The 288,358-nt window shown below is 39.9% G+C and overlaps 4 protein-coding genes and 1 pseudogene across 14 annotated transcripts; 2 read left to right on the plus strand and 3 right to left on the minus strand.

Moving 5' to 3' along the window:
- The first annotated feature begins 10,186 nt into the window (after positions 1-10,186).
- Positions 10,187-51,705, plus strand: Rcbtb2 (RCC1 and BTB domain containing protein 2). 11 transcript variants are annotated; one of them, XM_027390154.2, is made up of 16 exons: positions 10,187-10,337; positions 19,094-19,176; positions 21,923-22,016; positions 22,412-22,476; positions 25,659-25,713; positions 29,376-29,531; positions 29,963-30,113; positions 32,382-32,548; positions 34,354-34,512; positions 34,627-34,734; positions 36,299-36,441; positions 42,076-42,266; positions 42,728-42,854; positions 45,182-45,321; positions 47,459-47,589; positions 51,488-51,705. In XM_027390154.2, the coding sequence occupies exons 4-16, from the start codon at positions 22,460-22,462 to the stop codon at positions 51,626-51,628; spliced, it is 1,686 nt and encodes a 561-aa protein (XP_027245955.1). In that variant the 5' UTR covers positions 10,187-10,337; positions 19,094-19,176; positions 21,923-22,016; positions 22,412-22,459; the 3' UTR covers positions 51,629-51,705. The 11 variants fall into 11 exon arrangements, with proteins under 11 accessions (XP_027245955.1, XP_035308867.1, XP_027245951.1 ...); XM_027390150.2 differs by having other exon boundaries at positions 10,252-10,557; XM_027390152.2 differs by having other exon boundaries at positions 10,252-10,557; positions 19,114-19,176.
- Positions 51,706-56,184: 4,479 nt separating this feature from the next.
- Rb1 (RB transcriptional corepressor 1) lies at positions 56,185-188,979 on the minus strand. The gene is given in 28 exon segments (XM_027390147.1): positions 56,185-58,093; positions 61,117-61,166; positions 61,956-62,098; positions 65,457-65,487; positions 68,461-68,624; positions 68,731-68,844; positions 69,931-70,035; positions 72,621-72,766; positions 74,360-74,505; positions 76,568-76,683; positions 119,580-119,776; positions 121,147-121,223; positions 121,306-121,337; positions 121,422-121,478; positions 123,169-123,285; positions 125,549-125,636; positions 130,553-130,630; positions 131,762-131,871; positions 137,296-137,373; positions 139,512-139,654; positions 143,703-143,813; positions 148,864-148,931; positions 150,275-150,313; positions 158,859-158,978; positions 161,851-161,966; positions 185,091-185,217; positions 188,850-188,916; positions 188,919-188,979. Coding segments are annotated over 28 exon segments (2,760 nt in total). The 5' UTR covers positions 188,965-188,979; the 3' UTR covers positions 56,185-58,019.
- On the minus strand, positions 87,559-88,686 carry LOC100751167 (annotated as a pseudogene).
- Positions 95,688-97,575, plus strand: Lpar6 (lysophosphatidic acid receptor 6). Its single transcript, XM_027390161.2, has one exon. It carries the CDS (start codon positions 96,368-96,370, stop codon positions 97,400-97,402), a length of 1,035 nt encoding a protein of 344 aa, XP_027245962.1. The 5' UTR covers positions 95,688-96,367; the 3' UTR covers positions 97,403-97,575.
- Positions 188,980-227,236: 38,257 nt separating the features above from the next.
- Positions 227,237-251,431, minus strand: Itm2b (integral membrane protein 2B). Its single transcript, XM_027390146.2, has 6 exons — positions 251,137-251,431; positions 232,762-232,890; positions 230,911-231,117; positions 230,369-230,479; positions 228,960-229,110; positions 227,237-227,953 (listed from the first exon to the last, which is right to left on the minus strand). Exons 1-6 carry the CDS (start codon positions 251,251-251,253, stop codon positions 227,868-227,870), a joined length of 801 nt encoding a protein of 266 aa, XP_027245947.1. The 5' UTR covers positions 251,254-251,431; the 3' UTR covers positions 227,237-227,867.
- Positions 251,432-288,358: the final 36,927 nt, after the last annotated feature.

Below are 288,358 nucleotides of genomic sequence, written 5' to 3' on the forward strand. Positions count from 1 at the left end.
TACAGACACTAAGAGACCATGGATGCCAACCCAGACTTCTATACCTAGCAAAACTTCCAGTCACCATAGATGGAGAAAAATAAGATATTCCATGATGAAGCCAAATTTAAACAATATCTTTCTACAAATCCAGTACTACAGAAGGTGCTAGAAGGAAAACTCCAAACTAAGGAGGTTAACTACACTCATGAAAACAAAGGAAATAAACTCACTGCAGCAAAACCAAAAGAAGGGAAACACATACACACACACTACTATCACCACTACTACAACCACCACCACCACCACCAAAATAACAGGAATCAACAATGATTGGTCAGTGATATTTGTCAATATCAAAGGTCTCACCCTACCTCTCCCCAAAAAAAGACATAGACTAACAGAATGGATTTGAAAAAGGATCCATCTTTCTGTTGCATCCAAGTAACACACGTCAACATCAAGGAGAAATATTACCTCAAGGTAAAAGGTTGGAAAAAGATATCCAAGCAAATGAACCTAAGAAGCAAACTCGTGGAGACATTTTAACTTCTAACAAAATAGATTTCAAATCAAAATTAATCAAAAGAGATGGGGAAGAAAGGATGCTTCTTACTCACCAAAGGAAAAATCCACAAAATGACATTTTAATTCTTAAAATCTATTCCCCAAACACAAGGGAACCCACTTTTGTTTAAAAAAAAATTACTACTACAGTTTAAAATCCCTTATTTATCATCACACACTGACAGTGAGAAGCTTCACACTTTACTCTCACCAAAGAGCAGGTCATCCAGACAAAGTAAACAAAGAAAGACTGGACCTAACAGATATTTACAGAACATATCAAGCAAACACACACACACACGCACGCACGCACGCACGCACGCACGCACGCACGCACGCACACATACACGCACACACACACACACAAATACCTTCTTCTCAGCACCTCATGGAACTTCTCAAAAACTGGCCACATACTCAGACACAAAGCAAGTTTCAACAGATCCAAGAAAATTGAAATAACTCCCTGAATCCTTTCAGACCACCATGGATTTAAGCTGGGTAGCGACCACAACTGAAACAACAGAAAGCCTGCAAACTTGTGGAACTGAACAAATCTATACTGAATGAAAAATGGATCAAGACAGAAATAAGAAGGAAGTAAATATATAATTCAATAAAAATAAATACACAGCATACTCAAACTTATAGGACACAATGAAAGTGGTGTTAAGAGGAAAGTTCATTTCATTAAGTGCCTACATCGGGCCCCTTTCCTCATAGCTTGGGGAATCCTGAAGAAGAGTAGGAAGGAAGATTGTAGGAGCCAGAGGAAATGGAGGACACCAGGAGAACACAGCCTAGTGAATCAACATAGCAGGGTTCACATGGGCTCACAGAGGTGGAAGCAGCAAGCCCTGGGGCTGCAGGGGTCTCCTTTAGGGACTCTTCTTCCAGCCTCAGTGTGGGAGCTTTTGTCTTGTATTGTTCTATTTTGTTTTGTTGTGTTTGGGTGCTGTCTCTTGGAGGCCTGCTTTTTTCTGAAGGGGTAGTGAGTGGATCCAGGCAAAGGGGATTTGGTGGGAGAGAAGATTGGGAGGAGTGGAAGGAGGGAAAACTGTGGTCAGGATGTATTGTTTGAGAGAAGAATCTACTCTCAATAAAAAGACTCAGCACACACACACAAAAATTAACTCATCCATTCAGCAATTTTTACAATGTATCTTGACCATATACATCCCATAATTTCTTCCACTGAACCCCCTTCCTCCTAAATAGTCCCCTCCTACTTTCATGTCTTTGGGTGTTGACCCAAAATGTTACTGTGTCGCCTCCGCTTGATTAAGAGAAGCCAAATGTAAATGCATGGGGCCAGAACACTGAAACACAAGTCAGCATCAAAATCTCACAATTCATCTAGAGATTGTCACTCTCAAAATATACTTTACTTACTTGACAGATAAAATTTGCCATCATAAACAACATTTGCTCCTATAATACATATATCTGATTAAAAGGGCTGGGGGCATTCTTGAGCTGGGGAATTCCTCTGACCTTTTAGTCAGATGCCTAAAAGGAAGATTTATCTGAACCATGAACTAGTTCAAAGCATCTCATAGGAGGAGGAAGACAAAGAATCATGTGAGGTAATGAGAACCAGGAAGACTGGTTAAGCTGGGTCCTGGAACTTCTGGTTACTAGGTGGCAGATGCTGGGTCTTAGGAAAAAGTATGACATGGAAGAACTTTAGTCATAAATGCCGAGGAAAGGGAAAGAATTCCAGGACATTGACCACAGGATGACACTGCCAAACCCTAACAGTTCAAAAGAAACCCTGTCAGATCCATACAGATGGCAGGAATTATAAGTAGGTTGACATGAGAGAGAGCAGAGAGTGATAGTGGCCAAGGTCATGGGGTCTAGTGGCATCTTGTCACATATTCTTGGTTTCTAGTTGCTGTTGTTATTTTTAAATATGGGTATTATTATAAAGTCCCGGATGACCTGAAGCTCACTTTCTTCCTCAGTCTGGCTGTGAACTTAGAGTGATCTTCCTGCCTCTGCACCAACTCTCTCAGCTTTTTGGTTTCTTAACAATAAAAGTCCTGGCTAGCTGTCAGCCCCCACTGTGAACTGTTGACTTGATACTAATTTCTATGTTTCCTACATAATCTTACTCATTTCTTCTCTATATTGCTCCATTTCATTGATGATGCCAGCACAGAAATCAGTCCACATACTAGCTAGGCCACTCCAGAAGACAGGGCTAGGAATTTTCTATAGCCTTTCTTCCAATTTTAATTTTGGAACTCAAACCTACTATATGGAAATTTATCTTATTATTTATTTATTTACTTACTTACTTACTTTTTGAGACAGAGTCTCTCTATGTACTCCTGGCCATCCTAGAACTTCACCAGGAACTCACCATGTAGATCAGGTTGGCCCAGAACTCACACAGATTTACTTGCCTTAGCTTTCAAAGTGCTAGGATTAAAGATGTACAGCAATATGCCTGGATATTTGTTTATTTATTTCGTTTCATTTAGTTCAGGCTTTCCTCAAACTTGTTTTTGTTTTTTATGTTTTTTTTTATTTTTTTAAATGTGCATTGGGGTTTAGCCTGCATGTATGTCTGTATGAGGGTGTTGAGTCCCCTGGAACTGGAGTTACAGACAGTTGTGAGCTGTCATGTAGGTGCTGGGAATTGAACCAGGCTCCTCTGGAAGAGCAGCCAGTGCTCTTAACCACTGAGCCATCTCTCCAGCCCCCTCAAATTTGTTTACGGAGCCTAGGATAACTCTGAATTCCTGATCCTTCTACATCTACTTCCTGAATACTGGGATATAGTTATGCACGATCATAGCCAATGTATGCAGTGCTTGAGATAAAACCCACGGCTTTGTGTATGCGAGGCAAGAAATTCACAGATATGAGTTGCTTCCCCAGCCTCCACATACATAAATATTTCAAAGTATAAAAAGAATTAAAATCTCCCTCTGTTTCTTGTTTCACTGAGATATGCCTTAGATCATCAATTCAGAGTGTACTAGGAGCTTTAGAAACATGATACTCAGCCCTGCAAATGTGATGAGGCATTAGTGCCATGGTTTTAGTGACTTGGGGCTGAAGCATCAATTTCTCACTTGGAGGTAGCACAGCTGATAGGAATCTCAGGAGAGGGGATTGAATCAATGCTGTGACTAAGTAATGGCATTTGAACCAAGTTTCTTCTCTGGGGCTCTTCACCTTTCATGCTGACCTATCCTTTGCAAATCTACCACTTGGGGTGGCATTTTTGAGCCAAAGCAGTCTTGTGAGCCTCTCCCATGCCAGGCTTAGAGGGGAGACAGTTTCAACCTTCTCCTCAGGTTGCAGGCATGAGTGGCTCAGGCTGGAGGGTTTTGGTCATGTTCATTTTGTTTGTTTGTTTTGTTTTTGTTTGTTTGTTTTTCTGAGAGAAGCTCCTGTGAGGCCTCTTTTACCTAATAAAACTTCAAGGGCAATCTGTTCCAATTTGGGCACCCAGCCAGTTTTATGGGAAGGCTCTTTCTAGCAGTCTCAAAAGAATGCTCTAGCCTAAATCTGTGAGGATCACTTCACTAGAGAACCTGAAGGTAGGACAAGAAACAAATGTCAAGACCACCATATAGACCAGGAATCCATGACCTCCTGTTTTTCTACTGAGGTAGAGGCCACATCTCTGTTTGTAAGTCAGGAGGTAATTCCTACTGTCATTCATCAGGTGAATGGGTGGACTTACCTAACTAAAGCACAAACCAGCAGCTGACCTGGCTGGGAGTTTTGTCACATCCATACTGAATGCCATATGAGTGTGAACTGTTGCTTCCTAGAGCTCTGACCTGGCAGTGGACCGAGAAAAGCTTGTTCTCAGGTTTCCTGCCCTTGCTGCCATATCACAGCTATGTGAAGATTCTAGTCAGGCTCTGAGAGAACAAGAGGCAAGGGCTATAGACTATGTAAGTATCTGATTATTTAATCAGTATTTTCTCTTTTCTGTTTCAAAGCCATTACCTGGGTTTGCCTGGACCCTACACCCACTCATTCTCCTCTATGCCATCCTCCAGATCTTTACCCATTTCATGTCTTTCTGTCATTTTCCAACTTCAGCGCCAAATCCAGGAGAGCAATGTAAGCTGCTGCATTAAATTTGCTGTAGCAGTTGTCTTGATGCTATTAGAATGTGGGGCATGCAATGTTGACTCAGTGTCCCTTGTCGCTATGTGATGGACTGGCAGGATCTATCATGCAGAGTCATGACTATAGAAAGAAAATTTTTATTCTGGAAACCTTGCATCTCTATGTGGGAACAGTGTGTGTGTGTGTGTGTGTGTGTGTGTGTGTGTGTGTGTGTGTGTGTGAGTGTGTGTGTGTGTTCAGGTGTGCCCACTTATATATGTGAGGAAGCCAGAGGTAAACACTGGGAATCTTCCTCTATAACTCTCTACTTACTATTATTTGAGATGAGTCTCTCACATTTGAGATGGGTTTTTCACTGAACCTGAAGCTGGCTATTTGGCTGGACTCTAGATGTAAAAAAAATTCCTGCCTGATGATCATGCCATGAGAAAAGTCATTTATGCCAGAAAGAAGGACTTATTTAAAAAGTCTTTTATTTATTTTTGATAAAGGATTATACTATGTAGAACAAACTGACCTTGAACTTATAGAGGTCCATTTGCTTCTGCTCCCTGAGCGCTGGCATAAGGGCATATATCACCATGCTTGGCCAAAAGGGACTTTTTAATGAGATTATGTATTTGGGAAAATATTGTAAGTAACATAAAATAAGAATTACTTGGAACCATACTTTAAAAATGTTATCATGCCATGAAAATTTAAACTTTATAGAACAATGCTGGAAAGTAGAAATTAACCATCATGTCACCAGTGAGACAGAATTGCTCTTAACTTTTAAGTGACTGCATTTCCAAGGAAGTTTTGGTATAAACATACTCATTCATGTCTGACTGTATGTGTGTGGTTCTAATGGTCTGCATCATACCAGAAAGGTATCTCTGTCAACATATCTAGGTCTCAGAACTAGAGATCATGACTGCACATAAGTATCTCATGTGTCACTGGACTATTCCATCCTTCCATGGTAGCTCCTCACACGGTGGGTGGTAGGTGTCTCTTCAGAAGCCTCCTGTGGACTTCCTGGTACTATGGGTCTATGGCCTGCACTCGTCACATGCCTGCCTCAGACACTGCCGAGTAAGAATGGGGCTATCAACTCAGAAGCTATGGATTCTTCTCTGTGATCAGCTGAATCTAAGCAAAAACCAGGGATCTCTGAAGGAGACCCAGGGATGAAGTCTATGAATTTGCAGTAATACCAAACACCTACAAGCCTGGCTGGTGATGCTTGGAGAATGTTAGTGATTGATTCATTATTTTTAAAACTGGTAAATTATTTTTAAAACTGGTAAAAAGCTTCTTCTGCTTTTCCTGTGTTGATTGGGAGTCACCAGGGAAAAACATCTCTATGAAAGTGTTCCAGCTTGTAAGTCAGCAAAAAACAATACAACACCACCATTTCCAACATCTACTGCTTGCATGGACAATGACCAATGTCAGAGAAAAAAGCAATCCTATTTACACGCACTGATGGAAGGGGTCACTCTGCCTCAGAAATCAGCTTGCCAAGAAAAGAAAAGAAGGAAGGAAGGAAAAAAGGAAGGAAGGAAAGAAAGAAGAAAGAAAGAAAGAAAGAAAGAGAAAGAAAGAAAGCCAAGCAAAACTAGATACAATCAAGACTCTACATCTACTTAGGGCAAGTAACTTGACTTTTCCAATTAATAAGTTGCATGAAACCGAAGAGTCAGGGGAGGGAATTAATTTATGGATTAAAAGGAAGAGGTAAGGATTATAACCCAGTCTCTGTGCCTGACCTCATTCCAATCCCAAGTCAAACTGCCAGGGAATTGTGGCACCCTTTAAGTACTTGAGAACTTAGACTCTGAAAAAAGTGTTGCATGGCTATGAAACTAGTGGTGGTTTTTGTGGGTGTGATAATATTTGGTTGCAATTTTAAAGATTCTTTATCTTTTAGAGACATTCTCTGAAATATCAGTAGATAAATAAGATGCTTCCTATAAGCATGGCGGTAGTGAGAAGAAAGTACTAATAAAACAAGGTGGGTCACAAAGTACCGCCTGCTGAATGAATCCCAATTTTATTTTTATTTTAATTATTCTGTGTTAATATATTTTTGTTTTTTTCCTTAATTTTAAAAAGTGCAGCTTTTTACTCTGCCATGCTTTAATTTCCCCAAACAGTGGGTTATAAAATATACAGGTCATTCATTTCCTGAGTGCTGTTATGTGAATGGTAATGTTCTTTCCTGTTCATATGTTAGAGTCTGGTATCCAATGTGGTAAAATTACAGAGTGGGCCTTTAAGAAGTACTTACTGTCATAGGGGAAGGGATTAGACTCCAGGGACCTCCCTCACCCATTTAGCTACTTCAGGGTAGTGTTAGCCTTTCCACAATGAGGAGACAAACAACAAGGTGTTGTCTCCCAAGCAGAAAGCAAACCTTTAGCAGACACCAGGTCTTCCCATGGCTTTACTTTAGGCTTCCTGGCTCCCCGAAATGTAACCAATACATTTCTGTTTATAAATTATGCACACTAAGGTATTTGGTGATGGCAGCCTGAATGGACAGACAACATGTTCTCCAATTATAAACGCTGCTGCTGTGACCAGCCTTCTACATGTTTTCATACTAAATTTCTAACGGTGAGATTGTTAAGTCGGAGAGCAGACTGTCTTCCAGAAATGTCTTCCTCTAGCATGCTGGGCTTTCGGTTACATTTTTAAAATATTCAAGCAATCCTAGGCTTTTTGCTAGTAGTCCATTAGGGTTGTGGGTTAATTTTAGAATAGACTACTTCCTAAGAATGAGGGCCTGCCTCTTCACTTTGCCTTGCCCCTGGGTAGTTTTGGTTGTCCTCACTGACTATTGCCTTTGTAACTGGACATCACTTTATCAATATTTCTGAAAGCTTTTCAGTTCATTTCCTTAAGGTTTCAAAGTACAGATAGGTCAGCCACAAAGTGGGAATGATTCAGGTAGTGTTTGCCTAGGGGATCCAGGAAAGCCCAGCTTTTCTGGTCTGCTTTTGTCCGAAGTCTCCAAAAGTACATACAAAGCAAAGCATGCAGATGATCGATCATTGTTTCAGTGGAGGGCTTGTCCTAGGCTATGATGTTAAGCTGGTGTAAATCAGGCTACAATACTGTACTATAAACATCTATAATACTCATAACCAAGACCTGCCTGCCTTGAACCCTGCTCTGCTCATGCCTATCCTAGCACCCTGTCTTCAATCTTGGTCCCTGCTTTTACAACACTTGGAAAGGACACTTTAGAGCACACCACTGACCACAAGTTTGTGCAAAATCCAAACAGCATTTGCTCCAGGAACTGAGGCTCCTGAACTGTCTCCTAGGCATCTTGCTGTTTGAGGCACAAGAAAAGATGAAGAAGAAATTAAATGTCACCTGACTTTCTGGGAGGGGTATGGGTGTTTTCTTTTCCCCCAAGTGTAGTCAGAGTTTCTGTGTGTCCCAGCAGCTGCTCCCAAATAACCAGACTAAGACTTATCATTAATTATAAAAGCTCGACTGATAGTTCAGGTTTGTTACTAGCTAATGCTTACATTTTAAATTAACCCTATTTCTTATCTACACTCTAACACATGGTAGTACCTTCTTCAACATGGCATGGGTCATCTTGTTTTTCTCTGCATCTCCTGTGACTCCTGAGTCTTTGCCCTCCTTCCTCCCAGCATCCTCTCTGCCCTGAAAATCCTGCCTAGCCTAGGCCACTCAGCTTTTTATTAACAATGAGAGCAACCCAGTGTACTCAAGCCTTACATAGAACAGTCAAAAAGGTAACTTCCAGAGGCTACCACTAGACAGCTGCTATCCTGTGAATGGATAGTAAGCTACTCCAGCTCCATGACAACTCCACCTTCTAGGACAGACATCCACAAATACCTTTGAATTTCACTCATCAAAAACTGGGAAGGAAGCTGGGCAGTGATGGCACAAACTTTAATCCTAGCACTTGGGAGGTAGAGGCAGGTTGATCTCTGAGTTTGAGGTCAGCCTGATCTACAGAGTGACTACCAGGACAGCCAGGACTATACTATGCTCAAAAAGAAAAAAAAAAAAAAAAAAAAAAAAAAAAAAAAAAAGGAACCACTTGTGGCTCGCATCTGCAATCCCAGTGCTTGGGGGGGGGGGTTGAAGTATTAATCTCAAAAGTTCAAGGTTAGTTTTAACTACTTTGTCTCAAAAAACTTTTTGAAAAGAGCCATGTATATCATATGACCTAAAACATCTGCACTAATTTCAGTTCTCATAACCATCACTATCATACTATATTACAGTATTAATTATGCATAAGCATCAACTTTATCCCTATATTTATTAGATAAACTCTTAAGCTGTTTATTATTGACTGCATGTAGCCATTTACTAAAGGTTTCTTTGATCAAAAATGACTATTGAGCTGGGCATGGTGGCACATGCCTTTATTCCCAGCACTAGGAAGGCAGAGGCATGTAGATCTCTGTGAGTTCAAGGACAGCCAGGGCTATTACACAGAGAAACCCTAACTCAAAAAAACAAAAACAAAAAAACAAAACAAAAACAAAAGACTATTGAACATTGCCACTTTAAATAACCAATCAAAACTTTCCTATCTCTTTGACCTATTTCTGTAGAATAACTCTCTTACCATTGTATATTTATATCACTAAAATAATCCCTGTATTCATCATGGTTTTTATTGTTGGATACTACTTGTTGATATTTTATTTAGGATTTAAAAAATATGTCATTTTTGTTAGGCTTTGTTATATGAAATATTAAACAGACCAATGCTCCATTTTAAACGCAAAGATTTGGAGCCCATAAAAAAAATCTATGACACGAATTTCGAATTTTTTCTGACCTTCCACATCTAGTCTGGATTTCATTTTCTAAAATTATCTTGAATCCATTTTCTGTTCTCTTTAAGCCCAACCCACTGTTGTACTATATTCATGGGCTGTTGGTGTTCTGCCTAAACTGGGCTTGTAGCCTCCAGGCAGTGAACTTGCTCAAGACTAAGAATCATGCGGACCTCTTCCAAAAGCCCTTTGTGGATCCTGTGACCCAGGCTGCAGCTACACTGCTAAGGCCTTTATCATTTGACCCACTTTTCCAAGTCATTTGGAAAGAAACCACATGGTCAACCGTAAAAGAGGACGTGCTGGAATGAAGAGATGATGGCCCTGATTCCGGGCCTCATCTGTAATTGTATGGCTGGAGGCAAGTTACCCAAATCTCCCATGGCCCTGATTCCGGGCCTCACCTGTAATGTATGGCTGGAGGCAAGTTACCCAAATCTCCAGTCTCCCCTGTAAGTGGGCGATCATGTACTACGAAAAGCTGAAGCCAAGAAGAAAGTAGATTCTTTTAAAATTTCAACTGAAAATCAAACATATATACTTATAGTGCACCGTTTTTTGATATATGTATACACTGTGTGATGGCAAAATCAAGCAGGGGGAGGAGGGAGATTATGGAGTTTGAGCCTAACTTGCGCTATTAGGGAGAACCTGTTCCAAAATTATCTATTCTCTTAGCAGCTTTTGGTGTGCACTCTTAATAACAGTAGCCACCACACAGTCCACAGTAGCTTTCTTGAGCTTGCTTGCTCCTCCTAACTGAAATTTGATCACTAGCTTCCCCAGTGTCCCTTTTCCCTAGTCCCAGTAACCACCGCTCTACTCTTTTGGTGTGACTTTTTAAATGCTCCTTAAATGACATCCGTAAGTATTTGTCTGGTGCCTACTTTGCTTAACATCCTCCAGGTTCATTCCACATCGTCCCAAGTGACAGAATTTCCTTCATCTTAAAACCGGACTGATCTCTGAGCCCTCGAACACCACACAATGAGATCGGCCTCCTGGATGGAGTTGGTAAGCCCGGACTAGCACACGTAGGTGCTCGCTTTGCTGCAAGCCGAAAAAAAACTCAACGTCTTTAAATGTAAGACCTAGGACTGGAGAGGCATGGGTTCCCCGAACTCCGGGAAATGGGGGTCCGGCCCAGGATCCCCACAGAGGCCAGGCTGCCGGCAGGGTCGCGGGTCCCCGGGCGGCGGAGGGAGGAGGGGCGCAGCGCGCAGCCCCCTCCCTTCTCTTTGTACCCCCTCCCCTCCCTCCCCTCCCCTCGTTTCTCTTCCCACTCCGCGGCCCCCTCCTCCCTGCACGGCTGAACTCCAGCGCAGCCCGCCGAGCCGGGCCGCTTCAGGGGGAGGCGCCAAGTCTCGGCTGTTCCCGGCCCCGGCCGAGCAGTCCCCGCGGCCCGTAGCCGAGCGGACGCGGCGCGGAGGTAAGCGTGCGTGTGGGCGGCGGGCTCGGGTGGGCCCCGGGGGCGAAGAGCGGGCGGAGGCCTCCCCCTGCGCCGTCCGGTACGCAGCCGCTGCGGGGGCTGGGCGAGCCTCCATCCCAACCAGGCCGCTGGCCCGGGCCCTGGCGCGCACGCGCGAGCCCGTGGGCGAGGTCGATGGCGCGGTTCTGGGTTCACGTTCCTTCCTGGGCCCAGGGACCACGCAGCATTGCGCATGCGCGCAGCCCTGGCCTAGGGTCCATTTTGGCGTCGACCCCAAACCGCGACTCTAGGATTCCCGCTTCCAGCTTGCGGGGAGGGCGGAGGGTGGGGGTTGATGCTGGTCCCCTGGTCTCCATCCCTTCCCTGCACACGGCGCGGACCAGCGGTGCTGTTTCCAAATCGTTCCGCCCGGAACCGCCTCGCTGACTCAGTGGCGCCTCACGCGTTAGGCCTTCGGTGGCTAAGTGCAGGGGGTGGCGGGAAGGCCTGCCTGGCTCTGCACCCAGGGCCGCCCTGAGATTTTCAGCTTGCCTGTTGTGCATTACTTAGGCCGCAAGTGGAGGGGTTTAAAAGGCTGAAAACTTTCCCAGTGCCCCTCCTTGGCGTAGATGGAACTTCGGCCTGAGTTGAAGACAGGTTTAGAGCAGAGCTTTTGCCTTTGTTCTTTACAAGGTAAAGATTTAACCCGGATTGTAACAAAAGACACAAAGGAAAGACGCTTTTTCTAGCACACCCGGCCGTTGCCCTGGCTGCCCCAACTGCGCTCGGTCTCATCGGACCACTAGACGAGACAGTAGTGAAAAACAGATTTACTCAATGTGGCCGCGTTGGGAATTTCCTGACTTGAAGTTTAGGTTGAAATAGTGGCCAAGAGATAAGCATAAGAGGGCCTGGTCCAGGTGTGGTCCGGCCGGTCGTTGACTCATCCTGTCTTGGCTCCAGTCACAGTTCCTTGGAATCCAAAGCCTGATAGCTGAAGGAAACGACACAAGTGGCTCTCTTTAGAATTTCTTCCATCCTGCCTAAACCGCTACTTGGTGACTTAATCCCTGTCGGAGCCGAATAAAAGTGATCGAGTTCACAAACAGTCCTGTGGAACTTGCTTTTTTGTGTATGTCCTGTGATAGTCGACTGTTTAACGGATATTGGGTTTCTCTGTGTTTGCGCCTTCTCAGTAAAGTCTGTCAAATTACTGGCAATGGCATGTGGGTAAGTCAGTTTCAAGAGGTCAGGAACTACGATGGAGACAGTCTAACAATGCCATTACTTCTGTGCTTTGTAGTAACTGTTTGGAGATTCAGAATGCTTTGGATGAAATGTGACATCCTTGTTTCCCATTGATAGCTGCTCCATACATTTTACCAAGTAGCAGGGCCACCAGAATGACACTTATCTTAAATACAACACTCCCACCCTGCAGGCCTTGTTGCTGTTTGGGGGCTTCCTGAGTGGACCACCATTCCAGAGCCTGTGCATTTGTCCCATGGTCACATGGAAGTGGACTTTACATCTTGAAACAATGGCATCACTTCAAAGGGAGAACTTACCCATCCAAAATAGCCCCAGCTCTGATTCTCCAGCCTCTTGTCCAATCCTTGGCTTGGTAGCACTTGATGGCTATCTGATATTATACAAATCTATGGTTCTCTTGTGTCTGCCCCACAATTATTACCTATAAGGTATTAACTATGTAAGTGAAAGCTAGATTGAATTTAACTTTCTCTAGGGATACTTAGACTCCTCCTGTGCCATTTATTTTATAGATGTTATCCTAGGTGTTTGGGATTTAGCAATGAATCAAAAGATCACTCTTGGTGCCTGCATTCTTGTGAAAGATGATGAACAACCCACATTTAACAATTTTGCCAGAAATTGTTAAATGCTCTATAAATGAAATGGGGGTTGAGAGTGCAGAGGTGGCTTGTGATTTTTAAACACAGGTGAGCTGGGAAAGTAATATGTATGGTGGAATGAAAAGTCCTTTTAGAAGGAAATTACTTTCATGCTCTGTCCTGAGGCCTGCAGCAGGGCCACTATGACAAATGTCACTGTCCTTTATAGTGTATAGGTGAGAGTTGAAAGTATCCAGATTTTTCAACTTAACTCACCACAGCCATTGAAGAGACCTGAATCCTTCCCATAGGAGAGACTAACCAGAGAACCACTGTGGATGTGCCCAGAACAACTATATAGCCAACCCCCCATATCCTTAATTCTGTAAGCACAGATTTAACAAACCTTAAATTGGAAATATTAAGAAAGCACCTTTTGAACATATATATTTTTTTGGGGGTGGGGGGTCATTATTAACTAAGCAAGAAAAGATATCAAATTTCTGAATTTTTTTTCTCTTGCATGACTTCACTCTGTACTTCCCTAGTTCAAACGGTCCTGAAAGGACTTCTTAGCATCCTCCTCCAGCTGTCTAGTTCTAAGGTGACAGGTATCAAGCTTGGAGGGATAGCAACCATCTGCAAAGTACTTACATTGGGTATTACTTCTATGTCTGATTGAAAATACACAGGAGGGCTGAAGAGATGGCTCAGTGGTAAAGAACACTGGCTGCTCTTCCAAAGGTCCTAAGTTCAGTTCCCAGGAACTACATGGTGGCTCACAACCATCTATAATGAGATCTGGTGCCCTCTCCTATTTGCAGGTAAAACACTGTATACATAGTGAATAAATAAAGCTTCAAAAAAGAAAGAAAAGAAAAGAAAACACAGGAAGGAGGATGTGCCCTGGCTGTATGCACGTTACAGTTTCTGTAAGTGACTTGAATAGTCACAGAGTATGTATTGATGTAGTTTGGGTCCTGCAACAGCCCCACTGTACTCTGGTTTATTGTATCTTGCAATTGTTTCTTAAGGTCCCTGACATTAAGTCATGGAGATAGCCAGTGTGATGTTGTGTCATGGTATTCAGTGGTCTCTATTAGAGCTTTTGTACAAGCCAGACAGATCTAAGCAACCACTGGCTCTTGACTGTAGAGGACCTAGAGAAAGACATTGATAGAGAGGAATTGCTTCAGCAAAGTGTGGTTCCTCTGAGGTCTTTTATTTAAGTAAAGTAGGTCACATACACTCCATGTTCAAGCATTAAGAAACTATTACTTTATAGGTATAGTTGTAGGGAACTCTATTAATAATTTGCTTTTGTCCACAGGAGATTGTCATATTTAATTTCAGTTTTTACAGATCTGAAATGAAGATACTGCAATTTTCAAAGTTTACTTGGCATTATTACAAACTAAAATTGTCCAGGAAAAGGAGATGGTGTCAGAATTATCAAGGTGGCAGAGAGGTATTAAATCCTTCTGTTCAGGCTGAAAACAAGGAGGTCCATATGGAAATGCCCCCTTAAGCAGATCAATTGCCCCTCTTGGTCCTTGTAGCTTTTCTTATCCGGAAGGAACACGTGTCTCTTTCACATGGTTGCCTCATTCTAACAATATGATGATCTCTAGGAAATTCACATCATAATAGATTATTAAACATCAATCTGACACCAAAATGTGTGCTTTTAATATCATCAGCTTTGCTAATCTAACCTGAGTTAATATGCAGTGTGTGACCCTCCCCACCAATACATTCTTGAGCTACCAAGTGCTAGTGAATGAGAGCTAAACTGCAGTGTTTTCTATATCATGCCAAATGTAAACAAAAGGATTCTCAAGAGGAAACAAGTGGAGGCAAGTAATTAATGTTGTGGAGCCAACATTATAGTTACCACACCTGTTAATATCTACTTAAGTATTGGATGTATAAGAAATTCAATCCTAAATAGACTTATAAGTGGCTCTCTGTGTCTGCTCATGTCCTACATGTAGCAGGGTAAAATGTTATTTGTAGTTTATTTGACTGTTTTCCACTTGGTGATGACATTTTGTTATCAGTATCATCAGTGTTGTCAGTCTCAGTAATCTGAAGAACACTGTCAGCATTACTGTGGGCTCATTTACCCCAAACCTCACCGTCAAATTTGGAAACCTTTTTTGAAAACAATTGCAGCAACAACTCACCTATGCACCACGCAGTCAGTGTTTGCCTTCCAGAAGCATCAGGCAGCACTATTTCTTTTGTGAGCTTGCTGGCTTTCTCACTGCTCATGGTATAGTTCTGTCCACCTGCTTATAAGCACCCTGAGTGCAACTAGCAGCTGGTTAGGTGTCCTACTGTTATTATTGTTTGTGACTACCAGCATCTCATTCAAGAGGAGCTGAACTGCAACCAATGCGAGTGACAACTGAGTCCGCATTTTATTACTTTATATACTTATATTACCAATAACTCAAAGATGACACTAATGAAAGACATGAATGATACTTTTTAATTACTCAGCAAACATACTTGGGGACCCCCATTGGCATTTTCTTTGTCTGCAGCTCCCTTATGTTCTGATACCTTCCTACCACTTTGCTTAACCCTTTCTTTGCCTCCCTAATGAGTTCCTCAGATAGGAGAACTTGCCAGTAGCAACTTCTTATATATTATGTTGCTCAAGTGTGGCTTTAGAGATCATGGAATTGAATTTAAAAACAACTCTTAGACTTCTCTGAAGAAACCCCCCCCCCTTATTTATTTTCTTCTGGGACCACTTCTAATAGATAACTACCAGCATTTAGAAGCCTCTGGTAAACTAGCCTGTTTGCTGTCCACAGTACTTGAGAGTTGGATCTTCTGACTTCATAGTACTGTGTTTTGTTCTTTTACATATTTATTTTCTACTCACTGAAAATAACAAGCAGTAATTAGGCAAATGAACATGTGTTCTATATTCATCTTAACTCCTTTATATGTCACTTTCAAGTAATGTGCCACGTGTAGTTGTGGGCTTACTCATTAATGCTGATTAGTTCATCAACAGCCTGTATATACAGTGTATTCTTTGCTTTGTACAGGGACATGAATGACCCTGTTCTCTGCCAGGGTTAGGAAGGGATGTTTGTCATGTTATAAAGACTATCTTTTTATCTGCCAGTCTTCGACTACATCATTACTAATAGTGTAGAGAAAACCCTCAAAATACAATATATTAAATGAGGAGTTGTCTGTCTCAATCAAGGAGAATTTAGAAATAAATTATTAAATCATACAAGTTTAAGAAAACAGCTGGAATTAAAAAAAATACCATACAACTTATGATCCTACTTGATACTTATTTGGCTTTGAATTATTAGTCAAACATTGAAAGGCTGGCTCCTGGGTGTCCAGCTGTTGACTCCTGAGTGTCCAGCTGTGAGCCTTGGGCAGTAGAGATAGGGATGGAGCTTCCACTGAGAGAAGGCCTTCCTTTCTCGTTTTGGTTTGTTTATCAAACCATGATATCCCAGAATGTTATTTTTGTTACTTTAAACTAAATGAGGAAATGTAGAGGAAACTATTTTGCAGAGCTTACTATGATACATATATATATATATATATATATATATATATGTATCATATGTATATGTATATGTATATATGTGTGTGTGCCAAGTCATATAGCCTACAGCAGATGGGAGAGGCAGTGAAGTGACATTCAGTAGGACAGTAGGGCACCCCACTATCACCTCCTAGCAAGGGGCCAATTTATGCTATACCAGTCACTGAAGAATTGTCCTGATACAGATACCAGTCTCTATTCCGCCCTCCAGAAACACCGCCTTCCTGTGCAGAAAATGGGGGCACCTGGAAGCCAATTTAGAGCAGATGTAGCAAACACTTGTACTATCCTAGCATAGCTGATATTAAACATTTTTTTTTGTCCTAGTTCAGACTCTCCTTGCCAGGCAAGTATCATTCTATAGTATAATTTATTTTTAAAATGGCAGAAGAAATCTTGGCGTATCAGTCATCATTATCAATATTTTATGATATTCTCTTCTCTAGTAAAAGCAAAGTCAAAATGATAGTACTCCAATTTTAATATTGGTTAACCTTATCCTCCTTACAGGCTGGCTTTGAACCCCAGATCTTCCTAAGGACGGGGATTCTATGTGTGTGCTAGCACTGTGACTCGAAGTGAACTGTCTTGTGATTGGAAAATTCATTGTTATAGTTACGTGGAGTCCTTTATCTTTGGCATTACCTTCATCAAAACTTTTCTATGGGAGTCCTTCCTCATCAAAGCCCAGCCATGTATTCTTTTGTCATTGGCAACACAAAGAAGGAGGGCTGTTTTCTCTGTGCTCTTAAGCCTTATCAAATGGTCTGTTTTATCATTTTTGTTATATTGTGGTGTGGCAATTTGTTTAACATTGATAAATCTAGAAAATTATTTTTAGAGATTTATTTTTTAAGTGTGTGTGTGTGTGTGTGTGTGTGTGTGTGTGTGTGTGTGTCATTTTAACAACTTTTTTTTTTACATTGAAATATGATGGAAAATGACATAGGATGGTGAAGGGCAGAATAGCAGAGCCGTAAAGATTCACTATCTCATGTAGGAGGGTAAGAATTTTTTTATGAAATTTTGTTCCAGTGGTATATCAGTCAGTTTTGTGTTGCTATGACAAATGCCTTCGTAAAACCTTCACATGGAGGAAGATTTACTTTAGCTCATGGTTTCAGGCCTGTTGCTTTTGGCCTGTGGCCAAGAAGCACACCATAGTGGGAGTACATGGTGGCACTGAACTGCTTTCTTTGTGGCAGCCTGGAAATGGAGAGAGAAAAGGGCCAAGGATAAGATATACTCATAGGGCTGGAGAGGTGGTCCAGTGGTTAAGAGCACTGGCTGCTCTTTCAAGGGACCTGGATTCACTTCCCAGCATCCACATGGCTGCTCACAACTGTCTCTTAACTCAGTCTCTAGGATCCAGCACTCTCTTCCGGCCTCTGTGGATACCAGGCACACATGTGATTCACAGACAAACATGCACATATAGAAACCCATACACAAAGTTAAATACACACATATGCACATCCTTTCAGGGCATGCCCTCCGTAGGCCGTTTTTCCGAGATAGAGTTTCTTTATCTCGAAAAACCTGTCCTAGAACTTGCTCTGTAGAACAAGCTGGCCTCAAACTCACAGAGATCTGTCTACCTCTTCCTCCAGAGCTCTGAGATTAAAGGTGTGTGCCAACACTGCTCTTAGGCTCTACCTCTTAAAGGTTTTCATTGTCTTCCCGTAGCTCCTGAAGCTAAGAGTGCAGCAATTAATCTCTTGATAAGGTTAGAGTCTTCACAATCCAGTCACCTCCCAAAGTCCACCCCCAAACACTACTGCACTAGGGACCAAACCTTGAGCACGTAAGTTTTGGGGGAAATGTTTGAAATCCATACCATAACAGACTCCATATATTTATCAAAAAAAAAAAAAAAAACAACAAAAGTCAAAAAACCCCAAAGATGTTGTGGTGATCCAAATACTGGAATTGTTCTTCAGAGTGACTGAATTAATTTGTGGCCCTTTTAGCCTTATACAAGTATGCCTTTGTCTACACTATCACTCGGCACTGTTCCTGGTTGATATTTGCGCGTCTGGAGGATAGGGCTGGACTCACTGTGTTTATGATGAACTTGAGCAGCTTTTAGTGTAATGGCTGACTGCTATGAGTAGTAGCCTGTACCCTTGACCCTTTAGTCCCTTGGCATTGGTCAGTTCTGTATGCCACAACCATCTTCTCTCATGCATACGCCTATAAACATAGTGTGGGGGAGGTTGGTTCAGGATTCCGAATTTGAGGCCAGCCTGAGCTATACAGAAAAGCCCTGTCTCAATAACAAATGAAGAAGCCAAGGAAATCTTCCTGTACTTAGAGAAGTGTGAAGTTTGCCTTTTTTATATTTCATGTGACGTCTCTTTTGTTGAAGAGCACAATCAGACTTTATTTGGTGCTCGGGCATGATGACATGTACACAGGAGGCAGAGGTAGGTGGATCTAGAGTTCCATCTACATAGTGAATTCCAGGTCAGTCAGGGCTACATTGAAGACCCAGTCTCAAACCAAAGCCAAGTTTCTCTAATACATTCTTTTGCATCTGTTTCACACTGTTAAAATCCTGTCTTGAAACTTATAAAAAGTATCCAAAAGTTGCACCTTCATTTTTTAATATTTTATATTTGAGTACCTCTACTGCTAATTTTTTAATAAGAGAACTGATACAATTTAAGAAACAGTTTCCTTTAATAAATAATGGGTTGTTAACTTTGGAAAACAGCATAATCTCTTTTTCAATTTCTTTAATAGAATTTATTTGTGTTTATATTTTTAGTCACGTTAACTCTTTTCTAGAAGACAGCTTTACAAGGATCTAGAAGGACCAAATTCGGGGCTCCAGAACTCTCCAGCGACCAGGTACAGATGTTTGTGGAGGAAGGGCTCCTAGCCATTGTGTATAGAGTAAAAGTATTTGAAATGGGCACAAGAAAACTTAATAGTCACTGCAATAGGATCAGGCAAATCAACTGTGGACTTGTGAAATGATGTCATCATTTACAAGGTTCACACTTGAGAATCACTAAAATTTCCAAGAAATTGCAAAACAAATCTCAGAATGTTTTTGGTAATTTTGAATTTGGTTTAGGCCACGTTCGTGGTGGGTTAGACATTCCTGCTGAGGGGGTCCAAGAGCAGCAGCTTTGGAAGCACCCCTGGATTTCCGTCTAAGATCTTCTCTGATTGGCAGTTCCTATGGGTCAGGTTACTGAGGCATCCCAAAATAAGGCATAGTGGCTGTGCCTTATTTCTGTGATTACTGTCTTGATACTGCAAAGATTAAATGAGGTGTCAACCTGCGCTCTAAACACCAGTGTTTTTCACACCTTTCGTGTGGTTTACAGTGCTGATGAAAATAGTACAAGAATCTTGCAGGTAACAGGATGAGGTAGCTATAACCTCCACACACTTTACCCCAAGTTGTAGAAAGTAGAGAAATTGATTTTCTCTGTCTTATGTGTCACTGACATGGTGGAAAACAAGTTTACCATTTTTTAAAAACAAAACTAGGGGATGTGTTTTCATAATTTCATGTTAGTAGTTAGTCTCTAAGTTCTTTTGAATTTTGATTAACACTGAATAGTATAAAGTTAGTATTATAGTTAATCCTAATTGGCTCCAATGAATACTTCCTCTTTGAATATGTAATTTCCATATGCCATGCAAATAGTTACGTTTTAACCTGACCAATTCAATAAACAGAATGAACTATATTTACCATTTTTAAGGAGTTTGTTATACTTACAGTGATCAAAGAAAGATACTGAAAGGAATCATTTTTTTTTCCTACTTAAAAATAGTCAGGATTCCCAATCGCTGACCTTAGCACATATGAATGTTCTCCTTTCTTTTAGCAACGGGAGACCTAATGGGTGGTGAGGGCAGTTATCTCTGTTTGTTCCTTTTTCTTCTCTCCGTTACCGTCCTCCCCACCTTTGAATTCTTTTCCTCTTTTCTTCTCTTGTCTCATCATTGTCTTGGCTTGTTTCTTCTTCCTTTCTATTTCTGTGTTGCTGGCGTTGAACCTGGAACCTCATACATGCTAAGCCAGTGAGCTCTCATTGAGCTATGCCCCTAAGCCCAAATGTCTCTTATTAGTGTTAAATAAGCAAACAGTGTTAACAGTGAGGATGATGCTGAAAGAGGGCAGGGGCACCCCTAAATCCTTAGGGTAGGGATTGTAGCTCAGTGTAGGATGCTTGCTCTGCATGGGCAAGATCTGAGATTTGATCCCCAGAAATGGAGTGTGGGAGAGTGTCTCAAATGGGCATGCCAGCCCCTGATGTCTGGCCCCATTTTCCAGTACTTGGAACATCATATACATTCTGTTCTACTCTGAGCAATATGTGGTTCTAGTAGCAAAAGGACTGTCGTGTCCTCCCTGAAAGAGCTTGCCAATTAGCAGAGACAAGGAGTCACACAAGAAAAATGGACAAGGCAGCAAATGTGCGTGCTCCAGGTTGCAAAGAGAAGCGTTGTGGAACACAAAGGGCTAGCCCATGTGGCCGGTCAGGGGCCACAGCAGTAGCAGTCATGCGGCCTGTAAAGATGCTGGGATTTCAGTAGCTATGCTGAAGGGCTGTGATGGGTGATGCTGAGTAAATATGGCAAAAATATTCTTCTGGATCAAATCATAGAAATTTACAAGAGAAAAACTTGAAGTAATCACTTTTAGTTTTGGTTTTGGGTAGGCAAAAGTCTAGCCCTGTATTTCATCTCCCGTCCCTAAGTGAACTTTTAAATATAAGGATGCCTTTTAAAACTGACTTTCTAAAAATTGTTCTCATTTTAAATTCAGATTTTTCTAAATGTCTTACTGTTTATGAGACCTACTTACAATTGAAAAATTGAGGAAGATTTCATCAATGCTATATAAAACATTAATAAACGTCATGGGTGACATTTGACCTGTTTGATTTCTTTTCTTTTCCTTTCTTCCTTTCTTTCTTTCTTTCTTTCTTTCTTTCTTTCTTTCTTTCTTTCTTTCTTTTGGTTTTTCGACACAGACTTTCACTGTGTAACAGCCTTAGCTGTCCTGGAACTGGCTTTGTAGACCAGGCTGGCCTCGAACTCACAGAGGTCCTCTGGCCTCGGCCTCCTAAGTGCTGGGATTAAAGGCATGCATCTTTTTTAATCTAGCTTTTTCTAGTTCTATTGCAGCAAATACCAAATAAAACGCTGTGATAAAAAGCTTGCAACATACATTGCATTTAAGTAGACAGAGCAAACCTAGTAAATTAGACAACATTAAATGTTATTAAATGTAGTTTTATTAAATTGGCTTTTGTAGGTAAACACTGCTTTAGTTTGGGATAGCTAGTGTATGTGTGTGTGATGGTTGAACCGTAGTGAAGATTCTTCATGTCTTCAGCAGGGAGGGCTGTCCCTGCTGTCACCTCAACTCTTGCTTTCACTTTGATGTGATAGCAGTCAATTACTAAGGAAAGAATATTCAGTGATCTTGATACATACTTGGTGGCTTTTGTTTCAGACTTTTTGTTGTTGTTGTTAAAGTCCAGGGCAACAAGCTGCATTCATTAATTCATCTGTTCATTCATTCATTTTATTCATCCTTTTAATTTATTTCTCCTTTGTTTTTTTCCAGCTTAGCAGATCATACAGTCTTCAGGAGCTGAAAATTCCTAAGTCTGGTCTTCACCGTGATTTGGAACTTTCCAGTCTCAGAAAAGTTGACCAAGGTCTAGAATTTGTTTTTCCCCATCAATAGAAAAGTCATCTATGAGATGGAAGTTTTGCTAATTTCTTTGTAGATAGAAAGACCTCTGTTTCTTCAGGATGACCTTCCCAGATTTCAGGAAGATAATTCCCTTAAGAGTTCCTGAGTACTTGTAGGACTTATAGCTGTTGACTCCCGTGCTAAAGGCTTAATCCCTCTATCATCCAATTCACCATTTTGGGACTTATGTTCCCTATTAATTAGAAGTAAAGTTATTTTGTTTGTTTGGTACAAGGTCTTGCTTTGTTGCCTAGGCGTCTTAGCCTCCCAAATGCTGGGAATACAGGCACCTGCTTACTAAAGCAATTTTCTCCTTCTGGCATGGGCTCCTGATTTGACCACATCCTTTTTCCTCAGGGACTGCACAGGACTGAGTCCATATGGAAGAAGAACTACCTGGTTTCTATGGAGAAAGTGGCAAGGTTAGAAAAAAGCATGCCTTGTAGCATGCATACTTTGTTGCATGAACCATATTTATTGTTCACCTGGTGAGAGAAGCAGTGAGATCATACAAGTCTTCCTTGAAGAAGATGCAGTGTGGGGCCTGACAGACGAATAAATAATTGTTTGGGGGATAGAGTATGTTCACAGGGCCAGCAAGGAACAGATGTCACCTGGGGTTTGGAAAAGGGCTCCCAGGGATGGTGGTATTTGAACTTGATAAGGAACAAAGGCTTCTGCTCACAGATGGTGACCTGTAAAAGGTTTTGTTTAAATAATGTTTATTCTTTTCCCAAATATTGAAAAACATTAAAAAAATAGTCATAAGAAGATGTGCTTCCAATTCATCATGCTTTTATTCTTTTCCATCACATCTGAACATTACAGTCAATCAGCTTAAGTCCATGCAGTATCCAGTGAATACTGTCTCCCATGCAGTATCCAGTGAGTACTGTTTTCCATGCAGTATCCAGTGAGTACTGTTCCCATGCAGTATCCAGTGAATACTGTCTCCCATGCAGTATCCAGTGAATACTGTTTCCCATGCAGTATCCAGGGGATATTATTCCCCATCTAGTATCCAGGGGATATTGTTTCGCATTCTGTATTTAGTGGATATTGTTCCCCATCCTATATCCAGTGGCTATGGCTTCATATCTTTCAGCCTGTCTGTTGGTTGTTGTATCATTATGTTAAATTTACAAAGTATCTGCTCACCTCCATGAAACAGTTTAATATTAACTATTACTTTCTTTTGTCTTTTTTCTACTCTAGGAAATAAAAAAGGTAAAATTTAATAAATTATAATAATTTCATAAGTATATAAAGCCAGCATAGTGGACAGAATAACCTAAGTTTTGAAATTCTACCACATGCTGATATGAACGCTTGTGAACCCTTGTAGGAATTTGTAAAAGTAGCTTAAAAACTAATAATAGAACTGAGAGACTTAGAAAGCAGTAGTAGAGGACTAACTGGAAAAAGGACTCAACAATCAAGAGTGCTTGCTGGTCTTGCTGAGGACCAGAGCTTGGTTCCAAAATCCTTGTTATGTGACTCACAATCACCTGCAAATCCAGCTTTAGGGAACCTGAGGCCCTCTTCTAGTCTCCATGGCCTTATTGCTTTCTCTCTCTCTCTCTCTCTCTCTCTCTCTCTCTCTCTCTCTCTCTCTCTTTCTCTCTCTCTCCCTCTTCCTTTCTCTCTCTCTGTCTCTCTCTCTCTGTCTCTCTCTCTCTCTCTCTCTCTGTCTCTCCTCTCTCTCTCTCTCTCTCTCTCTCTCTTCTCTCTCTCTCTCCATCTCTCTTCTCTCACACACACACACACACACACACACACACTTAAAAGGTGTTAATAGAAAAATTCCTAATTCCTCCTGGGAACAGATTTCATAAATTAAACAAATGAGTTCACAGAGTCAGTAGTGAAATTACCTAATTTACATATAAAATGTTACAGCTAGGAAACCTCAAAAGGTGCATTTTTTTTTTAGACATTGTTTTACTAGGCATGCCCAATATGTCGTTTTGATTTTCCTATATACGCTGTATTTTCACTGAATTGTAACAGCTTGCCAGTTTGCTGTGGTCATGTGCAGTGTGGTCACCCAGAGGATTTCTCAGTGGCTACAAAGTCTGTTCCAGACCACACACTCAGACTATCAGGGTGTATCTTCGTCTCTAATTCATTGCAGGTGTATTTCTTGTGTTAGGTTTTCCCTGATAGAGTATTAGCATCTCATTACTTGCATTTTGCAAAGAGATGCCAGCTACAGGTAGGGTTTTGAGGCAGGGTTTCTCTGTGGCTTTGGAGGCTGTCCTGGAACTAGCTAGCTCTTGTAGATCCACCTGCCTCTGCCTCCCGAGTGCTGGGACTAAAGGCATTCACCGTGCACCACCACCGCCCGGCAACCCAGTTTGTTTTCTTATATGCCCCAGGACCATGTCCCTAGCAGTGGGACCACCTATAATCGGCTGGGCCCTCCTACATCAATCATAAGACTTGCTCACAGGCCAGTCCTATGGAGACATTTTCTTGATTAAGATTCCCTCTTCACAGATGACCCTACCTATTGTGTCAAGTTGATATAAAAACTAGCCAGCACACCAGCTCGTCAGCTAATCCCTCACCTGACAGTGGGCATAGAGCAGTTAGAGACTCTAGCGAAGACATTCCTGGCACACAAAATGGTTGGCAGATGATCAAGGCTCCGACATGTACTTTGCAGCAAATCTTTGTGCAACTCTTGAATGTCCTAGTACAAAGTGCTATAATTCCATGAAGCTACTACTAAACATTTTTCCAAAAAGTATATGCATTTATGAAGTATGCTATCAGTTCCCTATGTAATAGTTCCCTCACAGACATGAAAAATGGCCTTGTGATGATTGTTGCCAAGCCAAGCATCTAGCTATCTGACAGACTTTAAAAGCAATACAGCAATACATTCATATGTGTGGTGTACACAGGCTATTTGTGGCTACTTTCCATTAGATTGTGACCTCCTAGGAGGGTATGGGGATGTCTTATCTGTGTCTTGAATTCAGTCATTCTACCATACCTGATATTGTCCTGCTCAGCAGCACTGACAAATGTAGGACAGCTGATCGCATCAATCTCATTGGAATCCTAGTGGTCAGGAAATCACAGGCTGGGTACTATACACATCTGTACAAGCTAACCAAGGAGAAAGCACAAACTTATGACTTGTAGACAGGTGTTTAGGAACTGGTTGGAATTTACCACTCGATTCTCAGTATTCAGGAAGCCACTTGACTTTGTAGCAAAGGGCAGGATAAAACCCGTAAACATGCTGAGAAACAGCTGAGGTAGTATGTAACCAGTCATTGATTCTTGGCAGTGCTTGCCGAGCTAACAGCCATTAAGGACTGTGGGTTTGCTGCACAGACGAGACCTCCCGCACTGTGCCTTCTTAAGGGAACTTCTTACTCAGCAATCAGGTGACGTGTAGACTCATGGGCCTCTCTATCTGTTCCCACCCACCTTGAAGGCGCTTATCTTGTGCGATTATGTAGTAAAATCTATGGTCTGATTATTGTGAAGACTAGAGATAATATATAAAAACTATAGAAGACCACTAATAACATCTCCTTTAGATTCTTTATGCTGCTGTTTCAAACTTTATTCTTCTTAAAATTTACAGAAGGAAAAAAAATAAAGCAGACCTCTTAGAAAATAAGATTCCTTCATATGAGGAGGTAGGTAATTTGCAATAGATGCTTAGACTAAAATCTCATATCACACTTCTGTTATCTGTGTCCTGCTTTGACAGTAAACAAAGTAGCTCTAGAAAGAGTTCTTTTTTTTATATGAAAACTCTGATTTCCACTACCATGGACTTAATTACATATAACACTACCATGTAAAGTCTTCAGTTTCCTGAAATACCCACAATAGAAGTAGGGACCTGTTCTATATATCTATACAATTACAGCTTCTTGTGTATATGAGACTTAAAAACTGCCAGATTCCAAATTGAGTTTTTCTTGCATACCACTTGCAAATGCTCTTGTATTGAAAGTAACTGAAGAAATAGTAACTAGTGCATCAAAATCAGTGATAGCCATCACTGCTGTCCCACATATGAAAGTAGGACCTATCTATCATTCTTGCCTGGGGAGGCATGGATAGGAGAGCTGGACAGAGGGACTTGCAGCCAGACATTAGACAGTTTTTTTTTTTTCTTCATTTAATCAGTGCTTACTGTACGCTCACCTTCATTCTCAGCAGCAACGGTGTGGTGGTGAAGGAGGCTGCCTTTGGCTCTTTGCTTGAGAACTGTGCTAGAGCAGTCTGTAAGGGCCCCAGAGTAACACGCTAATGGGGATGGGTGCTTGCAGGGCAATGCAGACATCCTCAGCTGACTTCCAAGCTGAAGAGGATAAATACTTTCTCAGTTCGGAGGCAAGCAAGTGGCTGGCCCTCTCACATCTCCTTAATAAGGTTTGTTTAGCAGCTGGTGAGAAAGAGCCCAGAAAATCTTTGCTTTTTTAAATTAAACATGAGTTTGATGTTATTCTGGAAAATACTTAAAAGTATCATTTGATGGCATATGGGCTGTTATAAACATATTTATAAAATATATGTGTATTTTAAAATTCAAAGGTTAAATGAAGGGACTCTGGCCATCTCAAGTGTGGTGAACATGGCTCTGGCAGGCCTTGCCTTCTCCCCCATTCCCTGCCTTGCTAAAGCTAGACACCAAGGTCTGTTCCCTTATTTGGCCACCTCTACTCCTGAGACTGACTACCAGCTTTCAAAATATTAAAGTCTAGTAATCAGAAGCCCCCTTTGGTTCACCTAATTAACATGCCCAACCAAAACATACCACAGCTCATCCTAACACAGACCTCCTCCTTTTCTCTTCTTAAAAATTACACCTGCAAGGTCATTTGCTGCTGTTTTTCTGCCTGAGTCAGAAAGCAGCCACTTAGCTTTTCTTCCCCACTTAATAAAAGATCTCTGTGAAAATAGATGTTGGGTGTGGTTTGTGCCTAATCCAGGGTCCAGGAAGGAGCCCCCGCTGTTCGGGGCTCCTTCATTAAATATATAAGTGTCTCCAGTGTGCAGATAAATAACAACTGTCTTTGAAGATCACTTTATGACGCATACAAACTTCTAGGAGAGTGCACACGATCATGAAATTATCATGTACTGTTGTGGTTTTCATGACCCTCCAAGATCATGTGCTGAAGTCCAGACCCAAGACCTTAAAGTGCAATCAGTTCATATGGAGATTAGATCATTGAAGAAGTAATTAGCTTAGTTAAGATGAGTCATGAAGGTTGGTCCTAATCCAATCTGACTTGTGCATTTATCAGAAGGGGAATATTGGACACAGAGATCCACATATAAGACAGGCAGTGCAGACAGACAGAGGGAAGAGAGAGCCTACAAGCCAAGAAGTAGAGCCTGGACTAGAACTTTCCCTGACAGCTCTGGAAAGACAAGCTAGCTGAGACCTTAATTTTTGACTTTTGAATCTCCAAAACTGTTAGTACAGTTGACTGTTTCTGCCAGCTAGCCGGTGCCAATGAGCACATGAGCTGCCTGGATGGTTCTTGATGTTATGGTTGGTTTGAATGTCAGCTTGTCACCAGTGAGAATCACTTGAGTAGGGAGTCTCACTAGAAGTATCCTAATGGTAGGATGTGGGAAGGCACCTTCAACTAGCATACCAGATGAAATGCTATTTTGCTTCTTGCTCCTTGGCTTTCCCTCTCCCACCAAGTTGATTTGTCCTGTCGATGCTGTGGATTCCTTCCTTAAGGGTAGAACCAGCCTTTCCAAGCTTTCATCATGAACCAGGGACCACTGGTTCCCCAGGAACTTTTTGTGCTGCCAGGGCCTGATTAGACTACTGAGTCCACACCTTGTTGCCTCCCAGTGAGTGTTTGGGAAGCAGAATGTGTGGTCCATGAGGAGTGCTCTGCACCCCGAGACCCTAATAAGCTTACTAATTCATTCAAGGAGAAGTCTGGAGAGTGTGTGTGTGGCTATGGACTTTAAGGGGGTGGGATAATGGCAGAAGGAACATACAGTTGAATCAATCTGAGTGTCAATATATGAGTTCACTGAACAGAGATTCCAGGTTTAATAGTGAACCTTGCACAGTTAAAAAAATAGTTGAACTATTTGGGAAAAGTCATCTACTGAGAATCAGCCTGATATTCTTTGTTTTGGTGTTGATAAAAGGATTTGAAGGCACAAGGAAACTGGAATGCTGGAGTGGATTCCTTGCTTAAAACCTAATCCTCATGTGCAGGCCCAGAAGACATGGCCTTCACCATTACTATAAGATGCAAAATGGTGGGAGGGGGTGATAGCGCATTTGCAGAGCTTTGTTGTCATCCTTTTCCTTGTGCCAGACCTCAGAGTAGAAGATGCTGCTGCTCAATTGGATGAACTTTAGTTGTGAGCTTAGCTTTTAAAAACTGAGCTCTCTCTCCAGCCCCAGTTGGATGAATTCAATGGGATGGACTTAATTGGGCCCCAGAGCAGCAGGGGCCAGGAGGCAGCATAGAATCGCCAAAGGCAAGATGAACATGCTTACCACCATAATGGGACCATGGGCAAAGTGATGTCCATAATGGCCTGACTCGTGGGCGGCTGAGGGAAAGTGACTTTTATGATGGCATGCCTCACATTGGACCTTTGAGACTGGCGAGTCAATTAGGTGTCTGCTGGGATGAAATAGATACATTTTAGTTTTTGTTAGTCTATACATGCAAAAGAATCTAGAGCAAAGGAAAGAAATGCTACCTTGGATTATAGTGATGGGGATTCGTGGCCCATCTTGGTCAGTTTTCAGACTTGAGCCAGTTTACAGACCCAGAACCCCTTGAGTAAAGGGAAGGCCACAGGGACAATCTTGCTAGAAAACCTAGGAATTATACTGTTAGCCAGAATGTATATGAGTTATACTGTTAGTCCTTCTCCCATCCTCCCCACAGAGGGACCTACATCTGTTTGCTAGAGTAACCGTACATAGGCACAGCAGATGCAGTGACCACCCTCCTTCCTCCAGCCTGGGCTTGCTTAACCCTGCCGTTTCCACAACTACTTTTAAACCATAGCCAATATTTAATGTGTTGCTAACTTTCAGCTGGCCAAGGTCCAGACTTAGATGAGTTGGGTGTCTCTGAGATCTGATTTTGCCCAGGCCCCCGGCACCTGGTCTGGGAGCAGTAATCAAGAATGGGCTATGATCCGTTCTGCATCTGTGAGTGGCTCTCTGCAACAGACAACACCAGATGTGGCTCTTCAAGCCAGTTTCCTCTGCAGAAGCAAGAGTCAAGGAATGCTTTTGTTTGTTTGCTTTAAATTGGTTGTCTCAGTTCAAAAGTCTTGTTTCTTTCAGCCAGTACAGGCTACCCTGTCATCATTGAAAATGCTAGATGTGGGGAAGTGGCCAATCTTTTCCCTTTGTTCTGAGGAAGAACTTCAGTCGATTCGTCAGGCTTGTGTCTTTGGCAGTGCTGGCAATGAAGTTTTATACACCACAGTCGATGATGAGGTAATTTTGAAGAAAACAAACATTCAACCACCTATATTTTTAATAATGGGTTTGTAAATTCAAGACCTTGGGGGGAAGTACAGAATGAAGCCTTTAAACAGAAGTATGGAAAGGCAATTTTTGTTTGTTTTGAGACAGGGTTTCTCTGTGTAGTCCTGGTTGTCCTGGAACTTGCTTTGTAGACCAGGCTGGCCTGAGATCCACCTACCTCTGCCTCCCAAGTGCTTGGATTAAAGGTGTGCACCACCACTACCACTGGGCTGAAAAGGCCTTTTTTATTTATTCTTAAATGAGGCAGTTTGCTTTAGGAAGGTTGTCTGAGGTAACTTACAGACTTTTCAGAAATTTGCTTCCCTGAGTGCTTTTTTTTTTTTTTTTTTTTTTTTTTTTTTTTTTTTTTTTTTTTTTTTTTTTTTTTTTTGTCCCCACAGATTTTTGTACTTGGCACAAACTGCAGTGGCTGTCTGGGGATAGGTGATATTCAGAGCACCATTGAGCCTCGGAGACTGAATTCTTTAACTGGCAAAAAGATAGCCAGCCTCAGCTATGGGAGTGGCCCACACATCGTCCTTGCAACAACAGGTAATAGAAGCTCAATGAACAGGTTTAGGCCATTGCTTATTTGTTAAGAAATAAGATTAGGATGCCCTGAAATTAAGAGCAAACTCTCTGATTGAGCAAGAATTGCTGGCTCTGCCCTGTGCTTGGTCATGCATTGGGCAACATGGAATATGGTGGTACTTGAATAGCAGAGTACAGTAGTTTAACACAGGGATCTAAATGGATGAAAGACAGTGCACCCTGCCCCTTCCATTCCCCATGCACTGAGTGTAATTATTATGTGAGAACTCTGCTTGCTTTGGATCTTAGGAAGCCTACACTTTGACCTTAGGTTCCTGGCCTGTATATTGAGAGATCAAATGTTGATCTCTCCATCCCTATATCATTCTGTAATTCTTCACGTCGAGTAGTGACTGAGAGAAGCTGGCCTTTGTAGTATAGGGAAAGTGTTCTCTTGGTGACATCATGAACTCAGAGTTATACAGCATTAGAATTAAATAATCCTTTGAGGTGCAAGTTCTGGGAATTTGGGTGGGGCTTTCCAGTAATAGGAAAGATTATTTAGAACATTTCTTCATTCAAAAAATAGCTAAAGTCTGGGGCTGGTTGGATGGCTTAGCAGTTAAGAAGAAGCAAAGTCAGATAAGGAGATGAAGTAAGGGTAGACGAGACTGCTAGGCATCCACCTGGCCAGCTGATGCTCAGCTATAGTTGGTACTCTTAAAGTGAAGGGTTACAGGTCAAGAGGTCAAGGTCCTGTGTAACTGAAGTATAATAGAGTTCCCACGGGCTGGGACTGCAAAGCCTACACTCAGCCTGGGATTTACCACTTGCTAAGGATTGAACAGGAGAATGTTTGGCTTGGAGCATACCAGAGAAGGAAAAAGAGAGAATGAAGCAAAGTATCCCCCAGAGTTGGCAGCTATAGGTTGCTGTCACCTTAGACCCAATGGTCTAAGCCACAGGCCTGAATTAGAGGTATGGACTTTAAGTGTATTAAGGGTGGGATAGAAATGAATGCACATCCCTTTTAGAGCAAGTTATCACCATTGGAAGCCTGGGAGGATCACCAGAAACAGCTTTTCAATGTCAGTGAGCAGCACATGGTCTGAGATGGGGGGTGGGGGGTGCTAAGGCACGGTGGATGTGGCAGAAGACAAGCTACAGGTTTAGCTTGCAGGCTGTAGTTAGCCTTTCCTTGCAGTTGTAGGATTGGGCAATGCTTTTCTCCTACAAAGCATCTGTTACCATCAGCTGAGCAGGAGGCTGGTTGTGCTCAGAGAGAAGGAGTGATGTCAGCAGAGGGAACCGGGGGTTTGCAGGCTGAAGCTGTCTTGTTTGGGAACTTGGCTCTTGACACTCTTCCCCTCTTGGATTTTCTGATCAGATAACAATGTAGCCTTGCTTGCTGATGTGGAAAATGAGCACAAGTGAGCACCCACTTGGTTGGGTGTAGCACCAAGAACTCAGTCCAAACCAACCACCTCCTGTAGGGTCTAATGCGTGAGACCCAGGAGAAGTGGCAGACAGGGTGATTATTAAACATGAATTACAGAAAGCAAAATATCTGCAGAAGAAAAAAGATCTACAGACATAATAGAAGGTTTGGAAAAGACCCAGTGAACAATTGAATTAATTATCAAATGAACATTCATTGGGCAGTTCTATAGCAACTTGTATATACCACTAAAGAGAATCAAACCAGACGATCAAATGAAGTCACTCATAATATAACCTAAGTAATGTGGTAGAAAACACAGCTGACAGGGAGCATACATGTGATTCATTTATTCAAAGTGCAGAGTCAGAAAACTAAACTCTTCTATGTAAGGTGCATATATATAGGGCTTTTGGGGAAATGGGCTATGTTTTGTGTGTATGCACTTTGATACCCATGAAATTGCACATATGCTCTATGAATTTTTATAGTTTCACAAGAAAGATAATAAATTTTAAAATTATTAGCCATCTTTTTCTAGAGAAATGAAGATCCAGAAGAGTTAAGTAACACCGTACACTTGACTTTTAATGTCCTCTTCTCTGCTTTATTTTAGTGCTCTATTTTTTCAGAGACCATCCTCTAGCTGTTTTTTAACTTCACAGATTTAAATCCCATCACATTGCTTTGACATGGAAAGCAGTTTGTGTTTCTGAATAGATTCTCTCACAAAGTGAATTTGGAAGGGGGAAGTCGAGTCTCTGTTTCCACCTGGAAGCCGAGGCATGTGCTGTCCTCTCCTACAGAGAAGTATGTGTTGTCAAGGCTGCTCATCTTTCTTTTGTTTTCAGACGGAGAAGTCTTCACCTGGGGTCACAATGCCTATAGCCAGCTGGGCAACGGGACCACAAACCATGGTTTGGTGCCTTGCCACATCTCTACTAACTTGTCAAACAAACAAGTCATTGAGGTTGCCTGTGGCTCTTACCATTCTTTGGTCCTAACGTCTGATGGAGAGGTAGGATAACCAACATAAACTCACTGACCTTTCTCTTCAGTATGTCCTATAGATTCCTTTAACTGCCCCCCAAATATGACTAGGCACTGAAATTTAATTTGCTTTGTATTGCTGTGATAAAACATGATGATCAAAAGAAACTTGGGGAAGAAAGGGTTTGTTTAGTTTACAGGCTACAGTGCCTCATCCAAGCAAGTCAGGTAGGAAGGAACGCAACACAGGAATCTGGAGGCAGAAACTGAGACAGAGGCCATGGAGGATCTCTACTTACTGGCTTGCTCCCCATAGCTTGTTTAGCCTGCTTTCTTATACCTCCCAGGACCACCAGCTTAGAGGTGCCACGTCAATCATTAATCAAGAAAATGCCCTATACACTTGCCTATAGACATCTGATGGAGGCATGTCTCTCTTCCAAGATAACTCTAGTGTATTAGTCAGGGTGCTCTAGAGGAACAGAATTTATTTATTTTTTTTGACCCATATTATTCAACTTTATTCTTTTTTCCCTCAGTGACTTTTTTAAAGATTTATTTATTGATTTTAATAACATTTTTGTCATTTATTTTTACATGCCAACCAGTTTCCCCTCCCTCCTCTCCTCTTATCCTCTCCCCTTTCCCTCTACCCCCCATCCACTCATCCTCCATCTCCATTCAGAAAGGGACAGGCCTCCCATGGGCTTGCACAAAGCATGGTGCATCAAGTTGAGGTAGCACCAAGGGAGGAACAGAATTTTAAAAAACGAATCTATCTGTCTATCTATCTATATCTAATCATTATGTATATATATGTGTATATATATATATATATGCATGAATAAGATAGAGATGGGATTATATAGATATAGATATATAGAGAGATAGATGGGATCTATCAATATAGATACAGACAGAATATATATATATATATATATATGGGATTTATTAGAATGGCTTACAGGTTGTGGTCTAGCTAGTACAACAATGGCATCCTACCAACAGAAGGTTCAAGAATACAGTACTTTTTCAGTCCTCAACTCAAGGCTGGATGTCCCAGATGGTCTTCAGGATACACTGGAATCCTGAAGAAGTAACCTCTAATGCCAGTGAAAGAATAGACTTGCTAGTGAGGTGGGAGCAAGCAGGCAAAGAAAGCAAGCTTCCTTCTATGACCTTTATGTAGGTTTCCAGAAAGAAGGTGTGGCCCAGATTAAGGTAGATCTTCCCACCCCAGAGATTCAGATTAGAAGTTACCCCCACTTGAAATGATTTGATTAAGAAAAAAAAAAAAAACTCACAAATGCCCAACAATTTGGATTTTAATTAATTCCATATGCAGTCAAGTTGACAACCAAGAATAGCAATCACATGTAGCTTGTGCCAGATTTTCAAAAAACTAACCTGAGTACTTATGCTAAGCTAAGCAGAAATGTTTAAAATAACTACCCCTCAAACTCAACCTTAGTCTTGGTAGCAATTTATTATGGTGGTTAATTATGACATTTCCCTGTGTGTAGTAAGGCCTTCAATCACTACAAATCTTTAAAAGACCCATTATTACTTTTATATTACTATAACAAAGGTAATATTTGCAAAACTAGGAAGTCCCAAAATGTTGACAAATATGGCTGAGGTGAAGTAGGTGTTTTGTATTATATGATAACACAAGGTGTTATAAAACAATATGTTCTCTGCCTGTGTTGTGAGACCAGTGGTGAAGCTCTTTGAGAGGGCGGTGAGATGCTCTAAGTACATGTCAGTGTCCAGTTGAGAGACTTTATGAGTCCTGTGTTTTGTTTATCAGTCTTTTTTTTTTTTTCCATGTAGGTATTTGCCTGGGGTTATAATAACTCTGGGCAGGTAGGATCTGGATCAACCGCTAATCAACCCATTCCTCGAAGAGTCACTGGATGTTTGCAGAATAAAGTAGTTATGAACATAGCATGTGGGCAAATGTGTTCCATGGCCGTTGTAGATACAGGAGAGGTAGGAAAAGTTACTTCATATTTGTTTAAAAAGTTTTCTTTGCCTTCTTAGCATGGCATGCTTCCCCAAAACAGAACTGAACTACTGAGTGCTACATTTCTTGTCTTTCCCCAGGTCTATGTCTGGGGTTACAATGGGAATGGACAGCTGGGCCTGGGCAGCAGTGGCAATCAGCCAACCCCCTGTAGAGTGGCGGCCCTGCAAGGCATTCGTGTCCAGCGGGTATGTTTCCTGGTGGTCTGTGTGCAGTGCAGTAGGGCTGGTTTTCTTAGACACAGGAACAGTTCAGCTGGTCTGATGTTTCCATTGAAGTAAAGATTAAAGCACCCTTTGCCCTGAATTAAGGTGTAGCTGTTCATAGAGATGCTGTTTCTATGTTACCTTTGTGAACTGCACTGAGAATGTTAGTTGCACACCCTTTCCTGAAAAAATGTTTGCGAGCATATGTGCCAACAGTTTTAAAATCCTTCATGACTTTTTACCAGTAATTCTACTCTTGGAGAAATCTCCTAAGGAACCAAAGAGAAAGTCTCATATAAAATTAGGAAGTCACAGTGAAATCCATTAATATGTACAATTAATATGCATTACTAGTTATAATTTTAACAAAGGAAGCCTTGGCAAGAAGATAAACAAAAAGTGGTTAAGAAAAATATAAGAAAAAATACACTAAATAAAAATGATAAGCATTGTATGATTTACTAATTTAATGGCAAGTGAACAACTGAAGACTATGCCCATCTCTATGAAAATGACGATGCTGTTCTTCAGACGACAGTCTCACTGTTAGCCCAGGCTATACTTGTCCTCTTGCCACAGCCAGCCTCCTGACCACGGAGATTACATGTATGTGCCACCACACCCAGTTTACACAGGAATTTTTTTCTTTTTTTTTTCTTTTTCTTATTTATTTATTTATTTTTTTTTTTTGAGACAGGGTTTCTCTGTGTAGCAGCATTGGCTGTGCTTGCACTTGCTCTGTAGCTCCATAGACCAGGCTGGCCTTGAACTCACAGAGATCCACTTGCCTCTGCCTCCGGAGTGCTGAGATTAAAGCAGGCACCACTACTGTCCAGCTTTTTTAATAATAGGGAGAAAGTAACATAAAAGTTAACATTAGGTAAAAAAAAGATACATGATAGCTACATATGCTACCATTTAAAAATTTGTTAAGTACATATTTCTTTTTTCTGTTTTTTTAAATTTTTTTAAGTTTTTATTTTATGATCATTGGTGTTTTGCCTGCATGTATGTCTATGTGAGGGTGTCAGAAGCTCTAGAACTGGAGTTATAGACAGGTATGTGGATACTGGGAATTGAACCCAGGTCCTCTGAAGAATAGCCAGTGCTTTTAACCACGGAGCCATCTCTCCAGCCCCATAAGTACATATTTCTATATCTGAATAAGTTGTGGGGGAGAGCCTCTTGAGCCTTGATCTTGAGAGCTTTTCAGGCTGGGTGCTGGTGGTGCACGCCTCTAATCCAAGTACTCAGAAGGTAGAGGCAGGTGGATCTCTGAGTTCCAGGCCAGAGTGAGTGCTGCTGGAGAGCTCCCTCCAGTAGGCTGAGCCAGCTAAAGAAGTGGGGGTGATACATGACACAGGCAGTGTGCCACTCAGCCGGGCCTGTGACAGTACAGAACACTGGTTAACTTTCTGTTTGCCTTTAGGACAGTCTGCCATTCCTTGGTTTTCATTTTAGTTCTAACTTGCCGTGTAAAAGTAAAACATTTCCCTTTATTTACCGATCTGAGAAGTTCGTTTGTTTTGTTTTGTTGTCCTTCTAGGTTGCCTGTGGCTACGCACACACATTGGTATTAACAGATGAAGGTCAAGTGTATGCTTGGGGTGCAAATTCTTATGGCCAGTTGGGCACTGGTAATAAAAGTAACCAGTCCTACCCTACCCCTGTCGTTGTGGAAAAGGACAGGTAATGTGTACATTTCCAAATCACCTCCATGGTCTTTAGTAATTAACCAGCACTTAAAATTCATGGTGTAGAATTGTGGGAAATTATTCCTAGCATTAATTAGACTTAATTTTTAGCCAGATTGTTCATTCCTTTTTAAAAGTTGCCTTGTGAATTACTGGGGGGATGGCATCCTGTTTTCACTTACCTGTTTGTCATTTGTACCTCCAGTGCTGCTCTGTGCAAAGTACGAGACTGAACTGTCAGTAGCATTTCTGCGTGCATCTGTCTTCTAAGTGCTCTCTCCCTTGATTCTTGTTTTTATCCTCAGAGGGAGGTTGGTAATGTTTGAGATCTGTCTTCTTTGGCTTGGGAAAGTTATGGTGCTTGGAGTGGGGCATGAAGCTAGTCTCTTAGCTCCTTATCAATCGGCCAGCTAGAAAGGCAGGGTGATTTCATTGCTGTACCTTCCAAACTTTTGCTATGTAGAGGGGTGAAGTGCTAGGAAATGAGAACTCGGTTTTATGTGTGTAATTTCCAAATGATTTTGAAAGCCTCTGGCTTCCTCAGGCAGTCACGTCCACCTGTCATCTTGACTCAGTGGTGTGGCACATTACAGTACTTCCCCTTTAACCCAGTGGGGCTGTCACTATAGAAATCCATATGCTCTTCCTAGTCTTATTCCACATAGTATTTTTTTTATTTGATTTAAAATGAACCTATGGATAAATAGATTAACTAGCATTTAGGTTCTTTTATATTTTTTTCCCATTGGGATTCTTAATAAATTGTCATTTTATTTACATACTGTAAACATGGTTAATTTTATATAACCTATGTAGATCTTGAAAAAAAAGTTTTTAAGCTAAAAGTTTGAAAAATGGACCTTTGACTCTTTAAATGGGGAACAGGAGAAATAGTGGAGGCAGGAGCAGGCACCTAGATGCCTGTAACTCTGTCACTTGCTGGTCTTGTAAAGTATCCAAAGAAGTCAATGAAAACAGAAGGGATAGTTACTCACAACCGAGTAACTAAAAAAATGCCTCAGCCTGCCCCTTCAGTCAATGGAGACACTCAGCACCCAGGCTGAACACCAGTGCTGAAGGTCAGACAGAGGAGCATGAACAGGAAAGTGACTCACCCATCCTCCCCCTCGGGGTGCTCCCACACTTACCTTAGCATCTCATCAGCGACTGGCTTGGAGTGCCCGCTTTCCCTGATCCAGAATGAGATCACGTCTTCCCACTGGTCCACTCTGGAACACACTGTGGGCCACTAAGTGAGGGAGAGAGCAGGAAGCTGAGAAGCAGCAAGGGAAGTAATGGGAGTGCGTGTTGCTTAGTAGGGCTCTGGGCTGCCCGCCCATTGCTCTACACTGTAAACACTGGTGTTCTCCTGTGCACTTCTGCCCTTGCTGCTGTGCACACAGATCAGGGATAGATATTCTGAAGGATCTTCCTGGTCGCCTCAGTTTCCCAGCCTTGAACTCCAGGTGGCAGTTTCTGAGCTTGCATAGTGTCAGCCAGGCCTCAGTTGCTGGCATGTGGTAAATGTGCTATGACTTCCCAGTGGCTGAGCCTCACATGTCGGTCATGACTTCCTTTTGACTCTACTGGAACACCTTCCAGAAAAGCCTGTTTAGGAATGGACTGAATTTTGGGTGTGGCAGGGCTGAGTCCATGGTTGTTAGGTGCATGCTCATAGTGAAAGAAAAAATAACATCTATCTATATTGGATTCTCTGATCAGACAACCAAAGGGAAAGCTTTTAAAAGGTTTGGCACATGTGTTCTTGTTCTTAAGTTTATTCCATAAAGGGATATTATAACTTGTAATGTAAAATTAGCAATGCCTTGAGTTTTAGATAGTTCCTTGGCCTCTTGAAGTCTTCAGCAGACCACTGGGCTTTTACAGAACCATGACAGGGAATCAGATTCTTAGTTTGTCTTATCTATGGGCTGCTTTTCTCCATTGTCACCAACACAGATTCCCTCTGTCTTTGCTCACTGTAAATTCCTCTGTCTTTGTTCACTGTAAATTCCTCTGTCTTTGTTCACTGTAAATTCCTCTGTCTTTGTTCACTGTAAATTCCTCTGTCTTTGTTCACTGTAAATTCCTCTGTCTTTATTCACTGTAAATTCCTCTGTCTTTGTTCTCTGTAAATCCCTCTGTCTTTGTTCACTATTGCTGATTTTGTTTTATATTCTTCCTCACATTCTGCCTTTTTAAATTTTATTTATTTATTTATTGTTTTTTTTTTTTTTTTTTTTTCGAGACAGGGTTTCTGTGTGGCTTTGGAGGCTGTCCTGGAACTAGCTCTTGTAGACCAGGCTGGTCTTTAACTCACAGAGATCTGCCTGCCTCTGCCTCCCGAGTGCTGGGATTAAAGGTGTGCGCCACTAACGCCTGGCTCACACTCTATCTTTTCATTTCCAAGTATTTCGCAGCCATTAGGCTATGTGGTGGTGTAAGCCATTCCACTGAAATCACAAAAAACACGTATGCTAAGAACTTACAGTAATTTCCCCATTGACTTAGGCTACAAAGTAAGTGTAAAATGTGTCAGGGTCTAGACAATTGAGAATAGCCCAGTTTATCCCTGTTCACTGTTGCTCATTAGCCCAGAAAAGTTGAGGTTCAAAATGTGTTTCTTGGTATCAGGGTTTTTAATATTTATTTTTGTTTATTTTTTGAGGCATCTGTACAACTTGCAGGTGGCTGTAGCACTGAAGTATATTCTATTCCTTCAGGAATTCTTTGTTTTTCATATTTTTTTTAGAATTTGATGTATTTTATTATATTCTTCTCCCTCCCCCAACTCCTCCCAGGGCTTCCTCCTGTACCTCAGATACCTACCTACCTGTCTTAGTTAAGGTTTCTATTGCTGTGAAGAAACACCGTGACCATGGCAACTCTTATAAAGGGAAACATTTAATTGAGACCTTGCTTTTAGTTTCAGAGGTTCAGTCCATTGTCATCACGGTGGGACATGGTGATATGTAGGCAGACATGGTGCTGGAGAAGTAGCCAAGTGTCCCACATCTTATCTCCCAGGCAATAGCAAGTGGTCTGAGACAACGGACATGTCTTGAGCATGTATAAGAACTCAAAGCCCAGCCCCACAGTGTCACACTTCTTCCAACAAGGCCACACCTACTCCAACAAAGCCACACTTCCTAATAGCACCATTCCCTACGAGCTTATGGGGGCTAATTACATTCAAACTGCTCTACTACCCAACCCTTTTTTTTTTTTTTTTTTTTTTTTGGTTTTTTCAGACAGGGTTTCTCTGTATTGTTTTGCAGCCTGTCATGGAACTTGCTCTGTAGACCAGGCTGGCCTCGAACTCACAGAGATCCGCCTGCCTCTGCCTCTGGCTCCCGAGTGCTGGGATTAAAGGTATGCACCACCAATGCCTTTCTCTCCTAAAAAACAACAAACCAAAATCAAACTACATACACACACACACACACACCAACCCAGCCTAGGCCTGCCCTCAAGAGGGAGAGAGTAAGAATAGCTCACTGATGCTCACGGAAAGGAAAGGTGGAATGGATGCTCCTCTAACTCAGAGAACGCCAGTGGCTTCACTACTGATATTTAAGATGCTGGAGTGCTAAAAAACAACAAACAAGCAAAACAACAACAGCAGCAAGAAACTTTTATTAGCTGCTTAGCTGTCTGTGTGTGTAAGCCCACCACAGTGTTGCTTCAGCCCCAGTACCATGGGGTTGGAGTTTTCAGGGCTCACATCCAGGGCCACTTCTGACCCCCCGCCCCCCTCCTGTGTTCATCCAGGCTACCTTGAGACCTTGGTGACGGGGCTTGGCTGTGGTGGTCCCGTGCCATGGGTGTGTTTTCTCCCTTACAGCCTGTCATGTACATTGTCCCTCTTGGAACACTGTCTTATTCCCTCACCTCCCTGTACAGGGCTCTCTCTAACTCGCCTGTCACATTAGATCGTGACGGAGCTCACAGGCCTTTGTTGTAAGAGACACCATAAACTCCATGACTCACTGGTCCCCGACTGCCTTGTCTGTTCCAGTTAGATGCTCCTGTCCATGCCTCCCTCCTGCCTTGCTATGCCTGCCTCTCCCAGTGTTTGGCGTTAGGTTTTTCTCTGCCTTGCAGGCTGTGTCCCTCTGACAAATTTGCAGGTTTGTGCTCAACCAGCAGAACTGATAGGTTGCCTTTCCCTGGTCTGCAGCTTCTCTCCAGGTGGATGGCGAGCTCCCATGGTCAGCCCCTGTAGCTCCCACAGCAGCTGTTAAAATGATCTTAGCCCTGGAGGAAGCTGCTCTTGAGGCCCTGCTCTTTGGGAGGACCTTGTTTCATTTCTTGAGTACCTCAGTGCCTCTAAGACAGAGTGGCTGCTTTGTAGCCTGCACCCTGTCTAAGCTGTGCACTTTGCTCTCCTGCCTTGGTTTGTTTTCTTTCAAAAGATAATAAAAATGATTATGAGACTAAATGATTTGGCTTTATACAAACTACTGCTGGCTCAGTGCTGCTGTTGTACTCAAACCGGGTGCTCTGAATGGCTGCCATGGAGACCCTTGGATCTGTTGTCTGGGGGGGGGGGAACTGCCAATAAATTGATCTTCTATAGAGAAATATCCATTGGCTGACTTCTCCTATTTTACGTTTCTGTTGAACAATGTATGCTTACTAGGAAGTCAGATCATTTGGACCATTTTCCCATTGTGCAAGGCCGTTCTGCAGAACACGAGCTATGGAAATCAGCTGCCTGACACAACCATGCAAATGTTAGAAGAGACTAGGCAAGGTCTCCCAACTCCAGTGTGCCATCTCTACACAAGACCGTTTCATTTAAAGTTGTGTGTGATAGTGTTAATGACCAGAGGCTATGGCTTTGTCCTGCACAAAACCTTGTCCGAGGCTAAAAGTCACAATGGAGTCTCTATGCTAAATTTTCAGGCCTGAACCTAAAAAGAAGCTATTTATCTAACCTAAAGGACCAGAATTAATAACAGCCAAATTTCCCAAACAGGCCCATTGAAATTGCGTGACACTGAAGTTCCCTGTTTTAATCCTTACGCAGAAAGGGTCACTTGATATCACCCAGGCACTCATTTCCCTGTGGTTCTGATGGAGAAAACAGCTGAACTGACCGACTGTCTCTGTTGGTTTCTGCTTATTTCATTCCTTCTGTTTACAGCCTCCTTTGGCTCAGCCCACGGGACACTTTATTTTGTGGAAAGTGATTGCCAAATTACAGAAGTGAAAAAGAGATGTTATTAAGGTTGCTGAAGGAAGTTCTGATTTTGGCCTTTTACGGCAGCAGCAGTAGAGAGGCCTTCTTACTGTACTGATTGCTGCAGTAGACACTGCCCAACATATACCGTTTATCATTGAATTCTCACACTAGATGAAACCAAGACTCTTGGAGCCAGGGGTCATTCAGTATAGGACATCCTGTTAGCATGCTGAAGGCCCAGGGTTCATCTCTGGCATTGAATAAATAAATAAACAAGCTACTGAGTTTATTGTGCAAGTCTTGTTCTCTTTGTCCCTCGGGCCCACCTGCTTCGGTCAGCTAGTTAGTCTGAAAGTCTGAGTCAGGTGCACCCAGGGAAGGAAAGGTGGCTTCCCTCCCTCCTGCTTACTGTATCCCTGTGGTGTTTGCTTGTGAATTTAGGATCATAGAGATTGCGGCCTGTCACTCTGCCCACACATCTGCTGCCAAGACCCAGGGCGGGCATGTGTACATGTGGGGCCAGTGCCGGGGCCAGTCGGTGGTCCTGCCCCACCTCACCCACTTCTGCTGCACCGATGACGTGTTTGCCTGCTTTGCCACCCCTGCTGTCACCTGGCGCCTTCTCTCCGTGGGTAAGCTGATCCTTGTCCATTTGGGGCATGTCCTGAGAACTAGGAGGAGGCCGGGTACACTTGACTGGGTACAGGGTCTATGACTTCTTTTCTGTGGGCCCCTGGGAAGGGAACTAAAACTCCTGGGAACCAACACCAACACTAATTAAGGGTAATTTGGTTTGATTGCTTTTTACTTTAACTGAAGACTGCATCTTTTATTTTTAGCTAGAAACATTCCAAACACTCAGATATTCTAAACTTTTATTCAGTTAGTCAAAGAGTTGGAAACATTTTTAGTTTTTGCCAAATTTACAATGAATGTTCAGAGATGTGAATCTGTGTTCAGAGGTGAAAGCCTTGTGTAGCTGGTCATTTGTTTGGGGAGTCAGCATTTCCTGAGTGCTCGGAGAGCAGGGTCCCCTTGCCTTCATGTCCAACTGTCTGTGGCTGAACCTAGAACTACTGTGTTGTTTTCTTAGAACCTGATGACCACCTCACTGTGGCTGAGTCACTGAAGAGGGAATTTGACAACCCTGACACTGCAGACCTCAAGTTTCTGGTTGATGGAAAGTACATTTATGCTCACAAAGTCCTTCTCAAAATTAGGTAAGAGTGGGTCAGCACATGGCTCTGTGGGTACTGGTGCTGGTCACACATTCAGCCTAATGTCCTAAGTTCCATCTCTGGGTCCTATATGGTGGACAGACAGCTGTCTCCCATTTATGACCTCTACATGCATTCTGTGGCATGCCCATGGAGCGCGACACACACACACACACACACACACACACACACACACACACACACACACACACTGTTTAAAATAATTAGTAAGAGTGTGTCTCTTTTGAGAATTGAAATTAATTTATTTATTGGTTGTTTCATGTGTCCAAGGGACTGTGCCAGGCATCTGAGTAATTTAGAGGCAGTTCTGTTAAGGCTTTTTTGCCCTTAAAACACAGTGTGTTGGGGGGGGGCACAAGATATGGAAAGCAGGGTGGGCCATGAGTACTGAGTCTGTATTCAAGGACAGCCCACATTAGACAACACCGGCTGTGGCTTCTGTCCTTGGCATAAGGCCAAGTGCTCTGATTTTCTTTACTGCCTGGGCTGGAATACATCCCCAAGTGCAGCCATGGTAACCTTTCTTCCTTGGGCTTACCTTTCAGATGCTGTTAAAAAAAAAAAAAAAAAAAAAAAGTGGTGGGGCAAGGCTTTCTCAGACCAGTGATGCCAACATGAAGATGTTTTAGGTCACATTTATTATGTGTAATTTCTGAGCACTGAATGATAACTACTCAGTTTTGAACCATGTATGTAGTCTGGGAAGCTACCATTTTATCTTCAGATACAGAAAAATCCTGTCATACCTCAAAGATCCCACAGACCCATCTTGAGCAGCCACTGATTTTTTTCTGTCATCATAGATACTTAGCATTTTCTAGAAGCGCATATATATGAAATTATATGGCATTTATGCTTTTCTGCCTGGCTTTTCCCTCTTAGTACAATGATTTGGGATTTTGTTGTCACTGTATAAAAGATATTTAAATCCTCTTTCAGTGACTCACAAGCCAATGTGGTGTTTCAGTCTCAGGTCCCCATTTTGTAAGGTAACCATAGTGCCACGTGAGTTCACTGTTACCATGAGCATATACTTTCATAAAGGAAGTGGGGGCTTAGTGTCCCGTGACAGAGCATTTGTACACATGTGGCCTAGACCATAGCAACTTACTTTACCACAGGAGACATGTGTGTTTTTCCTCTGAGGCTAGAACAAGAGCTCAGGCCTCCACTTGAGCTTCTGGTCATGGCAATTTTCTTTTCTTTTCTTTCTTTCTTTCTTTCTTTCTTTCTTTCTTTCTTTCTTTATTTTGGAACAGGGTTTCTCTGTGGCTTTGGAGGCTGTCCTAGAACTAGCTCTTGTAGACTAGGCTGGTCTCTGAACTCACAGAGATCTGCCTGCCTCTGCTTTCCAAGTGCTGGGATTAAAGGTGTGCTCCACCAATGCCCAGCTCAATTTTCGTCTTTTTAAGGCATGCCATGTGGTGTTCTCTGAGTCTGCCTGTGTCTAAGTCTCTCCCTTTGTCTGACTGCATTGAGCCTACCACAGTGACTTGACTTAACTCAATGGCTTCTATAGAAGGCCTGTTTCCAAATAAGGTCACTTTGTAAGTTACCAGGGGTTAGATCATCAACTCAGAGACTTTTAGGTGATTCAATTCAGACTGAATGGCTTAAAGAAAGAACATTATTCAGTTACCAAAGTAATGCTGATCTGTAAAGATGGTCTGAAAGATACCAGAGGTCCCTGCCATGCCTCCCTCAGTTTAGTTGTAGAGACAGTGGCCTGGCTGCATTTGTAGTCTTGCTGATTAAATAATTGAAGACTTCAGGCCAGCAAAGAAAACAAGGAGCCAAGGCAAGGGTGATGTTTTCTGAAGTGTTCTGTCGATATACTAAAATGCCTGAGATGATCAACTGACCAAAGGGTGTTTACTTACTTAGTGCTTGGTACTGCTGAGCTGTAACTTCAGCTTGAAAGCTTGAAGGTTTCAGTCTAGGACTGGTTTGCACCATTGTTTGGGGCCTCTTGAAAGGTATCGTATCATGGTAGGAAGTGCCTGGTGGAACAACATTGCTAATACCACAAGCCAGGGATCCAAAAGGAGCTAGGGTTCCACAAATCCCTTTGGGTGCATTTTCCCCACGATTGAAGACTTCACAGTAGGTGGCCCTACGTAAGTCCCACTTCAAGGTCCTACTGCCTCTCAAGATCACCACCCTAGGGCCAGGTGTGAACAGATGGTCCTCAAGGGACAGCCAGTATCTAACTAGCATATAGGAAGGCATACAACTTCAATAGAAAGTCCTCAAGCAGCCCTTTGACTCCAGCCCAGAAACTGGGATATGATCTTTCTTTCTTCTTTCAGGTGTGAGCATTTTCGTTCTTCATTAGAAGACAGTGACGATGATATTATAGAAATGAGTGAATTTTCATACCCTGTGTTCCGAGCTTTCCTGGAGTACCTATACACGGATAACATCAGCCTATCTCCTGAGGAGGCAGTAGGTAATCACCACAGACTTTACCAAGAATTGGCAAAATGTGAGTAGTTAGGAAGGCAGGCTTCTTTCCAACCCAGAAGAAAGGCACCATGAGCACTTGCAGGAGCTCTTCTGTTGATGTTAAACCCAAGCTTTTCTCTTTGGGGCTCAGATGGAGCACTGGCTTTGCTCACACTCTCAGGCCTGGAATCCAAACTTCCCTTGTTGTTTCTGCACATGAAGGTTTTGTAGGTAGATCCAGTGTCCACTGGAGAATCACAGGCGAGCATGCCAGAGAGGTTGGAGAAATGCCAGTGTCTGTAAAGGCAGAGTCCTAGAAGGTCACTTCATCAGTGCCCAGAGAAGTCAAGGCCAAATGTGCTACACAGCAGTTGTGAAAGTGGGCATTTCTAGATGGCTCAGTTAAACACTCCATGATCTGAAAGAAAGGCAGAATGGGTTTGTGTGTGTGCAGGTGTATGTGTGTGCATGTGGGCACACATGCGAGGACTCGGGAAGAGATGGCCCACCCACACATATTCTCTGCAAAACTCATTTAACACTGGCAAAATCTGACATCTATCTTAATTAGCAAGCCTTAGAAGATTCACTACTATCTAAAAGAAAAAGTATATGACTTAAAAAAAAAAAAGGAGAAAAAGCAGTGACATACCATTGCCCCTCCTATAACAATCCACACAGAACTATCAATTCCCATAGCAGAATGAAGTCCCTCAGAGAAAGCTATTTGTTTTTAAAATGTTAAAAATGGTATAAAGGTGCCAGTAACCCAACGGGTAAAGACATATGCTGCCAGGCCTGACAAACCAGATTTGAACTGATTCCCACAGGTTGTCCTCTGACCTCCACATATGCACCATGGCACATGCTCCAACTAAATATATTTAAAAAGTGAAAGGGTTATATATGGTATGCATTTTAAAAATCAAATTGAAATCACATAAAGCATTTGAAGATCCATACAGTGGCCCTCTGGGCTTTATCCATCCTCACTCCGTGGGTATGCTCTGATCCACTCCACAGTGAATTCTGTCCATCTTCTACATTGCACACTGTATCTTGTCTGAATTCCTTTGGCACAGATCACAAGGATCAGGGAGCTGAGAGGAGACCAGACTGAGGTCCCGATTACAGGTTAACCTTTTGGTCAGGGGACAACCTGGGTCTGACTGTAGACCAGGCATACATACTGCTTCCCAGGGGGGTCAGAATGGTGGCCTCACAGTATTGGAGCCCACAGTTGGTTAGCCCAGCCACACACATTCTTAGTCAAACTCATTTACCAGTGACACTTTTGTATCAGTCTCCATTGACTTATTTAAGGAGATGACAACATCAAAGGAAACAGCATCTATAGGTGATATTTGAAACAAAAGGGCTAAAGCTCACTTGGAGACATAAATGAATAAGTATGGGAAGGTTGAACCCCAGGTCATGCGCAGGGAAATAGCCCAGCTGGGAGAATGCAAGTCACTAATTAAAGAGAAGAAAAACATTAGCAAGTGACAAGGTGTCCAGAGCCAGAGCTTGTCACCCACATAAACTTTGGATGAGTGTTGAGTAAGAAGAAACTAGATCAGCCTTTGAATTTGGCACTGTGAAGCCAGGGTAAGTGTGGGAGGATTCAGCATGGGGTGGTTTCAGAATACAGTGGGAGTTGAGAAATGACAGCAAATATAGACTGCTCTCTAGGAGTTTTGCTAGACCAGCCCACGAAAGGGGATTTCTTTCTATTATTTGATGCAGGAGTTGCAGGTGGGGCTTCAGCCTGCTAAGCATATATACTGCATCACTGACACACCCTCAACCCCAATCCCTCCTGTTTTCTTTTTAATTCTGTGACAGCATGTGTGCTGATGGGGGTGACCCTGGAGAAGATTCTGTGCAGGAGAGGGAAACACAGTCCTGTTGTTTTGTTTCTAGGAAAAACTCATTCAAGCCATTCATATGTGACTACTCCTGTTTTGCAGTAGCTTTTCTCTGTTAGCTCAGCTCAGCTGCCTTCTTAGGAAGCTGCACTGTCAGTGTGACCATAGTCGCATCAGCGCTGCACTGTGCCTGATGGGAGCTGTGGTCACATCCCTTTGAACGCTGGGGTTGAGATCAGGTGCTCACCCACAATAAATTCTTCTTTTCATCAGGATTGCTAGATCTGGCCACATTTTACAGTGAGACTCGGCTGAAGAAGCTCTGTCAGCAAACTATCAAGCAAGGGATCTGTGAGGAGAATGCTATTGCTCTGCTGTCTGCTGCTGTGAAATACGATGCTCAGGTAAGGAGTCCAAAAGACAAGGTTTATGTCATCTCCATACCTTAAGTAAGTTGTAGGTAGATGAAAATGGAACATACCAAAATAAACAAAAGTACTAGAAAAATTATTCAACTCTATATTGGTATAACAATGAGAGTCAGTAATGTCAAAGGAAGACACTATAAGACTGACAGACCTGATTTCCAGTGATTACAGCCAAGTGTGAAATGGCTTGCAGGTAAAGGAGCTTGCTGCCAAGCCTAGCAGTGTGAGTTCAGTCCCCAGGACCCACATGATAGAAACAGAGAACTGATTCCAAGATGTCCTCTGACTTCCATATATGTACTGTGACATGCACCATGTACAAGCACACACGCATAAATAAGTTCACAAGTAAATGACATGTTGGGACAAATGTTTTTACAACATACAATAAAGCAAGCTCTTCATAGTAAAAAAAAAAAAAAAAGAAAGAAAAGAAAAGAAGATATGGGCAATTTGGGAGGAAAATGGACCAAGGAACAAATGAAAAATATAATAAATATACATGGAGGAGATGGGAGATGACCCTGTCGTTACAGTGCATATACTTGCATAGGGAGATTAGACGAAGCTTCTATTTCCTGCTCTTTGCTTTTTCCTGAACTTTCTACAGTGGCTGTGTATTGTTATGATAAAGGAAAGGAAACTTATTTTAGAGCTGAATCTGTAGGAAACAGGCTGTAACTTCTTGGAGTCAGTTTCCTTTTGGTATAAGGATATCCTCTCCATTGATATTTTTTTTTTTAAGTGGCAAAAAGAGACTGCCTTTTTCCTCTTTTGTAAACATGCTTATGTAGGAAATCCTAAGTCTGAGGGAGGAAAAGATGCATAGAGCAGACATCACGACTGTCCTCTGTCACAGGGCATGGCTGCTGCCCCACCCTCCATTCCCCACCCCTGGTCAGAGCTTCATCCTCTTTCCTTTACTCTCTATTAAAAACTTTTTTTCTTGGTGGTTCTAGCCATTGAATCATTGGGCTGTGTACTTGCCAGACAAGAACTGCTCTCGGGGCTGTGTCCCCAGCCCTTCTCTGTTTATTGTGAGGCAGGCTCCCACCAGTCCAGGGTTAACCTTGAGCACTCTGTATCCTAAGCAGGCCTCAAACTTGTCATCTTCTTTCCCTCAGGCTCCTAAGTGTCTTGAAGAATAGGCCTGAGCCACTAGGCCTGACTGTATATATTTCTAAATACTTGATGTTTCATTTTTCATTCAATATTTAAATAAAAAAAAACACTCAACTGTATCCACATGGAATAGGAGTGAGAGGGAGTGTCCAATGAGGAGGCCATGCATGTCCACAAGCAAGTGGTAAGGGTGGACACACCCACCCAAGTCATTGTCTATAGGAATGGTGAAAAGTGGTTGGATTGTAACTCTACTTTAAAAGGTAGAGGCATTTAGATTTGTTGATGTGTGGGGGGAGGATTGGGAAGGACAGTTTAAGGATCATGTTGAGGTTTTTGGCCTGAGTAACTAAAAAGATGTGAGTTGGAGGATGGCAAGAAACACCACGTTGGGTAGGATGGCTAAGAGCAGCATTTTAGGGGAAACACTAGGAATCTGGTCTCAAGAATTCTGAAACATTAAGAAAGACACCGAGCAAGGAGTGAGAAGGGCAGTCTGGAGTTCAGAGAGAGGTGTACTAGGAGCCATAAGCCAGCTGTGACATGACACAGATAGCCTTGGGCAGTCAGTGTCAGAAGTTAAGATTTTGGTAGTTGACACTAGCAAAGGATGCTGCAGGAGAACAAGCCATTCCACATGAGTACTTTTTAAAAAATGTTAATGTCAAGTGAAAAGTGACACTTCACATATTTAAAAATATACAAGTCAGTCCCCATGGTTTAGGAGGTGATGCCCTGAAAGCTGGCAGAGACTTAAGTTTTAGGGAGAAAGCAACCCTTAAATGCATTAAAGCCCTACTGACTGGAGGTACATGATCACATCTGCCAGTGTGAAAATACAGTGTTGTAATACATCCCACAGGAAGGAAGGCCTGACTGACTGGAGAATGGAAGCAGAGGAGCTGGGGGTTGGGGAGGGGACCAGACACAGCTTTTCCTGGAGATTTACTGACAGATTTAATGGGACACTGATTGGAGGGCTGGCTGAGATAAGTCAAAGCATGTTTGTGTAAAAAGGGGAACAATACATTGAAAAACAATCAGTTGCTAGAGCATGTCCTTGACTAGGTAAGGCAGTGTGGCCTAATGAGAGTCAGGAGGCAAGCCCACAGGTTTGTATCAGGAGGCAAGGAGCTAAGAGAGGAAGGGCTTTCTGGAGCCTCTTCTAAGTAAAGCAGGAAGTCACGTTCACTTAGAAGGAATAAGAGGAAGTTCTTAGACAAAGTATGAGTCATGTGTGAGGAGAGTGAACAGGGAATCCTGGCATCTATTTGCCTGACAGACCTAAGAGCCCTTGTTAAAATGAGGTTGTATAAAACAGTAGCATTGAAGTAGAGGAGTATTATTATTGAAAAATAACAAAGCACTTGTCTTAGACAGAGACAGAATTCTCTGATAAGTCAATTTATTGAATATCTTTTCAATCTCAGAATTCTTTCTGAATCCCATGCTTATAACAATTATGGGAAATTCTCAGTCCAAAAAGTAAAGGAAGATGGTCTAAGTGGTAGTTTCTGAGAGTCATTTTGCTTTCCCAGTAATTAGCAACTGTCCTGACACTGAATCTCTAAGACACAAACATGCTCAGCTGCCCACTCCCACAGCATCAGTAATGATGTGGGCAGGCATCCCTCCATTGTTGTGTAGGGTTCAGCCTGAGAGGCACCACTCTGTCTTGTCTGCTTTCCTGTGATGCCTGCTATTGGGTAGCTCTTCATTTGGTATCTATCCATACAGCATATTTTTGTCCTCAAGGGCTGATGTGGGACTCCAGCAGCCTCGCAGTCTGTTGTGGGATAGAGGGATTGCATTTTCCTTGTGTAGCTGGTTTTCTTCTACAAGGAATGTCCTGTAGGTTTCTGTGATTGTTGGCGTGGCTGTCAGTGTTTTCTGTTGCTGATAATCTCAGTCTTCATTCATCTTCAGCATTTGCTAGAGTTTCTATTTATTTAGAGAAAAGACAATAATGGGCAATGTACATATATAATTTCTTGGTAGCTGTTGGGAGCTTTGTATTTTATCAAATAGCTTCAAAAGCACAAAATTAGAACATAAACGGGTCTCCCCTATGCTGGGTGTAGAATACTTCCCTAGTAAGCCTAGTCTACATGAAGCTTTGAGCTCATTCCTCAGATCCAATTTTATATAAATTTAAATACACATTTACATTGAAGTATACGTAAATATATATCTGGAGATTGAACCCAGAGCCTCACATGTGCCAAGCACACACTCTACCATTTAGATTCTTTCCGGTTAATTATTGTAGGTGTAATGTGATAAAGTGCACCCATTGAGCCTGTTGTCATGCAGAGAAAAAATAAGTATGCTAAAGACCTGGGCTTCCTGGCATTGCCAGTTGTCTTGGTGTCTTTGCTTTCTACAAACTCTTCACAGGCAGAAGCCTTTAAAAACACCAGGAGTACATACAGTGCTTTTAATGAGTGCTGAAAGGGGAATGAATGAATGAGTGAGTGATAGACACACACTGTTGCTAGGAAAGGCGCTGAAGGATGCCTGTGCTTACAAACTGCTCTCTGAAGGCTAAATGCTGTGCCCTGGCTGTTGTACTTTTCTGTCACTTACACTTTCAGAAACATGAACTAATTGAGTTAAAAAGTTGCTGTAACTACTGCTCTGCTGTTAATTCCCTCTTATTGGCTATCAAACCCTTTTTCTGAGAGGAATTCTCTCGCCTTGTTGCCTTGTCCTAGGGAATACAAATTCATTAAACTGTTGTTGTTGTTCCTAGGATTTAGAAGAGTTCTGCTTCAGATTTTGCATAAACCATCTGACTGTAGTAACCCAAACTTCAGGGTTTGCAGAAATGGACCACGATCTTCTGAAGAATTTCATCAGCAAAGCCAGCAGAGTTGGAGCCTTTAAGAACTGATCCCTAACATGCAAAGGAGTATCTAAGCCTTTACACTTCACCCCTGCAAAAACAAATAAAGCATTTTTAAAAAGCCATTGACGAACAACTTCTCTGTAATTAGCAGTGTTGATAGAGTTACATCTGGCCAAATTCTTGCTTTTGTTCACAAGGATGGCCATCAGTCTTCTCCATCTACCTAACTCAAAGTTCACAGTAGAAGGCACTAAGTGCTCACCTGGGTATGACACACTTGAAAAATGAAAATGCACCCAGCCTCACTCCAGTGGAGATTCTCTCTCTCCCAGCAGATATTGGTTGTAAACAGCTTCTTGGTTAGCAGTGGTGGGACTCTGTGTCCACTTCCCCTTCTCCAACCAGGAACCGACCGGTCTAGTGTGAGCTTGCACAGATCTTGTTCATGCTGTCAGTCTCTGATTTCATATGTACATTTGCCCTGTTGTATCAGCACAAGCCCCATGCTCAGGAGTAGCTGGCTAACATAAATAGATTCCATGACTCCATGCTTTTCTGTTGTTTAGTTTTCGTATTTTTTGTCATTTTAGTTGGTTGGTTGTCCTTTTTTGTTTGTTTGTTGAGAGAGAGAGAAAGAACACTTAGTTGGGTAGGTAGGAAAGTTGGGATGTTCTGGGAGAAGCTGAAGTAAGGAAAGAGTATAATGAAGACATGAAAAATAAAGTACCACTTAAAAAATGAAAATGTCATTATAGTTAGCATTTCTTCCTTTGAGTCACTTAGGTTATCTTGGAGGCACTGACATTTTCTTCTCTGGAGAAATGTTCCTTTATTCAGCTGGCTAATACATAGTTCCACAAGGAATGTTGTCACTCCCATATTTTAAGCCTCTAACACAGTGCCTTGTATATAAAAGGCTTACTTACTGTCAATGTCAAAAGTATGCTGAGAAGGTTGGGTGAAGGAATAAACAAAATAGAAGTCTATGATTGAGATTCATATTCTTTAGTTCGTAGTTCAGAGAAATGGTAGCTAACTTAGAGCATTATTAGAATTCACAAAGGCCTCCTCGAATTGTCAAAGGCCCAAGGGCTAATTTTAATTTTCTACTTTTCAAGTTATTAACTTCTCATATGGCATTACTGATAAGTATTAATTCTGTTATTTCTGGAATCATCTGTCTTATGTAATTGCATAAATTCATTTACTTTTCTTTATATTAAGGAGGAGGGTCTTCCTCTGTAAGATATTTTTTTTGTAACTAGCTTTTATATCACTATAAAACAGGTCTCTTAACCTGGCACTAGTAAATACTATATGGGAAAGAACTAACATATTTCATGGGTAGCACTAATATGATGGAGAAAGAGTTTTTAGACCATAACAAGCCACCCTGTAGCAAAAAAGAAACTAAATAAGATGTAGTGTTAGATTCTTTTGAGTGTCTCACAATATATTATGTAAAGGAAACCTTTTTGGAAATAGAAATCTTGTTCTCATATATAATTATTTGATAATAAAGTACTTACTTGAAGATAGAACAAATTGTGTTTTTAAACTGTTGAAAAACAAAAAAATAAGGTGTCAACCTTCTGTCTCAAAGGCATATAAAAATCTTTTATGGTCTGTGCTTGTTTTGTTGAAAGCAGATATTCAGATGTCTTATAGCAAAGCTGACACTAAGACATAAATGTTTCTTATTTTTAAAAATCCAGTATTATTCATTTTATTGCCTTTTCTGGCTGTTGGTAAGCTTACTGTATTAGGATTCTCTAGTCACAGAATTTATGGAATGAGATGACTTACAGGCTGCAGTCCAGCTAATCTGTCTGCAGTCCAGCTAATCTAACAGTGGCTAGCTGTGAACAGAAAGTCCAAGAATCTAGTAGTCACTCAGTCTACAGGACTGGATGTCTCAGATGATTTCTGTATCTGCTGGAATCCTGAAGTAGACACCAATGCCCACTGAAGGAATGGATATGCTAGCGAGGCAAGGGCAAGCAGGCAAATACAAAAGCTTCCTTCTTCTATGTCCTTACATAGACTTCCAGCAGAAGGGATGGCCCATATTAAAGTATGTCTTCCCGCCTCAAAATCTGAATTAATGGCCTGTCTTCTGCCTCAAGATGCAGATCAAAGTTGTGCATCTTCCTACTTCAAAGGTCCACACTAGAAGTGGATTCATCCACTACACACTAAGCAGATAATCTCTCACGGGTGTACCCTCCATTTTTCGATTATAGTTCATTCCAGATATAGTGAAGTTGACAACCAAGAATAGCCATACTACTGCTGTGATATCATGACCAAATGACACTTGGAAAGGAAAAGGTTTATTTCAGCTTGCAATTATCAGGACAGGATCTGAAGTAGAGGCTATGGAAGGGGGTGTTGCTTACTAGCTTTCTTTCCATGGCTTGCTCAGCCTGCTTGCTTATATAACCCAAGACCACTTAACCCATGGTGATACCTCACACAATGGCCTGGGCCATCTCAAACCAATCAATAAGAAAATGCCTGACAGACTCACCTACAGACCAGTCTTAGGCATTTTCCCAATTTCAAGTCCATCTTTCCAAGCTTGTGTCAAGTTGATATAAAACCAAACAGGAAAGTCACTTGTTTTGAAGGTATAATTTTGTGTACAGTTTTATAATTTTACATAACAACTAAGAAGATATAGAACTTTCCTTGTCCCCTGCCTTAACGACATGTGTTAATTTGCCACTTTCTGCATCTCCCCCAGAGTGGTAGATTTGTTATAGCTGATGATGAAAACCTCTACATAACCTTATCCATGAAGGCCAGTTTGTAAGTTTCACTCTTGCTGTTGTACATTCTGTGAGTTTGGAAACATCCTAACTCATCTCTGCTGTTACAGTACACATGAAATAGTTGTGATCTACCTATCCATTCTTTTTCTTCCCCCAATCTCTGGCGACCAATGGTCTTTTTAAGATTTTCTTAACATATACAAATGTCTTTCCTGCTTCTATGTAGGTATGTGCACCACATATGTGTCTATTACCTGTCAAGGGCATACGAAAGGGCTAGATTCCCTGGAACTAGAATTCTGGATGATTGTGAACCATGAAGGCACAGGGAACTGAATCCAGGTTCTCTGCAAGAACAAGTGCTCTTAACTGCTGAGCCATCTTCATCCCCACAGTGCTATTTTTCTGTCTTTATGGTATCACCTTTCCCAAGACATCACTGAAATCTGAGCATGCAGTTTTTTCACACTGATTTCTTTTATTTAGTCACAGACACTTCAGATTCCTCCATTGTCTTTCCATGGCTTAACAGATTTTTTTTCTTTTTCTTTCTTTCTTTTTTTTTTTTTTTGCTGGATGTACTAGTTTATCCGTATCACTTACTAAAATATATCTCGATTGTTTTTAAGATTTGGCAATTGTGAATAAGTGATCAAACAACTTTGTGTAGACATGTTCCCAGTTCCTTTTGGTAAATAAATCGCAAGGAGTGTGATTGTGTGATCTTATGGTAAAGTTATGTGTAGTTTTGTAAGACACTGCCAAGCTGTATTCCCACTAGCAGTGAAGGAGTTCTGTTGTCAGCAGCACAGAACTTTGGTAGTGTTGGTGGTTCAAATTCTAACCATTCTAACAGATGTGTAGTGCTGCGCTGTCTTCCTTTGCATCTCCTGGATGGTGTATGATGTGGAGCATCCCTGCATGTGCCTATTTGCCATCTGCTGTTTCTTTGGTTATCTATCTGGACAGGTCTTTACTCATTTTTAAATGAAATAATTTTCTTTTTGTTGAGCTTTAAGAGTTTTTTGTGTATTTCAGGTAACAGTTCTTTATTGGATGTATCTTGTTTGTCTCTACCTCCTCTCTACCTCTTTTTAAAAGTTTTACTTATGCCTTCTATATAAGCCATGCTGGCCTTCCACACATACCTTCCTGACTCAGCTGGTTAGTGCTGTGCTTACAAGCACTCACCTCCACCCCCAGTTTTTTGTTTTCTGTTTTTTGTTTTTTTGGTCCTGTGGTTTTGTTTTTGTTTTTGTACCCCTGTCTAATGGAGGCAGCGCAGTGCAGTTTCAAAAGAGGTGTCTCTTTTGAAACTCAGTCCTACATCTGGAGTCACCGAACTCACTACCTTACTATTAGCCTCCTGTCATGTTTGGATAGATTTACTGTTTATCAACAAAGAAGGGCCTGCAGCAACCAGCTGGCAGTTAAATAGCAACCTACTGTTTCATCTGGCTCTTTCTTTGTGCCCTACTGTACTAGTTGCTTTTAAGGCTTCCCAGGGCCTCCCTTTTTTCCCCACCTGTTTCTGACAGGGTCTCATAAAACACACAACTACTTAAACAAATTCATTTCACAAATTGAGGCAAAAGGAAACAGAATTAATATGTATGTATAAATACACAAATATAATAATGTATAATCTCGTATGTATGTACGTACGTATGTGTGTATGTATGTATGTATGTACGTACATATGTCTGTACATATGTATGTGGACCTAAAAGCACATCTCTATAATTCTGAGGATCATCAGAATGAATGAGATGTTAGGAGAAAGCTCACAGACATAAAACACTTAGCACAGAGACCATATCACACCAGTAAGGCTCTTACCAACTAGTTTATTTTAAAATAGATAAAACTATTATAGAAAATAGGAACATAGCAATTTTGAATGTATAGTTTTAACCAGTACAAAAACAAAACCAATAGTGCAGTGTCTGCAGCCTTAAGAAATGTCAATACAGGATCTTTGAAAATTCCTATAATTCTGTCACTAATTCTAACTTGAACTTACTAGCAAAAGACCTAAAAGTATGGTAAGCCCTTAACCGAAAACCTAACTAATCTGTAGGATGTTCATGCAAAACTTAATGAGAAATGGAGGAAGCTGTCTATTGCTTTTGTTATCGAGATAACTATTAAACTAGTAAAACCGAAACTAAACTGAGGAGAAAATCGAAGTTTGTTTTCTAACAAGACCAGATTTCTTTCCAAAAAGTATGGAGTTTAGAAAAAGTGATTTTCTTAACTGCTAGCTGATGCTACCTTAAATATCACCTATTTTAAATTATACCATCTCTAAATAAGTTAATCCCACAAGATAATTTAAATACACCTTTAGGTGGAGGGGGTGAAGGGAGTGCCTCTTTTCAATGCAGCTATTTTCATTTGAAGCTTTTTCACAGAATCAGAGAGAATGTTAATGCCTAACTTATTTATAAACACCTTTGATTACTCGAAGTAACGTCGGACTAGAAATAGTGTGGCTTTGAACAAGCCAATGTTATTAGACCAGATTGGCTTAAAAACAAAAAAACAAAAAACAAACAAACAAAAAAAAACAGGTAACTGCCAGTTCAAAAGATACCTGGAAGACATGTACCATTCCAGAGAAAACACAAACTTTCCCAAATTTAGGAGAGCAGAATAATTGTTGAGGTGCAATTAGACACTTACTTCTATGAGGGGAAAAAAAAGAAGGCTCCTATAGCTAACAGTCTACTTGTGGAACAAAATTAATTTGTATCTTGATTCTTCAGGACCCAGAAACATTAGAAAGTGCACTTGGGTTGTACTGTACTTGGGTCCTCTGCAGCACAGTTGTGGTCAGACTTGACTTTCAAGTACTACATGGGTACTTAAATTCAGTTATCTGAATGATTAAAAGGAAAAAAATAACCTGGAATATTATCAATAATCTTCAGTTAAAGCATGAGTTGGATGAATAAAAGAATCAATTCTTACAGGTTCTGAGGTATGAAATCGGTGTCAGTAGTAAGACAGTATCATATGTTTATACTTTTTTTTTTTGCTTGTATTTCAAAGGTAAAATATGTAAAACAAACACACAGTACATTAGATTCTAATATCAAAATAAGCCCAATGTGTAGAAATTAGTATTTTTCCGCGGTTTGTAACAATCTGTGTCAGTAGAAGAGCCAAGATAATTTGGTTGATGTGGACAGTCAATCAACTTGCATCTGGAAGACAGGACACACTTTCTAAGGGTATTCACGTTAAATTAAAAAAATACATATAAATTAATAAAACCAAGAGCAAACATCACACATGTGCCATGAGGAAAGGCAAAGTAGTCAGCCAGGCATAAGGGGCTGTAGGACCCCTCTCCAGAGGCAGCCTCACTTCTGAGGGCAGCAGGCTCACGTTGGAAATGCAAACGATCTGCTTTCATGTTTTAAATGGCATGATCTGCACAAGATTCTCAATCCTGTGTATTATCAACTCTATACCATTGATTACAACATTGAAGTGGCTTAGGAAACATCCACACAAATATTCAACTTGTACCTGCACATTTTATATCTATAACATGAGTAAACACGGCCATTAGCAGAACCTGGGAACTACAGTCACATCCATGAGACATGAGTCACATGTCCCCAGGGTCCACAGTGTCCAGAGTCCTGAGATCCTCACTTTTCTTCCTTGTTTGAGATATCCATGATATCATTCATTTTCTGCTTTTGCATTCGTGTTCGAGTAGAAGCTGAAAAAGCAACAGATAATATTGACAGTGCTGAGGATGCTGGGTAAACAGACCAGCAGCTACTATGTCTCCCATGCTCATGTTAAGTAGCTGGAGCTCTGAACCCTGCAGTAGAGTTTTTTGGTTTCCACATGGAGTCTTGCTCTATGGCCCATATTCTACTTGGATTCATGCTCCTCCTGTCTAGGTTACCAAGTGCTGGGATTACTATGTCAACCTAACCTTTTAAAAGCCAGATTCCCCTGTTAATTTTTTTTCAAGCTATAGTACCATAATATGTCTGTCTGTGTGTATGTCTGTATTGCTTGTGTGTATGTATAAATTATAAAATAAATCTGGGAAGAGTTGGAGAAGGATGAATGATCAAAACACACCATATAACATTCTCAGAATGTAATAAATAAAAATATATAATGTATACCTCAAATAAACATTTTTAAAAACATCATTTTCTAAAAAAAAAATATCATTTTCTTTGTGACCCACCCCCAAATACAGCTATGTACATTCCTACATGTCCCTCATTGCAAACCACTAGTCTATAGACACTGAAGTCAAGTTTGGTCACTGAAACAGACTAGAACCACAACTCCTGGCCTGCAGTGTGAATGTTGTATTTTCTATAATGGTAGGCAATCCTCTGGCCCCAAACCTTTTTTTTTTTTTTTTTTTTTTTCTTTTTTCCTTTTTGAGATAGATTAAACTGGGCATGGGCATTTTAAAAATGATTAACTGTTAGTTATAATATGGTCAAAACCAGAACACTTTAAGTTACTAAAAACAAAACAATCTTTTGACTTTACACATAAAAACCATGTTTTTATATACAAAATAAAGTAGAAGTAAGACCTCTGAGGAAACAAATGAGAAGAGGAAGAGCCACAAAAGGGAAGGTAGGAGGATGGGATGCCATGCTCTTAGGACTGGAAAGATGGCTCAGTTTTTAAAAGCAAGATGCTCTTGTATATACCATTCCCAGCACCCATGCCTGGATGCTTACAACTGCATGTAAATTCATGTATGTACATATGCATGTACGTACACACACACACACACACACACACACTTAAATCTAACCAAAAAACAAATTCTTGATTTATAGGCAGACATTCTTAAAAAAAAAAAAAAAAAAAAAAAAAAAAAAAAAAAAAAAAAAAAAAAAAAAAAAAAAAAAAACCAGGATATGGTTCTCTGGGCAAGAATCTGCATTTATTTCCCAGTGCTAAAAACCAATTAATTACAAATATTCACGTCATCCCAGAATGACCTTGAAATTCTGATCCTCCCATCTCACCTCCCAAAGTGCTGGGATGAGTGTACCACACCTGGTTTAGTACAGGGTTAAGGATGAACCCAGCAGAGAGCTAGCCTATCTTGTCCCCAATTTTCCTGTTGCAAAAAAAGCCTAAACTTCAGCCTGCCAGAGGGACTGGAGATCATAGCTCTGTGTGTCACCAGGAAATGACTGAATACAGCTACAGACCAGACTTCTCTATAAAAGACATCATCTTACAGCTTTCTGCCCCTTGTAATGTGGGTTTGTGGGCTCCAAAAATACTTGTAAGCATTCCAAGGTTTGAATTTCTTTACATGTACACTGGCGGGGGGTAGGGGTGGGGAGGAGGAACACGGACAACTATTTAAAAAATAAAATAGAAATGTATTAATTGATATAACTAATATTTTGAATGTTTGGTATATTTGGTATATTGGCTCAAACAGCATATTAAAGAAAAAGGCTTAAAATCAGCCAGAAGCACAGTTCTGCTGTGTGCTTTCTACTGCAGCTGGCATCTCCAAAGCCTGGCTCTACATCCCCATCATACTCACTGACACTACCCACCAGCAGCTATGAAATGTTTTTACTCTTTCCAAGTAAGTCCTTTGTTTTTTGTGTGTTTTTTTTTTTTTTTTTTTTTTTTTTTTGCCTATTACAGTTTCTTGAACCAGCTACACTCTATGTACCTAAGACAACCAGAAATACTAAGCAAATACTGCCTTCTTCCATCTATTTGGTTATTTATAGTGTCACACTAGTTTAGGATGAAATTACATTTGTCTTAATATTCCAAAAATAATTTACTCACTTTATTTATTGTGTATACACATGTGTCTGTCCATTGCAGTGCTGAGGACTTAACTCAAGACCTGTGCACACTAGACAGCAAACACTCTGTCACTCAGTGACAACCCATGACAATACCACTCTAAATTCCTGTCATGCTGACATGTGGAACATGACCTGATCTTAATTTTAAAAATTCTGCTTTCCATTAATGAAAAACTCTGTTTGAAATGGTCTCAATTCTTGCAAGATTAAGGGAGTTCAACAAACCTGTGGTGGTTTGCCCATGCTCCGTGGATGGCTCTAAAGCTGTGTGCATACCACCACCACTAACAGGACTCAGTAGATATTAAAAAGGAAGAAGAGCCAGGCATTGGTGGCACACGCCTTTAATCCCAGCACTCGGAAGGCAGAGGCAGGCAGATCTCTGTGAGTTCGAGGCCAGCCTGGTCTCCAGAGCGAGTGCCAGGATAGGCTCCAAAGCTACACAGAGAAACTCTGTCTCGGAAAAAAAAAAAAAAAAAAAAAGCAAAATAAAACTCATGTAGGAGTGGACGAAAAATAAAAATGCCAAAAATTAAAAAAAAAAAAAGGAAGAAGAGAGACAAAGTTGGGAGTAGAATCTGAGAGGAGTGGTCTGGGAGGGGTGGAAAGATGGGCAGTGAGGATCAGATATGATCAAAATACATTGTAAACATGTATAAAATCTCAAAAAAAAATTTAAAATACAGATTAACATGAGTGTAAGACTACTCAACGGCTCTTGAGAAGCGTGTTGATAACCTTCACTTGGTAGCACGGACTTAGTGTACCAATGTGAGAGCTAAATATATACTCCTGTCTGAACTGTATTTTAAATGCAAAAGTAAGTGTGGATTCCTTCATAGATTGAAAAGGTTTTCTTCAACGAAAGCAGCTACTTCTTCCCTGTATGCACAGTGAGGGAGTAAGTACTTACTCATTTCTGCCAGTTTCTGTTGGAATTTGGACTCTGCTGGGAGATGTTTACTGTAGATGGAAAAAAAAAACCTAAAATATTTCAAAAGCATACATATAGCTTCCTAGTAAATCTACTTTCAAGGACATTTTATGCTATTATTTTGGTTTAATCAAAAGCTTCTCAAGTTATCTAAAATAAAGACGTCTCTAATTCATGATCCTATACATTTGTAGTGGTTCTTATAAAACACAATGTTTAGTATTTTTTTTCAAGAGGAAGAATTTTTAAATATAGTGGCAAAACTAACGAATTTGTAACAATAGCCTTGTAAGACCACATGTATACTTTTACTCTCTCTTTTTTTTTCCTTCTTCTAGACTGGTTTCTTTGTGTAACAGCCCTGGCTGTCCTGGAAATCGCTTTGTAAACCAGGCTAGCCTTGGACTCACAGAGATCTACCTTCCTCTGCTTCCCAAGTGCTGGGATTAAAGGTGTGCGCCACATGTAGACCTCTAACAACTGACTCATCATGAATTTCCACAGATGACGTCGGATTTCCACAGTGGTTCCCACTCTACCGCTTCATACTTGGTATGTTGTTTTGGGCTTATTTTTCAAGACAAGGGCTTACTTCATAGCTCTGGCTGCCCTTGAACTCACAGAGATCTGCCTGTCTCTCTGCCTTCTAAGTGCTGGGATTAAAGGCGTGCATCACCATGAACCACATCTACTCTTTTTTAGCTGTTCTCACAACACAGAAAACTGACAGGACAAGGACTGAGGGGACTCAGGACAGTGCTGAGACTGCCTCTGTTCCCAGCTCAGCTACCTGGAGCAAGCATCTCCATGATTCCTACCTTCCATCTGCTTCATCGGATCCCTCAATGTCAAAGCGCAGCTTTTTCAGTGGCTTGGGAGGGTTGCCACCTTCAGCACTTCTCTTGAGCACTCGGTCACTATTACACACCATCTGGTTTATTTTCTGGAACTTCTCAGATGTCTACAATTTACAGAGTTCTTATTTAAAATCATTAAATAATAGCATTGTGAAGTTAGCAGCTGCAAATTTTGAGGTATGTCAAAACGCAGGCAGAAGTAATGTCTTAATTTTAATTTTCTCTCTTACTGGACTAAATGACAGATTTTAAAAGAATGCCAATTCTGCCTTCATTAAACATCCATGCCTCCTGAGTCCTCCCATCTCTTTCAAGCAGCTCTGATTCTCTCTGTCATCCCTGTGCTGTCAAACTGTGGCTCAGCCTGTGGCCTTGCTGGGACTCACCCACACATGAAACAAGGGCTTTTTCACAGAAGCAGTAGAGCTAAGTTAGATTTAAAGTACTACATAATGAAAAGGAAGGCTGCATGGAACTGTGATTCATTTCATGGGTGGTGTGTTGACCCATCATATGTTAATGTATTACAAATCACCACTGGTTATGGCATTTGTTGAAATGTTGATAAATCATCAAGGTTTTTAACTTGAATAGTCAAAGACTTCACAAATTTAGTTCAGGTAATATCACTGTAGCTGACATGAGTTTGGTAAGACGTGCCAGAACAGGCACACCACCCCATCTCACCCAGCCAATAAGTATGTGGAAACAGTCCATCTCTTAGCTTCCTTTTCAAGACTGTCTCAGACATGCACATTACATGTTATTTGAACCAACAAATGAAACAGAGTTGCATATAGAAGTTAAATGTGATCTGATTGGTGCATTAGACAGGATGGGCTTCATTTAATGAAAATGTATTTAGAGTACATATCAGCATGACAGAAACTTAGTCCCATGGCCCTATTAATATCTGGATGAATAAACATTTTCTCCATTGTTTTACAAGTTGTAGTCAGCAAAAAGTTTGATAGCCTGTTACACATCTGTCTAGCTCCAGTTGTACTTACATTATTCCACAGCTCCTTTGTGAAGCTTGGCAGCTGTAGCCCATCTTGAATTGGATGTCACAGCACTGAGTATTTGTAAAATTGACTTTTACACTTCATTTAGCAAACAAACTCCAACCTACCTCTAGAGCAATGGTTCTCAACCTATGGGTTGCAACCCTTCTGGCAAATTTCTATCTCCAAAAGTATTTATATTATAATTTATAACAGTAGCAAAACTATAGTCACAAAGTAGCAACGAAAGTAAACTTATGGCTGGGGGATCAGCACAACATGTGGAACTGTATTAAAGGGTTGCAGCATCAGGAAGGTTGATAACCACTGACAGAGTATGCTTTCATGTGTGCACACATCTGTTCTCTTTTTCTCTTTCCTCTTTCTGCCTCCCTTTTTCTTTTTCTCCTTTGTTTTCCCCTAAAACAACATTTTTGTGATATAGCCCATGCTGACTTACAAATCACTGTGTAGCCCATGTTAGCCACAAACTCTTTTAAACATTTTTTCCCTTACTGGAAATAGATACTGTTCATAAAATATTTTTTGATCAGTTTCACCTCCCCAACTTCTGTGAGATTTCCCCCATTTTCCTTTCCACTGAAATTCATATTCTTTTTGCTTCTTGTTAGAAAACAAATATGCATCTAAATATAATAAATTAAGATAGAATAAACTAAGATAGGATAAAACAAACAGAACAAAAAGAGCCAAAGAAAAAGCACAAGGTACACATGTAGATGGAGAAACAGTATCGTTAAGAATCCCTTAAAACATAGAACTGAAAACTGTAATATATACACAAAGGACCCGTAACATTAATTAAAAAAAAAAAAAAAAGAAGAAGAAGAAGAAGCCCTATCAAAACCTTATGAGACAAAGAACTTCCATTTGTGTAAAATCTACTGCTGGGCATGGGACCTGCCCTTAAGAGTGGTTTGTATCCCCAGAGAGACTAATTTTTCATTTGTGAGTAGTCACAAATTCTTAATTCTACTGCTTGTCTCCCAAGTGCTGAGATTACAGATATATATCATTGTGCTTGGCTCATCATAAAACCAATTATTTAAAAACAAAATATTATTATTATTATTATTGTTATTAATTATTATGTGTGCATGATATGTATGAACATGAGCATGTGTGCCATGTGCACATGCCAGGTCAGAGAACAAACTTTTGGAGTCAGTTTTCTCCTTCCAGCTTTTATGTGGACTCTAGGATCAAATTCAGGCCACTAGTGTTATGCAGCAAGCGCCTTTACCCTGTGCATCATCGCACTATCTCAGTTTCTTGTTTGTCAGAGAAAGACTAGCACTGAGAGGAAGGAAAGAAATGAGTGTGGCAAAGTGGGGGTGGAGAGAAAAAAATAAATGAATGAGCATTAGAGCACTGTATGTGTAGCTAGACATATGCCACTAATGTGTGCATGTGTTTCCTTTCAGAGTACCTCATTTTAAATCATGAATTACTTATTTTCAAAACTTGTGTAAACATTTATATGAGATTATATACATGTGGTACCATGTGGCTTTTGTCTTCCTGCTCCTAAAACCCTTAGAACTTCCTGAGTGATAAGGAAGATAGGCCATCTTTTGTTCTAGGAGAGACCCCTGATGGGCCCCTAGATAGGATCAGCATGGGGTCAGAGTGTCAGAAAGACAAGCCATGATTAGAAGCTGGGAATTTTCAACCACAGTTCCTAACTTCTAGGGTGGGGAAAGTGGGTAGAGATGTAGTTAATCAACTATTTGTACAGAATAAAATTCTTCAGCATCAGGGTTGGGATAGCTCTTGAGTTACTAACTCCACGGGAACAGGTTAGGGAACCCAGCGGACATCACCCTATGTGTCTCATCATCTGGCACTCATCTGTATCCTTTGTAATAAACTGTTAATAGACAGTAAATTTTATAAATATTCTAGCAAATGGTTAAGCTGGAAAGGAAAGATGTTACAGGGATCCTCTGACTTTTAGCCAGTTTGGATGGAAAACCGGTATAACACTTGTGACTGGCAGCTGGTAGCAGTTAATGATCTTAGCCCTGATCCAAAGACAACTGGGTAATCAAGTCAAACTGAACTGAGCTGGGTGACACCAGCTTTATATAGGGTTGAAGAATACACAATTTACTTTCAGAGCACTATGAACATAAAAATGCTGAATGACTATTTATATGAATATTATCTAATTCCAGGGAAATGTTTATAAATCTCAGATGACTTTCTCAACTTTATATACCATGACTAGAGGACAATTCTAGGCAATTGCACCTATAAGCTCAAATTATGGGAGTCTCCCATTTGTTTTGTAGTTGCAATATAAACCACAGATGTTCATATACAGATGTCCAACAACAAACCAAAAAATAAAGGGAGATGCAGGAGCACATAGCACTTGCATCCTATTGCCCAGTATATTTTATGAAATCATTTTTTCATAGAAAGAAATACTCACCCCAAATGATTCACCAATTGAGACCAAGATTCTGTCAAGTTAAGATAAAATGTGAGTTAATGGTGAAAAATCAGACACAAACTGTGCAGATGTGCAGAGATGAGCACAGACACATCATTCTCAATCACCAGGGATCACAGGTTTTCTGTCCCTGAAATCACTGAGACCTTGTACACATTAAGGATTATTGTACTAGTGCTAGTGCAATTAAAACATAACTAGTCAGGTGTGGTGCTGAGGATCAAACCCAAAGCTTCAAATATGCTAGTCATGCATTCTACCTTTGAGCTAAACCCCCAGACCTCTTAGATTTGCAACAATAACTCAGGGTTTACAGAACACAATTCTGCCATGGCCCACATTTAAAGAGGATTTTTACAAAGCTTTAAGATTATCTTTGCTTAGTTCTTCATAAATCAAAAATTTAAGTTATATTTGATACAAACTTGTAAGTCAATAAATAAAATCTGAAAGACCAGTAAGATGGCTCAGCAGGTAAAAGCACTTGCAGCCAGGCCTGATGACTTGAGTTGGGTCCTGAAACTCATGGCAGGAAAAAATTACTCCAAGGAGTTGTGCTCTGACTCCCACACATGCACAGTAGCATGCCTGGCCCCAAGTAAATGAAATAAATATAAAACAAAACAACAATAATAATAACTTTAAAATTAAGAAGGTCTGGTGAGATGGCTCAGCAGGTATAGGCACTTGCTACACATACATGGCCACCTGAGGTCCTGCACCAAAACCCACAAATAAAGGTGAACAGAGAGAATAGATTCCACAATGGTTTCCTCTGACCATCACATGTGTGCCATAGCATGCAGGCCCCACTCCCCCCAATAAATATTATTTTAAAAATTTATGCTTACAAAGTAATAATCAGCTTTAATTAGGATTTATATTGATATGTAGTAAAAAACTATTTTTATGTATTTTATAATCAGAGATCCTTACTCTATTTCTTGTCATTTTAACCATAACTTTTATGGTTTGGTTTTGTTTCTCAGTACAGGGGGTTGAAACTGGGGTCTTGTATATGTTAGGCTAGTGCTCTGCTAACAAGCTACATTCCAAAGGTTCTTTTGACAGATCTCACTGAGTTGCCCAGCAGGTCCTGAACTTGGGATACTCTGTCTTCAGCCTCCTAAGCAAGTAAGATCACAGGTCTATGTTACCAGACTCAGTTATAAGTTATATTTTTGATAATAAAGTTGAAAAAGTGTTTTTTCATATAGGCCAGTAAGGATACAAAAATATACACATGGAACTAGTAGCTATGTAGATTTTATTATCTTCCATTTCCTTGATAAGTGACATCCTTCCATACATATTTGATCAATCAGAATACCTAAATATGCTGCATGAACAGAATGCTACAATTCCCTAAAGCCTCATCAGTGATTTGCCAATTAGAGTGTTTACAATGTGACTTTTTTTCCTAAAATGAGCACCAAAGAATGCTGGGCATGGTGGTTCACCCCTGTAATCTAAGTACATGGGAGGCTGAAGCAGTAAGACTGCTGTGAATCTGAGGCTATCTTGGGCTACATATCGAAAGATCTAGCTTCAAACAAGAAAAAAGTAAACATGCAAATTAAGATCTAGATATACACAGGAGCCTTCCATCATATATCCACTTATTTTTTTACTTAATATTTTCCCACAGAGTTTGAAATTTTAATCACAAGTATGCTTACTCATGTAATTAAATGTACTACACAGGAATTTCCTAAAAAGCTAATAGAGCTCTTTTCTCCTCACTTGTTTTTCTTGTCCACCAGGTACAAACTACAGGTACTAAGAATTTCTGATGATACTGCATTAATTATACTAGGTAATTGGCCTCCTACTTTATAAACATCAAGCCAATTTCAAATAGCCCATGATAACACATAATTAGTCAAATGAAGGACTTCAAAGCCAGAGATATGATTTGTCATTGTACAAAATCTTTCATCTGAGAATTTTAAATAGCTTCACATTCATTTTGCTGAGCCACAGAGCCCTACTGAAACAGAAATGGCCAATGTAATGTAAGAAATCCACCAACAGAATTAAGAAAGGTGGGTTTTCTTAATTGACTGTAATCTACACTTAATAAGACCTCATTTAAAAAACTTCATTATTATTGTTACTGTGTGTGTATAAAGTCAAGAGAACAATTTTAGGAAGCTGGTTCTTCTCCTTTTATCATGGATCCAGGAACTGAACTTGTCATTAGGTATGTGTGGCAAGTACTTTTGTGGGTGGTCCATGTTGCCAGCCCTTATCACTCCATTTTCATAACAAGCAAAATCCTAAGATCCATAGAGTTTACAGTAAATTTAAAATAAAGAATCTGGGCATGATGACACACGTCTTTAATCCCAGGGCTCAGAAGTAGAGGCAGGTGGATCTCTGAATAGTAGCCTGCCTGGTCTACATAGCAAGTTTCAGACCAGCCAAGGGGGCTATATAGTGGAGACCCTGCTTAAAACAAACAAACAAACAAACAAACAGATAAACGTTGTTAAGCTAAAATGATCTACTTTGATGGATTACAAAACTATTAGTGTTTTAGCTGTGATATGGCGGCACATGCCTTTAATCCCACACATGGGAGGCAGAGGATCTCTGTGAATTTGAGGCTAGCCTGATCTACAGATTGAGTTCCAGCACAGCCAGAGCTGTTACACAAACAAATTATATCTCTACCCCTGCTCTGCAAAACAAGCAAACAAACAAAACCCCAAAAAACTATCAGTGTTTTGAGGCACACATGAATATTGGTTCTTAAGCTATGTACAGATGAGACCTCAGCAGCTTGGCAAGCCTGAAGAGGTAAACACATTTTCTTCCTCCCCAAATTCTTTCCAGGCATTTACTTAATGTACATAAGGAAATTAGATACCCAACAGCCTAGCCCACTTTAAACAAAGATAGCTTTACATTTTTGTGCTTAAATCAAAATTAACAACATAAGTGTTATTTTTTTTCAGCATTCCTTTAAAAAGGAACCAACCTTGATCTTGGAGTCATTTTTGTGGGTGTTGGCAGACCTTCTGAAGTTTTATAAGGACTCTTTAGGGGTGATATATAGATGTTACCTCCAGGAATCCGTAAGGGTGAACTAGAAAACTTGTAAGGGCTTCGAGGAATGTGAGGTATTGGTGACAAGGTAGGAGGCTAGAGACAAAACAAAAGGGAAAAAAAGATAACAGATCTAATGTTTTGGTAGGGAAGCATTACTCTGTTATTAGATTTCTCCAATTAAAGGATATTTTCAACATACCCTGGTGGAGGCATACTGTAAAATATTTGTTTTTAGCCTCTGCATGAAAACGGAGTTATAGAATACTATAATGGAATCAAACTCCTCTTCTCTGATTAAAACACGTTTAAAGGTCTGAGGAAAAAAAAAAAAAACATGTTAAATGAATTTAAGAAATTCTCTCTTTAAATTTGCTTTTAAAATAGTTGTACAACAGTCTTACTAAAATTCCCCACACTTTATAAAGAAAACAATAATCTGAAGAGGCTTCTTTAGATTTAGATTATAGATGCCCTATCCAAAGTGAAAAGTCACAAACGTGACCCAGAGAAAGGGGCTGACAGCCACAGATGGAGAGTTGGCCACCTCACAAGAGTGTAGATAGGCTGGGAGCAAATGCCAGGACTATAACCCCCACTATGCAGACAACATACACTGACCTGTAGCAGCCCTCGGTCTAAAGGGTTTAGGAAGTGTGCACCACTCCCTTACAAGAAGCAGACATTCAATATCAATACTTATTTTGCAACTCATTTTTACTTTATTAATTCTCCCTTTTTATTTTTTATAAGTAGTCTAGCTATGTAACTCCATACTCATGATATCTCTTTCTCTCTTATCATGCCAAGTAGGATTATAGGCCTGGGCCACTATGTCCAACTTATTGTAAATTTAATTAGGTAAAACTACAGAAATTTTATGGAATGCCTGTTATACAACTTATATAATCAGATTTAGAAAACTCCAAATATATAAACAAAAACATCATTTTCCAAAAAATTCAATGACAGACTGAAATAATAACCCATGATTCTCTGCTGCGCTCCAGGATAGTGTGAAATGTGTGTCTGTTTTACCATGATGGCCTCTCTGTGGGAAAGGAAACCAGAGACACAAAATGGGCTTGCAATGGAAGATCTTATCTTGTCTTTATAAGGGTTCACTTATACTGTTCTTTTCCAGTGGAAAATAAAAACCAATATTCTACAAAGTTTATTTCAACTATCCTGGTAATTATTATATACAAATATAATACCATTTATGAACTTCAAGTATGGATTTAGATTTCATAGTTTGTCATAGTATTCTAGTTCCACTTAAGTTGCAAATAATTAACTGGTATTACAAAATTAAATCTGAATATATGATCTCAATTAACAAGCAAAGTCAATTATGAGTGCTGATTTATTCTTGGAAGGCTTACCCTGAGAGATCACCTACCTCCTGGGCTGCGTGGGGAAGATCCTTGTATGCAGTAACGATGATTTTGAATTTAAGGTCAATGTTCTTTACTTTGCAGATGCCGTACATAGAGCACATCATGATCTAGTAAGCAGGACAGAAGCACCCAGAACTTAATCACCTTGCTCTAAAGTATCATTAGCTTTCTTTTGGCCTCAAAAGAAGGAAGTTTAACTTCTTCTAAGTTGTTCCCCCTATTCTGAATTCAGTTTGAAAGTCTGTATAAGGTATTAACAAAAACATCTGTATTTACAAAACAAAATGCAAGCAGCTAACTCAATGACTCAGGACTGGCTATCCAGTTTGTTAAGTCATCCTAACCTCAGCTCCAGTTCACTAATGTTTATCAAAAGTGTTGAAACTAGGGACTGGAGAAGTGGCTCAGAGGTTAAGAGTACTGACTGCTCTTCTAGAGGTCCTGAGTTCAATTCCCAGCAACCACATGGTGGCTCACAACCATCCGTTATGAGACCTGGTGCCCTCTTCTAATGTGCAGGTATACATGGAAGCAGAATGTTGTATACATAATAAATAAATACATAAAATCTTTAAAAAAACTAAAAAACAAAACAAAAATGAGTTTTAAAAAAAGTGTTGAAACTAGAAAAAGCTAATTGTGTGATCCATACTTTTTTTAAAAGGTCACATGAAAAAGTTTCAAGCTATGCAATGAAGTAACATGTAATAATTTGGTGTGCAAGGACATGCTGGTGACAGAGCCCGTATACTGTTAACCGTGTTCTGACTCGATCTGAATGTAGGTTGGCCTAGCTTTGTTGTTGAGCTTTCATTAGGATATATCCTTATGATAAAAGAATTTTCTCTATGGCATCTTTCAATAAAACTATTTGAGCCGGGCGGTGGTGGCACACCACCTTTAATCCCAGCACTCAGGAGGCAGAGGCAGGTGGATCTCTGTGAGTTCGAGACCAGTATAGTTCTAGGACAGCCTCCAAAGCCATAGAGAAACCCTGTCTCGAAAAACAAAACAAAACAAAACAAACAAACAAAAACCGATTTGAAATGCAAAGCTAAGATCTGGAAACGATTTGCCTAATTCAAGTATCCATCATTTCTGTAGTATTTTGCTCGCACCTGCTGTTACCAAGGATTCCTGCTCACCACTTCTTGTCCAGTGTCTGTCGACTGAGCCTCACACTGAGAATGCCATTTACAATGCAGTGTGCCAGTTGATACTTTTCTTCTACTTTAATATTTAAAGTATCACTCATAAAAATCTGAGTTGCCAAAAGCTTATTTTTCTAGGAATCTGATTGTCTAGGTTATAGAAAGTTGTAGGAACATAAAATAATAAATATCTATTTTAAAAGCCCAATGTGCTGCAACTTACACATCCATATATATACAAGTTATCCCTTTTGTAATAACCCATTTTTTTGCTTAAAATATCTTTCTTGTTGGGAACATTATCAATCTTACAAAAACAAGAGGATTATATGAGAATATTATGAAAGATTATGTACCAATAAAATAACTAAGATAAAACAGAAAAGTTTCTCAAACTATGCAAATTGCCAGACTAAAAAAATTAAATAAAACCTAATTCTGAATTATTAAACAATAAGTGTTCACAAACATGGGACTTCAGCTGTGAATTCAGTGAAATTTCCAGAAGAAAAGAATGCCCACTATCAATACCAATTCTTCAAAAACTCTTCTGAAATTAGAAACTCCCAACTAATCGTATGAAGCCAATATTTTACTGATACCAAAACCACACAGATCAATGCACAAAAAGCAAATGAATGACTCAAAATGAAATAAAAAACCATTTCCCTTATTACTTTTTTTTTTTTTTTTTTCCGAGACAGGTTTTCTCTGATTGTTTTGGAGCCTGTCCTGGAACTCACTCTGTAGACCAGGCTGGCCTCAAGCTCACAGAGATCCGTCTGCCTCTGCCTCCCAAGTGTTGTGATTAAAGGTGTGTGCCACCAACCTTATTATTAAAAAAAAACAAAATATTTGGTAATATATTTAATAAAATAAGTGTAAGGCTTGCATTCTGAAAACTATACAACATTATTGAGAGGAATTAAAACCTAAAAGAGTAGAAAAATATCACATATGCAGGGACTGAAGACTTTGTTAACATGGCAATATCCTCTCAAACTGATATATCATTCAATGCAATTTCAAAATCTTCAGAGAAAGTGACAAGTCAGTCCTAAAATTCATATGGAAATTTACATTTCAGGGTAGTTAAGTTGATCTTGTAAAAAGAATGAAGTACAACCATGTCCCTTTATTCCAAAAAGTAGAATGCTATAACAACTAAGATAGTATCTTCTCAGCAGAATAGCTGTGTAGATGAACTGAATTCAATTGAGAGTCTCAGAAATATACATCTAAAAATTAGTAAATTTCAATAGCTGCCAACAGAAAAGGAAGGAAAAAGACACATTTCAAGAAATGGTGCTGGGATGGGGATGGGGAGATCTCAGTGGAGTACTTGCCACTAAGTAAGAGGCTCTAGATAAACTCCTAACACCAGGAAAAAGAAAGAGGGTGAAAAAGAGGGAAAGAGGAGAGGTGATGATACAGATAACAGAAGTAATGTAACTGCTCACTTGAATCTAATCTTTATATGGGAAATCAGCACACAGTAAATAGGAAGAAATAAATGGTGGTGAAGTGACTGACTTTCTTACCTGGTCTAAATGCCGGTCTTTCATGAGCTCATACTCATTTTGCAGTGTATGCTGAAACAGAGTCCAGATAATATGCTCTAGTTCTGGATGGTCAGACAGAAGGCGTGCACATAGTGTATTTAGGCGGAGATATGCTAGACGGTACACTGCAGATATAAGGAAATGAAGCCTGTTTACTGTTCATTTTCAACTTTGAATGGATATTTTAAAACATTAAATTCCTTTACAATATAAGTAGCATTTTAACAATAAACTAGCCTCTAAGACTATTTTCCTTATGAATAATGATCCTTAGTATTAGCAGTGTTACATACACAAGGTTCAATAATACTTGCTGAACTGGCTATTAAATTATGAAACCGAGGCAGAGAGGAAAGGTCATATATTATTGTGAAATTAGGTAAGCCAAATAAGATTTGCTTTGGTTCTGTTGGTAATCACTCAGCACTGATGTTGAAAATTTCTATTAATATTAGAGTGATTATTTTTAAAATATCAAAATTGCAAGTGATTATTCTTTTTCCAATCTTAAGAGAAAAAGAATCATACAATGCAATTTCTCTATAAATACCAATGGAACATACTCTTGAAAAATGTAAACTATATCAATGCAACATGATGGTGATAGGAAGTTTAGTTTAAGAGTACCGCTACAAATATGACTTTGGAGAGAAGGAATTTGTATTTTTATCCATTTATTTTACATGTAAAGACTCATGGTTCAAACAGTTCCTTTAAAGACTTACAGAGGTAAACAGAACTTTTCAAAGCTAACAATTTGTCCCCAAAGTTCTGAAACTACTCTATGTCAGACTTGACAAGGGATTGTTAAAACAAAGCATCTATGGTCATAATGTAGATTTCTGAATGAAGAGATCTAGGTGGTATTCCCAATTTCCTCATTTATACAACTTTCTGGCTGTATCCTATTGGTTAGGAACTGCCTTTTGAGAATTACTATATAACTCAAGGTCAAATCTTTTTTTTTTTTTTTTCCGTTTTTCGAGACAGGGTTTCTCTGTGTAGCTTTGGAGCCTATCCTGGCACTCGCTCTGGAGACCAGGCTGTCCTTGAACTCACAGAGATCCACCTGCCTCTGCCTCCCGAGTGCTGGGATTAAAGGCATGCGCCACCAACGCCCGGCCAAGGTCAAACCTTAAGATGTGCCTATGAAGCTTAGTATATTTGTAACCTGAATAAAATCATACAAAGTCTTATCACAAAGGAATCTGGCCTTTCACTCTGGCAAAGAGCTTCAAGCAGGTGAGGATTTTCTTGTGCATATATACTACATATTTGCAAGGTGGACCTCACTATTCTACTACACCTGCATACAACCACAGAATGCTGTGTAACCTGATTAGTGGACTTCTTAAATAGTCTGAATATCCAAGAAATAGGTCTGTACTGGGCAATACTAAACTATATTATCTCAGCTCTAGACAAACATTTGAAAAGCAAAATAATACTGGTGTATTTCCAAACATAACAACAGAAATAACACTATATGCTAAACCATATGAAAACATTTTATATGTACTAATTATCCCCTAATCCCTATAAAGTAACATTCTTATAGGGCAGATTATTATTTTTTCATTTTTAAAAGCAACGAAACTGAGGCATAGAGAGATATTAGATGATGTGCTCAGGGTCACATATTGTAAGTACTGCAGCCATGATTCAACCAAGTAAGCCTGTTCCAGAGTCTGTGCTCCTGAAAGTAATCTTCTACTGACCTTTTTTGTAAAATAGGGAAAGGGAGGTAGATTTCAATGGCTTCTGAGTGTGTAAGGCTGAGGCTGCTTGTGTCTCTGTATTTGTAGCAGAATTTACACGTGTAGTTGAACTTCTTTTCTTTGGAGATCTTATAGGAGAAAGATACCTAGATATATACAAAGGATAAGTCTTCATTTCACACACACACACACACACACACACAGAGAGGCACAAGTTGTGTTCAATTATACATATACTCAGATACATTTTAAATATTTGATCTAATATTGCATACCAAATTCCATGAGTCAGCTATTTAAATACAAGCTGGGAAAGCTATTTTAATAGGAAAAATGTTCTTTTCCAAACTTCAATATCCCTGACCTTCCTTTAGTTTATATAACTGGCAACTATAAAATTACTTAACTTGTGCAAAAAAACAGGTCTCCCTTGAGTTCTAGATGCAACTATCCAGTTACAAAATGGATAGTACTACTTGAATCTCGAACCTTCAAAGACCAAAGCAGAACTCTGGATTCCTTCACCCAGTTTTTCCCCATCTTAAACACATGTCACTACATAGCATCTAGTGTTTTAAAGTAAAAGCCTAGGAAAGAAATTTAAAAATGTCTCCATCTATCCAGTTCTAAAATATGCTGTAAATCAAATCAATGTAAAACCTGCTACATTTATTGAAAAATACATTCTAGACCGTTCATTTCTATCTTTAATATTTATGACAGACCAAGTCACCCATACTCATTTAAGATGTTCAAAGTATTTGAAAATTTTTGTCCATGTTTTTGTCTTGACATTTTCTAGCCCTTAAGTCCAACTGTATTTCAAATAGCAGCCAGAATAGTCTCTTAATACAAATTATACACAGTTGCATCTGTGTTTGAATGTTTTCCCATTACCTTTATTTTTTTAAAAAACCCTCAACTCCTTATAGCCTATAGGAACTTAGTGAATCTAACCCCAGTGTGCCCCACAACCTTACTTTTACTACACTTCCACCCTGGGTTTCTTTCTAGTCTCCAATTCAGTCAATTTCCCCAAAATTGCCTGGTTGGCATTCAGTTGCCTTTCATGTCTCTAGTCAAAATATCACTTCATCAGAAAAGGGAAGCCTCTCTAAATACTCTACCACCTTCTCTGTCTCACCTTCATGTCATTCCATTTGTTTCACTTACAGCACTAAGGTTTTAAAATCAACTTATGGTAGTTTATTTGTTCACTGCTTCCTTCCTCCAACATACAAAGCCCAGTAAGGGAGAAGAACCAGGCCATCTAATCTTACAACTGAGTGGCACTGTTAACCAAGCACTTAACAGATAACCATTTACTGACTTAAAGGAAAATACAAAGCTAACTTATGTGAAAACATTACCTAGCAAACAAATTTATACATGAATACAGAGTCTCTGTGAGTAGAAATACTTTCGTTAGACACTACTATGGAAATAGTATTTCAGGAAAATGGTCCCTATGCTAATCATGGGATGCTATATCTACAGAAACAGGCAGAAACATTAAGCACATTTTCTATGAAAGGTAGTAGCTAGAGGGATTCAAACACCATGGGTATTGGTAGACTACTTGGATTCATTTCTATTCATCTTAAGTTACCTTACTTCCCTCATTCCCATTTTACAGATAACTGTTGCTGATATAGTATCTTCTACATTATAGGACTGGTATGAAAATTTAATGAAAAATATGAATCTTAAGTAATTATGAAAATGCACAAACTTATAGGCAACTCCCAATAAATGTTAGCTGTTTCTTCTCTCATGATCACCACTACACACTAATGATGTGTAATATTCCACACTACTCCCTATACTTATGCTATAGCTCACTCAAATGGTCTGATATATACTCTCTGAAAAAACGTTTCCTGCTTTCTGGCTGTTATATATACAATCCAATTCTGGGTCACAGAACATTTCCTTTGCTTTTCCAATTTTCATGTTGAAATCCTGTCTGATTATTAAGGCCTGACTAAAATGGTGCCATCTCTATCATGAAAAATTTCCCATGACACCAACTCCATGTGATTGAGCAGCTTTGTAATTCTTTATATGACCTTATTTAAGTCATACATCTTATATTCCTCTTAAAGAAAAAACAATGTCTTATGCAAAATTCCACTCCTACAATTTCTATATAATACTCTGAATTTCCCTTTGCAGTATGAATGGATGAGATGATGCATTTCTACTTACATATCTGCTGCAGTGTGGTTACTCTGGAGAGGAAGGCTGAGAGGACAAGCAGACTCAAGGTGATCGGGTCCTTCTCCATCTTTGGACTGCTTGATGAGATCAAATAAAGGTGAGTCCTGGTTCAAAGAAATGGAATTTTAACAACATCAGCAAGCATGCTTTTTCTGAGTACATATCAAAAGTATGCTATTTGACAAGTTTAAGCACTATTAACTTTAGGCAGAATGAGATCCTTTACTGCATTTTGAAATACTTGCTCAACAATTCTGATTTTGTGAGCACACATGCACACACAAATAGGAAAATGTATGACCTTAAATATTTCTCCAACATTGAAGAGATTGCCTTGGCTTTTGATTTCTGGAATATTCACTTATATATAATGAGATTTTACAGATGAAACTAAAGTTTAAGTACAGGATTCGTTTATGTTTCAAATATACCTTATACACATGGTCTGAAGTAATTTTTACCAACATTTTAGTTGCATTTTTTACTATGATAAAGCACATGAGGTAGTATCATGTTTGGCTGTAACAAGTTTTGGACTTGGGGCTGGAAAGCAGCCCAAAGGTAGAATGACTTCTTAGCCTAATTCTAACCCCAAAACAACAAAAAAGCTTTGGATTTTGAAGTACTTCAAATATCAGAGGTTAGGCTAGTGATATGTAACTTTACTAGGGAAGAAGATAGAATTTAGGCAAAAGACACACAAAATATTCAAAGAATGTAGAGAAGAAAATAATACGTCTTAAGGGGAGAATGTATTGCCTGGTCCTGCCTCAACTTGATGAGCCATGCTTTGTGCTAGCCCACAGGAGGCCTGTCCCTTTCTGAATAGAGATGGAGGAAGGGTGAGTAGGGAGAGGGGCAAATGGGAAAGGGGTAGTTATGGGAAGAGAGAAGGAAGGGGAAACTGGTTGGTATGTAAAATAAGTGAAAAAAGTTAAATAAAATATTAAAAATGAAAATAATAATGTGTCTATGAGCAGAATTTAATAAAACTGAAAACAAAGATAAAATATTGCAAAAATCTCTTATGTTGTTAAGGAGAGAGTTTGAAACTGACAAAAACCCAGAAGCCAGAAGTTGAAGAAAGGGTTCACTGGTTAAAAGTAGGTGCTGCTTTTATAAAGGAACTGAGTCAGTTCCCAGCACCCATATAAGGCAGCTTATAACCACCTGTAACTTCAGCTCCAGGGGACTAACACCCTCATCTTGTCTCTGTGGACATCTGCACATGTACATATATACACACATGACAACATATAGATACACACGCATATGCATAAATAAAAATAAAGTAAGTCTGAAAAACAAACCAACCCAGAAGTCACAATGAAAAAGACAACAAATCCAAACTCATACAAACTGGAAATTTCTGTAAGGCTAAAGCCCCAATTAATTCCATTAAAATAACTCTTAAGAAAATAAACAATGCCAGTGGAAAATGGCAAACAAAAACTATTGAGCAAAGAGAATGGGAGAGGGAATATCAGATACAAAACCGGAGTGTGAAAGACTGAAGTTAAGTGCTGACCTACTCACTATCTGATAAATGGGTAAATGGAAGCCTAACAGTAAGAAAAAGCAATGGACAAACTGAATAAACTTTCTGAAAAATATTTATTTAATGTGTATGAATACTTTGCCTGAATGTATGTCTATGTAGCATGTACATGCAGTGCCTATTGAGGCCAGAAAGGGTATCAGATATCCTGGAACTAGAGTTATAGTTATGTGCCAAGTGAGAGCTGAGAATCATTAGATCTCTGGATGAACAGGGAGTGCACTGAACCACAGAGACATCTTTCCAGTCACCCATAGGAAATCTTTACCTTCCAGAAGGTCTGGAAGCTATGATCCCAGATGCCTTGGACAGTGAGGTAAAAGGGGAATTAGAAACAGGAAGACTGGGTAAACTAAACAAGACACTTGTCTCCTCTTCTGCCTTCAGTGATGAAAAAAAAATGGAGATTTGGTGAGCATAAAACAAAATTGCTTGTACTAAAGTCTCCAGAACAGAATCTAAAAAGGAGCCATCATACTACAGAAGGTAGCATTAATGAGAAGTCTTGATCACAAATGATACATATCCTATACTGCTTCCTGTTTCCACAACCTAGGATGTTTAAAAGTATGATCATATCCTCCAGGCATGAAAACATAAGCATCAAGCTAAGTAAATGTTGACTCCAAGAGAAAAGAGTTACAGATATTAGCAAACCAAAGGCTTTACAAGGGAATTATATCCATGCAAGTCACCACATAGTGAAAATCCCTTCCTGGGTAAACATAGCCTCCAGCTAACTTTTATTGATTTACACTTACACATGAATGCCAATCAAATATTTCAGGCAAGTTTTTACTATGAAAGTACCAAAGCAAACCAAACAAAAAGCACCTTGAAAGAAACATTTCAGGAAAGAAGAAATGTAAAGAGAAAGAAAACCCAGTAAATTAAGTTACTGAATAGTCCTTTTGAAGTTACTCAAGTCTAAGTAATACATTCCCTAACAGTATGTTTTTCTTATCCATATTAATTGCATTCACCTCATCCTAAAAAAATAAAGAACTAGGGTTTTTTGTTTTGTTTAAATAAAAGTTTTATAAAAATATATGTGTATGGGTATTTTTGCCTACATATATACCTATATACCACATGTACATAATTCCTTGTAGAGGCCAGAAGACAATATTGGGTCCCTGGAACTAGAGTTATACACGGTTGTTACCTATAATATGGGTGTTGAAAATAAAACCCAGGTCTTCTGCAAGAGCAAAATACTCTTAATGGTCCAGCCATCTCTCCAGTTCTGGTTTGTTTGCTTTTGAGACACTCACTATGCAGCCTTGCCTGGCCTAGAACTTGTTAGACTAAGTATCCAACAAAATATCTAACTTAGATACCCCATCTCTATGCCTCCTGAGTTCTGGGATTAATGACATGTACCACCACACCCAGCAGGGCTCATTTTTCTTAATTGTAAAGTAGAGATATTTAGGTAAGAGTATCTAAATTACAGTATTATGAATTCAGATGATATAAGAATTTGGACTAGGGTTTAACAAAGTATAAATATAAATATCTGATGACATTAAGGTTATAGTCTTTACTTATAATTATAAATGCTATTTACAAAGGACAGTATTTTTTCAAATGTAAACACCCAGTACATATGTGTATTTTGTCCAAAAGTATTTATCTGTCACTCAGCATCTTCACTTTATGTCTATGTACAGTGTGAACTAATCATTCTCTACCACGAAATAGCAAAATCAAATAACCCCCTTTTCTTGCCTTTCTGTGCTTGCTCCTTCCCTGCCTCAAATATTCTTTAACCAGAGAATTCCAAGACTCAACCCACACTATATCCACATCTCCAAATATGTCAAGAGGGTGGTAACTCCCACTGCTTCTTACCTGTAACTTGTCCTACTTTTACAGCATTGCTCATTGCTTGTTACTATCTTTGTTTACTTGCTATTAATATACTACAATACAAGATTCAGGAAAGAGGGTTTTGTGTGTTGTTCACAACAGTTATTTCTAATGTTTAAAACTGCTTTGCCAACATTAGGAGCTAAATAAGTATTTACTGAATAAATGAATGGAGTGAAAAGATTAAAGTTCTTCAAATTCCTTGAGATTAATTCTACCTTAAAGTAAGGATAAGGTTAAAAACAGAAGTTTCTTAGTTATATACTCTTCTAAATCCCTTAAACATAATAATTTTAAGTCAGGCATGGTGGTGTGCAAAGCACCTTTGATCACAAGGCAGAGTCAGATGGACCTCTGTGTGTTCTAGGCCAGCCTGGACCACTCACCATGAGATCCAGAATAGCCAATCATACACAGTAAAATACTGCATCAAGTAAATAAACAAACAAACAAACAAATCTACTCCTTTTTCTAATTCTCCCCCATACTAGTCAAATAATAGTATGCATCATGTCACAACATATAAGCGTATCGATTGTTTCAGAGTGCCTTTCCAAAAGCTTTCTCTACAGAGTAAAGCACAGAGGGATACTACCTAGAGTGAAAAGAAATTATTTTAAACTGTAAACCATCAGTCTCTGAACAAACAGGAGAGTGGTAAACAGACATGCTTCCTATCCACTTTGCGTGTGTAGTGTCTAATGGAAAGAAACAGACAATAATCAAGTAAGAAGGTAACTTTGTGATTACAAATTCAGAAAGTGCTATATAAAATAACAGAAAGTATCTTCAAAGTAAGTAAAACTTCATAGTGCAGGGGAATAAATACTTTAAGGGGAACTGACACAATGTGAGAAACAGACATTAAAAGGGGAACAAAGCATGAACAGTCTTGAAAGGAAGTTAGAATGTGATGAAAGTGAAGGATACCTTGCCAAAATTTGTAAAAAAGGAAGAGAAAGTTATAAGTGAATGAGGAAGCATAAGAAGGGCAACTCAAAAGTCAGGAGTAAATGTGCTTGCACTGCTGAAATGAGGAGGCGTGAACTGTCTATTAATAATGTTGTGACTATGGTTTACAAGTAGGTTAAAGACAAACATCCTATGATTAAATGACCACAGTTAGGAAATTTCCTCAAATAATCCCTGCCTCTTAACTGCAATCTCCATGCCATAAAATCAAAACCACCAGATTTTGCTTATGGAATCTACTAAGAAACCCACCCATATATATTATCCTACAGTGACAAATGCTACATTAGATTCAACCTACTCTTCTTTCTTTTTCCTCTTTCTTTCTTTCTTTCTTTCTTTCTTTCTTTCTTTCTTTCTTTCTTTCTTTCTTTCTTTTTTCTTTTGAGACATGGTTTCTCTGTGTAGCTTTGGAGCCTATCCTGGCACTCGCTCTGTAGACCAGGCTGGCCTTGAACTCGCTGAGATCTGCCTGCCTCTGCCTCCTGAGTGCTGAGACTAAAGGAGTGCGCCACCAATGCTCGGCTCAACCTACTCTTAGAGGCAAAGTTTTAACAATGTTTACTTCTAGTACAGTAAAACAAACAAACTGGGTATGGTGGCACACATCTGTAATCCAAGCACCCAGGAGGCTGAGGCAGAAGGACAGAACTGGATTAGTAAACAAATGAAACTTAAAACCTGAACTATACACTAGAGTTGTGACTCAATGAAATGCATTAGCATTCGAACCCAAACAAAACCCCATGTTAACACTTGAATCATTTCACTGGCCTTGGTTTCTACTGCTTCACTTTCTAGATAAGTAGGGTTCACAGGAGTTTATAAGCCTAGTAGTTTCTCTGAAACTGAATTCATTTAAGAAAAGCACTTGAACAGCAATAGGATATAGTTCCATTGTAAGCTACTTGCTTTCTATGTGCAAGGCCCTAGGTTCACCCAGATCAACATCACAACACAAAACAAGTGCAACTCTCATCTTCTTCTTTCCTATCTCCATCATATCCCACCTCTGCCACTTGCCATACAAAGAGGAGACATGGACACACAAAGACACAGCACATGTGTGCATACTATATTTTGCAGGAACTACAAACTATATTTTTCTATTCTGATGTAAGTTCCTAAAAAGTAACTATCTTTTCTTAAATAGCAATATTATTGTTAACAGCTCAATATTTCAAAAGAACTTTCAAACTTTCCCTCAATTTTATTTTCTAAAATAATAACTAAGTAACTATAACTGAATTACTAAAATAATAAACTAGTAGCCCAAGCTAGTCTGAGGTGTTTCAGATGCACAGTTTCTGCTGTGACATAAAGTCCCTAAGTCCTAATGGCCAACTGCTAGAAGAAGAATTTGGTTCTCCTTTTTCTAGCACTTTGACTAAAGCAATCAGAGTAAGAAAGCAAAATGTAAAAAAAAAAAAAAAATCACTCACATGAACTTATGAGAATTCATTTTAATCGCATTTTAGACTTTCTAGACAAAAATTTTATGTTGGCCATTGAGAATTCTATGCCATAAGGAAGATGAGCAAGTGGTCTTTCTATCATCCCTAAATTTGATAACTATGACTAGTAACACAAAGATATTACTACATACTTCAGCCTTGTTTCTTTCATAACTAAAAGTCTATCTTCATGATTTTCTCATGTTTAATAAGAATACTAGTTAATGTTTACTGAGCATTTACTATATGTGAGGCTTTATGCGATTTTACATGCATTCCTTCATTTAGTCTTTACGTGTTTACAAAGTAGATAATATTACTCTGTGCATTTTACAGAAGAAGAATCTGAGGCATGAAAGTTAGCATACATGCCCATATGACTGGTGAATTGTACAGCAGTAGCTCAAACCCAGGTCTACTTGCCCCTAGAATTTGTGCTATTTGTGACTATACTAGGATGCAAGCTATGTTCTTTTGCTCATCTTCTCTGTTCTTCTTTTGCCTGTTGTCATGCTTTTTGTTTGTTTCTTCATTTTGCTTTGTTTTGTTTACTGAGACAGGATTTCTCTTTGTATCAACCCCGGCTTTCCTGAAGTTCCCTTTGTAGACCAGGCTGGCTTGAATTCACAGAGATCCATATGCCTCTGTCTCCTGAGTGTTAGGATTAAAGGTATGTGACACCATGCCTGGCTTTTTTGTTTTTTAAGGTTTATTTATTTATTATGTATACAGTCTGCATATATGCCTGCATGCCAGAAAAGGGTACCAAATCTCATTATATATGGTTGTGAGCCACCATGTAGTTTCTAGGAATTGAACTCAAGACCTCTGGAAGAGCAGGTAGTGAGTGCTCTTAACCTTTGAGCCATCTCTCTGGCCCCTTCTGTCATGCTTTTTAAACCATATTTCTACCCTGTTATCTAAGTTCTATCTCTCAAAATCTCATCAATCATTCATCTGAAGATACCAAGACAAACTGCACATTAATGGTAGTCCCTACTACTTAGAGTTATTAATAATCTAAACAAAAGCTTTAGTATTGGATCTGGATATTTGGTACTGGATATTTGGATCTGGATTGTGTCCCAAGTGCTCATGTTCAAAGCTTAGTCTCCAGCCTATGGCACTGTCGGGAGTGGTAAAACTTTTAGAAGGGATACCCTGGTGGGAGGAAGTGAGGTCACTAAAGGTATACTGAAGTGGAAATTGCAATCCCGGCCCCGTCTTCTCTCTTTTTCCTGGTCAACATAACATATGAAACTTCCTGTACTATGCATTCTTGACCTCAATATTCTTTCCAACTATTAAGACTCAAAACAATGGAGATGCAATCTTTGAAACCATGAGCCAAAAATAAGTCTTACTCCTTTTAAGTTGATTTTCTATGTTATTTTGTCAGAGATAGAAAACCAACATAGGTACAGAAGATGGCACATAATAAACCATCAGTAATTCTGTCCTAATGCTATATAGTAAAGCACCAATTAGTTTCCTTACATTGTTTTATTTCCACTCTAAAAGAAGATACTATTTCTTTTACTTCTCTTTTACAAAAGATGAAAAGTAGCCAAGAGTAAACTGCTATGCACAGTAAGTGACAGATACAGAATTTGGTCTAAAGCTATTTGACTCTAGAGTCCCTTGTTTTTTGTTTTGTTTTTAGCTTTAAGTTATAGTTTAAAGTCTAATAAATAAAAAAAGATTAATAAATAAAAATATTCACACAGAGTAGTTAATTCTACAATATTAAAATGTACAGGGTATACCAAAATCAAAGAAGGAACACCTAATTCAAATCAAGTGTGTTAGGGAAAACAATTTACACTTTATTCCTGAGGCAAATCCCAAAGAAAGAGCAAGCTATTTTAAGTAAAAAGTGAGGAATAGGGATCAGAAACAGAAGAGGAATTATAACCGTAAAGAAACTTCATGTAGTTCATTAAGAAAAATAGGTCCATTTTCCATTTTAAAATGAAATCCCTAAGGCTAGGTAATTTACAAAGAGATTTATTTAGTTTGAAGTTCTGGAGCCTGACTCTGTAAACATCATAGTGCATTCTCTGATGAGACCCTCCCTGCCTGTATCACCTTATGGTAGAGAGAACCATATGAAAGAGGGAATAATTAGATGGTAAGACAGGAAGCTAGAGCACTAAGGGGGTCCTGGCTCTCTTGTAAGAAGCTTCTAGATAAAAGGTCTCATGACAGCTACTTCATGGCAACCACATGAACATACTGAGAACCAAGATTCTAATACAGGAAGTAGAGTCAAACCAGAGCAAAGCTATACCAAACAAGACGATACATGAAAAGTGCTTAGTATGGCACCTGGCAATAAGCCCTTAAGAAAGAAATTATTAGTTCCACAAAACTAAAACACAGATTGCATAACAAGGAAACAAGAAATGATAAACTTACTCAAGGACACCTTAGCAGGTGACTAACAAGTTCTACATAAGACTTTGAGAGATTCTTCAAAATAAAATCCCATGATTTAATATATAATGAACATTCAGTAATATTTTTATATTAGTAAAATTTTGTATCAGTAACATTATCAAGTAATATGGCCACATTGTAGAATAAGTTAAATACAGCAAGGCACAAAGAAGAAAGCCAATGACAGAATTTGGTTTCCAGCAGACACAGCATGCAACCTTCAAAGCCAGTGTCCAGGATCATCCAGTAACTTCCAACAGTGATTATCATACATGTTGTGTATGATATAGATCACCTACCCCCTAAACTATGCTAGGATGAGTCTATGTGACCAAGGGATATGTCAAAAGTGACAATATAAGACTTCTGAGGTTAGCTTATTAAAGACTGGCAGTTTCCATCTTAGAATTATCTTACTTCTGGGATGGCGGAACCAGCTGCTACAAGAAGCAACTATGAAGCCCGGTGTTGGTGGCACACACCTTTAATCCCAGCACTCTGGAGGCAGAGGCAGGAGGATCTCTGTGAGTTCGAGGCCAGCCTGGTCTACTGAGTAAGTTCCAGGATAGGCTCCAAAACAATACAGAGAAACCCTGTCTCGGAAAAAAAAAAGAAGCAGCAGCAGCAGCAACTATGGAAAGGTCCATGTGGCAAAGCCTCTGGCCATCAGCCAATGCCAACAGCCATGGAAGTAAATCTTGAAGCCAATCAGTAAAGCTGATTATAAAGCTAGCTGACAACTTTAAGATCTCTCCCGAGAAAATATGAGGCAAAATCACACCACTATGGTGCTTCCTGACTTTCAGAAATTCATATGATAATAAACATTTATTGTTTTAGTTGCCAATAGATGACTAATACCTCAATCAGTAACTAATACAGCTATAATCTGATTTCTAAAAACACTATGGAGAAAAAATGCAATGGCACACTTAACTTCTGAAAGTAAAATACTGGCATTTTCTCTGTAGCACTGCTGCCAACCAGCACTCAGGGAGCAGCTTTCTCTCGACTCAGGCAAGCTGCCTCATGACATTACTTATCTGCTTAAACTGTCAGCGTAATTGTTCTCTACACATTTGCTGCTTTGGTACCTAATCCTGTGAAGGAAACCAGATTCTCGCTGTCAGTAAGATTAGCATGAATCTCATCAAATAAACAATACGGTCAAGAAAGTAGACGCAGTAAGTGTATTCTAAATGACTTTCCATAATTAGCATGTATTTCTAAAGCAAGCACAAACTTCTCCTGAGATTAAAGGGCGTCAAGACTATTCAGACACGGTGCTTCTAAGAGATTCTGATTGTCCAAGTAGAAGTGAACCCTCCAGTGCTAGCAGAAAAACTAACAATGGGGGAAGCAAAGGCAGGAATTGCTATTGTTTGCTAGATATTTTAAGGAATATTATTGGATCTACATTACAGGAAATGTTTTTGTACTATCCTAAGCCACTGTCCTGCCTCACAAAGGGAAACTAGGATAGAATATAGAAAACTTCTGGCCTTGGCCTTTCTGCTAGTTCTTTTCCATTTACTTTTTCAGTCCTTTAATAGTGATAGTCCTCTCAATACTCTACCAATATATATGCTGCTAGAGCCACTATTATAGCTTTACCTACATCTATATATTTCCAAATACACATTTAGGACTAAAGTACTCTTTCATTGCAGGTCCACACTTCTAATTGGATCCTAAAGATTCCCATGTGAACATATCACAAATGTCTCAACTAGAACACATCCAAACATCCAAGGACACACATTTCCTTCACCACTACCCAGCTTTGATCCTCTCAGTACTGTTAGGGTAGCCATCTATCAATCACCTGATCTCTGATCTCTCTACAAATCTGGGGATCATACTTAGTAATCATTAATTTCCTTCAGGCTTCTAAACTCAACTCATTCTTTTAGCATGTTTGTGTCTCTGTATCTAAAATTGCCTTCCTATGGTCTGCATAGAGTAGGCCTTTTTTTTTTTTTAATCTACTATGATAAGATTGTTTTAGATTTATTTTATGTATTTTAGTATTTTACTTACATATATGAATAAACAAAATCTGTGAATAGATAAAAATAACATAAGCAGAAAAAGTATTGTTTGTTATTTTGTGGTGCTGGGGATCAAACCTAGGGGCCTTGGCCGCTGAGCAACACCTGGAGCCCAACAGGAAAGTTTTTTTTAGGTGCATGTCCTGTTTTCCTATGTATGTGATCGGGACAGCAATCCAGCAACCTTTATTGGTCAGGTCAAAAGGGCCCACTTCTGCTTAACTAAAACAACAACAAAAGGCTGGGCTCTGACAGGGGCTCCTATAGAGTCAGACCTTCCGCTCTCCTTCCGCTCTTTTGTTTCAGCCTTTTAGAGGCAGTGCTGGCAACATCTGGTATTGATAGGAACTCCTCACATTTCCCAAGAATTGGAATCTGTTGATTAAAGTAACTGCAGTGGCAAACTAATAGAAGTGATCATGGAACTTTTGCTGTGGGTTGGATGACCAGTGACTTGGAGCCTCACCAACCTTTGAATGCTCCTATCTGTAATGAGCTAGTCCCCTTCCCTGGGTCTAAGTGAATTAAGAGCCCAAATGCCTAAAGTCAAATTATGTTTCTGGTTGTAATTATATCTGAACAGTGTTCACATAATTAGATCTTTAAAACATCTGTTGTCTATTTAAAAATACAATATTCAGTCACTTTCAGTTTTGAAGGTAAATGACTTAAAAGATAGAAATGTTAACATTGGCTACTAAAAACTACTTTTAAGTTAAGGATTAAGTGACATCTTATTCAGACCCTCTCTGTTTTTTGTTGTTCATTTTGAATGGGTTAATTTTGCTAGTTTATTCTAACACATTTCTTTCTGTAAGGAAATGCTCTTGAATGGGAGGTCTTGGAAGGAGGAAAAGGAAAGGGGAAATGACAACTATAATCTTAAAAGATGATTAAAAAGAAAATATTCTATTTAAATATTATATGAGATACAATATGATCACATCACATTATTTCCTTTCTACTGCATGATGAGGTTACAACAAAACTATTTGGTGAAAGCTGTATCTTTTCCTTAAAAACTTTATGTAATATTAAAGCTTTTAGTGCCCTATTTTTCTTTCTTTTCTTTTTTTTTTCCAGGCAGGACTCTGAGTTTTATTCAGTGGGTCTCTGGGTCTAGAAGAAGGTGTTAGGCTTCTTGGTGGTGAAGCTTGGCTGTGCTGGTGCGCAACACACGGTGGGGCAACGGGAACTTGATCTTGGGAGTCATGGAATAGCTTGACAGCCAGCCATCGGCACTCTCCGGTTGCAATCTCTTCCACCTTCGTGATCAGGATGGGGTGTGCATGGCCATGGTGTCGGGCACCATGTCTAGGTAGCATTGTGTGACAGTGCCAGCAGTGGTCAGGTCCCAGAACTCTTGGTACATGTTGTGTGTGCCACTGCAAGTCAGTGAAGCCAGTGGCCAACATTCTTGACATGCAGTGGTGATTTCTCAAACACCTGTCCAAAATACAACTATCTCCCGGATGACTTCTTCATCTTCAAATGCGACACGAAATACCAGAAGCTGGATTGGCCACCACATGGTTGGGCGCAAAGATGCAATTCAGTATAGTGGTGGTGTGTGGCACTTTGGGGTGAGCAAGCAGCACCCCACCACCTTGTACTCCCAAAGCGTGCCTGAGGCCTTCATGGCAGTCAGTCCTCATTTGCTGCCAGCCACAAAAGCTAAATGTGTAGCCCAAGCTGCACTCGAACTCACGATCCTCCTGCCTATGCCTCCTTCAGTATATCCTACCGGCATGTGCCACTACAACCAGCTATTTTCTTTTTTATAAATTTTGTTTTTATTTATATATGAATGTATGTGCCCACAGAGGTCAGAAGAAGGAACCAGAACCCTGGAGCTGGAGTTATAAGCAGTTATGAGCCACCTGATATGTGTGCTAGGAATTGAGCTAGGATCTTTTGGAAGAGCAGCAAGTACTCTTAACTGCTCAGCCATCTCTAGCCTTTTAGTGCAGATCTGATCTAGGCTTCCAAAATTGGCCAGGCAAGAGCTCCACCACTGCCCTACACTGGACCACACTTCTGTTTTTTAAATTGTATACTCCTTTCCCTAAACTTTTGAAAAGTTTCTATTTTAATTTTTTATTATTTTCTGTGTACAGATGTTGTTTTCCTTGCATCTGTGTCTGCACACCACATGCATGCCTGGTGCCCACAGAGGCCAGAAGAGGACACTATACTGGAACTAAGTTACAGATGGTTGCAAACTGCCCTGTGGGTGCTAGGACTCAATCCTGGGTCCTCTGGAAAAGCAGCCAGTGCTCTTATTCAATGAGCCATCTCTCCAGTCCCAGAAGTCTTTCTCTCTTTTTCCTTTTCATTAGATTTATTCACCTTATTTTATGTATGAGAGTTTTGCCTACATGTATGTAGATGTTCCTCATGAATGTTTGGTGCCCTCAGAGGTTGGAAGACAGCATCTGATCCCTGGAATTGGAGTTACAGATGATTGTGAGCTATCATGTATGCTTTATAAATAGAACCCAGGTCCTCTGGAAGAACATGTGCTCTTAAGTCCTGAGCCATCTTTCTAGGCCCTAGAAGTCTTTGTTGTTGTTGTTGTTTTATTTTTTTTTTTTTTTGAAACAGGTTTCTCTGTGTAGCCATGACCATCCTGAAACTCTGTAAACCAGGCAAGCCTCAAATTCAGAAATCCCCCTGCCTCTGTGTCCCAAGTGCTGGGATTAAAGGCTTATGCCACATGCCTAGCAATAGCAGTTATACTTCAGTCATGTTAGTGTTTCAAAAAGTTTATATATAATCAAACAAAAAAACAAAGTTATTTGCTTAATATTTACCTAAGCTTTGATCTAAATTTCCAATATTCTACCAGGAAAAAAAAAAGATTAGAAGTTATATGATACAGTAGGGTGTTATGGATTTCACACCCCACTGGCTGCCTTTGGGCACCTGCATCAGCTTACATCATCATCTCATCATCTGCCCCACCACTTGGTGTGGTGCATTTCCACTGTTGAGATGCTATGAGAAGAGCCCGTAAAGCCAGATGGCTGTCTTGTTCTCTCTCTGTCTCTCCATCTCTGTCTATCTCTTGACACTGCCTTTCTCTCTCTCCCCCTCCTCCAATAAACCTGCATTATTAGACCTGTTGCCATGATGCAATCTCTCAGTAGTTCACCTTGGCCAGATAGCCAAAGGAACCTTTTCTGACACTTATCATTACAAGTGGAATTCACGTTAATACCAAGAAACTAGGATTGCAGTTCCAGGGCTGGCAATAAACAACCATGGCCAAAGAATTTGCTTCTCACACACTTGTGAAGCCACTCTTCTTCAGCTGTGTTTGAGTGACTGAAGCAATTGAAATTACAGGGTTGGGGTGGGGTGGGGTGGGGTGGGGTATGGAATCAGTACTCTGTAATGCGGGCTTGAGCAGACTACTCTTGGGTTTTAGGATGAAGTTCTATTACAATATTAAAGAATTCTAGAATTAATCCAATGTGTTAGGTACTCAATAACTAACTCAAATAAACAAGTCTTTCTCCTAAGGCAAGTTTAAGATTGGCTTTTGTTACCCATGATCAATACTAATGAAGTATATACATGTCATCACTTAGGACCATTTCCTTTTCTGGTATTCATGAATCACAGGAACTCTTATCTGCTCAATAAAATATAACGAAGCAAAGAACTGCCCTATGTCATCTTACAACTTAACCTGGATCTGAAAGGTCAGGATACTGTGGTGGCTTACTGCATCTATCTAGGTTTTTCTGTTTGTTTGCATTTTGCAATCAAAATTTATTTCATTTCATTTTGTTCTGAAAATCATCTATAAAGTCAGAAGGGCATTGTTAGGATAGATTTTTGTCCAACATAAAGTTCAAATTTAGTAACCAAAAATCCTATCTCAAGATTAGAGTTCTTTCCACTATGCACATACAGAGTTGTACTTTTCACTTGACAAGCATGCTTAAGGAACTGGACTGAGTACTTACAGTGAGGGCGGTGTCTTAGCCCCACCTTTGTTATCCTCCACTATCCACCCACTGTGCAATCCTAAGCAAACCATAACTTCAAGTTTCTTCAGTGGTATTTTTTTCTTTTTTTAAATTTTAAAACAAAAAGCTCAGGACTGAAAGTGTCTTTTTACAAATATAACAGAATTTAAATTATTTGTGAAAAAGGTCAGATTTTTAGTGGTAAAAGATTAAAAAAGGTCACTAAGAACCTAGTTTAATTGATCTTTCCGCTACTTCTTACAAAGCAGCGGAAAGATCTTTGAAAACTGCAACCCACTTTGTCAGTGTTATCTAAGATTTCATTATCAAATCAAACCCTTATGTCCCAAGGCATTCCCTGTACTGCTCTTACAGGAATTTAGGGTAGGACTAGATTATCAATTTCTCAAAGAATAAATAAATTTCTGTATGTGAAAGGTAATAGGACTATACTAATGAGATTACACCAAGACTAATTATTGTGAACACTGGCTCTAGCCTTCAAGACCCGCAATTGGAGACGTTCTTTTGTTTTTTGAGTCAAGGTTATGTAGCTACTTGAACTCATTATGTAGCCTCGGTTGGTTTCAAACATTTCATCTTTCTACCTTAGCCTGTGGTGTGCTGGAATTACAAACATGAGCCACCAGAACTGGCTTTTGTCGCCCCTCAGAGACTTCAAGGCTTCAGGGAACCAGTGGTGGGGCCAGCAGGGTCATTCACCTTCTTAAAGGCCTGGGCCTTACTGCTATCTCTGGGCTCAGCCCCTCCCCCCACAACCTCTGGTTCAGACTTCCTATGGTTCCACCAGGGTCTCACTAAATTAGCTGTCTGGGATTAGGAGTACCAGAATGAGAGTGACTTTCTGTGTAAGCAAGTGACTCCTGGTGATTTATTGAGTATAATAAGGAACTTTTACTTGGCCAATTATTCTGCCTCTTACACATACTTCTTAGTCCTGCTCCTGCTCCTCTGTGGTACATATTTCTTGTTCAAACTAGTTTCAAAATTACAAATTCTTAAACATTAAGGATAAAAGTGACTCCTTGATACGGAAGAGTGAAAATGCCCCATGTGACACCTTAAACATTCAAAGAATTCAAAGAATCTGAACCAAATAGGAAGCAGGAAAGGAACTTTGTGCGGCCTAATTCCTTTCTTTTACAGCCAAGGAACCAGATTCCCCACTGGAGTGAAGTGACAGTACAGGAAGTGCCGGCATTCTCCTCTGGCTGCTCTTTGCACAACACTTTCATACTCTCCCACTTAGAAAAAGATTTATGCAGACATTATTTTATATCCTACAGCACACTTTTTTTATTTGTGCATAAAGAATCTACACTCAGAACTGACAGTCTGGATTCCTAAAGATTTTCTATAAAGAAAAATCCTTCAAATGTTTCAGAGATTATTTGCTGATTCCCCTTCCTCAGGTTCCTTATGTTTTCAGTCACAGCGTTTCAGTCTCAGGCTGATGAAACCAGTACCCAAGGAAGAGCACATGAAACGGCCTAGAGAACTCAAGGTCACTGGAGGCATATCCTCTGCACCAAAATGTTAAGTTTAACCCATCACTGAACCGCACGCGCGCGCGCGTGCATGTGTGTGTGTGTGTGTGTGTGTGTGTGTGTGTGTGTGTATGATCTACCAATTGATAATATATATTTAGCCACAATCACCATTTGACATTTGGTGCTTTTCCTAAAATAAAAGTAACAAGAAATGTCCTTTCACAACTAAGTATTTCGGTCAATAGAAAACACACATGCATGGGTACACATGTGATGATTCATAGTACATTTCAGAGACAAAAGGAAGCTTCAATCGAATGACATTCCAATCCTCACATCTTAAAGTATTAACTCTTAGATAAAATTTTTTTCTACCTGCATAGGGGTGTTTTGCCTCCATGTATATCAGTGCACTAAGTGCATGCAATGCTTGCAGAGTCAGAAAAGGGTGTTGGATCTCCTGGGACTGGAGCTACACACAGTAGCAAGCTGCAATGTGGGTGCTGACACTAACACCTGAATCCTCTGGAAGAACAGGAAGTGCTCTTGACTGCTGTGCCATCTCTGCAGCACCTCCACCTCCTTGTTTGAGACAGGATTTCACTGTGGAGCTATGACTAGCATAGAACTTAAGATACCCTAAAACTCCTGGGTACAATTTGCTGGATGTGGTGGTACATGCCTTTAATCCTTGCACTCAGGAGTTTTAGCCACCACATCTAGCAAATTATTAACTACTTTACAACCATTTTTTACTAAGTAATCTACACATCATGACATTCTAAAAATTAGCCTACAGTAAATTTTAAAGATTTATTTATTTACTTTTATGTGTATTTATTTACTTTTATGAGTGCTGGCGTGCATGCGTGTGTGTGTGTGTGTGTGTGTGTGTGTGTGTGTGTGTGTATGTATCACATTTATGCCTGATGTGGCCAGAAGAGGCTGTCAGATGCTTTGAACTGGAGTTATACATAAACCTCCCAAGTGGATGTTGGGCTTCCTGAGTCCACTGCAAGAATAGCACATTCTCTTAACCATTAAGCTCCAGCCCCACTATATTTATTTTAAATATTCTAATTTCCTTTAAATTCTTCTTGGAAACAAGAGAATAAATGAATAATTATACTTGATTTGTTAAGTTGATCTGTGACAGGCTGGTAGGAGGTAAGTGAAAAACAGGAAGACTAGAAATAAGGAGATAAAACATAATATTCATATAGGTAAAAATGCCTGAGTATATTTAAAACTGTGGCAGTGGAATGAAGGGACAATTCAAAATTGATACTACTAGCAAAAGCAGAAAGCATGAAAAAGTACTGAAAAAGAATGGGTTGGCTGGAGAAATGGCTCACATGGTTAGCATGTCAGTCAGGTGTGCAAGAAGGTTGTGGCTGTGCCTATTAACTCCAGAGTTGTGCAGTCCAGAGACAGGAAGAAACGAGGGATGGCTATCTATCTGCAAGGCTAACTCCAGGTTCAGTGAGAGACCTTGTCTCAAAGAGAAAGGAATAGTGAAGTGAGTGACAGGGCAGGGCACCAATATCCTGGTTTCTTGGTAAATTTAGATTCTGAAGATTGATAATCCAGCCATCAGCAAACACTTCAGTTTTTACAAGGGTAAAGATTTATACCAGGATACTGGAATACAAACATATATTATTGATAATAATAAAAAGCCTAATTGACAGTGGATATCCATTTTAAATATCAATTATAAAAAGATGAAAAAACTGTAAGTGAACAGTTAAGTGAATAACAGTCAAGAAACAGGAATAATATGTGGAAGGATGTTCCAGTATAGGACTAACATATTCTCATACTTTAACTGAGAAAGTATCATTTTTCAAAATGAAAGTAAAAGTGGATAGTTCCAGGACATACAGCTGTATATGTTATGTAAAAATGACAATAAGGAAACTTAAAAGTAGATCACTCAGATTTTATATTTTTTCTTAAATAACTATTAACAAAAATTTTTTCCCAGTTGAGAAGAAAATGTTATTAACTGCTCCTTTGTTCATTACTGCACTCAGAGTTCCTTTCTGCCTTCTAATGTGAACATGTATGTATCTGATTTCCACACCAAAAACAAAACAAAAAATTTAGACCCTCAATCTCTACTGGATGTAAGTAATACTCTATTAACCGATCGTAGATGAATTCCTAGTCAAAACAATCAAACAGACTACAATTCACCATCAAAAGCTGTTGAGCATTAGAGTAATCTGAATTAAAAGATACAGAACATGTGACTACACTTTAATATTTAAACTAAGACATGTGTAGAGAAACTTGCTCTTAAATGCCTTAACTGACCACAAATGAAGAGTTTCAGCTTCAACAAAACCAAATTTAGAAATTAAAGTAAGATTTGAAATATTTCCCAACCTGTAGCCAACATGTGTAAGAAGCTAGAGGAGGAGATGGGAGAAAAGAAAAGAAAAATCACGAACCTAAATTTAGGTAAGTAGCAAAACTTTGATTCTCCGTAGATTAATTTAATCAATTTAAGGGGGGGCCCTTTTTAAAAAGTACACTTTCCCATTATGCTTATATTAAGTCATGGGCAAATGAGAGTAATACTGCACCAAACTGTTCTTACCACTGAGCTACAATCCCCCAGGGGTTGGCGCGGGGGGGGGGGGCACGACATTCTTAATGTATCCTTTGGTGTGTTAAAAAATTGAAATAGCTCTAGAATTATTAGTTTCAAAGAAAAATGTTAGAACACTGATTACCAAAAACTAAAGAGAGGCAGGATTAAAGCTACTCACAACCAGGCCAATTAAGTTAAATCTTGACAAGTAATTAAAAAAACAAAACAAAAACCAAAAGCCAAGAGAGCCAGAACTGCCAGTATCTCAGTCAAATCCTTTTTATATATAAACTCGTAAGGTCTTGCCTTCTTTAAAATGTCCACTCATTATCACTAAAGATTTCAAAATATAAATATGCACCATCTACATTTTATTTCTTTAAAGCAGGAAACCTCCCAAATACAAAAGCAGTAAGAGAGAAGCCTCCTTAAGCTGATATATTTTGTTTCTCTTTCTTAGTTATCACTAATTAAAACAAAGGAAACTACTTTGGAGAGGTTGCCAGAATCCCCAGAAGGTATTTCAGCACAAAAAGGGTTAACGCCTAGCTCAGCTGGATAGCCAGTGACCATTTGCAAGCCTCCTAGGTACAGTCCCAGCACAGACGTTATCAGATTAAAGGAATTGCAAACAACTGGTTGAAGCCTTCCTTTGTCCAAACCCAGCCTCTTCTTCCTGTGATGTCATATTACAAATCTAGGAAGCCTTTCTTGCTCACTTCAGAGACAGCCCATCTCACAATACAGCTGGCAACCTCCGAAAGGCCTCCTTCAGCAAGAGCTAACATGCTTAGGAATTTACTTGGGAACCTTTAAAAGACTCTGCCTACCACCACCTGGAATCAATGAAGAACTACCAAAACGGAGAATAAAAAGAAGAAAGAAGTGCCAGAGGACGACGGACTGGGATTATTAAGACTCGGAAGTAAGACTGATAATTTATGACTACCCATTCTGAACATGAGGACATTTTAATTTTGGAATATTCATCTTGACGACTGAAGTACAAGCTAACACGAGGACTGCTGTGTTCAACTTGAAACACAGCTTTTCCTTACGTTTGGGGCTCTATGGGTTGGCTTCCTTGACTGAATTTCTGTCAGTTAACTAAATTCTGGACTCAGTGGATTTTCTGGAGACCAGAAAATGAGACGATTGTCCTGAAGAATCTACTAGAAACTTTTAAGCAACACGTTTCATGCTTCTTTTGAAGATTTCAGAGAAGAAAATATTTGTAAGACCACAAAAAGAAACAAATAATTTTCGAATAAACTGGCTGTTGCTGAGACCACATCTGAATACCAAAGGCGACCGCTGCAGACAAAAGGACTCCCTGTAAGCTGTACAGCCTGACAATGGTAAGCTCCAACGGCTCCCACTGCCCTTACGATGACTCCTTTAAGTACACTTTGTATGGGTGCATGTTCAGCATGGTGTTTGTGCTTGGGCTGATATCCAATTGTGTTGCGATATACATTTTCATCTGTGCCCTCAAAGTGAGAAATGAAACTACAACGTACATGATTAACCTGGCAATGTCAGATTTGCTTTTCGTCTTTACTTTACCATTTCGGATTTTTTACTTTGCAACACGGAATTGGCCATTTGGAGATCTTCTCTGTAAGATTTCAGTAATGCTGTTTTACACCAACATGTATGGAAGCATTCTGTTCTTAACCTGTATCAGTGTAGATCGATTTCTGGCAATCGTCTACCCATTTAAGTCGAAGACTTTAAGAACTAAACGAAATGCAAAGATTGTTTGCATTGCTGTGTGGTTCACAGTGATGGGAGGAAGTGCACCCGCGGTTTTCTTTCAGTCGACCCACTCTCAGGGTAACAATACCTCAGAAGCCTGCTTTGAGAACTTTCCAGCAGCCACATGGAAAACCTATCTCTCCAGGATCGTGATTTTCATAGAAATAGTGGGGTTTTTTATCCCCTTAATTTTGAACGTCACTTGTTCTAGTATGGTGCTAAGAACTTTAAATAAACCTGTTACATTAAGTAGAAGCAAAATGAACAAAACTAAAGTTTTAAAAATGATTTTTGTACACTTGGTCATATTCTGTTTCTGTTTTGTGCCCTATAACATCAATCTTATTTTATACTCTCTCATGAGAACACAGACTTTCGTTAACTGCTCTGTGGTAGCTGCAGTGAGGACAATGTACCCAATCACTCTCTGCATTGCTGTTTCCAACTGTTGCTTTGACCCCATTGTTTACTACTTCACTTCAGACACAATTCAGAACTCAATAAAAATGAAAAATTGGTCTGTTAGAAGAACTGAATCCAGGTTCTCTGAAGTTCAGGGCACCGAGAATTTTATCCAACACAACCTACAAACTTTAAAGAGTAAAATATTTGATAGTGAATCTGCAATATAAGCTGCCTGACTAAACCACTGGGACTGCTCCGTGTTCAACTGTGAAAACTGTGCTCTTGGAAACTGTTTCTCCAGCTCCAAAAGAATTAACATATGGACCGTTACATGTTTTAAAGAAAATCTGTGTCTGATGTGTTACACATTAAAATATATTCTATTCTTGTATGCACTCCATTTTATTTTCTTCAACCAGTTTAATGTGTTCTTTCTTCATTAAAGAACTCTATAAAGTTAGTCTAAAAGCAATTATGATTTAATAATGTGATATCTGCACCTTTAAAATTTTGTATTACACGAAATGATTTAATCAAAAATTTGTTAAATGACTTTAGACTGAACCCAGATGTTGTTTAGGTAATAGTTTGCTAAATATATTTTACTTCTATTTCAATTTAGATTAAAAGTAGTTAATCATGCCTTAAACTGCAAAGAACAAAGAAAACTAATTTGAAATAGCCGAACTTTTTACAGTAGTTTCCCCAAGAGAGCTATTTCAGTCATCTGCATGACATTTTTGTCTTTGTAGGAATTCATAAAAGAGATAGTGTCTAACTATACAGTATATTTTGAAATTACTATTTTGATTTATATTCTGGCTGCAACACCCAATTTCAAGATGATACATACCATAACAATTTAAAGTAAGCAAACCAATAAAATGTGACCTTGCTAGGTAAATTATTTTACAATGTAAAATGTTGCCTGACATTTATTTTGAAAGTACAACAAAAACTTGTACTTTCAGTAATGTTTGTCCAGAAATTACCAGTACAGTACAGTGCAGGACTCTTTAGAAAGTAATATACATCCTCTCTCATTTTAGGTCAAATATTAAGTGACTGAAATGTTATTTCAAGTGAAAGCAATGTTAACCTGAAATGTATTAGTAAGGACACAGTTCCTTACATAGAAAGCCATAAACCTGGAAGACCATATAACTAACTACACACAGCTACATTTGCTTTTACAAACCTAGAAAAAGCATGACCTTCAGCTGGATTCAGAGAAAAGTACCAGCTAATAAAAACTCATTTTTCAACATACCCTCTCAGAATTTCCAAAGTTAACTGAAAAAGAAAGTTTTCATTTTAGAAAAATGATATGTAATTAAATTCTGCAATCAGCCTGCATGGTAAAAAACCACCTTAATCTTTGAAGTTTGACATCTATTTTGTAATGTGTAAATTTACTTTTTTCTGGGTTTAGGCTGCAATGATTTCAGACAAATCATAATCATTTTCTATCTAAAGCAAGTCTTCTTGTAATAAATAACAGTATGAGGAAGTTTTCTTTAGAGACCCAGTGTTTTCTATAGGTAAAACTATGGGAAAATAAACCCTTAACAAGAAACAAAGTGGTGAAGAAGTCAAGCATATCCTAAAAGAAGCATGTGCATGTTACACATGTGCTTGTGCTCATACATGCTGAGCACATGGCTACTTCAGTTGCCCTGTGGTTCCTGTTGCTGGTATCACCCCAAAGGAAAGAAATTCTTTTAGCAGTCTTAAACACACGTTGAGCTGAAAAGCAGCTAGCAGTCTCCTGATCAAGAGGAAAGGATCGTGGAGCTTGGTTTCTCATAACTTTACCCCCTCAGGGAAAATGAGAAAACCCTCAGGGAGATCTCAAAGGATGACTCTTACTTTAAAATACTAGAAAGATGGTCATTAAATAACTGTTAGTAGTAGGCTCAGTGGAGTTTTTATTGTTCTTGTGTAAACAACATACATGAATCAAAAGTTTTCTAAGATTCTTTTATTTATTTATTTATTTATTTATTTATTTATTTATTTATTTATTTTGAGACAGGCTTTCCTGAAACTTGCTCTGTAGACTAGGCTGGCCTTGGACTCTGAGATCCTCCAGCCTCTGCCTCCCAAGTGCTTGATTAAAAGCATTACCACTACCTGGCAAAATTTGTAAGATTTAAAAAAAAAAAAGAATTTAAAATGCTGACTAAACTTACCTACCTGGACAAAGGAGTATTAGAACAAAATTTATTTTTCTTTGAGAGTGATATAATATGAGGTAAATTACTTATTTTAGGGTTTTCTATTTCCTCTTCACTCACAAACATATTAATATTAAATCACTGAGAATTTTACTTTTATTAAAGTAACAGTATCTAGTCCTCCCATCCCTGTCCTCAAATTAGTTTTCAACATCTTCAAAAAGGGGCATATGACAGAAACAATCTTCTCACGTTGCCTTCCTTCAAAAAACAGTAAGGCCAGAATCCTGTCATGGAAGACAGCTTTATGGCACCCTAAAAACTGCCTCCAAACTTGGAATTTAGCTTTTTTGAGAAAACAAACCAAATAAATAAATAGTCCACAATACATATTTATAATATAATATATAATATAATAATATATAATAATATAAATATATATATTATTACACATTGTCTTTCCACAGAAAAATAAAATCAAGATACTATCAAAGTTATCAGCAAGTCTTAATATTTACATTCAAAGTATTAACAATAAATTTGAAGTATAAATCCTAATTATAGTACTGATCATTAAGAAACTGTCCACTCATTTGGGGAATAAAACAGAAAAGAGAGCAAAATTCATGTTTTCAATTCAGAAAGAATGATTTGTGGATAGAATAGCTACAGAAAATGCCTTTTGGTTATGTGTGGTGGAACCCCAGTGAGCTTTATCTTTTGCCATATATTAAATTATTAATGCCTAGAAAAATCCTTGCTACTTTTTCAGCACCTGAACTTTTTTAATGCCTATAGGCCAATATAACTCCACATATACATGAAAGAAGGTAAGACCTGCTATTCTTCATTAAAATGAGATTTTGCATTGAGACCATGTTATAAAAGCCAAGTGATTATGGCACACACCTGTAATCCCAGCACTCAAGAGGTAGAGGCAGAGGCAGAGGCAGAGGCAGGCTGGTTCTCTGTGAGTTTGAGGCCAGCCTGGTCTACAGAGAGATAGTTCCAGGACAGCCACAGCTATTACACAGAGAAACCCTTTCTCAAAAAAACAAAAACAAAGCAACCAAAAAATGTGCTTAGATAGGAACAAAATTTCAAAGCAATACTAAAATAACTAGCTCTTGTAGACTAGGCTGGTCTCGAACTCACAGAGATCCACCTGCCTCTGCTTCCCAAGTGCTGGGATTAAAGGCATGAGCCACCACCGCCCAGAAAAATAACCTGTTTTTAAAAAGCTCTTTTGAGCTAGCCTGAAAACTGAATTACCCATTGGTAACATGACTTCTAAAATGTTCTAAATTCAAAAGGACTAATTAAAAAATTTATGGGCTATAGAACATATTTAAATTGACCAATTACTTGGTGATTAGCAATATGGCTCAATCAGCAATATTTTCCAGAGACAACTTATACATATTCATGTAAGTATGAATTTTCAAGTTCTATTTTATCTTACTATTTTTATTCACTATCTAGTTTTTGTTTTTGTTTTTCTTGGGGGGGGGGTTATGAGACAGGGTTTCTCTGTGTAGCCCTGGCCCTCCTGGAACTCGCATTGTAGACCAGCCTGGCCTGGAACTCTGCCTCCCAAGTGCTGGGATTAAAGGCATGCGCTAACACCGCCTGGCTATCTAGTTATTTTTAAAGATGATTTTTTTGGTATTGTTAACTCTGTGTATGTATGTGTGAGCATGCATATGTGTTAGATCCCCTGAAGCTGCAGTTACAGGTGCTTGTAGGCACCCAATCTGAATACTGGTAACTGGCCCTAGGTTCTCTGCAACAGTAGTGTGTTCTCTTAACCTCCGAGCCATCTTTCCAGCCCCTGTCTATTTTTTATAAAAGAAGAGTGAAGAGTACCACAAGGTTAACAATAGAATAGAAAATTAACTCTAGGCAAACCCTCCTCTTACCTATTTGCTTATGTAGTAACTACACTATTTATGTGTTTCTAATAAATACCATATGTACACACACACACACAGAGAGAGAGAGAGAGAGAGAGAGAGAGAGAGAGAGAGAGAGAGAGGGAGAGAGAGAGTGTCTTTTCCCCTCACAGTGGCAGCACATTTAATTGTCTAAAAGTTCAAAAAACAACAGCAGACTTTCTTTGGTCAATATGATACAAACACAAAAATTCAATTTTGCAGTTACAACCTTAACTCTTACTGTACTTGTTTAATCTTTTAGGTAAGGTCAAACAACTGCTTTAACAAACAAACAAACAAACAAACACTTTAAGGGCTGCATGTTGGATCAGTGGGGTTAAAGAGCTTGCCAGGCAAGCCTGAGGACCTACAATGGGTCATTGAAATCTACCTAAAGGTAGAAAGCAAGACCACTCCTGTGTAATATGTATATCCCTCATCTTTACTGTCTTGTTCTCACCTGGATCATCTATTTCCTAGGCTTGCTACATCCTTCCTTTTTCTTTTTTCCTCTTTTTCCCCCTCAGGGTTTATGATATCCCCTTCTTGTTGTCCCTTTCTAATTTTTCTAAAGTATATTCTCTAGTAATTTCATGTCAAAAAAGATACACAGAAAGTACACCCCCATGTCCTTCTATGTCTGAAAACTCTCCTCCTGTCTGATAAAGAATACCAGGCTGTCAAATATCCAGTACTCTTGATGAAAACTGCACTGATGATCTGCATCTCATTCTCCATAAATAATTAATTTTTAACTTTCTCATTAACTTAACTCTGTTTTTTTTTTTTTTTTTTTTTTTTTTTGCTTTGTTTTTTTGAGATAGGATTTTTGTCTGTATAGCCCTGGTTGTCCTGGAACTCACTTTGTAGACCATGCTGGCCTCGAACTCACAGAGATCTGCCTGCCTCTGCCTCCCAATTGCTGGGATCAAAAGCATATGCCACCACTGCCTGGCTTTAACTCTGATTTTTGATCAAATGTATACTCCTCGTCATGCTTGGCAGACCAAGTGGACCTTTTCTGTCTGAAGCCTCCATGTTCTCATTAGCTTTGGAAATCTTTCTTCCATTATTATTATTGTTATTATATTCTTTCCTTGTTTTTTCCCTAATCTTTACTGGAGCGAATAAAGGAAAAAGAACCAAGTACTCCTTGATATCAAGATAAGAAGCCATGTAACCTAATCCAATAGCACAAATGTTTCTTGTATTTTCTCTCCAGGAAAAATTATCTCTGCACCCCTAGCACACTCAATCTGTTACAGAAGTCTCAACGTTAGTGTTCCTGCTCTGATTATCTCTTTGGCATCATAGGAAACCTCAGGTCTGGCTGTTCACGTGTATACAAAATTTGAGTGTGGGCTGGCTAAGCACATATAGATAGTCCCTGATTTATAATGGTTTGACTTACTTTTTTCTTTGTAATAGCATGAATGCAGTACATGTTATGTAGAAACCACACTTCAATCTGAATTTTTACCTTTTCTCGGGTCAGTAACATGTTCCATGACATCTCTTCAACTAGGCAACAGGGGAGTCACAAGCTCTCCAGCAACCTCTTAATGACAGGTCAAACAAATTACTTTGTAGGTTATAGGCATCAAAGGCATTTTTGACTTATGGTATTCATAACTTGCAATGGGTGTATGAGGACATCCCATGGTTAGATTAGAACTATTTATATCTGTATTATGCACTGCACAATAGTACTAGGCTTCAGCCGAAATTCTGCATACTTATGATTTACCAGCTCAGGGGCAAGTAAGTGCACTTTCAAGCTCCTGACAGACTGGCATGGCCCCCTGGGGTGAGGATCCAAGGGCTTCATGTTCTTAGACCACCAACAGCAACATCTAGAAACATGTTAGAATCACAGATGCTTGAACCCCAACCAGGAAAATTGGGGGCTGTGCCCAACAATCTATATTCTGTGTTTTTACAAGACCCCCCAGATAATTTGATACATGCCAGCTAGTACTCCAGAGAACTCTTCTGGTTGTTGACAACTGTTGTAATTGCTTAGAAGCTAAAGCTCCCAAAGCGCTGAAAGCACTTTCTGTGTGTGTTCTTTGTTACATGGTCTACCCTACTCTGTTACATCCACCAGAACACCCTCATTCAGTTTTTATCCTCAAAAATGAATTACTCTCTCTACTTCCTTTGTTGATAGTCTGAGCTCTGCTGAGTTTGTCCTGTATAAAGTGTGCTTGTATGAGAATTTGTTTCTTTCTGTTGTTCTAGAAGGCCCCGAGGACAGAGGAAGTGAAGGTGGTGGTTAGAAGTCTGTTAGTTTGAACTAGAAAAAAATATTTTAAGAAACAAGTATGGAAAGAAGGTTTGCTGGATAGGAACAAAGAGAAAAAGGTAAGAGAGGGATATTGGAAGGGAGAAGGGAAAGGAAACAATAGCCTAAGTTACACATGGCAAGTCATGTTATTAAAAGCTTTTACTAAGCTAAAACCAACAAAGGACTCTTTCATAAATCCTTTCATTCTAAGCAATATAATCTTCAAAATAATCTTTTCAAGAAAGGATACTCATACAATTAATTTTGACAGTCAGTATTGGCTCATATTTTAGAACATAAAGATCAATGTCTCAGAGTTGTAATATTTGTAGTATTTTAAAATTTACAAACTTTTATGTAATGTGAACATAAAATATTCACTCTGGACAAAATTGTAGGGTGCTCAGGGGAAAGGTATAATACCTGATGAACAGAACAAGGAGTTGATTTAAATAAAAACTGCTGCTTAGCACTTAGCGCTAAAATTATACTACTTGGCTAACGTCACTCATGTAATTTCTGCTGGTGGATAAAATGACTGGTTCCAAAATTGGGCTATATTTTATGTGCTGGTATTCGGGACTTCTTCAGATCAAAAAAGAGCAAAACACATATAATTCAGTAAAGTTTTAGCTACTGAAGAAAGCAAAAACAATAGAAGTTTTTTAAAGGAGAAAAAGACGGTTGCAAAGGCCAGGGAGAGCACATTTGCATGTGGTGTTGACCTTCAGCAGGCTGCACAGCACTGAGCCAATCACTGTTGGTTTGAACTTAACTGTGGAAAAGTTTGCTAAATGTATGAATTCAGATGAACCTGGTAGTGCTCCACAAGCACACAGTACTACAAACGTCCAATCTGGAAAGATAAAGGAAGGCTATTTTCAGGCACAAATGAATCCAGTGATTCCTATCCTTGGTCCCTCCTCTACTACTCTCCTTTCAATGCTTACAAAAAAAAAAAATTAAAATGAAAGCAATGAACCTAAAAACTAGCATTTCTTAATATGAAAAGGAAAAAGTCCAGGTAAACTATATGTTAAAAGCATAATGATAACAGTGACCAAGCATTACAGTTCCAAAATAAGTGACTTAAAAAATCAATAATCTGTTTGATAAAAAAGAAAACATAAAAGAGTATAATAAAAATTTTATAGATAAATTGTTTTATATGATCTTCTTGGTTTTTATTTGTTTGTTTGTTTTTCCAAGCTAAGAAACAAAACTGGGGTCTTGGGCATATAAAGCAAGTTTTCTTCCTATCTTGTGCTCCATGTCCAGCCCTAGAATTCTACATAGTAGTGGCTAGTCTGGAACTCTGTACTCTGCTGCTCCTGCCTTCCAAATGCTTAGGCTATGGATGTACACCACCACGCTTAGCTTCTCTGTTGCATTTTAATGAAAGGTAAAAACCAAAACAAAATCACCTAAAATTTAGCAATAATAATTCCTAAAAATTCAGAAGAGTGAGAAACAAACCTATCTACTTTCTGTTTCACATTTCATTACCACCATTTTTTTTTTAAACTTTTAAATTAGATTTGTTTTATTGTGTTGGGTGCGAGAAGAGCATGTACTCACCAGGGTATACTTAAAGTGGTCAGGAGACAACCTGTGGAAGTTGATATTCCTCTTCCACTATGTGTGTGGGGACTGAACTCAAGCTGTCAGGCTGGGAGGAAAGGGCCTTTACTCATTGAGCTGTGTCTCTGACTCACATGTTTTAAATCTATCACTTCTAGAAATACAGGGAAAGCAAAACAAGTCTGATACTTGTTCATTTTTAACAAAATAAGAAAATATTAAAAACCATTAAGTAAATTTAAAGAACAGATATGCAAGGGCCATAAACACACATGTTGAAGGTAGTGGACAGAGGGAAAACCAGGTCCTAAGTGTTCAGAAAAGAGAAGTGACAAAAGCTTTGCTGTTTTACAAATAGCAATGAGTAGCTGTGGATGAACAACTGCCTCATTTTATTGCCTCTTACAGTTGCCTCTTACTCTGATGGAAAAATCCAGAGACCACCCAGTTAAGACAAAGGCTGCATAAGATAATTCTCTTGTTATTGCACATCCAGAATTCTATCCTCACTATACTAGTCAAGAAATGGCAAGCTGAACCTGCAGATTTCAGGACTGTATGACCCATATTCACCTTCTAAATAATGCTTCTATCCCATAGGTGAAGGACCAGAGATACTTCTTAGCCTTCTACAGTTGCTGCCTCTTGTCCTATTTGTACTTGAACAGTGAACTAGCACTGTCCTGGGTAATTACTGACATGAATCATAAGAAAAGCAATATAATAAATCCAACTGCCATGCAACAGTCAAGAGTGGCCACATGTAACAAAGCTGGGACTAACTGACCTTTCCCCCCTGGATACTTACTGCTTGGAGAAGGCCACAGGGTAGAGGAGGCAAAGAGAGGGGAACAGTTCTCAAAACGGGGAGTAAGCTAGGATAAACAGTCTCAGAATGCTGTGTCCCCAGTTTTCTCTCTTAAGAAATCACTGTGTCAGTGAAGAAAGAGAATAAAGCAAAGGAAATCACAATTAAGTGTGATGTTTCTCAATATCCTTTGCATAAATGCTTATTCATTATCCCTCACAACAGCTCTAGGAGCTTAGTATATCTCCACTTACAGGACAGAAAACCTGATATAGTGAGCCATGATTTGCTTGGACATGTTTAGGTATAAACTAGTAACAGCACAGTTTACTCTTCAAGACTTCCAGGAAGAGTAAATGAGGTCCAGCAATCCAAAGCCAGGTGTCTATTCTGTAAACAGCACGGCAACAGACCAAGAGGCAAACAGAAGCATACAAGGAAAGAAATCTCTATTATCTCACGTCAACCCACATTCTAACCATCATGTGATCAATCACGTGGAAAGGCTGCACAGAGGTTGGGAGGAGACCATAGCCTCAGGTCCTGTTTCCTAATTACTGTGTGCCTTTGGTTTCTTCACCCATGAAAGCAGGAGCTCCTATTTCATAAGCTCTAAAAAGTAAATGATTTTACACACATAAGCACCCTTTTACGTGCCTGTACATATGATCTCTAATTGTTCCTACATCAACTATTTCACACAGAGGGGGCATCATTTTGATGCTGGTCTATATGAGGATCAAGAAAATTCCAAAGGAATGTGACTGATTTTTTTTCCTAAGCACTGCTTCCTAAACCTAATTTCTACATGCATTGTTAAACACTTAGATTGATTGATCAGTTGGCTGAGTTTTATTTTTGAGACACGATTGATACGTATCGCCAGCTGTCTTGAAACTCACTATGGTGACCAGGCTGGCATTGAATTGGACTCTTAAATGTTGCCTGCCCCTGATTCCTGAGTGCTTGGATCAAAGGTGTGCACCACCACAACCTGCCTTGGATTTTTTTTTTAATTTCTTAATTTGTTTAGTACTTTGAGCCAATGCACAAATTAAAAGGATGGGTAACATATATTATTTGGATGGTGTGGTGGAGAAAGGACAAGGTAAATAAACAAATTATAGATATTTCTCCACAGTGAACTCCAGCAATTTCATAGTGCCAGTGTGCAAAAGGAGACTAACACATGAAGAAAGGAATGGACTTAGGGTCAAGTACTGGAAATCACTTGATCAAAAATTTAGAAATAGAAAAGATTTTATGTCCAAAACTATAATCAGAGCTGGGAGGTAATAGTGCATACCTTTAATCCCAGCCTGGTCTACACAGTGAGTTCTAGGACAACCAGGGTTGCAAAGAAACCCTATCTTGGAAAACAAAAACACCATAATCATAATCTCATAATGTAGAGAACCCTATATAAATACCCTTAGTTCTTTATTCACTCTGTATAATTATGAAGATAATTATTAAATTGACCTTTAGTTTTAGCTCTTTTTAAGTGCCCATACATGTACACCTTAAAGGATAATTATTTAAATAAGAAAGTAATTATTCACTATGCTATCCTCAATTTTATTTGTATTTCTACTGAAGATCTACATATTTTAATTCTCTCTAGCATTTTCTTTAGATTTTTAGTAGGTATATTGTTCTTTGTCACACATGTGTCTGAATACACATCCATTGTCATGTAACAAAAAGACTGTGAATGACTTAACAAAAATAATCTAAATAGAGCACTTTACTAGAAATCATCACCAAATATGGAACTAAACCATCTGGTGTCAAATGCCACCTGGGTGACCTGATAGACATTATTTAACCCCCCTGAGCCAGTTCCCACATTTAGAGAATGGTAAAACTACTTCTCATCAACTCATAGGATCATTATGGCAATTACATTAGGCAAACTCTCTTGATATGAACAGAACACTGAAGCTGGTTAATGAATGCCAGATTCCCCTTTCTTTTTCTTTTTTTTTTTTTTTTTGGATATACAAAGTTGTAAGTCTTTATTATATGAAAAAGAGAAATGATATGGAAAAATGGCAGGAATCCACAATGCACATTCCATAATTATTATTTTGTGTTTTGCCACCTGTTATTTTAAATGAAGCTAAGCCATATTCCCCTTTCTATATTCAATGTTTCTTTCCTCATATGCAAATTAAGAATCATGACTACATTTTCTTCTTTGCCTTTAAGGAACCAATAGAAAATTTTACCTGAAAGCCCTTTAAGAATTTAAGTTCGTCTAAAATCAGCCATCAAGTATCCTGCTACTCTATGGAGTGGGCTCATGAGTCTCTAACCCTAACTAAGGAGCTACTGACAGTTGTTGGTTCTGGGGGAGGAATAGTCCATTTTCTTTAGAGATTTGGCCTCTGGTAGGCTGATCATGCTCCAGTGGGTGGCCCCATACCCATGCGTACATAAAATAGACTGGGTGGGTTACTTTAGAGGAGGACAACAACTTGAGAAAGGGTGGGGAGGTAGGAAGTGGATCTGGGAGAAGGTAGAAGGAGGAGTATGGGAGAATATGATAAAAATACACTGTGAAAAAAAAATCTCAAAAAAATTATTTAAGCCAGGCAGTCATAGAACACACCTTTAATCCCAGCACTCGGGACAGAGGCAGGAGGATCTCTGTGAGTTTGGGGGCAGCCTGGTCTACAGAGTAAGTTCCAGGACAAGCAGAATAGTCACAGAGAAACCTTGTCTCAAAACAAAAACAAGCAAACAAACAAACAAAAAAACCAGGAAGGAAGGAAAGAAGGAAGGAAGGAAGGAAGGAAGGAAGGAAGGAAGGAAGGAGGGAGGGAAAGAATCTTGCTACCTCAGAGGGTGACCTAGGGATGAATAGTAGGAGGAACTTGTTGGGAATCCTGAGTCTTGACCCACTCAGACCTCCTTGAGAAGAATCTGTATTTTCAAAGATCTCCAGATGGTTTCTAAGTACATTAAAGTTTGAAATGCATTACCAAGAAAATAGCCCTAAACATGGAAAAATTATGCCACATATCTTAGAGAACAAATGGTATGTATATCAGTACATCAGTAATTTAGCTTAGGATACCAAGTTAAAGGCAACTTCTTTTTTTTTGGGGGGGGTGTTTCAAGACAGGGTTTCTCCAAGTTGTCCTGGCTGTCTTGGAATTCACTCTGTACACCAGGCTGGCCTCAAACTCATAGAGATCCACCTGTCTCTGCCTCTTGAGTGCTGGGATTAAAGGTGTCTGGCATCACTGTCTTGCTTAAAGGCAACTTCTTATAGACTGGTAATATAACTGTCATGGTAAAAAGACAGACACTCATGCCTCTCTCTCTATCAAACTATTGAAAAATGGATCTAACATTAAAATTTTCCTTGGAATCCCAGGCTGAAGGAAGGGAAAGCTTGAATCATTGTGTCAGCAAGAGGAGGAACTTGCCTTCCTGAAGGAAACTACATATTTCTGACAACTTAAGCACAGGCCAAGTTGATGAGCAGGACCACACCTTGAAGAAGACTGTTGAGTTAGGCATGTCTCTTGGACTTAAAGATGGACTTGGCAGTAACTGAATCCCTTTTGTTCCTCTTCCCAAAGTGCCACACAGAACAATTTATCTTTCTCTGTGTTTTACTTATCTCTTATTTGTTTACTGCAAACAAGTGACCAAGTGTAGCTTGTTGGGGCTTCCAGAGCTCAGGTTTTGAGCCCCAGAATTCTAGCAACAGTAAGAGACCAAAACAGTGAGAAATAATAACCCACCTGTGAGAAAAGAGGACAAGTCAGCAAAAGCACTGGGGAAAAAAAGCATAACATCTGGGGCTGGAGAGATGGTTCAATGGTTCAGAGCACTGGACTTTCGTGTAGAAGACCCAAGATCCCAGCACCTACATGGTGGCTTACAACATCCATAATTTTAATTCTAGAGGATATGATGTCCTCTTCTGACCTCCACAAGAACCAGGCACACAAGTGATACACACACACACACACACACACACACACACACACACACACACACACACGCAAACACTCTCAGATACAAATAAAAAAATCTAAAACAAAATTTTAAAGCCATAACATTCTTGAGAAGCAAATGAGTTCTCCAGTGTATTAACATAGTAGTATTTATAATGGTGTCTTTAGCTGGAAAGCAAAAGTACTAAAATATGCTCCAATAAAGAAGCCCCCCACCCCCCACTACGAAAAGCTAGTATATAAAGTTACCTGGTGTATTTTCTTTTATAAAATACCTCCTTTACTAATAGATCTAGTTTTCCATTTTTTTATGAAGAGTAATTTTGGGAAGGGTTTCTTTGTGTATTTTTTGTTTGTTTCTAAGACATGGCCTCCCTCTGTAGCCCAGGCATGCCTGGAACTCGTAAGACAACCTATTGTTGCAGCATTTGAGTGCTGGGTGTAACATAACTTTTAGGACCACTTTCACATTCATCTCTCATTGCACAGTCCCAATCTGTTGCAAGTCTTTTCTTATCCATGTGTGATTACTACTTTGACACTTGGCCATTTTTTTTTATTTTTTTTCTACAGCACAGCACAATAATTGACTTCTCTACTAGATCACAAGCTCCTTGGAGGCTTGGGGCTATTTCTCATGTCGTATTTATTTCACTTAGGCAATTACAGGTCTTTCAAAATAGCTGATGTGGAGAATATCACGTACTGCCCAAAAAGAACTAAGGAGAATGGAACTAAAGAAAAACAGGAAAATGAGACCTCTGTATTATCTTAAAATTTTTTTTCTTTACTCATTTATAAACTATTAGGTAATTCAAAAGAATATGGATTCACATTCAATAGTGACAAATAATTCTGAACCTTTAAATAACTTTCTAAAAACAGAATATTTGTAGTAGAAGGACTTGAATCTCTTGGCCTGTCTGAACTGGTAAAATATGTTCTTAGCTTAAGATTCTAGGTTCCATTCCCAGCACTACCAACCATCAAATAATATGAACAATGAAAAAAAATTAAATGTATGCATCAGTTTACAAAGGAAGAAAAAAAAACATTAGCTTGTACATGGAAGAGCTAGGACTTAAAACTTAAGTCCACTTATCCCATATCTTGCATCAGACATGCCACCTCTGAGTGAAGTAGATCATTTATATGGTCTACTTCAGAGATAAAAGAACTCTGTGGCTATGGTAAGGAAGGCTGAAGAGAGGGCTGTGCCACGATGGCCAAACTGTTATAGCTACTGCAAAAACACTAGGTTTTTCTGTAACGCAATATAAGTTATTGCAGGTTCTTGTACAGGAACAAGGCATGAAAGAACTTAAAAAACTAACTTGTACTAAAGTATAAGGTGGAAGACAGTACAAAAGACACTATAATGTTAAAAAAATCCAGATATTTAAATAATAATTTAAATTTAAAATAATTAAACACATAGTAAAGTGTTTTCTGAGAAATCATATGCTCTACATCATGCTGCAAAGAAGGAAAAAAATGTTTGGGAAAAATTTCAAATGAATGGAAAAGCAGAGATATTAGGAATCAAATGTGACACCAAATAATAGGGCAGAGGGTGAAGTCCCAGAAGGTCTCATATCAAGCATACAGGGGAAAAGGCCAAGATAGCAATGACCCCTCCCCACTCCAGGGCAGCTAAAACTAACCAGTGCCAGTGGTGAAGGCACAGAGCACTCAAGGTGTCTGAGAGTAACCCAGGACTCCTAATAGTAACACTAAACCCACTCCCCTGGGAGTCGATGCTAGATGCTGATCATACCAGCAACATATGACGTTGATTGTAGAATGACATTGTAATAGAGAATGCATGGAAAAGCTCATGTAAGAGCCAAGAGCCCACCCCAAGGTAACATGAAAGCCCCAAACATTTTACACAGTGGGACCAACACCAACTTGTTAAACTTTCTTTGCTCCAGCCTGCTTCCAAGCCCTTGCCTCCAGCCCTTAGACATATACTCTCTTGATCTCTCTTGATAAACTGTTTTCTGCTGTACTTCTGCTCAGTGTCTGTTTTTCAGAGATGCAAGAACTTGAAATACCCCAGAACCCTTATCAGCCAATATCAAAATTGTATTCTGAATAGAATAAAATATTTTCAACTTTGACTGTGAAGCCAAGTCTCCCACATCACCCAGGAATGTAGTTAATTGTGGAAACGAAAGGCATGATGTTAAGGATAAACTGGATCATGGTAAGGAAGGTTAAAGCCTTAGGTATGTTTTCAGAAAGAGCTGGTTTTAAGGATACAAAAAAAATCAAAACAATAGATTTTCATTATAATTGCCTGGTTATTATGTAACTGTATGGCCTACATTGTTTCATTGGCCTACATTGTTTCATTGTCCAAACCCATATTTTTAAAAACTAGTAAATTAAACAATCATTATCTTACAATTCAATTGTCTTCCTATAAGACATAGTTCTTTGTGAACTGTAACTTTAAAAGAAAAAAAGCCAGCCCATTGTCTCAGGGTGAATACTGACACCTTTGTGCAGAGTGCTCTGGAGGTTAATGAGTCACCAGAGGAAGGAACGCCAGCACAGATCCTTCTTGGCTTTTACAGAGCCACAGGCTTTTGTCTCTTTTGTGTGCAGTTCCTGAGAAGTCTGAAGTCTCAAAAGGATACCAAAGCATCTTAAAAATCTGTTTATGAGTTTGCCACCAAATCACGACTCAAAAAGCCTGAGTCACTCAGGCTTGTGTGCAACACTATCCTTCATCTAACATTTGGGAAAACAACTGAAGAGAAAGACTTTAACCTTTTTGTATGTAAGAATATACTGATCAAAATTAGTATAACTACATGAGGAAACTTGCTTGCGTTTGGTGACTGACTGAATCCAAAGTAATGAGTCAGTCATGTTTAACCATATTTACAGGAAACAACTTTCTTGTCATTTGCTAAAATGTCCTAAGAGGAAATAATAAATTACTAGCACTTCAGTGTCCCCACAGAGTAAGCAGTATTCCAGAACAGCAGGAAAACAGGAACAAAGTCCCAAATACTCTTCAAGGATATGGATATATATTATATATATATATATATATATATATATAATTATATATATCATCAATCATGAAACTGTATTTAGAAACTGACAGAGCCCTGATGAAGAAACAAGAACCAGATTTTAACAACTACAAAACTGAACAAAATAAATAAAACAATAGTTTTCAAATGTTAAACAACAGAACAAAGACCCATGACTCAAAGTACATGTTGAGCCATCACCACTGCAGCTTACTGCATGAAAAATGTCCAGGCTACAACACAGAAAAAAAAAAGGGGGGGGGAATGGAACCCACTGGTCCCCAACACACAGAAACCAATAATTCTTGGGTGACATAATTAACAGAACGGAGAGCTCAGGTTGTAAAGACCCACTTCTGCTAGGTCACAAGCAGTACACACCCATGAGGTAACTACCCGGCACTGGAAAGGAATCACTGGAGGGAGCAAAGCCCTCACTGTGAGGGACCATCACAGATTCTGACTTCTACCAGCCACAGTGGACAGAGTTTCGATTCATCTATGAACACTAGGCATAGTACTCAAGAGAACAGCACTTGGATAGTAGAGAAAAAATTAGATATAAAGACTGTTGTTTGAATGAACAAAAAGTTCCTGGAGTCAGAAGGAAAACAAAAAAGAAAAGTAGGGGAGGTAGAGGTTTTTGTTTTGTTTTTTTTTTTAAATCAAACTATTTACAAGCAATTTAAATGTGTGCCAAAGTACAATCAAGAATATTAAAAAGAATATGAAAATAGTCAGAACCCAACAAGGCAAAATTCACAATATTTAACACCTAGTTAAAAAAAAATCAAGAGGCAAAAAAAAAAAAGAAAAAAGTGGTTGCTAGAAAAGAGAGTATCAGGCCAGGCGTTGGTGGCACACGCCTTTAATCCCAGCACTTGGGAGGCAGAGACAGGCGGATCTCTATGAGTTCGAGACCAGCCTGGTCTACAAGAGCTAGTTCCAGGGCAGCCTCCAAAGCCATAGAGAAACCCTGTCTCGAAAAACTAAAAGAAAGAAAAGAAAAGAGAGTATCAGTCAATAGAAACACATCTAAATAGAAGCAGACATTAGAATTAGCAGGAAGATGTTTTAAAAGTTTTAGTAACTATGTTCCATGTGTCCAAGAAGGCAAAAGAGCATAAATCTGTTAAAGAGATATAAAAGGAATCCAAATAAAAATGTCAAGAGTTGAAAAAAAGGTAGTATCTAATATGAATATGGAATTAACAGCAGATCAAACACTTTAGAAGAAAAATTCCAATAAGTTTGCAGGTGCAGATATAGAAACCTCCTAAAATGAATTACACAAAATCCACAAGACAATCATCATTTAAAAGAGGTGGAGGGGGTAGAGTAAGCAGCAGTAAGCTGCAGGATAACCCCAAGAAACTTTATATATATATATATATATATATGAGAGTGGAACCCCAAAAGAATAGGTGGAGAGGCCAATAAAAATATCTTGAAGTATAATGGCCCAATTTTACAAATGTGGCAAAATCTACATGCTCACATATCCAAGCAAAAGAAACTATAACAAGGCACATTATGGGAAAACTGGTTAGAACCAATGATGGGGAGAAAATCTGACAAGTAGCCAGAAAAAAGTTTTCTGCACCAGGAAAAAAAGCACACAGTGACTTCAGGAAGAACAAACCCAAAACAGTGGAGCAGCTTGCTTACACATGAAAAGAAAGCTATAACCTAGATTTCTATGCTTAGCCAAATAACTTCCAAGCATGAAGTGACCTGTTTTTCCAGACATACAAAGGTTGCAACAGTTCTCATAGATAGACCTGTACACAAGAAATTTAAATGATTGAATGAATAAAAAGTTCGTAGAGACAGAAGGAAAATAAATCAGATGAAGATCTGAATCTATATAAAAAAATGAATACCAAACAGAAAAACATGTAAATAAATGAAGATGCATTGTTTATTTTTATCTTATTTTCTCTCTATTTCTCTAAAAGATAACTGATGGGCTTGACATGTGCCACATGCGTTTTTTAAGCCAAGCACTCTGGAGGCAGAAGCAGGTGGATCTGTGTGAGAAGCCTGGTCTATACGAGGTTCTAGGCCATCTGGGGCTATACAGTGAGACTTTGTCACTAAATAAATAAATAGAAAAGAAAGAAGGGAATATATAACAAGTTATACCAATGCATTATTTTTATTACTTCTGTAATACGTATTACAATAATAGCACCAAATTTGGGAGAGACAAACTGTAAGTATACTGTGTTTTTTCTCCTTTCCATTCTTCTCTGCCTCCCTTCCTTTTGTTTATTTATTAGTTTGTTTTTAAGATGAGAGTTCACTCTGCTGCCCAGGCTGGCCTTGAACTCCTAGACAGAACTGTGGTGGAACAACAGATGAATAGTTTCTGCCCTCAAAATTGCCTGGAATTCTGCGGGGCAATTCTTTCATCCTTCACCAGTATACTCTCTCCATCAGGTTCCACAGCAACAGCTGCAAGTCACACCAGTCTCCTCCAACTTTTAAATGAAGCTTTACCTGTTCCACCTCACCCTCAGTAAATCACCTCAGCTCCAGTTTATGAAATAAACAAAAATTTTGAAAAGCTATTAATTGGAGACTTCCTCAATTTCCTGCCCTGGCATACCACAAATGTTAAACAACATTTCATTCTTCCCTTTTGCCAGAGAAGTATTTTGAAACCCACATGCTCTTCTGAAATGTGACCTTATCTCTTCTTAAACAGGAGGTGGCATCTATTTCCCCATCCCCTCAATCTAGCAACCAGTCTGACTGTTTTGCTTTTTTTGTTTTTTGAGACAGGGGTGTTCTATGTAGTCCTGGATGTCCTGGAACTCACTTAGTTGACCAGACTAGCCTCAAACTCAGAGATTTACCTGCTTCTGCCTCCTGACTTGTGATATTAAAGGTGTGTGCCACCACTGCCTGGTAGGTTGTGACTGATGAGACCAGCGGAAGGTAATTTCCAGATAAGGTCCTCTTAGAAGCCTTTTGGATTCCAGCTTCTACGTCAGAAGTGTGCCTACTCTAAAACCAAAATGCTCCAAGGAAGCACAGCTTTCATATTAAACCATAGGGCAAAATGTGGATGTGAAGAGGAGAAAGGAAGAAGCAAGTGAGAGCCAGTAAAGTCTAAACTTAACAGCAAGAATTCTGGAAGCAAATCTACCTGCCCTTGGCTACTGATACCACGGTGTCAGAGAGCAAGTACCTGTAAAGCTATTCTCAAAGCCTGTCTCACAAAAATCATGAGCAAAATAAGATAACCATTTGCACTAAACTGTTTCCTTGCAATAGAAAACACTGGTAGTGACTCTTTTCCACAACATTTCGGTCTCTCTTCTATTTTAAAAGACAGTCTTTCCAGAGTTGTCACTGCCACAGTGATATGTTACTTCTGCTCTTTGTACTCTTAGTCACTGCTACTACTTCTTGATCTCTTATTCATATCTCACCCTTTCCTCACCATTTCATTTTATAGTCCTTGCTACTGTGACTATTGACTTCCTTGTTGCTAGAAGTTTTAGTTTTCTGGCTGCTTCTACCATATCTAAAACAGACAGACTTTGCAACCCCCTGTTCATGCTGTTTGTTCTCCTCTCTCTCCAGCTGCTCTATTTCACTTTCCTTTGATGGCAAACTATTATCTTTGCTGGGCATCCTTTCAAAGTTAGCACTCCTCAGGGTTCTATCTGTAGTCTTGTCTCGCTTGCTTTGCACAAAGCACATCAGGATTCACATGGCAGCTCTGACACTCAGCTTCTATGGTCTGGGGAAACATCCCAAGCTTCTCTAGGGGTTCATTTCCTCATCTCGAATATCACCACTTGATAGACTACCAGAAGAATGCGATGACTAATTTTTTTTTTTTTTCTGAGACAGGGTTTCTCTGTGTAGCTTTGGAGCCTATCCTGGCACTCGCTCTGGAGACCAGGCTGGCCTCAAACTCACAGAGATCCGCCTACCTTTGCCTCCCGAGTGCTGGGATTAAAGGCATGCGCCACCAACGCCCGGCGCGATGACTAATTTTTAAAAATGACATTCTAAGAGGTGCTTACCAAACTGACAAGCAAATATTTAGCCAAAAAAGAATGATGTTTATTATATATGTGTGGCAGCTCTCAAATCCATATTCCTAGCCTAAGATTTTTTCCTAAGCTCAACACATATATCCAACTGACATCTCAATTTGAATGGCCTGTAATTATTTCAAGCTTAATGTAATAAACTGAACTTTTTCCTCAAGAAAATTACATTCAATCCAGGCTATTTTCTTAAAATGATACTACCCTCCACTTGGTTACACAAACCAGAAACCTGAATTTCATTATAAGTTGACCCCCTCTGTCCCTTACTCAGCTATATATAATTAACTGCTACATCTGTTAACACCATGCCACATACTGTTTTTAGTGCTTTTTTTTTTTTTAAAAAAAAAATTAGGTGTCATAGTATGTCACCTAATGAGATATAAAGATATTAAGTGACTGGTAGACATTACAGGTAATAAACACAGTAAGACTGTAAAGGAAGCAGGACTGCAGATACAATGTAACCACAAAAAGCAAAGAGAACATTAAAATATGGTAAATAAATGGCCAGAGAAAACTCTTTCAAATATCATGTACTAAATAAAACAAAAATTTATATGTGACCGTATAAATTAAACAGAAAATTCTTGGGCTCAGCAGTTAAGAGGAAATTTTTGCTTTTGTAGAGGAACTGAGTTTGATTTCTAGCACCCATATGACAGCTCACAACTGTCTGTACCTCCTGTTCCAGGGGATCTGACACCCTCTCACAGACACAGATGAAGGCAAAACACCAATGTACATAAAATAAAAATAAATAATTAAAAAATAAACAGACAATCCCTTAACTGTTTTGGAGTCATTACAGATCTGCTATGATTTAAAATGTCCCCCATATTCTCATGCTTTTGAACACCTGGCAGGACCTGACAGGCTAATGTATGAGGCTGTGAAAATGAAGACCAGAGGATGTTGCAGATGCCTGGACCATAGGACACCAGCTAAGGAGAGCTACAAGTACAGAATGGAGCTGCACCAAAGGAGAGGTTATGTGGTCTGTATTCAATCCCCAGTATATGTACACATGCACACATATTTTAGGGGGGCATGAAAATAATTATTACTTCATTTGGTTTTTTCCCCCCTCAGTCAACAACACAATGTGAATACGATCCCATCAGGTTACAGTGTTAATGAGATAATTTTTTTGGAGATACAGAATCAAAAGTCTATGAAAACTTGCTGAGGGTCTTGACCTTCATTACAAGGATGCACTCAATTTATAAAAAACTCATCCAACTGTCACCTGAAATTTATATTTTCTTGTGTGTGTATGTGTATGCATAATATTTCAGGGTTTTTTTGGGGGGGGGCGGTTCGAGGCAGGATTTCTGTGTGGCTTTGGAGGCTGTCCTGGAACTAGCTCTTGTAGACCAGGCTGGTCTTGACCTCACAGAGATCCGCCTGCCTCTGCCTCCCGAGTGCTGGGATTAAAGGTGTGTGCCACCAACATTCGAACTATTTCAGTTTTTTTAAAGTCTGTAGAAGTTCAAGTATAAGTGATATACTTTCCAACATAATGCATTCTCACAGGAAAAATACACAATATCATATTTGCAAAGTTATCTTCACAGTTATCTACTACCAATCTCATAATTTTATAATTTAAAATGTGATATAAAATTCAGACATTAACAACATATGAAAAATAAAAGCATTTGCATAGATTCTCATGGCCTGAGCATTCCCAATCCAAAAATCCCAAACTGGAGATGCTCCAAAACTTGAAATTCATTTCATATTGAGATTCAAACTAAATATGCTTAGCATGCAACACAGTTTAAATTATTATTTTTAAATCTGCAAATCTGAATTACAAGGTAATAGCCAGTAAAATAGACTTGAAGAATATAACAGTACTTTAGGGGACTATCTTATAATTATTACACAGGAAATGCTCCCTTTATTAAAACAAAAACTTTATTAATTGCTTATATGTTATAACTAAGATGCCTATAGCAATAGTTTCCACTCCTATAATGCTACAAAACAATACCTATGATTAAATAACAATGTGGACTTCGTATTATTATCTTTACAACTAGGACAAAATGATCAGATGAGACCAAAAAATGTATTTAAGTAATCTCAGACTTTTAATTTTGTTGAAAAGTGTAAACATTTATATTATCAATACTAACACTTGGATTTTAAATAAATTACCTCAATACATTTTTTTAAAGAGTTTGACTTTAATTTACCAACTTTGTGAAAACTTGCTCCTAATCAAATGCATTAGATAGTCTAGGAAGCTCAGCAGGCCAATTGGCTTGGTGTTGTTCACAGCAGAAAAATACCTGCATTCATACTTACGAATGTACGCGCGCGCACACACACACACACACACACACACACACACACACACACACACACACACACACACACACAAGATCCACTCTAATATTCCACTTGATTCTTAGGCTGGGCAGGGATCATTCATTAAATAAATAACTTCTCACTAACAGGAAGCTAACCAGGTACATAGAAATAGCTTCAGTTATTTAGCTAGTCACTTACTGAAAGCCATGCAAGGGATTCCATGATTCGATGCTCACATCTTTCTAAATGTTTTATCATTTCTCTTGTCAAGTTGGTTTCCACTTTGATAAAACTTTCAATCACTTTGTAAAAATCAAAGGCTTTTAAATTAAGTACATTCAGAATCCACGGGAAGGACAAATCTGTTCCAGAATCAAGATTCTGTGATGTACTTCCTAAAGTAAGAGGGAAAAAATGTGTCAATATGAAATGTTAAGGACTGAACTGATGAGATTTGGAAGATCTTATCACACAGATTCAAAATGTAGAAAAAGGGGTAAGCAATTCTTACTAAAAGCAGATATTTTTTATTCTGTGGTCTACAGACTCTCAAGAAACATGCTTCCAAATTCAAATATATATGTACACATTTTTCTTAGGGGTAGGAATCATAATTTCTATCGAATTTGCACAGGTGTATGTATATGGCCTTTACTAATGTCCAGGCAGGTATCCATTACCATATCCATTTTAACTACCACAACTGCTGGGTTGGGAAAACCAATGATGCTTTTTAAGATTTTGCTAATTAGCTGGGCCATGGTGGCACATGCCTTTAATCCCAGCACTCTGGAGGCAGAGGCCAGCCTGGTCTGTAGAGCAAGTTCCAGGACAGCCAGCACTACATCGTAAGAACCTGCCTCAAGTCTGGTACTGTAGGCCTAGAATGCCAGATACTCAAGAGGCTGAGTGAGGCAGGGGAATTACAAGTTCAAGACTGGGTCACGCTACAGACTGAGTTCAAGGTCTAGTGAAATCCTGCCTTAAAAAAACAGTGCCTAGTCCCTACCCTGGGTTCAGTTCTCAACACTGCAAAAAGAAATGGGAAAGAGACTTTGCTAATATTGTTGAAAAATGATCTCTCTTAAAAATGTGTCCATTGTGGTTATTTATGAGGGTTCAGTTTCAAGGATTACTAATTTAACTTCTCTTATTGTGACGATGTGTCTTTAGATGACTGCTCCTTTTTTGTTTCTGCAAGTAAAACTTTTTACTATTCATAACATTTGAAAAGTAATGTATTTTTCAAATTGTATTTTAAAACAGTTACTGGCTTTTATTCTGTTATTTTCAACAACCATTAAATTTTCATAGCTGTTATAAAAGCAGCAACCAATTACTAAGCATCCAGTTTCTGGTGAATTCCTGCTTTTGGTCTCCTGAGCACAGAGGCCTAACAGTGCTACATACAAGCACCACCAGCTGCTCTTCAACACTCCTGCAGCACTTTATGCTTTCACAGCCTTTGTAGCTGCAGTTTCAGTAGCTACCTTTCCTGGATTCAATATGCTCAGAGTAGAATCCTCATAGAATTCTACCCTCAGATAACCTGAAATGACTGATGTGTTAAGCCGTTTAAATAGCTGTAACCAACAATGACAGTGTTCAGTATATACTGATCTACAATATAACTTTTTCTTCTCACCACACAGATATACACACAAAAATGAAACAGAAACAAATCAACAAAGAACCCACCACGTATCTTAAGGGTTTGCTTACTTTAAAATAAGTTACAGTGCTTATTTATTAAAACTTAACTTACTGCTATATGTAGCCATTACAACTTCAAGAGCACAGGCCAATAAAGACATATGAAAGATGTTGTCATTTAGGAGTTTGCTAAAAGGGGAAAAAGAATAAATGCTTTTAAATGTGGCTTTTATAAAAAGAAGTTGTTTTATTAAAACTAGAAAATATTTACCTAAAATTCTGAATAGATAAACGTTCTTCTTCCTAAAACAGATAATTTTTTGAAAGTTTAACTGAAACTTTATGACAGCATTGAAATTTTTTTCTAGTTTATTGTCTTTAACTTACCGACTTAAGCATGGATTCCATCACACGATAATATAATCGAACCCCAAGTTTATATCGCTACAAATAAAAGGGAAAAATAACAAGATTTTATTGTTTAGAAAATCAGAAACTTAACTAATTTTTGTTAAAGTCTTTTCTTGAAACACACCGCCCCTTCTAGGAACATGGTTAGCAAGAGATAATAAAGGCTAGTTTGTTTAAAGTCCAAGGCTTAATATAAACTAGTGGTTAGCACTCCCATTCAATCAGCCAGACTAGTATGTCTAGGAGCTGACAATATCCCTCTACTGTTTTAGCCTGTGTCACTTGCTCTACAGAGAAATATGCTGAATACTACTTTAAGCACTATTTTACACATCTAATATAGCCCTTTTGGTGATGCAGGACATTTGTTTTTGAAATGGCTAAGATTCAAACAGTAGCTTCTATCTGTAAAATTCGGTAACACTGGCACAGGCCAAAAATCAAACCAAAACAAAATACAAAGTTGATCTAACTAGTAAAGTTTTTTAAAATAATTTGTTCCCATAAATTAAAAATAGGTGTTTGAATTACAGACACATACACACAAAAACCATACTTCTTTATCCTAAAACAAAAACATAAGTGCTGCATGGACTCAAAGCAATTTTAAGTATAATAGTTAAACCTATGGTTCTCAATCTTCCTAATGCTGCAAACTTTAAATCAGTTCCTCATGCTCTGGTGACCCCAATCATAAATTATTTTCCTTGCTACTTCATAACTGTAATTTTGCTACTGTTATGAAACATAATGTTAATATTTGTGTTTTCTGATCTTAGGTGACCCCCATGAATAGATTGTTGACCCACTCCCATCCCGCAAAGGATCACCACCCAGAGGTTAAAAACTTCTGGTTTAAACTCCAGTGGCATCAAAACATAACCTCACCATACTGGAATAAATATGTACAGCATATGTATTTAGACTTAATTTTACATGTTACCCTAATGTCACTTAACAAAATGAGCCGTATCTGGAAGCAGTCTCAGAGAACTTAAACAACATGCTCAAGTCTGCACAGCTCATAAACAGCAGAGCTATGTACAAACCCAGGCTGTAACTTAGTCCATATAGTCTTACCCAGTATGTTACTTTATTACTGAAATAGTGTTGCTCAATAATAACACTGACGATTGGTAGTATAATGTAATCCCACCCATACATTCATAGATATTAATTTTTTTCTTATTTTAAATTGCTATAATTAGCATATTAGTTTTTGTTTTGTATACTGGGCTGAAGATGGATTTCACTTAGTTTCCCATAAGTATCAGCAAACACAGCAGCTGAGATGTTGCCCTGCCATTACCTTATACTACTACAGATATACTAACACAGCACAGACTGTATAAACAGATGATTTCTCTTTCTCTCTTTCTTTCTTTTATTTATTTTTACATTCTAATCCCAGTTCCCCCTCCCTCCTCTCCTCCCACTCTCCCCACCTTCCCCCATTCCACCTCCCATCCACTCTTCAGCGAGGGTAAAGCCTCCCCTAGGATGTCAACTAAGTCTGTCCCATCACCTTGTTCAGGCAGGACTATGAGCCCCTAGCCCATATCTAGGCTGAGCAAGGTATCTCTCCACAGAGAATGGGCTCCACAAAGTCAGTTTATACATTATATTTAGATCTTGTTCCCACTGCCAGTGGCTTCATATACTGCTCAAGCCATAAACAGATGATTTCTACACTGTGGCATTAACAGATGTGAGCTCAAGTTACCTGTACTCCAATGTCAACACACCCCTGCCCCACAGCATTAGCAAACTTCTCTTTAAAGATGTGTCCAACATCCTTTACTCTTTTCAGGATATTTTCTTTTGGATTCACTGTGCAATTCTTTAAGAAATATAAATAGAAATAAATATTGAGGATACTATTTGACCAGAATTGACATTTTTCTCTTTCACAGTAAATGACTTTGATCTGCTGCTTGTTTGTAAAAACAAGTAAACATTTCCACTATAACAAAATAATTGACAATACAGAATGTAACCAGCCAACACAGAAATCCATTGTATGTTAAAACCAAAATAATTCAATATAATGAAAGTACACTGTTATCTAAAGTTTTAAACCAGTGGTTCTCAACCTTCTTAATGCTGTGACCCTTTAATACAGTTCCTTATGTTGTGCTGACACCCAACCATACAATTATTGCATTGCTACTTCATAACTGTAGTTTTTCTACTGTTATGAATCATGTTTGAGATGCAGGACATCGGATGTGCAACCCCAAAGGGGTCATGACCCACAGGCTGAAAACAGCTGTTTTAAACAAATAAAGGCTACAGACAAAAGAGTTAGCAGCCTTTCCATCTATTATATATTCTCATTAAGTGTCCTCATAGTTAAGAATTGCTTTAGGGGGCTGGAGTGATGCTCAGTGATTAACTGGACTGGCTTCCAGAGGACCTGGATTTGATCCTAGCATTCAATGGAGGCTTACAACTCTCTGTAACACCAGTCCCAGTAGATTCAATGCCCTCTTCTGGCCTTTGCAGGTACTGCATGTATGTGGACCATAAACATACATGCAGGCAAAAAGCCCATAAACAAAAAATAATATTTTTAAAATAAATCTCTGTAAAACAAAGGGGGGTTACTTTACCATGTATGTAACCCAAAAGCAAAAAGTAAATTAAATTGAATTTGGTTTTATTTTCTAATTAAATGTGCTTTAAGAGAATGAAGAATTAGGCAAATCATTATCTGTATTTTCAGGTACACAAGCCAGGAGAATAGTTACAAGCGCAATACAGTATCATGTGGAGTATGAATATGTAAACTTTGGGAATTAAAACACATCAGAATATGATGTCCTTCTCTAAGTAGTGTGATGTATTTTAGTAAGTATAAGTGCTAGGAAATGAACCCAACGTAGATGTCTATCTCAGACACAATGGAATTTTATTCAGCTATAAAAAAATCATATTTGTCAGAAAATGGATGCAACTGGAGATCATTACATCAAGCAAAATAAGATAGACTCAGGAAACTTATTACTGTACTTCTGCTTGCTCTTATGTAGAATCTAGATTTATACTGGGGGTGGGACATGAAAGGAGAAAGGAGACCATGATGGGAAAGGAAGAAACTTTAAGGGAAGGGGAAATGGGGAGAGAGACAACGGAAAGCATACAACATGAAAGCAGAAGCAGAGACTAACGGGAGGTAAATTACAATATAGAGTGAAGCATATGTATGAATTTGATATAACAGAACTAACTTAAAAATTAATAAGAAAAAGCATACATACTGAGCAGTAGTCAAAAAGAGAGAAAGAAAGAAAAGATGGATGGCCGAAATGGCTGAGTAGGTAAAGTGCTTGTTATGCAGACATGAAAACATAAGCTTGGATCCCACACAAAAACAGCCTGAAGTGGCAGAATGCACCTGTTATCTCAGAGTGAGAGGTAGAGACAAGAGGACCCAAACCTGGGACTCACTGAGCGCTCAGCAGAGTAACTGGTAAGCTCCAAGCTCTGTGAGAGATCCTGTCTTTAACAATGAGAGTTATAGAAGAAGATGGTGACCTCTATCTAGCCTTCACAAACACACATACATGCAGATAGATCCATACACCATGTATGAAGGAAGAAAAAGAAATGAGGGGAAAAAGAAAAAGAAGTGGGGTGGCACATGCCTTTGATCTCAACACTGGAGAAGCAGAGGCAGGTTGGTCTCTGCATCCAGTGCTAGGCCAGCCATGGCTACACAGTGAAATTAGAGAGAGGGAAGGAGGGGAGAGAGGAGACAGAAGAGAGAGGGAGGGAGGGAGGGAAGATGGGAGGGACAGAGAGAGAGAGAGAGAGAGAGAGAGAGAGAGAGAGAGAGAGAGAGAGAAAAGAGAAAATGAGAACATAAATGAAAGTGTCTCAGAGGTGAATGTCTATGTTGCAAGGAAAATAATAAACATAAGAAAAACTAAAACTAACAATATTTAAATAAAATAATCTGCGTAAGTTCAAAAAGCAACAAAATACTAAATAATTATATGGTAGATGGAAGATAGGTGTTTTAAAATATACTTAGTACTTTGGTTTCTAATTTCAAATTTCTTTCAAGATATCATAAAAAAGTAATTTTATATATGGCTTACATTGAAATAGGAAATCAGATTTTCTGATGGTTGATCGCTTGCAGAATTTAAAATCACCATTAATTGTTGGATAGTATTCATAACAGTCCTAAAAAACAAAACACAAGGAGAAGCATTAAGCAACAAAGGAAAAAAATTAAAGAAAAAGGAAATACAAATATCACTTAAGCACATCTTTTAACACACCGTTTATCCAATTTATCTTGAAGAAGTTCCCTAAAATAAGACCTTATTTAAATAAAATAAAACCCCTTACCAAATTGCAGCTTAAAAATAATTACATTTTACTTAAATCTTTCAGAAAAGTATTATCAATAAGTATAATTATGGAACTGATGCACTTAATAATAAAACTAAGTATCAAAACTATTGATAGAAATATTTGTCAAGCTAATGAACTTTTCAAGAAAATATGTCTTAAATTTTCATATTATATAAAAAGATATCAAAATGCTATTCTTTCAAGAACCTATTACAATTAAGTGTCAATTCCCCACTCTCCAAGATAGGGAAGGCCTCAGTATACAGTATAGGTGAGCATCCAAAATGCAACAACCCTCTTGACTCAGCCTCTCCCCAAATCTGGAGATTACAATAAAGGACCACTATGCTTGTCTTTAAATATTATACTTTTAAATAGACTGCAAGATATTTAGAAACTTAAGTGAAGAATAGAAAAAGCCTTCTTCACACAGATCTTCAAGGAAGAGGAGTAAAAGTCCTGAGTAATCTTAAAAGTCACTTTTGCTAAAGCATAAAACTTGCTCGGTCTCTCAGGACCTCCATAATTCTATAGTTTTGCATGCACACACACACTTGTGTGTATTATACAATAAAGATAAGTGTTCCTGTTTTGTAGTAGCAGGATGTTTGAGACATCGCATAAAGATGCAAAGAACCACAGATTGTTTAGGACTGGAAGGCTGATTTAAATATAATACAAAACATGTCAGGTTTTCAGCCAGGCTTCTCTATACTTCAACTTTCACAAATTACATTCTCTAGAGCTACTACAGATAAATCCAAGTCATAATGACTAATGACCAAATACTAAAAACAAAAGATTGCAGACTTCCTTGAAGCAATTGACTCAAACACTTATTCTTTCTTAATCATAGCACCATCCCTCAGATTCTTGGCTTTATGTTCTAGCCTCCCAAGCCATATCAGCTCACTGCAGCCTAACTTCACTCCAGTTCACATAACAACATTCCCCAGAGGTCAACCCTTATGATCTAGTTCTCTTTTGGGGCAGATGCATGCACTTTTGTGTTTTTAACTTGCCCTGATAACTCCCTGATCTATGGGTGCTTTACATTTTGCTGCTTCCTAGACATCTACATAAATGCTGTAAGAATGATATACCACAAATGAATCCATCACATTTATCAAACCTGTTCCTGCTTCTTCTTTCCCATCACTATTCATTTGGTTCATCTCTTTGGAATGTCTCAGCTGAACTACTCTAACAGTCAGTCCAGAGACTTTCACTATGAATGAAAGGCACATAGAATGAAAAGAGTTCTTCAGGTTTTTCCTAATTTGCACCCTACTTGAAGTACTAAGATATCCTGACAGCTCTCTTCCTAAGCTGTTCTGTACTCAGTCTTCCCCCATGAACCAATGATATGCAAAGTTATAAAAATAAAGTCTGGGCCAGATTGATGTACCTCAATGGTAGTGTTTAGAGTGCTTGTCTATCATGTATAAAGCCTTGGATATGATCCCCAGGAAAACAAAGGGGAAAAACTTCACATCTTATCTGAGAAATTAGATCTATTTTTATCCTTACTTGTGTTTATCACCCATTTAAACACAGGCCATACCAAGCACCAGGCACAATATGTGAGGATGCACACTAATACCTATGTTCTATTCCTGCTGCTTCATTCCCTCATCTTACAATCATTGTGGAGCTAATGGTTCCCAGACACATTATGCTGTGCCACATTTTAGTGCCTCTTCATACAATATTACCTCTCAGTAAAATTTAGTTGAAATATAACTTCATATAATCTGTGATACTTCATTACCTTGACCATAAGCGTACTGCTATGCTGGTGTAAAAATTCATCTGTTTAGATCATAACAGTCATTTGAAATGTATCACTGCTTGTGTACCAAGCACCACGGTAGGTCTTAATTACTAAAACTGTGATCAGAAAAGCCATGATACATATGGAAAGCAATTTCAAGGCTATTGTTGGCATATGGATTTATAGTTATATTATGAACATAAAGGAAGAGTAGTTAGCAGGAGTTACACAGAGAAAGCCTGTCTCATAAAAGGAAAAAATAAAAGCAAAAGAAATAGTTATTAAGATAAATAAGCCGAGTTCGAGGCCAGCCTGGTCTCCAGATAGGCTGTACCAAGATAGGCTCCCAAAGTTACACAGAGAAACCCTGTCTTGAAAAACCAAATAAATAAATAAATAAATAAATAAATAAATAAATAAATAAATAAGCCATATAAAGATGGAAAATACACAGAGAGTCTGGATACTATATGCTATATTGTTATCTTTAAATTGTTTGATTGCCGAGGAAAGAGCTACAGCTGCTAAAATACATTTGATTATAGGTGCTGCTAAATTAATCCAACTTACATATTTTAAAAATGCTTTGACTTCTAAATTTAAATATAAGGACAGATTACTTGGGAAAAGAATTTTTGCTTGTGTATCCACAGAAAATGGAAAGCTAAGGATTCCTTCTAGACTAATATAGTTTGATGAAGCAAGACCCCTGAAATAGTGTCCCAGGTGATCCAACATCTAAAACAGCTGAGACAATACAGCCTTGCAGACTACAAAAACAAAGACCTGGCTAGGTTTCTGTGTTTCATCATGATCCCCATGGTATGGACATTGCCCCCAACCAGCAGGAAGCAGTTTGGAATGAATGACGCCCAAATTCCCAAATATTGTTTATAAATGTTTGTTTTCATTTAAATGGGGTTGGTTATAAATGGTAATGATCACAGTCAATCTCTTTTTAAAGGAAAAATGGGAATAGGATATAGAAATGAATACTTTACATTGATATGGATTTTCATTTATTGATACAAATTTAAGGTTAATTTTGTTATACGTAAATTTCTCCTCTTGTTTGGTATTGTGTTTATACTGATCTTTTAAAATGTAATGCATAATTAAATACAGATTATATAGTCATGTATAATAGTCAGAACTTATAATTAGGTTAGTTAGGTTTTCTAGATATACAGAGATGTATTTGAGATGGATAGATATTCTTCAAACCTTTCAAAGACCTACAGAATATATAGCATTTAAATGGTTTTGGGTTTTTCATGACAGTGAGACACAACTGCTCCTGGCACACCAATTACATCAAAAAGGAGGATGGGCATCAAAGAAATTCAATATGGAGTTTGCCTTCAACATGGCAAGATTAGCCATTTGGGCAAGAAACTGCTCTTGCTTGGACTGTTTGATAAACTGGACATGCAGGACCCACAGGAAAGTGACTGCTGAATTTGCAAAACAAGACAGTCTTGAAGGGTTCCTGCTTCATGGAGAAGTATGCCAGACACACTGTGGCCTATAGGCTGAAGATAGATGCCCCAACATTACAGAGGAACTTTGGGTGACTGTCCAGGCAGTGAGATGTCTCTGTCAGATCTAGAGTTTATATATTATCCTTCTGTGGTCTTTGATGGAGTTATGGTTATGAAGACAGATAGTTATGGTTATAGTTTTCTTTAGTTATTATAAAACATAACCTACATATAAGACTTTAGACTCACAAAGATAGGATAGACGATAGAATATTTTCTTTAAATCTTGCTAAATGTTAATGAACTAAATATTGTACCTATAGTTCTTACTTGATAACTGCTTTGTTATATGTTTTACTATGTTAACGTTAAAACACTTCTTTTTATTTAGACAGAAAAGAGGAGATGACAGGGTAAGTCCTTCTGTGTATATGTTTGTCTTATTGGTTAATAAAGCACTACTGGCCAATAGGGAAGCAAGACAGGTGGGGCTAAGAGTTGAGGAGGATTTTGGGAAGTGTAGTAGCGAACGCAGTCGCCATGTGATCCCCAGGAAGATAGGACGCATAAGGCCTGCATCCTCAACAAAATAAGTCTTTATAAAATATATAGATTAATGGTTATGGCTGATACTTAAGACAGAGCTGGCAAATGGGAAATCCTAGTCATTGGCCAGCAGCATTGTCATTAAGATAAGACTCTGAGTGTTATTTGGGGGCCCTAATGTGGAGGGTGGAACTCAGGCAGCTGGCGGATAGAGTTATCGTTACAGAGAATGCCAAGTATGAAGGCTTTCAAGTACAAAAGTGCTGATAGTTCAAAAACTGAAAGAAGACCAGTGTGTGTCCAAAACGAAGTAACCAAGAACAAAATGCGGTTGGCCATGCAACAGAAACCTGGTCACGTAAGATCTTGGGGATTGTTAAGAAATTGTCTTGGTATTCCAAATGCAATTAGAAGTAACCAGAGGGTTGGAGCAGTAGTCAACACTCATGATTTGATTTACATTCATAGAATATTATTTGAGGACTCTGTGGAGAAGAGATTTATTGGTAGGAAAGCTACAGTTGTGAGAAATGATAGACAGGATCAGATAGCTACTGTACAAATATAAGAAAAAGAGCACAGTCTTGCATAAAGGTGGTGAGAGTAGACAGAAATAGAGGAAAGCACATGGACTCAAGAAACACTTGGAGCATTCAGCTAGACTGCATAGTAGATTCTTAAGTGGGATAGGAGTGAGGAAGGGACATAAAAATAACTTTATGTTATATGACCTCAAATACTGATGCTTATCTTTCTGAGATGTAACATACATTTTGGGTTATGTTCCTTATGTATATAAATATGACCAAGTAATAGTTGTGACCTAAGAAAGTCATAAAATATTTACATGTTGTACAAATACAAAGTCAAACAAGTCTGAAACACTAATACAGCACTTAATAAACAATTATAATGAAAGCTGGAATGAGGAAAATGCATACCTAACTGGAGTGTGTGGAGTAACCACATTTGCCTCTTCATCAGGGTTGCTTTTTCGCGGTGTCCTCTCTGTTTCAAAACTAAATGGTAAGTAAAATAACTCATACTGAAATTTAGAATTTGTGTTTAGGGGTCAAAAAAGCAGTTATTGATTAGTAATAAATAATAATTGTTAATAATTTCTGTTATTCAGAGCATCATACACATGTTCTCAATAAGATAAGTGCTATGGAATAAAGACCAGATGCTGCTTGAATGATTTTTTTTTCCCACCATCATTCTTAAGCATGGGTCTCCTTCCACAGATTTACAGCAAAGTGGTATACCAAACATTGACTGTAGCACTCTGGAGAGTGGAAGATGTTTTCTGGCTGGTGGTGTTAACAGTCAAGCTGTGTGGGATCTTAAAACACCTCAGCTCACATTTTTCAGTGCACTATGCTGTCCATTTCTACCTAGTTTCATTTCTACTTAGATAAACTAAAAACATTTTGCTATGTTTAATTTCTAAATTAAATATATTATTTTCATTTCATAGTAAAATAATTCTTTACAGAGTCAAATTAACTTTACAGATGAGCAGTCAAAAACTGTAATAATCTCAGCCATTTCCTATCTTAAGAATCTTACTCAGTAAGTCAAGAGAATATTTTTCTTCAAAAAAATTTTTAAGGTCAGGCGATGGTGGCACACGCCTTTAATCCCAGCATTTGGGAGGTAGAGGAAGATGGATCTCTGTGAGTTCAAGGCCAGCCTGGTCTACAGAGCAAGTTCCAGGACAGGCTCCAAAACAATACAGAGAAACTCTGTCTCAAAAAAAGAACAAAAACAAAAACAAAAATTTAATTACAGCAAGGCAACAGTAGATAAAAAGGATGAAATGAAGGAGACACCACTTGAGTTAACTAATTAGCTCAATCATTTTCTTTTGGTACATATTTTAAAAATTATCTAGATAACTAAAAAAGAGGGGGAAAAAAGGAATGAATGAAACACAGAAAATTGATATAGTACATAACTCACACTAAATTTCTATTTGTTACTAAATTATATGCTTTAGAGTACTACTAAGAAGACATTTGAGAATAATCTATTATAGAAGATGTTAAAAAAATCTCTAAGTTAATAAAAATTATATATCTGGGTAATTAATAATATACATACAATCTAGATAAAAAGCATGCCAATATATAAAAATGTCATTGTAATACCTGTCTATAGGATCAGTCTGAAGTGTTTTATCATGATCCAAAAATAGTCTTGCATCTAAATCTTTGTTTTTAAGATAAAGTTCTTCGTAGCGTTTAGAGAGACTTTCAACCTCAAAAGAAAGAAATTGGCAATTATTCTTTTTGTGTTGTATCTCTTAGGATACACAAGTAGATTTCACTAAGGAACATATATACAATGAACATTTAATTTCAAAACACATACTGAATCCACATCCAAAATAAGACCGGTCTAAAGTGAACTACAGACTATATTACACATTAAACTTCATTTTTAAACTGCTTTATAATATATATAATGCAGGTATTAGAATTTAATGTAGCTAGACAAATATCATCAAAAGCTACAAAACAATGCTGACAACACAAATAGTCACAGATCGAAGATTTCCTATCTAACATATTTAAGACCAAAATCATTTAATATTTTAGAGGTTTTTTTAATTTTGGAAACTGACATATAAAAAATGAGTTAACTTAAGGATAGCATCTAAGTACAAAATTCATTTATGTCACAGAGACATATTATTATACAAATAGTATGAGGGTAATTTTACACAACCTTTTAGAATACTTTTGTGTCCTGAGTAGAACTTTCCATATGTGGTCATATTAGTGCTTAAAAAAAACAACTTATTTCAGGGGTTCCAATTTGGAATTCCCTATCTTATCATAACTAGTTAATTACTAAGATTTTCAAGCATGCCATATACCCTTCACTTAATCTTCTACTGTATTCTCAATATGAAATAAAGCATTTCTCCAAGTACAATCAATCCTCTCAACCATCAATGTTAAACAATCTTTTCTAAACCCACTGGTTCACTCCACCTTTATTTTTTCACTCCACCTCTTTTTAAGTTTAGTATCTTTGGCAAAAGAATTAGCCCAAGTTAGTATCCTAAGCCCAAGTAAGTATCCAAATGTCACGGTTTGAACAAGAGGCCTCCATAAAATCATACACTTTAATGCTTGGCTTCCAGTTGGTAAACTGGGAAGGATTAGGAGGTGTGGTCTTGTTGGAGGTGTGTCACTTGGGGTGCACTTTTGAGGTTTTAAAAAGCCACACTATTCCCAGTTAGCTCTCTCTGTTTCCTGGCTTTGGATCCCGATATTTACTTCCAGCTACTGCTTCGGTGCCATGCCTGCCTGCCTGCTGCCATGCCCTCCACCAGGGTGGTCATGGACTCTTAACCCTCTGAAACTGGGAGACCCAAATGAAACATTTTATTTTGTAAATTTCCTTGGTCATGTTTTTGTCATGACAACAGAAAAGTAACCAAAACACCTAATTAACATAATTTTACAATTTAGTTTTGACCATACTTTTTCAATTGCTAAACACTATAAACGATTTATTGTCTCTGATCTCTTATTATAACCATGGTTTTTAAACCAGTGTTCAAGTCTCCTGTGATTTTTTTTTCCTTCTGGTGTTAGGGTAGAACCAAGAGTCTTGCACATATTAAACACACATTCTACCACTAAATCAAGCCCTTAACTCCTGGAGTGCCTTCTCCCTAGTTTGCTTGTTGTTCCAGTGCTATGGGTAGAAGCCAGGACATTTTACATGCTTAGGCAGGCACTATACCATTGAGCCACACTGCCTAGCCCTTTCTGTGGTTTTCAAAGCCAATGTTTAACCATGAAGGAACTAAAACTGTATTATAAAAAGCATGGTACAAGAAACCCAAAAATGCAAATTGTACGTTTCCCTACATAAGCAAACTTGGCAGAACAGTTATTAATGCACAGCTAAGATTAGTCACCACTCCTGCCCTACCTTAGAGAAACACAAATTAGCAACCATCTGACTGGCAATTATATGTGCAATACTGAAAATATAGTCTCTCTTAAGGCATCCATTGAAACTAACCCTTTATAAAGGGGTAGGGGGATTACTCCAAATGTTAACACTCTTCAGAGTTCAGAACAGCATGGTTTCTCATGCCTAAGATAGGAAAAAGACTACTGAAAGACCAGGTCTCAATCGTGTTGAGGAATGTTATTTTAAGATGTGTTATATTTATTTATACTATGGTTTATCTGTCTAATGATGCAAAGATATGTTGCCTTCCTACCTTTCTTTGAGACAGGTTTTCTCTTCGTAACAGCCCTGGCTGGCCTAGAACTCACAAGAGATCCACCTGCCTCTGCCTTCCGAGTGCTGGGATTAACTACATGCACTACCATCACCTGTCCTAATAAGCTGGCTACACATGTTTGTAACAGTAACGAGAAGCTAGCTAACACACTAGCCCATCCTAGAAGAGTTGGGTACCTAGAAAAGCTGGTGGATGTTGGTCAAGTGGGAGAGTGACTAAAATTCTCCAAGAGACTATGAACAAGGGGTTTCCTATGGGCAAACTAATGTTCTGACATGTGTGACAACACAGTTAAATGGTGAAAGCCCAGGCAGCAAGACTGGCTCAGTGGGGAAGCAAGATAATTGCCAAGCCTGACTACCTGCATCCCATCTCCTGGACAGGCCTTTAATCACAGCACTCAGGAGGCAGAGATGGGTGGATCTCTGAGTTTGAGGTCTGCCAGGTCTATGGAGTGATTTCCAGGACATCCAGGGCTACACAGAGAAACCCTGTTTCAAATAAAACAGAAAACCAAAAAGCATCCAATATTTTCCTTCTTTGTCTTTCTGTGTGGTAATGCAATATTCTGAAACTATCACTTTTATTATAAGGGAATGGAACTTTGGCTGGACTTCATAGCCAAAGTTAATAATACATCTTGAGGTCACTTATGAATTAAGACTACTAGCCTACTGTGTACTCAAACTGTTTGCTTAACCTAACTTTAAGAGAAAATGTAACTAATAGCTAATCTTATGTGCCTTAGATTTACAATGTAATCAACTTTTACAACCTAAGCTAATGCATAGCTGTGATTTTAAGTTACATACACTTCCATGCCTATAACCTAGATAATTCTTATGTATCATTTTCTGAAAGCAGCAAATATAGACATTGAAAACAACTTCCTAAAATCTATAACAAAATTTCAAAGCAACGGTTTATGGATATTGGTTGCTAAGCAATGATATTTGTTATCTGGGTCACCTGTGATCAGTTGGAGCCAGTAACTTAATCCCTTGTAAAATTCTGTTAAAGATTTCTGTAAAGTATAGCCGGGCGTTGGTGGCACATGCCTTTAATCCCAGCACTTGGGAGGCAGAGGCAGGCAGATCTCTGTGAGTTCAAGACCAGCCTGGTCTACAAGAGCTAGTTCCAGGACAGCCTCCAAAGCCACAGGGAAACCCTGTCTCGAAAAACAAAACAAAACAAAACAAAAAAAGATTTCTGTAAAGTATCCCATTCTTTCCTCAGGGGATATGTTCGATAAATAGAGTAAAGCTATTTGTTGGGGACAGATACCACTTACACATAGACACACACAGCTCATACAATAGACATAAACAATCACAGACACAGAAACAGACACATAAAGGAACAGATGGATTCACAAGACAGCCTTCAGGCAGACACAATTCAGAAGCCTACAATAGACAAATTATGGAAGACACAGTGAGCATGAAGCAGAAAATTCAAATCAGGACTCAATTAAGTGACTTCAAGGAAAAGTGTTTATTTCTTTCCTTAATAAGACACTGATATATTACTGGCAACTCAGAACTAATCACTAATACATTATAATTACACATTTCTGGGTCTACATTATTTTACTTATTTATGATCTCAAGTTATACTCATTTTCCTACAAACAGCACAAATGCCTTCATTCTCCAAAGGCTTACTAAAAACTCACTATGTATTAGATTATCACGTTTTCTTTATCCATTTACCTGTTGGTAGATACCTAGACTGATTATGTAACTTATTGTGGGTAGAGCAGCAATAAGCATGGATATACTTAGGATTCTTATGGTAAGCTGGCACAGAGTCTTTGGGGTATGCATCCAGAAGGGATACACGTGGGTCATATAGTAGTTCTATTTTTAGTGTTTTTCAAGACTGCCTTCTTGGTTCCATCAAGACTAGACTAGTTACATTCCTACCAGGTTATAGCTTCTGAAGACTTCCTCTCATTCCATAGGCTGTCTCGTCATTCAATAGTTTCATTTGCTATACAGAGCATCTTAGTCTCATTCAATTCCTCAGCTATCAGAGTCTTTCTTTTTTCCCAAAAGAATCATACCTCTACTTTAAAGTATTCTATGTTTTTCTGTAGAAGTTTCAGTTTCTGATCATCTATTACAAAGTTTGATATGGTTTAATTAATTTTTATAGGATGAGAACCAGGAGTCTAACTTCATTCTTCTACATGTAGCTTTCCCAGGATTACTTGTTGAAGAAGCTATATATTCTCATTTTGTTTTGGTATCTTGGTGGCATTCCTTCCTTCCCCAGGTCATGGAATAGTGTGAGGAGCATCGGTAAATTTGGCAGTTAATCCATCCGGACCTGAGCTTTTCTAGTGGAGAGATTTATTACTCTCTCAATATTGTTTGTAATAGATCTGCTTATATACTCTTGGTTTAATTTTCTAAATCATGAATGTCTTAAAATTTATCCATTTCTTCTAGATTTTCCAATTTATTGGAATATTAGTTTTCAAAGGTGCTCTAATGATCCTCTGTTTTTTGTTGGTGTCTGTTGTTTCCTTTTCAGTCTCTAATTTTATTAAGTTGGGTCTTTCTTCTGGTTCATTTGGCTCAAGGTTTGTCGATCTCATTTATCTTTTCAAACAATCAAGTCTTTGATTCACTGATTCCTTGTTTTGTGCTACAGAGAGAGAGAGAGAGAGAGAGAGAGAGAGAGAGAGAGAGAGAGAGAACGAGAGCGCGCGCAAGAGAGAGACAGAATGATAACAGGCTAGCCTTCAAGTTAAACTCAAGACCCTCCTGTGCTGTGGGACTAGACTGCAGGCATGTGCCACCGCACCTGGGTCCTCCTGCAGTGTTCTATTTCCTAGTCTGCCTCTCCCACTAGCACCTTAAGGATAGTGACTGAAAGGCAATCTCTGTACCCACATTATCTAGCACAACACTTGACACATACTGAGCACATAACAAATTCTTAAATTAAGAAGTAGCTCACAATGCAAGTAAAAGAACCAGTAGCCTAGCTTTCTAATTTTATGCCTTCTGATAAATTATGTTTACTTTTACTTTTGAATCTATGCTTTTAAAACCTTGCCAGGTGGTGGTGGCACACACCTTTAATACCAACACTCTGGAGGCAGAGGCAGGCAGATTTCATAAGTTTGAGGCCAGCCTGGTTTACAAAGTGAGTTACAGGACAGCTACACAGAGAAACCCTGCCTCAAAACCCAAACCCAAAACCAAAGAAACCAAAGAAACAACAAAAAACCTTTGTTACTATAGAAAAGTTAACTTTACAATTCTATTCAGCTAAGTTTTCTTGGAGAAATAAACAACTGACATACAATAAATTGATTTTAAGAAATGTAAACAATTATTCCCCTCCCCCAAAGTCTCAAAGAAACCATACTAATTTTAATTGAATTGTATTTCAAATTACCTCTGGAAGCCCATTAGATGATACAATTCCAAGTGAATTGATAAAAGGGATAAAATTTTTGAAATAAACATTTTTCACCTGAAAAACATAACATTAAATTATATACATCTAAGATTACAATAATGAGATACATTAAAATTTAAAACAAAATAAAATCTAGTCTCAATAACTGTTAACTGGCATTTACAGTACATTCAAATTAATAATAATTATTTATAACTGTCTAAATTATTTACTTTTTAATATAGATTTCTGACCATAAAATAGAGTTTAAGTGGAAAATTGTTAATGAAATGGGATTTATGGCATAAGGAGCCACTGAAACCAACATTTTCAAGTGACACTTAGAAAACAGATTACTGGCTGCTCTACAAGAGTAATGATTATAGAATTGTTAACTAATTGCTTTTCTTTTACTAACTTTCCTTTCCAAACTTGTAGTCTACATTTACTGATTTTTCTACCAAATAGTATACTTGTTTCTAATTAGTTCACAGTTACCGGAGATATTTGGTAGTTAACCAATTAGTATAATTAACCAATAGTTATATATTTTGCTATACTTTGCTATATTTTGCCAATTAAAATACTAAAGTTTTTATTAGCTACACTTGAATAACTATATAAACATTCTAAATTTTAAGAATAAGTTCCTTAAGATGAAAAATTTATTTATCCTAATCTTCAAAAGAAAATGTAACTACTTATGTTACAAAAATCCAGGGAATTAAAAATGCATTTACTACTATCTGTTCCCTTATGACTAAACAGCAGAATTCAGAGAGCACTATTTCAGCCACATTTGTCAGCTAATTTGTGTGGGTAACTTGTGCCTCTAGAAAGGTGAAAAGCAAGCATTTAGGCTTATATACAAAGTTACTATATACATATGAATACAGGCATTCATGACATTAGTGAGTACCACAATGGAAAGCCTACACAGCTTGGTAATGGTTTTAACACTTCTTTAATTGGATCTTGGAAACAGGTATCTTCACTCCTCCACAGAGTTGTCAGAATTTCAAAGATGCAACATTTCATACATCTGGTGATATGAATTATAGACAAAGTTTCAAAAAAAAAAAAAGCTGTGAGAGAAAGAATCTGTAAAATGAACAGAGACCCTGTGCCAGATGTCCTGAACTTTAGGTTCACTTCGTGATAAGCAACCAGTCTCTGGAAACATGTCTACTCATAATATAAGGAAGTGGGGTGCATTATTTGTAGGAATCCTTTCCATTCCAAATCTTGAAGAAAATAGGTAATTACTATGTGTTCGTAAGTTATCTCCAACAGTTATTAACATCTGATACAATATTTGAAAAGAGAGCCATAAAAGGCTAAACAGAAACTGAATGTCAGATCACTCACACTAAAGTGAAACTCTAAGGTTTCTTGGCAGGGTGTTTTAAACACTAGGGATATTAGTCAAGTCAATGGAATAGAAGAAGAAATACATTTGAAAACTATTGCCTTCATGATACACATTCAGTAATTCCAGAAGAAAGCTATTCTCTTTAAAAGCTAAGTAAGAATGTATAAAACATAATTTTTCCAAGTATTTTGTTCCTATAAAATAGAAATGGTTTGTCCTAATTTAAAAAAAATAAGAAAGCATGCTCACAACGAAGAGTATGTATTGTCAAGCAGACTTTGCATATATATCTACTTCAACTGTTTTAAAGAAAGTGTAGGACCCACAGCTAAACCTTGAACTGAACTGAAATCCAGATGCAGAGAAGGAGGACTGATGAGCAAAGGGGTCCATACCAGGTTGTTGAAACCCACAGAAACAGCTGACCTGAACAAGGAAAACTCTTGGTCCCCAGACTGATAGCTAGGAAATCAGCAAGTGACTGATCCAGACCCCCTGAATGTGGGTGTCAGTGAGGAGACCTTGGAAATCTATGGGGCCTCTTTGTAGTGGATCAGTACTTATCGCTACCATAGGAATGGAGTTTAGGAGCCCATCCCACATGGAGGGATACTCCCTGAGCCTAGACACAAGGGAGTTGGCCTAGGCCCTATCCCAAAGAATATGACAGATTTTAAAGACCCCCCTCCCCATGGAAGGCCTCACCCTGGGGAGCAGAAAGGGTATGGGATAGGTAGAATGTTAGTTGGAGGGGACAGGGGAGGAGGGGAGGGAGAAGGACCTGGGATTGACATGTAAAATTATTTTCTTTCTAATAAAAAAAAAGAAAAGAAAAAATTACCTCATCTATATTACATTCATGTTCTTTACAGAGAACTTCAATAATTCTTGTATCATTTTCTAGTTGTTTTGCTATCCGGGTACTCCTGTTCTGACCTCTTCTGGGTGTTCGAGGTGAACCATTAATGGGTATTACTGCTGTTTCTGTAAAAATGGTAAATTAGGTAAGAACAACTGTACATTCCATATTGAAAACAATTACTGAAATTGGGGTGGGGATGTAGCTGAACTGGTAGAGTATTTGCCTAGAAAAGCATGAAACCCCGGATTCAATTTCCATCACCACGCACACCAGGAATGCTAGTGCACACCTGCAATCCCAGCTTTTAGGAGGCAGAGGGAGAATCAAAGTTCAATACCATCCTTGTCTACATAGTGAGTTCAAGCCTAGCCTAGGTCACATGAGATCCTATCCCCAAAATAATTACTTAAAATTGAGTGAATTTTAAAGCAAAATAATGATGCATTCTAAGTATAACTAAGACAACATTAGAAATAATCCTTGCAGAATTGTATTCCACTAATTATGGCTCGCTATACAATTAACAATTTTAACTTATTAATTAACACCTGCTGGGTCTCCCCTTGTTTTATAGTGCTGGCAATCAAAACCAGGGTCTCTGTGAATGCTACACAAATGATCTATCACTGGGCCACAGCCTGTTCCTGAACGCTAGTTGTGACGTATATGCTGTTACTAGTTCTTGCAACTCACATTCTTTTCACTCCAAATGCCCCCCCCCCAAAATGCTGTATCTCATAAACCCAGAGAAAGTCCATTAAACAGACAATTTATAAATCACTTGTAAGTGTATTCTACTCAGTATATATGATCAAAAATATTTCCTGGGCTGATGAGATGGTTCAGTGGACAAAGGCGCTTGCTGTCAAGGTTGACAACCTAGTTCAATCCCTGGAATACAGCGGAAGGAAAGAACTGACTCCTCCAAGTTTCCTTTAACTTTCACACACAGGCCTGCACACAATCCTACTACCCTACAAACAAATACTAAATGAGTATAAACATTTTTTCTCTATTTTTGATCCTTAAAATTAATAAGCAAATATTTCTAGGTTATATTTATAAAAACAGTATAAATTTTTTAAGTATTCGCAAATTACAATGTATTTAAAAGTTGTAGCGTATGGGGCTGGAGAGATGACTCAGTGGTTAAGAACAGTATCTGTTTCCAGAGGACTCAGGTTCAATTCCCAATATCCACATGCTGGCTCACAATTATGTGTCCAGGTCCAGGGGACAGGATGCCCTCTTCTGGCCTCCACAGGCACCAGGCACATAAGTGGTGCATAAGCATACATGCCTCAAAACACACATACACATGACAAGCACAAACCCACTACTCTGATTATTTAAAAAATAAAACATGAGAGAGTGAGGAGAGAGAATCAGAATGCTGCTTTGTGCTACAGATTAAAACTAGGACCTTCTGTGCTCTACCACTGAACTACATCCACAACCTAGAGGAGCAAGTTTTATAAGTATAACAAGCCAGGCATAGTGAATGGTGCACACCTTTAATCACAGAGGCAGAAAAAGCTCTGTGAGTTTGAAGCCAGCACAGTCAACATAGTGAGTTCCAGGGCAGCATGGGCTACACAATAAGAGTCTGTCTAAAAAAAATTAATTTATCAACCAATTACAAAGTAGAGATTTCATGTAAATTCTGATTTAGCCAGCTTACAGATAAGAAACTTTTATTGGATATGAACTAACTGAAAATCTGAACATTTACAAAGTATTTGATGGCAATAAACAGTAACTAATAGTTTTTAGATGCCATAATAGTACTTTTTTTTAAAAAAATCATCTTTATTTTTTATAGAAAAATATATCAGGATGAAACCAAATACAAGCTGGGGGAACTTGTGGGATACGAGGCTACAGACAGGTCACAAATTATCTTCTGAAACTAGGCCATAAGTACATAGAGACAAACTACATCTCTTTATTCGAAATCCCTACCACAAAAGCTAATTAAAAATATACTGCACTCAGACAATTCAGTTTCTCATGCTGGTTTCTCTTTAACAATGCACTTAAACAATGAATTATCTAAACAATGAATTATCTAAAGAACAACAAAGACATCTATCTGAATAAAGTAACACAGTACAACAACTTTTTATTGTATTTTGGGAACAGGATCTCACCCTGTAGCTCTGGCTGTCCTGAAACAAGCTATGTAGACTATCTTGTCTAGAACTCACAGAGATTGGCCCACCTCTGCCTTCCCGGTCTGGGATTAAAGGCATGCATTATCATACCCTTCTAAAGTTTCAACATTGATATAAACAAGTGATGAAAAGGGAGGCAAAAGAAACATTGAAAGGATGGGAACTTTTAAAGTATATTTACTATTTAATATATACTTTTAAATTTCTCCAGCTTTGTATGAGGATTATGCTAGTTTAAATTCTATGCCTCTTCCACCAACATATGCTTAATATGTTGTCAAAATTCTCCTCCAGACTTCATTTGCCCACGAAGTCACTGTTCACAAAGATGAATTAGGCTTCACTATTTCAGCCTCTTCAACAGCACGCTTAGACTTGATGTTTTGATCTGTTATCTATTTTAGTACTACTCTTAGCACTTTTATCATTTCAGGAGCTAGCCTGTCCTTAGCGAAGTGTACATTTTCTACTGTACAAAAGTGATTTCAAGGTCCTATTTTTGAGGCAACCAAAAAACAAACAAACAAACAAACCCATTTCTAGTTTAAGGCATAGACTTAATCTACACTTATCTTTGCTTGATGCTATCTATAACAGCAATAGTTATTTTTATTTAAATGCATTTCCCATCCTTCTCATCACCCACTGAAACAGTATCAATTACTGTTCAAATAGAAAAGTAAGTTACAAAGCATACAATATCCATAACTAATCAAAAACTGAAATTGCTACTATAGAATGGTCCCCTTCCCAAGAGGTATGAATCACATCTGTCTCGTCTTCTGCTCTAGTTTACTACAAATCTCCCCGTACTTCTTCAAGGGAAAAGGGAAATCTTTTCCCAACCTTACCTACTCTTCAAACTCATTTCAAAAACCACTTCTTTTCTATGCTATTGATTGGCCCACCACTGCTACCATAAAATCTTTCTTCTTAATTTTATTTTATTTTTAATTATGTGTGTACGTGAGTGTGTTATGTCAGGGGTATATTTAAGTTAGTGTAGTACCCAGAAAGTACAGAAGAGGGCATTGGATCTTCCTGAAGCTGAAGTTAACCTGAAGCTGAGGTTGTGAGCCATTCAACATGGATTCTGGGAACTGAACTCAGGTCCTTTGCAAGAATAGTATGCACTCTTCACCACTAAGTCATCTTTCTAGTCCTTGTTTTAATTTTATTATTATTATTATTATTATTATTATTGTTGTTGTTGTTGTTGTTATTATTATTGTATGTATGTATATGTGTGTGCACATTAATAAACATGTGAGGGTACCAGGGCACACCCGTGGAAGTCAGAGGACAACTTTCAGAAATCAATTCTCTTCTTCCACCATGAATTCTGCACACTGAACTCAAGTTGTTAGGATTGTACATCTCACTGACCCTGTAAAAACTTTCATATCTCTGAACCTCCCAAAACACTTGCTTTGTTTTGATTAACCCAGAGCACTTCTACTAATTCTTAATTATTTGTTCAATGTTTTATCTTTTCTCTATGACTTATACTACTGGAAGGCTGCTGTTGTTTGAATCTAGAAATGTCCAGGCCCACATGTTAGTCTCAGTCCCCAGCTTGAAGCTATTGGCAGAGTCTAACCAGCCCAGGGGTTACTTCAGAGCATCTCTAGTAGGATAATGGGACTCCATCCTCTTCCTACTCTCTTGCACAACTCCAATAGAAGGTGAACAGTTTTACTCCACTATGTGAGTCTACCAAGATGTATTCCCTTACTACGGACTCAAAGCAAAGAGGCCAATTGACTATGGACTGGAAACTCCGAAACTGAGCTAAAAATAAGTTCATCACATCTCAGGTAATTGATCACATCAGGTATTGTCACAGTTAAGCAAAGCTGAGAGCAAAAGGCAGAGTCCATTCCTGATTAATGTTTTATCATCCTCTCAGTTTTAGGATTACACAGACCTATAGGACATTCAGTAAGTAATCAGTGAAGATAAAGGAGAAGAGTATTACATTGTTGACAATACTTACTGTATGGTTCTCGGAGTAGTGCAGGAGGTGAGAACTTAATAAAATAGTCAATTACACACAACATTAACTGAAATGAGATTACCAGATCATCTTCCATTTGTAATACTTCTCCTAAAAATGAAGAAGATCCACATTTAAACATGTTAAAAATTATATTTATCTATTGATTTACTTACCCGTGTGTGTGTGTGTGTGTGTGTGTGTGTGTGTGTGTGTGTGTGTGTATGTTTGTGAGCACAAGTGTATGTGTGTACATGTACCATAATGCACATGTGGCAGCCTGAGGACAACTGCAGGAATTGGTTCTCTTCTTTTACTAGTGGGTCCCAGGACTGGACTCAGGTTGCCAGGTTGGTGGCAACTGCCTTTACATGTAAAGCCATTTCACTGGCCTCAAGATTCCCATTTTTAAGAAAATGTAGAAATTGGTACCTTAAATTCAGAGAAAAATGTGAGTAATGATATATATATAATATATATATATTATATATATATATATATCATTTCATTTGCTAATCACCAAAGTCATAATAAACAGTTACCTTTTTTTTTTGCAAAAAACAAAATTTTAAAAAATGAGATTTAAGACATAAATGAAATTAGAAATCTAGGTAGTATTAACCTACCCTCAGAACTTTAAGATTAGGAGTTATAATAATCAATCCTTATTAAAATCACTTGGCATTACCTTTTATAAAATTTGCTTCCTATTTTGGTCTGACCTACAAAACTCATCACTTCCAGAAATGATGCTGAAGCATGATGCATGCTAATCTTTCACCCTAAATATTTATAAAAAGTATCTCATATACTCATTTAATTCCCTTCAAAATATTACACTAACCAAAACCATCAGGAAATAGCAAACTCAAACCAGGCAGTGATGGCACACACCTTTAATCCCAGCTCTTAGAAGGCAGAAGCAGATGGATCTCTATGAGGGCAGCCTGTCTACAAAGAGAGTTCCAGGACAGCCAGGGCTACATAGAGAAACCCCATGTCAAAAAAAACCAAAAACTAACAAAGAAACAACAATAATAAAAAAAACCAAACCCAAAACCAAAAAACTAAACTCAGAATATAATTAAAGGCCATCTCTAAATAATTGTTTAACATAATATTCTAACAGTTTATGTAACACATAAATATATAGCTACAAGGCTTGTAAATGCATGAGTAGGTATCTATATATAAGATAAATTATGACCAAATCCAGCAACTGCCTATTTGCTTATGGCTCTATTATTTTTAAGAAAGACATGTAGGGGCCAGAGAGACTGCTCATGGTTAATAGTACTTGCTGCTCCTGTAGAGGACCTAGGTTAGGCTCCCAGCACCCTTATGGTAGCTCACAAATGTCTGTAATTCTCAATTCAAGGAAACCAATGCCCTCTCTGGCCTCCACGGGTACCAGGCATACATATGGTACATACACATACATAAAAGCAAAACACTCTTATGTACAAGATAAAAATAAATACATATTTTTAAATTTGATTCACTTTCTACTTTGGGGTATAATATTCTAAGCTTTAGCAATAATAACAGCAATTATTGAAACTCCCAAAATGTGTGAGAAAATGGATAACCCTGTATCAGGTGGGTGTTTTAAGTCCATATGGTATGGTACAAAAGTATGTTTGCAATGAATTCAGTGAAGAAATATCACAGGGGGTGTAAACAACAAAGTAGAAATGTCTGACATGAAAATGTCACCAGGAAACTCATTCATTTGTATGCTAACTTAGTTAACAATGGTGAAGAAACAGGTAAGCTTGCTGTCAGGCATGGCCAGGAAAGTCAGATGAACAGCCTCTCCGCTCTAACAACACTCTAACAGGGACACACACTAGTGAAGTGCTAACAGTGGCGATAACAAATCTGGAACAACTCTCCAGCAGCATGCTCATCTTTGTCATCCTCTGGCTTGGAGGGAGAGGTAACTTTTACAGAAAATAAAAGGAAAGTAAACCATGATGGCTAGCCACCCAGTATACGGTGCTGACTGGGAAAGGAGCAAAGTACAGAATTTGTTTAACAAAGACTCAGAACCTCAAAGGCTCATAGCACCTCAGATGAATTCTCTATTCTCATCCTTATATTCACTAAACATATCAGAATGCCAGTTTACAGCACACTGTCATTCTCTGGGGAATACAAACTAACCGCACACTAAGTGTACAAGGAATGAAGGGAGGGTCTATCAAACTACCTCAAAGAAAACATTAGCCACATCAAGTCCTATAAGATGAAGGAGAAAAGCATATATAAAAGAAAAAGTAAACTCACAAAAGGGGAAAAATCAGAGAATCTAACAGGAAGAAAATACTTCAAAAAGAAACAAGCAAGTCATCCTGTATTATGGTGAACTCCCAGTGCTGGGGATGCCAGGCAGGAAGATCACTGTGTCACAGGTAGTCTGGGCCACATGTCCAAGAACTTGCCTTAAAACAAATGAACAAACAAACAGAAGGACGCACTGATCTTAATTTATATAATAAAAAGGAGTCAGCTGAGCTAACAAAGAACTAGACACAAATAACAACATTACAAAAAGAGTTGAGACCAAAACAAAAGACAAAACAAAAAGAACCTACACATAATGCAAAGTTGGGGATGTAGGTGAGTGGCAGAGCATGAGCCTGGAATTCATGAGCTTTGGGTTCAATTCCTAGCATTGCCAAAAAGACAAAAAGAAAAATGATTAAAATAAGAGAAAACAAATATGGATAACAAAACAACCTGATATAATGTTCAAAGAAAACCTAACTGAATAAAATAACACCTTAAAATATAACATTATTAAGCTGGACGGTGGTGGTACATGCCTTTAATCCCAGCACTAGGGATGCAGAGGCAGGCAGATCTCTGTGAGTTCGAGACCAGCCTGGTCTACAAGAGCTAGTTCCAGAACAGCCTCCAAAGCCACAGAGAAACCCTGTCTCGACCTCCCCGCCCCAAATATATATCATTATTAGGATATCTCAAAAAAGAATAGAATGCCTAGTTAAAAAATAAAAATGTAAAAAAAAAAAGTTGGGCTGTGGTATCACATACCTTTATTCCCAGTACTTAGGAGGCAGAGGCAGGTGGATCTCTGTAAGTTTGAGGCCAGCCTAGTCTGCAAAATGAGTTCCAGGACAACCAAGGCTACACAGAGAAACCCTGTCTCTTAAAAACAAAACAAAACAAAACAAGAAAGTAAATGAATGCAGAATGAAACAAATCAATAGATATCCTAGAAAGGTATTAAACCTGAAATGTAAGTTTCATTTACTATTATTTTCCACATATGAGCATTTGTCTGCCTATATGCCTGGTGGCAGGAAGGCCAGAGGAGAGTAACAAATGCACTGGAACTCGCGTAGCAGATGTGAGCTGCCATGTGGAATGAAACCAGGACTCTACTGCAAGTGATTTAACTACTGAGCCATCTCTTCAGACCTAAACCTCAAGTTTAAAAAAGAACCCATTAAGTAAGTATTCAGCAACTAAATGACAGTACGAAATGAAGCGAGCCTCAGGTTTTGCAAAATCAACATGTGATGCTAAAAAATATTGCCTTAAGGGACATAATGACTCAAGAACAGGATGCACTGTCAAGTTGTCTTTCAAGATAAATACTGTGGACATTCTCCATTAACATGGCAAGCATACAGAATATGACATCAAAGGACCTAGTTTTTTTATTTTATTTTTAATTCCATGGGTTGGAGAGATATCTCAGCAGGCAAAAGCACTTGTCACCAAGCCTGAGACATGCACACACATACACATACAATAAGTAAACCAATGTACAAGACAATTTTAAATACCTAATGACACAATCCAGCTAGCTAAGAAATGGATCAAAATCAACAACTCAGAAACAGAGAAGCTATATATAATAAAGTAGTGATAATGGGCACAGAATGCATTCAAACACAAAACTGAGACTAAAGGCATGTAGTAATATAATTACAGACGAGCAGATGTTATGGTCTGACAATGAAAGAAATAGATTGCATTAATTAGAAAGTGGGGAGAGGGAGGAGGATGTGTCAAGAGAGATTATTATCATGTCTTTTCAAAGTAGATTAATGTACACTGCTGAAGAATTCCCTTTTCCTATCTATGGCCATACCACCCTGATTAGTACTTGGATAGAAGAAATCTTTCTTCACTAATGGTACTTTGATGGTGTGAGTCTGAATGAAAATGGCCTCCATAGATTCATAGAGTGTCATTATTGGAGATGTGGCATTGTTGGAGGAAGTGTGCCACAAGAGTGGGTGGGCTTTGAGGTTTCAGTTGTTCAAGCAAGGCCTAGTGTATCACTTTATCTTCCTGCTGCCTGTGGATCCAGATACAGAACTCTCAGCTCTTCTCCAGCAACATGTCTGCCTGCACGGCACCATGCTTCCTGCCATGATGACAGTGGACTAAACTCTGAACCGTAAACCAGCCCCAGTTAAATGCTCTCCTTTATAAGAGTTGCTGTGGTCACAGTGTCTCTTCACAGCAACCAGAAACACAAAGGAGACAGGATTCAGGCTGTTTTCCATTAGCACAGTATACCGGATTCTCCTATTTGTTGACTACTCATCATGGTTTATTTACATTTTACTTGTCTCCCATCAGTTTCTACTTTCTCCAAGTCAGAAGAAGAAAAATATGAGTATTCACCTGGAATCTGATACAGGTACTAACATTTAACCACTACTTTTTTCCTTTTCATTGTATTAACAATTGTCAAAATAAAAGGCTAAAAAAGAAAAGATTATAAGAGGAAATATTTTAAGAAATACCATATAAAGTGACTAAACACTTGCTATTTCCACTTATTACTTTTCTTGTAGAATTTAAATAAAGTTAATTTTTAAATTTTACAATTCGCTAAGCACTGACTTCCATCCCCAGGACTGCTAAAAGCGAAAATGTACAGAAAATAGAAGAGAAGGGGGGAGTAGGAAGGAAAACAGTAGGAAAAGATAGGAAATGAAGCATTTCTAATGATGTCTCTAATGATTACCATAACTACAAAAATGGTTTACAGTTAATAAGCCATGTGGAGAATACAATGGAAAGATACAGTAATTCAATAAAATTTTCCATACTATTCCAAATGAACAACTTAATCATTATATTTGACACATCAGCATGCAATAACATGTTCATTTACCTTTAGCTAGCAAAAAAGTGATCCAAGAAATTTTTAGCACCAACATAGAATTTATTTCAGTAGATATCCTAGTAAACAAATACAATAAAAAAATTAGACACTGACAAAGTTTTTCAGCTTTACTTTTAGATAGTTTGCTTTGTCTTAAATTGTAGACTTGAGTTAAATAAATACATAATGGAATACAACCCCCTTTAAAAGAACAATTTACACCTAAACTCAATTTATCTCAGTTCATTTGGTGTGTCTACCAAAATACTTATTCTAATCTAAACTTAGAAAAGCCCAAGGTACTTTCATTTGTTTCTAATTACATTTATACTGTTTGCTCTTTGTTTTCTAGTTAAGATGAACAATGTAAGCAAAAAGAAAAAAAAGATTAGTAGTGTTGGTTTATCAACACTTTGCCTTGAGAATTTTCCTCTATAATGGTCATTCATTAGAATTAACAGGTTTATATAAATTGATAAATGTGCAATTTGCATTTCTAACTAGCATTTCAATGCTATTCTTTAAAGGGCCAGAAAATCTCCAGGACTACTTGAGCTGTTTCCAGAGAAGAACAAGGACAAACTGTTCTGGCCTTCGGTAGATGGTTTCAAGATAATTTAGGATTTGAGGGAGGGAGGGAGGGAGGGAGGGAGGGTGTGTGTGTGTGTGTGTGTGTGTGTGTATGTGTGTGTGTGTGTGTGTGTGTGTGTGTGTGTGTGTGTTGTCTACATGTGTGTCCATGCACCACTTGTGTGCTAGGTGCTTTCGAAGGCCAGAAGAGGTCTATAATTTAGGATTTGAGGGAGGGAGGGAGGGAGGGAGGGTGTGTGTGTGTGTGTGTGTGTGTGTGTGTGTGTGTGTGTGTGTGTGTGTGTGTGTGTGTGTGTGTGTTGTCTACATGTGTGTCCATGCACCACTTGTGTGCTAGGTGCTTTCGAAGGCCAGAAGAGGTCTTCAGATGCCATGGAACTGGAGATACAGACAGTTGTGAGTCACTGAGTGGGCGCAGGGAATCAAACCTGGATCCTCTGGAAATAAGGAGTGTTCTTAAGCAGAGTCTTCTCTCCAGTCCCTAATTTAGAATGTATTTGTTCTTATAAAAATGTATGCAGCCTTATTAACACAAGCCCTGTGATAGATCCTCAATAAGTATTTAATGAGTGGACTGCATTTTCCCTAGAACAGTGACAGAGAACACTGAATCAATTTCCAACTAATTAGTTCTCCTTTGCAATGCATTTTTGGAGCAATATGAACAGGATTTTATCACCTCAAGATGTATGTTACCCAAAGTAACCCTAGCGGTATCAGTATGTCTGAGATTAGTCCAGAGGGAAAAAAGGTTTTTTTTTGTTTTTGTTTTTGTTTTTTTTTTTGTTGTTGTTTTTTTGTGAAAAGTAACATGCTTTAAACTACTTACACACTGCTGGGTTGTGTCAAATATATAAGTTCACATGTCCTGAAAGAAATAAATAATTTCATTAACATGATAGATTTTTTAAAAAGTTACTTTTAAAATACTACTGCAGCATGAATCATGAGCACTCTAAAACAAAGTTAAAATACATCTACCTACTACCAAGTGACATTTCATATCACCGTGTCCAATTACAAAAGGACTGGCTTCTATCACTCACTTTTAAGTCAAAACCCATGATAATATCAGAATCTTAGGTTAGTGGTTAACTATGACTATCTAACTAGTAAGTCATATATATTCATATAGTTCATCCTACAATAAACAAGCTTTGGCATCACAATCTTCACGATCCAGAGAATTGTACAAGTAAGATAAGAAAAGAAAACCTTGATTTGATCCAGGGTCAGCAACACTAAAGCTAAATTATTCCATAAAACTAGTCAATAAAAATATAAACTCCATTTACAAAGTCTAGGGTGGCCTTTTAAGGACAAATGAGACTATGTCATTCCCCAGTGTAAAATCATTCAACTTTCCAGTGCCTGCTGTGCACAGTCCCAGCTCACTACCAATCAGAACTCTCCCTACCTTCCAGACATCCAGACATTCAGTTCAAAGCACATCCTGCTACTGTTTTTGATGTTGTGCACACACTGGTCACATGCTTAGTATGCCTGGTTCTAGTCCCCACTCACTTTGCTTCATCCATTTCTATTTCTAATCCCTATTCAGGATTTTCTTCTTCTCTACATTTTTTCCTTAGTCAAAATCACCAGTACTGAGGTTACCCTTCTCATCCAGTTAAGATATACAACGTATCACATCTTTTCTAATTAAATACAATACAACAGAGCAACACAATCATTATTGCAATTATTTTTCTTTTTCATGTGTACATGTTTTTGGTGTATACATGTTTGGTTTGGTGCATATACATATATGTAGAGACCTGAGGTTGATGTCAGGAATCTTCTTCAATTGTTCTTTCATCTTATTCTTTGAGGAGGGATCACTAAATCAAACCCAGAGATCATGGATATAACAGCGTACTAATGGTTAATTTTTTTAATTCTTTTTTTTAAATTATGATGGTTTTTTAAAACATTTTATTTATTTAATTTATTTAGCTATCTATCTATGTATCTATCTATGTATCTATCTATGTATCTATCTATCTATCTATCTTCTGCCTGAATGCCAACAGAGGGCACCAGATCTCATTCATGGTGGTTGTGAGCCACCATGTGGTTGCCAGGAATTGAACTCAGGACCTCTGGAAGAGCAGTCAGTGCTCTTAACCTCTGAGCCATCTCTCCAGTCTAATGGTTAATTCTTGATGGGGTTTAATTTATTTGCAACAAAACATAAAATACTTCTTTATAAGATCTTAACTTAAATATTGTTATGGTTTGAAGGTGAAATATCCCCAACAGGACCACACTTGAGAAAGAGAGTCACTGAGGCGGCCTTGAGGCTTTAATAGCCCAGACTCATTTTCTGTTCATGTACTCTGCTTCCTTTTATGGATGCCCTGCCACCATGCTTGCTGGGGGTACCACATCTTCCTCACTATGAGAAACTGTATCTCTCTGGAACTGTAGATCAGAATGATTCCTTTCTCCATCAAGCTCTTTTTGTGGGAGGTATTTTATCACAGCAACAGAAAGCAACTAACACAAACATATGTATAACCCATTTAGAAAATGCTGAACTCAACCAAACAGATCTATTGGCCCAAACTTCTAAACACCCGTCACCTTAGTACTTTGTGACTAGGGATATAGAATCATACACTATTATACAGTGCCTTCCAAACAGACAATGTCTTCTTTCTTGTTTTAAAAGCTAATATTTGGGCCTGTGAGATAGCTCAGCTGGTAAAGGTGCTTGCTGCTGAGCCTGACAACCTAAATTTGAAACTGGGACCCAAATGGTAAAAGGAAAGAACCAACACCTCCCAGTTGCCCTCTACCTTCCACTCTGTATCATGGCACACATTTTCCTACATAAAAAAACAGTAATATAAAACCTGAAAGTTAATATTCATGAAAAGTTTATTATGTTTATACAAAGCCACTGAAAAAAAGCACTATTTATGTATTACCTCATTTAATATATTAAGCACTTAACAGGTTATTTTTGGTTGTCAACTTGACTACATCTGGAATTAACTAAAACTCAAAAATAGAAGGTACATCTGTGAAGGATTTCTGCCTAATTTGAAATGGGAAGATCTACTTCTAATCTGGATCTCTGAGGTAGGAAAACACTCAAGATTTAATCCAGATCTTGAGATGGAAAACACACCTGCCAATCTTTAATCCAGATCTAATTTGGGCCATGCCTTCTTCTGGAAGCCTATATAAGGACATGGGAGAAGGAAGTTTTTACTCTTTGCCTGCTTGTTCTCACCGTGCTATCAAGTCCATTCCTTCACTGGCATTAGAGGATGGATGGATAGATAGATAGATAGATAGATAGATAGATAGATAGATAGATAGATAGATCCCAGCATATACTGAAGACTAGTGGAGACATCCAGACTTGTGGAGGAGCAACTACTGGATTCTTAGACTTTCCATTCATAGCCAGCCATTGTTGGGTTGGCTGGACTACAATCTGTAAGTCTTTGTAATCAATTCCCTTTCTCTATATAGATTCATTCTATAAGTTCTGTTACTCTCTAGGGCCCTGACTAATAGGCACTCTCATTAACTTGTTTTAGATATTAGAAAATAAAGTACCCAACTTAGGTAACTCATTTATCCAGGATCACACAGTACATGATCAGGTTAGAAGCCAGATCTGTGTCACTACTTCTCCACTAAGCCCTACTATAGCTTTTCCTGTTTTGGTAGATAACTACTGTTTTTGACAGAGGAAAAGAAGGATGGATAGGATCTTTATTCTCTGTTATAAGAGCACATTTGTACTTCATAATGCAGAAAAAAATCTACATATACTTCTGTAAACAGCCCCAGTCTAGGTAATGCCTCAGAGAAATGCAACAAGGCTCAACAACCTTAAGAGTATGTAAACCCAGCTTCATACACAGAGATGATAACGAGGGCAAACTGCAGGATAGAGAAGATGGAGAAGCACCGTCACAAGAATCTCAAGCTGGACCAGAGTGACAGGAACACTGACTGCTACTGTTCCCATCCCCTGTACAGTTTGTTAGTTAGATGGCAGGGAAGACAGTTCTGCAAGTTAATCGGTCTCCAATTGCTGATTCTCTAAATAAAGCACATCTTGAAGACTCCAATCCTTACTGCTCACTGGTGTTTGTGTTAATGGTCATCATGAACTCTCACATTCCAGTTATGTTTCTGTGAAAACTGTTGTAGTGAATCCCACTGACCAACCTGGAAATACTGCTGTTCATACTGGCCATTAGGAAATAGAATACACAAAGATCCTGAACACTTCAAAACTGTCTACATAATATCTAAAGCTTTTCTTTTGCATTTCAACATACAGTAGATGTAATACTCTTTTCTTCCTTCTCCTCTGAATTTTCTGGCATCTAAGAAATACTCTGAAACTTTCTTTTCCCCACCCTTCCAAACTACTTAAAAGTTACTTTTCAAAATACAGACACAAGAAAATTCATGTATAATCTTAAGATTATATGAATATAAGGAAAAATATTGAGTTAATGGTATTTTTATTGACCACTGACTGTTCGTTGTTTCAAGAAAAAGAAGATGGCAAGTTACCTAAACAAAATATTCTGTAAAGTCTAAAAATCACTTATGAGGTTACTCCACTGTCCTTTTCTGTTTTCTATTTTCCCAGGACAGCAACTGCAATTATAAGTGGAAAGAATAATAAATAAACAAACAACAAGCAAATAAATAAACCTGAAAACAGAAACTAGTGTGAAAGCAGAGTACTGATGTCAGACAAGAAAGTAAAACTACCTGGAAGTATCAATTAAAATTACTATAGTAGAAATATGGACAGAGAAATCTTACAGGGCCCCACCCCTAGACAAATAACTACAGGCAATTAAGAAATGCTGAAAGTGGGAAAAGTAGTCTCCCCCAGGGAGGAGCCCATTAACTGCTGGTTACCCAATACCACGTGATCAGCCCTGAAATCATATGCATAGAAGTAACACTAAATAGACTCAGCAGGTTATAATTACACATTTCGTGTACATGCAACAACCACAAAGAAAATGAGGCAAAAAGAATCTTGAAGTCTTCAAAGGTATACAGGGTGGGAGGTCTGGGAAGAGTTGGAGGAAAGAAATGGAATGGGGAGAAAAGATATAATTATATTTTAATAATAAAAATAGAATAAAATTTTATAGCAAAAAGCAATAACTATACTGTACCCCAAATTATCCCTAGCCCTCAAATTCTAGATCTAGAAATAATCTAATGGTCTTATTTCTTGTTTTTGTTTTTTAGTACTGATTTGTGTAGAATTTTCTTTTGCTCTTCAAGATTCATTTCATTCTTATTTATGTTTATGTGGGTGTATCTCTGTTGTTTATACACATGTCCATGCAGGTGTCCTGCACGGGCCAGAAGTTGGAGTTACAGGTAATTGTGAGTCACTGGAAACGGATACTGGGGGCCAAATTCCCATAATCTTCAAGAGCAGCAAGCAACCACCTCTCCAGCCTACTATAATTTCCTTAACAACTAGCTCAGTGAAGTTTTTGCTTACTTTGCTTACTATGGATGGGAAACATACAATTCTGTCAAGCTTCTTTTGAATCATTTTAAGCTATGCACTACTGGCTTGGTTTTTCCCTTGTGCACTGTCACAATCATAGTATGCACTGATAATATTTAACACTACAAGTACTTCCTCACACTGCTATGTCTCATCAAAACTGGCATATAATTATTTGATTATATTTATAATACTCAAAATCTGGTTCGGAAGAACTTGTTTCTAATTTTCAGAGATCTAAATAACATCATGACAGAAATCTCTGAACTTTTTCATACTTGGAGCCATAGTCTTATGAAAACTGCTGAGATGATGAATTAAGGGGTTATGAAAACATTTAGAGAATTAAAAAGATCACTATTAAATTTTAAAGAAACAAAAAGCATATATGTGTATTATATAATACACACATACATATATTAGTATTATGAGGTCCTTAGTGTAAAACAGTAGCCTAAGGAAAGAAACATTCCAAAATGATTGTTTCTGGCACTAAAATATTTTCTTGATGTGCACTTTGTTTAGGACCATCTATACTACACAAGTACTCTATAATCAGTTCACACTTCTTAGACAATTTGTCATTTCTTTTTAGTAATAAAAAGAAAGTCTTTTTCTTGTGCAAAAGATTCTACTCTTAAAAAAAAAAAAACAAAGCGGGGAGGGGGCAATGGCATTACTTTACAATTAATAAACAACAACAAAAAGCAAAGGCCCAGACTGATGACAGATGTCTTTAATAGGCAGAGAGATCTTTGTGCATTCAAGGCCAGCCTAGTCTACATGATGAATTCCTGACTAACTTTAGCTATATAGCTACATAGAGAAACCCTGTTAGAAGAAAGGAAGGGAGGGAGGAAGGAAAGGAAGGAGGGAAGAGAGGGGAGAGAAAGAGGAGAGAGAGAGAGAGAGAGAGAGAGAGAGAGAGAGAGAGAGAGAAGAAAGGAAGAAACAAACAAAAAAGAAAGGAAGGAAGGGGAAAAGGAAGGAATTAGAAAAGAGGGAGGGAGAGAAAGGAGGGAAAAGAAAAGGCAAGGCATTATTTCAAAAGCTCTAGGGCATATCTAGAAATAGTGGGGCATGCCTCTGATCCCAGTATCCAGGAGGCTGAGGTAGGATTATGACTTCAAGACCAGGCTAGGATGACCTGTCTCAAAAAATAAGTAGGATGGGGGTATGCTGGGGATGTAGCCTAGAATCTATGAGTTTAAGGTTAGAATGATATATGTGAGAACCTATGTCCAAAAAAAAAAGAGGAGAAGGAGAATAAGAATAACAACCCCTAGTCCAATCTTTGGTGCCTTTTTTCCTCCTCTTTTTTCACTTCCACCATCACAACTCTCAAGTTTTAATAACCCACCAATTAAAAAGCAAAGGCAAAGAAAATAGTTACATGCCTCTGTGAAGAAATCTCTTTCTAGTGTCCCTATTCTCACTCACCCCAAAACATCTAAGGACCCACACAGCTATATTTTTTTGAGACACGATCTCTTTATGTAACCCTGGCTGTCCTGGAACTTACTATGTAGACAACACCGACCTCAAACTCACACAGAGATGCCTGTCTCTGTTTTCTGAGTATTGAAAACTTAGAACTGACTGGCCTTATAAAAAGCACCTTAGTGCTGAGATTAAAGGTGTGTGCCACCATACCCAGCCTCCACTTTTCTCCTTTCTCTTTATCATCCTATTACAAAGTTGCTTATTTAGCTAAAACATTACTTTTCATATATTCTTGCTCAAATGCAGTGATCTTCAAAACAAATAGTAACAGACATATGCTGTATTAAGGACTATAATACTTGGGTTAGAAGACTATGGTCTGTATGAAAAATACATTTTAAAAAATGCAAGCCAATAAAATAAAAATACTGATGATAGCTTATGTTGGAGAGGGTGTGGAGGAAGGGGAACACTCCTCCACTGCTGGTGGGAGTGTAAACTGGTACAGATACTTTGGAAATCAATATGGCAGCTTCTCAGAAAATTGGGAATCAATCTACTTCAAGACCCGGTTACACCAATCGTAGGCATATACTCAAAGGATGCTCAATCACACCACAAGGACAGTTGTTCAACTATGTTCATAGAAGCATTATTCATAATAGCTAGAACCTGGAAGCCTAGATGCCCTTCAATTGAATAATAGATAAGGAAAATGTGGTACATTTACATAGCGGAGTATAACTCAGCTGTAAAAAACAATGACCTCATGAAATTTGTAGGCAAATGGATGGAAATCATTCTGAGTGAGGTAACCCAGACCCAGAAAGACAAACATGGTATATACTCACTCATAAGTGGACATTAGAAGTAAGTAAAGGATAACTAACCTACAATCCATAGCCCCAGAGAGGCTAAATAACAAGGAGGGTCAAAAGAGGGATGCATGGATTTCCCTGGGAAGGGGAAATAGAAGAGATCTCCTGGGTAAACTGGGGGTGGGGTCGGGGAGAGGGGGGAATGGAAACTTAAGATAGCAGGCTGGGCAGGCTGGGTGCTGGAGGCAGGGTGGGGGCAGGATAGAGGGAGAGACTAACAAAAGAGATGTCATGATGGGGTGGTATTTTGAGGTTAGGGAGAAACCTGGTGTCAGGGAAACCCCCAGGTATTTGCAAAGATGACACCAACTAAGACTCCTAGCAAGAATGGAGAGGGTGCCTGACTGGCCATCTACTGTAATCAGATTGGTGACTATCCTAATTGTCATCAGAGTCTTTATCCAGTAACTCATGGAAGCAGATGCAGAGATCTACAGCCAAGCACTGGGCTGAGCTCAGGGTCCTGCTGAAGAAAGGGAGGAGAAATTATACAAGTCAGGAGGGTTAAGGTCATGATGGGGAACCCACAAAGACAGCTAATCTGAGCTCATTGAAGCTCATGGACTCTGGACCAACAATTAGGGAGCCTGCATGGGATGAACCTAGGACCTCTGCATGTGTGTCACAATTGTGTAGCTTGGTCTGTTTGTAAGGCTCCTAGCAGTGAGATCAGGACCTGTCCCTATCACTTAGCAGGCTTGGGAACTATTCCCCATGCTGGATTACATTGTCCAGCCTTAATACAGTGGGAGGAGCTTGGTCAAGCCTCAACTTGATGTGTGAAGCTTTGTGCTAGCCCATGGGATGTCTGCCCCTTTCTGAAAGGAGATGGAGGAGGAGTAGATGGGGAGGAGGTTGATGGGAGGTGGGGAGGGTGAACGAGAGGAGAGAAGGGAGGGAAACCTGTGGTTGGTATGTAAAATAAATGAAGAAAAAGGTTATTAAGTAAAATAAATAAATGCAAGCCAAGCTTAGTTGTGATTTTCCATTTGAACAGTGCAGGTGGACTCTTCTCGACTACCACTTGGAGCACAGATCACAACTTAATAGCACAGGTCACACACCTTCCATTGACCATATGATGTCTTTCTAAGCAGGAAGAAGTTAAAATTTAGATCACTATTTAGAACTACAAGTTCTATTAGACAAGATGGGAAGCAAGCTCAAAGTCTGAAGAAACAAATGACAGGGAAGTCTAGTAAAAAGTTAATCTGAGGCAAGCATTCAGAATGTTTGAATAAAATACCTAAAAATAATAGCAAAAGGGATTAGGCTACAGGATAATACTTAATACTTTCATTAAATACATAACAATTCCCAGATTAAATCTAACTAAACAGTGATGTGAAAAATGGGAGTATAAAAATAAAAACCAAAGCCGGGCATGGTGGCGCACGCCTTTAATCCCAGCACTCGGGAGGCAGAGACAGGCAGATCTCTGTGAATTCGAGATCAGCCTGGTCTACAAGAGCTAGTTCCAGGACAGCCTCCAAAGCCACAGAGAAATCCTATCTGGAAAAACCAAAACAAAAAACAAAAATGAAGGTGTAAGCCTAATGATGCTTTTATCTTACCGTTCTAATTTGCTGTAGAGTGCACATAACACATTGTACTTCTTCAATAGTCTTGACACAGCATTATCAACTTTGGTACTGGTATCAATTTCTTTTAGTAAGTCAAAGAATTTATAGACACTATAAAGAATAGAAAAAGAGTACATGAGTAGCTATCAAAATTTGTTATTTCATTTTCAAAGCATATATATTTCAATTCAGAAGATGACTAGCTCTACACTAAATTACTGTATGTCCTTGGGAAGGACTGCACTTGTTTTTGCATTTTACTAGAAGCAACCCATACTCCAATATCTACCTACCCCTGACTACATCTACTTAAAGTTGAGAAAACAAGAAAATCAGAGGCATAAAGAGTATGTATATTTATTTCTAGATATACATGCATGGGTTTTTAGATTAAATTTATTTTAACTGATGCACAAAAGTCCAAGAATTGGACATTTTAGGGGAGTAACATGTGATGTTTTCATACATATAAGGGCTGCATAATGATGGTAAACTTTTCTATCCCCTCAAACATGTATTGCTTGCACACGGCAAAACATTTAAAATACATTCTTTCCAATTTCTGAAACACACTATGCCCATTACTAAACAGTCATCTGTATCTGCATGTTTTTTAAAATAAGTTTCCATTAATTCATTCAGTTCCAACACAAAACAAAACTATACAGTTCTCTTTAGTGCTTCCATTTTCATATTCAAAAGCTCTGTTCTCATTTATTTATTCTTTGCACAAATAGACATCTTTCACCCCAAAGCCTTCTACTTCCCAACAAGGACAGACTCAAGTAACAGTGTGTACTGCATCCACGGCTTCCCACATCTCCCTTTTACTATACCTCTCAAACTAGCTGCCGATAACACCCTGCTTGGTCTCTGACACTGCATACCAGACAGCTCATGTCAGGCTGCTCTGCCCATGTAGATGCCCCACCATGTGAATGTCTACCTCACCTTGCTCTGATAATTTTTCTACACCACTTGGCATTTGTCACACACACACTGAAATTCTTTGTCTTACCAAAAGCTTCAGGACTGAGTATTTGGAGAAAGAAAAAAAAAAAGCTAGCTAAAAGCTAGCTTTTAACAATTTCAAATTGTTAAATGACTTCTAGTCATTCATTATTGTTTTCTATGAAAACTAATCTTCAATATACATCCTTTCAATAGGGCAGTGCAGACAAAGTTATCAGATACATCTTATACATAAATTACTATCTCTTCTTTCTACAAGATCTCAACATATATCCCTGACTGACCAACTTGCTATGTAGACCAGTATGTCTTGAACTCACAGAGATCAGCCTGCCATACACAATCACATCTGACTTCATACATCAATTTCTAATTAGTTTTATATATGATACTATATCAGCTAAGTGAACCAAAGAGTATTAGAACTATTATAGGCTGTCCAACAACTAGAAACATCCTCAGCTATGGCAGGTAAGACAGCACATGTCTATAGTCCCAGCACTGCGGAGTCTAAGGTAGATCACTTAGGTCCATGAGTTTGAGACCCACCTGGACAATACAAGGTTACACCTCAATTGAAACAAACAAAAAAGCCTGAGTTAATCAGTATAAGGCAAGGAACATTTGGTAAAGGGTGCTAAAAGTTTTTATGACATAGAAGGTATGAAGCAGTGTTGGTAAACTATGTTTAAAAGCAAATAAGGAAGCAGGAATGGCAAAAGACAATAGAGATCAAGATGCCAACTAGAAAAAACTGCTTTGAAATTTCATCTTAACAAAGTTTAGAAAGCTAGTAAGAAATGCTAAATTTAAAATAAGGGACTAGGGTCAAAGAATGAATTGTCATTCTCTATGGGCTCTTAGTTTACATTTACTTATCCTGCATATGATTAGAAGAAAAGGAAGGGGTGGAAGAAAAGAAAGAAAAAAAGAAATGTATCAAGTAAATGTGTAGAGTTCAGAAAAAAAGAAACCAACCTTAGCGTAGTCCACATGTTTATAGGAGTACATCAATACCTGTCCTGAGAGGGAATGAATACCATGGGAACTTGTTCTAACAAAGCTGTCATTTTCTAAGGGTAATTTAGGAGAAGGGAGGGAGGGGGTTAATGCCTATGCTATTACAGGCATTGACTCTTATGAACTCCTTATGTTATTTGTATGCTTTTTAGATATACATGTATGTATTTTATCTATTTATACCAAGACATTGTTTCCATACTTTTTAAAGTAGTAATAAAAGTATTTTAAAATCTAATAATTTAATCTACTTAATTTAACTAAAAACACCAATTACATTTCATTTTAGATTATCTCGATTAAGAAGAAATATATTTATTTACCAATCTGGCAAAATTATTTACTGCTGTATTTACTACAAATAAAATAACAGACGTCCTTTAAATTCACTTAAAACCTGTTGATTGCTTGAGTACAAATCAATATACTTTTTAAGCTCAAAAAAATGCTAAGAAATTTCTGGGTCAAGTTTTATAATAAATACTGACTATAGAGCAGTTTAAATTTAAATTTAAACATATGTATATACATACACACACACACATATATATATATATATATGTTTCTAGTTGTGTGCGTGTGTGCGTGTGTGCGTGTGTGCGTGTGTGCGTGTGTGCGTGTGTGTGTGTGTGTGTGTGTGTGTGTGTGTGTGTGTGTGTGTGTGTGTGTGTGTCTTTGTACAGGTATGTACAGGTGCCCACGACACCAGAACACCAGGGTTTAGTGACTCACACCACCTATAAAGGAACTGCTGGCCTCTTCAGGCACTGCACATGGTGCACTTACATGCAGACAAAACAAAACAAAAATAAATAAATCCTTTTAAAAACTAAATAAATTTTAACCATTCCTATCAGAGAATGGCAATTCACCATTTGTCCTGGATCTATTATGTTTAACTTAATTTCAGCATTCCCACCAACTTCTTAAAGTGTATTAAAACTTTAAAAGCACTTTTTAAATGTTAGAACTTGTATGTCTGAGTTTTTACCTGGTTTCTATGGTTTTCTGTAGCTCAGTAAAAGTGAATGGCATCTCATCTAGGTCAACTGCTGCAACAAAGATGCAGATGCCCCAGAGTTCCTTCTTCTTTTGAATATATCCTTCCTAGGAATAAAAAGGTTCAAGTATTTTATTAAATCATTCATACACTGGATATCATGTTAAAGCTGAATTACACATGACTTTTCTCATTAAAGATAAAAATGTATTTTTAAATTCTTATAATGATATATAATTGAAAATACTTCATTTTATATTAATATAACAAACACTCAAATTTTAAGCTGTAAGATAAAAAATTATAAGGAGGATAAAAAAAGTTAAATCACTTTTTCCTTGTAAAGTCAGAGTCAGCCAGTTCTTTGAAACAGTTTATTTTCTTAGTAACCCAGTTTCATTAAAACCACATTAAAAGATTCTAGAATTTTTAGCTTTTTTCCAGACAAAAAAAACCTGACTTACTTATCAGAGTATACTTCTTTTTCTCTAATTCATCTATTTTTATTTCCCTTTGCTCATAAATATATTTTCTGGCCTTGTGCAATTTCTTAATTAATCCACTTGCACAATGGATTGGATGCACATTTCACTTAATAAGAATTAAGTGAAGCCTTGAGCATAGTGTCCAACATCCATTTAGCAACTGATGAGAAATGCATAGCATTGTAAGCAGACTCTCTTTTCAGTATCACACTTTCCTCTCAACAGCACATGCCACCTTCTAACTGTATATATCTTGTAGATAAAATCTGGACCGTATTAAGATGAAATGAAGTGTCAGGTTATCTAATGGGCTAATAAGCAGGCAGAATCATTTGCTGAGAGGAGAGATGTAAGACGTTTTACACATTTGGACTCTACTGATAAATGAGAGTATTGGACTATCAAATGATTATGGATAATAGATAATTCACCACACACACACACACACGCGCGCGCGCGCGCGCAACCTGTCTCTGCTGCCGCCCTCACCCCAGCACTGGAGTTACAGCTTCTTGCCCGAGTGCTGGTAATCTAACCCAGGTCTTCATGTTTATACAGCAAGCATTTTGTACATTGACTCATCTCCCCAGCCTTTCATTTTCTTAAAAGATGTCTTTCAAAGACTAGGAGTTTTATAATTGGTTCAACTCAATTTGTTGTTTTTTTCTTTTATGGTTCATGCTTTTAGTGATATCTATGAAACTTTTCTCTAACATATTTACTTTCACAATTATGTTAGACTCTATAGAATTTTAGGTCTAGGACTCATTTGAACTAATTTTTTTTGATTTTTTTGTTTTTGTCTTTGTTTTTCAAGACAGGGTTTCCCTGTGGCTTTGGAGGCTGTCCTGGAACTAGCTCTTGTAGACCAGGCTGGTCTCGAACTCACAGAGATCCACCTGCCTCTGCCTCCCAAGTGCTGGGAATAAAGGCGTGCACCACCACCGCCCGGCTTGAACTAATTTTTATAAATATCATAAGATAGAAAATGAATTCTTTTAATTCATATTTGCTGGCGATCCACATCATGCTTGTAAAGGTTGGAGTACAACTTGGCAGAAACTGGTCCTCTCCTTCCACCATGTGGGTTCCAAGGACCTAACTCCGGTTGTCAATTTGGCAAAAAGCACCTTTACCCACTGAGCCATCTCTCAGATGTAGTTGTAAATAAATTTTTTACAACTAGATATCCAGTTGCTCCAGCTTCATTTGTTAAAGGGATAGCCTCTCTCTATTGAATTACTTTTGCACCTCTCTAGAAAATAAACTGACAATATACATTTGGTCTATTTCCAAGTTCTCTACTACACTGATCTACCTATCACTTCTATTTTCACCAATAATACAATGTCATGACTACTGTAGCTTTAAAGACTCTGGACAATTTCAGTTGAGTTTGACTCAAGATTTTTCTGTCAACTCCCCGAGCACTATACTTTTAACTCATAATCTTAGTTTCTATTTTAATGATATGGCTGAAGAGTCACACTATCTATTATTTTCCCCTTCAACCAACCTCTGTGAACCCTTTTCCTTAGCTTCTGAAGTGCTATACAGAGAAACCCTGTCTTGAAAAAAAAATTAAAACAAAAATGATCATTTCTCAGTCAAAACACCCACACCCAAAAAGGTAAAATCTGTGGAGGAAAATGGATAAACACTTTGCAAAATTAAAAAAAAAAGTACCTTTCAAAAACCAGATTCTGAACATACTAAATCTTAGAATAATGGCAACTAAAGGATATGTTGTTAATATGTGTTAATTCTTAGAAGCCCTCCACTGTACAGCTAAGAATTCACCCAGGAAAAATAACTGTAGAGTTGAGTCAAGATCCTTGTAACAGATATTCTAATAGTTACTTACATACCACAAACAGTGGCAAAAACCTAAATATCTTATAATGAATGGCTAAATAATAGTACAGCTGTATTATGATGTCATATAAAATCCTAAGACATTTTCAAAGAATAGTACAAGCACATGTAAAAATGCCCAAGAAACAATGGTTAAGTGGGAAAATAAACTACAAAGTTATTTGCATTTCTTTATTCCAATTGTGTAAAAACAAACTAACAAAAAGGTAAGAAAAGTAATGCAACATCTTTTAAGTGGGTTCTTATCTCTAGAGCTAATAGGCTCACAAGCAGTTTTCATTTTCTTCATTAATCTAAAATATATATTCTTAATTAACATTTACTGTGAAATAGAAGATGCAGCAGTAAAACCTGCTACATTTATGAAAGCAGTACAGAAAAATTAAAAATATATGACAAAACTGTGAAGATCAAAACTTTAATAATATACCAACAATTTAAATCAAAATATACAACCAACACTTTAAATGGCAATCTAGTACACTATCATTTAGTTGTGTTCATTTGAACCACCCTAATGACAATCCTAAATTAGTGACAATTTATTTGAGCTTGCTTTTTGACAATTTTATTCTAGCTTTTAAAAGGGCTCCACCAAGCGGTGACAATAGGTATCTTGAAAACAAAACTAAAGTGTGAGAAAACGATAGCTTAAGCTCAGAACATAAATCTGTGAAACTGATAGTAATTTCACAAGTTAAAAACAAAACAAAACGTTCTTGGGACTATGGGATTGTAAAGATGCTCATGTCCAAGACTGACCAATTGAGTTTTATCCCTGGAACTCATATGGTAGAAAGAGAAAACTTATGCTTAGAAGTTGTCCTCTGACCTTCACTCATGTCATGGCACATTTGTCCCTTCACACACGCACTAATAAAATTAAATAAAACAGAATAGTACTCTCATTAGCCTATGTTTTTTGAAATATAAAAAAGAAAACTAGCAACTAGAAACACATACTCTATCTCCAGTAAAACAGGAAGGTTGTAAAACTGTTAAATATTAAGTGTGCTGTAAAAAGTCTTGAAAGAGAAAAAAAAAAGTCTTGAAAGGGAAGAGCTACTTTCTTTTGTGCTTGGATTTCCTCTTCACCTAGGTTTTCCATGTGAACAAAAGAAACAAGATACGAATATGGCAGGAAACCTCATCCTACTTGTCCAGGCTGAGCTGGCAGCAGCCAGTATTAAGGACATTCTTCGATGTGCACAGATGATGCAGGAAAGGCAGAGTCACAAAGAAAGGTAAGAGCTGAGCTGCCTGACTTATCACACTTTTGATAAGACATGCTGGGGTAAACACCAGGTGAATCAACCAACTAGTTATACAATATGTTTGAGGGGGCAGAAAAACTCTACTCCCAGAAAAACATGCACCTGCCAAGTTCAGGATTACCTGGCCCTGTGCCCAAAAGATGAAAAACCAAGATTCCTTCCTTAAAGATTGAATACTGAACTCAGTTTACAGCTGATCTAAGCTCCTCCCTGGACTGTGACTGACTTGCTTGATCATTTTTCTCATCTCAAAGAAATTTTTAAGTATCTTATAAGCAGAAAAATTCTAATTTCCTACTGTACCCTCCAGAGTCTAGTACACTATCCATCACTAAAGCACATATTTTTAAAGTTGTAGCCATGTCTATGCCTTAATATAGGATGCAGTAACTTTCAGATTTTTATTATTTTTCTTTAACATGAACAGAGAAGCAAGTAGTAACAGAATCACTCAAGAAGAAGTCTGTTGATTCTACCCTGGTTTCTTCATCCACACACTAACAGCAAATTAGCAGCACCAGCCAAAAAATTCACAGAAAGAAATGACATCACAGGCTTCATTTTCTACATAGGTAACGTAACTGGCCAAGAGTTTTGTTTCTAATATGCATTAGTGATTTTAAAAATACCCAGCAAACTACAAATTAAGAAGCGCTTCCTCAATTTAATAAAGAATACCACATAATGTCAGCTGTTACGTCAATGATAACCAAACTACAATCCATAGAATCACAGAGATTAGGTATAAAATAAGGGACTATAGGGGGCATGGATAGATCTCCCTAAGAAAGGCAACCCGAACAGTTATGGGGTAGGGGGGCTGGAATAGCAAGATCAGGTGTAGAGGGAATGAAAGAAGGAATATGGAGAGCTAAAATTAAAGACCATTTGAGGATCATATGAAAACCTAATATAGCAGAAGCTTCCTAAAAATTATATATATATACATATATATAAAATACATCATTGTGATATATATCTATCAATGTATACATATACAATGATATATAGATATAGATATACAGATATTGATATAGATATCACAATGAAATTGCCAAAAATTGGGGGGGGGGAATAGAACCCCAACTGACATCTTGGTCACCAAATGAAATTTCCAGTATCAAGATTGGGTTACATTTCATTTGGGTTGTTGACCAAAGGGGTCCCATGGGAAACCCCCCACCCCCAACAACCCATACTATTGCCAAAACTATAGGTTGCTCTCCACAAACTGACAGTAAGTCCCCATGGCTGAAAACAACACAACTCATTGAACATGATAAAGTTAAGCTGGTACCTATATAAAACCTTCATCCCTACATTCTAGCATATTTGGTGAAGCAAGGTACTCTGCACACTACCAAAGGAGAAGTATAAACACCAACCCAGCCACAAATTCTTCCATCTACAATGGTGTCCTACATGCAAGATATGCTAGTGCAATGGTAACACAATGTCTGTGAGAGCAAACAACAAATATCTCATTTGACTGAAGGCTAATTCCATGAGATGGAACCTGTATCCAACACTGCTTAGATGACTAAGAACCTGGGATTGGATAGTTCAAGGACCTAGGATAAAACTAAATACTACTGTTCTACTAAATGAGTGTAGCAATAAAATGATTCCTAATGACTTTCTGCTCTACTCATAGACCAGTGCCTTGCTCAGCCATCACCAGAGAGGCTTCCTCCTGTAGTAGATGGGAACAAATACAGAAACCCACAGCCAGACATTATTCAGAGAATGAGAGACCTTGGAATACTCTGCCCTAAATTTGATATCCCCATCAAATCCCTCCCCTCATGTCTCAGGGAACCCCACATAAAAGGAGGCAGAAAGAGTGTAAGAGCCAGATGGGATAGAAGATCCTCTAAATCAACACTGGTAAAGCTCATCTGAACCAAAGAGACTGAGGCAACATACACAGGGCCTGCACAGGTCTGCACCAGATCCTCTGTGTATATATTATGACTCCCAGCTTAGTAGTTTTATGGAATTTCTGAGTGAACAAATGAGTGGATCTCTGATTCTTATGCCTTTCCTTGGGTTATTCCCCCCTAAAAAGGTGGGGCCCTTGAGATGAAAGAAGTGGATATATGCCCCCAATTCTTAACCCAGACACAATCTCTAACTGATAACCACTTGCAAATGAGGAGTCTCACTGGGGAAACAAACTACTGTTAAGGGTAGGCTACAGGCCCAGTAGTAGATGGACAACAGAAAACAAACTCAGTGTCATCATTGAAGGTTCCTTGTCTCATGATGTCATTCAGGGCTTTTCTTTTCTTTCTTTTCTTAGTCTTTATTTATTCATTCATTCATTCATTCATTCATTCATTCATTGGTTTTTCGAGACAGGGTTTCTCTGTGTAGCTTTGGAGCCTATCCTGGCACTCCTTCTGGAGACCAGACTGGCCTCAAACTCACAGAGATCCGCCTGCCTCTGCCTCCTGAGTGCTGGGATTAAAGCCGAGTGCCCGGCTTCATTTTATTTTTTCTATTTACCCTATAGGTCTTTATGTATATATTATGGTTTTGTTTCTTGCACCTTCTCTTGGGCTCTTTTCCTTGTTTGTTTTTTCCAATTCTGATATATTAGTTTTGTGTTATTTTATTATTATCTCTTAGAAGCCTGTTTGCTTTCTAAAGAGAGACAGAAAGGGGTGGGTCTGAATGGGAGGAGAGGTGGAGAGGAACTGGGATATTATGTGAAGACATATTATGTGAGGAAAAAAATCTATTTTCAAAAAATGGACAAAGAATATTCACAGAAAACCATCATATTTATTGATATTTATTGATGAGAGGGTAGAAACATAATACCAATGTTATCTTCACCACCCACAGACATCACTAGGAAGCCCTGAATAATGCAATAAAACAAAAAGAAAAAAGGTTGTTCAGACCAAAAAGAAACAAAAATGCCTTTGTCTAAAATTATTTGCTCATTTATACAGAAATCCCAAAAGAATCAATAGACTATGAGATCTACTAACATTATAATAAGGATACAGGAGACAAGGTTAGGGCACAAAACCTAATTTCTTTGCTATATCTCAACAAGAAGAAACAAATGGACTCCAAAATAATAATAATAATAAATACAATTAAGCATGGTGTGGTGGCACATGCCTTTAATCCTTGATTTCTGTGAGTTCACACCCAGCCTGGTTTACATGAGTTCCACAGTACCCAGGGATACATAGTGGGACTATGTCTCTGCATGTATACACACACACACACACACACACACACACACACACACACACACACTTTAGACATGAACATCCAAAATTTGAAGTCACACATAAAGCACCTAATAAAGTATATATAAAATCAACATAAGGAAAGCAATAAAAATATACGAGAACTAACCAATCAAAAAGGTAACAGAAGTTCAGAGATAGGAAAACTAAATATTGTCAAGATTTTTCAGTATTCTCAGTTTGATCAATATTCAATAAAATAATTCTAAAGTTAATGAGGTATTATATTTTGGGTTGAAATGTCCCCAAAAGGTTCATGTGTTCAAGACTTGGTCCTTAACACTGCAATGTTCAGATTCAGGGCTTTCAGAAAGTCACAGGATCAAGAATGGCAATCCATCAATGGGCTTATAATTGAATGGTCCATCAGGAAGTGGCGGGATCTGTCACAGATGCATCTAGTTGAGGAAGAATGTCACTGGAGGAATGCCACTGAAGGGTATATTTCTTGCCCCTGGCCCTTTCTTTTGACTTTCTCTATTTTATAGCCAGCATAAGAGGTTTAGTGTGCTCTACTAAACACTCTGAACCATGGTTGATTTTGGCTCAGCCAGAAGTGATGGGGTCAAGCTATCACAGACTGAAGCCTCTGAAATCATAAACCAAAATAAACATTTCCACCTTTGAGATGATTTTCTCATACATTTTATCTCAGAGTCAGAAAGCTGACTCTCACATGAGGAAAAGCATAAGATCCAAATTAGCCCATAAAATATTGAAGGACAATAAAATTGAAAGACAGTCAACACCAAAGACGTGTGATAAAGCTCAACAGTAAAGATGTAGTCATTGGAAAAGGAAAAATGGAGTGTGGTGGTTTAAATAAGAATGGCCCCCACAGGCTCCTATATTTGAATACTCATCAGGGAATGGCACTACTATGAAGGATTAGGAGGCCTTGTTAGAGGAAGTGTGTCACTGGTGGTGGGTTTTAAGGTTTCAGAAGCCCAATGTCACTGTCTTTCTCTTTGTATTGCCTGTGAATCCAAACATAGATCTCCCAGATACTTGTCCAACACCATGTCTTCCTGTGTGCTGCCATACTCCCCACCATGATAATAGACTAAACTTCTGAAACTGTAAACAAGCCCCAATTAAATACCTTTTTATAAAGAGTTGCCATGTTCTTTGTGTCTCTTCACAGCAATAGAACACTGACTACAACAGAAAGGGACAGTAGAGAATAGAGGGGCCAGAAAGAGAGACATATAACTGCTGTCTACCATAATAGTCTTTGAAAATGGAGCAAAACACAATACAGAGGAAAAAAGATACCTTCCACACAACCAGTCCTAGCAACTACAATCTACACACAAAAAGAAAAAAAGGTTATAAACCCAGCTTTTCAATACCACACAAAACTGATTTAAAATGGGTCAGAAACTGAGAAGTAAAATGTAAAGCAACTGGGCTGGAGTTGTCGCACAGTGGTAGAGTGTATGCCTACCATGCACAAACCTTGGGTTTGATCTCCAATAACACATGTAAACCCCAACAGCACAGGGGGTCATTTGCCTAACACAGCAGAAAATATAGTTGTCCTTTCATTCAGATTCAGATAAGACATTTTAGATACAAAACTAAAGGCATGCTCCAAGAAAGAAAAAAAATGAATGTGCTCAATTGCACTGAAATTATAAACTTCTGTTCTGCAGAGTCACTGTCAAGAGAATAAGAACATAAGCCACAAGCTGGGGATAAATATTTGTAAAAGACATAGTAATAAAGAGATGTTATCCAAAAATGAAAACAATGGTTAAATTTCAACAATAAGAAAACAAAGAACTATTAAAATAGGGAAAAGATGTGAACAGGTATAAGAAGCTACATAAATGGTAAATAAAACAACACTATATGCTATTAGAATTTTCAAACAAGATATCACTTCACATTATTAGAATGGAAAAACAAAATCAAATCCAAAATACTGACAATACAAAATGCTAACAATGCTGTCTGGTAATTCACTAACTGACTTGGGAATGTAAGATGATTAAGTCATTTGGAAATTAGTTTAGCAGTTTTCTTACAAAGCTAAACATATCCTTACCACATGACCAGCAACTCCACTCCTTGGTTTGTCTTAGTTGGGGATTCTATGGTTGTGATAAAACACCATGACCTTAAACAGCTTGGGGAGAAGGGGTTTATTTCAGCTTACAACACTCAAGTCACAGTCCATTCCATAAGCTTGGGTCACAATGACATAAAAACTAGCCAGTACAACCTTTATTGCAAGGAGCTTATCTACACACACACACACACACACACACACACACACACACACACACACACAAACTTGGTGTGGCAGCACACACTTATAACTCCAGCAGTCAGAAGACTGGGGCAGGAGAATTAGGAGTTAAGGCTAGCTTGGGCAGCACAGTGAGTATGAAACCAGCCTAGGCAATTTACCAAGATCCTGTCTTGAGTCAAAATACCTGGGAGCTAGGTAGATGGCTCAGTGAGTGAAGAAACTTGTCATGCAAGCATGAGAACCTGAGTTTGCTCCCCAGAACCCACATTAAAAAGCCAGACATGATGGTGCATGCTTGAAATCCCAGTTCTGGGAAGGTGTAAACATGGACTCCTGAGCTTACTGGCCAGCCAGTAAGGTGAATTCCAGACCTGTGAGAAACCTGTCTCAATAAAGAAGTTAAACAGAGCCTAAGAAACAATGCCTAAGGTTGACCTTTATTTAGCTTGTATATGAACATATGTGGATACACATATCTATGCACACACATGCATACATAAGCACATACACACAAAAATCTGTACATGTATGTTTACAGCAGCTTTACTCATAATTACTAACATGTGGAAGAAACAAAATACCCTTCAGAAGTAAACAAATTGTGGTACAAACAGATGACAGAATATTATTCAACACTAAAAACAAATGAGCCACCACAGCATGAAAAGACGTGGAAGAAACTTAAATGTGTACTATTATGTGAGACAAGCCTATCTGAAAGGCGGTATACTGTTTAGCTACTATATTGCATTCTAGAAAATGGAAAAAATTAAAAAGGAACAGTGGTTACTTGAGGTTCAAGGGAAAGCAGGATGAATAGGCAAAGAGTATTATACAACAATGACAGTATTCTATACCAACTACATTGGCAGACACCCGCCACTATAATTTGTCAAAATCACTACACCATTTAGCATCAAGAATGAACCCTGATGTAAACCATGGACTTAGAAGTAATAAAGATGGGCTAAGTATCTTTAATAAAGCTGGATATGGTTTGGCTTGAAAATAAAAAAGATGGGCTAATATAAACTCATCAACTAATAAATATACTACTCTGGTGGTAATTTTAACAAAGATAAGGCACAAAAAATAGGGAACAGAACTACTGTTTGGCATGAAACAACTAAAAAGTTGGGAAATAATTAAATAATTCAAGACACTAGAGATTAGGCAAAGACACTGACCCCTAAACGACAGGAATCTTAAAATGTGAGTCACACAAATGTTCAAAATTAAATTGCTAAGGAATGACTGCAAACTGTAAGAAACAAGAAAGCAACAGTCGTCAAGAACTGGTAAAACGGAGCTGAGAGTACAGATGTAGTTTGAATAGTGTTTATCCTGCCTGAAACTCTTCTTGAAATCTGATGGCCATCATGATAGTATTGGGAGGTGGGGATGTTAAGAGGTGGCTAAGGCATTAAAGGGATACATGGCACTATCTTGGGAATCTTCCTACCCCGATGGGTCTGCATGAGTGAGCACAAGAGTGGGTTCTTAGACGGTGAGGGAAACCCTCAGGGTTTCTCTTCCACCTGCTCCTGCTCCTCCTGCTTTTTCATCATTTTAGGCTTCCTCTCTCTAGAACCATGAGCCAAAAACAAATCTCTATAGGCAAACCTGTAGAGGATTTTATAACTGTGGCAATCCTCTATACTGCAAATCTACTGGCACTAGGGTTCCAATAGAATTTGTGTATTATTTTTGTTTGGTTTTCTGTATTTGCCCCGGGGTTTCACTATGCAGTCTGTGATTGACTGAATAAAAATGGGGCCCATGGGGATTCTTCCTTCCCAGTTGGAACTGCTTGGGCAGGATCATGAGGTACAGCCTTATTGGGAAGAAATATGTCACTGGGGGTGGGGTTTGAGGTTTAAAATGACTATAACCACTCCCAATGTGTCTCATGCTTATATCTTTAGATATGACTTCTCAGCCCCCACCTATCCTTCCTGCCTGGCCACTAGCCACGCAGTTTTATTCCTCAACCAATAAGAGAGACATATATACAGTAGGACATCCCCCATCATCAGCTACTTGCTCCAGTGCCATATCTGGCTGCCTGCTGCCATATTTTCTACCATGATGGTCATGTTTAACATTCTGAAACTCTAAGCCCCCAATAAGCTTTCTTCAGTAAGTTGTCTTGGTCATGATGTTCTAACACAACAATAGAAAAGTAACTAAGGAAAAGTCCAAACTGGCCTTAGACTTGTGACTCTTTTGCCTCAGTCTGAGAGCTGGGTACAAGTGTGTGTCTTCATATCCAGCTTCATTGGGGGGGTCAGGTTTTGATAATTTTCATAATATTTGGTACATTTTCACTATTATTACATCCCGTGGTGATCCACAATCTGATCTTTACTATATCATCATAATTGTTGGAGGGAGCCATGAATCATGTCATTATAAAACAATAAACATAATAAATACATGTGTCCTAACTTTTGACAGACTGCTGCCTCATCTTTCTCTTCATCTCCTTCTGAGTCCCTATTCTATGAGACATGAAATTGAAAGTAGGTTAATTAACAATTGTATAGTGACTTCTAAGTATTCAGCTGAAAAAAAGGGATATATATCTCATATTTTAACCCCCATACTAAGACTACTAAGTTTAGTAAGAAGGGTCTGATGGGCAATCTTGGTTGTCAATCTGACTACATGCTGAATCTACTAAAACACAAGCAGGCTGTGTGTGATGGTGCACGCCTTTAATCCCAGCACTCACGAAGCAGAGGCAGGTGGATCTCTGAATTCAAGGCCAGCCTGGGCAACAGAGCATGCTCCAGGACAGCCAAGGCAACACAGAGAAACCCTGTCTTGGAAAAACAAAGTAAAACAAAACAAACAACAACAAAACCACAAACAGCTGGGCACATCTCTGAGGGATTTTCTGGACTGGGTCATTTGTGGTGGGAAGACCCAATCTAAACCTGGGCCATACCTTCTGTGACAACCGACATAAAAAGACATGGAAGAGGAAGCTTTTGCTTTTTGCCCAATTGCCCTCTTTGTCCCTGGCAAACTCATCTATTCTGTTGCTGAGGCATTCCTTTGATGATATTAGAACCTGCTTCTAGATTCCAAATTAAACTGAAGACCAGATGAAACTTCCAGTCCAGCCTAAACAACTACCAGATTCTTAGCCTTTCCTTTGAGAGACAGCCATTGTTGGACTAACCATTCAACAATGGAACAAAGCCTGGATGACAGCACATGTGCTCACAACATGGTTTATTGAACATTTGAAGCCTGCTGTTGAAATTTAAAGACCTACAGCTGAGAACAGAAAATCTTTTAAAAATATTTCTGCTTACTGAAAATGTAGTTGGCCACTTAAGGGTCCTAACAGAGATGTACCAGGTAACACTGTTTTCATGCCCACTGAAATCAAGATCTATCAGCACCAAGAATCAAGGAATAATTTTGGCTTCCAAGTCAAAATGTAAGAAATATATTGTATAAGTCTATAATTGTCATAGATATTGAACTTTTGAATACAATAATCACAATCCCAAACTAAAGAAGCTTTATTTATCTTTCTTTAAAAATCTGTGTGTGGTGTATGCATGAGTGCACCATGTGTGCACAGGTGTGCTCATCCACATATATGTGCGTAAAGGCTAGAGATGGACACCAGATGTCTTCCTCTATCACTCACCACCAAATTTTTTGAAACAGGTTCTCCACTGAGCCTGGAGCTGGCCATTTAGATTAGGCTAGCTGCTATCAAGTCCCTGGGACTACTCACCTGTCTCTGTCTCCCAGCTCTGGGATTACAGACAAGTACCACAGCTGTGCCAGGAGTTTAGGCAAGTGCAAAGGAGACTAACTCAGATTCTCATACTTACATAGCAAATAATTTACCCGCAAAGCCACCAAGATGGTTTATCTTTTAAGTACTAATCAAAAGCAAACTAAAATGAAATGTTTTATTAAATCTGTTGTTGTAACAATTTCATATATACATCCTGACTAGTCTCACCCTCACCTTCTCATTTCCCTCCCACCTCCAGTACATTTCTCTCCTAGCCAGTCCCTTTCTCACACTCATGCCCTTCTGTTTTGTGACCCACTGAGTTTAACAAGGGCTGTCAGTGCAACATGAGTTTGCTACTATTCACTGGAGCATGGTGAGCTCATCAGGGGTACACAACTGAAGACAATGTCTGCCCCTCCCCCAGAATCCATCAGTAGCTCATATTTCAGCAGGGAGGGGTAGGGCCAAATGGGCCTCTCACCCATCTATGACTGACTGTTGACAAGCCCAGTCCTGTGTAGGCCCATTGCTGACAGCTGCTGCCGCCACTGTGAGATCATGATTGCACTGGCTGTGTCAGGGCCACAAAAATTGTGTGTAGAGTTTGACTCAGTAAATTAACTTGTATGTACTTAATATGTGTTAATTGTATTTAATATGTACAGTGATTCCAAGAAGAATTTGATAGCCCATTTTACATATGAGAAAACCAAGGATTGGAGATATTAGGTAATTTATTCAAGAGTGTAAAGTCACTGTATTGTACATTTCAGACTTGAAACAGTTCATTCTGACTAGAAATCTGTATAGTCGGACCCATCCTGTCTCAATGAACACCTTCTACTTTCAAATACCAGAAAGGGTTCCCCCAAGTTACCACATGCCTCTTGTTTCTGAGAACAGACAACTGGGACCACAACAGCTGCTTTGCAAACAGGTTCATTCTGTCTTTGCATTTGCCTCTTAGAACAGATTCCATTATTCTCAGGCCAACCCTCAAACATTAAACACTTAAAATATTGTTTTAAAAAAGGGTCTGTTAAATTACATCAGGACAAAACAACAGTCTTCCACACCCTTCAGAAATGTATCAAGTCCTAAAAGTATCAGAAAGCCCTCTGTGGTCATTACCCCCACACCACCAGAATGAATTCATATGTTCTAGTTCCTATCATGACCCACTAGGAAGTAAGATTTTAAATTATGCTAGTTCTAAGGAAAGGTAGGAATAAAGTCAGGAAGAGGTAAGGGGTAAGGCAAAAAAGCATTTTTTAGTTTTTTTAATTAAAAAATTTGAAGATTATCAGCATGTTGTGTTGGGGGATGTACAAACACCATGTGTGTATGGGGGATTGCAAATATGCTAGTACATCTGGCCAGTACAAAGGCCAGAAGACAACAATGAGAAGTCAGATCTTTCCTTCCATGTTTATATGGGTCCCTGGGAACTAAACTCAGGTCATCAGGCTTGTAGGGCAAACACTTTTACCAGCTGACCCATCTCATTACCCTTTCTTTTTTCACTGATTTTTTTTTCAATGTGTGTGTATGTGTGTGCACATGTGCAAGTAACCACATGAACAGGCCAGAAAAAGAAATCAGGTGTCCTGCTCTCTCCTTTTTCACCTTATTCCCTGGAGACAGGATCTCTCATTAAACCAGGAGCTACACTGGCAGCCAGCAAACTCCAGTGATCCTCCCATGTACACCAACCACTTAGACACACACACACACACACACACACACACACACACACACACACACACACACACACACTCAAAGTTGGGGTTACAGGTGCAAATGGCCACACCTAGATTTCTTTAAGTTGTATGCTGGGAATTCAAACTCAGATCCTCATGTCTGTGAGCAAGCACTCTGACCTACCGAATCATCTCCCTAGCTCCCCAAAGGCATCAAGTTTGTTGACTACTGATTGGTGAATATTAACAAATTATATGGTTGAGGTTCATGTTATTAACACTGAACTTCAAAGTTTCTTCTTAACTCCCTATCAGTTAAGTTCTGTTTTCAGTAGTTTATAGTCAAATTTATAGGAGTGATTTATCCATATTTCTTAAGAAAGGAAGGGTCTTGTCCCTGGATTTATATCAATTTTATTTTCAAAGAATTATTATTATTATCATCATCATCATCATCATCATTATTATGTATATAGATGTTTTGCCTGCATATGCATCTCTGGTATCCAGAGAGGCCAGAGGAGACCAGATCATCATCATCATCATCATTATTATATATATAGATGTTTTGCCTGCATATGCATCTCTGGTATCCAGAGAGGCCAGAGGAGACCAGATCACCTGGAACTAGAGTTACAGAAGGCTGTGAGCCACCATGTGGGTACTGGGAATTGAACCCAGGTTCTCTGGAACAGAAGCCAGTGCTCTTAACTGCTAAGCCATCTCTCCAGGCCCTATTTGATTAATTTTTATTATGTGCATGCATGTATGTCTGTTTAGGGGTATGCACATGAGTACAGGTGCCCATGGACTTTAATTCCTGGGATCTGAAGTTACAGGTATGTGTGAGCCACTCAACATAGGTAGGAATTTTCTATAAGAGCAGTACTCACTCTAACTGCTGAACCAACTCCAGTACACCGACCCACCCCCCACTCCCACCCCACCACCCACACATATATAATTCAAACAGGGTTTTTACTGTGTAAACCTGGCTGGCATGAACTTTGCAATGTAGATCAGGCTGGCATTGAACTTAGAAATCAACCTGCCTCTGCCTCCATAATTCTTTGACTAAAGGAATGTGCCACCATCACTGTCTCTATTTGTTTCAATGCTAAACAAGGATCATTTAAAGAGTAACCTGGAGGTTTTTAATACACTACTTTAAAAAATCTAAACTCCAAACTAAAGACACTTTCTCTTCAATAATAAAATACTGTGGCTGGAGAGATTGTTCAGTGGTTAAGAGCACTGGCTGCTCTTCCAGAGGTCCTAAAGTTCAATTACCAACAACCATACAGTGGCTCACAACCATCCATTATGAGATCTGGTGTTCAATTCTGGCCTGCAGGCAGACATGCAGGAGGGACACTGTATATATAATAAATAAATATACCTTTTTAAAAAATAATCAAATACAAAAAAGGTAATATTGGGTACTCTTGTTTTGTTTTTTGAGGTAGGGTTTCTCTGTATAGCCCTGGCTGTCCTGGAACTCGCTCTGTAGACCAGGCTGGCTTCTGCCTCCCAAGTACTGGGATTAAAGGTATGAGCCACCATCACCCGGCTGTATTGGGTACTTTAAAAAATCTGTAGATTTTGACTCAGTAAATTAAGTTGTGAGAATTTATTCAAAGAAAACTCTCAGAAATCCATTAATTTAATTATTTAGCAATTATCAAGAACTTGCTTTATGCAGAAGCTATTTCTATGATGAAGGTTTTCATATATTTATAGCATGAAAAAATCAGTTAGAAAAAAAACTAAATATCTGACAAGATTTTTAAGACATCCAGTAGTTATTATATTACCATTAGAAACTTTATTATCAAGTAAAGTTTGTATATTTGTATAATTAGTAACCTAAAAATATACTCATAATAAAGCATGCCTGAGGCCCTCAACTGAGCCTGGAACTGGAGAAATTGGACTTGGTGGACACAATTTCACTCAGTAAGACAGTTCAGAAATTCAAGGTCATCCATGGCTACTACATAGTGAGTTCAAAGTCAGCCTGAGCTCTATGAGACCTATCTCAGAAAAAAAAATTAAAAGAAAGGATAAATAAAACTTACAAACTCCCAGACAAACTAAGAAAAAGAAAAGAGAGGAGGCAAATTAAAAGTAAAACTGAAAAGGAGACTACAGACACTAATGAAATCCAGAAATGAGGCAGCTTTGACAACTTAACATTTCTCCCCCAAGCCCCTGGGAAATCTAAAAGACATTATTAAACTCCTAGAGCTATATGAGGCACCAAAATTAAAAAGATATAAGTAAAATAGATCCTAGAAAGCAATGAGATTAAAGCAGTATAAAAGTCTTCTCAGAAGGAGAAGCCATAACCAGATAGAGTCACTGCCAGTCTCCACCAAACTGTTAAGGAAGATCTAACACCAACACTTCTACAAACTGTTCCTCACAACAAAAGGGAACAGATACTACTAAAACTCACTCTACTAAACCAAATTTACTCTAATACCAAGTCCAGATAAGAAGAAGACAACAAAAAGAAGAAAACCATACACCAATTTCCCCGTGAAAATTCTCAATAAAATTCTTGCAAATCAAATCTATATGACACATAGAGAAAATCATTCACCATGACCAAGCTGGTTTCATCCCAAGATACGAAGTTGACTCAACATATGAAAATTGCTATTTAATATAACCCACGCATACAAGTAAAGACAAAAGTCACGATTATCTTAATATAAGCAGAAAAGTTTTTGACAAAGTTCAACATCCCTTCCTGATAAAGTTCTGAAGAGAGCCTAAAGGGATAGTTGGTAAAGTGTCTGTTTTATAAGCATGGGAACCCATATCAGATCCCCAGAATCCAATACAGACACACACACAGAGAGAGAGAGAGAGAGAGAGAGAGAGAGAGAGAGAGAGAGAGAGAGAGAGAATAACACATATATACATAAATGGCAAAGGTACCCACTCTTACTGCTCCTATTCAATATAGTGTTTGAAGTCCTAGCTAGGGCAATAAAACAAGAGAAAGGAATAAAGAAGATACAAGTAAGAAGGGAAAGAAGCCAGAAGTTGGTGACAGACACCTTTAATCCCAGGACTTGGGAGGCAGAGGCAGGCAGATTTCTGTGAGTTCCAGGCCAGCCTGGTCTACAGAACGAGTTCCAGGACAACCTCCAAAGCAATACAGAAAAACCCTGTCTCAAAAAAGCCAGAAGAACAAAGGAGGAGGAGGAGGAGGAGGAGGAGGAGGAAGGAGGGGGGGGGAGAGGAGGAGGAAGAAAGAAGGAAGAGGAAGAAAGAAGAAGAAAAGAAGGAAGAAGGAAGGAGGAGGAGAAGGAGAAGAAGAGAAAAACTCCACTAGAAAACCCTTAGATGTGATAAATATTTAAAACATAGATGCAGAATATAAAGTCAATATGCAAAACTAAGTTCCTTTCTATATACCAATAACTAACGTGCCAAGAAAAAACTCAGTAAGAAAGATCCCATTCACAACAGCTTTGAGAGTATAGTGGTGCACACTTGTAATCCCAGCACTTGGAAGATAGAGGCGATGGATCTCTGCGACTCAAGGCTAGCCTAGTCTATATAGTGAGTTCCAGATCATTTAAAGTTACACGGCAAGACCTTTCTTCAAATAAACAAATAAACAAAATAAAAATAATAGCTTCAAAAGATAAAATTCCTAGGAATCAATCTAATGGAAGTGATAAAATAGCTCTATAATGAAAACTTAAACACTTTAGGAAGATGAAAATGCTAGAAGATTAAAAAATAAACAAACAATAAAACATCTTGTGCTCTTGGATTAGCAGAATAAATACTGTGAAAACAGCTGTATTGCCAAAAATACCTATGGATTCAATACAATGTCAGCCCTATTTCTAATGACATTCTTTACAGAATTAGAATAATGTTAGTTTGAACTGACAACTTGACACAGCATAGCATCACTTGGGAGGGAGTCCCAGGAGTTCTATAAATCAGATTGGACTGTGGACACAGCTGTAGGGAATTGTCTTGGCTGCCTTCATTGCTGGGAGAAGACCCATGCAGTCTCTTAATTGAAATGGGAAGATCCAGCTGGAGAGTAGACAGCACCTTTCTAGGGTTGCAGTCTCTGGACTATATGAGTAGAGAAAGTTACATGAGTCCTGGAATGCAAGCATTTATCCCTCTCTGATCTTTACTGGGATGTGATGTGATAAGCTGTTGTAAGTCTCTGCCTCGACTTCCCTGCTATGATGGATTGTAACCTGGAACTGTGACTTAAACCTTTCTCTCCGAAGGTGTGCTGTGTCAGGGTATTTATTACAGCAATAGAAATGAAACAACATGTGACCCTACTGCAGTCAGAGTCTGTACTGATGTCCGAGGTCCCTGTTGTCATCAAAGGCCATGTGGATACCTGAGATCTGGGGCCATGGCAGTGTCCAAGAGCCATGTTTCTGCTGGGGCTTTGCCAATCTGAGTGGCCTGCACTGCCACCTGGGGCAACAGTGACATTCAGACCCAGCTGTTGCTGAGGACCATATCTGGGTTCATGGTCCTTCTGAAGCCAGGGTCTGTGTTAAAGTCCGAGGCTTGTGTTGCCACCAAAGATTACACAAAAGTCCTGGATCAGGGCCACAACCTGTGGCCTTGTTGGTGTCCGGGAGCCATGCCACCACCAGAGCCATCCTCATCTGAGTGTTCTGTGCTCCCACCCAGAGCCAGGAAGTTGTCTGAGCCAAGCTGCTGAGGGCCATGTCTGGGTTCATGGTCCTGCTGCAGCTGAGGGTCTATGTTGATGTCTGTGACCTATGTCACCTTAGGAGACCATAGGAACCATGAGTTATGAAATCAGAGGGCCATGCTGAGCCAACCCCACCCTTCCTGGCTCTGGGACAGCTGGCCCTGCCCTTTGCTGGAGCAAAAGAACTGGCTGAAACCCTCTTGGGAGAGCTGCCTTGCCCCCAGAGATGGCCCCACCCCTACCACAGGTAAGGGAGGAGGGATCCTGGATGGTGTGGGTGGAGCTGGTTCCACCCATTGTCTGGGAGGAGGGAGCCCCAATGGCCTGGATTGACCAGCTCAATTACCACCCAGGCCCACAGCTGGGCCGGGGTTGGCCCAGCAGGTTGACCCAGCAGGTTGACCCATTTATCCCATCTAGGACCTGCTGGAGCTCATGAAGGGACTGGTCCTGTGGAATGGCACCTACAGTATCTCCATAACTTGGTGGCTTCAAGATATCTGAGAGGAGTTTCGGTGAGGATCCAGTGATATTGGTATACCAGAAACCGGAGGCCTTGAATCAGACCAATGATTCATTGCAATGAACATTTGCAAGTAAAGCTGATTGGACAAAAGGGTATACTGTGTGACCCATGGCTCCCAATTTCACCAGGACAAATGAAGAGGTGTTGGAGAGGTAGGAAAGCTGGAGGAACAAAAAAGGTGGGGTTTTTTGTTGTTGTTTTATGTGGGGTTTTTTTTTGTTGTTTATGTTTTTAGGTTTGGGGGTTTTTTGTTTATTGGTTTGCTTGCTTTATTTTGATTTTTAAAATGTTCTTTTGGAAGGGCACTGCAGGGATGAGGGAAGAATATGGAGAGACTAAAAGGTGATTGGAACTGGAGTGCATGATGGAGGATTCAATAAAGAAATTATGTTAAATTTTAAAAAATGAAACTACAATACGAGCTAACAGAAGATCAAAGTAGCTGATCTGCAGCTATGCTGTAAAGCCACAGTAACAAAAACTGTATGACACTAGCATAAAAATACATAGACCAACAGAACAGAATAGAGAATGTAGAGTTAAATCTACACAGTTACAGCTACCTATTTTTTTATTTTTTATTTTTATTTTTTGGTTTTTTGAGACAGGGTTTCTCTGTGTAGCTTTGGAGCCTATCCTGGCACTCGCTCTGGAGACCAGGCTGGCCTTGAACTCACAGAGATCCGCCTGCCTCTACCTCCCGAGTGCTGGAATTAAAGGGTATACCACCAACGCCCGGCACTACCTAATTTTTTGACATTGGAAAAAATCCTCTTCAAATAATGCTGGGTACTGGGTGGTGGTGACACAAGCCTTTAATCTCAACACTCAGGAAACAGAAGCAGGCAGATCTCAGTGAGTTTGAAACCAGCCTGGTCAACAGAGTGAATTCCAAGACAAAGCTACACAGAAAAAAAACGTGTCTCAGAAAACCAAAATAAATAAATGGATGGATGGGGAGATGACTAGCTAGCTAGCTACATACATACATACATACATATAGATGCTGGAGTAAGAAAGTGTAACTCAGTTCGTATCTTTTGCCCAAAGCTGTGCCAGTGAGATGACTTAATGAGCAAAGGCATTTATTAACCCTGATAACCTGCATTAATGCCAAAACACATAAGGTAGAAGGAAAGAACTGACTCCTGAAAGGTGTTCTCTGACTACCACACATGCACTGTGTCTTGTGCGCACGCATGCGCTTTTTTGCAAGCACAAACACACACACACACACACACACACACACACACACACACACACACACACACACTAAATTGTAATGAAAAACCAATACAGGGCTGGGTGTGGAGGGGCACACCTTTAATTACAGCACTTTGGGAAGCAGAGGCATGGAGATCTGAGTTGGAAGGCAGTCTGGTGTACATAGTGGGTTTCAGGCCAGCCTGAATTACATAGTGAGACCCTGTCTCAAAAAGAAGAAAAAAAATTGATACAGAATGAATCAAGGACTTAATATAGAATCTGAAATCTTGAAACTACTAGAGAAATACATGGTGAACGCTTGAAGACCCAGGCAGAGACAAGTTCATTCTAAGAGAATTCCAATATGGGAAGAGGTGACTTCGGGATTGCATGAAGCTAAAAGGCTTCTGCACAACACAAGAAATAGCAGTGAAGACAAAACATACAGACCAGGGAAAAAAAGGATTTACCAACTACATATTAGATGGGATTAATATACAAAACTGATAACCTCAAAATTAAATATAATTAAAAAAACATTCACTCAATAAGTAGGCCAATGAACTGAGCACACAGTTCTCAGAAGATGTACATATGAGTACTAAAAATACATGTGAGCACTAAATATTTGAAAAACATGTTCAACATCTTCAGCCATCAGAGAAATGAAACTTAAAACTGCTTTGAGATTCCATCTTGCCCAAGACAGTATGACTAACATCAAAACAACAAATGTCAGCAAAGAAGACCTTAGATACCGCCAGTGGTATGCAAGTCACTGTACGAGTCAGTGAGAGGTTCCTTACAGCTACCACTCTAGTACTGTGTATATATCCAAAAGACTAGAAGGCAAAACACAACAGAGACACTTGCACAGCCATGTTTGCTGCCACGCTACTCACAATAGCTAAGAAATAGAACAAATGTAAGATGTCCATCAATCCATGCACAGATAAAGGAAATTCTATCCAGAATTACAATAATTTTATTCAGCTTCAAAGAAAAATGAAATCATGATTGTGTATAGAAAAAATGAATGCAAATGAAGATCATCATATTAATCAAAATAAATGTGTTCTCTCCTATGAAGATCCTAGAGTTAAATCAATCTCTCTCTCTCTCTCTCTCTCTCTCTCTCTCTCTCTTTCTCTGTGTGTGTGTGGGGGGGTGGTCATAAAAACTGGAAGGGGGAGAGGAGAGGAGAGGAAGAGACCATAAAATAAAATGTAGGGGAAAGAGTAATGGCATTTATGCCACATGAAAGCAAGGGAAGTCATCTGGAAGTAGAAGGGGACCAGCAAGAGGAAAACAGAGGGATGGGAAAGAAGACTGAGGGGAGATGGATACAGAAAACAATAATGATGTATAAGTATGAAACTGTCACAATGAAACCCATTACTTTGTATGCCAATCATGAAAATAAAAATAGAACTAGTTAGACAGCTCAATGATTGACAGCACTTGTCTTACAAGCCTGGCAACCTGAGTTCAATACCAAGAACTCGAATAAAACTGGAAGGAGGAACACAAGCATCATCATCATCATCAATTTCTAATTTAAAATAGAAATTTAGAAATGTAGCAATATAATTTCATCAGGATCACCAGCCCACAAATCATGACACAGAGACTTATTAATTATGCCACAGAAGACTTATTATTCATTATGCAAGTTTGGCCTTTAGCTTAGGCTAGTCTAACTAGCTCTTATAATTTATAAATCGACACATTTATATTATCCATGTTCTGCCATGTGGTATTACCTCTTTTTCAACTTGCATCTCCTGTTTTCCTCTCCTTCTTCGATTCAAAAGGGCAAAGTATCTTTCTAACCCCCACTTAGAAAGCCCTACTACTTCCTGTGTCTCTCTATGAGTCCTGGTCTTCCAAAACCCCTATGGTTAATTTTGGTCATCTAGTAGCTAGCTCCGCCTTCTGATTAAGTCAACTTTACTGGCAGTCTCAGGAGTGTCAGAGTGTGATCAAAACATCCCATAACAAAAAATTAAGAAAACATTAAAATAAAAAGCATTTTAGTGCCATCAAAGGCTACTTCTAGGTAGTGGAATTATTTACTAACTTTTACTTTGTATTTTTCTACTTTCTAGATTTTCTAAAATAAATAAATAAATAAACTTTAAAAACATCCTTACCAGGATTCCATCCACAGATGAAACTTTCTCCCAAGTTAACCAAGCTCTTTCTCTGACATGATCCGGTATCTTTAATTTTTGACATAATGCAGTAAATTCAGGTTCTTCAATTTCTTCAAACTCAAGCCTACCAAATGAAAACAATTATAGAATGGATACACTTATAAATCAAGCCAATTAAACAAATACTTGTTTCTAAAGTTTGCACATATCAGCACTGATTTGTAGAGAACATCTTAAGTGTTTTAAGGTCTTATTTTATCTTTGAGTACCTTTACACACCATTTAAACATATGCTTATCTTTTTCATGGTCTTTCCAAAATAAGAATACCACAAAGTGCAAAACAGCTGCTAGCATGGTGAACCAAATATACTCCAGAGCAGTAACACAGCTCTGTAAAGACAGTAAGTGCAATAGCTGAAGCACTCTGGAAGATGGGGCAATTGTCACAGCAAGAAGAAAAAAAGCACACTGCAGTCAATTCAGTTCCAGTGAATGTAGCCTGTACTTATTGTATCATATATTTTCTCTGCCTTCGTTTATTTATTAGATGGTGATTAACTTGATAGAAATTATTGCATCATATATTTCAGCCCTATCTCTTTGACCTTTCTTTTATAATTTTTATTTCTTTCATGTGTTATGAGTGTTTTGCCTGCATGTATGTGTGTGCACCACGTGCATGCCTGGTGCCTTCAGAGGCCAGAGGAAGGTGCTGAATTTACTGGAAGTGGAGTCACAGTTGTGAGACACGGAGTGGGTGCTTGGTATTGAACCCAGGTCCTCTGGAAGAGCAGTCAGTGCTCTCAACCTCTAAGCCATCTCTCTAGCCCCCTCTTTGACCTTTCTTAACCATAAGCTTTTAATAAATGGCTAATTCCTTTTAATACATATTTGATGAATAATAACAATACTAAGAAGAGTAACAACTCTTGAGAATTTACTATGATCCTACAAAAATATCATCTGCATGGTTTTACTCAATTTCCACATCAGCCATATATGAGTGAGGTATTCTTACTCATGTTTTACATGTCTATCACACCAAAGAGATAAAAGCAGTCACTAAAAGTGTAGCAAGTGAGAAGTAACCAGGATATGAAATCTATAGGCTAACTCTATCATCCATGCCCCTAACCACTTTTCTAGCAGGGCAACTCCTTCTTCAAAGCATAATTAACTTCTACATATTTCAGTAATGAAAGCAGCTAACAATCCTCTAGTCTCAGCTTCCATTCCACCTATAGTATTTAGGCCAGAGACAATGTAAAAGATAAAACATCTCAACTGTAAAAGTAGACTATCATTGGAAGTGCAGATGGGCTGGGGCTGAATCCATCCCTAAGTAATTTTTCTAAGCTTCAGACTGAGGCAGTCCTCTTATCCTTCCTTGCTAAGAACAGTCATGTGCTACATGACATTTCAGTCAATAAGGCAGTATACAACAGTAGTCCCGTAAGAGTATAATGGAACACAAACACCACTTAGAAGGCATCCTAACTAGCATAACATTGCAGCACAATGCATTTCTTGCTTGTACATTTAGGGGGATGCTGCTGTAAACAAGCCTACTACAGTGCCACTTATAGGAAATGATAGCATGTACAATGACATACAGGACACAATATCTGAAAATAAATGATTATTGTTACTGGCTTGTATACTTACTATACTATAGCTTTATTTTACAGCATGTTTCTATTATTAAAAAATAAAGTTTACTGCATAACAGTATGTTCTGTTACACTGGTAGCAGCCTCTTACATGCAGTGTTCACCACTTCTATTAATTGCAGCAAGACGGCACAATGACTGATCTATGTACCATCGATATTTGCTTAAGTACATTCGGCAATGATCACACAAAAAACATTTAATGGCATGGCTCAGAGGAGGGAGCCCATCCCTATGGTAAAGCACATGTGACTGTAGGTAATTCAGAGATGAACTGTCAGTGCTTCTAAGAACCTCTGTGGCAATGAGTAACCAAGAAGAGACTGTCTTGTACAGTTTTAACTTACAGGAGAATGTGTGACAGTTCCCCAAAGTTAAAAATATATAAAAGGGAAGAAACTCGGTCCTTCCCCCAACCCCAGGCAATATGTATTTTTACTCTAGAGTAACCAAGAATACTTCCAAAGCTGTGTAGATGGCATGGGATCTTTTAGAATAGATGTTATTGCTCTTTCTAAAGGGAAACTTTGACACACTGGACATCCGAGTTTAATTAGAAACGAAAGCAAAATCTTCCCCGGGAACATTCTCCAAACAGTTTTTATTCTGTATTTATTTTCTAATGAATACGATTTTTATTTGATCCATAAGACAATTCATCTAAATGCGGGTATTTTTAATAGACTTAGTCAAGCCATTTCCAAAATTAGTACAGTCTCTAGTCTGTTAAGAGTATGGGGCACACAAAGAACTGCGATGTTCAGTGAGGATAAAGAAACTTGGTAGCCCGGAAGGGTGCTGTATGTCTACAATCCCAGCACTGGGGAGGCCGAGACAGGAGAACAGAGAGCTCAAGGCAAGCCTGGGCTACATAGCCAGCATACTTTAAAAAAGAAGAAGAAGAAAAGTCGGGGACTTAATGATGGGCTAGAAATGGGAGGATGGTGAGGGACAAAACTGATTCCCATTCTGCAAAGGGCCTCAAAATAAAACTGACAAAAACAACAATCATATTGTTTCAATTTCTGTTACTTAATCACACAGTAGCACAGTCAAGAGAAATCAAATGTTGAAATACAATAAATATCTCTCTGTTGTTCCTATTGGATCCACATGGACTTGCTTAAGTTTAGATTCCATTTAATAAACGGAGAGAAAAGTTCTTTGAGAGAAAATAGTATCAAAAACAAGACCAAAAGAGGGGAGGGGGGGCAACACCACGATCCTTGTAGGCTCAACGGCAAAAGGCAAGAAATAATGAAGCATGCTGCGGCCAATCAGCACGCAAGCAGAGTCTTACCCTGAAAAAAAAAGGGGGGTAAAGTTTAGAAAACTTGCAAGCCCTTGCATTTAAATGTCTCCTGAAACTTTTGCCCATATACTAGTTCTTCTAAGAGTATGCTCCACCAGTCTCCACAGATGGCTTTAAATCCCCGAGGCCTCAAAGCATTGTTCTAAAGAAACCCCCCACAAAGCCCGGGAGCTGAGGACCCAGTGAGCAATTGACACCCACGACCCTGCGCTTCGCCTACAAGGCTTTTCTTGGCCTCTCCCAGGACCGAGCTGCCAATGCAGCGCACGCCGGGAGGAAAAGGCTCCCAACTGTTGCATCTCAGGACTGCAAAAGAGAAAGTCAACCGACCCCGGGGTGCTCCGGATCTCCACGGAAGAAGAAAAAAAGGGGAGGGGGGAGCGGGCAAGCAAGCAAACACCGGTTCTTCCCCCCCCCATTTTTATTTCAATTTTTGCGTCTGACGGGGGCTCTCCCGGACCCGCCGACTCCGCGCCTGGGCGTCGCTGGAGTAGAGCCTGCACCTGTCACTTCGCTCGGGAGCAGGAGCCCCACCCGCCCGACACCTGTCAAGCCGCAGCCCGGACCCCTCCGGGATGCCCTTACAGTCGCCCGCGAGCCCGGGACCCTGTCACGGCGCCGCCGCCCCCCTCCCCGCGGAGATGAGGGGCACCGAGGGCTTCCCGGGGACCCCGGGCGCAGCTCCTAGCGTCAGCCCGGCCCCGCCGAGATGCGCCCCGGCGTCCCCGCGCCCGCGCCCTCCCCTCCCGCCCGCGGCGGTGGCGCTCCTCACCTGGCCAGGGGCAGCTCTTCGGGGCCGCTGTCCTGCCCGGGGTCGTCCTCCCGAGGCGGCGGCGGGCGGCGGCGGGCTCGGCGGCCGCCGCTCTGCGCGGGGCTTTGGGCGGCATGACGCGCTGCGCGGCCGGCGCGAGCGAGCGAGCGAGCGAGGGAGGCAGGGAGGGAGGCGCGCGGGAGGCGGGCGGGAGGGCGGGCGGGGCGCGCGCACGCCGGGCACGCCCCGTCCTCACCGACTCCCGTTACAAAAATAATGGGAACGTCCCCTGAGGAAAACCGGACGCGCCCGGCAACCGAGCGCCCGGGCCAACCGCGGGAAAACGTCACTTCCGCCCGCGGCGTCACGTCCGCGAGGTTCGCGGGCCGCGGGCGTCAGGGGGAACCGGGCGGCGCGGCGCGGCGGCGGCGGTGGCGGCGGTGGCAGGCGAGGGCGCGGGCGGGAAGCCGCGGGGAAGCCGCGCCTGCCGGGGCCTGTCTCCGCCCGCGTCGTCCCCGTGGGCGGCGCCAGCCGAGGCGGGGCGGGCCGTTGAGTGGAGCGGCGGCCTCTGGCGATCGCTGGACAGGGCGCGCCCCTCGACAGGCCCGCGCGGCCGGCAAAACAAAAACAAACGTGCCGCGCCAGTCGGAGGTGGGCTCGGCAGCGGGGTGGGCGGTCCAGGGTGGAGCCATTAGTGGCCTTCTGGAGACGGGGAAGGGAAGATGGGCGATGCGATGAACAGAGTCAGAGTGTGCAGTAAGTGTTTTGGTGTGGAAATAGGAGACCCTGTCCAAAGCGAGCTGGATCTTAGCGGGAAAGTAGCTTTTGAAAACCAGTTTGCCAGGTGGACCCGGCGCTTTGAGGCCACTCTCCTGTGTCCAAGCGCTTGGTCTGGCCTTCCTTTTATAATTGTTTCCCAGACGCAGCCCGTCAAACTGGGGGTGCCAGCATTCCACTTGGCATGTGGGAAAAGGGAGTTCGGGGAGTTCATTTGCCCGTGTCACGTAGTGAATGGGTGGCAGAGCACACCCGAGTAATCTTTGACTCGCCGTGCTGCAAACGCACAGACATCAGAAAAGAGCATACTAGAACTGCCACCACCAAACGCTGGTTCAGCAACTGTAGCCTGGCTATTTACTCTTTCACGTGCCAAAAAAACATAATTTTCTCTCTTTGGCAGTCCTTATTGGTGGTTGTCACACAACTCCCTAACTGAAGTGCTGTGAATAAAATGCAGTTGTTGCTCTGCTGTAAACTATCTTGGAGCAGCTGAGCAAGGGTGTGTGAAGGCTCAACATATGCGGGCCTCCTTCAGCTGTCAGTCCTGCCTTTTATAGGCCAAATGTTTGTCAGGAGGTAGAGCCCAGATGCTGCCGGCCGGGGAGAATGAATGGAATTAAGATAGCAGTTGTGTTCACCTTGCCCCAGATTTAGGCAAGAGCTCAGGCTGCATGCAGTCTAGGTTTTAGGGAGATGAGGGATAGACAGCAGGGAGCCTGACAAGATGAAATGCTGAAGTGACACATTCCTGCCTCCTAATTATCAGGACAATGTGACTCTTGCCAATTGATGCCACCACTGTAGTGACTTGTGGCAAGCTTCTTCTGGGGTAAGGCAGAATGGCAAAAGAACCTGGGTCCTCAGTAACAGAACTGGTGATTGGTCATCTCTGCTGGTACTAATCTCAAATATGCTGATGGTCAGCTAGCTATTCGTGTCAGAAGTCGTTGTGACTAATATTTCTCCCGTAAGCCCCTCTCAACATACAGACCAAATTTGAGCCTGACCTGGTAGTACAGTCCTATAATTCCAGGCTTGTAATGCTCTGAGGCTGAGGCAAGAAAATCACAAATTTAAGACCTGCCTTGGCTATAGAATAAGTTGAATTCCAACCTGGGCAACTTAGTGAGATATTGCCTTATAATAAAAAGTAAAACTTATGTAGAGTGCTTGCCTAGCATGAGGAGCCCTGATTTCAATACCCAGGAACAACACACACACACACACACACACACACACACACACACACACACACACACGAACAAATTTCAGGCATCATTACAGCCTTAGTATCTAGTAGACGGTTGGGCATTGGCCACATGACAGCCAAGGAAAGTTCAGAGAATAACTCTCTTCATGTGTAGTTAAGACTTGTTTTATTTGAACCTAGTTTATCAATACAATTGCAAGCGATATTTTTCAATTTATAAAAAGGTGGGTATCTTCACTGTGAGTGTGAAACCCTGACTCAAAAAAAAAAAAATAGGGCAAGACTGGGAATATAGCTCAGTGGGAGAGGGGAGAGGGGTGAGGGAAGTGAAGGGGTGGAGGAGGGAGAGAGGTGGGGAAGGAACTTAAATTTTTTTCAAGTGTTTGTGGTAGTTTGACATATCAAAACACCCAGGAGTATGATTATTGGATACTTCATTAAACAGAATATAGAGCAATTCTCTCCAACTTGTGTGAGATGTTGTTGGGTGAGATGGCTGTGTTTTTGTCACATCCCAGAATACTATATGACAATGTGTGAAACTGTAAGGTTAGTTTGTCTCTTCCCACTTAGAATAGGTAAAAATCTATAAAAAAGTAAATATTTATTGTTATTTTTAAAGTCCTTTTCATTTTTAATTGAGCGTGGATTTTGAAATTCACAGCTAAGTTAAGGAAGTAAAATTTTTGTCATTCATTTTGGATCTTAGAGTAAAAAAGGAAAAGAAAGTCTGTCCTGCTTTGTCAGTAAAAGACACACATCTGTAATGTATTAGTAACAGTAGTAATAGATTACACAATAGTCATAGAAATTATTCCAAAGAATTAAAACTCTAAGGTGTTCACTGACTTGACTTAGAACTGTAGTCTCTCAATTATTTAGTAGGAGGCTGAGACAGAAGTATTCCAAGTTCAAGGTCTGCCAGGCTCCAGAGTGAGTTTACTTCGCCCAGACAACTTGGTGAGACCCAGTCTCAAACAGTAAAGAAAGGCGGGGCCAGGCTGGGATGTAACTCAGAACACTTGCCTAGTGTATGTGAGGATCAGGCTCAATCCCCAGTACTGCAAAATAAAACCACGTTCTCACTTATTCCTAGCCATAGCTCTTGGCAATGTCAATAAAGCCATCAAATTTGAGTAACAGCTATATGTTTAAAATGTAAAGATGGTGGTAATGAGTTTGAGAGCCATTTTGAATATTTACTTTCTACCAAAATAAGCTTCACACACAAAAATTCATGACTCCAGATTGGCTGGACTTGGAACTCAGAGATCCAACTGCTTTCCAAGTGTTGGGATTTAAGTTGAGTACCATCAGGCCCAGCCAGAATCCATTTCTTTCACTGAAAAAGAATTGAAATGTAGCTTTAATTCTGTAAGCCAGTTTTTGAAACAGGATGCTGATAAAAGATTAAGGACAAATTTTTAAAATGAAGCACTGCTTCCTTCATGGTGGGTGAAAGTTGATTGCCCAGGGGCTGCAGAGAGTATTAATAGCACTATTGCTCTTGCTAAGAACCCAGTTTCAATTCCCAGCACCCATGTGGTGGCTCACAACCATCCATAACTCCAGTTCTAGGGATTCAAGGCCCTTTTGTGGCTGCCCTCTACAGACACCAGGCATACACATGGTACACAAACATACACACAGGCAAAGCACCCATTTACATAAGAAAATAATGAAGTTTATTATCTTTTTTTTTCTTCGAGACAGGGTTTCTCTGTGGCTTTGGAGCCTATCCTGGAACTAGCTCTTGTAGACCAGGCTGGTCTCAAACTCACAGAGATCCACCTGCCTCTGCCTCCCGAGGGCTGGGATTAAAGGTGTGCGCCACCAACACCTAGCTCCAAGTTTATTGTCTGAAATATGCTCTTTGATTCCCTTCATACCTTTGAGAGAAAGGTTTCTGTAGTATTGAAAGTGTTATTAAAATAAAATATAGAAACAGTTTAGCTATGCACTGTCTTTCAAGTAGCATGTCATCAATCCAAGCAACCTAAATGTAGCTAAAGGTTCTCATTTAACAATCAAAGACCACGACTGGCTTCTCTCATTGTCTGTACTTACTATATGGACATATTAAACAATGTTATTTTTGTAATTCTTTTCTTCCCACTTCATGTTGGCCCCAATTATATTTATTGAAATGTAATTTTATTTCTGGTTAATCTGAGAAAAATCTAAGTTTATATTTAGTGTGTCTTTATTATTTGTTTTTATTTTATTTTCCTGGCGATTCTTTGCGGTTTTCTGAGACAAGATCTCATGCCGTAGCCAGAGCTGTCCTGGAATTCACTATGTAGCCCAGTCTGGTCTCAAATTCCTGGCAGTCCTCCTGCCTCAGCCTCCCAAGTGCTGGAATTATGCCCAGCTTAACAATTTGTTTTCATTTCACTTTCTAAAAGTATCAGTTCATAACAATTGGGAGGCTTAAAAGAATGAACAGCTCCTTTGCAGAGTGTGGGAAACAACTGGCCTTTGAGGAACTTAAGTTCTGTGATGGTGGATTCAAGCTCCTTAAATGCATGCTTCTGAGATTCTTTCAGGCTTCAAGAACAGTGACCAGACAGGTTTATCTCAATCACTTAAGGGTTAATGATGAGCTGGGATGGGACAAAGTGATGAAAACAAAGCAGCAACAAGAGCCCTTACTGCACAGTCTGTATTCTGTGATGGCAGAGGATGCTTAGCCAATGGGACCCTTGCTCATCACTATGTCGAAAGTTATTCTTCATCTCTTGATAGTCATGCCCCTACTTTGACTTCCCCTCCATGCCACCAATTCACACATCTCAGCAGAGAGAGAGAGTAAATGACCAATTATTCTTCAAAAATACAATATCCACCAGCAGGACCAATTACATCATTTCCAGGGCTCCAGAGAAAATGAAAAGATAGAACCCCTATTTAAAAATTACTAAGGATTTCAAGGTGTGACATCAGAGAATTAAAATAATTCTATGATCTTTGTAGCACAATGCTACCAATTGATAAGGGTAGGTCTATAGCTATGCTGAACAGACAGTTGTATCCCCATGCCTGGCCTTGCCTTGGCACATGCTGCAGAATTTTAAAGTATGTAAATGAATGACCATAACAACCTTATTTTAACTTCATTAAAGGCCTTATCCCCAAGCACAATCCCACTCAAAGGTAGAAAAGAAGTTGAGATGCCAGCATTATGAATTTGGAGGAAATACAGCTCGGTTCATAACATTTGGGGAATGAATGTTGGCAGGATTCTAAGCTCTGTAATACAGAGAGTAAATATTTCTCACAGCTTATGAGGGAAGAAGTTAAACATCCAAACATATCTAGTTGTCACACAGGCTCTAACTCATATCTCAAGGGCACAGAGGGATAGAGATGACAGGCAGGCTTTTAAAAAAAGAAGAAAGCCTTTATCATAATGTTTGTATTGGCCTCACGCTGTAACACCCTCGTTGTCTGCTCAGCTCTTCCCTGCCAGTGGCAAGGGCCAGGAAGGGTGACCAAAGCAGAAAGCTGCTTGATTACTGCAATTCAAGCCAACAAACTTACTACACTACAGAGAGAAATGGCTCCATAGCCAAGTTAGTGGGTTTTGTCTTATGAAGAAAAACAGTTGCTGCCATTAAATGTAGCCCTGAAAGTTCATATGTTGGAAAGTTTATCCCCCCATGCAATAATGCTGAGGTGACACTTGGATGTTTGTCCTAACATTATGACCAACCAACAGCTGAGTGGGTTGGGTGACGTTTTCTATAACCAAATCATGAGTTACACATATATATAGCCCCTGAGAAATGCAAGAACTGAAGATGAATCCTTTTCCTTACTGAGTTTTAACAGCAAACACCCTTGAGTGCACAAAACCTTCCCTAGTTCTCCCCACACCACCACCTGCCCTGCTATGAAGAATGGGAGACAATTAGTCATCTCATTTACATGTGGTTTTTCTCAGCATTCTCTCTGTGAGGTGGGCCCTAACCCAGATAACTAGAAGTAGGATTTACAGATGGGTCATATTGAGAGCTTTTCTGGCTTAGAAAAACATCACTGTTGTTTTAGATTCATCCTTTTGTGTTATATGAAGAAATATATTCTGTAGTTTCCTTTATTTTATCTTAATAATTTGATAATCTACATTTCTTTTAATTCCATTATTTCAGTTCACAGATTGGTTGCCAGTTAAAACTGGTATATTCCCCTCTTCTAACAAATAAGAGCTGTTAGAATCACATGACCTCCTCAAGATCCCATCGTTCAACATTGTCACATTAAGGATAACATTTCCAACATATGAAATGCTATAGCAGTACTTTTTCCTTTTAAGGAGAAACTCTTGTAATTAGAAATAGAAAGGCTTCTTCTTGTAGTTCAGGGCTTTGTTCATTGCCTTGGGTTGCCATTCAGGAGCTTTCTACTTTGGTCTGTTTCAGAAAAGGTGAGTAGAAAGAAAGAAATAATATACTATTGAGTATGGGAGTTGAACCTAGGTCTTCTGGAAGAGCAACCAGAGCTCATAACTGCCAAGCGTTTCTCCACCTCCTCAAACCCCAGTTTTTAGAGAATGTAAGCTAAGATACTTGGCACAAGAAGAGTCCCACTGACCTTTAGGACACTCAGTGATGCTTGCATGGTGACAAGATTGCCCAAAGATTTGTTTTTAGAATTAGGGTGGGATACTGGACCTGGGCTACTCAGTAATCCTATGACAATAAAGGTCCATGGCACATTGAATAGTTAAGCAGAACTCACAGTGACAGCATAATTACTAAGGCTTCCCCCTGAAGCCAATTGGGAGGCAGTGTAAGTAAAAGGTGGACTAGGTGGTGGCCATGCTGTTGGAATAGTACAGGAACAAGAAGAAAGGTTGTGGAATGGACTTTTCAAGAGAAAGCAGTATCTCAGAGCAACAACTTACCACTGTAAAACACACTGTGAAATTTCCATACTGGCAATTTTTAATCAGTCTTTGATTTCCTGTAGCCCAAAGCCATAAAGCAGGCATGGGATCTGATTGTAACAAACAGAAACTGAAAGGAAACTAAATACACACAGGTTTGCAGGATCTCCTAGGTCCATGTCTGTTCATTAAAAGAGAAAAGAGAACAAACTTTAGTAAGATTAAAAAGACACTTGGATGGAAAAGTCTGAAAATATTGAATCCCCACCATCTCAACTCTATCTTATACAGTGAGTCCTCTGATAATGTGCTATAAACTTTCTAAACACAGAATTTATTAATTTATTATTTAATTTATTAGTTTATCTTGCTTTGGACTAATATCCAAGTCCAACCAACACCTATCTATAAAATTCACTTTGGCATTATGCCAAAGAACACAAGACAAAGTCTGAGATCTTCAAGGGCTCTTCTCATTGATGAAAGTCAGAATCAATGCTCTTTGTGTTCTAGGAACATCATTTTCAGCGTAGAGGACAAGTTGTGCCTCTCACATCCTGACACCAAGAAAGATATGATTACTTAGTAAGCATCTTAGGAGGGTAGCATACGCTGTCTTGGGAATGAAACTCCAACTGACTTATCATGTGACTTAGAAAGCTTCCAGTTGCAAATGGATACCAAAGCCAGAGACTTTTCTTGATCAGAATCAGGCTGCTATGTCAGCTGCCCAGACACTTGATATATAAAACACAGAAGCTCTGATGATGTCAGAGGTATCTGCTGTGGATACATGCTGTGGAGCATCTTGGGTAAATTCTTATAGGAAGAATACCCCGGAGGCTTGGGAACAAAGCTATTACTTTTACAACACTGAATTTCCGTTTTAAATTATTTTTTATTTGTGTGTGTGTTGTGTGTGTGTGTGTGTGTGTGTGTGTGTGTGCCATGGAACATGTGTGGTGGTCAGAGGACAGCTTTCAGAAATTGTTTCTCTCATTCCATGTTGGTTCTGGGGGGTCAAAGTCAAGTTCTCTGGCTTGTGCAGTAGGAGCATTACCTGAAGAGACATCTCACAAGCCCATCACAAATTACTTCTTATTTGAATTGCAAGCAGCTTCTAGGAACAGGGGTCAAACTCTCCTGACAGTCAATGTGAAATCAAAGCCCTGGGTCAAACCTCAGAATAGGAATTCTGCCACCTACCTGAGTTTGAAGGTGAGTCCTTGACCCAGCTGAGCTGCCATGTGAAAACTGAGTCTAAACTATCACCTTGATTGGAGCCTTCAAAGGGATCCAGACCCATAAAAATTCTGAGGTCTAAAAAAAAAGTGGTGTTTACTCTCTTTTGTGTTGTTGATGATGATAGCAGTGGTGGTAAAATTTGTACCTAGTGAAATGGTATAATCGCTCTAGAAAATGGTTTGATTTTTTTTTCCTGAGACAGGGTTTCTCTGTGTAGGCCCAGTGGTCCTGGAACAACTCGCTCTGTAGACCAGGCTTTCCTCAAACTCACAGAGATCCTCCTGCATCTGCCTCCCTAGTGCTTGAAGGCATACACTGCCACCACCCAGCTGATTTTAATAGCATTAAGCGAAATCCAGTAGTATGACCTTACAACCCCAAAGAAAGGAAAACAATCAAAAATACTTCTATGAGTTTATTCAGAACAACTTCATTTATAATAATGAAAGTCCTTTTAAAAATCAAATTTCGACAGGCATTGGTGGCGAACGCCTTTAATCCCAGCACTCAGCAGATGCAGGCAGATCAGTGAGTTCAAGGCCAGCCTGGTCTCCAGAGCAAGTGCCAGGATAGGCTCCAAAGATATAGAGAAACCCTGTCTCCAAAAACAAAACAAAACAAAAAATCAAATTTCAATATAAGAATGGATGAAGCTACTTCCACACCCAGGGTAGAACAGAGGAGCCCTACAAAGTCTAGACACAGAAACACCTCCCTGAGTTGGTACAAGTGGACACAAAATGTTCTCAAAAAATGGAGCTGGTGGTGCTGTAGACCTGGAACTTGGGGTGCAATACATGCATCATCTTCAGGATCCAGGCGATGGATGCCTGTCTTAGATGTCAAGCTGAAAACAAACAGAGGAATTGTGTTGTGGTCTGGGGAGGATACAGTCATTCCTTCCACAGCTGCTACATGTCCTTGTAAGTGAAACAACCATCTCTGCCAGAAGGACTGTGCTCCCAAAGAATTTTCAGATGAGAAGGGGAAGTCAGGTCTTGTAACCTGGTGCAGTGGCCTGCGGCCCTGGTGAGTCTTGAGGTGGAGTACTGGACAGAGGCTAGAAGACCCCAATGGATGGATTCTTCCAATAGAAAGGATGATCTGTGGTTCTTTGGTATTTACCAAAGGCATGGTTTGGCATATTGTCAGTTTACTTTTTAGAAACTCTCTACAATTAAGACACTTTATTAAAGATGCTCTTTCCTACTTTTTCTTAGAAGTGCCATTTAAAAGTAAAAAAGGAGAGAATGCTAACAAATTGCATGACCTTTATAATTTTCCTCCCAGTATAGAGGAACTGTGAGAGCAGTTGTATTCACAGAAGAACATTTGCATATTTGTGTTTGATTGGTTTTAAAAAAGAATGTTACAGTAACAAATAGAACTCACTTTAATACCCCTCAAAAGAGAACGGATAAAGAAATTCTGACATTTAATAAAATACAAAGAATACTTCTTTAAAAAGAATGAACTCTTGAAACTCTCAAAACATGAATAAATCTAAATAACTTGCTAAACCAAGAAAACACCACAAAATGAATATTTATTATCTATGCGAACCCATTTATATGAGGCTTGAAGACAGACCAACACAGCCTATGGTGAAAAAAAAACTGGACCAGTGGGTGATGTGAGCAGTAAGGGCAAGCATTACTTAGGAAAGAGCAATGATGGGCATGCTCCATGCCTGAGGTGTTGGTCATACTGGTCCATGTCTTTGCTCAAACATTTTTAAGATTTTTTATTTTTTAATTTGTGTGTGTACATGCACTGTGTGTGTGTGTGTGTGTGTGTGTGTGTGTGTGTGTGTGTGTGTGTGTGTGTGTGTAGAAACTTTCAAATTTTCCCCTTGAGTTCTTTACTAACCCACTGGTCAATCAAAAGTCTATTGTCTATTGTCTCCAAGAATTTGTACAATTTCTGTAGCTTTGCTTCCTATTGATTTCTAGTTTTATATTATTATTTAAAAAGATAAAACATTATTTTGGTATTGTATTTGGCGAAATTTGATTTGTATAGTATAATTTTTTTATTTTTAAATTACATTTGTGTGGAGGCAGGGATCAGGGGGCAAATTGAAGAAGTTAGTTCTCTCTTTCCACCATGTGTATTCCAGGAATTATATTCAGGCCATATGATAACTTCTAGACCCTAGCTAGAATCTAGGGGTTTTGATCTCATCCATTTTCTCTGCCAGTTAAAGAAGTAAAGGGTCAGGAAATGCCTCCCCCAACAGGTAGTAGAAAAATCTAAGATTCAGCAGTCAGTATCAACTGGTAAAGAAAGACTTTTATTAAATGTAAGGGTGTCAGGTGTGGCAGTATAGGGCTTTAATCCCATCTAGGCAGACCTCTGTGAGCTGCCCATTGCCTGGTCGACATGTTAAGTTCTAGTCCAATCAGGACCACATATGGAGACCCTGTGTTAAAATAAAAATAGGTAAGGAAACACACAGAGCAAGGCACACAAAAAGAAAGACTCCCAGGAAACCAAGGTCTGGTCTCTCCTTGGGGGCTAGGTGTTTAAGGGTCTTTGGTGGGATGGGAAGGGAGTTTTCTTCCCTTTATTTAGGATTGGTCGATTTAAACAAAGACAGGGAAGCTGAAACTTTAGGTAAAAGTGTTCTAGTCTAGCCTTGGACTTGCAAAGTGGTCCATAGACAGGGGGCCCTACTGTCAGAAGAAAAAGCCAAACACCTGACAGGCCTGTGTCTCAATATGCCAGACCGTGCATGGCTCATGTCAGAAAGGTGAGAAAGAAGCCAGAAGACTGCCATCTTTATTATCTATCTGTGGCTTTCTCCCTGCCTGTCTGCCTGTCAGGGGTCTATCTCACTACTCCTTCCTCGGCCTGGCTTAGTGGAACCTTTGGCTGCTAAGTCTTTATTTGAGGTCTAGAACATGTCTGTTTCACACATGGTACCATGGACTACTGAGTGTGTATTTCTATGGATGCAATATTCTGTAGTTGCCCACTAAATCCACTTTCTATGTAGCATCTATGAAAATGCTACAGTGAAAACTATTACTTTGTATATTAAAGAGTATTTTAAAAAGCAAGAGCCTGGTGCAGTGGCCCATGCCTTTAATCCCAACACTTGGAGGCAGAGGCAACTGGATTTCTGTGAGTTCAAGGCCACCCTGATCTACATAGTGAGTTCCAGAACAGCCAGGGTTACACAGTAAATCCCTGTCTCAACAAATAAAAATAAATAAAAACGAAGAAGAAAATGAATTATTTCTCTGATCTCCACAGGAAGACCATGGCACACAAATCAACATAATAAAAATGTTAAGTGTTTGCCATTGAACATTCTAAAAACTAAAGCCATTGGGCAAAACTAAAGTATTAAACATTCAGTTAACTTTTTTCTTGTCCTCTTTTTTAAAAAATTATCTTTTCCTTCTAAGATTAAAAAAAGCATTTCCCCAACCCCCTTTTCTTTTTAGTAAGGCACCCATATTCTCCCACTAGGTCACTAACACCCATGTATATTTACCACTAAGAATTGCTTTTCCAGGACTGGAGTGGTTAGGAGCACTGGCTGCTCTTGTAGAGGACTAGGTTTCATTCCCAGCAGCCACATGGATGCTCACAACTCTATTTCCATGAGATCCAACTTTCTCTTCTGGCTCTGCAGGCACCAGGCACTAGGTACACATATATATGTGCAGACAAGAACTATACACACACACACACACACACACACACACACACACACACACACACACACAAATAAAATCATTAAAAGTGATTTTTAATACTAGTATTACTAGACTAGGGATATGATTGATAAAATGCATACTTTGGGTGTATACTACATGTTAAAAACACATGCTAATGAGGGAAATTAGCATTCTGAAAGAAAGGTTTGTGTAATGGTTTCAAATTTCAGTCCTCAAATCAACCTGTGTAAAAGTAGTAAATATTTTTCCTCTACATTTTCTATTTACAGACTTTATCCTCTAACTAGCAGAAAGTTAAATTTCGTTAATGTATGTTTGATTTGTGTGATATTGGTTGTGGAAGATGGGGCATCTGGTCCCCAAGGATCTGTTGTCACCTCAGCTGTCATTTAGTCACCACCTTCCTATTTTGCACCTGTTTACTGACTTGTCCAAGAATCCATTCCAATGCTCGCCCGAGTCAGGGAAATTGTGGGGTACTAACTTAGCCCCATGTGACCCTGACTGGCCACAGAACCATCTCTGTGACTTCAGACCACACTGTGGCACACAGGACTCTGTAATCTGTCACAGATTCATAGTCACCACATGACTTTTTTTGAGGCCTGTGAAGAGTCTCTGGCTTAGGACTCGATGGGGACACTGAGGCAGACTGTTCTCGGAGATTTAGTAGAGGATTTGTTAACTCCATGGTCATGTAGACAGACAACAAACAGCATGATAGGGACTCTGATGAGAGTTGAAAGCCATGCAGCAGGATGAGGGCCCCTTCTTGTAAGTCTCAGAGCCACGTCTGACTCCTGGGCAGCAGAGACAAGGGAGGGGATTGTGGAGTAGGAAGCTATAACTTTGAGGATGGGTGGACATTTAGTTAAAGTGTGCCTGTTATGTGGGTGGGAGATGAGATGCCACCACTACCCCTCTGATGTGGCAGGAATCTGACAACCTGTTCTCTAACTTCCATGGGGGAAACGAGATTGGCACCTGCCATTCTCCTGGACTCCAGGCACCTGGGGAGTCTACTTTCAGATACCTAGTAGGGTGTCTCCCTGTAGCAGCAAAGATCCCAGAATCAATATGAGGGTGAGGATAGAGAGGACTGCAGCTGGGCTTAACTTAAACAGCATCTGGCAAGACTTGACCTTTCCTTCCAGAAGGCCTGGTGTCCAGGGAGTCTTGTGGATTCACAGACAAGTTCCTGGTGTGATTTGCCAGTATCTGGGAGGCTAGAGAGAAAGAGGGGGTCGGCTTCAGGGAAACGTGGCCTGATTAAACCATATCTATCTCACAACCCCACAATCTGAGACACCTGTGAGTCCAATCGGAGAACACTGTAGAATCTAGATGGCTTCTCCACCCAGTTCCACAAACAGCTGGTATTTCTGTCATGTTCTCTTCCCCATGGGACATACAGAGTGCCCCTCTCAGCAGCTTGTAAGTTTTCTTCTTACTTTTGTTGGCCAGACTTTCTTTTCCTCTCTGCTTCAAGAATCATTAATCCAAAGGCAGGAAGCTCCTCACTGGCTCATATTACAATAAATCCTACATGGTTTGTTGAGTCCTCCTCAAGGTTTAGGAGAAAAAAGAGATGCTTCTCACATGTGAGCTAAAGTTAAACATCACACAAAAGCTTTTAAATACTTAGAAGTAATTTTCCATTCCAAACATTGTTTCTGAGTCATTCCTCTAATATGAAAGGCAGTTTTTCTTTCCTAGTCAAGAAGGCTTTTTCCTCAGGTAGGTAAAATACAGGTTTACCTTCCTGTTTACAGTCATCAAATGATGACTTTATCATGGGATCTGAAATATAATTACAGAATGTACTAGAATGGGGCTGGAGATACAGCTCGGTGATGGCATTTGCCTAACACTGAGAAAGCCCTAGGTTCAATTCACAGGGCTATGAAAAATAAAACGAATGGGAAACCATGTGCAATGTAGAATAACCTATCATAAGAATAAGCTCTTTTCTTTATTTCTTTTCTTAGGCCCACGTATACATATGGGGGCAGGGATAAAAACCAAATCCACAGACTTTCTCCCCAGTCAGCAAAGGATCTTTTTAGAAAACAAATTCTAGGGACTGAGATGACTCAGGGGCTAAGAGCATTCTCCAGAGAGCATGGATTTGATTCCCAGCACCCACAGAGGATCTAATGGCCTCTCTTTGCAGACAATACACATAAATGGTACACAGACATACATACAAGGAATATATCCATACACACATAAATAAACAAATCCTTTAAAAGAAAAAACTCAAGATGTGATCATAGGTTAAATAGTAATATATGGGTGTAGTTGGAGAACTGCCCCAAGGGATGAACAATTTTCATAATTAGTATGTCTCCCTCTTTCATTCTCCCCCACCCAGCCCCTGCAGTCCTGGTGAACAAATCCAGCTCCCTTTCCCAGTCCCCAAAGTCCTGGTGAGCAAACCCAGGTCTTTTTACTTGCTGGGTAAATGCTCCATCACTGAGCTCTACTCCTCTGCCTAATATGGAGTTTTAAGGACTTTTGGGGTCCTAAGCATGGAAGTACTCAGGAGGCAGAAGCAAGAGAATGGTTAGTTGGAGGGCAGCCTGTACTACACAGTGAGACTGTCTCTCAAACAACATTAGCACAATCAAATTGCAAGGAATTTATAAATCTTAAAGAAGGGTTATAGTATTTTCTGATTGTTAATTTCTTTTAAGGCAGAATAAGGCCAATGATCTAACTAAATAAAACCCCAAGATTTGGGGGCAGAGGGTGGAATCCAAGAAGACAGGGTACCAAACCCACTTTTGCCCTTTATATTTTGTTTACCAGTTGTGATGGGGGGGTTGGGCCTCTGTCTTTGTCTCCTCCCTCTCTCCCTCCCTCCCTTCTTCTCTCCTTTCTTTCCTTCCTCCTCTTCTGCTCATGTGTGTGTGTGTTGCCTATGCAGCTATTTTGGGTGGGTTGCAGGGAAGGAGAGACTGAGGTAAGGAACTAAAGAAGCCAGCCACCCACTCCTGCAGCTAATATCTGCATGTCACACAGAAGGGGGAAACTGTCTGTCACAAATGTGATACAGCTATTGAAAGTGCGTGACATAACGTTATAAAACTACATCTGTACTCACCAGCTGGCACAGCCTGTGCTAATAACTCTCCCAGATTTATTCTTGTTGATTTATTCATCTAATAAATATTTATCAAATCCCTATCCTGTGGGTACTCAGGATCCAAAAAGAATATGTGTGTGTGTGTGTGTGTGTGTGAGTGTGTGTGTGTGTGTGTGTGTGTGTGTGTGTGTGTGTGTGTGTGTGTGTGTGTGTGTTGCCAAGAATCAAACCTAGGTATGAGCTGCTAGGCAATGGTTAATCACTTAGCTACATTCCCAGCTCCCAAGGACCTACATCCATGAAATCTATAAGCAAATAGGGCAGGCAGACACTAATAATTATTTAAATTCATCATTATAAACATTGAAGGAATGACTATAGAACCAGGAAACACAGAAGCTGGAAGTGCTCTATTCTGGGAGCTCAGCAGAGAAAATCACTTAGCCACAAGCCTGATGACCTGGATTCAATCCCTGGGGCCCACATAGTGGAAGGAAAGAAACAACTTCCACAAATCGCCCCCAGACCTCCACATGATGCCCTGGAACACATGAGTCTGCAGGTATGTGGACACACAAACACACACACACACACACACACACACACACACACACACACACACACAGAGAGAGAGAGACAGAGAGAGAGAGAGAGAGACAGAGACAGAGAGAGAGACAGAGAGAGAGAGAGAGAGAGAGAGAGAGAGAGAGAGAGAGAGAGAGAGAGAGACACTAAGAGAAAAATTTGAAAATATACAATAAGAGATGGGTTTAGAATCAAGGACGTATAGTAGAGATGAGGACTCTTCAGGACCACAATGCTAGGCTACACTGATTCTAGGATGGGGGAATCTTTGGATTTGAGATGTCAGCCTTGAGTATTGGAGACCTCTGTTTAAAGAGAACTTGATGTCAAATGTCTACTCTGGCAGCTTTTATTGCCTAAGTAGAGAGTCACTGCTGCTGCCAGCAGAAGGTCAGTGAATGACTCTGGAAATCAGTCACACTGCAAAACGGGTGCCAACTTCTAGCTGAAACTAAGAGATGAGGGTTATGGAATTCTGGTGAGTGAAATTATAGACTTCTTAGGATTTCGGCAGATCACCAAACTCCTACAAAAGTCTATGCAAAGGTAGGCAAGGCTCCATTGGGGGAATCCTCCCAGGTTCATTAGAAGATAGTCATCTTCCTCTTGGCCTCTTGGATTGATTGACGGAATGTGTGACTTGGGCCACAGCTAAATGATGGAATCTGGGGATAATAGCAAACAACCCCTGGCTCCATAGAGGACTTGGCTGGAGATAGTCTAAGCAGTAAATAGTTTGCCAGAAGTACAGGACCTATGGATACATCTTTTCTTTGTGCCAACACAGAATTTGTATGTAGTTCAGATGTTCTAGTAGAACCTCCGTGGTTTTACCCAGGTCAGCCTCAGGAGTTGGAAGGCAATATAAGTCATCTCTGACACAAGTGGGAGCTGGCATCACCAAATCAGATGTAAACAGAGGCAAGTGGCAAGGGCAGTGTGCTGTCCAAGATGCAGAGGAAACAGGTCCTCAGAATGTTTCTGCACTAAGAAAGAAATTGGCATAATAAAATTGCAATTCTCATGGGAGACCGGGGCAGAAGGATAACTAGTTTGATACCAGCACAGGCTTCTGAGTGACTTCAAGGCCAGGTTGTGGCTACACAGTGTGACCATTTCCAAAAGAAAAAGATTCTAATTTTCCACAGCCCATTCATTAGGTTCTATTGAATCAAGCTCATTAACACCGGATGTTTCAAAAAGAAATCTGTTTAGTGGTCATATGGATCAAACAAAATGTGGAGAAAAGAGTCGGCTGCCTTTCAAACATTTCATTTCTTCTGGCAGCAGACCTACAACCTGGCCTTCCATCTGCATCTGTTATTAGGCAGGAGTTGCCAGGGATAAGAATGGGTTTCCAAGCATCTTATATTCGGACAAATAGAAACCGCCACAGCCCCATTCCCATGGTGCTCCTGGGTGTAGTCACCATGACAAGACTGCTTCCTTTGATTCTACTACCCTAAGGCCAATTCATTTGATGTGTGTTGGGGGTGTGTTCAATTTAGGGAAGCAAGGTTTGACAACAAGCTATGAGAAGCCAAAACACTTTACTGCTAATACTCAAGGGACCAAGACAAAATTATCTTAATTTTAACTCTGTATCTTTAAACCAAACATTAGTCTTTAAGGTGTTTCTTTTTCAAGGAGGTTAAATAATCTAGTATTCATTTTACTTTTTCAATCTTTATAATTAGGTCACCATAATAAGAAAGTTCATCTATGATGGATAATATTTAATGTTTCTGTTCGTTTTCAATCCTCATGGATTTATTTATTTGGGTTTTTTTTCTGAGCCAGAGTCTCATTGTGTAGTCTAAGATGGTCTTGAGCTCATGATCTTCCTGTTTCAGCCCCCCAACCACTGGAATTGCAAGCATGTCAGAAATTTAAAAGGTAATTACTACCATATAGCCTTTTAATAGATGTGGTATCTGAGATATTTAAGTGGGAAAAGATGGTTGCTTAGGGTCAGATAAACATAATAATGAGGACTGGTTGACAAGAGAAAGTAAACACAGGACATTGGTGGAGAGCTGAATATGATGGTTAGCTTTAATTGCCAACCTAGAATCACTAGGTCTACCTTGGGCTTGCCTGTGGACATGTCTTTGGGAGACTGCCCTAACAAAAGTTAAGAACCAGTCCAGTGTAGGTAACACCATTCCCTAGGATGGGTATCCTGAATTATACAGAACTGGAGAAATTGAGCTGAGTAAGCAAATGAAAATGCACTCATCAATTTCTGTTTGCTCTTGACTGTGGATGCAATGTGGCCAGCTCTCTCCAGCTCACGTTTTCCCTGTGGTAATGAACTATAACCTGGAATTGTGAGTTAAAATTAAACATTCTCCCCTAAATTGTTTTTTGCCAGGGTATTTTATCACAGCAACAGAAATGAAATGAGAATACAGGATGACAGCTTTGAGGTAATTTGCATATATCCCAGAAATTTGCATATATACCATAAAGTCTTAAACAATCCTTAGCTGGCATTCCTCATTTCAGAATCCTTTTATGTTCTTAAACATTATTGAGGGTGCTATATATATTTTTGTAAGTTGTAGCTATTGAAATTTAGTATCTTAGAAATTAAAATATGTATTTATTAATTTTATTTTAAAATATATGCTTTATTACACATTAACAAAATAGTCTAGTTTTAAGATTAATTTCTAAAACAAAATAATTCAGTGAGGAGACTGGTATTATATTTTAGGAAATTTCTGAATAGAATATGGCTGGATTCTCATATCTGCTTCCAAAGTCAATGAGTTGCAATTCTACCAGTCGTGTCTCTGGAAAATTCCACTGTATATTCAAGAGATTTAAAAGGAGGCAGGGAAATAATGAAGAATAGTTTAGGTTGTGTATAATAGTACCTGCCTATGATCAGCACTTGAGGCAGGAGTTTAACATCACTCTCAGCAACATAGCAAGTTTGAAGTCAGCCTGAGCCACATGAGACCTTAAACAAAAAATAAAAAATCCAAAAATGAAGTAGTCTTTACTTCATGGATTTCCTGAAAATCCCAGAAGAGCTCAAGAACCCTCAGAGACCATCAGCTCACACAGTAAGAACCACTGCCCTGGTAGAAAACAATGGTCTTCATTAGATTGTTGAGCATATGGGGACGTGGAGAGTTCGTTAGCACTGAAAATACTGCCTAAACCAGACAATGGAAGATTAGAAAAAGGTTGATTTCTCTCCCCTGCTCTCTTCAGCACAAACTGGAACTCAAGCTACTGGGACTCAAGGGACTAGGACTCAAGGAACTGGACTTAAGCTACTTTTGTGGTTACCATGTCTACTTTGCCACTATGAAATGACAGTGGTGATGAACTTTATAACCAGGACAGGAAGTGCTGTGATTCCTGCCTTCATGTGCTCCCCATCCAATCCAACAGCCCAGGACTGTCAATATACTACATGTCAAAATAAAGGAGGGAACCTAACATTGTTAGGTACATTGGATTTAAACTAAGAAGAGAGGGCAAAGGTAAGACATAGGCCCCTCACAGTCTCCTTGCAGCTCCCCTACAGGGATTTGTGTCTCTTCTTATGTGACCAACCACTGGAATCAACTTTTATATTTATGTATTACTTAAATGGCCCTTAATCCATCTTTCTACCTAGTAAGTCAATCTACTGGTTTTGGTAGGTCAGGGGCAAGTATTTAGTATGCAAAATTTGAATCAGAGGAAAAGAACTTTATTTTTTTCCCTTCCAACAAGATTATAAACTGATTTGCAACAACATACCTTCTTGATTTTAATAGTTGCCTGACAAAGACATCTACAACAGAAAAAAATTATAATTCTGTGCTTGCTTTTTATATTACAGATAAGTTCAATGCATTCAAGGTGGAATGGCTATAGACTGCTTTTGGTATCACAGATCTATTATTTAGAACGAATCTTATTAGAATAGAGATGATATCATATGCTGTATTTGCTTTTAATTTGAAGAAAACTTGCATGTTTTCCTAAATCTTCAAGTCTAAATGATAGTAATAAAAAATGATGTGTATTATAGGTATTTTGTCTGAATGTATGTCTGTGTACCCTGTGAGTGTCAGGTCCCCTGGAACTGGAGTTACAGAGGCTTGTGGGCTGCCATGTAGGAGCTGGGAATCACACCTGAGTCCTCTCAAAGAGTAGCCATTGTTCTTTGTTGGAGATGTGAAAGTTATAGCAAATGGCAACTGGTGTTCACCAGGCTGACCTCCAGGTGAGTGATTCTCTGGTGGGGCGCCCCACTTGGCACAGCCGGGGGTCACTGACTGCGGAATACTGTTGAGTCACTTCATTTTTTTCCCAAGAATAGCTTGTGGGTTTATCTCATGATGATATTCCTTCTACTGGGCCCATATACTTGTGGATGGCCAAGTAGATGACCTCTCTCTACACTATGTCTCCACATTATGGTGAGAAATTTAGAAGCCTGTTCTTTATAATTAACTCCCTGAAAGAAGTCCTTGTGGAGTGATCACAGGAGGAACTTTCACAGAACTGAATTGCAGATGTCTGGCCTTCCAACATCTAAGTCCTCCAAAGATTTATGACAAATTCGGGTGGTATTGCAGGTGTCTGTCCTTGTTATATCATAGTCCTTCAAGAGATCAATAGCTCCTAACTGACTAACCATGTCCAGATATTATTAATCACACTTAATAAATGTAAAGTACCGCACATATTCTTTGCCTTTTCCTTAGATCTCTCAATGGTTTAGTTCTCTCCCCTTGTTACCATTAGCAGCCCCCTTTAAAAGAGGGCAGGAACCTCCCCACAGCTGCAGCTGCCGTTAGCTACAAACTAGCTGATAAGTTTTGCTATGAATCTTCAAAGAATGCCTGTGTCTCAGAATTTTGCTTTCAGTTTTTTTTTTATTACTAACAAGTTGCTAATGAATGGAGGTATATATCCTTGGGGTTTTGTAACAGCAAGTAGAATAAGAATATAGAGAGAAGAAATAATATTGAGAAGAAATAAGATTGAAGAATGTAGAATGCAGAAGAAATAGGAATAACAGAACTAGGACAGAAAATTAGAGCTAAAAATTATAGACAATTAGGACAAGAGAATTTGAACTAAAGAAGAAATTAAGAAAATGACCCTCAGATACTGTGTGAAGCTATAGAAATCTTTTAATCCCCACTCCTGGGAAGCATTTCTCTGAGGAACCCTGGATAGGGGTGAGAGCTGGTCTCTTGGCCCTTGGAGTTCTTAATGGCTGAGGCATCTCATCAGCTCAAATGGAAATCTTCCCCTCAACTCCCTCAAATTCATTCTTAAAATATAGTCTCAGATCAGAAAAGACAGGATACTCTAAGAATTGTTATCAATGCAAATTTCAAGGCCCCACAGAAGATATGTGGTGATGTGCAATCCAGAGGCAGCAGCTGGTGAAAATCTGTGAGTTTGAGGCTAGCCTGGTCTACACAGGGAGTTCCAGGCTTTCCCTGGCTACATAATGAGATACTGCTTCAGAAAAACAAAACAAAAAACATGCCGTGGATCAGTTGACTGGGGAGGGCATCGAATGCCCCACTCCTAGTTGAAGACCTATTAGCAGTGTGCGGCTGCCAGGGAAGAGCCATTTTTCTTCGGGGAAGTAGCCACTGGTAGGTTGCCTATACCCCACTGGATAGCTCTACATCCATGAGCATACACACAGTAGCAATTTGAATCAATGGATTGCAAATTTTTTAAATAATTTAAAAAGAAGAGGATATTAGGTTGGGGAGGGGACATGCTGTGGAGGGGTACATATGGAAAGTTGGGGTAGACATAATAAAAATACATTATATACATGCATGGAATACTCAAAGGGGGCTGGAAAGATTCCCTGGTGGTTAAAAGCCCTGGCTGCTTTTCCAGAGGATCTGGGTTTGACTGTCAGAACACTCGTGGTATCTCACAACAGTCTGTAACTCTAGTTCCAAATAATCAGGTCCACCAATGGTGCATGGGCATACTTGCCTGCAAAATACCCATGTACACGAATGAAAAAATTAAAAAGAAACTCTTGAAGAATACATTTAAAATATTTTATTTTGTGTATCTATGTGTATCTATTATACATATGAACATACAGAGAGAGGGAGGAGGGAGGGAGGGAGGGAAGGAAGGAGGGAGAGGCTGAATCAGAAACTTAAGGAATTTATTTTTTTGTCAACACAGCCAGGGTAATTGAAAAGAGAACTTCAACTGAGAAAATGCCTCCAAGATATTGGTCTGTAGGCAAATCTGTAGGACACTGTCTTGAATAATAATTAATGTGTATGGGAGGGGGGATGGTGCCATCTAGGGCAGGTTATACCAGATGGTATAAGAAAGCAGGCTGAGTAACCCATGGGGAGCAAGGCAATAAGCAGCATCCTTCCATGGCCTCTGTATCAGCTGCTGCCTCCAGGCTCCTGCCTTGAGTTCCTGCCCTGGTTTCCTTCAATAAACTGTGACTTGAGATACATAAGCCAAAATAAGCCCTCTCAGCCCCAAGTTGCTTTTGGTTACCATCTTTCTCATAGCAATAAAATCTAAGACACCAAGATAGTCCGTGGTTTTGCTTTTGTTGTTGTTGTTGTTGTTGTTGTTGTTTTGTTTTGTTTTGTTTTGTTTGCTTGGTGGTTGATTTTTCAAGACAGGGTTTCTCTGTGTAGCTCTGGCTCTGTAGACCAGGCTGGCCTTGAACTCATAGAGATTACCTGTCTCTGCCTACTGAGTGCTGGGATTAAAGGTATGTGTCACCACTGCCAGGCCAATAGTCTGTGTTTTAAACAACCTTCCAGGTAGTTCTGACTAGCTGGTCTAAATAAATCTGAAGTCATACAAGATTCCTGGACTACAAGACTAAATATCATAAAAGACATTCATAACCTCAAATGTCTATTGATAAATGAATAAATAAAATGTGGTATATTCATACAATGGAATATTATTCACATGGATATAGCTTGATATCATTGTTAAGTACAATAAGCCAGGCATAAAAATAAAAATAATGTATGATTGCTCTCATATGAGGAGCTGAGAATGGTCAAATTAATAAAGCTAGAGTGATGGGTGTGGGAAATAGCTTACCAGGTTTAAGACACTTGCTGCCAAGCCTGATGACCTGTGTTCCATCCCTTAGACCTATAGGGTAGAAGGAGAGAACTAAATTCCACAGTGGTCCTCTGACCTCTGTATGCATGCTGCAGCATGTGTACCTACATGCCTACATACAAAACATAAACCCTAATTCCTACAAGTGGTCCTCTGACTACTGGATGTATGTTGTGGCATATGTAACTACATGCCTACACACAAAAATAAATCTAATTTGAAACATAAAGGAAGTGGTTACCAGTGTCTGGGGAAAGCAGAGAATAGAGAGTCATTATTAAATGGAGGCAGGTTTTCAGTTTTGCAAGAGAAAAGGTTTCTAGAGATTGGCCACACAATATGATCGTACCCAATAGCACCAAAATGTACACTTAAATGCTGTAAATGGTCAGTTTTAAGTTTTGTGTATTTTACATTTTTTTTAACTTAAACATTACCAGTAAATTTTAGTGTATGGATCTTACCTGGATACTGTTCCAAATATACAAACTTACAAACTTTAAAAAGGAACCAAAGCCAGTTGTATATTTCAGGAAAAAAATAAGAGTGATTGTATGTTTATCGATATTAAATTATTATTGTCTGATTTTTAGTTTTTAGTTTAAAGATTTGTTTTGATATGTGAGTCTGTGTGTGGTGGGGGTTGTTCACACAGGCTAAATGAAGGTGTTGGATCCTATAGAGTTGGGGTGCTCACATCTGAATTTTGATCCTCTGGAAGAACAGCCAGTGCTCTTAACCACCAAGCCGTCTCTCCAGCTCTTGTCTATGTTTTTGGTGTAATGTAGAGTTGTCTTATTTGAAAGTCTTAGCTTTTATAGATAAACATAAGGATAAAATATCTTAATGAATAGTTTGGTTTAATGTATTCAGTAGATGGGGACATAGATAAAACTGGTTATGAGTTTATAGTAGTTGAAATTCGTTGATGGTTATGTTTGAGTTTCTTTTCTCTCAAACCACCCAAATACATGTATGTATTATATACACATCACAATACAACCCACCCAATACATGTATGTATTATATACACAGTCCACATGAAAAAATGAATAAACAGATAAAACTTGGCATCATTATAAGTGAGATTATAAGCTTATACATTATAAGCTAGGCTTATAAGTGAGAATGATAAGAGAACCGTGTGTGTGTGTGTGTGTGTGTGTGTGTGTGTGTGTGTGTGTGTGTGTGTGTAATTCAGATATATAATGCTATTTTCTATTTTTCAGATGTGGGTGGTATCTGATTTCTAAAAAAAATTATTTTTATGTGTATAGATATTTGACTTGCATGTATGTCTGTGTGTCACATGCATGCTTGATGCCAGCAGGGGTCAGAAGAGGGTGTTGGGCCCCTTGGGATTGGAGTTAAGGGCAGTTGTGAGCTGCCAAATAGGTACTGGGATTCGAACCTAGGTTCTCTGGAAGAGCAGTCAGTACTCTTAACTGCTAAGCCATCTCCAGCGCCTGACCTTTATCTTTACTGTTAGATACATAAATAGCAAAGACACTACTTTGAGGTCTGTTTACTCTCAGCTCACAGTGACATGCTTGCTGGGTGGTAGCTGATATTTATCTTTAATATTAGACATGCAAATAGCAAAGACACTGTATGTATGTCAATTTATTCTCAACTCACAATGGCTGCTTGTTTTCAACTTTGTCTTGTAAATCTGTTTCCTTCTGTCAAACACCATGAAAATAAGTACCTTCTTGCATTTCAATTGCTCAGAAGCCAGAATAAATAGCCATGTACCCCATGGCACCATCAGTTCCTGTACACAGTCCAGAAATAACATTGGGAAATGGGTCACTAATGCACATGTCTGTCTGCCGAAAGATATCCTGTAAGTCTCAAGGTGTCAAAAACCTGTGGTCTGATTATTGCTCTGCAAACAGGACAGCACTGGAGACACGGAGGCTGAGTGTAAGGTTAAATTTATCCATGAAGGAAACAGACAGGCAATGTTTATGAGCTGGTAGGAAGCTAAAGAGTGCGCCCATCATCACACTGCTTCAAACCATTGTCCCAGAGCTGTTGCTGAAGAACAATTAGCTGTTTCCTGCCATTGACCCCTAACCTTCACATGTACAGTTCAAAGTAGAACATGGTGAGGGATTTGACTTGAGGTTTTCCTAAGTATTTTGTATTTGCATTATTTTTTAGATTCAAGTATTTTTATGAAAACAAAAAGAATATACTCAGTATCATTACAAACAAGATTATTTTCATTTGGGAACCAAAAGACTGAATGATTCTTAAAGTGTATATTTGTTTAAACTTATTTGTGTAGATGACCATGTTTAAAAACAACAAAAAAACATGGGCTGGGGATGTAGCTCAGTTAGTTGGTGGAGTGTTTGCCTAACAAACCTGAAGCCCTGGGTTCGATCCCTGAACCACATAGACTTGGTATGGTGTTTCTCACCTGTTACTCCAGTACCAAGGAGGTTTAAGACCATCCTTATATATATGGTGATCTTGGGGGCCAACTGGGTCTAAATGGGATTCTCAAAATAAATAAACTCATGAAAATGCAACCACAGCCCTATTTAATGTTTTCTGCCTGGAAAGATGGCTCCACTAATAGCATGTATGCTCTTGCAGAAGGTCAGAGCTCAGTCCCTGGCATCCTGGCACTCATTTCAAAGCTCACAACCACTTGTGACATGGGCCTCTTACATGCCCCCATACTTGTATTCTCTCTCTCTCTCTCTCTCTCTCTCTCTCTCTCTCTCTCTCTCTCTCTCTCTCTCTCTCTCTCTCTCCACATCCATCTTTGGTCCTGGCCCTTAGCTTCTACTAGGAAGTCATTCCTGGCCTGGGTTTCACACAGATCCTTAGCAGTACAATTGGGTTCTGCCTCCACTAAATTCAGTATTTACCCTAAGAAAAATGAAAAAAATGATGCAAGCATTTCCTTCTGTTTCTTCAGGGAAAATGAAGATGAATTAATACAGATGAAGCCACACAATGGCAGTACATAAATGAAGGACAATGGTGCTGGGTTCAAGTCATGACTTGGAATCAATGATTGTTAGTCGGCTAACAAACATTCAACCCTCTGGGTCTCTTCATTATGGAGACTTTTCCAAAGGTGATCTTTAGGACAGCCTCCAATTCTAGTGCTTTTTAATTAGCTCATGTGTGTAAGCATTGGTATAATTAAGATATACAAATATTCCAGGAGCCAATGCCCTCAGCACAGATTTATTCTGTCCTCTTTTTACTTATTATAAATTAAAAAAAAAAACACTAAGAGGCAGCACAAGACATGATCAAGAGTAAGAAACAGGACAAGGACAGCATGCCAAACTTTTCTTTTTAACCTACAAAAATGGAGAACTTTCTATCATTTCTTTTTACATGCCTAAACAAATTTGCCTGGTTCAATGTCAACCAAAATCTCTCAAGAACTTTGAGCAGCTGAGTTTGTTTATGCCCATCAAGATTTTCTTGACTGAATACAGAGAATGGTCTTATTTGACATTGGCATGTCAACATTAGGGGAATAAGCCAGTCTCTGGACTTTGCACTTGCAGTCAGACACCTCCAACTCCATGTGCCTCTCCAACATGGTTATTGTGAAGACAAACAATGTAAAGAAAACAAAACCGCACACACAAGAAGCTACTACACAGCATGAAAGCAAACTGCTTTCTAAGTGAGGGGTGGTATGTGCTGCTAACAGGGAGCCTGAGGCAAGAGGACTGGGAGTTTCAAGGTCACCCCCAGCTACAGAACCGTTTGAGGGTGTGTAAGACTCTGTCCCATAAATAGATACATAAATGGCTGGGAGGTAGTGAAAAGAACTCAGACTGAAGTATATAGCAGCCAAAGTGGGTAAACGTGAGGACCAGGCTTGAATCCCAGTTAGCACAAACCAACTATGAAAAGTCAATTTTTAAACCAAATGAAGGATATTGAATAAAGATTGAAGTGTGAATTATCTAATTTTTGTTGCTTATGTTTTTGAAGATAGGAATAATTTCATTTGTGATTTTGTTTAAAAAGAAAGTTTATATATGTCAGTATTTATGGGTGAAATGATGTTTTAAAATACTGAAGCAGATACAAATATAAGGAAGTATAGTAAAATGAGAAAGACCAGAATATTAATTCAAAAAGCTAAGTGGTAGGTTTATGAGAATTCTACTATTGTTTCTTCTTTCATGTCTGTGTTTTAAGGTTTTTCCAATAAAAAGAAACAAATATCTTTAACTTTTAAAAATAAAAAAGAAGTGGTTAGAGGTAAAGAGTCTCTTGTTTCTGAGCAGTCCCTATTGTGTCCTCTGCCTTGCCATGAATTCAGATGACAGGACACTGTACAATCAGAACCCTTCACCTGCGTGTCTAGCAATGGCTGAGTGGATCAGATTCAAAATCATTGCCAAGAGATTAGCAACTTGTCACAGTCTTTCCAGGGCCTGAAGACTTCTGTAGAATGGTCCCTGGAGAAATGATGCTGTATTTTTGAATACTGATGCTTTGAGAGATAACAGGCCATCAGGTCTTAACAATTAGAGCTACTGTTTCAAGTGGACTGTGCTGATAAAATCACCAGTGTGGAGCTGGGGAAACTTGTGTTTATTGTTGGGTATCTTTCCGTGAACTTGGTTGCTGTTTTTCATCTGACCTCTATCAGTGATTTTCCATTCTGGTATAAATTCTCCTTGTTTGCAGTGCTTTGCCCGTGAGGCTTTGTGATCAACTAGAGCTGGCACACCCATCCTTGGCCAAACTCCTTGTGTCTAGAGTTGATCTGTACTAGAATTAGCTAAGGTCTTAAAAGTGTGTGTGTGTGTGTGTGTGTGTGTGTGTGTGTGTGTGTGTGTGTGTGTGTGAAGATGGTGTCTCCTGTGTCTAAGGATGTAGTAAAGGATGATCTTGAACTTACGAACCTCCTGCCTGCTGATGGGATTACAGGTGTGCACTACCACACCCAGTTGACGCAAGTTCTCTACCAAAGAAGCTCCATCATCAGCCCTTTCAGGTAAACTTCTGACTTTGTAGATTCAGTTTTGTTTGGGTATATCTTTCACCACCTAAAAAGAACTTAAAAAGACAATTACTCTTTTGCTCTGTTTTGTTACTTTTAACCAGAATTTAGTGGGTGGAACACCCTTGTGCTCACAAGAGCCATCATATCCATTCTTCTATCCAAGTATTGGGGCAGGATGAGCTACATATACAGGACTGACCGCCTTCCCAGCTGTAGGCTGATTCCAAACTGAGTAGACATAGTATCAAATTTGGTAGTATGTCACTTTGCCAACACCAAATATCCCACCAACATGTAACATCATAAATGCTGTTTCCATATTACACAAACAGATGGTCTCTCACGGTCTCAATATTGCTCATCTTTTATTACCCACAAACAGCCAAGCTTATTATTCGTGTTTCAGGACCACGGGAATAGAATTCGTAAACTCCTTCAGGGCAGAGCTTAGTGCGTATGATCTGCACGCATGGGTGCTCTGTAACTGCATGTTACTTATTAACTACCCAAAGCCCGGATTTTCTGGGTCACCTAGTAGAAAATATTTCCCTGCAGTAAGTGTCGGCTTTTAAAAAGTTTGTATCTCGGCTGTAGTGATGCTCAGAGGTTTCCAGCTCTTGCAGAGGATGCAGGTTCCGTTCTCCTATGGGGTAGCTCACAACCAGCAAAAACGCCAGCTTCTGGGGATCCAACCCTTTCTTCTGGATTCCACAGGCACTAAGCATTCTTGTGGTGCATAGATGTACGTGCAGGCAAACACATATACACAAAATAGTATCTGGTACTTTGGCCACAATAAAATTATTTCTTGGGGTGAATAAGTGAGAAAAGGATCTCAATAGCTACATACAGTCTGTACGTCAACACCCATTTAGCCTGCTAAATATGTAGGCTTTCAAGCAAGCATGATGTCTCTCAGAACTCCATCTGTGAGGACTTTTGCTTATGAATCAGCCTGAACATAAATGCATTCTTGGCCATGTTTTCCCCTCCAAGGTGATTCTAACTACCACGTTCAAGAAATCCCACATTAGAAGGAATTTGAGCTTCAAACACTAAAATTAGTAACAGATTTTTTTTCTGTGCCCACTAAAGGCAGAATGTTGGTCTTGCTTGACACAGCAACATAACTAGTGCCAAGTCTGGGGTGTATGTGGCTGCTCCAACCCCTAAGTAAATTCTGAGACTAAAAAGAAAGAAAAAAGGCAAAAAAAAAAAAGGTTTAATTTGCAACAGCCTCTGAAGTCTACACAATGAAGCCAGTCTCCCCACTCTCCCACCCCCAGGGCATGGGTCTCAGTAAGTAGTTTAAGGATGACCTTAAACTCCTGATCCTTCTACCTTCTCCTCCAGAGTGCTGAGATTATGGTGTGACACCATACTCAGTTTATGAGGTGCTAGAGATTGAACCCAGGGCTTCTGGAATGCTAAGCAAGCACTCTACCAATTGAGCTACACTGTCCCCAGCACCCCATGAAGCCAATTTCCTAAAAGGAGACTATATTGAACCATGTTGGGAAATTGAGCAAAACTCACTAGGTAAATATTGCATACTTGCTATGTGCCAGGTGTTATTCTCAGAGATGAGGACAAGAATAAAGTTTTTTTTATTAGAGAAATTTGCATTTTATTCAGACAGGCAATAAGCAAATAACACAATGTGTGTCTAACATTTCAGGTGGTGTCTTGGTTAGGGCTTACTATGGCTGTGAAAAGACACCACGACCTCGGCAACTCATATAAAGAAGACATTTAATTGAGGTGGTGGCCTGCTTAATTTCAGAGGTTCAGTCCATTATCATAATGGGGAGCATGACAGTGTACAGGCAGACGTGGTGCTGGAGCTAAGAGTCCTACATTTTGCAGGCAACAGGAAGTCAACTAACTATCTTAGTGACTGAAGCTTGAAAGGAGATCTCAAAGCCACACTGACAACACTTCCTCCAACAAGGCCACACCTCCTAACAGTGCCTCTCCCTTTGGGGGCCATTTTTCTTTCAAACCACTGATGGTAACGAGTAACCTATATAACAGAGAAAGGAAGCAGCATGGTCATGACTAGGAAGGCCTCAGAGGGGCCAGAGATGAGACTGAGAGAAGACCACCATAGTCACAGACCCAGGAACACTTGGGCATGAGCCTTATCAGGCTCACAGTGCAGCAAGATGGTAAAATACCTTGGTTTGGTGTGGTGATATTTTGTTTATGATCTAACAAATAAAGCTTGCTTGGAGATCAGAGTGCAAAGCTAGCCACACTAGTCAGACATAGAGGCCAGGCAGTGGTAGCACACACCTTTAATCCCAGCACTCAGGAGACAGAGGCCAATCAATCTCTGTTAGTTCAAGGCCACCCTGAGCTACACAAAATTGATCCAGTCTAAAGAGAAACAAAGGTCACACAAGGTGATCTCAGCACTTGGGATCCCATGCCTTTAATCCCAGCACTAGGGAGGAATATAAGGTGGGAGGAGACAGGAACTCAGTGCAGTCTGAGGTTTGGTGGAGACAGATGAGGTCTGTCTGAGATGCAATCTGAGGACAGGATCGCCCCTTTGGTCTGAGCATTGTAGAGGTGAGAACTCTCTAGTGGCTTGGCTGTTTTGTTTCTTTGATCTTCTGCTTTAACCCCAATATCTGTCTCTGGGTTTTTATTATTAAGAACAATTAGAATTCCTTGCTACAAATGGTCTTGGTATGTTCAAGAGAAGTGAGGCAGTCATGTGATGGAAAAAAATGTAGATAGTGCAGGAAAGACTACAAGGGGTGCGAGGTTGAATACTGTCCTATCTCAAACACCATGAGGACTTTGGCCTTTATCACAACAAAAATGTTGGGATTTGGTCAAAGGAGTGACATGACATAGTTTAGAAAGGACCTCTAGTGGAATCCCGCACTAATCTTAGCAAGTGACAATTGGTAGTGGCACTGGCGCTATAGCAGAAAAGCAAGTCTTGACCATCTGTAGTCTGAAGGTAGAGTACACTGGATTTGCTAATGGGGCAGATGCAAGGCCTGTGAAAAACAATCAAGAATAGCCCACAATTTTAGCAAGATCAATGGAAAAAGGAGTCAATATGAGGAAATTCTAGGAAAGCTAGGGGGTGTGGGGAGTGGGATTGGAATAAATATTGGCTCTAAATAATGCTAAGCCTGATCACACAGGCCATACTGTATGACTGCAGACTAACAAACTCAGGAACAGTCTGACACATTCTACAGCACATTCTATAGAAACCACAAAGTAGCTACAGCGGCGGAGGGAGGACTGAGTAGAAATGGGAACAAGGGAATTTTCTGGAATGATGAAAATGTTCTGATAACATGGATGCATGAGATTGTCACAATTTTACTGAATACATATCATGTGCCTTTATTGCACATACATTATATCAAAAACACACAAAATATGTAAAACCTGATGAAAATGGTATATAGTGAAATACTAGACTAAGAAATAACTCATCTAGAGACAAATTCAGTGTTGAGCTTCTCACCAACCGAAGCAAAAGGGAAGGAAATAATCTAGCCACGTAAACTGTAATCTAGCATGGATCAGAGGAGGAACAAACTGTCAGTTCCGTTAAAATTGCAGTTAAGAGTATTAATGAAGAAACACTAAGTACTATATACTAGCACTTTTGTAACCCTTGAAGGAACATCTTTGGCTCGGTGTTGTATCTATCAGGCTTCAACACAACATGAGAAAAATCATGCCATTGTTCAGTGAAGGTCTTCCTTTGAGGAGTAAGGGCAGGGATGTAAGATAGACATTTTCTGGAGTACAGTCAGCTGCAGAGTGCAACTGGACTCATCCCTATGAACTAGGAGGCTCGGATTTCACAGGCTCCCTCTCCTCTCAAACTTTGTGATGGGAGTTGGGGACTTGGTAATTAGGGGTTCAAGTGTACTGTTCTCTGGAGTTGATTAACGCTAGATATCTGAGTTTTAGATACTGGACTTGCACCCTGCTAATTATGGGTGTGTTCTAAAAGCTTGCCATATTTATACCCAAGTGGGAAAACATTCCTCCCTCTGCTTACCAGGCTTAATGGATACCTTTCTCCTCGGCATTCTGCAAGCTCTTCTGGGTCTCTTTGAAGCTCTGGAGCAGACACATACTGCCTAGTAAGGTGTGGCTGACATTGTTACAGAACTCCCCAGTGCCTGAGCTCTGCAAATAACTGGGCTTTGCAATGTCAATATCCTTTTGATTGTAGACGAACATGACTCCAGATGCCACCTTTGTGGAGCATGGAGACATAACTTTGTCTGAAACATCTGCAGTTCACCAGGGCTGCCAAAGGAAAACCCTAACAAGTCACCACAGAACATTTTAGTTAGAACAAGAGTTAAGTCGTTATACCACAGACCTGAAGGATGAACAAGAGAAATCCCTGCCAGCCGAGTTGACCCACAAAATGGAGTTCGCTTGTTTATTCACTTGACAAACACTGAATTGCTTCACAGCAGAATTACAATTGGCACTTTAGGCAAGGCATGAGTCTGCTTTGCCATGACTCCCTCCCTACCTTTAAGATTGCTGTCCTGGGTCAGCAGGAAGGCTCAGTGAGTAAAGGCATATGGTGCCAGGCCTGATGACCTGGGTTTGATTCCCCAGGATCCAGATGGTGGAAGGAGAGAAGTGACTCCTTAAAAAAATTTTAACTGCCTAAAATACTTTAGCTTTAGTGACATCCATGGCATACTTTCCCACTGACCAGAATATTACTTTATATATCTTCATTCAATGTTAAGACCTACTGTGGTAGTTTGAATGCAATTGGCCCCTGTAAGCTCATAGGGAGTGGCACTATTAGGAGATGTGGCCTTGTTGGAGGAAGTGTGTCTCTGTGAGGGTGGGCTCTGAGATCTCCTAAAAGTTATACCCAGTGTGGACACAGGATCCTTCTTTTGCCTGAAGATCAAGACGTAGCCAGCACCATGTCTGCCTGCATGCCACCAAGTTCCACCAGGATCATAACGGACTAAACCTCTGAAACTGTAAGCCACCCCAATTAAATGTTTGCCTTTATGAGTTGCCATGGTCCTCCCCTCCCCACAAGCCAGTTAATCTCTGTACTTAGGCAGAGGCAGAGGCAGGCAGATCTCCGTGAGTTTGAGGCCAGCCTGGTCTACACAGAGAGTTCCAGGACAGCCAGGGCTACACAGAGAAACCTTGTCTTGAAAAACAAAAAATTGCTGTGTTTGTGGCATCTCTTCATAGCAATAGAAACCCTAAGATACCTACTGTGTGCCAAGCATTGGGGCCACTGTGGGCAGAAAGCTTTCTTATGGTCTAATGAACATTGCCTGGGCACAGGACACAGAAGTAGGAAGTTAGAAGAAGCCAGGAAGGCTTCTCTGAAAAATGTATCTGGGTATCTGGAGGATAAGGACTTGCCTATGTGTTGTTTCCACAGTGCAAGGGATAGGGCAGAGAAAGAAGACTGTCTCAGGTTGGGCTAGAGCAGCTCATAGTGGCATCAAGTTATAAAGATTCCAGGGCACAGAAAACAGAAAAATGGTAGAAAACCCTAGTGGGGACAGAATTTCAGGACTCAGGAGAATAGATTTTCCTACATGCAGTAAAACAAACACCAGAACATTATAGAAGACAATAGATTTATATTTTAAGAAAATTCAGACCCAGGGTAAATAGATTTAAGGGGGAAACCTGTAAGAAATAAACTGTGTGTGTGCGCCTGTGCATGCTAAAAGCAAAGACTAGGATAGCTCAAGAAGAAATAATTCAATCAATAAATAAGAATTACGTGTGAGGCATATTACTAAGATACCGGAAGGTAGGGCTGGGAGTGGAGTGCATGTTACAGCACCTGCCTACCATGCATGAGGCCAAGCACCAACAAAACAAGACACGATACTTAGTGTTGGGAATATGTTAAAAACTGTACCATACTAAATGCCACTAAGGAAAAACATGTGATGCTAATGACACTGGGAGACCGGAAAACATTTACTATTGGTCCATTGAGGAAGAAAACACATGAATAAATCTGGAAGGTTGAAGGAGATGCTACCTTAAGAGCACGGTTTTATGTAGCACTTTTCCTCTGAGATAGAACCTTCCCTCTTGGAAGTTCCTTAAGAGGCAGGATGTTAACAGGAAAGTGAAACTAAAGAGAACTGTTCTAAGAGGAGGTTAAGCATCCCATCTGCTCGGGAAGCTCTTTAAACTCAGAAGTAAATAACTAAATAGCTTCAGAGTCCCTGAAATGGATCAGTTTCACTAGGCTCCTCCCTCCCCAGGCATACTAAGCATTGAGGACTACTAAGAGATACTCTCAAACCAGCCACATTATCTTAAAGGGGCAGAGACCAGTTGAATGGCCTGAAGAGGCTCAGACCAACTGAGCCACCTGGAAAGGACACTCTCCAACCTGTAAGGTACCCGAAAGCTATGTAATATGATCCAGGTTCCCAGCATTTGTGCGCTGTCACTCAGGCCAGAATGAACTTTGGTAACACAGATGTCTAAGAGTTATTTCTGCTCCCATAAATAACACCTCACCCATATTCTTGTAAGCAATTCCAATAAAATGTATTGGTTTACCAAGTAAGACTTTGGTGGTAACCTTACATTGGTCTGTTGTCAGTTTCCTATCTGCAGGGAGAAAAGTCTGTTCATATCTCCCCAGGAATAGTGCCACACAACAGGAGGGGAACAGATGGGCAAAGGTTTCAGGGAGAACATTTACCAAGAAACCATAAGGCACTATGTAGCAGATGTTCATGGCAAAGGGGTTTGGGATGCAGCTAGAGTTTGTGAGTGGGGACTAGATTGGATAGCAGTATCTTTTGGTTTTCACTTTAAGAACCAGAGACTGACACAATGTTTTAAACAGGGCAGGTATGATATTAGCAATATTAAGTTTATGCTTTCAGATTGCTTTGCAAAACAAAACAAAACAAAACAAAACAAAACATGGGTAATAATAGCAAATGTGTGGTTAAGTGTGTTGAACCATGGCTGCAGGAGCGTGGGAAATTGTTTGGAGATGGAGGATTTGGTTTCTATGCAAGGATGAAATTTCTGACTTGGTCTTTTTTAAAAATTCATTTTGTGTATATGAGTGTTTTGCCTACATGTGTGCCTCTGTAGCATGTAGAGTCACAGAACATTGTGAACTACTATGTGGGTGCTGGGAACTGACATAGGTCTTCTGCAAGGGCATACTCATTGTTACCTGCTGAGCTGGCCCTCCAGCCCCTGGCTTAACCCTCTTAAACAAACTTCCAGTTTGATGGTAGGAGGACATCACCAAGTCATCTAAAAGTTACATTATACACTAAACTGTTAACAGTCTCCTTTGAGGACTAGGAATGAAGGGAGACTGGAGGTAACACCTGTTAAAAGCAGGGCAGCACTCACCCTTAGTATTTCTGAACTGTTTTTCCCTTAGTGAAACTGTATAATACAAGTAAAAGTTTAAGTAATAAATAAAACCATGAAATTATATATGTAATGTAAGTGGAGGAAGTTAGGGATGACATGTCTAGCTTTGTTCTACAACAGAAAGTCCAAAGAGTGAGAAAGTGGGATCTAATATCCAACAGACACACAAATAGCATCATAAAATGTTTTCATTCATAGCTTTGAAGTTCATTCAGTAAAAGTCTTAAGTTGTCCATACTGGTGTTTTCAACATTACAAAAGCCTAAAAAGACAAATAGGGAGCTGGGATTGAACCATGTCTTACTTAAATAAACATTAACTACAAAGACTAGGAGGGAAAAAAAGATAACAATGACTTTGGATAATACAGGGCAAGGGCCTGTCCATTTTCTAAACAGACAAGCTGAAGTCCTTGTTTAGAATATAAAACCTCAAATATCCAAGAATCAGAGTCCAACTCAGAATAATTTACAGGCACCTGGGCAACAAGCCCTGTTCCGTGAAAGGAGTCTCTAACATACTAAACTATTAAAGGTGCACCCATCAGAACCCTAAATTCAGCCAGCATTAGCTCAAAACCATATTCAAAAGCACAATCTGCACTGTTTCCTTCCAATAATCCATTTGATTTTTGGTTGCATTATTAAACTGTCTTTAGTTTCTTCAAGCTGTATACTCCTACCTCTGGCATTTGAGATAAATAACACTCAGATCACTGTGTGCATTTCTCCCTTCATTCCATTTACTAAGACTTGGTATAAAAAATATTAAAGGAGCCAGGAAATGCAATGAAAAAATTACACATTTAAAAGAAAACTCAGCATTTACTTCACCATAGTGCTGAGGTTCAAAAGCACCGTGAATCACCAACAATTGTATGGAGTTAATACAAAACATTTCAGTCATGGTTCAATCAGTCACCTCTGGAGCCAAAGAGCCTCTCATTCCTCTGCCACAGACGATCAATCAAAGTCCCAACCATTTGTTTTCTGACTTCTGTGCTCTTTGTTACACAGAAGCAAACAGAGTGTGCCACAAAGGGGCAGGACCCATGTTGGGCTTTCACACAGCCATTTAAGGTGCCCTGTGATTGCAATTCTAACATCCTAAACCAGCCATACACAAAATTCATGTTGAAATCCTAACCTCCAAGGTGTCATGGCACTAAGGGATGGAACCTTGGAGTGGTCATATGGGTAGAGCCCACACAAATGGAACCAGTGTCCTTATAGCAGAGGGCCCAGAGAACGCAGGTGCCTTTCGTTGATGACAAACCACACCCTCACCAGAGAAAGGTACCTTGATTTTGGCCTGCCAGCCCACACAGTTGTAAGAATCAAATGCCTATTGATTCTAAGCCACTCACTAGTCTATATTCTCCTGTGGCATCTACCTGCAAAGAAAACTAAAGGTTGAGGAAAGGCAACAGTCCCCTCGGAAGCTATTAACCAGTAGTTCTGTTTGTTCAATTTCCTTTCAGAGCCTTCACTCTCTAGCTTCCCCCAAGGCTCTGCACTGCACTTGAGATCAAATGGCATCCCCTAGACCCTCGGCTAATAATCCTTAGATTCCTGTGGGACAGCTAACCAAGTGTGGAGAGAGCAGCTTTTCTTCTCTTTAAAGATCTTGCCATGTAGTTGAAAGTCACCTGTAACCCTCAGGCTGTTTGCTTTGAACTCACTTGGTTTCCTAAATGCAGGAATTACAGGCACACACTACCACTCCTGACCAGGCAGTCTACTTTACTGATGTATTAGTGATGGAAACAAAGCCACAGACATCCTGCTAGTCCAATCCAGCCGAACCGATGGTTGTAAAGACTATCATGTGTTTTACTAGGGCTAGGTGAAGTTCTTACATTGTTCTAATAAAATGCTGTGCTGGAGCCCACCAGGCTGACTGCTGGCAAACTCATGCTGTGTGAAGTCAGTGAGTGACTGGGTTTGTTGCCACAGCTTGCTACCCTGATACTGCACTTGAACAAATGGAAGAACAAACTAGCACGCTTCTTTCAAGTTATAAACCCTAAATGGGTGCCCATGGATTACCAAATGACAGCTTGAAGACAGTATCGGAGGAGGATGGGGCTATAGTCAGTGATAGAGATTTGTAATAACACCTACAAGGCCCCAGCTTAGATTCACAGGTCATAAAAATATTTAAATGAAGGTCTGTCCAGTAATTACCATAATGAGCTGTAACTGGCTGACCACTCATTAGTCATTCACTGGACTATATAGAGATCCACAGATGTCCAGTATGGGCCCTTGGATGTGCATAGGTCTCAGAAAGCATTTTCATACAATTCCATGACATTTTAAAGCCTGAGAAGTAGGGAAACACAGTTCTCATTTTAGTAAAAGCTCTCTCTCTTCTAAAGTAAATTCTCCATCCCTGAATATCCGCTTGACTGTATCTAAGTCTGATAGTATTATCGAAATGAAACAAAAGGCAAGAGTCACAAAACATTCTTTCAAATTAGGACTAGTTTCCAGACCAAATCCTTTATGAGCTTTTGAAGTTTTAAAAATTCTGACCTAAAGTCAGAATTGAAATGCTTTGTTTCGAGAATTTGTAACAAAACCACTCTTAGGTATTTATTTTTATTCATGTGTATGTTGCATTGTGTCCAGGGGCCAGCGGGAGCTGGAAGAGGGCATCAGATTCCCAGAGCTGCATTTACAGGCAGTTATGAGCCTGCTGGGAACTGAACTTGGGTCCCTCTAGAACAGCAGGAAGAACGCTTAATGTCCGAGCCATCACTCCAGTCCTCCTCTCAGGTGTTTTACAGGAAGTGGACTCTGGATTATTTCAGGTGAGAAGCAACCTCAGAGATAAAAGCCAGAGGTGGTGCCTCATGCCAGTAATCCTAGAATCCTGGAAATGGAGGCAGGAGAATCACCATGATCCAAGACTCCCTGACTAGATACTGAGCTCAGCCTAGTTTCCAGAGTGAGACTGGTTCAAAAACTGAAATCACAACAAATGCCTTCCATTACTTACCAGGTATTATAGTCCCTGTCTATCTTCTTACTCTCAGAGGCAATGCAGGTCACTAGTCCAAAAGGGCCAGGGAGACCTGGTCACAACTAATTCACATCTTGTGCTTCTTGAAAAGGTTAGGCCTCCCTTGATAATAACTTCCCATGCAAAGAAAAGACCTTCTTGCTAACAGGCAGCATCATTCAAGTTTGACCTTCATTGTCATTTTAACAGCATCCACAAAGAATCTGATTTAGTTATTAATGGCTTACTTTATTTTAAAAAACTGATTTTGTAAGTGTATGTAAGGAATTAAGCTTTATAAAATAGTTTTATTCTATGTATGTGGATTACCTTAAAATATGGAGAACCAAATTTCTTCTTTGGTTTTATCTTACGGGAAAAATAACACACAGTCTCATCACATGGCTTTGCGATATTTATATTGCATTGCACAGATGTGGGCTATACAAATCAGTAACACGAGTGGTTGCTTAAGTTCCAAACATTTGTTTAAAATATTCTTACAGCAGAGGCCTAGGATGTTGAGACGTCAAGGTGAAATCATACTCTAAAGTAGTTAAATGCAACACCGAGAGTACTGCAGCTTAGTTAAAGGAATATTAGAGCTGGGCTCAAAGGCTAACAGACAAGGGAGCAGGGCTGGGAGCATCTACAAGTCAGTCACTGTGGTCCTTTTAACACACATAAATGACAATTCCTTAGGTAACCCTTCCTCTCGGAACTGCAGAAATAACACATAAGGTCAGATAAATGAAATTATTCCTAATATGTAAGCTCTATGGAGAACTAGGATGCCACACATTTGCTAAATCAAGTATCAAAGACAACACACTTAGAAAGAAAAAAGGTTGTTTTCTTTTTTTTTAGATAATGGTTTTAATGGAATTAAATGAGATGAAAAGACAGTGAAGCCCTGTTTGCTACTTACATGAAAAGAAGACTTTAAAAAATAATCACTGCACAAAATACAAGGGGAGGGCTATGCTGTGGCTTTAAATTTCTCCCCATGCTTTTCTTGACTGCTCAAGAACAAATTGAAGTTTCCACAACAAAGCTGTTCTCGAAATGCCGAATGGCAAAACAGTTACTGGCTTCACGCTTCTGAATACCTGTTGGGGAAGACAAAGGGTTTGGTTTTTAAAGGTTTTGTTTGGTTCTTCAGTGATAACTACTCACATTAATTCTCAGTTTCTCTTTAAAGAAGTATGCCACGCCACATCCACCCACAATTTCCATTCTTTAAAGCTGTTCTCCACTGCATCTTTTCAGACACCACAGCAACTGGTAACCGTGCTTTACAAACCGCTTGCAGATGTATGAGCGTGAAGGTTTGGGGAATGTCCTAGTTATGTGTGTTGCACACACACACACACTCCCATGTGTGCTTGCAGAATTGCACACCAGGACAGTTGGACATCATTCTAGCAAACTGGTTTTAGAAAATTATGAACCAAGATAGTAACTTATATGTAAGAAACCAAGTGGTGGGTTTCAGATGACTCAGCAGCCTGAGCTGAGAACAATGTCATTACAAGTTATGAGAAGAGGCCAAGAAAGCACTTTTACTGGGTGATGTAATCCCCAAGAAATCAGACTGCAGTGTCGCTGATGGCACTGTGGACTTTGTGTATCATCGCACACACTTTTGTTTTGCATTTGTAATGGGCACATGCTGCTACTCTTACTGTTCAGGGGGAAAAGCAAGGCTACGTGCCTGGCCAAAGCTGCATGGTTATATCAATGCTCTGGATTCGTCACCTACATTTCTTGCTAAGTCACCTGGCTATGGCTTGTCCTCAGTATGATCCAAAAGGTGGATGGCCCCGTGAGAATTCAGATCCCTGAGAATCCAAGTGAAATGCTGAAGAGAGACCTCTGAATAATGAGACCCCCAAACCTGACTTTTCTACATGCAGGTTGATGGGTGGGCATCTCAAGGCAATGGCATTTTGTGCTGACTGACTTTATCTGGGAGAAGTGGCTCTGGGATTAAGATGATTCTAAGTTCTGGAAATATGAGTCAAGTGTGACTCAGTACCCCTTTCATTTCTCATCTGTGGCAGCAACATCAATCACAATACCTAAGTGCCATAGGAACTATGCGATTGTCTTTACCTCTAATACTTTCTCTGCGTTGCAGCTTGTAGGTTTCCTTGTCATGACACAGTCGATAAATGAAGAAGCCCAGGTGGTCCACGTTTTCGATGCGGTCGGTAATCACCATGTGCTCATGAATAAGGTATGACTGGGGCAAGTAGGTTCCAGCCTACAGTGGGAAAATGTGATGCAAAACTTTCAAAACACAAACTGAGCAAACAAGAAAGGCAGACAAAGCCTCGGGTGATAGTTTTAAAATGGGGTTTGCGAATATTTTTCCATTTTATAGATCTAGTTTTGATTTTTGAATTGGGGTCTCACTTTGTTGCCCAAGCCAATCTTCATTCAATTCCCGAACTCAGATCATTGTTCTGCCTCAACCTCCCAAGAAGACAGGGCTGTGTCCAGGCACGTGTCACTGTACCCAGCAATACAGTTTTGTTACAATTCAGCCATGCCCATCACTGAGGCATCAGAATTAAGTAGCTGGTTAATATTTATTTTCTAGTCCTTCAGGAAAATTTAAATGTGATGAAAAAAATTTTTAATTTTTTAAAAATTTCCATTTTATTTATCATTTACTATGTGCATGTGTACAGTGTGTGTGCATGTGTAGTGTCTCTGTGTCAGTGTGTTTGTATTATAGTGTGCATGTGTAGTGTTTGTGTCAGTGTGTTTGTATTATAGTGTGGATGTGTAGTGTCTCTGTGTCAGTGTGTTTGTATTACAGTGTGGATGTATAGTGTCTCTCTGTGTGAATAATATGTGCATGTGTACTGTCTCATGCATGTGTAGTATCTGTAATGCAGTGTGTGTATGTACAGTGTATGCAAGTATACTGTCTCTGTGTGTGTGCATGTGTAGTGTCCGTGTGTGCACTGTTTGTATATGTGTAACGTGCACATGTACACAGTATGTGCTATGTGCAGGTGCATGTGTATAGAATGTGGAGGCCTGAGCATGGATGTTGGGGATCACTTTCTGGAGCTGCTTCTTTCCTCCCACTGTGGGTTTTACGGATTGAGCGCACACTGTCAGGCTTGCATAGCAAACACTCTCACCGGCTGGGCTCTCTCCAGCCCATTTTGAATGCTTTAAATTTTTTTCTTTTTTTCTTCTTCTGGTTTTTTGAGACAGAGTTTCTCTGTGTAGCCCTGGCTATCCTAGAACTAACTCTGTAGACTAGGTTGGCTTCAAACTCACAGAGATCCATCTTCCTCTACCTCCGGAGTGCTGGGATTAAAGTCATACGCCGCCACCACCTGGCTAAAAATGTTTTTAACTTCAAAATTTAAAGCATTAAAAATTAAACATAGCACAAGTGTCAGCACTTTGTTGTAAAACCCTTGGCTACACTCCAGGAGAGTGAGCTCCGAGAAGGCTAACTTTTCAAAGAGGAATTCCATGACACAGTAAACACTTGATACCTTGATGTTAATAAGTAGCTCCAACAGGTTTCTGGGTGGCATAACGATGGACGTGTTCAGAGGAATCACGTAGCACTTGTCCAGGTTAAGGTCCAGATAAGCAGTGAGTTTCTGGAGAAAAGATATATCTCAGTCAGATGAGTGTACTGGAGATACATAGAATGCTACTGGCAAGATGGGCCCACTTTAGAATTTATAAGTCACTTGTATCTCAGTAAGAACTGGGTGCGGTCAGCAGGCAAGCCACAGACAGAGAGGTATGGGAAGGCCAGGCCTCAGAGGGAAAGGAACCTAAATCTATTTTTGTTAACCCCATGAGACAGCACTTCACTGTGTGGACCAGGATGGCCTCAAAGTTTTGGTCCTCCAGTCTCAGCCTCCCCAGTGCTGGCACAAGACACATGCTCTGAGTCACCAACTCTCCCCATCCTCTCTCTTAAGTACCAACTAAACCCTAGATAGAAGAATTTAGCAAATATTAAAACTGCAAATACCCTGGAGAGCCCTATGCTGTCCACAATCCTGGACACAGACAGGCTCACCTTGTTAAAGTCATGCACAATGTTGGCAGGGTCACTGTCTGCAAACTCTGGAACAGGCACACTGATGAATTCAACCTCATCTTCCTCAAAGATCTTAATGTTCTCTTCAATTGTCTGATAGCGAGCAGCTGGAGCATCTGCAGAGGGCTCGTTCAAGATGACATCATCTTTGATATACTTCAGTCCGCAGTAGTACACATCGTCGGGCTGCAGAGTTGAAAACACTGCCTTTCAGCAATCTTGCAGGAGACGGGCATTTAAGTGCAAGCCTCACTTAAGCTGCCACTGCTATCTAAATAGTATTCTGCTTGCAAACTCCTACTTTTCAGACAACAAGTCAGACAGTTTAATTACAGAGCTAACACATTCTTTATCAGATTCTGAAATTGTCTTTTTTTAAGGTCTTTCAGAAGGAGACAAGCAGCTGATTTCCTCTTTACTCTTTGTGGTAGATAAAAACAGTACGAAAACTATCTGGTGTCAAGTGAAGAGACACACAGGCCTGCTCCTACCTGTAGGCATTTTCTCATAGAATACATTCATAAGCAAGTAATGCTTTCCTTTTTTTGGAAATAGACTCTCAGGTTGCCCAGGCTGCCCTGTATCTTGCTATATAGCCAAGGATAACCTTAAACTTTTGATCCTTCAGCTTCTACCAGGCAAGCCCTACCATGCCTAGTTTATGTAGAGCTGGGGGATTATGCCCACTCACACACACAAGTAAGTATATGTATGTAATAAACATATTTTTAAAATATACTTAAAGACAGAGTATGTAACAAAACATTTCAGGACCAATTGTTCTCTCAACAGTGGAATTGCATATTATTTCTTCTGTATCTTATGCTTCTTGTAAAACAAAATACTACATTTAAAAAGATGTAGCCAGGAGTGGTAATAGTGCATGCCTATAATCTCAGCACACAAGGTAAAGGCAGGGCAATCAAAAGTCCAATGCCAGACTTGCCTTCATAAGTCTATTTCAAAATAACCAAAAAATTTGCATTTACCCTATTAGTTCAGTAATGTTTATCAACATGCCATCATCTGGAGATGCAGTTCATATAACCTTTGGAAGAAGACTTCAAAATTAGTGTAAAAACTGTTGAGAAGTGTTTCTCCCTACTTTGAAACATTAAAACGTTTGACGTAGTCACACAAGATTTAAAGTAAATTTCTCCCAAGATTCCTTAAGATGGGGGTTGGGCAGACCATATCATAAACCATAATTAAATGGAATCAATGTCTTGACACAGAGAGTCCTATGAGCATTAAGTTACAGGCAACTTTCCCAAAAGTGACGTCATCATCTCTGCAAGTTACCCACCTCTTAGACAAAGAGCCATCTTGTACTGACCCAAACTGGCTATGCAGTGATGGCTCTGCCAACATTATAGCTTGTATATCCATCCAAGTGGCAATTTATGATATATCTCTTTACTATCAACTATGGTAGGAAAAGTCTATTTTGAACATCCAACAACTTAAACTCATCTGCAGTATCCAAACACCATCATTCTGCTTTCAATGATTATGTGTTTAATTTTCTAGTAACCACACGAGTGATTAAAGGCTCCAGACAGATAGTGCTCTCTTAGGGCAAGGTAGGGATCATGTTCTAATTCACAATGGAAGGGAAAAAAAACCCAGACCAAAAAATATTCTTCTGGAGCTGGGAGACTGCTCACTGGTAAAGAAAGGTACTTACCACTGAGCCTAATGATTTCAGTTCAATCCCTGGGACCCACATGGTAAAAGGAGAGAACTGACTCCATACTGCCTCTGACCATGCCCCTTCCCTATAAATACATAAATGTAGCAAACAAGAGCTTGAATATCTTTTTACGATACCTGAAGTGCAAAATACTTGTAGAGGTATGCGCCTCCGAGGATGACACCAGCGAGCATGAACGCCAGTCCAAAGCACATGCACCAGCACCATGCTCGTCTCTGTCCAACTGGGACCACATCATCCGGGTCCTAGACAGTAAAAAGGACAGCCAGTTAATGCACAGAATCACAGATGACCAGGGATTATTAGTGAAGATAAAGACCAAGGAGTTGAGGCTCTGATCAAAACCAACCATGGAATGAGGAAGAGGGGCACCAAGACCCCTCTGCGTCTTCAGACGGAAAGGACACTGGTCCCCAGGGAGACTTCTAGGCAGAAGTCTTCTAACAATGTCTTGAGCAGTAATACAAACACAATTTTTATTTTTCATACACAACTTTTGGCACTGTCTTCTAACATTTGAAATTCAGGAATCAACAAAACCTTGTCTTAAAGTATTATAAGAGTACATTACACAGGTTAGGTATTTCCTAATTGGATCATTTACAAAACTGTTAGTCTTTACAAGTAGTTTATTGATTGCATTCCAGATATAAAACCATTCCTAGCAATCTACAGGAAAAAGCTAGCAGAACAGTAGCAAAAGAGTGTCAGGACACGGAAATTCCTTGGATAGACAGAATCTAAAAATCAGGACACAGTTACTTATCTAGAATCATCCTACAATTCCACCTTGCCTGAATCATTTTCTTTTTAAGAACTAGCCCTAAAACCCAATATGGACTACCTCATCAGAAAATGGTAGACTTAACCGAGGTCTGTATTACAGCACATAAACAAGTGAGACAGAAAAACTAGTGAATGAACAAAAACACGGTGAGTCAGCCTATGGCCCAAGAGAGCCGATTTGGCTCATGTGACAAGTGACTTAGGAATGAAAACTACAGTCCTATATTTCCTATTGTAAGATAAGAGAGCATATTTGGATTCTATTGGGCAAAGTCCAATTCCAGGTATTGTAGCCACCAGGAACAATGTGGGGCTAGATAGATGCACTCCTTTGTTTTGTTGAGGGAGGTTCTCACCATGTAGCCCAGGCTGACTCAAAGTTGGAGCAATCCTCTTGCCTCTGAGTCCCCACCAAGTGCTATGATTGCCAGCGTGTGCTGTTACATTTACAGGGTAGGAAGCTTTATTTGTAAACACAGACCCTTACAGAATAACAAATAGCACTAAATGTCAGGTTCAGATCAAAAGCTGTGGGTGGAGAGGACTACATTTCAGGTAGTTCTCATTAATGACTGTGTGTGGGTATTTACATCAGCAAGTCTACTAAAGTGTAGCATGGAATGGGAGTGAACCAGGAGATATCTTATTAGTGGAAAGTTCTATGAATTCCACATCTTATGATAAGGTTTTATAGACATGAACAAGAAAGCACACAACATCTGCTTGAGTTTGCTTGACAGCATCGCAGGAGACACACACAATTACTCTCAGGGTGGGGACAAATGTGGGGGTTGGAATGACAGATGGAAACGGTCACTCGTGGCATTTGGTATCAGCTGCTCTGACAGCCAAGTATGCACATACCCAAGCCTATCTGCCAGGCTCCCTCCTACGAGCACATAAATGAATAGCTAAGGAGCACTTGTGGACGGCTGAGAAAGAATACACAGCCTCACTGTTACACAGACAGTTGAGTTCTCCGGCCTTTTATCATTTTAACTATGCAACAAACAGTAATTCTGAAAATAAATTACACATGTCTAATGCATCTAAACAGTTGTATTAGGCAACAGGAATATAGACTTGGCCAAGGAAAAGATGGGTTGGGTCATTCTAGAAAATAAATATACAAAAAGAGCCAGGCAGGCTATGTATACCTACAATCCTAGCACTTGGTGGCTAGGCAGTGACTGCCATGAGTTGAAGATCAGCCTAGACTACACTGTGAAGTCTAGGCCAGCCTGATCTATCATATAAGACCCCATCTCCCGTATAAGAAGACACAAAATACCATAAATATGGGCTCTGGTAGGAAAAATGCATGGAGCATATGAGATAGGATGAGTTAAGGGAGACTTCACAGGCAGAAAACAGGGCATGGAAAGTTACAGGACAAACACACATAGCCAGGCAGAAGACAGTGTTCCAGGAAATGATATAAAAGGTAAAGAATGAATAAAATCATGAAGGCAAGATACAGGGCACTGCCAGGGAGACCTGGTGCAGCTGAGCATTCACTGTGGTGGGAGGGACCCTAGGATGAAGAGAAAGAAGTAACTGGAGCAGGCCACAGAGGGCCTCCGTATGGAGTGAAGTCTTAAGTTATTCTAAAAAATCATTATAGCAGAAGACTAGACTAATTTGTTAAAGAACTTCATTTTAAAACACTTTTTTAAATAGTTACTTAGCACCTGAAACATGGCTTGGGAATAAAAACATCAATAAGCTTCTACCTCAGTAGCTAAATTACAGACCCAAGTCCATATACCGTTGGAACTTCCTAACAGCTCTGATCTGTTTCCTCATATTGCTTAGTCACTTGCTTTCTTGATTAGAAATTCACGTAGAGATCTTATCTCTTGTTACTAGGCTAGACAGTTCCTGTGTTTATTCGTGTTCATTTTGCATTCCTGGAAACTCTAAGCCACACTTGGCACTTAGTTAACATGCAGATAACTGATGATTGAATGAAGAAAGAGCTTGGCTGTTTAACTTTTCATGATTCACAGAAGTTGGATCAGCAGCCAGAAAGATAATGGAGGGGACAACACAATCATCTATGATGTATGACAAACTGGCTATCTGGCAAACGTGGTTAACTGCGCTTAACCTAACATCTGTTAAGGCCAGCTACGTGGAGCACACTGGGCAAGATCAGGAAATTCAAATGTGACTAAACCATGCTTCACACCATCAGCAGTTTATGAATTAAAACAGGTATGGCAGATATGAAGGCCCACACTACAATTTGAGTAACAGACCAAGCATAAAGCACATTCAAGATAAAAGTCATTGAGCTAGGTCTGGTGGCTGAGGCAGGAGAACTGCCACAAACTCAAGGCTAACCTGGGCTACATTGCGTGTTCCAGGTCAGACAGGACTATAGTGTCAAAAAATGAAAATAAAACAAAATAAATATAGATAAAACACAACCACCACCAAACCTCACAGAGCAAAACCTAAACACACCTGTTGGCTTACTAAAACTCACACCATAGCCTTTCTGGTCAGGAGTACAAAGATGCTCATTATTGAAGTTGAGTCTGTTTCTACTCAGTGAAGGACTTACGTCCCAGTCAGGACACAGATGACAATAGGCACAGGGTAGGAATAAAAAAAAAAAAATGTAGAAAATCTAACAAAGTCAAATCATCCTACTAAAGATCAAGTATGAAACATCATCTCTCCTTGGACAGGGTGACATAAGCCTGGGAAGCAAAAGCAAAAGGATCAAGAGTTCAAAGTTGGGCTGGCGACAAGGCTTGGTGCTTAAGATCCTTGTTACTGCTCTTGCCAGGAGTGCAGGCTTAGTTTCCAGCACCCAAATCAGGTGACTCACAACCATCTGTAACTCTAGTTCCCAGGGATCCAACACTTCTTAGGACCTGGGGATCCACACGTGGTACATATGCCTTCTCAAGCACATACACACACACACACACACACACACACACACACACACACACACACACACACACACACACACACACACACACACATTAAAAGTACTATACAAATTCAAGGTAATCCTTCCTACCTAGTTTTAACAATGCTTAGGTTACATGAGAGCCTGCTTCATTCAAAATACCAAAGAAGAAAAAAAATTTGCCTGTTAAGTATTTATAGCATCATTGTTCAAACTTGTCCCAAACTAAAACAAACCCAAATATTCATTAACTGATATGTAGATTTCCATTTATCACACCCACATTATGAAACACAGCAGCAAAGGTCCTACATTTTCTGTGTGCTTCAAACATTTTATAATTTAAAAGAGGAGAAGCCCACCACCATGTTCTTGTGTTTTTTTTTCTTTCTTAACCCTAGTGCTTAAAATCTGCATTAGAAATCTCTTCATAAACTCCAAGTCTGCCTAAAATAAGAAGAAAAAAAAAGAAAGAAAGAAAACTCACAAGCAAGCCGTTCACCAGGGTACGTAACTTTATTTGGCCTGATTTAACTGGAGACACAGATCTCCTCCCTCTACAGCACTGGAACTAGTGCACCTTAACTATGCTGAGAACTCCCGCAGGTCCCACATAATTATCAGCTCGTTAATCCTCCTGAAAGTCAAGGTTTTAACCCAGTTTATTAATGAAGACAGCAAAGCACACCTGGGCCTACTCCCATCCTCTGCAGCAGACGGAAAGAAATGGCTTCCAGAGCCTGGCTTGGGGGTCCAAGGCTTTCATCTCACCTACCCAGGAGGCTGAGGCAGGTGGGCTGCAGTCAGAAGGCAGCCTGAACAACTTAAATTTAAAAAAGAAAAGAAAAAAAGACTGGAATATAATGTGGTGGCAGGTGGCAGGGTGTGTGGCCGACACACGGAGACCAGGTTCAGTCTCTACTGCACAGACATGGTTCAGTATTCTCTCTTGGGCACCACAATATTTTCTGGTTAGAATAAATCTTACCAGACAATAAAGCAAGATCACTTAACTATATCTTAAGCAAAACAAAGGCTAAATTGTGTTTTACTTTCATTAGTTATGAATTAGGTCACCTCAATCAGTTCCCTAAGAGGCTTCAATAAATGGGCTTCCATCATAAACGTAGCGCAAATAAAATGTAGGCTTAGTTGTTTTGTTTTTTTTTTTTAAAAAAAAACTCTGTTTCATTGTAAATACTTCACATCCTTCACCACTTCTATTTGGACCTTATTTACATAATGAATGGAGCTTGGAGCCTTTTAAGAGACATTTTCCATAGCTCTTCAAATGTAACGGCTTGCCTTTCACAGCAAATGCTGTCTCAGTGTCTCAGACATCACAACAGTAAGGAGGAAAATATCTCAAGTATTAAAAAGTACAGGGCCAGGCTACGATGTAGGTAAGTGAGGGGAATGCTTGTCTAGCATACTGAAGCCCTTGGGTTTGCTCTTCAGTGCCACCTGCTTGAAACCAGGTGCGGTGGGTACACCAGTAACCTGCCCACTGAGATGTAGAGGCAGGAGGAACAGAAGTTCAAGGTTACCCTCAGCTACAAAATGAGGTAATGCAGTAGACCCTGTCTAAATATAAATAAATAAATGTTATGTTCTAAACAGAGGCAGCCTGGATTGGGGAGACCTTGGCATAAAAATACTAGAATAGAGGAAAGAAAAACAAAGAATTTATATACTTAGTTCAAAATAGCATGAGCTACTTACTGAGCCATCAGAAATAGATTGTGACATTTTTAAATATTTTGGGCTAATAGAAGTGGCATGGACTCAACCCTCGACACTTCACTAATTCCAAGCTGCACTGATGGGCTTGGTCTTTGCACCGTAAGTTTCTACAGCATTAAGGATTTTTTCCCTTTACAGGTGTCATCACCAGACTTATTGTCAGCCCCCTGCAAACTGTTAAGCAAGTGTTTCATAGTAAGATATTTACCATACACATTTTAACTTAGTTCCTTTGTTCACAAACATTTTACAGAAACATGATTTTTGTGCCATAACTATGTCTTTCCCAGATTAATTGTAATGGAAAATATTTTCTAAAATAAATAATAAAAGTAGCCTTGCTAAACATGGGCAAAAAAAGGATTTTGAGCTCTTTTTTTTTTTTTTTTCTCTTGGTATTAGGGACTGAATCTGTAGTCTACATAGGCAAGCACTCTGTATCTCTAGCCCATTTTTCTTTTAAAACTTTTAATTCTGAGGAAGGATATCACCGAGTTGTCCAGGCAACCCTTGCCTCTGTGGCAGTCCTGCCTCAAGCTTCCTAGTACTCAGGGTTGCCAGCATGTGCCACCAGGCCTGCAGAGCACTGGGTTTTGCCAGCTTTCCTGTCAGTAGAGAATCGTCAAAAGCATCACTAGCAAAACCGCCACTAGCATCAGTTACCAAGAGCATCTGACCATAAGGGAAGCTGAACCCCAGGCTGAGAGGAGAATGGTCTGTTAAAGACAGCAAACATTCCCTGGCCTTCTTTCTTCTTCGTTTCCACCAGTATATAAATCCTGCTTCCTAGTTTGCTTTTCAAACAGGACTGTTGGTTGTCTCAATTATGAACCTAGGAATATTCATCCCCTCTGACACATAAACAGGAAGTAGGCTCCCAGAGCTGGGCATGCGCTGAGAGGAGCAGAAAGCTGCCCTTTGCATTTAAGTGCCACAGTTCACAGCAGCCTCAGCCAAGTGAATTAGTATTGAGCTGAAATTAGGAAGCACAGCTCCGTGTTGCTTGGGAGTTATCGAATTAGTCTATATTTAGACTAGGGTAGGGTAAAACAAAAGAGCACTTAGTGGCAGTGCTGATGTCGACAACACTGCTTCCCACTAACACAGTTTTTTGTTTTGCTTTTGTTTTGTTTTTTTTTGCTGATCAATTCTACAATATACAATACAGAAAGAAAAATAACAATTTAAGCTATTGCATAACAATCTAGAGAAATATATAAAATCTGTAACAAATTAATTAGCATCTTATAAAATGAGCACATGCCTAAGGTTAAACAAGAAGGTCAGAATTAAAGAGAAAAAAATCTCAGTAAGCCTGTAAAATAAATGCATCCAGCCTGAAGCACACCGGTCAATTCTGTATCGTTAGGGGAAAACAGTGTATTTGATGCAGAGTAAAATAACATTAAATATTAATTTATGAGTAACTTCAAACCTGTTCTTTTTCCACACCATTTAAATCTCATGCTTTTTCCGTTGAAAGAGGACCACCATTTCTCTAGTATTTATTCACTCTCTGCTTCCTGAGCTTTACCAGTGACAGCTTATGAAACAAGTTGTAGTAGACCTCCAAGTTTATAATGCAGAGCTATAAAGAAAAGACTGGCAGGTATTTTGTAAGCAACATCACATGCAAGTTTTGTCTGTTGTTAGCAAAACAGCCTCCACCAGGAACAAATCAGCCGGCAGAGACAGGTTTTTCCCTCCCACCAGAATCTGACTGTTCCGAATAACAACCGTCTTTATAAAACCTTCAAGCATGTCACAGATGGTCCACAGCTATCTAACTCATCATGAAACCGACAGTCAAGATGAGAAAAAAGAACCAAGCCTGAGAAAAAAGAACCAAGTCTATCCCAAACTCACATTTTGTATGAAGGCTGGATTTTCACGAAAACACAGTTAAATAATTTTATATACTTATATTAAAATGCAAGCAATTCTATTTGACATACAGAACCTTTGGTAATTCTAAGTGTATTCTAAAAAATATATAAAATTGATTATATTACTACTTATTTGTTATCTTACTGAAAGGCTGGAATAAAACCCAGGGCCTTATATTCTCTCTACCCTTGACCTACATCACCAATCTGTATAAAATAACTGAAATGTAAAAATTTATAGACATCTTTCATCTGAGTTTGGAAATTTTACAAGTTAAACATAACAGCTGGGCACAGTGGTGTAGAGAGCTACAATTCCAGCACTTGGAAGCCTCAAGAGCAAGAGGACCTTGAGTTTGAGGAGAGTCTATATCTATAACACATGGTAGGATAAAGAAAAAAAAAAAAGAAAGAAAGAAAGGTACTACGTACTAGGTACTCAGTCTCCTGAGAGCGAGTACACTGGCCTCTCACCATGGCCAGGTAAGAAGCACTTTGACTCAATGGCTCAGCTATCCTCACTCAGTGGAGACATCACTGGTAACAGTGGAGAGACCTGTCTATCAGCTTGTGGCTTGGGACACAAGGGCAGGAAGAACAGAGTTCAAGGTCATCCTCCACTAGACCTTGATCAGAAACCCAAAAATAAATTAATGCACTCAAAATTAAAATTCAGTGCAAACATTTGATCTTGGTTCCTTATCCTACCATGCTTCTGGCTCTTGGACCCAGGGATATCATTTTCTAGTGAAAGCAGAACAGAAACTTTTGAACACACTATCGAATTCACAAGACTTGGCTTGTCATCAAGTTTGTACAGGCTAGTTTATGGAAGACTACTGCAATCATACACACATGAGGCAAAACAATAAAGGAGAATATTCAGCTTGCCACATTTGAAAATGAATCTGAAAAGGCCAGGATATAAAGGCTAGGTGTGGTGATGAAAACCTATAGCTAATCAGCACTCAGGAAGCAGAGGCAGAAGGTGTATTGCAAGTTCAGGGCCAGCCTGGGCTACATAACAAGTCCTAGTCAAGCCAGGGCTATACTTCAAGAAACTGGCAGAAACAGAAAAGGAAGAGAAAAGTGAAAAGTATTCACTGAAAAGTAAAATTCACAGCTGGAGCAGTAAAGGCAGAACACAAAATCCCAGTGAGCTGTCTTCACTCATGAATTCAGCAGTCCTGGCTCTTTGCAGAGGGACATCAGAGAATGATGGCTCATTTTTCTAGGTCATCTTGTCAGGTCTTAAATTAGTGCCAATAATCCAGACAGTTTCCATTATTATCCATTATTAATTATCATTAGGCCTATTGTTAGTGCAAAGGGAATATTCTAATTAAACTTTCAAAAGCTACAGTGATGGCAATGCTGAAAGTCTGAATATTGATTTTCAGCTAATGTTTATCTTCTGAAAATTCCGTGAATGATGGTAAAGGCAAAGCAAATGAACTTTAGCCACACAGAATGGAAATGACCAACTGCAGAGTGCCACCAACAACGTCTCATACAGGGGAAAATAGCAAAGCATAAGCAGAAAAGCCTCAAACATCGCAGAGGGGTGACAAAAGACAAGTGAGGAAATGCATGGCATCGGACACCAGAACATCAGCAGAACAGAGACATGGCCAGTGTCCCACAGCACCCAGGAACCACAGCTGAAGTAGAATTTGATACCAAACTATCAATGGAACGAAAGGAGCAGCAGGGAATGTGCAGGCTGCAATCCCAGCACTCAAGAAACAGACGGAAAGAGCAGTGGGCCTGTAAGGCAAGCGTGGACTGCATCATTCTAGGCCAGCCTAAGCTACAGAAGGAGACCGCTAGAGGAAGGAAGGGAGGGAGGGAGGGAGGGAGGGAGGAGGGAGGGAGGGAGGGAGAGAGGGAGGGAGAGAGGGAGGGAGGGAGGGAGAGAAAGATGGAATCAGCACACTCAGATATGCAAGGCTTTACAAATTTTTAATCAGATTTTTTTTTTAAGCAGATCAAAAGCATGGAAGCAAATGCAATCCAGAATGGATGACTCTCCGATGAGCCAGAAGATACAGAAAGGCAATTAGACTATTGGCAGAAGATAAGCTGTCAAAAACTACATAGAAATTTAAGCCACATTCTTTCAAGTGCTAAGAAACAATGATCAAATCACGACAAAAGAAAAGGTTTTAGGGCTGGAAAGATGGCTTGATGGTTGAGAACGCGGACTGTTCTTCCAAAGGACCCAGGTTCAATTCCCAGCACCCATATGGCAGCTCACTACTGTCTGTAACTCATGAATGTGATACACAGACATTCAGGCAAAATACCAATACACAAAAAATAATTAAAAGTTTAAAAAAAGGACAAAGGTTTTATACAAGAAAGGAAGTACAATACAAATTATACACAAGTAAATAGCACTTGCCAAGTACAATAAAAATAGTGGCTATCAACTTAGCAAGAATATTATGTGTACAGTGAAAAATACATACACACATGCTAACTATATCCATCTTTCATTTGGATACTACCAATAAGTAGTATTAAAACCAGAAAAAATAAAAATAAACTTTGGAAATAACATGAAAGAGCAATATAAACAAGTATTTGTAGTAATTGTTACCCAAATGTGATCCAGAAACCCCCCTTGGAGATCCACAGTCCTATTATTTTCCTAATAAAGCTATGATGCTGTTTTCACTTGCACTCTCTAGTGGGCAGTGCAGTTTCCACAAGCTGAATACATGACATCTTAGCCCACAACATGGACATGCAGACTCCAGCTGTCTTCTGTCCACTTGTTCACTAAACACTGCACAACTCCAGGAGCTTGACTCTTCAACTGTTTATGACTCACAAAATGGCTGCATATGTTAATGCTGTATTAAGTATTCTGTCTTTTTTTTTTTTTTTAAGATTCTTACTATTTGTTATGTATGCAGTTCTCTGTCTGCATGACAGCAGAGGGCTGCATGCCAGCAGAGGGCACCAGATCTCATTACAGATGGTTGTGAGCCACCATGTGGTTGCTGGGAATTGAACTCAGGTCCTCTGAAGAGCAGTCAGTGCTCTTAACCTCTGATCCTCCATCTCTCCAGCCCTCTGTCTTCTTTTTAATATAGTAAATATCTTCTTATACAACGCCTACGGAATGCAAAAGTTCCTTGGGCTTATCAACAATTTTTAACGTTTACCAGAGAGGTACTGAGACCAAAATGTTTGAGAATCCCTGACTCAGAGAAACGTGCAGTTCGGGTCCCTGTGCACAGCTGGGCAGTGCTTCCAGCATGAAGATACCAGAGTATGCTCTGCTCAGCGAAGCCACAAGGCAGAGTGGCCTAGAGGTCAAGCTGTAATGAGAGACCAGAAGTGGCTAAGAAGTTAACATGATTGCTTCTGACTGAGTTAGGGACACTGGCATTACAATAGTAATGTCTCTCAGGAGAAAAGGTGTACCTCGTCCACACCTGTAGCACTGACCACGCCCCTTTGGGGTGGTCACAGGTGCAGATGTGATAGATGGCAGGACTAGATCTGGGGTCCCCGTCCCCAGCGTTCTCTCTAGCCTGGGTGGATCCTAGGAGCTGGAATCTGTGGCGGTCACCCACCTCTCGTGTAAGTACATTCTCTTCGAATAAACTTCACTTAACCTGTACTGTATCTAGTCAATCTTCCCAAGCAATAAAAAGGCATATTGTAAAAGAAAATAAATAATTTTCCCAGTTGTCAGCAAATTCTTTCCACACCAACAGGGGTGTTAGTTCAGGTACACAAACAAAGTTAAAATGACCTGTCACTCAAGAGCTTAAATTTTGCTGTGTGTAACTGCACCACAGTCTCTAAAATGTGTTCCCATAAGTTATTGCAGGGCAATTTACATTTTAAAACTAAATTAGTTCTTTTGATACCTATTATTTACTAGAGAAATACACATTTTAAATCCTAATGTTTTTTATGTTGATGGAATCCAGAACAAGAGAAGTGTCAGTACTATTCTACAACTGACATGAGGTGGGGGCATACAGGACAATATCCCCAAAGTAATATTCCAGTAATATTCCAATGTTGGACTGGCTGCCTCGGGGGTGGGGGCAGAGACAGACCCGACATGATGAGATGGGACTTTTGAGTCCTATATTCACCGTGTTGCTGACTGAAAACAGATGCAGAGACCTGAGGTGATGTAGTCAACACAGCACTTGAGAGAGCAAGGCAAGGTTCAAACTGACCTACAACACTTACATTTCCATCACTGAACTGCACCGATGCCCAAACTGATCCCTAGTCCCATTTACTGAGGGAACCAGATAAAAAGGAGGAATGCCATTTTTTATCTCTTCCCTTAATCATTAAAAAAATTTAGGTATTGTTCTATTTCTTATGCCATAGAAAACCAAGCAGTGCGTCACACCTGCACAGAAGAGCCAGACGTGGCTAGGTTTGCTTTCCACACGAGAAGAGATAAAACAGTGGTCCATGTCAAGCCATTAGTGTTTCTAGCTAAATTACTGTATGAATTTAAATGAAAATCCTCATTTGCCTTTAAAACTGCACTATCATAGGGTATTATGTGGATTGCTCAGTGGCAGATCGTGGGCTTACTCTGTGGGTCCTGTAACCAAGAGATAACTGCCACCACAAGTAGGAGTAGAAACCGTCGACCTGATTTTTAAAAATGAAAACCAAAGAAAGTCTCACTTGTTTACTTCGAAAAAACTCCAGCCTCATCAATTCACCTTCTTGAGTACTAAGAGGAGTTGGGTTTGCCATTCTTTTTAACATGCCTAGCCTTGGAAGAGCTAAAACTGGTGTGACTGGGGACTTTTCCACACCATCCAAAAAGCAAGGAAAATTAAATGAGTAACAATGACCATCTCTCAAAGTGATCTTCTCTGGTTTAACGGGGAATCTTTTGGATGCTGAAGTGATCTAAGCAATTAAAGTGACAACAAGGATTGACTAGGCATGGCTAGGCATGGTAGTGCATGCTGTAGAGACAGAGCCAGAAAGAATGCCATGGGTTTGAGGCCAGTCTGGTCTACACAGCACATTTCAAGCTAGCCTTTACAAAGCAAGTCCCTATCTCAGAAAACCAGGGGAGAAGGTGAGAGAGAAAAGGAAATAAAATTAGCTGCTTGGTTTTTTTATGGTAATCAATTTTAACCAAGTCCAATGGATCAAGTCTGATGTCAGGGCAACCAGGAGGCCAAGGCAGAAAAAGTACAGGGCCAGGCTGGGTTATAGTCCTGGGTCAGTCCGGAAAACAGACTTGAGACTTATTTCAAAAACTTTTAAATATTGAAAACTTTATACTCACTATGAAAAGCAAATAATTTCTAAAAATAATTTGGCACTGGAAGTTAAAGATTCGGAGCCAGGTGTAACAGCACATGCCTTTAGTTCCTGCACTCAGGACATAGAGACAGTAGTTCAACATGAGTTTTGAGGCCAGCCTGGTCTACCTAGTGAGTTCCAGGGGATTCAGGGCTGCATAGTGTGACCTTGTTTAAAAAAATAAAAAAGTTCCAAATTTGAATATTAAAAATCCTCCAAAGCTTATTCCTACCTTGTTGAATACTTCTATAAACAAAAATGTCTATATGAGTATTTCAAATTCATACCTGAATCTGTCAGCACTTTCCAGACTGAGGCAGCAGGTTAACTATTGTTATGGGCCAGCCTGGGCAACAAGAGTAAAGCCCTATCTCAAGAAACAAAAAACAAAAACAAAAAAAAGTAAAATAAAATAAAAAGTTCTAATGCCATTCATACTCCAGTTTCTCAAATAAATGTGATATGTAACTTAAAATTGCTAGCATTAATAAACCAGACTATAAATTTTATCTCAATATTAACCTCTCTTCAGTCATAGTCACATTAGCACCAAGTCATGAATCACTCCAGGAAACCTGTGTGCATCAGAAGATACAACAGTACATGCAAAGTTAGGAGACTCATGCCGGCACTATAACGCAATTGGAATTTTCCTGTTTGGGAATGAAAAGTCTATTATCAGTCTAATCTGTCCTAAGATGGGACAACTATTGAAAAACACTTCATAGCTTTATTTTTTCTCAACTCAGTGTAAGGACTTTAAAAAAAAAATCAGTAAATTCTTTAAAATAAGTGTTCATTCAATGGTTGGTAGCACCCCATGGCTTCAAGCTTGTGAGAATATGGGGTCCAAATACAGAAGGATGAGAAAAACCACAGTAAGTAGACAGGGTCATCTGCCTAGCCACCCCCCCCACCCCGCCCCACACAGTTTAGTTCTGTTTTAGTTAGTTCTTTTTAAAGTTAGCACACCAAGTAATGAGATTCATTTTGTTAAGTGGAAAGCTTTAAAATGATGTCCTTAGGGTCACTTTGACACATAATTGTAAACCTTGACCCTTGGGCTGTTTATCCTGACTGTCTATCCTGTAAAAGACTGCCACTGTGAAGCAGAGTGAGAGTCGGGGATACCTAGCTTTACTCAGAAACAGACCTCATGGCAAGAGGCCCCAGTGTCAACCATTTTCTGAGACGTTCAGATAATCATCACCTTTGCACTGAGAAGCGTGAAGTCCCTTATCTTAACAGGTAGTAGCTATGGCCTGAATCCTTTGGTGGGAAAGTCCTTAACTCCTGTCAGTCTCCAGGCTCTAATTAAAGTGACACATTTAGGGCTGGAGAAATAGCTCAGGGCGGGGGTGTAATGCCCTCGTCAAGCATGTACCAGGCCCTGGGTTCAATTCCCAGGACCACGGAGTGGAACTCTTGCCAAACATTAAAGAGAGCACACTTATTTTGGCTCATTTCTTTGTCCAGGATGACCTTTACTAACACAGTGTCGTGCAAAGCAATCCAAGAGGCTTTAGTCCAAACAGGAATTCAGAAAGCATCTCCTTTTTGAGAAAGAATGCAGCTTTTGAAGCCACTTCAAATATCTGGGTTATGGGTTCATGAAACTGAATATCTCAGATTACGGCCTCGTACATTTTTCTCTGGGCATTAACACACAGGTCAAGCTTTTGAAACACATAATAAACACTTGGAAGTTGAACAGTGAACACAATAAATATACCTATATCATAAATGTGTTTGGGATTTTTCTGGTTAAAAAAAATAATCCTGCTATTGACATAGAACTCTGAGTGATAGAGCTGAATTTCATGAGTTCTTAGAGGTTTATGGTTATGCCAAGGACAATATCCTGCCTTGTCTACCCAGGGAACACTATCACCCTGGCAGCTAACTTGTTCTCCAACCAAACAAAGACAATATGCATCCTCACCCACACTCAAACACCAGAGTGTCCCAGAAGAGATGTACAGAAACAATTTATCTGTCTCTCAGAATAAAACCCTCCCTTCAGATATCCATATCCTCTCTGGAGGCCAAGACCTAATGAATGTAAATGCTTTACTGTCCCTAGCCAGGCATGATGGCACATGCTTGTCCCAGTACTAAGAGATAGAGGCAGGGGGACTGCAGTACCTTCTCTGCCGGTCCAGTTTACAGTGAGTTCTAGGACAGTCAAGTCTACTACTCTATAATAAACTTAATAGGTAATGAGATGCACTCTGGCTAAAGAGAGCCAAGTTCCCAAACCCCCTATACATCTACACGTGTCATTGAATGTCTACTCACGCATTTTATGTCCTTCCTCTACTTCCTCAAGCCAAAAAACACCAAAACCACCAACAAAAACTGAAATCTAAATTATCAAATCATTAGTCCTGATTGTGGACATAGAGGAAAATCAGAAAGCATAAACTAGGATCTACTCAGCCATTTTGTGACAACTCAATGTATTCTTCACTCCAGCACCCATGCTGTCCATTTTGTTGGCTCTGCAACACTGCATCGAAGCAGCGTGTGAGGCCATCTAATGAAGCAAACACGTTTTTTCCGAAGGCTGCTATTAAGAACAGGGAGTTCATAAGCAGCTACTGCAGCAAGAACTGTTGCTCACTCCGAGAGCCTGCTTTATTGCATAACCCTCCCTTCCATTTAGTTCTTTCAGTTCAGGGAGGGATGTAACAAACTAACCCTGGAAAGGAAGAAAGAAAATTGTCTTGTTGGGGAGAGGAGGTAGTTGTTCCCCCCACACACACACACAATTAAAACAACTGAATTTTATTCGGGGTGTGGCGATACATGAGTGCAATCTCAACACTCCAGGAAGTGGAGACCAGAGGATCAGGAATTTAAGGTCAACATCAGCTATATACCAAGTTCAAGACCAGCCTGGGCCATGAGACACACTGTCTCAAAACAAAACCCCACACAGCAATTGCAATTACTGCAAAAATGCAATTATATAATCCTAGCATCTTCACAGAATTCTAAAACTGAAAGAGTTCTTGCAGACCATCTGGTTCTATCTTCTCATCTTATAAAAAAGGAAAACTAAAATTGAAGCTTAAAAAACCGAAGTCAAACAGTTATATGGATACATATCTGGGACTTCTGATACAGTAACAGTATGGTATTGGCACACACACAAGTTTCCCAAGGTTCAAAGGAAGCTATGAGCACAAAAATCAAGGACTGCTGCCTGTACCATAGTGTATGCGTATCATTTCAAATTGACCTTTGTCAGACAAATCACGATACTATGATTCTTTGCTGTGTCTGTGCCTCTAAGAGCTTTGTGCCCATGAGGACTGGTCTGGGAAGAAGACAAGACTGTCAACAGGAAAATGTGGAAGAAAAATCATGCAAACTGGTTGAATAGTGCAATCAAAAGAAATAGCTGCTGGAATTACAGCTACTGCAAAGACAAGACTGAAACCATAAGCAGCAGAGCTGCTTCTAGAAGGTTCTCTGCGGGGAAAGAAACAGCATAAGACAGGAGCCGTGTAAAAGTACAAGAATGTATATTACATAAGCCAGTGAGTGACAAGAGTGACCGAAATTCTTATGGCACAGGGTAGTAGATACCAGAGGGGGTAATAATCTTCAAGCACAAAAAAAAAAAAAAAAAAAAAAAAAAAAAAAAAAAAAGCTGATCCATGGTTAAAACTGTTCAAATGCTTTTCTTTCGGAGTTCTGAACCCGTAGGAATTTGCTCCTACCATAACTTGACCAAAGGAAATGCCCCAGGCAAAACACACTAAGACTAATTCTGTTCCCAGCCCAGGCGGTCAGACAAGGTGGTTGCCACATAGTCCAGCCCAAAGGAGCACCAGAACATTATGTAATCACTCCGCAGCTCTGAAATGAGATCAGAAGCTCTGTCACTGATGTCTGCCCTTAAGTAGGCTTTTCCTTTATCCTTCCTGCCTTCATTGTAGACAAATATTGATCCCCCCACCCTGAGAAAAGGCTTCCAGTTGGAAAAAGAAATAAGTTATTTTTTGTATTAACCGATTTGGCTGTGATTTCTGTTTGGCTATAAAGGAACACGAACCCTCACTGCTTAATCCCAGGATTTTTCCTTGGACAGTGAGATCAGAGAAATTAAGACATAAAAGCAAAGGATAGAACTATAGTTACTTTGAAATAAAAAAAAATATGGTGAACATATAAGAAATCCTAAGAGCCTGAAAATAAGTCCACTTCTTCATAAATGACAAGACTTGTCAACAGTCTGGTTCAAAGCTGCTCAGCAAAGTGAATTCTGAGTTTCAAACCTTTACAACAGTGGAATTATAAAGGACAGAGAAATGACATCATTGCCACTTTCTTAGAGTGGGAGGAGTTATAGTTTTAAAATGTAAGCATCATATACCTATACAATAACATAAAGAATGTATATTTGAAGCTGGGCATGATTGTGCACACCTGTAACTTGGGAGGAAGATAAAGGAAGATGAGGAGTTCAAACCAGTTTGGGCCAGATGAGACTCAAGTCTCCACAAACAAGGCCACTGGCAGGGAGCTGTTGTGACTGGGTACTTGACTACAGACCTATTTTAGATAAGGTTTGTATCTGACAAGGGGATACCATAATTTGCTACCTGTGAATTCTAAACATTTTCAACACCAAGACTGTTTGCCCTGGGTTCAGGAAGACAATACTAAAACCAGAATCTTTAATCCTTTTAGGGAACCAGGTCACTCTTCCTATCTCAAGGGAAGGCAGTCTTTTAAAAATCAACCCGATGTTTGCTTTTAGCTGGAACATTTCCAGAAAACAAGTACAAACCACCCAGATTGCCATTATTCTAAAAAAAAAAAAATTACACAGGGCATTATTGGCCTGTTTCTTAATAGTAATTTTCATTACATCATTTTTAAAAAGTCCTTGCTACTTGTACCAGGGACACAAATGATTGTTTTTAAGTCAAAACTAAAACTACCCAAGTGATAATAGGTATTGAAAAGTATTAATGAAAAATTAAGCAACATCTACAGTTAGGTAGGTATCAAATGTCTGCAGCCTAAGACTGGCAGAAGAGAAAAACTTAGGAGACAATTATATTTATGTTTAAAAGAACATTATTGTAAGCCACTTAGTTAAAAGAGTGAATCCAGTCCCAGCTTCACTCATGCTCATTCAGTGTTAGCGGAGAATTTGGTGAAATGAGGGAGAATTTTGTAGGGACCGGAGTGAATTCCTACTTTGAGATTCCAGGTTTCACTTTATCAGTGGTCCCCCTCAAAGACGCTGATAACATTTAAAAGTCAGCTGTTGGTTACACGGAACAGCCACAATAGCAATTACTTTCACCTGGAATATTTATTACAATAATAAAATCGCCAGCTAGAAACTACTCCCAGAATACTGTTGTCCTCTCCCCTCTTCAGACCCCAAGGTGAAGTTCACCTGCCAACACTGAAGGCCTTTTGTAGGCAAGCGAGTGTGTAAAAGAAAAGGCTTTTAAAATTAAAATGCTTACAGTTGCTGGACTTAGTCCAAGTGCTGTTCAGCCTAGAAACGAAAGTAGGAAAGAAGAGAGGTTTAGGCTTGTTATGATGTCAGCCATTTTAGGCTCAGTATTTATACTGGAAGAAAGTGCCAAACTCGGTGGTGGCGGTGCCAGTCCCTGCAGGTCCCCGGGCGACCAAGCCAGGTGCAAAGCGGCAGGAGCTCGCACACCTGTGCAACTGTCCCTGCGGGGGTCTCCAGGGCGGAGGCCCTGCCCCGCCCGCTACACACGCACCACGGTACCCGGGAGCGGAGGGCCGCTCGGGCACCCATCCCCTCCGCGGGGACCCCCGCCCGCGACCCCAGCCCGGACCTTGCAATCCACTGCCACCGCATCCGGGGGGATGATGAGCGCCTCCTCGCTGCTCTTGGGCTCGTCCTTTTTGGCCTCCTTCTGGGCCAGCGCCGAGTTGAACGTCACCTTCACCATGGTGCGGCCTGGGGCGCCCTGCGGGCGGCGGCGACGAAGGCTGGGGTCGCGGGCGGTGGGATCCCGGCTGCGTGTGCAGCCTCGTCGACCGAGCTCAGGGCGCGACTCTGCAGCGGAGGAGCGGACTGCGCGAAAGCAGCAGCGGCTCAGAGCAGCCCGGTTCCCAGCCTCGCAGCTGGGGCACGGGCGCGGGGAGGGGCCAGGAGGGGCGTGGTCCTAGGGGCGGGGCCTTTGCACTGGGCGGGGCCTGGCTCTACGCCAGCCCTTCCCTGGCTCCCGAGACTCAGCTGGAATCGGGCCAGGTTTTGTGGAGGGCGCGCCTGCTTGAGCAAGGACTTGCTGCCCCTCTGGGCTGCCTGGATTTTCCGGTTCTGAATTCACTTCCCACTAGTTGACCTCTAGGGGCCCAGTGTTGCAGGTTGATAAGAAAATGGGGTGAACTCTGCTGATTGGCTGCGTAGGTTATGTTAACCTCTGATAGCCCCCAGAGTCTCTTCAATTGTGAGCCCCAAAGGCTGTGGAATTTTTGTGTGAGAAAATAAAAAATATAAAAATTAAATAAAATAAAAACTCCCATTTACTCATTTCTTAGCAAGCGACTCAGTAGAGCATAGTAATATTTAAATCGTTGTGCCCTGGTGATCTGACTTATCTCCCACAGACCTCACCCTTAGGCGTTGCCTGACTGACTAGCCTGGTGTTTTCTTCCTCCCTCCAGAGTTTAGTGCCCTCCCTGACCAAGTCCTGCATGCCTAGTCCCAATCTAATGACAAGGAACTCTCTTCGGTGATTTGTATTCCTGAAATCCCACACTGGTAACACAAAATATAGCAACCATGCTCATTTGTAAAAACAACCCCCCCAAAGAAAAAAAACCATATGTGCACCACCAGGACAATCTGTGATTTGTGACAATGTACTTAGGATAAGTACTAATTTTTCTTCAAAATAGAAAAACTTCATTGAAGAGGTTTCACTTATGACTGACAGAAGACACTGGTCCACACTCCTACTGGGTTTACAGCTGTGTCAGCAGATGGTCCATTGTTCAAATGCCTGATTCTGTGCCCTTCTGAACACCATCATCCTTGTTCACCAAGAGTTGTGCCTGTCAGGCCAGAAGGTTCCTGCTGCGTCACTTCTAGCCTAGGTAACCCTTGAAGAAAGCAGTTGATATGGGTTCTTGAGCACTTGGTTCTGTTCAAGGGGGGAGCTATGTTTTAAAATCTCCATAGAATTCTAGATCACAAATCCCTGACAAAACTGCTCTTGAGAATAACTTATGCTGAGAAATAAATCCAGCATAGCCCTAGAGTTTTCTTTGGTATTTTGAGATTCTAGTCAAAATGAAATAAGCATGGGAAAGAGCTGTCTTCCAGCTCTGACCATTTTCACAGTAGCTGTCTGCATGATTTGCAGAAGCTTATTTAAATTCCTTCAACTGGAGTCACTTGACCATAGGGCAACCCTGTGGTATTCAAAATGCCAACTGGCTTTTGAAAACTGGAATGTAGGTGGGCACAATGTTAAACACCTTTAGTCCCAGCAGTTTGAAGGCAGAAGCAGATAGGTCTCTGAGTTTGAAGCCAGCCTGGTCTACATAGCAAGTTCAAGGCTAGTCAGGGCTTCATAGCAAGACCCTGTTTCAAAACAAAACAGCAACAACAAAAATGAAAACTGGAACCTAATACAACAGAGTTGACTACTGCCCATAACTCCCTAATTTCATAGACTTCCCAAGACATTATAATTGAAAACCAAAGAATTCTAGAAGCAAAACATAGAAGACAAAGTTACAAGTTACTTGAAATATCTTAATATTTATTTATTTATCTTTGCATATGAATGTTTTGCCTGCGTGTGTCTACGTGTGTCACACGTGTGCTTGTGCCTGAGGAAGTCAGAAAAATGAGTCAGGTTCTCTGGAACTTGAGTTACAGTTGATTGTGAGCCACCATGTGGGTGCTGGGAACCAAACTCAGGGCTTTTGGAAGAGTAACAAGTGTTTTTAACAACTAAGCCATCTCCCTAGTTCTTCACTTTTAATTCTAGAATTGAGTAGAACTCCATTCTATGAAAGAGGAGGTGAAGGGGTGGTTGGTTTCATAAATAGAAAAGAAAAAAAAAACAAGCTGAAGAAAGCAGATTCAAGAAACAAAGAAAAGCAGATTGTCATTTCAAAGCCACATTCGAGGCAGAGGCAAGGAAGCAGAACAACAGAAACATAGTTAACTGATTAATATTAGGTCAGATGGGGTCAAATACACTACTACTAATAGAGACTATTCCTGAGTTGGTCAATCCTGAAAGAGGACACATGGTTCCCTTCAGAAGTGGGTTTTACTAGACATCAAATAGTACAGTCTATTAAAAACAAAACAAAACAAAACAAAAAAAACAAAAAACAAAAAAAAACAGGGCCTTACTGGGAGGAGACTTCCCTTTCAAACCTGGAGAAGCACTTCCTCAATGAGGGTAAAAAATAGGAGAAGGGAGAGCTGCCATGAGAGGGATGGAAGGAAGGGGCCAGAAGAGCTTCTTCAGAGACTCACCTGAGGTGGCCTTTGAGATATCCCAGAGTAAATCCCAAGAACAAAGGAAATAACAGACTCTTCTAAGTTTCGGGTGGCTGGTGGGAAGTTTTGCATCATGTGATTTAGCTCAACATATTGGACCTGAAAAAGAGCATGGAGGACTCAGGTACCAGTTAGGATCACAATAAGGGGCTCCTGCTAGGAATAGAGTTTCTTAACTCAAGGTGGCTAGGCCTGATCTCTTTAGACTGTTCGATCTTGCCTGGTAAGAGCAACCTCTCTCTCTTAAAGGGTTTATTTCCCTTTTTTTGTGTGTGTGTAAAGAAAAAGAGGAAAAAGGAAAGAAGTTTATTAACATGTCTGCTAGAATAGGCCAGTTGGAGAAATTAGGACTGCTGTAGCTTCGGTCCTAGTTTCTCAGGGTCAAATAATTTCCATGGTGACATGGAACTTCCCTGTAAATTGACTCCATTTTGATTTTCAGTACCTTTTGCAGGCGCTTACCCTAAATAAGGTTTTCATATAACTTTAAAAAGAAATACGTGGTCTCTTCCCCCTCCACCCTGACCTCTGCTGAGGTGAGTGTCCCCTCTGCTCCTGCCTGACTCCTGCCATCACCCCTTGGATCTCTCTGGGCTGGCACCTGGCATAGAGTGGACCCTCCCAGACTGGGAGGATCTCCCTGAGTCCGGAAACACCTCACTCTTGTTTCCCCCTCAGCCCTGACCTCTGCTGAGGTGAGTGTCTGGGAGACCAGCACAGGACTGATCCAGACCCCTGAATGTGGGTGTCAATGAGGAGGCCTCGGCACTCTATGGGGACCCTGGTAGTGGATCAGTATTTATCCCTGGCATAAGAAGGGACTTTGAGAGTCCATCCCACATGGAGGGATGCTCTCTCAGCCTGGAAACATGGGGGAGGGCCTAGGCCCTGCCCAGGATGAAATGACAGACTTTGGCGAACCCCCATGGAGGGCCTTACCCTTCCTGGGGAGCAGAGGGGGGATGAGGTGGGGGGCTTGTGGGGGTTAGGGGGAGGAGGGAGAGGGAGAAGGGATTGCCATGTGAAGCAGGCTTGTTTCTAATTTGAACTAATAAAAAATAATCTCTTGGGAAAAAAATTTAAAAATTACTTTTATCAAATAAAAGAGAAAGAAATGCTTGTTTGTGGGTGGTAAGATGGTGCCATAGTGTGCACACGTAGAGGTCAGAGGATAACTTGCAGGAATTAGTTCTCTCCTTCTACCAGGTGGAATCTAGGATTGAACATTAGGCTTGGCAGCAAGTACCTCTACCCCCTAAGCCATCTCACTGCCCCTCTAAATTTTCATAAAAACCTTCCGTTCTGGTTAGCTTTGACTGTCAATTTGACTCAACCTAGAATCACCTGGGAATTATCTAGATCAGGTTTGACTGTAGGGGGTTGTCTTACTTATTGATTCAAAAGGATGCAGCCTATGTGGGCGGCACCATTCCCTAGGCAGTTTCCTGAACTATGTAAGAATTGAAGAACACTAGCTGAGTAGAAACAGTCAGACACATTCAAGCCATTTGTTTCTCTCTGCTCTTAACTCTGACTGTCACGTGACTAGAGGCTTTGAGCTTCTGCCTTGACACGATGAGTAGTCACCTGGAATTGTAAGCCAAGTAAACGCTACTGTCCCGAAGTTGCTTTTGGTCAGAGTATTTACCAACAGAGATGAAACTAGAACACATTCACAGTTCTTCTATGTTAGAATGAATTGATAGAAAACTCTCCAAAGCCTTTGACAGTAGATAGAGAAGAAAGAAAGTTCTTTCTGAAAGAGACCATCTATTGCATCACTTAGGAAAATGAGGCAAAAGAAGAATCAATGTGGTTGACAGAACCAGAAATCCTCCTCTGCCCCGGGACTTTTATTTTAAAGGGCTTGTGAATAAAAGGCCATTATTTTGTGTGGTAGCAGCAAGCAACAGGGTAAAAAAACAGTTGGCCGACAGTCTGGGAATAATCTCTGGGTTTTACTTCTCTGGTTTGATCTGGTGTGTCTACAGAGCTGCGTAGTGCATAACAACACAGATAATAAAGAAGCTGGCTTGAGACCAAACAAAGCAAACCCAGTCCCGTGATTTACAAAGTTGGCTTGTTGACCCTGTAAGCTAAGGGGTGGAGGAGGAGGAGAGTGCATGACTCAACAGAAAGCTAAAGACATAGACCTAGGTTGCCATTAACTACCACATGGAAAGGGGCAGTCTCAGAAGGACTTTGTTTTCCTTTTTCATGTGAATCTGCCTTTAAAGTGATACTTGCTTTACTTTTCACCAGGTCAAGCTTGCTTTTCCTTTTTCTGGTTACCCAGGAAGGATGCTAATGTGGGAAACTAAATTCTAGAATCAAAATTCGCTTAGATTTGTGCAATACACTTGGGCTGTTTTGTTGTTGTTGTTGTTGTTGCTTTTAGAAGTTCTTTCCATTCCCTTTCACTCTGTTCTTTCTCAAGACAGCAATGCCCTCTTCTGAGAAACTTTGAAGTTGAACAGGACGATTAGAAAGCATCTTTTGCAAACATGGGGCCCTTGGTGAAACAACATCACTGAATGTGCCCTTTGAAATGTGTTCTTGGCATCTGCCCTCCTGCCCCAAGTGTGGCTTTAGCTAGGCAGCTTGTGGCTTTGTCTCACCTTTCAAAGGGAAGTGCCTCTTCTAAGTTACAAGAACTCTTCCACTTGCCTCTACAGTGCCACCAGCATTGCTTGTCTCTGTAACGCTGGCTGTCCTTTTCTGCTTATAAATTTCTTACCTCCTTATGTGCTATTGTCTATCTTGGATGCTTTTTAAAATTTCTATGATAGCAATTTTTGTTATCGTTGTTTGGTTGTTTTGTTTATTGTTGTTTCATCTTTTGAAATAGGGTCTTACTTTGCACTTTTGGCTATCCTGAAACTCACTATATAGCCCAGGCTGACCTCAAACCAACCTAGTTCTCCTGCCTCAGTTTCCAAGTGTTGGAATTACAGGCATGAGCCACCATGCCTAATTACTATATCTTGTTTATTTGTTTTTGGCTTTTTGTTTTGTTTTGTTTTTGAGACAAGGTCTCTCTATGTAGCCCTGGCTGTCCTGGAACTCTCTACATAGACCACCCTGGCCTCAAACTCACAGAGAGTCACCTGCTTCTGCCTCCTGAGTGTTGGTATTAAAGGCATGTGCCATCATGCCTGGCATACATCTTTGGTTTTCTTTTTTGTGATAGTCTTACTATGTATCACAGCCTGGCTTTGACCCCTTGATCCTCCTGCTTTCACCTCCATGGTGGCATCACACCCAGTTTATAGCTGTTATTCAGACTTAAAAATAGTTCATTGTAGGAGATGAAGCAATGACTCAACAGTTAAGATCACCTGTTGCTCTTGCAGAAGACCTGAGTTCAGTTCCCAGCACTCACATCAGGTGGCTCCCAACCACCTATATAACTCCATCTCTATAGAAACTGACACCCTCTTCTGGTACTGGCACTCATGTACAAATACTCCCCCAACACACACACACACACACACACACACACACACACACACACACACACTTAAAAATCAAATGAGTAAAAATAATGTTATTTCCTACAATAAACTCACTAAATGATTTCCCATGCCCTGAGAATTTTGGGACCAAAAGATAAGGGTTTTAACCTGTGATAGTGCATGCCTTTAATCCCAGCACTTGGGAGGCAGAGGCTGGTGAATCTCAGTGAGTTCCAGAGCAGCCAGGGCTACACAGAGAAACCCTGTCTCAGAAAACAAATAAACAAACAAAAAAACAAAGATAGGGTTTTGGAAGCCCCAAGAGGCAAGGCTTGCAATCCCAATAACCCAACTAAAGAGATGAGTGAGGAATTATAAAAAGCAGAAACAGGAATGCTTCTCAGTGTGGTCACACTGTGTTGAGGAACAGATAAGGATGTCAAGTGATCTCCATGTTAATCTTTGGGGTACTGATATGAGCTTTAGGTTTAAAAAGAGGAGGGATTAGGGCGAGGGATTTGAGATGCGCATAACTAAGCAGGGTGGCCAAACTGTGGTCATGCCCATCACTACCTCAGCTCCAGCTCTGCAAGGTGGTCCAGAGGGATGTTGAGAGGGAACGGGGTGATTCTCGGGAGACCTTTAATTCTACTTTAAGGTGCAGCCTCTCCCTCATGGGTAATTGCCTTCATCTTTGGGGGCCATGTCTGTCTGTACAGTCAGGGTCTGTGAGATTTTGCTCTTCCTGGAAATGAAGACAGGCTTAGGACAGTAACTTATCTCTGTGCCTTAAATCTTAAAGGAAGGTGAAATAGGTTAGGTAGGCAGCGTCAAGCAGGAATGTAAGCCAAGGTAAAAGAAATAGACACAAAACCGGTCAGGAATACCAGGCTTTCATTTTCACCCTCCCCTTCTCTCTCTCTCTCTCTCTCTCTCTCTCTCTCTCTCTCTCTCTCTCTCTCTCCCTCTCTCGCCTTCTTCTTCTTCTTCTTCTTCTTCTTCTTCTTCTTCTTCTTCTTCTTCTTCTTCTTCTTCTTCTTCTTCTTCTACTTCTTAAGACATGATCTAATATAGCCCAGACTAGCCTTAAACTTTCTATTTAGCCAAGGATGAGTTTGAACTTCCTGATCCTCTCGCCTCAACCTCTGGGACTGTGAGTGTGCACCACTGTACCAGCTGTAAGCTAAGATGGGGATCAAATCCAGGATTAGGTGTGATGCTGTTTTGGTTTTTGGTTGTCAACTTGACTACATCTGAAATTAACTAAAACCCAAAAATGGCTGGGTCACCTGTGAGAGATTTGTTTTCTTGATTAAATTATTTGAAGTGAGAAGATCCACTTCTAATCCAGAAAATCCATCTCTTATCTGGGCCACACCTATTTCTGGAAGCCTATATAAGGACATGGAAGAAGGAAGCGTTTGCTCTTTGCCTGCTTGCTCTTGCCTCATGAAAATGTTCATTCCTTCACTGACATTACTGCCTACTTCTTCAGGATCCTAGCTTATACTGAAGACCAAATGAGACATCCAGCCTCATAGACAATGAATGAATTCTTGGACTTTCTGTTCTTAGTCAGCCATTGTTGGTTGGATTAGCTGGACCACAGCCTACAAGTGATTCTAATAAATCATATATATATATATATATATATATATATATATATATAAAGAGAGAGAGAGAGAGATTCATTCTCTACATTTGTTCTGTTACTTTAGAGAACTGGCCACTGCTCTAGGCAGGCACTCTAACAACTTGGATATATTTCATGGCCTCATTCTGTCTTTAGTTATCTTATGGGCCCAAGTGAAGAACCTTTTTGTTGTTGTTTTGTTTTTCTTAAGCAGCTTCCAAGGGCTTCCTTCAAAATCTTGGCCTGCAAGAGCTACGAGATGGTTGGTGTTGTTCACATGCTGGGATCTAGACGCACCTGGAAGATGGGCCTCTGGCAACGTATGAGGGAGATTATCCTGATCACATTAATGGGTGTGGGAAGACTCACCTTAAACTGTGGGCTGGGTATAAAATGGAGAAACCCACCTGAGCACTAATTTTCACTCATCTCTCTACCTCTTGACTTCAGCTGCAGTACAGTTCCCTCCAGCTCCAGACACTGTGACTGCCCCACCATGATGGACCTGGAACTGTGAGCCACAGTAAACCTTTCTCCCGTAAGTTGCCTCGGTCAGAGCATTTTACCACAGCAACAGGGAAAGAAAAAAAAGTAAATCCCAAACCCTTTTTTGGAATGGCCCTAATAATAAGTGGAAATCTCTTTGTATTCAAATGGTTTTATGGAATTTGGAGTTTTTTATTTTGTTTGATTATAAAGACTAGATCTCTTCCATGTTGAGTATTTTAGTCTTTAGTTGTCATCTCATGATTCCCCCGGTCCATGTTTAGAATATATTTCTTTGCCATTAAAAAAGAAGGAGAAAAAGAAAGTGGAGGAATGTGATAAATAAAGAGAGAAGAGAAAGCAAATAAACAAAACCAAAAGAATAAGGAGACAAGGCTAGGTATGGTCATACACAGTCCCCAGCCCTTGTAATGCTGAGTCAGGAGGATCAAGAATTGAAAGCCAGCCTCTGCTACTGAGCACATTTGAAGCCTTGTGAGACTCTGTCTCAAAAAAAAAAAAACCCAATAGCAACAAAATCAGAAAAATGGGATATCACAAAGAAAGGAGAAAGGTGATGGACCAAGGGACAGAGCCTACTCAAGACACAGAGAGTTTCCTGTGTCTTATTTAAATGTCAGCATTCTTCATGTTTTCACTGGTTGGTTATCTTTGTATGAACAGGAAATTGATTCCTAGACCCAACCTCCTGCTGGATATGTAAGTCCTTAGATGTTCAAATCCTTTAGATAAACTAGTATGGTATTTGCATATTACCTTGGCATATTTTCCTGTACTCAACTATGCAGCAAGCTTAAGCTATCTCTAGATTATCTAATGTATGTCAGTGGACTATAAATACTGGTAGTGCCATGTTGTTAAGGAATAGTACAAGAGGAGAAAGCATGTGTAGGGTCAGTAGAGATGCAGCTTTAAAGGAATATATATTTTCAATATGCCACTGATGGACTTCACAGATGGGAAGCCATGCAGCCTAGTTTTGGTTCAGTATATGAGTGCTTGTCCAACAGGTCTCCAGATAAGGCAAAAGCCCATGAGGACAGTCTTACTGGGCAAGGACCAGTGGACTTCGGGACAGTGTAGAATACTGCTGGGCCTGCACACTCTTTTCTCTTCTTGATGATTTCTTGGTTGTTTTAGTGTCATTTTGTCAATCATGCATGGGACAGATGTAGTCATTCCTAGAAACCCCATTTTTTCTCTAATATTTTGCCCTAAAATTCTTTGGGAGCTGATGCTTCTCAGATTTCTTGTCTGAGGACTCCAGCTGTCACTTCAGACCCCAGGAGCTGTTCTAATTCAGTGCTGACAGGATCAGGACAGATCACCCTTATTTCACCCAGACTGTGGCTGGACCACAGCAGGATATGGAGGGCTGATTATGCTATATATGAGATTTGAATAGGTATGGTCCCCATAGACAAATATGTTTTGAACTAGAGTGTTGTTGTTAAAAAACGTGTGTCTATGTTAATCATCTTTTAGTTTCCTAAAGACAGAATGGGCCTGCCTCCATATTTGGTCGAGCAAACAAAATGGTTTAAAGTTGTTTTGGTTTAAAGCTGTTTTGATATAAAAGCTGGGAGAAAACGGATTTGACAATTTGTTTTTGCAGGAGTAAATGTTGGAGGATGGGAAGAATTTGTTTGTTAGTATGGAAAAACATGCTTGTTTTTGATGTATAAATAAAGATGGCTGCAGCTATTTGGGACTGGCCTCTTGTGTGAAACTCATCTGGTGGTCGGATAATTCATTTGTTCCCACTGATGCCCCTTCCCCTTTCCTCGTCTCAGGACCTGAACCCAGGCTGCAGCTGGATGACCTACTAGTAGGGCATTCATTGTAAGGGGAAAAGTTGACTTCCAAAATGCTTAAGGGTGTGGGAAAATGGCTTGGAGCAGCCCCTTGGCTGCCTGAAGATTGGGTGGGCAGAGGCCAGGATGCCCCCAAATAGGTCAGTCTGACTACCTTTTGACTGACTCAAACGCAGGTTTGGCTTGCCCACCTAATGTGGTTCTGCTAACAGCAAGTGTCCCAGCTGTCCCTGAGGGATGTTGTGTTTGGAGATGACCAAATAGTGGAAGCTTTGTACTACAGTGTTACCTGTGACACAAATACTCATAGTGAGACTTCAAACCCAGTGGCCCACACAGATTATGTGCAAACTGGGTAGCTGACTGATCTTAAACCAAGAGGCAGCATGATGCTGGTGATGGGTCTGAGATTCTTTGCAAGTAGGGTCCTTTTAAGTGTGTCCTGCTGCAGAATATTTAAAGACTTATAAATGTGAATGCTTTTCTCAGAATTCTGACATCCCTTCCCTCTCTCAGGACCCAAACCCAGACTGTGGCTGGACCACAGCAGGATATGGAGGGCTGATTATGCTATATATGAGATTTGAATAGGTATGGTCCCCATAGACAAAGGTTTTTGAATGCTTGGCCCGAGGGGTGTCACTATTAGGAGGGGTGGCCTTGTTGGAGTAAGTGTGTCACTGTGGAAGCAGACTTTGAGGTCTTATATGTTCAACCTAGGCCTAGTGTGGCACACAGTCTTCTGCTGCCTGCAGAGCAAGATACAGAACTCTCAGCTCCTTCTCCAGCACCATGTCTGCTGCCATTACAATAATGAACTAAACCTCTGAACTATAAGCCAGCCCCAATGAAATGTTTTCCTTTATAAAAGTTGCTGTGGTCATGGTAGTATCCCTTCACAGAAATAGAAACCCTAACTGAGACACTATACAAACCAACTGTTAGTAGCATGACATCAGACTCTACAATACGTGACTGCAGCCTGGTAGGCTTTCTTTGAAAAGATAGAGTTTAGCTGAGGTGATGGAAAAAGGGTTTGGATCAAGACAGAGGAAGAAGAAGACAGCAAGCTGAGTCGAACAAATGACAACACCAAAATTAAGAGAAAGGACTGAGCCAGGAGGAAGGTGGCTTCAGCAGGCAGAACACATCTGCTGAATACTTACAGAAAACATGGCTAGCAGGAGCCATTGGTCTGCATGCTGTGTGTTAGGCTTCCATTACTGTAACAAAATCCCCGAGATAATCAGCTCAGAGAAAAGAAAAGATGATTTTGGACATTTCAGTCCATAATTAGTTGGCCCTGTTGCTTTGGGGCCTATGTCAAGGTACAACATCACAGCAGGAGTATGTGGTGGAGAAAACGTCTGGGAAGCTAAAGGTGATAGGACGTGATTGGGCTCCCATAATTCCTTCAAGGGCTTATCCCCTATGACTTAAATTCTCCACTAGCCCCCATCTCTTAAAGACTCCCCCCACGTCTCAGCTGGCACTTCTGTAAGAAGAATATGATGTATGTTGCTTCCTGGCAGTGTTTTCAATGATCTAACAGATAAATAACCTCAAATTAATATGTTTGGAACCATTTTGGGAGTGACTTAACATAGTCTAACCATGGTTTGATGCTCTACATACAGCTCTCTATATTTTTGTACATTTTGTGTGTATCTTAAATTTTGTATATTTCAACGAAGGGCACACAAAGTACATATGTAATTTAAATCTAAATCAAAATAGAAAAATGTTCTAAGCAGATTAAAAATAACAACAACAGAAAAAAAATAATGGCTGGCTTGGGAAGCAGAAATTTCTGGAAACCATAAGTTTGAAGTCTTGTGTTCTCAGACTTAATAGCCAGAGGATTTTGTTTTGTGTTCAGTGTTCCAGCTAATAGAATCAAAATGCTGGAAAACAACTCAGAGAGTCCTCTCATGCGTCCTTTGCTGCCTAGTCTAAAACAGTTACACTGTAAGGATTGCCTTACAAAGCTCATGCATTTTTAGGAAGGTTTTTTTTTGTTTGTTTGTTTTTGTTTTTTTTTAAAGCCACAGAAAAAATTACTTTTGACATTATCACTTAAATTTTTTTTTTCAAAACTCAAAAGGAAGAACTGAACTACTTTGGTTTTCTGCAGAACTGTAGACAGTGGCAGGTATATATGGACCAGAACCTAAGATGATCTTCCCAGCATGGAACCCACACAACACATTTCATCCCGGTTATGTCATGTTTACTGAATGTTACTGGATAATGGATAATTGTTCCCAACAATTCTGGGCATTTGTATACTTTATCCCCTGTTGGCAACATTATTTGGGTAGGTTTAGGAGGTGTGACCTTCTGGAAAAAATGTGTGCCTGGAGAATTTAAATTTAAATAAATTAAAGAGCCATTTCTGGAGCCTGGCGTTGGTGGCGCACGCCTTTAATCCCAGCACTTGGGAGGCAGAGGCAGGTGGATCTCTGTGACTTCGAGGCCAGCCTGGTCTCCAGAGCAAGTGCCAGGATAGGCTCCAAAGCTACACAGAGAAACCCTATCTTGAAAAACCAAAAAAAAAAAAAAAAAAAAAGCCATTTCTGGCTCACTTTTTTCTTATGCTGGTGGTTGAAAAGGCAAGCCCTTAGCTTCCTGCTCCTGCTGCCATGCCTTCACCCTGTCATCATGGGCTCTAACATTTTGGAAGACCAAATAAATGCCTTCTTCTATAAGTTGCCTTGCTGGTGGTATTTTATCACAGCAATAGCAAAGTAAACATGCAAGAAGCGTGCATATAAAGCAGTGTAATTCTTGAGACAAAAATAGTAAGAGAAGTGGAAAGGATCTGGGAGGAACTTGGGGAGGGGAAACTAATCAGAATATATTGTATAAAAGAAATCTATTTTTAATTGAAAAGAAAAACAGTAAGAGCTTTATTCCACTCATAGTTTTTAAAGTTACAGGATGGTGATCTAAGCTATGCATGGACACTCTGGAGGCTGTTTCCTTCTAAATCTGGGACCATTTCTTAGATCAGCAAAGACGTCTGTGTCTAAACTGCCTCTTGTATTCCCAGCCACAAGATGATTAGATGCCAGTCCTTAGGATCATCTCCTGTGCTATTGGAGTCCTTTTCAGAACATTCCTGTTTATACGAAAAATGTTTCTTATCTATTATTTTCCTGTAGCATATTCAAAGCTTCATATATTAAAGTCTTTGATCTGTATTGTGTTGGCTATTTTTGTGCAAGGCAAATGATGATGAAGAACTAGTTTTATTCTACATACGGAAATCCAGTTCTCCCAGGACCATTTGTTATAGAGGTGGCCTTTTCAGCAGCGTATACTTCATAACTTTTATGAAAAAAATGAAGTGGTTAAAGCTATAGGTTCATTTCTGCGACCTCTATTATGCTTATGTTCTAGTAGTCTACATGATGGTTCCTGTGACAGCGTCATGCAGCTTTTATTTTTGCTGCTCGTGATATATATACATATGTATATATATATATATCACGCAATCGAGTATTGGGACACCACCAGTATTGTTCTTTCTCCTCAATCTTGTTTGAACTACTTATGACCCCTCGTGATTGCACATGAATTTTAGGATTATTTTTCTCCAGTTCTCTGGAGAATGTCATAAGGATTTTGCTGGGCATTGTGCCAACTCTGTGGATGGCTTTCAGTAATGCAGCCATCCTCACAATATTAATTCTGCCCATCCATGAGGATGGGAAGTCTTTCCATTTCCTGTATCTTCTTTCATGACTTTCTTCAGTGTCATAAAGTTTATATTGCAGAGGTCTTTCACCTAAGGTTACTCTTAGGTACTTTCGTGTGTGTGTGTGTGTGTGTGTGTGTGTGTGTGTTCATGTGTGTGTATGCAGGTGCATGGGTGTGCACTTGCATATGGAGGTCAGAGAGCATCTTCAGGTGTCTTTTCTTAGTTGGCATCTGTTCTTTTGCTTAAGTTTAAAAATTAGAAGGCACAAGATGGAACCGGCGCGATGGAACACGAACTATAGAGAGCACATTAATTATAGAGTTTATTACAGGGCAGGAGATGGGGAGTGAGAAAGGGAGAGACAGAGTGAGAGAGAGGAGACAGGAAGGTAAGAGGGTGTGAGAGTAAGAGAAGAGTAGAGGGGGAAGAGGAGGAGAGGAAGCGACCACGTGCTTACTTAAAAAGGGGGAGCTCGCGCATGTGTACTGAGACCTTATGCCCGGTAATGAGTGACATAGCGATGATGTGGCCACGACACTGTGTGCCCCGCCCATCGTCAGGGGGTGGGGTCCTTTGCACCTGTGTGTCGACTTAGTACCCACGCATCCCTGGGCTGACCAGAGTACTGCCTGAGTGCATACTGCCTGAACCTTTCACCATCTACCTTCCTTGATGTGTGTATGCATGTGTCATTGTACATGTATGGAGGTCAGAAGACAACCTTGAATGGTGGCACTTGCTTTTCTCCTTGTTTAAGGCAGGGTCAATAGGCTAGCTGGTCCCTGAACTTCCAAGGTTCTCCTGTCTCCACCTTTTGTCTTCCCTTAGGAACACTGAAATTGTAGACACACAATCCAGTTACCCTGCATTCTTGAATTCAGTTTGTAAGAATTTTATTAAGAACTTGTACATGAATCTCTGTTCTCATGGAATCTGGTGTATAGTTTTCTAGTTTTATTTTGTCACTATTAAGTTATAGTATGAAGGCGATGCTCACTTCAAAGAAGGAGTTTGGTGGTTTCTTCTCTTTTTGTTTTACGAAAAGTTCAGGGACTGTTCGGCTTAGTTCTTTTTTAAAGACTTGGTGCAATTCAGCGGAGACTCCAGGGCCTTTCTTTACTCAGAGACCTTTTTTAGTACTGCTTCAATCCTGTTGACTATGATGGAAATGTTTAAGCTGTTTATATCGTCTTGATTTCATTTTGACTGAATATCTGTTGTCTTAGTCAGTGCTCTACTGCTGTGAAGAGACACCATGACCACTGAAACTCTTAAAAAAAGGAACGTATTTACAGTTTCAGAGGTTTGGTCTGTTCTCATTATGGGAGGAAGCAAGGTGGCACAAGGCAGACATGGTCCTGAAGGCATAGCTGAGAGCTCTACATCTGGATCCACAGGCAGCAGGAAGAGAGAGAACAAGCCACTGGGCCACTTGGGCTTTTGAAACCCCAAAGTCCACCCCAGTGACACACTTCTTCAGACAAATCTCTTAATCCCTCTCAAGTGCTGCCTCTCCCTGATGACCAAGCATTCAAATATATGAGCCCGTCGGGGGGAGGGGGAGGGCATTCTTATTCACTTCTAGATTTCCCAGATTTGAGGAATATCAGTTTTCAAAATATTCCTTAATGGTTCTCTGGATTTCACTGGCATCTGGGGCAAACTCCTCTTTCAAACCTACTTTCACTGGTTGAGTGTTCTCTCTCTTGACTTCCCTGGGAGCTTATCAAACCTTCATGTTTCTAAAACTAACTCAATTGATATAAACTGCTCAATATATTATTATTTGAGTCTCTGTTTCATTAAATGTTTGGCCTGTATATATTTTATTTGTTGTATACTGCTTTTGAGTTTGGATTGTCCTATTTTTAAAACATTTTTATTATGTATTATTTTAGCACACTTAAAAAATTAAAATTTAAAATTAATTTTAAAAATAAAAAAATAATCTTATTTCCTATCCATTTAAAAAAGACATTGTTGCTGGAATATAGCAATTTTGGTTAGCAGTTGTTCCCTTTTAGGGCTTTGAATATATCATGCCATGCTTTCCTGGATCTTAGCATTTCTGACGAGAGACCTGATATTATTCTGGTGTACATCCTTTGTGATTGAGTTCAGGTGTTTTCCTTTAAGCTTTCAATAGTTTTCTTTGCTTTGTTTTTTTTTTAATTTATCTTTATTTAGTTTCCTTGTGGGGAGGGAGGGCATACCCCTCCCCACAGGATGTGTGTAGAGGTTGAAAGACAACTTTGTGGAGTGGGTTCTCTCCTGCACCTTTATGTGGTTTCTGGGGATTGAACTCAGGTTGTCAGGTGACCATGGCAAGAGCTTCACCCCTGGAGCCATCTCACTGGTCCCTATTTCTTTCTTGCTTTGCATTTTGACTACTTAACTATAATATGTCATAGGGAAGTTCTTCTCTGGCCATGTGGATTTGGCATTCTAAAAGCCTTTTGTGTTTTTCTTTATCTCCTGCACTTGAAATGATTTTTTGCTATATTTTTATTGAATAGGTAATCCTTCTTTAACCGCATATGTTCTTGAGTTTCTTCTCTTGCTTGTATCCAGAATTACTTGATTTTGTAGTCACACTCATTTGTTTTGTTTTTTTCTTTTACTGATGTTTCAATGTGGTCCTTCATCTCCCTTGCTCTCCATCTCTGGTCACCTTTCTTTTACTTGGTTGAGTCTATTGGTGAAGCTTTCCAATGTGTCATTTAATTCATTAAGTTTTAAGCTTTTCTTTGGCAACATTTCTAAACTTTTCCCCAATTTTTTTCCTTCTTACTTTGGGAGCCCACTGCACATAGAGGGAGGCTGTCTCAGCCTAGACACATGGGAGAAGGCCTAGGCCCTGCTCCAAATGATATGACAGACTTTGAAGATCCCCATGGAAGGCCTCACCCTCCCTGGGGAGCAGAGAGAGGATGGGATGGGGGCCGGTGGGGGGCAGGGAAGGAGGGGAGGGAGAGGGGAATTCGGATTGACGTGTAAAACAGGCTTATTTCTAATTTAAATAAAAAAGAAAAGAAAAAATTTTTCCTTCTTGGGTTCTGAAATCCTCCCCTGAAACCATCCTGGTCAGGTCTATCATAGCACCAGCACACTCACCTGGCATAAGTTTCTTTCTTTTTTTTTAATTTTTTTTTATTAGTCAAAATTAGGAACAAGCTCACTTCACATGTCAATCCCTTCTGCCTTAGATTTAAAAAACTAAGTTAAACATTTTCACTACATTTCTTGCCATGTGTGTGTATGTGTGTGTACACACGGGCGCATGTGCCCCGCAGCACACATGTGGAAGCCAGAGGGCAGCCTGTAGGGAGTTAGTTCTCTTTTCATCAAACCAGATCTCCAATCTCAGGATCGAGATCCTGCTTAGACTTTTTTGCTGACCCTAAATTAATTTGTAGATTATCTAAGTCACGGGTTTCATAATGGCATTTTCATATTTACCTTGTTCTTACTCATCCATTCCCCGCTGTCCTAACCACCCTCGCCCTTCTGTGCCCTCTTGCTGGTCCCCTTGTCCCCAAAGAGCTGCTTTTCTGCATTTATGTCATGTATTCCATCGCTCTCTTCCCCTCCCTTTATATCTCTTCTTCTCCTCTAACCATCCTTTTTCTAGCTTCATGAAGGTCATATCCATGCATATATGTATGCATATATATATGCCACATGCATATATTACATGTATATGCATATATACACACAGAGACATATACAGACTTAATTCTATGTTTTGCATATGAGAGAGAACATGGAATATATTCTCTCTTAAATGAAGTGCTATCTGCAAGGCAAACTGGGAGTTTATCATTGAAGCTGAAATGAAAGTGTAAGAAATGACCTGGGCTGTGGGGTCTGTGCCAGGGAACAAATGACACCTTAAACAAAAATGTTTGAACTCAGTGCAGTGGTTCGATGCCTATAGCCTGTATTCCCAGCACTTAGGAGGCCGAGGCAGGAAGATTGCCATAAGCTCCAGGCTAGCCTGTACTACAGTGTGAGAGTCAATCTCAAGAAACAAAGTCTATTTTCCTGCCCTTCCTATTATAGATTGCTTCCCGCAGTGCACTCAGATACTGAGACATTATTTCACTTCTAAATATGAATGTGCCCGCCCAATCTATTCCAACTGCAAAAGAATGAACCCTGCAACACAAGAGAAACCTGCATGGCTTTTTACCTCGAATCCACAATAATGAGCTTTCTTGTGTGGGACCCCCGAGGGGACCTAAACCAGGAATGCCTGCTCTCGAGATACCGAGACTGCTGCAAAAGCATGAGGTTTGTTGTTCCAGCGTGCACTGGGGTCGTCTGTACTCAAGACAGGAGTGACCCCCCAACAACAAAATCATACATCCTTTATAGGCATCCTGAGGTAGATTCAAGTAACAGGCTGAGTTGGTCATCCCTTATTGGTGGCCCACGGTGCCATTTACCATGATTGATTGGCATTATATACGGCTATCTTTGGCAATCAGATGTGGGATATGTTCCTCCCAGATGTTCTCTTGTGATTAGGGTATTTCTAATTATAGTGGGGTGGGGGACTGTTTCTGGGAAGTCCTCAACTGCCCTTCACGAACCTGGTGTTTTTCCTACAGACTGAATTTGAGGGTCTGGGGTCTCACATTCCCCCCCTTTTCTTTGGCAATATTTCAATCTTGAAATCTATGGTTCCTCTATTTATTTCCCGATACTGTTGCCTAAGCATCATTATTTGTACCCTGCTAACTCATTCTCTAATAAAGGCTAGTGAGCAATTTAAAACACAAGGCCCAAAAGCTAAAAGCAGAAGCAAAATAAGTAAGGGCCCCATAAGAGTTGAGACCAGGGTGGTGAGCTATGGAGAGGTTTGGAACCAAGACTCAAACTATGCCTGGCTCTGTTCTCTCTCTCTCCTTCTATTGGCCAATCCTTCTCTTATTTTGGCCATGGAGTCCTTGATCACCCCAGAGTGGCCCAAATAGAAGCAACATTCTTCTTTTAGGGCTGCACATAAACCCCCTTGTTGGAGAAACAAGAGGTCTAGTCCCCTCCTGTTTTGTAGCACTACTTCAGATAGGGAGGTTAGTGACTCCTGGAGTTTTGTTATAGAGCCTTCTATTTCTTTAATATCCTTATCTATGGCTTTTTGTAAATGCTGATAATTTTGATGTCCCAACGCCAGTGCCAAAGCCCCGGTGGCCACCCCTGCCGCTCCCAGGCTTAGGCCACATAAGATGGATAGGGTTATTCCTACTGGCTCTCTCTTGGAGCAGACTTGGTCCTCGTCCCAGTGAGATAATAACTCTTCGTAGGGGTGGTAAATCATCCTAGGCATCAACTGTACCAACACACAGAAATCCCTGGAGTTATTTAGAACCTCCAGATGGGGGAGTGCTTAGGCCCTATCTGAAGACCCTCACCCCCGTGGAAGGCCTCACCTTCCCTGGGGAGCAGAAATGGTATGGGATAGATAGGGTATTAGTGGCGGGCAGGGGAGGTGGGGAGGGAACTGGGATTGACATGTAAAACAATCTTGTTTCTAATTTAAATAAAAAATCTGAGAAAAAAAAAAAAGAACCTCCAGATGAATACACGGGGTGAGGCCCTGGGAGCAGGCCCACCAGCCTGCATTAGGGGGCAGGAGATATCCAGTACTCTGGTCTGGTGCCAGGGTACGATTACATAGTTGAGAATTCGTGTCTAGGACCTCTCCTATGCACAGCCCCTGTCCAGTTACTGCTGACAGGGTGAGCCTGGCTCCCTGTTGTTGCCATCTGCATTGGCTGTTATCCTCAGTATGGTGGGCCTGTCCTTCCATCCACGGCTATGCCCTCATAATAGGGAGGTGTCACATCTTAGCATAGCCAGCAGGACTCGGTCAGCTAGGGGTTTGTTGTGTTGACCATCTTGTATGCCCTTTTTATAAGCCATTAATCGAGAGGAGTCAGTGGCGTCCGAAGGGGCAGTAGTCAGGCTATCCTTGGGGACCCCTTGTGTCATGGTCCCTCTGGTGGTTGGGGAGGCTAGTGGGGGTCCAGCTTTTGTTTTGGGAGGCAAGTTTCCAGAGGGCCTCAGAACCGGGTTTGGCCCTGTGAGTATGGAAGGGGTTTCTACCTTCAGCCTAATGGTAAACAACAGCCCATCATCATATCCAGACTTACAGAGCCTCAATCCCCAGGTGTGCCCTTTTATCCAAGATCTATCCTTCTTTCCTGTTTCCGAAAAGTGAATACTGAGTGGATTGCATGTAAAATTGGTACATAACCCTTTCCCTTCCTTACCCCTGGCCTGTTTCCCTGAAGTCCTGAAGCCTCATTCCCCGAGCAGGTGTTCGAGGTCAGTCCCGGCCATAAGGGGGCCTTCTGTTGAGGGTAATGTGGTCCCATTTTGAAGTGGGATTCCAATAGACATTACCAGTAGTCTCACAGCCCCAGTTCTTACAGTAGTAAGTCTTTGCACCGCCACATTTGTGGATAGTCCCTCTGTCCCGTCTACTCCTGGGGCATACATATACCCCGTGGGTACGGAGCTCATGTCAAAGCTTGTGGTGGCTGCATCCCAGAACCCATCCACCTAGACCCCCTCCTGGGCAGGCACAGTTTCCTGAGACACATCGAGGCCCCCCTTCCTCTGGATCGACATTGGGGATGTCCCAGGAGTCTAATCCAGCAGCCAGGGAACATAGATCTGGCTATATTTCAGGCCACCAGGTATGGAGGGGGGCTTCTTTTGAGGTGCTCCAAATCACATCTGTTCCTGAGACTACCTGCCAAATCAGCTTTTGGGGTTGGTGGGGATTGGGGCAGGCTTGTTGTAGGAACAAGACATTAAGGTATAGTACCAGGAGAAGGTTCTGCATCTTTTCGGTCTTTGATGATTTTTAATTTCAGCAGGTTTTTGGTGGTTTGGATCTTCCAAGTTGACGAACCCTCCTCTGGGTATCCTTTGGTAGCAGGGCTGGCTTTATGTGGGACACATGGACCCAGGTAGTCACTCCATATACTTTAACTGTCGTTGGTGTGGTTAACAGCACCAGGTAGGGTCCTTTCCAGCGTGGTTCGAGGGAAAGGGTCTGGTGCCGTCAGAAGTATACCCAATCTCCAACCAGAAACCGGTGTGATGTCTTAGGTGTTCCTGGCTGATAGCCGGCCGCCAGCTGGGTCCATACCTCCTTCTGCACCACCTGCAGGCCCCTGAGCCTAGCATATAAATCATTGTTATTATAGCTACTTGATTCAAGGTCAGTGGTGGGGATGTTCCAAAGAGTATCTCAAAGGGAGTCAAAATGATCTTGAGGGGGTATTCCTAACCCTAAAGAGGGCTAAGGGAAGTAGCACCACCCAGTCCACACCAGTCTCCATGGTTAATTTGGTCAGGGTCTCTTTTAGAGTTCTATTCATCCTCTCTACCTGACCTGAGCTCTGAGGTCGGTATGCACAATGTAATTTCCAATCGACCTCTAAGTATTTGGCCACCCCCTGACTTACCTTGGCAATGAAGGTAGGGCCATTGTCTGACCCTATTGCTTTTGGCACCCTGAACCGGGGGAAAATTTCTTCTAGTATCTTTTTTTTTTTTTACCACCATTGTAGCGTTCTCCTGCTTGGTGGGGAAGGCCTCTACCCATCCAGAAAAACATTAGCAAATATTTATATCCGTATTACTTCAGTAAAGTCTACCTCCCAGAAGACTCCCCGCCTGTCTCCTCTGAGCCTGGTCCCCGGCTCCATTCTATTTCTGCAAGCATTTACCTTCTGACAAGGCTGGCACTGCTGGACCACTTGTTTAGTCACCCGTCTGAGGCCTAGGACATGATTCTTGGATTTCAAGACCATCTGAACCAGCTTCTTAGCCCCTAAGTGAGTCCACTGATGCAATTGTTTAATCATGGCCTTTGCCTGGTATTGGGGGTAGTATCTACCTACCTGCTGCAGTGAACCACAGTCTTCTCTCCTCATCAGAGCAGTTTGAGTGATCTTTTGAAATTAAAACGAGGTCCTCCGGCGAGTACTGGGATGGTGACCCAATGGTAGACTCCTTCATCACCATCGTTGGGGCCAGGCTCCATCATTGGTCATCCCTCATTGGTGGCCCATCGTGCCCTTTACCACGATTGGTTGGCATTATATACACTATCTTTGACAATCAGATGGGGGAAATGTTCCTCCCAGATGTTCTCTTGTGGTTAGGGTATTTCTAAGTATAATGGGTGGGGGACTGTTTCTGCCCTTCATGCACCTGGTGTATTTTTCCCGCAGACTGAATCTGAAGGTCTGGGGTCTCACACTTGTACTTTGAATCATTGAATACTGATGAAGACACACATCCAGGCAAAAAACAGCCTGCACTGTGACAGCAAACATCTGAACAACCTTGTTCTGTATAATCTTTCATCTAGCGTCCCTTTGGCTTAATTTAACGGGGGAGGGGGTTTTACTTATTAAAGTTCCAAGGAGTCAATATAAAAATATTTATATAAAAACCCCTTTAAATTAAAAAACAAACAAACAAACAAAACCCTTAAAGGGTGTTTCAGGCAGATAAAATAAATGTGGAGTCAGGATGTACTTTCTGAAGGTGAGGGGAAATCCACATCTATTAAATGTTGTAAACACGCAAGTTTCTACTCAAGATAGTCAAGGTTTGAACCATCACACTGCATAAAAGGATATTAATTTCATCTTAAGGAAAGCATGTGGCCCACATCAGAAGTCTTGTGTCAAACTGCCTTTGCTTTGAGAGGCCACACAGAGGAAAAGGGTAACAGGAAAGTATGAAGCTGACGTGGTAGGCCAGGCCTGAAAGCCGGGGAATTAGGGAATCCAGTGTGAGTTGCATTGTGACAATCATACAGTGTACCAAGGAAAGCAGTAAAGGAAGAAGAGCCAGTAAGTGCCAGCACCACCGTCTTAACCTCTAAGGTCTCAGTTCAGGGTTATTTTCTTTCCAGTCACAGGAAGACTGCACCTGAGTAGAGTGGTGTACACAGCAAGTTCTAGGCTAGCCTAGGCTTCATTTTATGAGGCCCATCTTTAAAAAAAGAAAAGAGGGCTGGAGAGATGGCTCAGTGTTTCAGCATGCACTACTCAGAGGACCTGAGTTCAATTCCTAGCACCCACATCAGGTGGCTCACAACCACCTGCCTCTGCCACATAGACACACATAGACACACATGCATACACATGATTCAAAAGTAAAAATAAATCTTAAAAAATGAAAACAAGACAAAAAAGATTAAAAGAGCAAACACAGTAAGACATTCCCTGAAAAAGATAAAATTGCACAGAAACCGCCCCCCTCCCCCACTTTCCGTAAGTGAAACAAAAAATGTTAACGGAGCAACATGAATTCAGGAAATTTCCCAACAGGGTTTAGTCTCAGTTTAAGGCACATCCTCTACTAATCGGGAGGCAGTACCCCACGGTGACTCTGCACCAACATCAGGAAGATGGTCTTGTTGGACCCTGAGGGCCACCGTGGGCCAAACTGTTGATGGAACACACCGCTAGGTTTTCCTTTTTAAGACTTTTTATATTTTGATGCTCTGGCTGGGGATGCCACTCAGTTGATAGAGTCCTTGTCTAGCATGCATGAGGTTCTGCATCCTCAGACCAGGTGTGCTGACATATGTATAATTTTAGCACACGGGAGGTTGAGACATACGGATCAAAAGTCTAAGACTGCCCTCAGTTACATAGTCATTTCCTTCTGAAAGTGGGCTAATTGCATTTTTTCAGGGAGATAGGTACTCTAGAAGCATAATAAAATCTTGTGCTGTAGCCATTACCAAAAAGTACTGTGACCATCTTTCGGTGGTGAGAGCGTTAGCTTCATGAAAAACAGGGAAGGGTATAAAATAAACAAAGATGCATACTGCAGACAAGGAGAATTTTGTTTTGTTTTGTGTTTAAGGCTCTCCTTGCATAGTCCTGGCTGGCCTGGAACTCCCTGTGTTGAAGAGGTTAGTCATCAACTTGGGTCAATCCTTCTGCCTCTGCCTTTTGCATGTTTTTAAAAAGTCAGATGCATCATAATAGGGGTGAGAAAAGTCCCCTTAAGAAAACGTGTGTGTGATGGGGAAGGGCCTAGGCCTGGCCCAGGATGATGTGGTAGACTTTGGGGAGCCCCTTTTGAGGACCTTAACATGCCCGGGAGTGGAGGGGGGATGGCTAGGGGCAGGTGGGATGTTGGAGGGGGGAGGGAGAAGGGATTGACATCTGAAGCAAGCTTGTTCCTAATTTGAACTAATAAAATAAAACAAAAATTAAAAAAAAAGAAAGTGTGTGTGTGTGTGTGTGTGTGTGTGTGGAGTCAGAGGACAATTTATAGGAGCTGGTTCTCTCTACCATGTGGTCCAGGGGACTGAACACAGGTGGGCTCGCTGGTGGACACTCTTACCTGTTGAGCCATTCCACCAGCCTTGAAAGGTCACTACATAGTGCCAAATTGGTGGGTGGTTGCACATAATTGTTCGTGGATCCTGATATAAAAGGAAGATACCTGGCAGAGAGATGGACCAGGGGTGAGTGGGAGAAAGGATGTGCCTGTGGCTTTAAGGCCAAGAAGCTTTTTCCAGGCAGGATGTTAAATTAATAGATCCTGTTGTGGGGTAGAATGCATCTCAAAACAAAAACAAGGCACTTGGCTGGCTGAAGATAAAATTTTCATAAAAAAATATTCTCACAGAGTTCCTGAGTAAGCTCAATATTTTACAAGCTTCACTCTCTGTGATCAAATGGTATTTTCACACAACCAAGGAGAGAAGGCAAGACAAGCGCACTCAAAGTCATGAAATATGGAGCAAAGCGGCAGTTAACCCTGCACCGACTCAGTGGGAGCAGATTGTTCCTCGGTGCTGCTGCTAACCTTCAGGGACTTTTCCCAGCCAGCTGGGGAATGTTACAGCAGGCTTAGGGCAGGAGGGAGCTGCGGAAACCTAACAGACATAGAGAGAGCCTAAACAGTGGTTTTAGCCTCACACATCCTGTGCTTTTTTTTTTTTTTTTAAAGCTGCTATTTTAAAAACTAAGCATTACGTTTGTGGTTGAGTTCTTTTCCAGGTTCAAGAAAAGAAAACAATATGCTCATGAAAAAAGGGGAGCTGAGATGAAGTTAATGACCTTGCACATGTAGACTCTTTTTTTTCCTGGTCTTAAAAACAAACAGAAAAAAACAAAAACAATTAAAGAGCAGGGGAAGGCCTTTGTTTGTCTAGTGTCCTGAGCTGGGCCCAGAATGAGCCAAACAAAAGACCTTATCTCACAGGAAGCCCCGGGAGCAGAAAAATGGCTGTTCTGCTGCAGAGTCGCAAATCACATTTTTTAGGTTTCAGTTAACTACTGTCTAATAGGCAATTTTGCTCAACCTCAAGTTTCATTATAACTAGGCCATTTTCATATTCTTAATTAGAAAAAGAAAGCAGTTTTAATTTGCGAAGTGTTTCAGTCTGTCTTATGTGACTGTAACAGAATACTTGAAGTCAAGTAACTTACAAAGAAAAGAATGCTGGCAGGTAGGGTAGTAGGGGCCTGCACACCCACTTTGGAAGTAGAGGCAAGAGGATGAGGAATTTAAGGCCATTCTGGGTTACATTGAAGGGACCAGCTCCCCATTTCGGCAGCCATAACAGCCTAACATGTGCTTGTCTGACCTTGCCTTAGTCACTAGGTCAGATGCCTGCCTCATGGCAAGGAACCAATCAGAAGTTAACTGGTGGTGCTATGCTTTACGGCTCTGGGTGTGCTTTACGGACAAGTGCACAGCAATGACACACAGAGCATAGCAACCGCCCTGGGAGGGCCTATGGGCCATAACAACCAGTTGACCAATCAACACAGGGCAAGCCCTCCAAACCTGGAGGCACACCAATCCTGAGCCTGTGTGTACCCCTAGACACTTCCCTTACGCTGCCCTATAAGATCTCTATGCAGATGGCTCAAGGTGTCTTTTCTAGCCATCCACCTTGGTGGGTAGATGAAAGACCCGAGCTAACATGGGGTTAGCTCGTTAAACAACAATAAAGCCTCGTGCAGTTTGCATCAAGCTTTCGACTCCGCATGGTGATTGGGGTGGCCGAGGTCTTGGCCTGAGATCCTGGAGGCCTGAGCTTTCTGGGGGTCTTACAACATGAAACCCTGTCTTGGAAAAGAAATGAGATATATTGGCTTGTGCTTCTGGAGACTGAGAGATGGCATCTGTGTGGGTTTTGTTCTGTGTCATAGTGTGATGGGGGCATCACATGAGGAGAGCTGGTGTAGAAAACTAAGATTCCTTTCTCATAATGCTGTTCTTTCTATCCTGAGAATCCCATGTCCCCTCCCTGCCTCTCAATACTGTGAACATACAAAGCTGAAGATAAAGGTTCCAACATAGGACCACTGGGGAGACACATCCCAGCCACAGCAGAAAGCCAGCAGTTTTCTTTTGGCTTTGAACAAAGTTTCATTCCACTGCTGGGTTACTCCAGAGAATAAATTGGTTTTGTGGTACATACCAAGGTAGCCACCTTTCCCAAACTGAAACCCATTGTCACCACACAGTGCATTGCTAAAGACTCCTGCTTCCTGACAGCCCAGGAAGGTTAAGAGCAACCAGAATGGAGGGGCACCTGGGAGACTAAAGATTCTTGAATTTCATTAAGAAATTACTTGAGATAGCCAGGTAGAGAGGCATGCCTGCAATCTTAGCACTCAGGAGGTTGGGACAGGAGGAAGTCAGCCTGGGCTGCTACATAGTGAGACTGTCTCAAGAACAAAATAAAACATTTACTTCAGGTGGTGAAGGCCAACAGGCCTCAAGAGGTGTTGTCTCCCTTAGCATTAACAGTGTGATTTATAGATAGTGGTGTCCTTCGGCAGAGCTGGAAGACAGAGAGCTTCAGGAAGTCTATAAGCTTCCCAGTGTGGTGGTGTTCTGCACCATGGCAGTTCCTACAGCTGCTCTAAAAGATCATCATAAAAGTGGCTGGAAAAACAACAGAAAGGTGTCGCAACCCTGCCTCTCCTCTGAAATCAAGGCATTGGTGGAACTGTATTCACTACAAATACTTGAGAAGTGAAGCTGTTGCTTGCTGCTTTCAGTTTCAGATAGCTGCTGACACTCTGGTTTATGGCCATTTATTTATTTATGGAAGCAAGGTCTCATGTAGCCAGGCTGGTCTTAAACTCCTGATCCTCCTACCTCTGCTTCTCAAGCGCTGGGATAGCGACCTACCGTGCACCTCCACACCTGGCTGACCTTTTCCTCTGTAAAAAGGCAAACAGTGGCTCAGAGAACAAAAATGGTCACTGTGCCAGTGTGAATCTAAGTTGAGATCCCTAGCCAAGGTGTGGCTGAGCATTCGTGTAATTCCTGCACTGAAGGAGGTGGGGCATGGGGACCAGGCAGCCTAGCTGAAAAACAAGCTCCAGGTTCAGTGAATAACCCTGTCAAAGGGATAAGATGGCAGATGATAGAGCAGGATACCTGATGTCCTCCAATGGCTTCTAAAAGATGCACACCCCTGTATACATGCACATATAACTCACACAAGAGCAAATGATAGCAGCAACAATGAAAACATTACTGGTTTTTCAGTCATACTAAAAAGATAACAAAGAAAACACGTATGTTTTAATACAATTAAAAGGGAGAAAGCAGGCTAGAGAGACTGGTCGGCACTTTAGGGCACTGGTTGTTCTTGAGGAGGCCCTGGGTTTGATTCCCAGCACCCACAGCATCTGGGACTCCAGTTTCAAGGGATCCTATGTCCTCCAATGACTTCTGCAGGCACCAGGCATGCGTATGGTGCATAGACATAAGTGCAGGCAAAACATTCATACACATAAAATATGTAAATCTAAAAAGAAAAAAAGGAGAAAGCAACAAAATAAAGGATATGTATAAAATATGTAACTGTTCAAATGGCTAGCTCTAGCTTTTTAAATGTTTTAAATGATATCTACGTTGGTGGTGAGTAGTATCTGAAAATTAGTGTAGGTGCCCAAGAGGCCAGAAGACAATGTTGAGGCCCCTGGAACTACAGGTGGTTGTGAGCCTCTGGTGTAGATGCTGGGAACCAAACTCAGGTCCTGTACAAGAGCAGAAGTGCTCTCAACAGCTGAGCCCTCTCCCTCTCTCCAGCCGCAGAGTAGCCAACTCTTAGGCAGGTTTTGTCTGTCTGGTTTTTGTTTGTTTGCTTTTTAAGTAGCTGAGCATTGATTGAAATACTTTAGATATATGTACTGATTGCTTTTCTGGTGACAATGACAAAAATCCCGGCACACAGAACCAAAGAAAAGAAGAGTTCATCCTGGCTCAGTCTCGAGATTGTGAGGCAGCTCCTGAACAGGCAGGCAGTCGGGAAGTGAAGAGCAATGAAAGCTAGTGCCCAGCTTACTTCTTCTTCCTTTATACAGTCCAAACCCGCAGTCAGTGCTGCCATCTTTAGGGTGGGGTATTCCACCTCATTTAACCCAGCCTAGAGTCTCCCTCACAGGCGGGCCAGAGGTGTGTCTCCCAGGTGATTCTAGATCCTGTCAAGCTGCCAATCAATATCAACTGTCACAATATATTAATCCACTTAACTTTCATAGGACTCCTGGTGAATTACTTACAGTTATCATCTCCATTCAACAGATAACCAGCTACTTATTAATAATTTCCTGGTGATTGGCAGAACCCAGTGGAATAATTAGAGATTGCCCTAATTATGCTAGGTTGCCTCCCGTTTTTATTTCTTTCTTTCATTAAAAAGAAGTGGCTATTCAAAATGAAGAATTAAACAAATATTGATTCTCTCTTGCCGGGTGAAACTAGCTCCAGATTTTGTAGTTTAAAGCAACAGTTTTCTTCTTCTTCTTCTTCTTCTTCTTCTTCTTCTTCTTCTTCTTCTTCTTCTTCTTCTTCTTCTTCATAAGCTTTTAGCCAAGGCAAGGCTCAGCTTCCTCCCTGCTTCCGTCCTCCGCAGCACAGCTATCTTGGCAGGTGTAGGCAGTGAAGTGATGAGGACTAAGTCCATACTAGCTGCCTTCTGGCTCAGCCAGGCAGGCATTCCTTACAGCACAATGGTTTGCTTCCAAGAGGCCACCTTGGAGAATACAGTGTCACTTCTGCCACGATCCCCAAATCAGCCAGATTGAAGGGGCAAACAGTTGTCACCTCTCAACGAGGAGTGCGTGTGCTGTGTTGGCTGCTGTGGACTGAGAATGTATGCTGTGTCACAAACACATGCCAGAATTCGATAAGAAGTGAGATATGAAGTAGGAAAATGCATCACAAGGCTTAGGGAAAACTGCTCCCACTGCCAATGTAGGTCAGGGATAGAGTGCCTGCGTTAGCACATGCAAGGCTCCCAAGTCAGCCCCGAGCACCCATCCCAACCCCAGAAAGCTACTTTTAAACTTGCCAAAGAATTAAAAATTTTGAACATAGTATTTGGCCTAGCTGAAGGTACATTATAAATTAGTTTAGGAAACTGACACTATGACTCCCTGAAACACCACAAAAAAAAAAAAAAAATGGAAGTGTTGGATGAGTGGGCAGCTAGCACAATGGTTTGTGTAGTTTAGTAATTATATAGATAAGAAAAATGTCAGCTAGGCATGTGCACACCTTTAATTTTAGCAATTGTGAGTTCCAGGGCAGCCAAGGCTACATAAAATGTCAGAACTATCCCTTATGTATACATATGCACCCACTGGAGGTTAGCATTGCTTTTTGAGACAATGTCTTTTTATGTAGACTTACCTGGACTGGTACTTGCTATGTAGCCTAGGCTGGACTTGAACATGTGGCAGTCCAAATTCTCCTAAGTACAGAGATTACAAACACATACCATCATACCTGGATTTTTGTGTTCTTTTCTCTTATGAACTTGCTTGAGTGTATAGTACTAGTTAGTATGTTTAATATATTTCATGAATTAAATATATCACAAGTTCCAATAATCATACATGCAAGTCATTAAAAAGGACTAATACGGCACAGTCATTCTGCTTTATCATGGTTAGACTAATACATAATATTTATAAAGGATGTTGAGAGCTGGCATATTGGCACACACCTGTAATCCTAGCACTTCAGAGCCGTGGGAAGGAGTCAGGAGTCCAAGGTCATCTCTGGCTGCCTAAGAGTTCGAGGCCACTCTGGGCTCCATGAGACCCTGTCTCAAAAACAAAACCAAATTTATCGAAACAAAGACAAAAGTCGAATATTATTTAGTTAAGAATATTCTTCTGACCCTTCAGAATTTAGATTTACCAAGCTACAAAGGGGAATATTTGTACTATTGCCTGATAATAATTGAGTACGCAAGCGGCAGATCCAAATGTTTAAAAACAAAACAACAACAAAAAACAGAACTCAAGATTCAAAGCACACATAAATTGATTGCTAACCCTAATTTAAAATTTAATATAAAATGTACCACCTGATTCAATCTGTTGGTGGGGTGGCCTTGTGCATTCAGGAGGCAGCACAGGGTAGCTCTTTGTTCTTCTGTTAACATTCCGGTGTTACGAGTTGCCAGTACTGGAAAAAGCATTGGGAGAATTCTGCAGTCAGTTGATTTCTAAAGAGAGGGAAACCCACACTTACCGAGACACTTATGTAGAGATATGGGAACATCATCCATGTGTTGACTGTCACCTAGGGTGTGAGTACTCCTTCCTTGGCAAAAATGGACTCAGGCTCCTCGGCAGGATGTTAGAGAAAGGGAAGCTAGGAAGCTGAAGTGTCACTATGCTGTGTGCCCCCATCTCCAGGACCACCATAAACATGTGGTACAAATGTGTCATGGGGATAAGAGGTAAAGATTAAGAGAGAAGGCTCTAGAAGGGTTTTTTAGTTCCATCTCACTCCAAGTCAGAATTGTGGTGATCATGCGTACATGTGAGAACAGAGCTGATGGTGTGTAGAGAAAGGGAGGCCTTATACTCTGTTGGTGGGAGTGTCAGTTAGTGCAGCCACTCTGGAAATCAGCCTAGAAGACTTGGGTTATTGAGTGAAAATCTCAGTGACAGCAATGGATTTTTTTTCTAATTATTGGTCAGGGAGACCCTAGAGGCATCCAAAACAACACAAGATATTGCCATTGGTCATGGTTGTTCACCATAACTAGATGGTGAGAGCCTATTGCTGAAGGCAGCACACACTTTGATGCAGGACATAGAGAAGCCAATCTTGAATTGACCAGGAAAGTCCCTTCCTGTTGGTTGATTTACATAGTGCCAGAAGATCCTCTGCAGGCTGCTAGGGAAGAAAAGACATCAATAAGCTTACTCAGCACTAGACCCTACAAGCTGCAATACTAACATTCCTGGAAAGATGTGCCCATGGGGCAATACTGGCATGGCAGTTATGGGAGTAACCAACTGATTGGATATGAAGACAGTTCCACAGGAGGGACTTATGCTTGGTACTGTAAACAGGCCAAAATGCCATGACCAGGGAGTTCATCTAAGCAGTCACATACTGTTGCTTTGCTAAACTGTCATACTATCAAACTGCATTCTAGAACATTCTTTATTGTATTTATCTAAATGACGGGGTGTGTGTAGGTCCTGGAGATGGGAATTCAGGTCATCAAACTTGGTGAAAAGTGCCTTAACCCACTAAGCAATCTCACCACTCCAAACTGCCTTCTAAATATTTGTATTTATGTCCATAGATTTACATTTCTTTTGACTTTAATCGAAGTTTCTTTTTGCAGTGTGCTCTGGCTAATGCAGAGATTCATAAACTGGTCAAAGTAAGACTAAGTACCTCAAGAGATTGTAAACAGAGCGAGTGAAAGTCACTGTAATTAAACTCAGAAATAGAAAGGGATATTGCAGTCATAATTACAGGCAGTTTTTAAAGAACTATGTTGAAAATAAAAAGTTTATGATCACCAAAATAATAATAATAGCAAAGTCAAAGGCTAACTAGCCTGTGAGAGAAATGACCATAAGAATCAGCTAGAGTTGAGCATAGCAGCCACAGGAGGAAAGGGAACACTTTGTTTTTCTGCATTACATGAGCTCTAATGTAGCCCAGGTTGACCTCAAACTCACTCTGTAACTATGACTAAGCTTGCACTCCTTCTCCACTTGCCTCTACATCCCGAATGCTGGGATCACAGATGTGTGCCCTTGTGCCGGGTGATAGTTTTGTTTTGTAAGAGCACACATTTACATATGCATGTGATAGATTTCTAACACTGTTCCTAGGCATGTGAGCTTGTAAAGTGAGTTTCGTTGCTCTGGTTTTGTTTTGTTTTCTTTAGGCTCAACTCTAACTGGCAACCCAGCCCCCTGGCTCAGCCTCAGCTCCCCAAGTACCGTACCACAGGCGTGTCTCACTCAGTCTAGGTTGGTCTTGCTTTACTTTGCTCTTCTCTATGAGGGCAACTTCAAAAACAACTTTGTGGAACTCTTGACTTATATAATCGTGGGACTTATTATCATAAAACACTCCCCAATTCCAAGGTTTTTAAAGTAAGACATTTTTCTCAAACACACCGCCATCGCCTTACTTTGTGACTAAGATCTTTTGTCTGTGGTTGCACAACGGGAGTTTGGCATCAATAAGGCAGTTTCAAATGATTCAACAACTTTCTCTTAACCTCTTGCACAACAGCAGTATGGAGCAGGTTGAGTCAGTTGGACAAAAAAGCAACAGGTCTTAAATTAAGTGAACTACTATAATACTAGTGGCCCTCACACTACATACTTATAGTAGTAGCTATAATGAGAAACTAATTGCCTGTGTGTCAGAATTCAGGAAAGTTGGAAGGCAAAGCTTGCACCATTTTCCACAGCTGACATACCCTCGCAAAAATGGAGTATCCCACAATTTCTAACTTTCACCTGTTCCTCTAGATATCTACAGTGGACCTATGGCTCGAGGGGACCTAGCTGGGTTTGTATAATACTGGTAGATCACTGTGTCCTTTCTAGTCACTGCAAAGAGCTTTCTAAGTGTTAATTGAGATCCTCTATCTGCAAGATGTTTACTCAAAATAAGCACTAGTTTCATTTTACAGGAGGGAAAACCGAGGTCCAGAGATACTCAGGGAAGATGTAAAGGGTCCAGCGCTTCATGTGGCAGAGTTTCTTGTGATCCAAGCAGTATGGCTCTGGAGTCCCTGCTCTGAACTTTCTGGACACTGGAGACTGGCTGGGGAGACAGACCAGCACTCTGAAGCGCAGGATGGAAATCAACACATGAGTCATAGTATTATTGCCATTACAAAAAGCATAGGGGGAAAAATACTGTTCCTACTCCCAATGGTTTGTTACTCTTTCTCTTATGTCCTTTGCTTCCTTTACTCTCTGTGGATTGATAGCTAAAGAGTGGGGGGCACTGACACAGAGCTGAACGTCTGTTGTGCTGAGCAGTGTGCAAGAGGAACTTAAAAGCAGATATGATGAACTTTCAATTCTTAGAGTAAGATATGCAAAGTCCAGTTTCATTCTTCAAACATACTGTCAGTTTTCACGTTACATCTGTTCCTGGCTTTGCTTTTGTCAAGATTTTAATAGAAAGACGTGTCTACACCACGTTAGCTATTGACCTGTTTTTACTGATTGTAAAAGTACTATGTGCTTATTGTAACAAAAGCTGGAAGTGGGGGCTGGAGGGATGGCCCAGGGCTTGATAATGCTTGCTGCTCTTGCTGAAGCCCCGAGTACAGTTCTTGGCACCTATGTTGTGCAGCTCTCAGCCTCCTGTAACTCCACCTCTAGGGCAGCCAATGCTTCTGGTCTCCACAGGAATTTGCACACACATGGCATACATGCACACAGACACAAACACATAAAATAATATTTAAAATAATTGGAAGAGTACAAATGTATGTAGACTGACAGCATTTTATTCGGGTCAGAAATTGAAATGTAAATTGCAATCAACCAATTACTGAAAGAAACATTGTTAAATTCAAACAAAAACCTCGGGAGTTGAAAAAGGAGCCAAGGCATAAAATACTATCTAGAATGACAAAGGAAAACTTCATACACTAAACCATATATAAAACTTTGTCATAAATGTGGACTATGAAAAACTAACAGGATTTAACAGTAGGGGAAAAAATAACAGTTGCAACAAATAGCTCTTTAAAATACTTTGCAAAGGGCTAATTCAAGTCAATAAGAAAATTGGACTAAATGGGAGTTTGGCAAAAGATATGAATACCAAAAAGCACATTCAAATGTCTTTAATTTAATAAAAATATTGGTTTAGAGAGACCACTCAGTGGTTAAGAGAAATTGTTGCACAACCATGTGGCTCTGAGTTCAGATCCTAGCACCCATGGAGCTAATCAGGTGTGCTTTCCAGCAATCCAGAAACCCCTACCAGTGTAGGGGTTGACAGGAAACTCCCTGGGGCTGGTTGGCTATCTGCTTACTGAAAAACTAAAAAATACATGCTCCAGGTTTCATGAAAGACCCTGTCTCACAAAAGCAAAGCTGGGTCTCTTTATTGGGATGCTCACTGCAATCTTAAACCCAAATGGCCTCTCTACATCCAAAAATATCCTAACCAGTACATCTAACACACATTTACCCAAGTGCAATCTTACCCCTCCAGATTGCTTTCCTCAATAAATAGTACATGAATATCTTTCTTTCTTCCTTCCTTTCTTTCTTTCTTCTTTTCTTCCTTCCTTCCTTCCTTCCTTCCTTCCTTCCTTCCTTCCTTTCTTTCTTTCTTTCTTTCTTTCTTTTTTTGGTTTTTCGAGACAGGGTTTCTCTGTGTAGCTTTGGAGCCTATCCTGGCACTCACTCTGGAGACCAGGCTGGCCTCAAACTCACAGAGATCCACCTGCCTCTGCCTCCTGAGTGCTGGGATTAAAAGCATGTGCCACCAACGCCCGGCTTGTTTTATTTTTTTTTTAATATGGGACCTCTCTATATTGCCCAGACTGGCTTTGAACTCCTGGACCCCAGTGATCATCCTGATTCAGCTACTACAATTGCAGGCATCTGCCTCCAAGCCCAGCTAGGCAAGCGTGTTAGCTTTGGGTGGTACTTCTAAGTGAGTGAGTTCCTTCCCCTGAGGTTGTTTGCTGTTTTCCCTGTTTCAAAGGGAGGCACAGTAGCATAAATATTTGTGTATCTGTATTAATATGTGTTTAGGACTAGTTCTTTGTGGATTTCTCAGTTAAGAAGTTTGAAAATCACAGTGTAGTGGTACATGCCTATAGGTCTAGCATTTGAGAGGCAGAGGTGGGAGCACTGAACGGCAGACTGGACTGTAGAGTGAGTTTCTGGCTAGCCTGTGGTGAAGCAGCCATGCTGGGAGAGCACTCTGGGCACAGTCCTCACCTTGTGACGGGGGAGCAACAGGAGCTGGTGTCCAAATGTCCCCTTCAAGGTTATTCCTCCAGTGACCTAACTTCCTCCCACAAGTTCCTCTTACAGGTCCTACTGTTTTTCAGTATGGTACAGGCAGACCTCGGTGACACTTACCCAGGCCACAAAGATACCTTTTTTGTTGGTGGTTCTGGGGGAGGGGGGGGGATTGAACTTAGAGCCCTGTGGATGCAAAGCAAGCATTCTACCACTGAGTCACATTCCAGGCCCTAACAACAATTAAAAAAAATCTCTAGCCAGGCAGGGTACCGAATGTCTTTAATCCCAGGACTCAGGAGGCAGAAGCCAGTGGGTCTCAGTGAGTTTGAGGCCATCCTGGTCCACAGAGTGAGTTCTGGGATAGCCAGAGCTGCATAGTGAGACCCTGTCTCCATATATAGATAGATATAGATATAAGAAATCTTGTCACCTGCTACAAATGAATGAAGCTTGAGGACATTCTAGTGAAGGAAGGCAGTCATGACAAGACAAACCATGTATAGTTTCACTTAAGGGAACAGCAAATAGTCACATTCATAGAAACAGAAAGTAGAATGGTGGCTGCCACTGCTTACAGGAAGAGATAATGGAGGGCCATTGAGTTTCAGTTTTGTAAGATAAAGTTCTGAAGGTCAGGAACTTACACAAGGTGAATTCATTTAAACTTCTGAATTAAACACCTGAAAACAGCTATGAGATATTGGGGGGAGGCTCATGTTTGTAATTTCAGCATGGGGGAGAGGGTGCTGGACAGGAAGACTGAGGAATCTGAGCCTGCTGTGGCTACACTGTGAGTTCTGAGCTAGCCTGGGAAACAGGATTAGACCCTTTCTCACTCCACACGCTATGCCTTTCCCCAAATAACAGATAACAGTGACAGTGTGTTTTAGAACTCATGTCTCCCTGATTCCCTGATGCCACATAGGGAAGGACCTCTTCTTGGGCCACCAAGGATCTTCTTTGTTGAGATATCTGTCAGGCCCTTGGCCCATCTTTCTTTTATATTGTTCACTTTATTGTGACATATGTTCTTCCCATATTCTGTATACTAGTCCTTCTTCAGATATGTCATTTGCAAATATTTTCTCTCCACCTGTTGCTTTTTCTTTCTCGTTCTTTTAACAGGATCTTCTGCAAAATTAAAGTTTTAAATTTTAACAAAATACAACTTTCAATTCTTTCTTTTACTAGCATCACTGAATACTTGGAAAGAGAACACTCAATAGGGTGTATCTTTTTGCTCCTATGTTGGCTCATTCCTGTTATCCCAGAACTTGGAAGGTTGAGGCAAGGAGATTGCCCTGAGTTGGAGGCCATTCTGGTCTACACAGTGAGTCCCAGACTAGCATGGATTGCAAAATAAGACCTTGTCTCATAACAAACACACATAACAAACAAAAAAAAGGGAAAGAAAAAGGAATGTGTGTGTGTGTGTGTGTGTGTGTGTGTGTGTGTGTGTGTGTGTGTGTGTTAGTGTGTGAGTGGTAGAGTGTTTTCTTAGCATGCACAAGGCCCTGGATTGAATTCACAGCAGTAAAAGAAAAGACCAAACACTCTTTCTAGCAGAATGTGGAATAGTCCAGCCACTTTGGAATGTAGTTTGGCTATTTTTTTACAAAACTAAAAATATTCTTACTATACAATTCAATAATTATACCTCTTGGAGCTAAAAAAATGTCTTCACAAGAATATGTGCATGTATGCCTATGGCAGCCTTCTCCTCAATTGACAAAACTAGGAAATAATCAAAATGTCTTTCAGTGGGAGACTAGCAAGCAAACTGCAGTACATCTATATGATGGCTTATTATTCAGCACTAAAAGATAGTTACCAAGCCATAAAAAGACCATAGCAGAATAGACACAAATTACTAAGTAGGTGAAACTAACATGAAAGTTTTACCTCCTATGCTATTACAGCTCTATGACATTCTGGGGCAGTGGAGAAGGAGACAATAAACAATTCAAGGATGTTCAGGGCTGGGTAGAAGGGATAATGAAACCACTTTGTGTAAAGTAATGGAGGATTCCTATCATTGCTCATTTATCAAAACCCTTACAATGAATCACACCGATGTTAAAGCAGAAAGCAAAACATGGAACCCGG

Source organism: Cricetulus griseus, assembly GCF_003668045.3.
Source record: "Cricetulus griseus strain 17A/GY chromosome 1 unlocalized genomic scaffold, alternate assembly CriGri-PICRH-1.0 chr1_1, whole genome shotgun sequence".
Taxonomy (NCBI): domain Eukaryota; kingdom Metazoa; phylum Chordata; class Mammalia; order Rodentia; family Cricetidae; genus Cricetulus; species Cricetulus griseus.

Excerpts from the sequence above, each read along its gene's own strand:
- Rcbtb2 (XM_027390154.2), top strand. Across the intron at positions 25,714-29,375 it reads AGATTCCTTCATATGAGGAG|CCAGTACAGGCTACCCTGTC; the intron begins GTAGGTAATTTG and ends TGTTTCTTTCAG. Across the intron at positions 47,590-51,487 it reads CTGTGAAATACGATGCTCAG|GATTTAGAAGAGTTCTGCTT; the intron begins GTAAGGAGTCCA and ends TGTTGTTCCTAG.
- Lpar6 (XM_027390161.2), top strand. The coding sequence starts at position 96,368 with ATGGTAAGCTCCAACGGCTCCCACTGCCCTTACGATGACTCCTTTAAG.
- Itm2b (XM_027390146.2), bottom strand. The coding sequence starts at position 251,253 with ATGGTGAAGGTGACGTTCAACTCGGCGCTGGCCCAGAAGGAGGCCAAA. Across the intron at positions 232,891-251,136 it reads CGGTGGCAGTGGATTGCAAG|GACCCGGATGATGTGGTCCC; the intron begins GTCCGGGCTGGG and ends TTTACTGTCTAG. Across the intron at positions 231,118-232,761 it reads ACAAGTATTTTGCACTTCAG|CCCGACGATGTGTACTACTG; the intron begins GTATCGTAAAAA and ends TCAACTCTGCAG.